The 280,721-nt window shown below is 52.2% G+C and overlaps 8 protein-coding genes across 23 annotated transcripts; 2 read left to right on the top strand and 6 right to left on the bottom strand.

Moving 5' to 3' along the window:
* Positions 1 to 5,844: 5,844 nt before the first annotated feature.
* CILP2 (cartilage intermediate layer protein 2) lies at positions 5,845 to 14,665 on the bottom strand. Of its 3 annotated transcripts, none has more exons than XM_073016764.1 (8): positions 14,517 to 14,662; positions 12,844 to 12,942; positions 12,149 to 12,439; positions 11,418 to 11,573; positions 10,022 to 10,084; positions 9,696 to 9,804; positions 9,259 to 9,416; positions 5,845 to 8,983 (listed from the first exon to the last, which is right to left on the bottom strand). In XM_073016764.1, exons 1-8 carry the CDS (start codon positions 14,578 to 14,580, stop codon positions 6,648 to 6,650), a joined length of 3,276 nt encoding a protein of 1,091 aa, XP_072872865.1. In that variant the 5' UTR covers positions 14,581 to 14,662; the 3' UTR covers positions 5,845 to 6,647. The 3 variants fall into 3 exon arrangements, with proteins under 3 accessions (XP_072872865.1, XP_007994111.3, XP_007994112.3); XM_007995920.3 differs by having other exon boundaries at positions 5,846 to 8,983; positions 10,022 to 10,297; XM_007995921.3 differs by having other exon boundaries at positions 5,848 to 8,983; positions 10,022 to 10,297; positions 12,149 to 12,421; positions 14,517 to 14,665.
* A 679-nt stretch (positions 14,666 to 15,344) lies between these two features.
* YJEFN3 (YjeF N-terminal domain containing 3) lies at positions 15,345 to 24,919 on the bottom strand. Its single transcript, XM_007995923.3, has 6 exons — positions 24,817 to 24,919; positions 20,785 to 20,893; positions 18,546 to 18,656; positions 18,222 to 18,335; positions 17,993 to 18,143; positions 15,345 to 15,607 (listed from the first exon to the last, which is right to left on the bottom strand). The coding sequence occupies exons 1-6, from the start codon at positions 24,873 to 24,875 to the stop codon at positions 15,402 to 15,404; spliced, it is 750 nt and encodes a 249-aa protein (XP_007994114.1). The 5' UTR covers positions 24,876 to 24,919; the 3' UTR covers positions 15,345 to 15,401.
* A 698-nt stretch (positions 24,920 to 25,617) lies between these two features.
* NDUFA13 (NADH:ubiquinone oxidoreductase subunit A13) lies at positions 25,618 to 38,497 on the bottom strand. Its single transcript, XM_007995925.3, has 5 exons — positions 38,370 to 38,497; positions 27,566 to 27,644; positions 26,470 to 26,541; positions 26,048 to 26,117; positions 25,618 to 25,809 (listed from the first exon to the last, which is right to left on the bottom strand). The coding sequence occupies exons 1-5, from the start codon at positions 38,461 to 38,463 to the stop codon at positions 25,690 to 25,692; spliced, it is 435 nt and encodes a 144-aa protein (XP_007994116.3). The 5' UTR covers positions 38,464 to 38,497; the 3' UTR covers positions 25,618 to 25,689.
* A 35-nt stretch (positions 38,498 to 38,532) lies between these two features.
* On the top strand, positions 38,533 to 41,417 carry TSSK6 (testis specific serine kinase 6). Its single transcript, XM_007995926.3, has one exon. The coding sequence runs from the start codon at positions 39,276 to 39,278 to the stop codon at positions 40,095 to 40,097; it is 822 nt and encodes a 273-aa protein (XP_007994117.2). The 5' UTR covers positions 38,533 to 39,275; the 3' UTR covers positions 40,098 to 41,417.
* Positions 41,418 to 46,076: 4,659 nt separating this feature from the next.
* On the bottom strand, positions 46,077 to 172,292 carry GATAD2A (GATA zinc finger domain containing 2A). Of its 12 annotated transcripts, none has more exons than XM_007995937.3 (13): positions 171,970 to 172,290; positions 121,996 to 122,076; positions 91,562 to 91,831; positions 61,859 to 61,991; positions 61,585 to 61,716; positions 59,946 to 60,035; positions 58,430 to 58,561; positions 58,097 to 58,264; positions 55,291 to 55,570; positions 53,856 to 54,154; positions 53,229 to 53,303; positions 52,742 to 52,937; positions 46,077 to 49,685 (listed from the first exon to the last, which is right to left on the bottom strand). In XM_007995937.3, exons 3-13 carry the CDS (start codon positions 91,828 to 91,830, stop codon positions 49,555 to 49,557), a joined length of 1,905 nt encoding a protein of 634 aa, XP_007994128.1. In that variant the 5' UTR covers position 91,831; positions 121,996 to 122,076; positions 171,970 to 172,290; the 3' UTR covers positions 46,077 to 49,554. The 12 variants fall into 12 exon arrangements, with proteins under 12 accessions (XP_007994128.1, XP_007994122.1, XP_007994123.1 ...); XM_007995931.3 differs by having other exon boundaries at positions 91,562 to 91,836; XM_007995932.3 differs by lacking the exon at positions 171,970 to 172,290 and adding an exon at positions 150,692 to 151,035.
* LOC103234232 (small ribosomal subunit protein uS8-like) lies at positions 163,136 to 163,607 on the bottom strand. Its single transcript, XM_037992266.2, has one exon. It carries the CDS (start codon positions 163,568 to 163,570, stop codon positions 163,178 to 163,180), a length of 393 nt encoding a protein of 130 aa, XP_037848194.2. The 5' UTR covers positions 163,571 to 163,607; the 3' UTR covers positions 163,136 to 163,177.
* A 28,867-nt stretch (positions 172,293 to 201,159) lies between the features above and the next one.
* MAU2 (MAU2 sister chromatid cohesion factor) lies at positions 201,160 to 237,283 on the bottom strand. 3 transcript variants are annotated; one of them, XM_007995893.3, is made up of 19 exons: positions 236,968 to 237,280; positions 222,708 to 222,725; positions 222,257 to 222,322; positions 221,218 to 221,313; positions 219,526 to 219,620; positions 218,210 to 218,237; positions 217,684 to 217,839; positions 216,383 to 216,529; positions 216,198 to 216,288; positions 215,143 to 215,246; positions 214,150 to 214,227; positions 213,708 to 213,773; positions 211,728 to 211,811; positions 209,888 to 209,937; positions 209,592 to 209,669; positions 209,388 to 209,499; positions 205,450 to 205,540; positions 204,536 to 204,663; positions 201,160 to 204,219 (listed from the first exon to the last, which is right to left on the bottom strand). In XM_007995893.3, exons 1-19 carry the CDS (start codon positions 237,241 to 237,243, stop codon positions 204,145 to 204,147), a joined length of 1,839 nt encoding a protein of 612 aa, XP_007994084.1. In that variant the 5' UTR covers positions 237,244 to 237,280; the 3' UTR covers positions 201,160 to 204,144. The 3 variants fall into 3 exon arrangements, 2 of the variants coding, with proteins under 2 accessions (XP_007994084.1, XP_007994083.1); XM_007995892.3 differs by having other exon boundaries at positions 211,725 to 211,811; positions 236,968 to 237,279; XR_005238451.2 differs by lacking the exon at positions 201,160 to 204,219 and having other exon boundaries at positions 204,636 to 204,663; positions 211,721 to 211,811; positions 236,968 to 237,283.
* A 262-nt stretch (positions 237,284 to 237,545) lies between these two features.
* SUGP1 (SURP and G-patch domain containing 1) lies at positions 237,546 to 279,619 on the top strand. The gene is made up of 14 exons (XM_007995891.3): positions 237,546 to 237,633; positions 241,691 to 241,862; positions 247,472 to 247,575; positions 251,802 to 252,029; positions 254,030 to 254,153; positions 254,429 to 254,529; positions 255,487 to 255,610; positions 259,706 to 260,061; positions 275,919 to 276,025; positions 276,822 to 276,999; positions 277,394 to 277,500; positions 278,312 to 278,457; positions 279,092 to 279,221; positions 279,461 to 279,619. Exons 1-14 carry the CDS (start codon positions 237,600 to 237,602, stop codon positions 279,485 to 279,487), a joined length of 1,938 nt encoding a protein of 645 aa, XP_007994082.1. The 5' UTR covers positions 237,546 to 237,599; the 3' UTR covers positions 279,488 to 279,619.
* Positions 279,620 to 280,721: the final 1,102 nt, after the last annotated feature.

Here is a 280,721-nt window from a genome sequence, read left to right on the forward strand (position 1 = left end):
AGCTTCTGTTCCCCACCCCCTGCAAAGTGGGGCAGCCTCACCAGGAGAGGTCAGTGAAGAGATGCAAGTGAGGTGCTCTGCACCCAGCAGGCTCTCAGTGGACGTGTGGGCCACCAACCCTGCCTGCAGTGCCGGGCAGACAGACAGATGGATAACCCTGAGACATGGCTACAAGGTGAGGAACACATTTTGGGGTGAGATACTCGGGTCCATCTGGGACATGCTGAATCCTGGGGGACTGAGATACATCCGGAGATCCAGAAGGAGGTGGGACCCCGGGGAAAGGAGGGAGCGCCCAGGCTGCACTGACCTCCCCTCTGTGTGCCCAAGGAAGCCAGAACTTCCCATAAAAAATCAGCCTAGTTATAGGCTTCCGGCTGCCTGGCATGACAGCTGGAAGGGAGCGAGCCCTACGTCTTCAGGGCTGTGCAAGTCAACAAGGGGTCTTCAGCAGTGGCTGGCCAGGAGCTGGGCCAGGGGGCCACGCCAAGAGGCCTCATTCTCCAAGGACTCAGCAGGAGGTAAGTCACAGCCTGACCAGAGGGCACTGAGGATGGCACCGCCCAGCTGCTGGATTCCCCAGTCAGACAACACGTTCCAAAGCGTTAGAGAACGGACATTCCTCGGCTCTGGGCGCCCAGCAGGCCACTCCTGCCTGGTGAAACGTAAGCTGGGCCTGGCCCCGTGGGCTGCGTGTTTTTCCAGTGGCTTCTTCAGCCACGGCCTGACCACAACCCAGATTCCGTTGGGTCGGCCATTTCCAAGTGTTTGTGTTCAGCTGGGCCAGATGGCAGGCGGGGCTGAGGCCGGGGACCCAGGCCTCCCAGAAGGTCTGGCAAAGCACCCCCAGGCCCTCACTCCAGCATCCCTCTGCCTAGAAGCCCCCGCCCCATGAAAGCCACTCAGCAGCCAGATAACAAAGGACAGGAGATGATCTTGCTGAAAAATCCCAGGGGGATCTTGTAATCCCAGAAGGAGGGGCCTCCCGGCCTGGCCAGGACTCCAGGTGCAAAGATGCAACTTTTGCCAAGGCAGACTTCTTTGAGCTGCACCATCCTGGCCTGCAAACTTTCAAGTCAGTTTGGGACCAGGTCAGCAGCCACAATTGCACGTCAGTGACCAGGGCTGTGTGTGAACAGCTCTGCTTCCCTGTGGGCCCTGAGCAAGTGTCCCTCTCTCACCCTCAGTTTTCTCAGCTATAAAATGAGGATCATAATATAATTTGCCCTATGGGTTTTTGACAGGATCCAACCCAACACATGACAGGTGCTTCACAAAGCTGAGGTATCTTCTATCCCTCCTGGCTGAGTCAGTGCTGCCTCCCCCATCTGACTGGAAGCTCCCTGAGGGCAGAGGCTGGGTCCTTAAAAGGAGGTAGTGAATTGGGGTTTGTCTGTCTCCCTCCCCTGCTCAACATCCTCACAGACAAAAGGTAAACTCCAAAACCAGCATTCAAGACTTTTGGACATCTGAGCTTGGTTTGGTAAACTCCTATTCACCCTTCAAAGCCCAAGTCAAAATGCCCTCTCTTCCAGAAAGCCTTCCCTGGGCCCTCCTCTGGATTTTCCCAGCCCAGCCTTTGGGCTGGGCCAACCTTGACCCTGCAGGCTGGGGTATCTGTGGCCAGTGCTGCCTCCCCATTCTGACTGGGGCTCTGTGGGGGTCAGTCCTGGGGCTGAGTTTGTGTCTGATGACACACATCTGTATCCACAGGTCTGCATATAGCCATCACATGGGTGCATGTGTGCCCACTGTGTGTGCATGGGTCCCTGTGCCAGGCCCCAGGATGGGCAGCCAGGGCCACCTCCCACCAGACAGTGCTGTCTTTATGAGGCCACAGTCAGGCTGGGATACTCTGGCTCGGCTGGGAGCTTATTCTTCCACCAACTCTCAGCCGGGAGGAACTGGGGTGGGAGCAGCCGGCCTCAGGCTCCATCGTGCTGGCCTCATGCCCTGAACGGCGCAGTTAAAGCTGCAGCTCCATCTGGGGCAAGGGGGGAGGCTGGGGCCCGGGGAAGGACTGAGTCCCGAGTGGGAGCCCCCGCCCCCGCCTCAGCGGCCCCGCCAGGCAGCCTTCAAGGACATACCTGAGGTTTGGCAGCCCCTGGCCTAGCCAGCCCCCTGGGCTGAGTCAGCAGGAAGGGATTCAGGACTTCCCTGGAAAAGTGGCTGGGACCTTGAGGCCTCCCGCCAAGTCCCCAGCCCCAGGGCCGACCGGCTCCCCAGGGCCCCGAGAGAGTGGGAGGTGCTGCCTGCGCTCGGCATGGCTTCGTGTGCCCGGTGGGGCTGAACTGTGGAGGGTCGTGGGGGGTTGAGATTGGCCCTGACTCGGGCCAGCCGGGAGTCTGGGGGTCAGGTGTGTCCCGATGTGTGGGGTGATGATGGCTGGGTCAAGGGGGCGCTGGGCACAGGTGCGCTCAGGTATGCACAGGTGCAGCTGCAGGCACCGCTACCTGACCCTGAAGGGTGGGCCTTTCTCTGTGTTGAGGGTGCATCTGTCTGCCCCTGTGGCGGTGATGAGGGGGGACAGTGTCCAGCGTGTCCCATGGGTGTGGTGTGTCTGGCCTCGTGCTCTTTTCGAGTGCAACTGCCTGTGTTGCTGTCCTGAGGGTGACAGTGTCACCAATCAGGTGACAAGAAGATGGCTAGGAAGTATGAGAAGGAGGGAGTCATGCCCCTGACTACAGGGGACAGGGATGGGGCGTGATGAGGGCAGTGTGACCTCGAGACTGATGACAGGCGTGTCTGGTTCTGTGACACTCGCCCTGCCTCGGGTAGTGTTTGTTTCCAAACATCAGGGTCTGCTGATTCCCTGACGGCTGGGGACTCCTCCCTCCTGCCTGCCCTGACCCCCTCCACCCTAGGCCCGGGGGTCTAGCCTCAGCTACTGCCCTGAGGCATCGGGACATGGCATTCGCCTGGTCTGCTCTCACCCTGTGGCATCCTGCCTTTGTTTCCACCATTAAAGCACAAGCGCTTCCCCCACCTGACCAAAGCCAGGTCTCCCCGCCAGGCTGGCTCCAGTCTTTGGGGTCTGAGGCTGGGTCAGACCCAACTCCGAGGGCTGATGAGAGAGACAGACGGGGCCAGGGAAGTGGTGGGTTGCCACGCCAGGTCCACGAGGCCCCAGTGGAGGAGCCAGGGATGTTCAGCCAGGATGGGAGGCAGCTGGGGGAGAGAGGGCCCTGGGCTGCAGGGTTTGGACCCTGGAGGGGGCCCCAAGTGGGAGGGAGCAGATCCCAGTTCCATGAAAGAAGCATGTTTTAAGAAGCTGAGTCCTGCACCAGCTCCAGGGGAGTCTTTGTCACGAGATATTGTGTAACCCTCTCCTGCTTCAGCACCTCCCATAGCTCCCTATTGCTCACCAGAGAACTCAGGCTCCTCGCTCAGCATTCAAGCCCCTCCTCACCTTCCCTTTGTGTCTCCCTTCTACTGCTGCCCTCCATGGGTCTCCCTCCTCCAACCTTCACATTCACCTTTCCAGCACCCTAGAATGCCCTTCTTGCCTTGGCCACCCAGCAAACTCCTATACATCCTTCAAGACCCAGTGCTTATGTCCCATTTTCCAGGCAACATTGCCCTTCCTCCAGCCCACAGTGTCCCCATTTGCTGTGTGACCCTGAGAAGATTCCTTCAGCTGTGGAATAGGGGTATCATCCTCTCTAAAAGCGTATTTTGGGGATCCCAAGGCAACAGATTTACACTAAATGCCCTTAAAGTGAATTAGGCTTTGCAGGGGCTGGCTGGGAGGGCTTACATTCAGTCAGTGCTCAGTATGTGTTCATTTTTATCTCCCTCCTCTTGGATTCTGTGGTTTTAAGACTCTTGTTTTAAATATTTTACTGTTCCAAGATTTTTTCCCCATCATGGTGCTAGGAATTTTAAGAACCCCTGGTTCTAAAATTATAAAAGTCTAAAATGCCGTGGGCGGGATCAAGGGCCTCTTTGTGCCCTGAGCTGACCCAGGTTGGCTGAAGCTGGGGGTCTCTTTGGGGGGAGTCCCCTGCCCCCCACCCCCCCAGACTGAGGGGGTGTGATCTGGCAACCCCAGTTCTGTTGAGGGGGGTGGACAATGGATTTACCAGGAGGCGAACGGTAGCTCAGGTTCCGGGAGGGAGGGGGTGGGGTTCCTGGCTCGAGGGCTGCAGCTGGGGGAGACAGGCAGTGTCAAGAGGCACATGGCTGTTGACTCAGGGCGATGGCTTCCTTCTCTTGGAGCCTCAGTTTCCTCATCTGGAAATTGTGGCCAAACGCTGCCCTCTTGCAGAGTTATCAGCAGGGATGGGAAAGAGCTGGACTGTAGCCCCCATGCCCTGCCCAGGTTTTGCTTCAGCCATGTCCTCCTCCTGAAATGCCCCTCCTGGCCCAGCCATGGTGGCTGGGGAGGGGACTTCAGGAGGATGCCCACCCACCCCTGCCCCACCCTAGGGAAGAGGACAGGTCTGGGCCAGCTGCCTGCCCCACACTTGGCTGGCCGCCCTAGCCTGGCAGTGTCAGAGGCCCCAACACTTTCTCAATGAAAGGTATTTGGCTGTGGAGCCTGACACCTCATCACCCTCTGCCTGGAAGCTGCAGCCAGCTTTGCCCGCTGCAAATGGGAGCGCCCCCATTCCTGCCCCTCCCCGGGACCCCACCAGGCAGCCCCGAGCAGGGCTCCGCGGCAGGCAGGTTGGGAACCTAGTTTGCCTTGGGCGGGGCGCCTGCACCTCTGAGCCTGTCAGCTGGGGGTGTAGAGACAGTAAATTCTGGATAAATGTATGTACTTCCAACCCCTGCCAGCTCCCTCAGGGACCTCAAAGCATCTCCCCTCTCTTGCCTATCACAGCCTATCGAGGGTGAGGCTGGGGTGCCGATGTCTGGGGCTGCCCAAACCCAAACTCCAGCAGAGCCCTGGGGTCCACCTTCAGAGACCGGGGTGATGCCTCGCATTTTGAGCTTCTCCCCGTGCCTCCAGGCCCCCAAGTCCACCCTAGGGCAAAGGGAATGTTTCCCTGAGTGAAAGGGTGAGAGCTGCGGAGGTTCGGATTTGCCAAGACCTCAGCCGAAGCGGGGATGTGGCCAGTGGACAAGAGCCAGGGACCCCTCTGGGTGGAGCACTGGCCCCAGGGCATATTGGGGTCTGCACAGGTGAGCCTATCTCCTCCTAGAGAGAGAGGCTGTCTCAGGGACCCTGAGGTTGCCAGCGCAGCAGAGCTCACGCCTCTAAATGCTAGATGGCTGCACGATGGGATCAAGGGGTCTGGGGAGGGGGGCCAGTGGATGGGTGGGAGATTGAAGAGGAAGTGGGTGGTTGCCCCCTAAGCTAAGGGATGCACCACATACCCACTCCCTGGGGGGTGTCAGCCAGGGACAAGTCTCCCATCTCAGATGCCCTGGAGGCCACTCCAGTCTTGCCACATTGATGCCTTCATCCCCAGGCCCTGGGGACTCACACACCTAGAGCTACAGGGGGCTCAAAGCTGCTGGGATTCATGCCAGACTTCAGTTTTTCTATCTGGACAGTAGGGGTGTGGTCAGAACAGCACCGGCCCCGTGGAGCTCCAGGAGGACACACGTGCACACAGACCGCCAGCCAGCTGTGATTCTGCCGCCTCCGGAACCAGGGTCCTGGCAAGGTCAGAAAGCCCTGGCCTCAGGCAGCCCCATCGCCACATGACTGATGTGTGGCCGGGGTTCAGGTGGGTGGGGCCCAGGGCGGGGCTGCTGTGGACTCGACTGAGGAGGTCCAGGGTGGCCTCGATCGCTGTTGCCTGCCCCAGAGGCTCCCCTGCCAGGGCCCTTCCCTGCCCGCTGTAGCTCCGGGGCACATGGCCAGGCACAGCCAAGGAGGCCAGGCCAGAGCAGCGGCTGCTACTGTGTTCAGCGGTCACGGCCGCCTGGGCTTCTTGCCCCTGGTACCCGCGTGTGCCTCCGCGTGTTTCTGCCTGCAAAGGTATATCTGGGCCCAGCAGCCCCAGCCTCCATCCTTCCTCCCTGGAGCCTGACACCATGAGTTGGAAATAAAGCATTTTTAATTGAGCCCCCAGAGGGCGGGAATGTCCACCCCAACGCCCCGGGCAGGTCTCTAAGCACCAAACATGTGAGAATTGTTCCCCTCAGCCCCAGAGCCTACCCCACATGGGAACCCCAAGAAGGTCCTTCCTCCTTTTCACTGGGCCTAGCCTGGACCCCGCACCCCCACTCACACCCACAACCAGCTCCCCACGCTTTGTTTCAATAAATAACCCCAAAAACAAAACTCGGGGCAGGGGACCTGGTCTAGCACTGAGCTCCAAATAGGCAGAGGGGACTTTGTGCCGAACGTCAGAACTCCCAAAGGTAGAAGATTGAAATCAGGGTCAAAATACACACGAAAAGTCAGAGACGGCTTCTGAGCTGGGTTTCAGGCTAGGGTTGAACGTTGTCCCCGGGGTGCTGGCCCGAGAGTCACAGCAAACTCCATTCCATACCACACAGCAACAGTCGCCTCCTTGGTGTTTCTAGCATCGGATGCTCCGGGTTCTTGTCTGACTCTGAGTTCTGGACAGGGGAGGAGAAAGGAGACCCAGACACCTGGGGAGGGGGCTGTCTGGAGAAGAAAGAGGGGCAAAACTTCCTGGGTCAGAGGAGTCCGAAGGGAGGCGGGAAAGCAAGGCCCCAGGCCCAGGTCACTGCCGGACCCTGCCCCGGCGGGTGCGGAGGGGACCGGAGGCCCGGGCCTGTGCCTGCGCCACCTCGCTCATCTCCCTGCGGATGTCACCAAGTGCTGTCGCCGGGGACTCCAGCAGCCTCTGGAAGAGGCTGGGTCGTCCAGCCGGTGGCTCCCGGCACTGGAAGGTGACGGCTGTGCCAGCGTCAGCCTTCATCTCTCTGGAGAAGCCATCAGAGGAACCATCAAAGCAGCGGCCAATGGCGATCTCCTTGGCCAGCCGTGGGCTCTGGTCAGTGACCGTGTAGACGCCATAGTTGTGGCCCAGAGGGTCTAGGGGGGCCAGCATGGAGAAGGCAGCTGGGTCCTCTGCGGGCACTGGCGGGGGGTGCCGGGCCAGGTAATCCCGAAGGAGCCCATTGACCGCCACGCGCCGGCAGCTGCCCTGGGGCATAATGGTCACCAGCGTCCTGTCCACCTGCCGCTGGTCGAACAGCATCCCACTGCACTTGAACTCCACGCAGGCTGCCGAGGTGCCCGGTCGCTCGGGGTCTCGCACGCTCCGGGCATCCCGAAGCCCATAGAGCTGGCCCCGGGTGCGTGGGTGGCTGCCCCCCGAGTTGTGGGAGCGGACCATGTACTCCTGAGGACCCTGGATCTTCACCTTGAGGAAGCAGGCCCGGAACTCCTGCGGGTTGGGCCACCAGGCCAGGAGATCACCAGTCCAGGAGGCAGGCGTGCCCTCTCGGAAGGGCACCACGTTGTACTCATACTTGTCGGCCTCCACCCTGGCGAAGCGGAAGTGGCTGGCGGTCACCGGGGCCCCCTGGCATTCCCGCAGGCTGCGCCACGGGTACACAGGCCCATTGGCCTCGGTGGGGTCACCTGGCCTGGGCTTGGCAAGGTTGATTCGGAAGCCGTTGCGCTTGAAGGCGGGATCGTCGTGGTCCGTCCGACGGTACCCCAGCCTGTCCAGGTAGGGCTGGGTGACGCCCACGGTGGCCGGTAGTGGGCGGGGCAGGGAAGGGGCTGGCTCCAGCTCCTCGCCGCCCAAGGTGGCGGTGACCAGGGCCGTGTAAGCGTCGGGCCTGTCGGCGTCGCAGAAGGCAGGGAGGCAGGCACCATTGGGGCCGGTGACCGCGCTGTCGAAGCGGCCCCAGGCGCGGGGGTTGGCGGAGAAGCCAGGGGCGGGCTCCAGGTTGACCAGCGTGACCACCACTCCCTCCACCTGCTCGCTGGGGTTGAACTTGTCGTTGGCATAGGCGCGCACCTTCACGAAGCAGCGGCGGCGCTCAGGCACGTCCAGGTTGAACAGGCGCCTCTCCCGGATCTCCACGTTGCCGACCAGGAAGATGCGCTCCTCGCGGCGCACCCGGGGGCCCGAGGACCCCTCGCGCCGGAAGCCGCTCTCCTCCTCCCACAAGCCGGTCTCGGGGTTCAGCGACCACAGCTTGAGGGCCTCTACGTGGCCTGGCATGTGGATCTGGCTGGCAGCCACCCGCACGGCCACCGGCCCCACCTGCAGCTGCTCCGCGGAGCCGGGCGCACGGAGGTCCACGGAGAACATGCCGTAGGTGCGCAGCGGAGCCAGCTCGCCGTCGCTGTCCATGAAGCGCAGGTCACTGGGGGCGGATGCCGCCGAGGTGAGGTCTCGGGGGTCCACGAACGTCACCCTAGCCTCCACAGGCCCTGAGTAGGGTTTGCCGTCGGCTCTGTGGAAGGCTCCAGAAGGCAGGACCAGCTCGCCCAGGGGCGCCTCATCTTCCAGCTCGCCCAGGGGGATCGTGTTGCTCTGGCTGGCATCTAAAATGACCGGTGCTTTCTTCCGCATGGCCTTGACCTCGTGGTATACGCCGGCACCTCGAGGGTCAAAAGGCAAGACCCGGACAACGTCCATGAACTCACCGCTGGGGTCCACAAAAGTCACCACCAGCCGCTGGGTAGAGGGCGGCACCTCAATGGTAAAGTCTCCCTGGTAGGCGGTGAAGCCGATAGGCTCCTGGCCCAGCAGAATCCTGGCGAAGCGCAGCGGCTCCCCGGAGTCAGCAGCCACAACACGGCCCCGGACCAGCCCCCGAGGGGGCAGACACTTCTGGCAGCCACACTCTGCCACCACCTTCACCGGGAGGACATAGCCAGGGCAGTGGATCTCCCTTCTCTCCAGACGGCGCACAGAGCAGCAGCGGGAGCTGGTGTCCCCGCAGCGGGGGCCGGAGCCTGCCAGGCTGGGGCAGTGGGTGCCGGGGCAGAGGCCCACATCCAGGTAGGCAGGGCCACTGCCTGGCTGACCACAGTCCTCAGGGAGCTTGATCAGGTACTCTTGGGGCCGCGGGTCGCAGGCTGGCTGGCCTGGGGCTGGGGACCAAGAAAACATACAGGTCAGGGCAGGGAGGAGGACTTCATGGAGGCCAAGGTTGGGGGCTCTGTCTGTGGTCAAGGACTCAACCTAAGGGATATGGGTCTGCCCAGGGTAAAGACGGAAGGCTGGCGCTCAGAGTGGTATGGAGGCTCAGTGGAGGCCTAGGATTGGATCGGTCTGAAGTGGGGACTCCATTTGGGGTTGAGCTTAGCTATAGTCTGGGCTCTGTTTGGGTGAAGGCTCGCTCAGGGATGTGGCCAAGGACACTCACCAAGTACAGTGAGCCAGGCAGTGCCCGAGCGCACAGCACCGGCCTCGTTCCATGCCTTGCAGTGGTAGATGCCAGCCTGGTCTGGATGCAGCCCCTGGAGCTCCAGGTGGGCCCCGTACCTGTGCGCTCGCCTGTCCAGCAGGGTCCCATTGTGGAACCTGGGTGGCAGGTGAGTGACACCATAGGACTTAGTGGGAGGGGCTGTGTTGGCCCCCAGTCTGCAGGCGCAGCTGGGGATCTGCAGAGAGGCTTTGCCAAAGTCAGCCTCCTCCCCGGCGAGACTGGCCATGCACCCTCCTTGATAGTCCCTCTCCCAACCAATTCATTCCCTGTTAACGCTTTCCCCACTCTCCAGATGGGAAACCACATAACATCATGAAATTGAATCCAACCCCAAAGCCGGAGAAGATGCCCCTGAGCCCAGGGGGGGTGCTCACCAGGAGTATTTCTTGGGCATTGGGGTCCCGGAGGCTTTGCAACAGAAGGTCACATTCTGGCCAGCCTCTCGCACTCGGGACTCAGGGTGTTTCACCAGGTATGGCTTCTCTGGGGTCAAAGGTGGCAAAGATCAGAGCTTCTCCCACCGACCCTTCCCAGGCACAAGGTCCCCATCCTCTCCTTTCTCCCAGAAATGCCCGGACTCACTCTGTGCCTTCACCAATGACTGTGTCACATCTTATTTCTTCCTCCCTTGACTTTGAGTGCTAGAACTTCCTCCCCAGATCCTCAGCCCCTTCATGCCCCATGTTGTAAGGGAGCTTACCTAACTTATCAAGGATGATGGTAACCACAGAGATGGATCCGTTAGCCTGGGCCTGGGCCTCCCCTGCAGAGAAGCCATCCATCTGGGCCCTGATATTGGCATGACTGTCAGCACAGACACCAAGCACCCGGAAGGTTCCGTGAGCATCACTGGTGGCCACGGTGCCAGGCTGGTCTCGCAGGGAGATCCTGGCTCCTGGCAGCGGTTGCCCAGATTGGGTGACCACCGAGCCCAGGAGGATGTGGTCTGGGCACTCACAGGTGTCAAGGCCGCACCCTGGGGGGATATGGAGAGGCAGCAGGGCAGAGAAGCCTCCACAATCCCTCCTGAGGAGGGCTTTCCACTCAGTCACTCAACAAATATGTCTGCGGCCCTCCTATAAGGTGCCTCTCAGAGGCCTCAGCATGGCCCTGCTTGGAGCAGTCCCTGGTGTGAGGGGGTGATGGGCTGAGTGGTCAGGGCTGGGCCAGGGGGTAGGAACTGGGACCCAGAGACGCAGGGAAGAGGTCCTATAGGAGGGGACAGGAGAGGTGAGTCTCAAAATATGGCACAGACCTTTCTAGCAGAAGAGAAAATGTCTAGACAGGGGCTGGGGGCCCAGCAAGGGGCTGGATCTTGGGCTGAGAACAACTGCCCCCCTTCCCAATCCTGCGGTTTCTCCATAAAATGGAAAATTCCACTGGAAACTTCAGGGCACAGGCGCCGGGAGGGCAGAGCCAGGCGCGATGGGGTGGGGACCCCAACGCCCCATTGGCCACCATGTGCCCCCACCCTGTGACGGGCTCCCCAGAGCAGCCTCCAGGCCGTGTTTGTGGAGCCCAGGCGCTAGCGGAATTTCCAGTCTCCTCCTGGCTTGCCCGGTGTCTGGCCCTGTTAGGGCCTAGGCATCATGTCTGCCAGGCTGTGAGCGGGTGTCTGTGTGGGCGTGGGGAACCAGGAGGGGCTGCAAATGCCACGCACGTGTGCACCCTGAGTGTATGAACTGACTTCTGTTCCCCCACGGAGACATCCGTACAGTCTGGAATGCACACAGGGGAAGCACCCCCTATCTGCCCATGTCTGCCTGCACAAGAGCCCCCTGGCATCCACCTGTCCAGATGTGCATAGTTACCAGTGCGCCTTGGGCCCAGGAAGGAAGGAAGGGCCGGTCTCCACCTGGCTCCAGAGTTTGGGTCCACCAGGCTCCGCCCCTGCACCAGGCCCCGCCCTTCACAGCCCCGTCCCATGAGGCCCCGCCCCCAACTAGCTCCTCCCCTCTAGGCATCGCTCATGAGAGGCACTGCCTCTCTACATCCAGGCCCCGCCTCTAACTCCACCCTCTCCCCAGGCTCAGCCCCTAACCTCCCCTCCCTCCCCTTTGTACGGGGCCCCTGCCTCCAGACCCCGCCCCTCCTACCTGGACATCGAGGCCGCACGCACCTCTGCGCCTCCAGAGGACGCCCGGGACACGCATCCCCAGCGGGGCTTGGGCAGTGGCGGCGGCGCAAGCGACGGCCTGGCCCACAGCTCCCCGAGCAGGGACCCCACGGGCCCCACGCGCCCCACGAGGCCTCTGCGGAAGGCAGGGACAGAGATCAGGCGGCCGCCCTCCCCAGGAACGGCGCCTCCGGGTAACCTGGGACTAAAGGACCCTTCTTCCCCATGGCAGATCTGCCATCGCCCCCACCCATGCTCCCCTAAGCGCGCCTGTCGAAAACATAGTTTAGGTGCCGACCCACCTCCCCACCCCGGCATAAGGTCCCGGGGGTCAGTCCTGCTCTTCTCCCTGCATCCTGCACACATTTGGGCTCAAGGCACGCCACAGAACTAAGCTCTTACAGATGCGCAAACGAGGGCAGCGGGAGGGAGATGCGTTCTAGGGGGCTGGACATGGGTCCTGACCCGCTGGGCCTCCTGACGGTGCACCTGAGCCCCGCGCTGTTCCCAGCACCTCTCTTCAAAAGCCCCGCCCTCCCTGGCTCCGCCCCCTCACGTGGCTCTACGCCCAAGGGTCCCCCGGCTCTTCCTAGCCACGCCCACACCCCCACGGTCCTGCCCCTCCCAGCCCCACCCACCCACAACGCTTCCCGGTGGTTGGCAGCCCCGCCCATTCCAAGCCCCGCCCCCATCATCCAGCCCCGCCCTCACCTAGTGGGCAGCGGAAGCGCACGTGGTAGTTGGAGCAGCGGCGGCCACGCGGTTGCTCGCGGTTGAGGCACCAGAAGCCCCGCGTGGGGTTCAAGTGCACGCGCTCGCCGACGGTGGACGGCAGGGCCCAGTCCGTGGTGCGCGCTTCCAGCGCCAGCGGCCGCGGGCACACGCGCGCTGGCCCGTAGTAGAAGCGGATGGCGGCCAGGCTCTCGAAGTCGCCGTCGCCTCCGGGGTGGTCCACGTTGAACCAGGACGTCCACTCGCTGGCCTCTGCGGGCACCGCACGCGCTGGGACCGGGGCGGCGGCCTGTAGGCCCCCATGCGTGCGTGCAAAGGCCTTACCTGCTGTCTCAGCCCCCTCCCCCGGTGGGCACGGGCTAGTCCAGCGCGCCCACGACCCGAGCCAGCTGCCTGACACAGGTGCAGGGCAGACTGGGTTCCCCGCGCCCCCAGTTCTGCCGCCCAGGGCCTGACCTGGTCCATCCCGGTGCGCTGAGCTCTTGCCTCTGTCTGACCGGCCTCTCACTTAGATCTTGAACTTGGGGCATCACCTCCAGGGGCTGTCATGTCCAGGGACCAGGACGGCACCGGTCCCTTCGCCCAGTGTGTGCCCTCTCCTCACACGACCCCAGTAGCCCAAGCCCCCCAACAAGCCCGCAGCAGAGACGGGGCTCTGAGGCAAGCTAACTCACCTTCCCAGTCCTCCAGGGCTGGTGAGGGCTGGCCGGGGTACACGGACCGTCTTTCCAGGCCCAATGCAGTCGCCGTGGGCTCCTCGGCGGGGGTGGTGTCTGTGGGTGAGGAGTGGGGAGAAGGAAGCATGCTGCTACTGATGGGGACCGCTGGGAGCCTCCTTTTAGGCAAGGTGCAGCCATGATCATCCCCTTTTTTTTCTTTTTCTTTTTCTTTTTTTTTTTTTTTTTTTTTTGGAGACAGAATCTCCCACTCTCAACCAGGCTGGAGTGCAGTGGCACGATCTCGGCTCACTGCAGCCTCTGCCTCCTGGGTTCAAGTGATTCTCATGCCTCAGCCTCCTGAGTAGCTGGGATTACAGGCACTCGCCACCACGCCCCGCTAATTTTTATATTTTTAGTAGAGATGGGGTTTCACCATGTTGGCCGGGTTGGTCTTGAACTCCTGACCTCAGGTAATCCGCCTGCCTCGGCCTCCCAAAGTGCTGGGATTACCGGCGTGAGCCACCGCACCCGGCCCATGATCCCCATTTTAACAGGAGGGAAAACTGAGCCTCTGAAAGGCCAGAACCCCCGAGGGCTGCCACACACTCTCCTCCACCACGCTGCCCACGACCACCACCAGGCTCCCAAAGCCAAGTACCTCTCTCTGACCTAGCCCCAACCCCCCGGCTGGGGAAGTCCAAGTACCATCCAGTTCCCCTAGGCCGGAGTCTCCCTCCCACTGTGTTCTGCTGCCCCGAGTTCAGCCGGCTGTGCCTCTGCCCTCAGGCTGGGCTCCCCCTCATCAAGATAGACTACTGGGCCGGGCGCGGTGGCTCAAGCCTGTAATCCCAGCACTTTGGGAGGCCGAGACGGGCGGATCACGAGGTCAGGAAATCAAGGCCATCCTGGCTAACACGGTGAAACCCCGTCTCTACTAAAAAAAAATACAAAAAACGAGCTGGGCGAGGTGGCGGGCGCCTGTAGTCCCAGCTACTCGGGAGGCTGAGGCAGGAGAATGGCGTAAACCCGGGAGGCGGAGCTTGCAGTGAGCTGAGATCCGGCCACTACGCTCCAGCCTGGGCGACAGAGCAAGACTCCGTCTCAAAAGAAAAAAAAAAAAAAAAAAAGATAGACTGCTGGAAGTCCCTCCCTTAGTCTATCTTCCATCCCTGTACTAGAGTCCAAGCTGCTGGTCAGAAGTCCTTGGAATCTAGACTGGCTTCTCCAAGATAGGAGCTATCTAAGATACTCCCGGCAGAGTGATGAGGTCAGACAAGCCCCTTCCTTCTGGGCGCCTCAGTCTCCTCACTTGAGAAGTCGGCCCGTCCCCCGCCCCACTGAGTGTTCCAGGGATGGGCATTTCTTTCTCCAGCGGTTGGAGTGAGTGGGTGTGTGGGAGTTAGGTAGGAAGGGCCAGTTCCGACCCCTTCGGTCCAGGGTGGGAGAGTCCAGACCCCGGGAGGAACTCTAGGTTCTTATCCACACTCCCGGCTTAGCCAAGGAAGAGAATGGATGAGGCCCGCTCCGCGCCCCAGGTGGTCGCGGGGATCCGACTGGTGAAGGGGACCCAGTCCCCGGGGAAGCGCGTGGGTCCCTGGATTCTCTCCCCGAGTTCGGCTTCACGCAAGGCCGGCTGCCAGGCCTTCGGGAGCTTCAGGGGCTGGGCGCGGGGGCTGGAGGCGCCTCACCTCGCGCCCCCGCCAGGTGCGCGGCGACGACACAGAGACAGAGTAGTGGCAGCAGTGACGCCATGGCCGGAGCAGAGCGTCCGAGGGAGGGTCCGGGCTCCGCGGCGTGCTCGGGTCCAACTCCGGCGGGTCTGGCGGCCGCTGGGACTGAGGATGGGGGCGGGAGGCGACCGCAGATCCCGCCCAGGCCACGCCCTATTCAGGCCACGCCCCCTGGCCCTGGGTGACCAGCGCTCGAGCAACCCCTCTGGGTCGCCCCCCTCGGTGCGTCCGGCTGTGCCTCCGCCCTCAGGCTGGCCTGGGTTCCCCCTGGCCCGCTGGAACTCCCTCCCCGAGCCCACTCCGTCCTCCAAGCTGCATCCTAAGCTGCCTGAGGGAAGTGCCACTTGGAATCCAGCCTCAAGCTGCTCGGACACGCTTTAGGCAGCTGGAAGTCCTCCCTCGCGTCTGACTTCGATCCTATAGGATTTAGGCCACCCCAAGCATTCTGGGAGTCCCACCCTGAATCTACCCTCCATTCTTCTGGCTCGAGTTTTCTTCGTTTTCTTTTAATTTGTAGAGTCAGGGTCTCGCTATGTTGCCCAGGCTGGTCTCAAACTCCTGTCCTTAAGCGATCCTCCAGCCTCAGCCTCCCAAAGTGCTGGGATTACAGGCCACCGCCCCCAGCCCTAGCTCAAGTTTTCTAGGAGGCCAGCGGGAAGTCCCACTCCACCGCCCTTCTCCATGCTCCCCGCCTTGGATCACCCAGGGATCGCGTGAAGTCCCTCTTCGAGTGTGCCCACCCCCCGCGGCGGGTCCGGTGCACAAAGGAGGCGGAGGCGAGGCGGTGGTGGTGGGAGGGCTGTTTATTGGCGCGGGTCCCAGCGGTGTGGGCGCGGGTGGCGGTCACAGTGCCGCGACGCAGTCGGTGCCCGTGTATCCTGGCAGGCACAGGGCGAACTTGCGGCGCACGTCGTCGGGCACGAACCTGCCGGCCACGAAGTGGTGGCGCCCAGAAAAGCGGCCGGCGCAGCGCTTGGGCGCGGCGAGAGACACCAGCACGTCAGGCCGCAGCCCGTCCTCCGCATCGCTGCCGGTCTCTGCGTCCCAGCCTGAGGGAGGAGGGTCCGGGGGGATTGGGAACTGGGAGGGTGGCCCGCCCTCAGCCGAGAGTCCATCCTGGCCCTGCCTCTCCTCCTCTCCCCTCCAACACTGAGCCTCTGCTCTCAGACCAGATTCCTGCTGCCCCACCCCCCACTTCCCCTCCCCCATCAGACCCAGCCTCTTCTCTCTGACAGGTGGGTGTGGTGAGACTTGTCTCACCCTAGAACTCTGCCTCCGCCCTCAGACAAGTCTCTCCCAGTCTTTGGAGGTGTTTCCCTCCAAATCAGACCAGAGCTTCTGCACTCAGACTTTTCTGCTTCTGCTCTCATCCTAGCATTCAATCGCCCTCCTCCATCTGACCCAGCCTCTGTCTTCAGACATCATTTCCACCTGCTGCCCTTTCCCATGAGAACCATGCCTCTGCCTTCTGACCTGGTACCTGTCCCCACAACTCTCTCGGCATCAACTTGCAGCCTCTCCACTTTAGAGCCGCTTTCCTCCCAGACCTCCCAGCCAGACCCCAGCCTCCACCCATGACTAGATATCCGTCCTCTACTCAGACCACAAACTGGCCTCCAGCCTCAGGCAAGCCTCTGACGTTGGACTTGTCTCCTTGCCCCAAGTTCTTGCCTCTAACAGGACATGTCCTCCTCCCCACCTGACTTGAGCTCACTTGATTAGAAACTCCTCCATCTGACCGAAGGTCCCTACCCTCACTCCCAGATTGGTATCCTCACCAGCAGATTAGACATTACCTTTATTTATTTATTTATTTATTTATTTATTTATTTATTTATTTTGAGACGGAGTCTCGCTCTGTCGCCCAGGCTGGAGTGCAGTGGCCGGATCTCAGCTCACGGCAAGCTCCGCCTCCCGGGTTCTCGCCATTCTCCTGCTTCAGCCTCCCGAGTAGTTGGGACTATGGACGCCTGCCACCTCGCCTGGCTAGTTTTTTGTATTTTTTAGTAGAGACGGGGTTTCACCGTGTTAGCCAGGATGGTCTCGATCTCCTGACCTCGTGATCCACCCATCTCGGCCTCTCAAAGTGCTGGGATTACAGGCTTTGAGCCACCGTGCCCGGCTTTCTTTTTTTTTTTTTTTTTGAGAGGGAGTCTCACTCTGTTGTCCAGGCTGGAGTACAGTGGCATGATCTCGGCTCACTGCAACCCCCGCCTCCCGGGTTCAAGCAATTCTCCCATCTCAGCCTCCCAAGTAGCTGGGACTAGAGGCGCATGCCCCCGCACCTGGGTAATTTTTGTATTTTTAGTAGAGATGGAGTTTCACCATATTGGCCAGGCTGGTCTCGAACTCCTGGACTTATGATCTGCCCACCTCGGCCTCCCACAGTGTAGGATTACAGGAGTGAGCCACCATGCCCAGCCTGTTTGTTTTTAAGATACAGTCTCACTCTGTTGCTCAGGCTGGAGTGCAGTGGCATGATCTCAGCTCACTGCAACCTCTGCCTCCTGGGTTCAAGCGATTCTCCTGCCTCAGCCTCCCAAGTAGCTAGGACGACAGGCGTGCACCACTACACCCAGCAAATATTTATATTTTGTAGAGACTGGGTTTCGCCATGTTGGCCAGGCTGGTCTGGATCTCCTAACCTCAGGTGACCTGCCCACCTTGACCTCCCAAAGTGCTAGGATTACAGGCCTGAGCCCTGTGCCCAGCCTCCATCACCTCTTGAATGAGCCTCCACTTTCAGCCTAGGAGCCTTGCCTTCTCTCCTATCTCTGACTTGATTCTGGGGCCACTCACCAGAAGCCACTGGATTCTCCCTCAGACTTTAATCCTTCTCTGACCATAGCCACCACCCTCAGACTAGAGATTCCTAACCATCCCCTCTGACCTGACAGAGCCACCCTCTCTGTCCTGGGCTGAGCCTGCATCCTCCCCGCTCAGATCAGACAGCACACCTCCTCCCTTGGTGCCCCTGCTCTGCGGCACCCTGCTGGGATGTCCCTGGGATCCCGAGAGCCAGGGGACATCCCCCGGAGTCCAGCCACCCCCACGGAGGGTCCGGCTGGCCAGCGGCTGTTTGTTCCGTCTGCCTGTCGCCTAATGGTTCCAACAGGCGTGGGGCGGCGGCCAGGGCGGGCGCGGCCTTTGCCGAGTGAGCTCACGTCTGCCCAGGAGACTGGGCCAGGGGTGGGCAGAGGGCATGTGGGCTGGGCACTGGGGTGGGGGAAGGAGGAGACCTGGGGTCACCTGGGGTGGCAGCCTCGATCTTCCCCATCTGAGGGATGGATGTGACCCTTAGCCTCAGCCAAGTGTGGGTCCATCCAAGCTGGGGAGACTGAGGTTCAGACAGGCAGGGTCGGCCAGGAGCTGGGGCACGGGGGACTCCACCCAAGCCCTCCAGGCCCCATTGTGCCCCCCTCTGCCCGGCATGCCTGAGGGGATGTCCAGGCTCACGAGGGGGATAGACAGCAGCTTGAGCGTGGCCAGCGCGCGAGTGCAGGGGCCCCCGACCTCGCCCGGCTCCACGCCAGGACCCAGCACGGCGTCCACCACCAGCCCGTAGGCTTCGTTAATGAGCTGCACCTGGGGATGGCAGGCAGGGTCAGGGCGGCTTGGGGCCACGGCACACCATGTCCCCCTCACTTGCCGCCCAGCGCTGACCTCAGTGGGCAGGTAGCTCAGAAAGGGGATGTCCATCTTCTCACACTGGGTGGTCAGGTCCCGATGCAGCAGGTCCAGCGAGCGCATGGGGTAGAAGATGGTGGGTTCGTACTCCTGGGGGTGGAGGAAGAGGGAGTCAGGGCTGGAGGCCCTCCCAGGCTTCCCTGACCTGGTCACCAGCACCAGACCCTACCTGGGACAAGCACTGGGCATATTCTACAACCTGGCCCTGCATCGATGTCCCGCTGGGACGCTATCAAAAGAAGGCAGTGATTTCTGCAGGGGCAGGGACTCTGGGAGGTCTAAGGGGTCCTTGCTACTTACAAACACCCGCAGGTGACGGGCACAGACCAGCCCCACTGCCCCGTTCTGTTCCGGGCCACACACGACCAGCACCGTCCTCTGCTTCCGGGAGAGAGCGGGCAACGGGAACGCCTGGTGGGGGGGGCACAGCAAAGGCACAGGCACAGTCCAGATTCCTCCTTGCCTGGAGAGGAAACTGAGGCCCAGAGTAGAGGATGGGATGGGGCTTGGGCCTGGACGCAGTGGGATAGGACAGGAGGTGTGTTCTGGATGAGGGGCTGGGCCTCTTGGGGCCTCAGTTTCCCCGTCGGAGATGCAGACGCCCGGTTGGTCTCAGGCTCTGCCAGGTCGGTGCAGGAAAAACGTGCGTCCGGCCACTGCCCGTCACCGGGAGTGTGGTTTGTTTATTCTCCGCCTGAGCTGCAGACATTCTTCCACCTTTCTCACCGCGGGCCTGCCCCTGCCCATGTTTCCAGACCTCAGCCCCTCCCAGAGGCCCCAGAGTAGGGGAGCCCAACCTTACCCATGATGCCCTGGGGCCTGTCTCTCTCTGGCTGTTTCTGTGTCTCTGTGTATCTCTCAGACTCTCCGTGTCTCTGTCTCCCTGTATGTCTCTGGCTCTCTTCATGTCTCTCTCCCCACCTGTCTGGCTGTTTCTGTATCTCTCAGACTCTCTGTGTCTCTGTCTGTCTCTGTCTCTCTCTATCTGTCTCTGGCCATCTCTGTGTCTCTCTGTATCTCTCAGACTCTGTCTCTGTCTGGCTTTCTGTCTGTATCTCTCACCAACAAGTCTCCCTGTCTCTGTGTCTCTGTCTCCATCTCTGGGGCTCCATGTCTCTGGTTGTGTCTGTGGCATGTATGCATCTCTAACACAGGCATTTCGGCCCCAGCCCTGCCCTGACTCTGCGTGACCCCAGCCCCTTCTCCTCTCCCAGCCTCAGTTTGGCCTTTATCAAATGCGATGACAGTGCCACCGGCTGATAGGCACACTGGGTGTCTCCTGAGCCCGGCTGTACTTTAATCTCCAACACAGATGGCAGATTATTCCCCGTTCAAGTCTCCTCCCCAAGGGCTTAGCACAGTCCTGACCTGCCATGAACATGCCTGTGACCCCAGTCACGCCAGGCCCACAGCCCAAGACCCAAGACTGGGACTGAGGGGCTTCTGGACAGACAAGGGGCTTTCAGTGCAAAAACCCGATGGCTGGCCACTGAGCGCCAGGGGAGCGGTGGCTACCCGGGTTTCTTTCTGGGTTTTGATTTTCCTTCTTTGAATGCCTCACCTGGGATCTATTTCATTTGGAAATACAAACATTTAAGTCTACATGAAGAAAAACCCTGAGTTTTTAAAAAGTATACCGTGGCAATAAGAAGAAAAAGAGGAGGAGGAGGGAGGAGGGGGAGAATGGAGAGGAGGAGGAGGAGGGGTAGTAGGTAGGGAAAGTGGGAAGGAGGAAGCAGAACAGGAGGGGGAGGAGGAGGGAGAGGAAGGAGAAAGGAGAGGAGAAAGGGGTGGAAGGGGAGGAGGAGGGAGAGAGGAGGCGGCAGGAGGAGGAAGGAGGAGAAAGGCGAGGGGGATGAGGACGGTGGGGGAGGAAGAGGAGACAGGCTAGAGCCTTCTGTGTGGGTTCGTTTTCTGAGGCATTCGCGTTTAGGGACTGACTCATCAGTACCATTTATTATCCCGTTGCAGGGGAGGAAACTGAGGCCCAGCACGGCTTGCTGCATGGTGAAGCACTCTATAGTATGATTATTGCTATCACCCTTGTGTCATCCTCCTGGCCCCTCGACGTGTGAGGGTTTACTCCAGAGCCAGACACACCCAGGTTGCAGCTCTGCTTCCATCCCCCTGTGACCCAGGGCAGGCCCCTCGCCACCTGAGCTTCAGTTTCCCCACCTGCAGAGCGGGGTTGTTTAGGGGTGTTCAGATTGCAGGAGCAGATGTCCCTGGTGCCCAAGACCCAGGAGGTGGCAGAAGCAGGCGGGCCACATGTGTAGGAGGGGTCTGCACTTCCAGGGTCGCGGCACTGTCCCTGCAATAACCTCTGCTCTGGCCTTCTCTGATACCAGGGGTCTCAGGTCTCCGTCTGGCCTGTACCAGCCATGAGCCTCTCTGGGCCTCAGTTTACCCATCAGACTGGAGTAGGCCCAAGCAAAAAGGGGGTTCTTGAGGGCTGGACCACTCTGGTCACTAGAGTTATGCAGCTCAGGAGAGTTGGCCGTCTAGTTGGGGTCAGGGTTGGGGGTCAGGGATCAGGTACCTTGGTCACAGCCACAGCACTAGCATGACCGCACAGCTCCACGAGCTGCTGCCGCCCAAAGCGATAATCCTCCAGTAGCTCCCGCTCCAGGGCGGCTGCCTCCGCGGTGCTGGGGACAGAGTGGGATGGGACACTCAGAGACACACACAGAGCCTCAGATGGAGCCAGAAATGTTCCGCCAAGCTTCTAAACCCGGTCCCAAAGCCACCCTCCCAACCTGTACCCCCGAGTAGCGTCTGCAGCCTTGAGCTGGGGATGCCCTCAGTTTCACCGTGCGACAGGCGAGTTGAATCGAGGCCTGGCGGGCTGCGGTGTGGGAGCCAAAGCCCTAGGCGCGGGCGCCCTCTGGTGGCAGAAGATGCGCTGGCCGCGCGCGTTGGTTCTACTGCTCCAAACCGCGGGACACGGAACCGGATCTAGACGTCCCCAGCTCCCAAGGCGGAAGGAACCAAGGGGAATGGAACATGAAGGACTTCGATGGGGGCGATGGGCTGATTTCAGGCAGTGGGAGCCACTGAACAAGCTTCAGGACGCTGGAAGGGGCGGACAGGACGGGGGGCATCTGGCGTCCATGGGTTTTTAAGGCTGCGGAGTTTGATGGCACAATCAGCGGGGTGGCCTTGGGGCCTGGGGCTATGAGGCCCTTTGGTGACCGATTTTCAGGGGCAGTGACATAATTAGATTATCTGTGGTCAGGCCGGGCGCGGTGCCTCACATCTGTAATCCCAGCACTACAGGAGGATGAGGCAGGTGGATCACTTGAGGTCAGGAATTCCAGCCCAAGGTGGTGAAACCCTGTCTCTACTAAAAATACAAAAATTAGCCGGGCGTGGTGGCGGGCGCCTGTAGTCCCAGCTACTCGGGAGGCTGAGGCAGGAGAATTGCTTGAACCTGGGAGGCGGAGGTTGCAGTGAGGCAAGATCATGCCACTGCACTCCAGCCTGGGCAATGGAGGGAGACTTGGTCTCAAAACAAAACAAAACAAACAAAACAAAACAAAACAAACAAAACGGGCCGGGCCAGGCATGGCTCACGCCTGTAATCTCAGCACTTTGGGAGGCCAAGGCGGGCAGATCAGGAGGTCAGGAGATCAAGACCATCCTGGCTAACACGGTGAAACCCCATCTCTACTAAAAATACAAAAATGAGCCAGGTATGGTGGTGGGAGCCTGTTAGCACCAGCTACTCAGGAGGCTGAGGCAGGAGAATCGCTTGAACCTGGGAGGCGGAGGTTGCAGTGAGCCGAGATCGTGCCACTGCACTCCAGCCCAGGCGACAGAGTGAGACTGTCTCCAAAAAAAAAAAAAAAAGGTTATTTGTTGCCAGAGAAATGGGGCCACTAAGCTTGAGGCGAAGCTCTGTCATCCACTTCACTGAGTGATTGGGGTCCATCTCCACCTCTCGGAGCAAAATTGAATATTGGGGTGACCTACACAATTGGTGGGGCTAGGCAGGGCATGGTGATGGACACCTGTAATCCCAGTGACCCAGGAGGCTGAGGCAGGAGGATCACTTGAATCTGGGAGGTGGAGGCTGCAGTGAGCTATGATCACGCCACTGCGCTCTAGCCTGGGCGACAGAACAAGACCTTGTCTCTAAAATAATAATAAAAAACACAAACATAAACAATAAAAAGAGCCAGGCCTAGAAAAGTTGGAAAAACAACTAATGATTCAGAGAAGCTGAGTGGCTTGCCCAGGGTCATGCAGGAAGCAAGTCAGGAAACCGGGTCTTTCCCCCTTGGTGTCTACAGAGCCACAGGACATGAACAAAGACGTAGAGCCAGACCTACAGACGGTGGAGGTTTGGGGGGATGAATCCTGAGGTTCTTTACTTCAATTCTTTGAATGGGAGATGACTGCCCTCTGGCCAATTTTGCAGCATGATAAGGCCGAGTAGGTAGAGTGGAGGAGAAAGGACTGCTATGGGATGGGAGTCAGCGAGGGCTTCCTGGAGGAGGCGGCCTGGCACATCGTGGGAGGTAATGCAGGGGCAAGAACAGCAAAAGCCAAGGCCCTCGGGTGGGAAGGAGCCTAGTATGTTCAAGGGGCAGAAGGGAGGCTGAAGCAGAGTGATCAAGGGGACAGGGCAGGCAGGGCTTCAAATGCCAGACTGAGGAACATGGTGAGGAGGACACTTTGGGGGTCCACACATATGGGGAGATGGAAGCTCAGGGCAGAAAAATCACACCCAGTGTGAACCCAGGACACCCCAGTAACTAGAGCCAAATTCAAACCTCAGCCTGTCTGCAGCTGACACAGGATGAAGTTGAAGGACGGGGTGGGGAAAAGGAGCTCAAGGTGAAGTCAGACAAAGAGTCTCCCCGGGAAGGCCAGCACAGCTCCCAGGAAAGCACATAGGAGAAGGTGCGTTTGCATTCAGGGTGAGGAATCTGGCAGGCTGGGAACATGGCTCATTCCTCCACCTCCAACTTGTGACAGCTCTGACTGCTGCCCCCGCAGGAGGGTGTGGGGAGGAAGTGGAGAGCGGGATGGTGATGCATTTCTCTTCTTCTGTCCCAAAGCTTTGGCCTCTGGAAGCCACTTGGAACATTCTCTTCCTGCCTAACTGGTCATTAAAATGATAATGGGGGCTCTGTGGGCAGAGGGTCGTCCAGGTTAGGAACCTGGGGGTGGGGCGCAGCAGCAGCTGTGGGGTGGGGGAGGAAGCTGCGTGGGAATTGGAGCCTGGTGGAGGAGGGTGGCAGGCAGGACAGGTCCATTCTGCTGTTGTGGGATTCTGGGGGTGTTCAGTGGTGCCTTTCGCTCCCCCCAATCTCAGCCCCCAGATGAGAGAAGCTTCAAGGCCCCAAGGATTTCCCTGTCAGACCCAGGAAGTCTGAGGTGGCCTGGATCCAAAGGGAACTGGGCCTGACACTCCCCAAATGCTTCCAGGAGGGGGCTCTCTGGGAGGTGAAACCTCAGGCCAGGGTGCCCATGCCACACTCACCCTGCCTCAGTCCTACCTGTTTCTCTCCTCCTCACACCTTTGCCCACCAGACCACCACAGGGCCGCACACAGCAGCCTCCTGCCCCCAAAACTCAACACGAGCCTAGGGTGCTTTGAAAACTTGAACACCAGATTGCATCACGGGATCCCAAACCTGCTGATGGCTCCCAAGGGCTCTGGGAACATTCAAGCTCCAAACTCCTCACCATGCCTAAGAGGCCCTTCTGTGTCTCCAGCCTTGTCAGCCGGTTCTTCACTACATTCTGGCTCCTACCCACCCCTGAGAGCCCCATCACTCCCCTCACTTAGCATTTGAGATCCCCCACACCAGTTGAAGTCCCGGCTCCAGCTCCTAGAACACTCTTCCCTAGACTGAGTCTGGACACTGGCTGAGGGGACATGTGCCCTGCTAGGTGGGCAGTGGGCAGGAGCTGCTGGACACATCTGGTTCACAGTGAGGTCCACAGTCTTGCCTGGGGTCCCATGTCACAAAGGCTGAGGAGGATGAGGTGGGAGTCACAGCTACGGCGCCAATTTCAGATCCCAAACTCACCAACCTCTGGCAAACAGCCAGTGTGTTCCAAATCTGCTCTAGCCATGACTGCCTTCCCCAGGCCTGTTTCCTCCTCTGGACAAGGGAGGTGGTAGCATTTGAGCTCAGCTCAGCTCTTCCCATGTCGGGAAGTTAGGGCTGCAGCTCCAAGGTCCCTGGGAGAGATGGAGAGTGGCGTTGGGTCACGGTTGGGGTTCTGTGCGGGAGTGACCAGCGCTGTTGATGAATCATTCATGAGGGGCGGGGATGCCCCCCGGAGGCAGTTTCCCCAGCAACGCAGTTGAGTGTCTCCAGCAAGATACCAGGCGGGTCTCGGATTCCCGGGATTCCCAGGCTCCTCTTTGCCATATCCCTGCCTGCGATTCCCCACCGTGGTCATGCCTCTGCCGCTGAACCTCCATCCCGGCTGTGCCCGTCTCCAGTTCCCGGACCCCATTCTGTCCCAGCTATGCCCCTGCCTCCGGTCCTACTGGCTGCTCCTGGCCCCATGAGAGCCAAGCCCGTCTCCAGAGTCCCTCTCCCCCGCTGACCTGAGGAAACGCCGCTCCTCGGGCGCCTCCGACGGGTCTGGGCCGACTGCGCTGCTCATGGCCGAGGTCAGCCGGGGCACCGGGCGCTGCCGCCACCACCACCGCCTTTTAAGCACACCCCCGGGGGGAGAGGGTGCCCGCTATTCTCCTCCCTCCCGCCCACCCTGCGTGCCCGCCACTCAGGAGGCGCCTCGAAGGCGCTGCGCGTCACCATTGGTCGGTGGACTCAGACGGACTTAACCCTTTCGTGCCAGGAGCGGAACTCCCAGGATCCCATAGCAGAGTCACCTGCCCAATCTTGGTTGCCTCACCCAACTTGGTTTCCCTGCAGATATCCCTGTGTCTCTGAGCTTCCCTCTCAGGGAGCGAGGAGCCCCTCCGCAGCCAAATACCCTCGCCATGCCTACAACTAGCGGGGCCGCACAGGGTATGGTGGTTCACGCTTGTAATTGCAGTGACGCGGGAGGCTGAAGCGGGAGGATCACTTGCATCCGGGAGGTCAAGGCTCCCCCCATTCCCCAGACCTCCGTGGAGAAGGTCTGACCCAAAGCTGACCCAGGGGCCCCCAGCCTGGAGGGGTGAGTGGGCTGCTGACAGGCAGGGTTTCAACAGGGAGGCAGGAGAGTCCAGGCATATCCGAGGCAGAGAGGAGGCTGGTGGTGGATCCAGGGGCAGCCCCTAGGTGTGTTTTGAGGTCACCCTGTATCACATCTGTTCCGTCCCCATGCTACATGTGATCCGGTGGTGCCTAGCTGGGCCCTCTCCTCCTTCTCTCCCCCAGTCCCCAGGAAAACAGGCAGGCCAGGTCTGCAGAGCATTTATTCCATCCCAGTGGGGAGGGGCCAGGATCCAGGTGGCCGGAGGGCACAGGGCCTATGTATACCACATGAAGCCGTGGTTGGCATGGATGGCCTCCTCCGTGGTGCGCAGCCCATACAGCTCTCCGATCACGGGGGGCACCCAGCGGGTTGTGTGGAACACAGACTCTCCCACCTGTGGGGACAGTGGGGTATGGGTAGAGGCACAGCCACCCACATACAGCCTGCTGGGACCCATCCCCCAGGACCAGTGGCCCCTATGCATGGCCAGGCGCTACAGCCTTCCCTCCTGGGACCCAGCACCCACCACCCCCTTGGTCCTGGGGTTTCTATAGAAAGCTGTGAGAACTCCCCAACCCCAGGCCCTGTCTCTGCCGTGGCTGGCACCCCTGCCCTCCCAGTCGGGGACCCACCTTCCAGTCAGGCACATCCTTCATGATGATGGCCTCCTCCTCCAGGTTCTCCCGAAGCATCTGCAAGGTCCTGTGGGGATGGGGCCGATGGTGGGGGTGGGGCCTCAGTGCCCTGAGGGGCCCCTGCCTAGGGCCCCTGGTAGCACCCCTTCAAGCCTCCCTCCGACCCTGTCTCCCTTTCCCCCGGCAAACTCCTAGCTTTTCTCCTGCCCCAGCCCCAGTGCTGCCTCCTCCTCCAGGAAGCCTTCCAGTTCACCCCCTTGGGTCTCCACTAAGTCTCCACGCCTCTCTGAGGATGCAGCTGACGGCACATGGCAATGGCCCCCATGGGCATTCTGGCCACCTTCGGGGATGCAGGTCAGGCCCTGCAGCCTGGGGCCTTCAGGCCAGTGACCTCCCGTTCTTGGCCCCAGCAGTGCTACCTCCGGTCAGTTTCTGCCTGGAACAGTGGCATCAGCGCGATGCGGGCCTCAAAGTCCTCGATCTGTAGGCGCCTGTGAAAGCCCGAAACCCACACTCAGGTCAGACCAGGCGGGGTCAGGTGAGCATAGGCAGCACCAGCCTCAGGGGTCAAAGTGCTGCTGGGGGAGCAGAATGGGAATGGGGAGCTGGGGGAATAGCTGGGGGGGTGGGGCGGGAGGCAGGCAGCGAGCAGGGTGAGGGTCGTGGGCAGAGCCCACCAGGAGCCTGAGAGGAGGGCGTGTGCAGGTAGCTGCACGAGTGACTGCCCACAAGACTGCTGGCTTTCTACTTTCTTTGCAATTAAAAACTTTTTTTTATCCTAAAAATAACTCTGCCTGATGATCGCGATGAAGGAGGGGGTGACTTCATCACGGGGTTCTGGGCCTCACAAAACCACGTACCCTTCATCTCAAAATAATCACAGTGTGTGAGGTTGGGGCAGGCGGGGCCACAATCCTTTCTTCTTCCTGCTTTCTGGCAGCTTCCAAGTTCCCTGCAATGACCCCCATCTTCCAGCCCTGCCTGGCCTGTGTTGGGTGGAGGGGGGTGTGGGGAAGCAGCGCCCAGCCTGTGACACGGGGAGAGGGGGGCGCCTGGCCCTAGTTCATCTGGCCCTGTGTGGCCACTGCCTGGTGTGGTCTGGTTTGAGCCTGGTCACCTCTGACAAAATTCTGCTTAGAAGGCCCAAGGCAGGCCCCCCACTCATATCCTGTCCTAACCTGGATCCGTGGGTCCCAGCCCTCCTCACTAGACATTTTTTTGCATGGGGCAGGGGGACAGAGTTTCGCTCTATTTCCCAGGCTGGTCTTGAACTCCTGGGCTCAAGCAATGCTCCAACCTTGGTCTCCCAAAGTGCTGGGATTACAGGCATGGAGACATCTCGAGGATAGAGCCTAGAAATGGAAGTGCTGGATCTGCACTTTTTGGGGCCTGGGATTGCACGCCCAAGTTCAAGGGGCCAGTTCACCCCTTGCCAGCACAGGCAACAGCGGAATGCTACAGGATCCTGACAACTGGCCAGGACGACTTTCAGACAACGCCCACCGGGGGCCTTACCTGCGCTCACGGTTCCACTTCATCATGCTCCAGTGCCCGTACAGCAGGGTTCCAATGCCTATGGCCAGCAGGCTGTAGCCTGTGGAGAAAGGCACTGCTCAGTGGGCCAGCCCCCACTCAGACACCCTCCTCCACAGCTCCCAGCGGCTGTTGTGGCTGTTCCAGGCGCTGCCCACTCTGCAGTCAGGGGACTCCGGCAGCTTTTTTTCTCAGGAGTGAGGCTGCCTGGACTGTGACACCTCTGCCCCCGTGCCAGGGGTTTTCTGAAAGGTACACGCTGGACATCGACCTCAGGAGGCCTGAAGATCTAGATGGTGGTTGCTGGGGGGCCCCAGCTCCATCATCTTCTAGAAGGCTGTTTGGACCCTGGGCAGCAGGCTGGCCCCCAAGTAGGAGGGTGGCTCTGACAGTGTCCATGGTGGCTCCCGGCCACCTGGGCCACAGTTCCGCATGCTGCCCTGCGGGGGCTGCACACAGCTGCCAGGGACAGGCAGTGCCCTGCGGGGGCTGCCCAGCCACCCCCTGGGCCCTAGGGGTGGCCGTGCTACCTCTTGGCTCTGCAGGGTCAAGCCCCCTGCCCTGCACCCCAGGGAGGACAGAGGCTATCATGAATATTTACTGAGCACCAGTGGGGCCTTGCTCTAATCCTGACTGACAGGCTGGGGGCCCACTGGGGTCTTCAGGGAGGCCTGGGTTGCCTGGGGTCTGGCTCCCAGGCTCACCCTGCACCCTCCAGATCCTTCCAGCCACAGTCTCTTCTCTGGAGAGGCTTCACGCTTGCTGGGACGAATGACAAGATCAGGCAGGCCGGGCTCCAGTCAACACTCAGGAAACGACCAGCAGGTGGAAGGCAAGGCCATCTCCAGGCCTCCAGGACACCGGGCCCTGCTCTACGCCTGCTGGGGCTACTCTGCGCCTGTCCCGTACTTCTGCTTTCAGCTCTGCTCCAGCATGGAGCTTGGGAGCTACCTCTGCTAGACCCAGAGATAAGTGAGAAACTGGCTCAAGTTTGCACCTGGTTATTTAACCTGTTAGAAGCCTAAGTCAGGGGTAAGACATTTCCATGCTACAGGTAATGAGGGTGTGCTGGGTCCGGGCTCAGAGGCACGTCTCTCGAGAGGCCCGGGATGCTCAGGGCCAGCTCCCAGCTCTCAGTCTCCTGTCCAGCACATGGGAGGTTTCATCAGCTGCCTTGTTCTTTTTTGTTTTCTTTGTTTTGGTTTTTAGTTTTGAGACAAGGTCTCACTCTGTCACCCAGGCTGGAGTGCCGGGGCGCGATCATGGCTCAATGCAGCCTCCAACTCCTGGGCTCAAGTGAGTTGGAGTACCCTCCCGAGTAACTGGGACCCCAGGTGTGTGCCACCATGCTCAGCTAACTAATTTTTGTAGAGATGGGGTCTCGCTATGTTGCCTAGGCTGGCAATATCTCGTTCTTTTCTTTTTTAAAAATGTATTTATTTTTGAAATGGAGTCTCACTCTGTCACCCAGGCTGGAGTGCAGTGGCATGATCTTGGCTCACTGCAACCTCTGCTTCTTGGGTTCAAGCGATTCTTCCGCCTCAGCCTCCTGAATAGCTGGGACTACAGGCGCCCGCCACTACGCCTGGCTAATTTTTGTATTTTTAGTAGAGACGGGGTTTCACCATATTGGCCAGGTTGGTCTCGAACTCCTGACCTCTCGTGATCCATCTGCCTTGGCCTCTCAAAGTGCTGTGATTACAGGCGTGAGCCACTGTACCGGGCATATCTTGTTCTTTTCTTTTTTTTCTTTTTCTTTTTCTTTTTTTCTTTTTGAGATGGAGTCTCACTCTGTCACCCAGGCTGGAGTGCAGTGGTGCAATCTCAGCTCACTGCAACCTCTGCCTCCCGGGTTCACGTCATTCTCCTGCCTCAGCCTCCCAAGTAGCTGGGACTACAGGCGCCCGCCACCACGCCCGGCTAATTTTTTGTATATTTAGTAGAGAATGGGTTTCACCGTGTTAGCCAGGATGGTCTCGATCTCCTGACCTCATGATCCGCCAGCCTCGGCCTCCCAAAGTGCTGGGATTACAGGCGTGAGCCGCCGTGCCCGGCCATCTCATTCTTTTCAACGGTTACAGAGAACCCAGGGGACAGACCTGGGCTGCCCTAAGCCTTCTGGTGCAGAAAATGGACCCTTGGGGAGAACCTGCACCCTCACACCTGCGCATTCAAATGCAGGTCCATCTGTAAGATAAATTCCAAAAAAGAAATAAATTCCAAAACTTATCCCGCAGCTGTGTGTACAAGACAGTGTGGCACTGGCATAGCACAGAGATGTATGAGATGACAGAAACAATGCAGGGCCTCTTGTATTTGCATGCAGCCTGTGCAGGGCTCTTCTTCCTCACTGACCACAGAGGGGCCAAGGCCCCAGGCCTTAGAGTCTATGTCTCAGGAACTGCTAGTCTGGTGGGGAACATGGTGAAGGGCATGCACAAAAGCGTGTGCACACCATTTTTTTTCTTTTTGGTTTTGGAGACCGGGCCTCTCTCTGTTGTCCAGGCTGGAGTGCAGTGGTGGGATCAAATTTTTTCACCTGGGTGCAGCAGCTCACGCTTGTAATCCCAGCATTTTGGGAGGCTGAGGCGAGAGGATTGCTTGACTAGGAGTTTGCCACTAGCCTGTGAAACATAGTGAAACATTTACAAAATACATATTTTATTTTATTTTTTGAGACAAAGTCTCGCTCTGTAGCCCAGGCTAGAGTGCAGTGGTGCCATCTCAGCTCTCTGCAACCTCTGCCTCCCAGGTTCAAGTGATTCTCCTGCCTCAGCCTCCTGAATAGCTGGAATTACAGATGCGCACCACCGTGCCCAGCTAAATTTTTATATTTTTTAGTAGAGACGGGGTTTTACCATGTTGGCCAGGCTGGTCTTGAACTCCCGACCTCACGTAATCCACCTGCCTTGGCCTCCCAAAATGCTAGGATTACAGGTTTGAGCCACCATGCCTGACTCAAAATACATATTTTTAAATTAGCTAGATGTGGTGGCACATATCTGTGGTCCCACCTACTTCAGTAGCTGAGGCGGGAGTATCACTTAAGCCCAAGAAGTGAAGGCTGCAGTAGGCTGAGATGGCACCACTGTACTCCAGCCTAGGTGACAGAGAAAACTCTGTCTCAAAAAACAAAAAAAGAAAAAAGGAAAAACATATATTTTTTCATAGAAACAGGGTCTTGCTATGTTGCCCAGGCTGGTCTTGAACACCTGGCCTCAAGCAATCCTCCCACCTCAGCCTCCCAGAGTGTTGGAACTACCAGTATGAGCCACTGCACCCGGCCTTGGCCATTCTTAGAGAAGACCAAAATAAATAAAAACACATCCTGTGTTCAAGAATTGGAGCACTTAGCACTGTGCAGATGGCAACGCTGTCCAAACTGATACAGATTCGAAATGCAATCCCCATCAGAATGCCAACCATTTCTTTTCCTGTTGCAGAAACTGACAAGCAGGTTGGGAAATTCATATGGAAATGCAAGGGACCAGAATAGCCAAAACAATTTTGAAAAAGAACAAAGTTGGAAGACTCAAACTATATACTATTTCAAAACTTATCCCACAGCTGTGTGTACAAGACAGTGTGGCACTGGCATAGGACAGAGATGTTCATCAATGGAACAGAACTGAGAGTCCAGAAATAAACCCTCACATTTACGGTCAATTGATTTTGGACAAAGGTGCCAAGATAATTCAATGGGGGAGAAAACAGTCTTTTCAACAAATGGGATAACCAGACGGCCACATGCTAAAGAATGAGGATGCACTCCTTCCTTATCCCATCCACAAAAAGTAACTCAAAAGGATCAAAGACCTAAGTGTAAGAGCTAAAACTATATACTCTTAGAAGAAAATGTAAAAGTCAGTCTCTGTGACCTCAAACTAGGTTTCTTAGACATGACACCAGAAGCACAAGTGACAAAAGGAAAAATACATAAATTGGACTTCATTGAAATTATTATAATACATATATTTTTGAGACGGAGTCTCACTCTGTTGCCCAGGCTGGAGTACAGTGGCGTGATCTCAGCTCCCTGCAACCTCTGCCTCCTGGGTTCAAGTGATTGTTCTGCCTCAGCCTCCCAAGTAGCTGGGACTACAGGCGCGAGCCACCACCCCCGGCTAATTTTTGTATTTTTAGTAGAGACGGGGTTTTGCCACATTGGCCAGGCTGGTCTCAAACTCCTGACCTCAAGTGATCTGCCTGCCTCAGCCTCCCAAAGTGCTGGGATTACCGGTGTGAGCCACCATGCCAGGCCCAGACTTCAATGAAATTAAAAACTTTTGTGCTGTAAATGAAACTGTCAATTAGCTGAAAAGACAACATATATACACACACTCTTACAACTCAGTAATTCCATAATTTAAAAAACCCTACTAAGCCGGGCGTTAGCCAGGCACGGTGGCAGGTGCCTGTAGAAAAAAAAAACAAACAAAACCCTATTAAAAATATATAAAGGATTTGAATAGACATTTCTCCAAGACAGACATACAAATGGCCAATAAACACATGCAAAGGTGGTGGTTCACTCCTAGAATCTCAGCACTTTGGAGGCCGAGGCGGGAGGACGGCTTGAGCCCAGGAGTTTGACACCAGCCTGGGCAACATTGAGACCCCATCTCTTAAAAAAAATAATAAAAAATAAAAATAATAAAACACATGAAAAGATGTTCGACATCATCAGCCAGCAGTGAAATGCAAATCAACGATCAATGCCCAGAAAACTGAGCAAGAAAACCCCAAAAAGAATTTGTAAAAAAACTCCACCATAATGAAATACAGTTTCACACGCACTAGGACGGTGGCTATGATCCAAAAAATGGAAAATAATCAGTGTTGTTGGGATGTGGAGAAATTGGGACTCTCATACATGGCAGGTGGAAACACAAAATGGTGTAGTCAGTGTGGAAAACAATTCAGCAGTTGCTCAAAATGTTAAACACGAAGTTACCATAAGATCCAGTGGTTTGTCTCTTAAGGGAAAGTCCACATGGGAGAAATGAAAATCTACATCCATACGAACACCTGTACAGCGTAAATCCTCATGGCAGCAGTACTCACATTATTCACAGCAGCTGAAGAGTAGGCAGACGACCCAAGTGCCCATCAAAAAACGAATGAAAACACAACACCTGGTGCATCCACACAATGGATATTAATTAGCCAGAGACAAAAGGCCACACAGTCTATGACTCCATTGATAAGAAATGCCCAGAACAGGCAAATCCAGACAGAAAGGAAGCAGATTAGTGTTTGCCAGGGGTGGGATGATTGCGAATAGGGAAGACGGGGTTTCTTTTGGGTGATGAAAGTGGCCTAAATTCTTATCATGGCAATGACCACACAACTCTGTGAATATACTAAAAAATCAATATACTGGGCACACTTCATTATTATTATTATCTTTTTTTTTTTTTTTTTTTTTTTTTTTTTTTTTTTGAGACGGAGTCTTGCTCTGTCGCCCAGGCTGGAGTGCAGTGGCCGGATCTCAGCTCACTGCAAGCTCCGCCTCCCGGGTTTACGCCATTCTCCTGCCTCAGCCTCCCGAGTAGCGGGGACTACAGGCGCCCGCCACCTCGCCCGGCTAGTTTTTTGTGTTTTTAGTAGAGACGGGGTTTCACTGTGTTAGCCAGGATGGTCTCGATCTCCTGACCTCGTGATCCACCCGTCTCGGCCTCCCAAAGTGCTGGGATTACAGGCTTGAGCCACCGCGCCCGGCATTATTATTATTATTGAGATGAAGTCTCGCTCTGTTGCCCAGGCTGGAGTGCAGAGGCAAGATCTTGGCTCACTACAACCTCCACCTCCCAGATTCAAGCAATTTTCCTGCCTCACCCTCCCAAGTAGCTGGGATTACAGGTGTGCACCACCACGCCCGACTAACTTTTGTATTTTTAGTAGAGACAGGGTTTTGCCATGTTGGCCAGGTTGGTCTCCAACTCCTGAGCTCAGGTCCTCAAAGGGTTGAGATTACAGGCGTGAGCCACCGCTCCCAGCCATTACATTGGACAGACTTTAAATGGGCGAGTTGTATGGTATGGTATGGGAACCTCAATAAATATATTAAAGACACAAGATGAAAAGGAAAGGGCTGCCTGCTAGGCTCAGGAGGGAGTGGGGACAGAAGAACTGGGTATGGGAGATAGTGGAGGAGGTGGGATGGAAGACATTTCAGGAGCGACATGGATTAAAAGGGGACTGAACCAGCCAGGCGCTGTGGCTCACACCTGTAATCCCAGCACTTTGGGAGGCTGAGGCAGGCGGATCACGAGGTCAGGAAATTGAGACCATCCTGGCTACACAGTGAAACCCCGTCTCTACTAAAAAATACAAAAAATTAGCCGGGCGTAGTGGCGGGCGCCTGTAATCCCAGCTACTCTGGAGGCTGAGGCAGGAGAATGGCATGAACCCAGGAGGCGGAGCTTGCAGTGAGCCGAGATCGTGCCACTGCACTCCAGCCTGGGTGACAGAGAGAGACTCTGTCTCAAAAAAAATAATAATAAATAACAAAAAGTGGCCTGAGCCAGCCGATCATGTCCTGGGATGCTGGCAGTGAGTGAATGGCTGACCCAGGCAGACAGAGGGGAGTGGGTGCCAGGCTTGGGGTCACCAGGCCTTGGACAGGAGCAGAGAAGGTAGGTCTGGTGGGAGGGCCACTGTGGACCATGGCTCAGGAGAGGCAGGGGAGGAGGACAGAGGAGGGAGATGAGCCTGTGTACTAGCTCTTTTTCTGCAGAGCAGACTTCTTCTCAGAGGTCCTCCTGGCACATCCTGGCTTAAGTGGGCCCAGGTTATCCCAGGCCTCACCAACAACTAGAAATCCTGGCATGATGTGTTGCATCTCTTCAGCTCAGCTGTGAGGGCTTGGGGACAGGGCCCAGCACCATGTGCTCACTCAACAATGAAAGCAGGGCCATAAACAAAGAGCACACCAGCACAGGGGTATCCTCCTCACTCCTCTGACGGGAAAGGCTGGGGTGGGGGTGTATGTGCTGTAACAAAAGTCCACACTATTAGGAGACACAACCCCAGGCAGTGGTATTTAGGGCACTGTCTGGCACAGGGGGGCCACTGCTCTGTGGTGAACTGGGAGAGGACCAGGGTATTTATACAAAAATGAGATGCTGGAAGTGGGGAGCTCAGGGAGCCCCAGGGCTGGGGTCTTTCTGTGGCCTGGTCTGGCTGCAGGTCACACAGGTGCACATTTGGAAAGAAATCTTGTGCTGCACACCTGAAGGGGTGGGGTAGCCAGGGTTACACCTGAGAAGAAGGAGACTCAGCCAGGCGCAATGGCTCATGCCTGTAATACCAGCACTTTGGGGGGCTGAGGCAGGGGGAGCACCTGAGGTCAAGAGTTTGGGACCAGCCTGGCCTACATGGCGAAACCCTGTCTCTACTAAAAATACAAAAAAAAAAAAAAATTAGGCCAGGATCAGTGGCTCGCACCTGTAATCTCAGCACTTCAGGAGACCAAGGCAGGCAGATCACCTGAGATTTGGAGTTCAAGGCCAGCCTGACCAACATGGAGAAACCCCATCTCTACTAAAAATACAAAAAATTAGCCGGGCATGGTGGCATATGCCTGTAATCCCAGTTACTCGGGAGGCTGAGACAGAAGAATCGCTTAAACCCAGAAGGCGGAGGCTGTGGTAAGCCGAGATTGCACAACTGCACTCTAGCCTGGGCAATAAGAGCAAAACTCCATCTCAAAAAAAAAAAAAAAAAAAAGTAGCCAGGTGTGGTGGCGCACACCTGTAATCCCAGCTACTAGGGAGGCCGAGGGAGGAGAATCGCTTGAACCTGGGAGGCAGAGGTTGCAGTGAGCTGAGATCGTGCCACTGCACTCCAGCCTGAGCAACAGAGCAAGACTTGGTCTAAAAAAAAAAAAAAACACACAAAACAAACAAACAAACAAAAAACAAAAAACACCAGGCGTGGTGGGTCATGCCTGCAAAATAAGCACTTTGGGAGGCCAAGGTGGGTGGATCACCTGAGGTCAGGAGTTCGAGACCAGCTGGACCAATATGGAGAAACCCCGTTTCTACTAAAAATACAAAAATTAGTCGGGTGTAGTAGCATCCAACTGTAGTCCCAGCTACTCAGGAGGCTGAGAAAGGAGAATTGCTTGAACCCAGGAGGTGGAGGTTGCAGCGAGCCAAGATCAGGCCACTGTACTCTAGCTTGGGTGACAGAATGAGACTGTCTCAAAAAAATAAAAATAAAAAAAGAGAAAAGAAAAAAGAAAAATGAGGAAACCCAGAATGCATTATATTCCTCCAATGTGTTCTGGGACAGAACTAACGGGCCGGATCTAGCCTGAAGCCTATTTTTGTTTTTTTTAAATTTTTGGTAGAGGTGGTGGTCTCACTATGTTGCCCGGGCTGGTTGCAAACTCCTGGGCTCAAGTCATCCTCTGGCCTCAACCTCCCAAAGTGTGGGGATTATAGGCATGAGACACCTGGCTCAGAGGCAGTCTGTTTTTGTATAGCCCCCAGGCTAAGAACACTTTCCGTTTGTAAATGGTTGTCTCAGTAACTTAAACTTTCTGGCCAGCCAAACCCAGAATACTTGTCATCTGTCCCTTTTATAGAAAAAATCTGCCGGCCGGGCGCTGTGGCTCACGCCTGTAATCCCAGCACTTTGGGAGACCAAGGCGGGTGGGTCATGAGGTCAGGAGATCGAGACCATCCTGGCTAACATGGTGAAACCCCGTCTCTACTAAAAATGCAAAAAATTAGCCGTGCGTGGCGGCAGGCGCCTGTAGTCCCAGCTACTTGGGAGGCTGAGGCAGGAGAATGGTGTGAACCCGGGAGGCGGAGCTTGCAGAGAACCGAGATCGCGCCACTGCACTCCAGCCTGGGCAACAGAGCGAGACTCCGTCTCAAAAAAAAAAAAAAAAGAAAAAGTCTGCCAATCTCAGTTCTTGGATACAAGAAAAACAAGAGGAGGCTGGCCACGGTGGCTCAAGCCTGTAATTCCAGCACTTTGGGAGGCTGAAGCTGGAGGATCACTTGAGCCCAGGAGTTTGAGACCAGCCTGGTCAACAACATAGCTGCACCCTTGTCTCTACAAAAAGTAGAAATAAAAAATTAAAAACCGCCGGGAGCCGTGGCTCACGCCTGTAATCCCAGCACTTTGGGAGGCCAAGGCGGGCGGATCACCAGGTCAGGAGATCGAGACCATCCTGGCTCACATGATGAAACCCCATCTCTACTAAAAATACAAAAAATTAGCCGGGCGTGGTGGCGGGCGCCTGTAGTCCCAGTTACTTGGGAGGCTGAGGCCTGAACCCGGGAGGCGGAGCTTGCAGTGAACCGCGATCATGCCACTGCACTCCAGCCTGGGCAACAGACCGAGACTTCATCTTATAAAAAAAAAACAAAAACAAAAAAAGACAAAAAACCAAGAAGCAGCTGGGGAGGGCTTTTCACCTCACATTGACTTTTCTACTATCTGAATTATTACATTTTTAATTACTATGTTCATTTTTTGTATGTGTTAAAATTGAGGCATAATGTGCATAACATGTAATTTAAATGTAAAGTTTAATTTGTTAAGAGACATGCATTCTGCTGAGCCCAGTGGCTCATGCCTATAGTCCCATAACTTTGGAAAGCTGAGGTGGGTGGATCACTTGAGCCCAGGAGTTCAAGACCAGCCTGCGCAAGATGGCAAGACCCCATCTCTACAGAAAATACAGAAAGCTGGGCGCAGGCTTATAATTCCAGCTGCTTGGGAGGCTGAGGTGGGAGGATGGCTTGAGCCCAGGAGGCAGAGGTTGCCAAGAGATCACTCCAGCCTGGGCAACAGAACCATACCCTGTCTTTAAAAAAAAAAAAAAAAAAAAAGGAATGTATGTATTCACCCTTAAATTACGTTTCAAAGTTTGTATTTGTCCGTTAACCCTGGGGACTGAGTACGGGTGCCTTTCAAGTCTTTTTCATTTTTCTGTGTTGGGCCCCATAACAAAATTTAACGTGTTACTTAAAACATTTGAAAACTTTACGACGGGCATAGTGGCTCACGCCTGTAATCCTACCACTTTGGGAGGCCGAGGTGGGCCGATCATCTGAGGTTGGGAGTTGGAGACCACCTTGACCAACGTGGAGAAACCCCATCTCTACTAAAAATACAAAATTAGCCAGGCGTGGTGGCACAGGCCTGTAATCCCAGCTACTCGGGAGGCTGAGGCAAGAGAAGCGCTTGAACCCAGGAGGCAGAGGTTGCGGTGAGCGGAGATGGCGCCATTGCACTCCAGTCTGGGCAACAAGACCAAAACTCCGTCTCAAAAAAAAAAAAAAAAAAATACATAAATGAAAATAATTTGAAAACTTTAAGAATACGGATTCCTGGGACACCATGGAGGCGGGGGCTGCCTGCAGGGAACCACTTTATAGAACATCTTGTAAATTCCCTCCAAGTTCCAGGTTGCGGCCTCAGCCTTGCCTTGGGGGAGCCGTGGCCTCTTTTGGGCCTCAGTTTCCCCATCTGAGAAATCCAAGGGTGGCTGAGGGCCAGAGCGCAGACTATGCCTCAGTTTAACCCACTGTAAAATGTAAATAATTAGAGGGACCGATTTCCTGGGCTGTTACGAGAAGGAAGCGGAGCTGGGAAAGCGCTCAACAAACTGCAGCACTTGACGTTATTACAGAAGCTATGGTGGATTCTCGAGCTCAGCCTCCGGTCTCACCGCCAGGGAAACTGAGGCCCCCTTCTGTCCCCGGAACCCCGCCCCCGAGCCCCGAGTGCCCACTCTGAGACCCCGGCGCAGAGTGATACTGACCCGACAGTCCTCGACGCGGCAAGTTTCGTTTGTAGTCGATGGGCCCATAGCCCCCCGGCGGGGGCATGTCCTGCTTCACCTTGGACATCTCCATGCTCGCAGTATTCCACACTTCCGGTCCCAGGCGGAAGTGACATACTGCCACCGCCATGATGAGTGTGGCGGAAGCACTCGAGTTGGCCCGCCGCAGCCCTGGGAAGCCTCGGACACTAGTGTAACTACCCGACAGCGCAGGAAAGCTCCGGCGGCGGACCCTGGGTCGGAATACGCTGCCAGGCTGTAGCTGAGGAGTCTTTATTCCCTCTTTCTCCCAGACAGGGTGTGAATTGCCTTGGTTCTTGCATTAAAGGCCCTCGCGTTCGCCTTGCCTCTGGGGTGTTGCGCAGGCCAGTCAGAAACTCCGAGCGCCCGAGGGAGCCAGGTGCCCCAGTTAAGGCCCCTTTTCCCGTTTTCGCTCCGTCTAGGGACTCTACGGGAAGCCCAGGGCTCCACGTAGTCACGGGCTGGGTACGTGATGTTGGGGAGCAGCTGCTGCTCGAATTCGGACTCACCCCAATCCCCGGAACAGATGCTGCTCCCTGGTGGTGGTGGGTATCCCTTGCTAGTGGCCTCTCATCGGAAACTGACCATTCAAGGTGATTATGAGTCACAAAGCAGGGAGGCTAGGGTGGCCCCGGGGCGGGGTCCTGGACCCCCACCCTAAGGCGGAGTGACGCCCGCGGTCACTTCACAAGGCAAAAATTGTTACGGGGCAATAAAAGGCACAACAGCGGCCAATGCCTGGCAGTGGGCACATGGGGGTGCGGGGGTGTAGGTGCCAAGCGCCATGGCTTAGACCCGAGATTGGAGTCCGGCCGCCCCCCGACAGCAGCCGCCTCCTGCTCCCCGTGCGCCCCAGGCGCCACCATGTCGGGAGACAAACTTCTGAGCGAACTCGGTTATAAGCTGGGCCGCACAATTGGAGAGGGCAGCTACTCCAAGGTGAAGGTGGCCACATCCAAGAAGTACAAGGGTACCGTGGCCATCAAGGTGGTGGACCGGCGGCGAGCGCCCCCGGACTTCGTCAACAAGTTCCTGCCGCGAGAGCTGTCCATCCTGCGGGGCGTGCGACACCCGCACATCGTGCACGTCTTCGAGTTCATCGAGGTGTGCAACGGGAAACTGTACATCGTGATGGAAGCGGCTGCCACCGACCTGCTGCAAGCCGTGCAGCGCAACGGGCGCATCCCCGGAGTGCAGGCGCGCGACCTCTTCGCGCAGATCGCCGGCGCCGTGCGCTACCTGCACGATCACCACCTGGTGCACCGCGACCTCAAGTGCGAAAACGTGCTGCTGAGCCCGGACGAGCGCCGCGTCAAGCTCACCGACTTCGGGTTCGGCCGCCAGGCCCATGGCTACCCAGACTTGAGCACCACCTACTGCGGCTCAGCCGCCTACGCGTCACCCGAGGTGCTCCTGGGCATACCCTACGACCCCAAGAAGTATGATGTGTGGAGCATGGGCGTCGTGCTCTACGTCATGGTCACCGGGTGCATGCCCTTCGACGACTCGGACATTGCCGGCCTGCCCCGGCGCCAGAAGCGCGGCGTGCTCTACCCCGAAGGCCTCGAGCTCTCCGAGCGCTGCAAGGCCCTGATCGCCGAGCTGCTGCAGTTCAGCCCGTCCGCCAGGCCCTCGGCGGGCCAGGTAGCGCGCAACTGCTGGCTGCGCACCGGGGACTCTGGCTAGAACCCGGGGTTCCAGCCATTCCTGCCGCCGAGGGCACTGGGCCAGCGCAGCGCACGCGCAAGAGGCGAGCTTCGCGGGAACATGCGAAGCTGCCGCGTGCTACTGCGCATGCGCCTTCTCCCTGCCGGGTCCCTCCCTTCCTTCCCACTGGGAAGTCGGCAGTTGCCCCTGTTCGGAATCCAAGTCGTCCGCCATCCCGAGAGCTGGAGGCGCATGCGCATCCGTGATTTCCCAGACCAGGACCCGAGAGGGGCGAGACCAGAGGGGACGGAAGCATTGCGCCTGCGCGGAACAAGCTCAGCCTCTGCGCGGAGGGCGTACGTTCCCAACCAACCATGGGTGCCGGGTTCCCGGTTGGAACCTGCAATAAACTCGCTGTTCCTCGCACCTGGCTCTAACGGTGGCCCCATTTGCAGACCAGTGGAGAAGGCGGGCGCGGGTACCCTATTTTAGTCAGGCTTGTTGAGGTTATTGCTCCAAGAACCAAAAGGGAGTCGGGTGGATTCGAACCTGGACCTTTTGGGCTCCCCAGTATGGGCCAGCTCTGTTGTTCGTGGGTCGTGATGGTGCTGTGATGATGGGTGGGGAAGCAAGTGGACCCCAGCGCCTCCCCATCCACATCTTTTAAGGATGGAACAGCCAGGGACGGGGTGAGGGTCACCTGTCTCCATGTAAAGTAGGAGTTTATAGAAAAGGAAACTGAGGCCCACATGGATGTCACTTGCCAAAAGACACAGCCAAGGGCTGGGCACGGTGGCTCACGCCTGTGACCCCAACACTTTGCGAGTCCGAGGCAGGCAGATCACTTGAGTTCAGGAGTTCGAAAACAGCCTGGGCATCACAGCTGATACCTCATCTCTTGTTTTTTTGTTTTGTTTTGTTTTGTTTTGTTTTGTTTTTTGAGACAGTCTCGCTCTGTCGCCCAGGCTGGAGTACAGTGGCACGATCTTGGCTCACTGCAACCTCCTCCTCCCAGGTTCAAGCGATTCTCTTACCTTAGCCTCCCAAGTAGCTGGGACTACAGGCAGGTGCCCAAACACCCGGTTAATTTTTGTATTTTTAGTAGAGATGGGGTTTCACCATCTTGGCCAGACTAGTCTTGAACTCCTGACCTCCTGATCCACCCGCCTCGGCCTCTCAAAGTGTTGGGATTACAGGTCTGAGCCACTGCGCCCCCGACCCTGTCTCTAAAGAAAAAGAAAAAGTCCGGGCGTGGTGGCTAACGCTTGTAATCCAAGGTGGGTGGATCACCTGAGGGCAGGAGTTCCAGACCAGCCTGGCCAACATAGTGAAACCTCATCTCTACTAAAACTACAAAAAAAAAAAAAAAAAAAAAAAAAAAAAAAATAGCTGGTCACGGGGCAGGCGCCTGTAATCTCAGCTACTCAGAGGCTAAGGCAGAAGAATCGCTTGAACCCGGGAGGTGGAGGTTGCAGTGAGCCGAGATCACGCCACTGCACTCCACCCTGGGCAACAAGAGCAAAACTCCGTCTCAAACAACAAACAAAAAAGACACAGCTGTGATTTTTTATTTTTTAAACAGGGTCTCTCTTTGTTGCCCAGGCTGGAGTGGCACGATCTTGGCTCACTGCAGCCTCTACCTGGTTCAAACAATTCTCGTGCCTCCGCCTCCTGAGTAGCTGAGACTACAGGCACAGGCCACCACGCCTGGCTAGTTTTTTGTACTTTTAGTAGAGACAGGGTTTCACCATGTTGGCCAGGCTGGTCTCAAACTCCTGACCTCAAGTGATCCACCTGCCTCGACCTCCCCAAAGTGCTGGAATTACAGGCATGAGCCAGTGCACCCGGCTCACAGCTGTGATTTGAACCCAGATCTAGCAACAGTGAGGTTGCGGGGGTAGGGGGAGATCTCCCCTGCTGTGGGTCCTTTCCTCTCGGGAAGAGGGGGTGAGGGGGGGAGTCAGGGCAGGGCTGGGCACGATTCAGCTGGACCCACTAGCTCATTCCTTCCTCTGTTCATTCATGTAATCATGCATTTCTTGAGCACCTACTGTCTGCCAGGCCCCAGAGCTCATGGCGAAGAGACTTGGGCCCATCCTTGTCGGAAACGAGACAATTGAAAAGTCAAGTAAAATAAAAGAATGACAGGGAAATAAAATACTTGTAAGTTGTGCTAAATGCCAGGTAGAGCTGGGAAGTGTTCAAGGAGGGACTCTGGGTGGGGTGTGGTGGCTCACTCCTGTAATTCCAGAACTTTGGGAAGCTGAGGTGGGCAAATCGCTTGAGCCCAGGAGTTAAAGACCAATCTGGGCGACACAGCAAGATGGCCATCTGTACAAAAAATTTAAAAATTAGCCAGGCGTGGTGGCGTGTCTCAGCTACTTGGGAGGGTGAGGTGAGAGGATCGCTTGGGCCTGGGAGTTCAAGGCTGCAGTGAGCTATGATCATGCCACTGCACTCCAGCCTGGACCACAGAGTGAGACCCTGTCTCAGAAAAAAAAAAAAAAAAAAAAAAAAGTAAAGGGACTCCGAAGCTAAGGGGAACAGGAAACAGTCCAGGTGTTCCCCAGGAAGAGGAGAACTGGTGTGTTTGAGTAAGGCCAGTAAGCTTATTTGTCTGGAATAGGGAGGGAGAGAGGGAGAGGAGATGGAGAGGTAAGGAGGAAATCGAGAGAGGACCCCACAGAGCCTGGGAGTAGCTCCCATTTAGGGTATATGGGGAAATGTATTAGGTCTATTAGGAAATCCTAATCCTGCCTACCTGCATATGAGCCCCACATAGCTGCTCCTCTGGTGGGTCTCCCCATGCCCAGCCCCTGCTCACTCAGTGTCAATGGCTTTCTGATGCCCTGGGGATGCAGTGCCAGCTCTATCTTCATCCCTCCAAATAGGGTATGGCCCTGTCCCCTTCAGTTTTGCAGATGCCTAGCCTCCAGTTTTGGCTGGACCACATCAGAATGGAGGTAGAAAACCTAGCTCCTGAGGCCGGGCATGGTGGCTTATGCCTGTAATCCCAGCACTTTGGGAGGCGGATCACTTGAGGTCAGGAGTTCGAGTCCAGCCTGGCTAACATAGTAAAACCCCATCTCTACTAAAAATACAAAATTTAGCCAGGCATGGGTGGCTTGCACCTGTAGTCCTAGCTACTCAGGAGGCTGAGTCAGGAGAATCACTTGAACCTGGGAAGTGGAGGTTGCAGTGAGCCAAGATCCCACCAATGCACTCCAGCCGGGGCAACAGAGGAAGACTCTGGCAAGGAAAGGAAAGGAAAAAGGGAAGGGAAAAGGGAAGGGAAAAGGGAAGGGAAAAGGGAAGGGAAAAGGGAAGGGAAGGGAAGGGAGCGCTGGCTCAAGCCTGAAAGGAAAGAGCCGGGCGCGGTGGCTCAAGCCTGTAATCCCAGCACTTTGGGAGGCCGAGACGGGCGGATCACGAGGTCAGGAGATCGAGACCATCCTGGCTAACGCGGTGAAACCCCGTCTCTACTAAAAAGTACAAAAAACTAGCCGGGCGAGGTGGCGGGCGCCTGTAGTCCCAGCTACTCCGGAGGCTGAGGCAGGAGAATGGCGTGAACCCAGGAAGCGGAGCTTGCGGTGAGCAGAGATCCAGCCACTGCACTCCAGCCTGGGTGACAGAGCCAGACTCCGTCTCAAAAAAAAAAAAAAAAAAAAAAGAAAAAAGAAAAGAAAGGGAGGGAGGGAGGGAGGGAAAAGAAAGGAAGGAAGGAAGGAAAGGAAGGAAAGGAAGAAGGGAAGGGAGGGAAGGGAAGGAAAGGAAGAAAGAAAGAAAAGAAAGAAAGAAAATAAAAGAAAGAAAGAAAGAAAAGAAAGAAAGAAAGAAAAGAAAGAAAGAAAACCTAGCCCCCAGCCCCTCTGGTTTAGTCGAAGGGTGCCGCTCCTAATGGGGGCCATGCCTCAGACTCTCCACCTGGAAAATGGGGGTAAAACTCCATCCTTGGGGTAGTGGGCATGGCTTGGGAGTGGGCATGGCTGGAGGACTGAGCCCAGGGCCTTCCCTAGGCTCCTACTGCATTTAGCTAAAACCCACGCCCTTGCCCCTGTCTTCCCACCCAGTCCCACCACACTGCCTTTTTTGTTCTTGATCTGCCATGCTGGCTCCTATCTCTGAGGCTTTGCACACTCCTGGCACTTTTCCCTTCTTCAAGACTTGCCTAAAATGTCACCCCATGCCCTCCTCTCAAGGTGCTACAATATGTTTCTGTCTGGATAGTTCCTGCCACATCTCCAGGGCCCAGGGCATAGTGCATGCCCTCTACCAATGAATCTGTGGGCGCAGCAGCCAGGGTCTCTGCCTGCCATGTGGCCATAGACCCAAGGCTCAATTCAGAGAGGACGAGATGTTAGGGATGAGGCATCAGGGATGAGGGGAGTGTCCCATTTTCTCAGCTGGAGAAGCTATTTGAGACCATGACCCAGGACTGCTCCTTGGATCTGCCCCAACCGCACTGAGGAGCCTGTGCCCAATCCAGGGAAGCAGAGCCTCACGAGGGACCAAGAGCCAAGCCCAGGAGACAGCACCCCATAGGAATGTTTCTCAGGCCAAGTGAGAAATGCCTGTAGCAAGCCTGTGGCTCCAGCTACACAGTAGGCTGAGGTGGGAGGATCGCCTGAGCCCCAGTTTGAGGCTGCAGTGAGCTATGATTGTGCTTTGCACTCTAGCCTGGGCAACAGAGTGAGAGCCTATCTCAAAAATAAAAAATAATTTTTATAAGCCAGGTGCGGTGGCTCACCCCTGTAATGCCAGCACTTTGGGAGGCCAAAGCTGGTGGATCACTTCAGGAGTTTGAGACCAGCCTGGCCAACATGGTGAAACCCCATCTCCACTAAAAATACAAAAATTAGCTGGGCATGGTGGTGGTGGCACCTGTAATCCCAGCTACTCAGGAGACTGAGGCAGGAGAATCGCTAGAACCTGGGAGGCGGAGGTTGCAATGAACCAAGATCGTGCTACTGTACTCCAGCCTGGGGGACAGAACAAACCTGTCTCAAAAAAATCTATCAGGGTCAGTACTGGGGTCTGGGACACCAGTCTAGACGTGTCACAGGTGGAGTGGGACAGGCTGGGGTTCAGTTTCTACCATGTCCTCTACCAGCTCTGTGCCCATAAGACCAGGCACTTGGGAGCTGTGGGGAAAGTATCAGCTCCCAGGCCGGAGGCAGGGATGCTTCAAAGACAAGAAACGGGGCCCAGGTGTGGTGGTGCACACCTGTAATCCCAGCACTTTGGGAGGCCAAGGTGAGAGGACTGCTTGAGTCCAGGACTTCAAGACCAGCCATGGGCAACATGGCAAAATTGTGTCTTTACAAAAAATATGAAAATTAGTGGTGCATGCCCATAGTCCCAGGTACTGAGGAGGCTGAGATGTGAGGATCACCTGAGCCTAGGAAGGCTGAGGCTGCAGTGAGCTGAGATCAAACCACTGCACTGCAGCCTGGGCAACAATGAGACCTTGCTGATGAGGCAAAGACGAGCAAACCCCACTGAGACTTTTTTTTTGAGATGGAGTCACGGTCTGTTACCCAGGCTATACTGCAGTGGTGTAATCTTGGCTCACTGCAACCTCTGCTTCCTGTGTTCATGTGATTCTCCTGCCTCAGCCTCCCAAGTAGCTGGGATTACAGGCACCCACCACCACATCTCGCCAATTTATGTATTTTTAGTAGAGATGGGGGTTTCACCATGTTGGCCAGGCTGGTATCGAACTCCTGACCTCAGGTGATCCACCCACCTCAGCCTCCCAAAGTGCTGGGATTACAGATGTAAGCCTCCACACCCAGTCCCCACTGATTCTCATTCCTCTTTCCTAGCCCATGGGGTAAGTTGGCCACAAAGCTCCAGAGGAGAGGGGCTGTGGGGACTCCATCAGGCCCCAGCAGCAGGTGCACCCCGCCCTTTGCTTCTCTTATTAACAAAGGGTCATCCTCCATCTCCCTCTAACCTGCCTTGGAAGCTAGAACGAAACAATACAGAGAAGCCAGGGCAGAAGGGACAAAAGAAAAGTTCAGTTGACACATCATCCATTTATTATCCTTTAGAGTCTAAAACTCCCTCGTGATACAACGTATAGCCACCCATTCCAGCCTGCTTACTGGAACTTCTATTCCCATCTGGTGGCAAACATTTCTTTTTACATTTGTTTTACTATCAAAGATTTAGAGTCACAATAAATACAAGTGACAGCCTCCACCCCCGAAGAGCCCCCCCAATACCCTGCACTAGTGTAACCGTCTATTACACTTTAAGGATTATAAAATTGTTTGCTGTCCTTTTTTAAAAGCTCAGTCCAAGTTCTTTAGGTTAACGTCATCTGCAGCATAGCTCGGCATCAAAAACCCTATGGCAGAGCAGCAAGGATCATCCCTTCTGTGATGGCGACTCCTGTAATGAGAATATTTGTATAGAGAAGTCTTTCCCCTGCCTCTACATCCAATAGGAGAGTGGGAGCCACGGGGCCCAGTGGGGCTGCCACTGGGTCGCCCCATTCCCTCTGCCCTGAAGCTTTTGCTTCACCAAGGTCCACAGAGTACAGGAAAGACCAGGAGCCACTAGCACTGTAGGCTGTTCCACCCTGAGAAGGGCTGCTACAGACCTCATCAGAGAGATGGTTCTTGATGTCACCGTAGAGTTCCTGGGATGAGGTCAAGACGGCCATAGCTGTGGGAGGCTCCAAGGGCACTGGGCCATTCCAAACCCTACCCCCCACCTCCACAACAACAGGCGAGGTGTGAACTCTGAGATCTCCCCAGCCCTGTCTACAGGGCAGCCGACAGAAGGAAGTTTCCAGGTGCTGTTGGAGGTTCATGTCACAGATAACAGGGGATAGTTACAATCAGTTGGGCTGGGGGCTCCCACATTCTGACGGCTTGCAGGAACCTGATCCTGGTAGGGCTCTCAAGAGAGACCAGGACCAGGCACTGGCCGGTTTTGAGGGTGTGCTTTGCTGCAGGTAGAACACCCTAAACATCAATCAATAGCTATCCTGATGAATCCAAACCCCACACCCAGAGAGGTACTTAATAATGCCTTCACCTGGAACATCATAAACGTCATCATACAACAACCCGCTTGGGGCTTATCATAGAGGTTATGCTGCAAGGAACTGAAAGGAAATAATGGGCTAGAGTGCTCGAGACAGCAGAAATGAAGCAAAGATTAAGGCATCTCACACTTTTGCCCCCTGAAATTATTAAAAAAAAACTATATCACAGTATGTACGTTGTCCCTGATGGAATACTCCCTGGGGACCTGGGGCTGACCCTCTCCCTTTCAAGGGGCAGCAGTCCATAAGGACGGGTTGACAGTCGTCAGCCCTGAAAGGACAGCTGGGCCAGGCTGGGAGAGGTCAGGAGCTGGAACTGGGGCTGGGGGCCGGCCGGTGCGGCTCGGATCTGGCCCCCTGGTCAGACCCAGCTGACCAAGCTGCAGCACGCAGAGGTGACTTTGGCCTGGATGCCTGATCCCCAGCCACTGCATAGAACTGAGGTTGGTTCGCCGGGCAGGGCTTTCAGTGGGAAGAAGCCAGCCTGGGTGCTCCTTCCAGGAGGAGCTGGAAGATCTGGCCCCCATCATGGAACAGAGAGGGCTAACAGCTCAGGGTCATAGGAGACAGGTATTTATTTGCCAGGCACACAGAAAAATGCGAGGAATAGAAATGCTTGCATACTCGAATTTTTTTTTTTTTTTTTTGGTGTAAAAAACACACCCTCCCCTCCCACCCCAAAAAACATCAAATTCCTTCCTTTTCCCCAAATCCCTGGATCTTGGAATGAAAGCCACCCTTCCCCACCCTGCCCTCACCTTCTTCAGCCCATCCAAGTTACGCACAAAAAAACAAAAATCAGTGAGAAATTTGGGGGTTTGCACAACAAAGAACTAGGTATTTTCCAAAACTAGGTCTTCTATGGTGTATCAAAAAAGTTTCCTACAGACTGAGGATATTCACACGACAGGAGCCTGGGGGTTAAATGAGCCTTTATTAGAACGTTGTAGCAGTTGTGTTTGAAGGCGGCGGCCCTACAAAAAAAAATTTAAATTAAATCCCCTAACTGCATGGGTAGAAAAACCAGGGCTGGAGCTCAATTGAGACCAGTGGAACCCAGTCCTCACGGAGACACACGCATGTACGTGGGCACAGGACGCCCTCGCAACAGCAAGAAGCTGGCCCAGCGTGAAGGAGACAAAGAACGGCTTCTGCCTTTCCTCATGGATCCAGTTTTTAAAGAGTGGGACGGGAAAGAAACAAAAATGAAACTAAAAGCAGACCTGATCCTTTAAAAACATTTTTGTAGACTCTAAAGGGAGTTACAAAAAAAAAAAAAAAAAAAGTCTGAAAGCAAATCCTGACAGCAACCCCTAGGTTTAAGGACAGGTTCTAAACTAGACCCAAACGGAAACCTGAAGTCTGTGCGCAGCGGCTCGCCGCACACCTGGACGGCGCCTCCCGACCTCCACACACCTGTGCACGTTCACCTGCTAAGAACAAGGCCAGGGTGGCTTAAGATTGCGTCCATCAAAATGAATAGAAAAAAGGAAAGAATTTAATAAAATAAACCACAACAGAAAAACCCCGCAACAGTCCCCACTCCAGCTTCCTGCTCGGGGCTGCTGCCGACTGGATCCTCTCCTCCTCCCTTCATGGGCAGCTTCTGGCCTTCATGGGCAGCTTCTGGAATCCCTGCTTCTCTGGCTGGGTCTGTTCTTCAGTTTGTTCTTCTAAGTATGGGAGGTCCGGGGGCGGGGGTCTCCAGAACCAGCAGCAATGGAAGCGTTCAGCTGGAGCGAGGGCTGCCTCTGTCATCCTGCATCTGTCCATCAGTTACCGGGGCGGGCCGGCCGTCCCTGCCAGGGGCTGTGGCACCATAAGCCGCCCACCCTCCAGGGCACAGGGCCAGCGGGACGACGCAGCGCACAACAGGGACCCCAGGGTCTGCACGGTTTACTTTTAACTCCATCATTATGAGGTGATTAAAAAAAAAATCTTTCAACTTATAGATCGCCATGGGAAGGCAGTCAAAGATCGGGAGCCTAAGACGGGGAAAAGCAAAAACAAAACGAAATGCCCCGCTCGGTTCAGAAGCCCCGGGCGCTGGCCTTGCCCATGCGCGTCACAGTGTCCAGGGTGAGCCGCCCGTGTGCCGGCAGGGGCCGAACAAGGGGGCCGGGAGCGGAACCAGCCCCCGAGGTCCACTTTTCTGCTGGTGTCGGGCAAACTAAAGGCAAAGAGAGAAAGGAAGAAAGCCCACGGGAAAGGTCCCCCAGCGATGATCCTTGTCCGCCTATGAGGCGGCACCAGCCCCCCAGCCCTGATGAAACTTTGCAGCCAAGAATTGAGGTCTCGCCTCTGCAGCACGGCCGGTGCTTGCTCTTGGGACGGGCACGGTGTCTTCCCGAGCCAGTGGAGGGTGGTGCAGTGGGTCCTTCTAGACTGGGGGCCAGGTGGGGAAGGAGGGAGCCCGTCTTCCACGGGGCCTGGCTCACACTATTTCCACGTGGCTGACTGGGGGATGGAGCGGGGTGGGATCATGTCCAGGAGGTACTCTCGCTGGCGGTCCACGGCCGAGGAGCTCTTGTGCACCGCCAGGCTTGGGCTGACAAACGCAAGGGTCCCGCCTGCAACAGAACAGAGCAACCAGCCAAGAAGGCCCTCGTCAGGAGGACTCCTGAGAGGAACCCAGTCACCAAAACACACTAAGGACCCAGGAGCCCTTGCGAAGCTGCCCACACTACAAACTCAATCAACGTTTCAAATCCCAGGCCCCAGAGCTAAAGAGTATTTAGGCAGCAACTCAATGGCCCTGACATTTCCAGGTTCTGCCAAGGTAATCCCAAGTGCAGGGCAATCATCAGAGGGTCAGCAGCCACCTGTGTTTACAGAAATGAAGGCACTGACCGCAGTGCTGCTTAGAACAGTGGAAAACCATAAACAAATTTGTGTAACAGGATAATAATACAGGATGGAATACTATGCAGCCATGAAAAACTATCTTAGCCAGGCGCGGAGGCTCAGCCTGGAATCCCAGCACTTTGAGAGGCTGGGGCGGGAAGATCGCTTGAGGCCAGGAGACCAGCCTGGGCAACACAGCGAGGTCCCATCTCTAAAAAAATATCAGCTGGACATGGTGGCACATCCCTGCAGTCCCAGCTACTCCAGAGGCTGAGGTGGGAGGATTGCTTGGGTCTAGGAGATCCAGGCTGCAAGTGAGCTATGATCGTGCTACTGCACTCCAGCCTGGGCAACATAGCAAGAAGTTGTCTCCAAAAGAAGAAAACAAAAAACAAAAACAAAAACAAAAACAAAAAGGAAAAAACCTATCTGCTACCCTCAAGCGTTTTTTTTTTTCTTGGTGGTGGTTGTTTTTAATTTGTAGAGATGAAGTCTTGTGGTTTGCATTATCTAGACTGGTCTCAAACTCCAGGTCTCAAGCAATCCTCCTGCCTTGGCCTGTCAAAGCACTGGGATTATAGGCACGAGCCACTGTGCCCAGCTCAAATTTTAATGCTTACAGTAAGGGTCTCTCATTAACACATAAAGTAGCCAACGCAAGGCACACATTTCCACAAAGGACCCTCAAGGGAAGAGGAGACACTGGGGAAAACCCATTGCCACAGTCTTTTCTCTCTGTATTTTCCAAATTTCCATGATGGACAAATATCACTTTTATAATTGGAAAATAAATAAATGCCCCCATCCAGCACACGTAGGATTTTTGGCCAGAGGGTAAGGGCTGCCCCAGACCCCTTGAAATGGGGTCTCACTCTTGCCCAGGCTGGACTGCAGTGGCACAATCAGTGCTCACTGCAGCCTTAACCTCCCATGCTCAAGCGATCCTCCTCCCTCAGCCTCCTGAGTAGCTGGGACCACAGACACATGCCATATGCTTGGCTAATTATTTTTTTGTAGAGACAAGGTCTCACCATGTTGCCCAGGCTGGTCTCAAACTCCTAGGCTCAAGCAATCCTCCCATTTCAACCTCACAAAGTGCTGGCATTACAGGTGAGAGCCAGCACGTCTGGCCCTAAGAGTATTTTTAGTGGTGGCCAATACATCTTGTGGAAAAAGTGTTCCCAGGTCAAATGTTCTTAGGAACCATCCCTATGTGCAAGGGCAGCACTCCAGAAACCTGGCAACTGGGTGCTGCCAGGCACTCTCTCAAAACCCTCGGGGTAACTCTTTTAGGAAACAGTGCTTTCAACTATTTCTTTCAAACTTCAAACACATACACACACACGGCTTCCAGATGACTTCCACCACCGTGCCCACATGCACACACTTATCGACCTCTCCTCTTTTTTTTTTTTTTGAGATGGAGTCTTGCTCGTTGCCCAGGCTGGAGTGCTGTGGCACAATCTCGGCTCACTGCAAGCTCCGCCTCCCGTTCACACCATTCTCCTGCCTCGGTCTCCGGAGTAGCTGGGACTAGACGTCTGCCACCACGCCCAGCTAATTTTTTGTATTTTTATAGAGACGGGGTTTCACCGTGTTAGCCAGGATGGTCTCGATCTCCTGACCTCGTGATCCACCCGCCTCGGCCTCCCAAAGTGCTGGGATTACAGGTGTGAGCCACTGCGCCCGGCTAGACTTCTCCTACTTTCTTTCTTATACTTTCAAACTTCCCACAAGAGTAATTTCTGACCAGCCCGTGAGTCCTTAGCTGTCTTAAACCTGCTGAGCAGAACGTCTGGCTGGCTCCTTTGATGACAGCGCACTCAACTGTCCAGGCTGCCTGCATTCCTCTGCAGCCGAACATCTGCCCTCTCCTGAACTGCTCCTGCAGAGCCTGGTACCTGGGCACGCCCCTCACTTAGGACTGCGGCAGGCTCAGCAGACTCTCAGGCTCTCCCACTCTGCCTAGGATCTGTCTCATGACTGTCCTCTCCTACCTGCAGGGTCACAGGCTTCAGGGTGCATGTGGGACACTTTGGTTCCTCTCCCAGAGGGTGCCCGTCTCCATAACTTGGCCCTTCCTGACCACCTTTTATTTCCCCATTTTTGGTGGACACAATAAATATTAAACTTTTGTTCTAATCTTAGCACATACGTGAGAAAATAAGCAGGCCGTCGGGACCATGCCAGGGACGGTGCGGCCGCAGCTGACTCAGGAGAGCCCACTCGAGGGCCTTCACCCCCACTGGTTGTTCTTCAAACACCGTCTCCGGCAAGGCCTCCACGACCTGCCCTAGGTGAGCCTGGCCCCTGCCCTGGGCGCACCCCCTGCCCGGCATTACTGTTCTACTCTGCACCACTCGGTGCGACCGCAGCATGGATGGCACAATGACAGAAAAAAGGATGTTCACTGCGGCACAAAGAGAAATGGGGAACCCTGAGCGGGCAAGACAGGGGTGTGTGCTGACAAGAGTCCATGTGGATGGCTGTGGGGGCACCCTCTGAACCAGGCCTGGCCCACGTTTTGTGGGTCAAAGGCTGAGCCTGGGTGCAGAGAGTGAGGGTAGTTACTATTTCCTATCTGCTTGCGGCTGTCACTTCTTCAGGGTGTCCAGGTTGGAGGCGGGAGAAAGCCAGGTCCAAGGAGGTCGAGCTTGGGAAGCGGGTCTGGGAAGCAGGCCTTCCTGTGTTTACCGGGTGCACATGTGCCTCTGTTTACGATAAGGAAGGGTGGACCCTGCAATGGGTAGGTCCCCTGGGGAGTCCTGCAGAGGCCACCCACCTGTGCTGAGGGGCGTCTTCTTCCAGTTGGAGGTGGCGCTGCCCTTGCCGGAGCTCACGGTTCTCTCGGAATGTCTGCCAGTCCTGCTGACCAGGGCTGTGGCCGAGGCTGAGTTCTGCAGTTTTGGTGACGGACTGAAGGTGTGCAGGACACCTCGGGGAGTTGTGGCCGAACCCCGGGAAAGCTGGCTGGAGGCCTGCAGTGGAGAGAGGGGGGCGACGGCTCACACAGGGAAAAAGACAGCAGCGGGCGAGACACTCAGCGCAGCCTCTCCTTGCTCTGGCTGACCTCTTCCCACCCACACGGGGTCCCTAAAGTCCAAAATCAGGAGACCAGGTAAGTTACACAGAGGGGTGGGGGAGGGGGAGAGAGAGAAACAGAAACAGAGGGAGAGACGGATAGAAGAGGCAGCGTGACAGTCGGCGACTGACGTGGTCACGAGCTGCGGTGGGGGCGCGGGGCTCCCGGCGCCCGGCGCGGTTCTGACCTGTAGCACAGCCCCGTTACTCCAGTCGCGGGCCTCTCCTGAGCGGAACGCCAACTTACGCCGGGGTTTTATGACCTACACAAATGGGGGTTAAAAGCGAAGTCAGTGCCGTCCGCTGGCTGGCCCAGAGTGACCAAGGGGGAGCCCCACAGGACAGGCCCGTCCCCCGGGGACTTTAGGCGCCGCGTGGGGATCTTGAGGAAATGTGTTTAGTGAATTGCAAAGAACTTCCAAGAAGACAAAAATTGCCAAAAGGGAGCTTCGGGTCTACAGAGGGTGGGAAGGAGAAACATTAAAATAAAACAACACGAGAACAAAAAACTTGATTTCAAACTTGTTCCTCTCCAAATTTAGCAAGAACATTTCTTCCAAACGCCCCTTTGGTATCTCAACGTGGCTTTCAGAAAAGTCCTTGGAGACAAGCAGTACTTGTCAGCCGGCAGCCTGCGAGTGAGAGCTACAAAATCTAAAGACACTGCAAATTAGTGTTTTCGCCGCCCAACGCCACCATTAACTGCAATTTAGACGCGCAGTTAACAATCAGGCGGCACAGCGAGGGTGTGGGGCAGATCGTGGAACGGCCTCTGCCTCCCAGGGTTGGGGCTGCCGGCAGCAGGCCAGGCTCACCTGCTTCAGCGCGGGGTGTGGGGCGGTGGCGGGCTCCGCCTTGGCCTGTGCAGGGGCCGCACCCTGCTGCAGGAGCCGCTGCTCAATCTCCTGCTCCTGCTGCAGCGCCTTCACGAAGGCGGCCTTCAGCCGGCTGGTGTGCTCCACCTTGAGCGCCTTCTTCTGGTTGGTCGTCATGCAGTTCTCACACATGATGGCGCCGCTCTTCTCCTCCCGCCAGCGGCACGTGAAGTCCGTCTTGCACTGTGCACACATGTAGGGCTCCCGGGACAGCACAGTGGCAGCCGACATCCTGCCCGCTGCAAGCAGACAGCACGTGGCTCACGTCAGAGAGACAGGATGACAGTCAGGGCCCTGGCCGCCCCCAGCCCGGGATGCTGGAGCCTCAGTTGCCGCAGTCTGTTCGTTCTGCAACTGCCTACTGGGCACCAATGACATGTGGACATAGGGCCAGCCAAGGCCGAACAGCTTCAGAAAACGTCGGCCTCCTGTCCCACCCACCGCTGGAAATGACACCACTGAGAACCAGCAAGGACCATGCCAGGCCCTGCCTCGATGTGGTGGGCACCCTAGGTTATGTACGAGTTAATAAGGGTGACAGACAAGTCACCCAGCCAGTGCTTTGTGGCTGCTGAGGTGCTCAGTTCATTCTTAGGGGGGGGTACCCCCAAATGCCCCATGTCCTGAGGAGGAAACTGCCCCTGCCCTGGGCCCCTCACAGTCCTGCCCACTCCTCTGCTCCGAGGGTCTGATGCAGTCACCAGAAGAGGACTCAGCCTCCTGGCCTACTCGTGTCACCCCTTACCTCAACCTGTGGGCAGAAACATCCTTGGTCTCCACGTCCAGGAAGCAGGGGCTCCCTGGGGGCTGACTCGCCCACCCAGATCCACCCACCTGGCTATCTCCAATGCTGTGTTGATCACCCCGTAGATGCCCTTTTATTCTTAAATCCCCCAGGACAAGGTGCACTCCACACTGCCCCTGAAGAGGGTGATCGTGCGAGCCTGCCCAGACAGGGGCAATGGGGGGGCTGTCCCTCTCCCTCCTCAGAAGCTGGGAGCACTTGAAGCTCTGGAAGGTTCTGCCTGTGTGTCACAACCCCACACTGGTTTGAGAGCCCTTTGTGGAGGCCAACCCCGTCAGTCTCCCACAGATGTGCACCCTCACCTGTACTCCACCACACGCCAACATCATGGAGGCCACTACTGCCCGTCCCCCTGGGCCCTGAGCCTCTCAGGGCCTGGCTCTCAGAGGCCCCAACCAGAGGACAGTGTCCAGACTCCACAGTGGCACTGATGGTGTTCCTGCCAAGCCTACCCAAGACCCTCCTGGCTAGGCAGCCCTGCCCCAGCCTCTGCTGTATGTTGGAAAGAACCCAGGGGGCACCCTTGGAGGCCAGAGGCAGAAGCAACCTCACTGGGTCCAGGCCACGCACCTTGTGTCTCCAGTAGGTTCTGCACCACCTCCTCCAGGCCGACCAGGTAGATGAACTCGTTGTTGGCGGCACTGGGCAGGAAATTCATTTCTGGGGCTGGGGGCTTGGGTGGGGGGATCTCGAGTAGCGTCTTCTCCAGCTGTTTGCGCAGCGCCAGCTTGGCGGCTGCCTGTCGGCTTGCTGGAGACTCGGCAGAGGTGACCACAGAGGCCACGCTAGTGGGGGTGGAGTTGGCCTGAGCAGAGGTGGCTGTCGTCCCCTTCAGTGATGCTGGGGTGGGCTTTGGGAGACAAGAACTCAGTCAGGGCGCTCTGTGTGCCTGCCCAGAGGAATGTTCCCCAGCGCCCCCATGCCCGAGGTCCCTTCAACTGCACTGACTAACCAGTCCCCTTGACGATGGCATCCTTACGAAAGTGAACCCAGCCATGGTAACAGGCTCTTAGAAGCCAGGGCAGCAGGGAGAGCTGCGAGAAACACACCACCCTAGGAGGCGACTGCTTATCTGCACACGCACGCAAAGGTTTACCAGATACACCGCACACACTTAAACTCTATAATTTGCCACGCTCCGTCATGTCAATGTGAGGGCACCCACGTGGCTGTCACCAGGTTCTTGTGGTCACCACCCTGCCCAGCAGGGCCACTGTCTTCTGGCTACGGCCTGGCCTACTGCCTTCTCACAGGGTATGAGAGTGCTCACCACAGCACCCCCATGAGCCTCTCTGCACGTGCTCCCCTGGGATGCTAATGTCTGAGGTAGTCCCTGAGTTCTTATGGGGTGATGGGGGAAGCAGCTGCTAGGCCAACCTCTTCCCCTTACCCTCCACCTAGTCCTCGCTGCTGCAATGCCACTTCACAGTCCTGCCTGGATCCCAGAAGCAGACCCTTGACTGTCTCCACCAACCCCACAACTGCTGGATGGGGCTCTCCCCGAAACCCAGAACTGACCACATGCCAATGTTCTTAGCTTTTGGGGGCTGAGGACCCCTCTGGAAATATGAGGAAAGCTGTGCACCCCACCCCCAGAAAATGGACACACCCAGTGACTTGCAAATGCCACACTGTGGGGCGCAGGGTGTCCAGATGCCTTCCCAGGGTCCCACCCTACAACGAAGGCTCCCAGAGACCAGCCTGCCAGTTTTTTGGCCCCTCAGCAACTGAGACCAAACCCAGGCCTCCGTCACCCCTGACCAGCCAGTTCCCTTACTCCTTCCCCTCACAGCCTCCCCAAGCCCTGCTAGGAGCAGACCACCTTCTCTGCCACTGACTGTCTGTGCCCACCCTCAGGGCACAAAGACAACAGAAAGGACTGGATAAAAGTTCACGGGTGGGGCCGGGCGTGGTGGCTCACGCCTGTAATCCCAGCATTTTGGGAGGCCCAGGCAGGCGGATCACGAGGTCAGGAGATCGAGACCATCCTGGCTAACACGGTGAAACCCTGTCTGTAATAAAAATACAAAAAAATTAGCGGGGCGTGGTGGCGGGCGCCTGTAGTCCCAGCTACTCGGGAGGATGAGGCAGGAGAATGGCATGAACCCGAGAGAGGGAGCTTGCGGTGGGCCGAGATCGCGCCACTGCACTCCAGCCTGAGCGACAGAGCAAGACTCTATCTCAAAAAAAAAAAAAAAAAAAAAAAAAAAGTTCACGGGTGGGCAGGATGTGGTGGCTCACACCTGTAATCCCAGCACTTTGGGAGGCCAAGTCAGGCAGATCACTTAAGGTCAGAACTTCAGGACCAGCCTGGTCAACATGGTGTAACCCTGTCTTGACTAAAAATACAAAAACTAGCTGGGCATGGTGGCAGGCGCCTGTAGCCCAGCTACTCGGGAGGCTGACGCAGGAGTATCTCCTGGGAGGTAGAGGCTGCAGTGAGCCAAGATCACACCACTGCACTCCAGCCTGAGCAAGAGGAAGACTCTTGTTTCAAAATAAAGATATTTGATCACACTACTGTACTCCATCCAGCCTGGGCAACAGAGCAAGACTCTGTCTCCAAAAAAAAAAAAAGTTCACAGGTGTATGAAACTACCTGCCTGGGTCAGTCCAGGACTAGCCATCTTCTCTACACTCGAACCTGACCTTGAAAAGCAGGCAGGGACACTGCTCAGAGTCTTGCTCTTGTCTGAGGGCAGGCAGGCAAGAACAAACTGTGCCAAAGAAGGAAGAAAGAGCAAACACGCCCACCAGCAAAAGCCCCTGCAGACCCGGTAATTTTATCTGTCAGCCAAGGCGCCTGTTTCCAGCCTGCCCGCCCCTTGGTCCTGCTCTTCCCATCCTACTTCCAGGGGGTGGAGACAGACCCTCCCCATCTCAGAGGCTCTGTACAGAGGTGAAGGGACGTGTGGCTAAGAATAGGCGTGCCTGGTGACATGAGAACATTTGCTGAGGAGGCGATCGAAAGAAGCCACTGCTGGGAGGGCGGCATGGGCTCCAGGGCACCCCAAGGCATCTCCGGGCCCATCACCGGCCTCTCCTGGGCCTCGACTATCCCCCTAAACCTGCTGTGTGCCATGTGCTGTTTCCTCGGCCATGGGGCTGGTGAGCAGACCCCACCTTCAGCTCAGGTCGGTGCACTGCCCCTCTTGGCAGCTGCCCACCTGTGCTGGACAGCAGGTCTGCCCACGACCCACACAGCCCTATTGCCCCTAGGAGCTCAAGTCTAAGCCCCTGCCTGGCTCTGAGGGAGCAAGGCAGGTCATGCCACACAGCCTGGGGAGACACTACTGTGCCCCAGAACCTGGGTCCAAGGGGAGCAGTCACAGGTGGAACACACACTCTGCCTCACCCGGTGCGGCGCAGCCCTCACCTGTGGGATGTTGACGAGCAGGCTGGTGTTGGGAACATTGGCGACGCGGATGAGGCCCTGCTGGATGATCCTCTGTCCCTGAATCTGCACACTGGGCACCGACGCCCGGGGGGCCAGGAGGAGGGGCGGTGGCCCTGTGCTGGAATGTTGCCTAATGCTGTGGATTTGCTGTTGGGGTAGGGTGGGAAGAACAAGAAATCTGACTGAGATCAACAATGGAGGGGGACCGGAAGGCATAGGCACCTTGGCCCCAAGGACTGGGAAGGGCCCTACTTTCAAGGTAGACAACTGCTGAAGCTGCCAGGTCTCCCCAGTGTGCACAGCTCTGCTTACCTGGGCCCCCCTGACAAGTGGGGGCATGACGACCTGCGAGCTCGCCTGTGGCCCCAGCTTCGAGGATGCCTGCTGCCCACCTCGGACCAGGGGCGGGGGTATGACACTGCCGGGCATCCGAGCTGAAGAGGTCTGCCAATGACACCAAGACCCAGATTTACATGGACCCCTCCCGCCTTTTTTTTTTTTTAAAGCAAGCAGTTTTACTGCTTTTATGAAAGTACATACAAGTTTTTTTGGTTTTTTTTTTTTTTTTTTTTAAAGTAGCAGAAAAGTTAAAAAATAAAATTATGGATGGGTGCAGTGGCTCATGCCTGTAATCCCAGCACTCTGTGAGGCCGAGGCAGGCAGATCACGAGGTCAGGAGTTTGAGACCAGTCTGGCCAACATGGTGAAACTCCATCTGTACTAAAAATACAACAATTAGCTGGGCGTGGTGGCACATGCCTGTAGTCCCAGCTACTCAGGAGGCTGAGGCAGGAGAATTGCTTGAACCTGGGAGGCGGAGGTTGCAGCGACCTGAGATCATGCCACTGCACTCCAACCTGGGTGACAGAGCAAGATTCCATCTCGGAACAAAAAAAAAAAGATTTAGCTAGCTAGCTGGCTGGGGGTGGTGGCTCACGCCTGTAATTCCAACACATTGGGAGGCCAAGGCGGGTGGATCTCTTGAGCCCAGAGATTTGAGAACAGCCTGAGTAACAGTGAAACCCCATCTCTACAAAAAACAGAAAAATTACCCAGGCATGGTGGTGTGCACCTGTAATCTTGGCTACTTGGGAGGCTGAGGCAGGAGGATGGCTTAAGTCTAGGAGGCAGAGGCAACAGTGAGCTGAGGTCGTGCCATTGCACTCCAGCCTGGGTTACAGAGCAAGACCCTGTCTCAAACTAACTAACAAGGCGAATGTGTAACACAAAATTAGTAAAGATGACTACTGATTCTAAACACTGGAACAAGGAACAGGACTCCAACCACAGCCGTGCGAACCTGGGCTCACTCCTGAGTGAGTCCCACCAACATGGCAGTTCATTCTCACATGACACTGGCCGGTCCATGGCAGGATGGGCATGGTCACCCCCTAGAGCAAGTTGGGGGCTCAGGCCTGTTTGAGAGGGAGGGACAGGAGGGCCTCTTCTGACCTCAGCCATATGGCTGGGAGAAAGACTCTGCCCCTCACCTGGAGGCCCTGGAAGAAGGTTCTCTTGGCCAGAAGAGTCAACATGAAGGGAGATCAGACTTGCTAGAGGCACTCACTGGAAGGCCCCCTTCCAGTGTTGGCTATGATTTCTATCTGTGACATCAACAGTGGCCTACTTTGGGCCATGGGGCTTGGAGAGTGCGTGTACGCTTTTTCCCCTGGGCTGTGGACTGGAGGGCCTCACTCCAGCCTACTCCGAAGGAAAGGGCAACCTCTTGCAGAACCTGGACCCAGGGCTGTTTGGGAGCCCAAGGAGCCTATTCTTGACAGCAGCAGTGCCGGCAGGGCACCCACTGAGACACAGCAGGGACACTGACCTGGAGCGATGGCTTGCCAGCAGGAATGTTCTGGGTGCCCCGAACAAGCGGGGGAGGGGTGGTCACGGCGTTCCCGACAGAACCTGTGGGCTGCAAGAGAGCAGGACACCAGGAGGTGAGGGGCCACCTGGCCCTCTCCCCACACGGAGGCGCCAAGATTTAATGCTGCCACCGAGGACTGTCTTCCTCCTCTACAACATCAGGCTCTCAGAGGTTCTGCTTGAAGGCTGAAAGTGACCCTGTCTGCGGTAGGAGGTGACAATTTCTACATGGGCCTAGAAGAGATTTTCCAGCAGCCCCATCCACTACTCTCGGCATCACTTCTTGGCCACTCCCTGACACCCATGCAGTGTCCTGGCACCCACTTGTGCCCTCCAGGGACAAGATGGCTGATGGCAGCAGTGCCGCTGAGGCAAAGGACCCATGGCCCAGGCAGGGAGATATCAATCTCAGTGAGAAAACAGTGACTCTGGGCACTTTTTAAAGCTGCATGTTCCACTAAAGAAGGGTCAGTGACAGACTTAGTGTCCCTCAATGAGCTTTTGGCAAGTGACAAAGAAACAGAAAAAAGAAACTGGCAGGGCTCTTTCCAACCCACTTGTTAATTGGGTAGGTGTGAGGTGTGTGGGGGGGCGGGGTTTCAAAAAACAAACCCCCAAGCCAGAGCAGGGAGAGTCCTGTCCTTCCTTCAGCTCCTGCTGCCCAGGACACACTTACTTTCTGGTTCACTGAGGCAATCACTAAAGTACTCGGAAGGTAGGAGTTTCCCAGAACAGAGCACTCAAAAAGCCCAACAAAATAAACTTAACCTCGCTGCCCATTAACCTGCATCTAGAAGCAGAGCAACAGTGAGCTTCAGGCTCCAGGTAAGAAGGAACAAAAGCAGGACCCTCCTGAGAGTTGGGGCTGAGATCCATGGCAGCTCAGCACACGTCCAGCTGGGAGGGGACTGAGATGCACACAGCAGGAGGAAGGACAGTAGAGACTGGGGCATCCCCTGCACCCACAGTGCAGGCGGCCTTTCTGCACAGAGCCCTTCACCCAGAAACATGCTTCCAGTGGCACCAGACATCTGTGCTCCACTTCCCTGACACTTGTTGTCCAAGTGAGCTTTAGGGCAGGCGCGGTGGCTCACGCCTGTAATCCCAGCATTTTGGGAGGCCCATGAGGGCGGACCACAAGGTCAAGAGATCAAGACCATCCTGGCCAACATGGTGAAACCCCGTCTCCACTAAAAATACAAAAATTAGCTGGCTGTGGTGGCACGTGCCTGTAGTCCCAGCTACTTGGGAGGCTAAGGCAGGCCAATCACCTGAACCCAGGAGACAGAGGTTGCAGTAAGCCAAGGATTTGTGTCACCGCACTCCAGCCTGGCGAAAGAGCAAGATTCTATCTCAAAAAAAAAAAAAAGTGAGCTTTAGACCCTCAGATCCAGATTACTCTAGACTGAAATTCACTTTAACATCTTCTAAGCTAAATCCAAAATGCACACTGGAGTCCACAAATGGGGGAGCGGGACCTTGTCCTATACTCTCTCAAGGAAGCCCTTTCACCTTTCTGGCCCCTGATATTGATGATGGGATCAAGGCAAGGCCAGAGGCTCCTGCTGGCCCAGCGAGGAGGGGAGACAGGCACGTACCTTCTGGGCAGTGGCTTCCTTTTGTATCTGACTCTGCCGCAACTTTTTCAACAAAACGAGTTTTGCCTCTTCTAACCTCAACTCTTCTTTCAGCTGTTTGATCATCCTTTCTCGTTCTTCAGGACTGCTTTTCTGCAGGGGCGAGAGGAACAGGGTTGAGGGGGAGCATCCTTGGTGGGAAGCAGAGGCCCTGCCGTCACTAGCTCCACGCAAGGGCGCCATGAGTGGGAAGGGCACAGTGGGGCTCTGGCGGCAGTGCCACCACATGGCTCACCATGAGGGCCTCGGTGCTAGTCTCCTTCAAGGCCACCGTGGTCAGCCCATTCACTCTCGGGCTCGAGGGCTGCTCGTTGTCGGACAGCACAATCACATCGGGTGAGGGAGGTCTCCTCTCGGATTTCATGTCACTGTGGGGTGGAGACAGTAGTAACCAGAGTGCCCTTGACAGCTGTGCCCACCCCTGTGGACACATGGCAGGGAGGTGAGACCTCCCTGGCTGCTGTCTGCCCTGCATCTTCCACATCCCCAGCCCCACCCCACGGCACCTGGGCTGCCTCCTTCTTCTCACCCACACGTCATAGGGCACCCAATCCCAGTGCCCAGGTGGGCACCTTGATGGTAGGGACTTCTTAGTGCCTGCCGCCATGTTGCCAGGGCTGAGGGTGTATATGCCCCTGAGAGTGACATGGTGACTTTGGAAAACATGGCCGCTCCCTCTACCGTGTGCCTCGGATTGTGTAAACACTCGGCTCTGGATCCTGGGGTCCTCCTCAGTGTTAGCCACTGTGGGGGCTTGAGCATGCTGGGTCTGATGGCATGTGTGTGCCTCGTCCCCAGCGGCAGCCCCTGGCCATGGTGGAAACCCCTTGAAGAGGAGCCCAGCTCCCTGTGTGAACCACTTTCTTCTCTCTCCACCCAGGCAGGCCAACAGCCCTCACACCTGGCAACCAACCTGTCCCCAGAAGACCAAGGGGTGTATCCACAGGCTGCCAGCTTGCTCACAAAGTGGCACCAAGTGCTAGATGGCCCTTCTTGGGCCCCACGTGGCAGCAGCAACTATCTGTTTTGAAACTGACTAGGACACGAGTTCTCTCAAAGACCAGAGACTCTCTACCGGCCTGATCTACTCATGGACTGGTTTCTGGCTGGCTGCCTCCAGCTCCACATGGATGCCAACATCATTCTGCCTGTTACCCTGCTGCCCACTCCATAAGTTCCAGCTCAGAATTGCATCATGAGACAGTTCATCATGATTCCAGCCCTTACACCTTTTTCTTTCTAATGAATTTGCCATGGTCTGGGGAACTCACTTCTACCTGTGACCTTGACCTGAGGCCTGTTCCTCCCCTTCTCACTGTTGGCCCACAGCATCTCACTACCAGCTGAGAAGCACCAGGGGACAATCGGGGAAGTACTTGCAGGCTTTCCTTTTTTGTTATTTTGTCAAAGTATGGTCACAAACATCTAAGAGTGTGGCTGATGAGCTGCTGTTATTCATCAGAACCAGGAAACAGTAAATATTCATTCTGTGCTAACTGCGGGCCAGGCTCCAAGATAAGTGCGTGTGGCACCCACGTCATTTGACCCAGGCAAGAACACATCAGTCTGATTTTCCCCTTCCTGTGAACGATCCTCTAGGATGTATGTGTACAGCTGACACTACTCAAGGTGCAGGGCCAAACACCTGCTGTGGTTTTGCTGACCCAAGGCAAGTCCCAGAGACAGCACTTGTTCCCAACCAAGCAGCTCCATTTGCTGACGGCACAAGGCAAACTGTCCCTGAAGATCTGGGTTCATTGTACTTTTTTTTTTGAGATGCAGTCTCGCTCTGTTGCCCAGGCTGGAGTGCCGTGGTGCAATCTCGGCTCACTACAACCTCCACCTCCCTGGTTCAGGCGATTCTCTTGCCTCAGTCACCTGAGTAACTGGGATTACAGGCATGCATCATCACGCCCGGCTAATTTTTTTTTTTTTGTATTTTTGTAGAGACAGGGGTTCACCATGTTGGCCAGGGTGGTCTTGAACTCCTGACCTCAGGTGATCAGCCCACCTCAGCCTCACTGTACTTTGATCCAAGTGAATCAGGTCCGGTTTTTTGTCAGCAGGAAAACCAGCCAAGGACAGAACGCATCCTCTAGGTGGCACTGTGACCCAGGGAACAAACTCGGACAAAGTTAACTGGGAGCTGTAGCTCAAAGTTGTCCGGGCTCTTGCTCTGCCTGGGTCCAGTTCATAATTAGACCCCGGCAGGGTTGAGGAGCGTCGCTAGGATGAAGGACCTGGCTCTGCTCTAGCAGCCCTCGGGACCTCTGAGGTCCCCTCCAAGCCCAGGAGCTGCGTCCTCAGGGAATGGTGGACACAGAGCACCAGAGGCTAAGGCTTCACCAAGGCTACCCTGGACTCACCAGATGCCGGACTCAGGAACCGCTTTACTTGCTCTCCTCTTGTCCCTCCTAATTCCACCCACCAGAGCTACGTGGCGGCTGTACCTGAACGCTGGTCCTAGCCCTGATCGACTAGGTTCTCACCAGAGACCTGGGCATGGACAGAAAGGTACGATTTCAAAGTATACAATCCCCCAGGCAAGGGGTTATCAGCCCACATTCTGAAGCCCAGAACTGGGTAGTTTGTTTCTAAAGTAACCCAGGACACTTCACTCAGGTCTTAGCAAACCGCCAGCATGTCTCTCTCCTTGCTGCCGGCCCCATGCCGCCCAAGATCGACTTTCAAGGTGACCTCAGGGCTCTAATTCCAGGCTCCCTGGATGTGTACACACACTGAGCACCTCAGAGGCAGGTGGTCCCAAGGCTCCAGCACAGAGCTGCAGCGGCTGGCCTCTACCCAGGTGGGCTCCAAAGTGAACAGGGTAGCGGGGGCCCAAGGCAGCATCCCGTATAGAGTTACAGACACACTTCCTGGGGCAGCACGAGCTGAAATGAAATGACAGCCAAACTCTAAGGGACTTAACACTTATCATCTTATTGAGGGCGTGAGGTTCTTCCAGAGGTGAGACGTCTAATAAAATTCAAATCTGCCTGAGGGAAGAGGGCAGGCGAAGGGTCCAGACCACCTAGTAGCTGAAGCTGCCTGAGTGGGCTGCTCTGACCACAGTGCTTCCTGGCCCCATCTTGGCTTGCGACTGATCAATAACTCATCCAAGAGATGATGTCACCACCCATCAATGATCACTCAGCATCCCAGCAGCCAGCAGGGAGTGAACTTCCTGTATGCTAATCAGGCCACCAAAAAGTCATGTGACAAAGGCATTTCCCTCCTTGGTCACATGACCCTTTAACTGTGCCTTCCAACGTGAAAACCATGGCAACGGCCAGTTCCAACCGGTTTGTGACACGCAGCCTTCATTTTGAGAAGGGAGGTAAGGGTTCAGGTACTGTCAGAAAATGGAGGCGCCAGGCTCACCCCAGGGCTGTGGAGCTGCAGGCACTTCCTGTGTGGCGCCGGCCCACAGGGGACTGTTGCTGCACCACAGGCTCCAGTCACCTCTACACACACCGCACACGGGCCCCTCTTAAGTTTCTAAAATGAAAAACTCTGTTAAACTCACTTTTTAAGGGAGAGGGGCTTTAAGAGTCTCAGGACTTTTTAAAATAGTTAATTTGGGAAAAAAGCATGTGGCTCAAAATGATTGTAGGCATTATTTCAGGGAAAAATTTAATTATGAAAACTGTCTGAAGTAAATAAAAGCAGTGGAAACCTAGCCCAGCATGCTGGGAGGGATGGCATCATGGCCCAGGGACAATGTCTGCCATTCATTCTACAGCAGCTGTCCCAGGCACCAAGTTTATTTGGAAGTGATGTGGTATTTCAGGACAAATCCCATAAGCCCGTCCTGCCCATCTTGAGAAGCCTTAATGTAAAACACACTGATCAAGAGATTTTATGTGACCTACAAAAATCCCTGGAAGCAGGCCAGGCTGTTATCAGCGTAAATGGTCTCACCCGCTCCCTGCCACGCACCACCCATACTCCCCCACCCGCTGGCACCAGCCCTGACCTCACAAGCACAGAAATTCTGTTACCTGCCAGGAACTTCCATAGAACTTCCTGGAGGAGAGGCTGGGATTATAAACTTAAATCGAGACACGATCCCACTTCCACAGCACAAGGTTATGGCTTTCAGCTGCCCAGCAACCAGCAGCCAGTACGTGGTTAATATTTAGTGTTCCCTCAGCCAGTGCCGGGAAGGAGCCGTCCTTGGAGGCTGGGACCTTTGTGGTTCTCTGAATGGGCCTGCCTGGTATGCAGGGAAGGCACACTTCATCCCCCTCTCCCTCATTCATTCATTCATTCATTCATTCATTCATTCATTCATTCCTCACTCACATCTGCTGAGAGCTCATTTAAAAAGTAGGTGCTGCATCAGGTAGTGGGGAGGAACCCCTGGATAAAAGGCTCTATCCTTAGGGTTCAGTCTACCAGGTAGGACAGACACAAAAGGGAAGGGGCAGATGGGGGCGAGGCTGTAGGTGGGCTTGGGGCTGGCCCCGTGAATGTCTGACCACCGCTGTCACAGCCACAGCAGCAGGGCAACTTCTCCGGAAATGCAGCGTGTCCTCCTTGCCCCAGACTTGCTTGATCAAAGTCTGTATTTCAGCAAGATCCCCCAAGTCTTGCACACACTAGGGAAGCTGGGGATGACCATGACCTGTGGCCCAATGAGGCCTCGGGATAAGAAATCCTCCTCCAGGCTGGCTCGGGGAAGACAGGCAGGGCCCAGCAATGCCTTCTCCAGCCACATAACCATTTCGCACTAGAACCTTTCCTCCTCACCTCTTTCAGGCCTAGCAGAGTGGGCTGCTGGCTGTGTGTAAAGGTGGGATGAGGGCTTTGCTAGAGCCAACACCAGTCCTGCCAGCCCACTTGTCCCTTGTGCAAACACTCATCTTGGGCTCACCAGGCCCTACCCGACATGAACCAAGCTGTTAACATCCCCCGCCCTCCTGGGGCCTGGCCCACAGACATGGCCCAGCATGGCCATGTTCTGTCTGCAGAACATCCCTCTTCAACATGCCTCAGGAAGCCTGCGCGGCCCCGTCCCCCCTGCCCTGAGGTGAAGGTCATAGCAGAACTTGGGGTTCCACTTGGGGGACTACAGGTCTAAGCAGAAACCCCCCAGCTTCCCAAGAGGGGCTGGCTGGTGGGTTTCTGTTCCTTAGCCCCCTAACAGCCCAGTGACTGGCCCACCCACCCTCGGCCCAGCAAGCCTGTCTAAGTGCCTTTGGTTCCCTGCACCGCACCCCACCCCACCCCTGTGAAGATGAGTCCTCCCTCCCCCTGCCTTGCAGGGTGACATGTCAGTACCTGTCTGACAAGCAGGTTCCTGCACCCTAAGCTAGGGGCCATCATGACCTCCTTCAGGTGGGTGTGGCACCGGCACAGCACCCAGGGACCTATGGCCTCATTCTGTGGCACAGCCTCAGCTCCCAACGAGGGACAGGGTGCCCCTAGGGTGACCAGATGAACAAAGGGCAAGGGGGTATCCAGCCCTGGGGTGATACACAGCCCCAGAGAAGGGGGCAAGCCCCCATGTCCTCAGAGCCAGGAATCTCCTCCTAAGTCCATGATGGCTGGGGATGGGGGAAGAGGCTGGCTGAGCCCATCGTGTGAGGGTGCTGAGCCCTGAACCTGCACACTCCCTGTGGAGTAGCTCCTTTAGCAAGCTGCGGCCTGGAGCTCACTGGCCACCCCTGCCCAGCCTTGGACTTCAAACAGCAGCAGGCTAGTCAGGCTGTGGAGAGAGCCCTCACCCAGTGAGTCAGAAGACACCTGGGTCTCACTTGGTTCTGCCTCTTGCAAGTGACACTTCCCTCTCCATGGCTCCTGCATGGGAGGGCAGAGGAATGCCTGTCCCGCAGACTCTCAGGGCTGCCTGGTGAGGTGAGACCTCAGTGCTGAGGAGGCTCGGGCACCTTAGACAGCCGGCTGGGTGCAGGGGGATCGGGCAGCCCTGCTGATCTGAAAATGCTCTGAGAGCTCAGGCCTCAGGAACAGTGACCTTCCTGAGAGCACTCATAGCCACCCTGCATGCCCCTAGGATGGAGAGAGACGTCTGTCCCAACAGCCTGGGTCCCCTGCATCAGGTCCCATTCCTACCTCGGAGAAAGAAATGGAGTTGTTTGCCGGGAGCTGCCCCCAGGGCTGTCATTTGGTGAGGTGGAAGCATCCCGCTGTCAGATCACATGCTGCCTCTTCAGAGCCAGCCGCCCACATGCAGCAGCCCCAAAAACCCAGATGGCAGCAGCACCATGGACTCCCGAAGCCCGACGGATGCTCTGACAGGATGCAACCTTGAAGGGGCTAGGAGCGCGCAGGAGTGATTTTCTTTCAGATTGTAGGGCCTTAGAGGAAAGTACTTCCTGGGGTCCCCAACACTGGGAAGATAAGGGCAGCAAATAGGCCGCCTTGCCTCGGCCTTGCAGCTCCCAGATGGGAGCGACAGCAACGAGTAAACTTGAAACATGTGCCCGACCTGACCGCTTTCTGAGGAGAGAGTGGGAGCCCGGTACAGAGCAGACAATCTCAGTAAACAGGTCCTGAAATGTGACACCTGAACATTCACAAACTTCCCAAGGGCAGACTGGGTCTGCTGGGGGCCTGGCAAGGCTGGGGAGCGCCCACCTCCTCCTCTTGCCTTGGTGGAGGTTCCAGGGTGGGGGCTGTGAGTTCAGGAGGAGTCATGCCGCGGACTGATGGACCCCCTTGCACGGTGGGCAGCTGCTTCCCTCGTGCACACAGATGTTGTGCTGCTGGAGGAAAGGGAAACCCACTCACAAGGATTTCTGAATTGTGTGTCTTCATGTGTCTTTGTAAAGTAACAGACCCTGGAAGCCAAACTCCTATTCTTTGAATCCAAGCGCTTTTGTGGATATGAAAAAAGAGCCCTAATACTTATGGCTGACAAACCCTGGACACCGGACCAGACTCTGCAAGACCCCCCGACCCATCTCTGTGGTCCTGAGGAGGCCGTAGGCTCTGGCTGCATCTATTCATAGGCCCCGTAGTACTGGACCCGGGCTGGTTTTATGGCTCAATTCCCAAACTACAGAATGCAGAGGAAGTGACGTGGCAGCCTTTTGAGGTGAAGTCACAGAAGCCTTGCAGCTTCTGCCTAAGCCCTCGGAATGCTTGCTCTAGGAGAGCTGAGGTCTGACTGCCCCAAACCACCATGGGGTCAGAGGCCCACACTAGCCTCCGCTACACAGGGGAGATGGAGACAGGCACAGAGACTGGTCCAGCCAGTCCCAGCTGTTTTGGCCATCACATGTGAGCGATGAAACCACTGGGGACACCCAGCCCAGCTGACGTGCAACTGCAAAGACCAGAGAGCCCCACCAGCAGTGCCCAGCTGGGCGGGACCAGCCAACCAGCAGAACCGACAGACTGAAAAACGTCAATATCTCACTGCTTTAAACCACTAAGCTAATGGAGCCTATGGCCCAGCTTGGCCCCTGGGGAGCTAACCCATATCACTGTAACTCCACTTCCTCCCTCAGATGCTACCCTGGGACAAAGCAGGGAAAGAGAAGGGGGAAAGAAAGGGTTTACCCAAGTAACTACCCGCGGAGCCTTAAAGCTCCCTCCAACAGAGGGACCAGCAGCAGCCTACACAGAGGCCCCCCGGACAGCTGCAGACTCAAGATGAGAACAGCTCTAGGAAGGTCAGGTGGGAGACCAGAGCTGCCCAACAATGGAAGGGGGTGAACAGGGTCCCATGGAAAAGGAGGAGAAAGTCTGCAGGCCGGGAGGCACCTCAGCTTCAGGCAGCACCTGGAGTGAAGTGAGTCAAGCCAGAAAGCAATTCCTCATGCTTCATTCAGTCTCTCTACCTGCCTTCAAAAAACACTCCCAGAAAAATCCTATGACAGAGAAAAAGAACAGTTATCATCAGTTCCCCAAGTTAGTCCTACCACTGAGCAACTTTTTTTTTTTTTAGAGACAAGGTCTCACTCTGTCAGGCTGGAGTGCAGTGGTGCAATCATAGTTCACTGTTGCCTGGAACTCCTGGACTCCACTGATCCTCCCACCTCAGCCTCCCAAGCTGCCAGGACCATAGGCACGCACCACCACGCCTGGCTAACTTTTTTCAATTTTCAATTTTTGGTATTGAGACAGGGTCTCTCACTCTGTTGCCTAGGCTGGAGCACGGTGGTATGATCGTGGCTCGCTGCATTTTTAAAGTTTTTGTACAGGTGGAATCTCGCTATGTTGCCCAGGCCAGTCCCGGCAATATCTTGTGTGGCAGGCCCCTGTGTAGTGGGTGTGCTGACATACAATTCTGGCAGCATTCACTGCAACCTGGGGGTGGGCGCTGCTCACTGGGACCCCACACAGTTCTCCTTCCTTTCCCAAGGGGTGGTGGTCACTCACTCAATTGATAGAAAGGGAGCTCTGTTGTCCAGACACAGGCTGTGCCCCAAAACTGAAGAACTAGGCCAGGCACGGTGGCTCACGCCTGTAATCCCAGCACCTTGGGAAGCCAAGACGGGCGGATCACGAGGTCAGGAGATCGAGACTATCCTGGCTAACACGGTGAAACCCTGTCTCTACTAAAAATACAAAAAAAAAAAAAAAAAAAAAAAAAATAGCTGGGCATGGTGGCGGGCACCTGCAGTCCCAGCTGCTCGGGAGTCTGAGGCAGGAGAATGGCATGAACCTGGGAGGCGGAGCTTGCAGTGAGCTGAGATCACACTACTGCACTCCATGCTGGGCGACCTAGCTCCTCGTCTCAAACAAACAAACAAAAACAAACAAACAAACAAACAAACAAACAAACAAACTGAAGAACTCCTGGGGGTTGTCTGGTGTCCTCCCGAGCCACCCCACCCCCACCTGCTTCTTGCCAGCCGCAGCCCCTCTGCGGATCCCTCAACTCCTTTCTTAGCATCCATCACACTCCTCCCGCCCCGTAACTTGAGCTACTCTTGGCTGGGATGTTAGAGAAAAGCCCGGGGCCTGCTTTGTGGGGCCCAGGAAGACAGAACACATTCTGCTTCTCTGCCACAGAGGCCGTGGAGGTGAGCGGCTAAGATGGGATTTTTGAAACCCAGCCATCATTCTTCCTGGAGACTTTAGGTCCAACGACCGCTCTGGGACTCCATTATGGTGAGCCCTGCCACAGCGCTGGCTAAAGAGCTCAGGAAAAAGAGAGAGTGTGTCTGTGTGGCTGGCCAAGACCTGTGAGCCCATCCCTGCCCACTCTCCTTTCCTCAGTACAGAAGGGAGCAATCCCAGGTCCCCAGCCAGAGCAGAGGAGCCCCATGCAGTGCCCGCCCCCAGCATCAGCAGAGCCAGGAGGCGGCCAGCCCACGCTGCCAGAACGCCTTCTAGGAATGCAACAGCCCCTAAAGTCAAAGGGCCCAGCCAGGGAGGCCCAGAGGACCTCACTGCGACAGGGGCCAGTCTTGGGGGCGTGCAGAATAGCTTGGCTGAGGGTGGTAGAGACAAGCCCAGGAGACCCTAATACCATGCTCATGTGGGCCAGCAGCCTCTACCCGCCCACGGAGGCCACTGCAGCCTGACCTTGCCAGCAGCTGACACCACCAGGGAGGCCACATCAAATTCAGCATGCTCTGCTTAGAAATACAGGAAGACACATGCACTGGAAATGACTACAATCGAATAACTGAAAGGCTAACTTTTCAGGTTTGGAAAACCAAGCAAACACCTGCTGGGCCTTTATGATGGCCACTCCTAGGCCAACCACGAAAATTCACCCTTCCACATAATCCTCTCCATAGCTTCATCATCACCCCCAGTTCCCAGTCCAGGGGACAATCTCAAGGGAGGGCCACATGACTTCCTAAGGTCACACAGCAGGACCTGCAGACAACCTGGGCTCCTACGGCACCTGAGCTCCTGTGTGGACCCCTCACTGTGCCAGGATCCCGGGGAAACCCAAAAGAGGAGATGTGGGGTTGGAGAGTATGGGCCCCATGTGACTGGCAGCTCCTAATTCAGGTCATCAAATATCTTTATTTTGAGACAAGAGTCTCCCTCTATTGCCCAGGCTGGAGTGCAGTGACACGATCTTGGCTCACTGCAAACTCTGCCTCCCGGGTTCAAGTGATTCTCCTGCCTCAGCCTCCCAAGTAATGGGACTACAGGTACCCACCACCACACCTGGCTAATTTTTGTATTTTTAGTAGAGACAGGGTTTCACCATGTTGGCCAGGCTGGTCTCAAACTACTGGGCTCAAGGGATCTGCCCACCTCGGCCTCCCAAAGTGCTGAGATACAGGCATGAGCCACCGCGCTCGGTCATTTTATTTTATTTTATTTTATTTTATTTTATTTTATTTTATTTTTATTTATTTATTTTTTTTGAGACGGAGTGTTGCTCTGTCACCCAGGTTGGAGTGCAGTGGCCGGATCTCAGCTCACTGCAAGCTCCGCCTCCCGGGTTTACGCCATTCTCCTGCCTCAGCCTCCCGAGTAGCTGGGACTACAGGCGCCCGCCAACTCGCCCGGCTAGGTTTTTTGTATTTTTTTAGTAGAGACGGGGTTTCACTGTGTTAGCCAGGATGGTCTCGATCTCCTGACCTCGTGATCCGCCTGTCTCGGCCTCCCAAAGTGCTGGGATTACAGGCTTGAGCCACCGCGCCCGGCCTTATTTTATTTTTTTTGAGACAGGGTCTCACTCTATAACCCAGGCTGGAGTGCAGTGGTACAATCACGGCTCACTATAGCCTTGACCTCCTGGGCTCAAGTGATCCTCCCACCTCAGCCTCCTGAGTTGCTGGGACTATATGCATGAGCCCCCACACCAAGCGAATTAATCTGTTTGTTTATTGGTAGACATGGGAACCACTATGTATTGCCCAGGCTTGGTCTTGAACTTTTGGGATCAGGTGATCCTTCCACCTCAGCCTCCCAAAGTGCTGTAACTACAGGTGTGAGCCACTGAGCCCCACTATGTCATTTTTGGAATAGTGAACCTTTATTTATGGCTGAAGGATCCTGGACAGCCAGTAGCATCCACAAGCTAAGTCCCTGAGGCGGGAAGGAGGGGGCAGTGTGAGGACACAGATGTGGCCCTCAGACTCTATCAAGAAATGATAACTTACCCAAATCACAAGACAAGTCAGGGGATGGTCAAACACAAAACATGGCCAGGTGCGATGGTTCATGCCTGCAATCCCAGTGCTTTGGGAGGCTGAGTGAGAGGATGACCTGAGCCTTGGAGTTCAAGAGTAGCCTGGGCAACACAGTGAGACCCCATCTCTAAAAAATAAAAAAGCTGGGCATGATGGCAAGCACCTGTAGTCCCAGCTACTCAAGAGACTGAGGCAGGAGGATCACTTGAGCCCAGGAGCCGGAGGCTACAGTGAGCTATGATTGTACCACGGCGTTCCAGACTGGGAGACAGAGCAAGACCCTGTCTTTTAAAAAAGAAAAGAAACAAAACTCAGTGGTGGTGGACACTCACACTGTAAGTGGGCCAACGCCTGCTGGAAGGGGTGGGATGGGGTTGTGGTGCTCAGGAATCCAGGCTCCCCAGGGCCTGGTGTGGGGAGAATAAAGGACAAAGAGGAGGGGAAACCCTGGCCACTGACCACAGCACCCCTCCTGACACTGGTCCCTGCACCCATGCCAGGTCTACCTTCCTCCAGGGAGGAAACATGGTGAGAACTCCTCAAGCAGGGTGGAGGAAGGACTCCCTACAGCAAATGAACTGAAAGGCATCTCCTGGGAGAGATGCCAGCTTCCTCACCAACACACAAGGAGAGAGAAGTCACCTGTATGCATGAAAGCCACAAAGATGAAACACATACTGCTTCTGAAACGACCACAAACTTTCTCAATGAATGGAAAGTGCTCACTGTGTCTGGAAACCTCCTGCCCCTCTTTCAAACATCTGCATCACAAGTGGCTAGATCACCATCACTTGCACCTGTCTTCCTAGCCAGCTAGGTACACCCACACCCCAATCAGAACTGCTCCAGTTGCTCTGCGCAGAGTGGCCGCTGGTGACCCACGAGGACCACTGAGGGGCTGGGTACACTTCTGCAGGTACTGGGGGGACTGGCCCATTCACCAAGCCTCAATGAGGCCAAGTTTCTTCATCTGCAGAAGGGGACACCACGCACCTCAGGGGGCAGTCATGAAATGCGATTAAACCTCACCTCTGACCAGCGCCTCTGTGGTATCCCATGACAAAGTACAACAGGATGAAGCCCTGCTGCTGCATACTGCAGTGGAATGGCGCCATGAAGAGAAGCACACACATGAGCGTTCATGCAAAGCCTGGTGCTTCATGAAAAACACCCGAGGGTATCTGGTACCAGTGATAAAGTACGAGCTTCCAATAATCAAAACTCTGAACTTCGGAAAACTTATATTTGCTACCTGCTGTGAGCTCAATAACTTCCCAACAGATAGGTGGTGACATTGACAAATCTGATTTTGTGACACTAAATGATGATACGTGTATCTGAAATGTTTCTATAACTCAGTAAACTACTATTTTCCAACGTTCAATGGTATTACAAATTCATAGGTGAGTAAAATGTCGTTCAGGGAAAGGAAAGATAATACTGTCAGGCAGAAGAATCCCAAATAATTTATGCAGACAGTTCACCTTTGAAGAGGTGAGCATGAGTCCCCATCCCTCAAGAGTGGGCTGTGTGGCCAGGCATGGTGGCTCACACCTGGAATCCCAGCACTTTGGGAGCTAAGGCGGGTGGATCACGGGAGGCCAGGGGTTTGAGACCAGAGTCTGGCCAACTTGGTGAACAACCCTGTCTCTAAAGTTCCTATAGTCCCAGCTACTCACAAGGCTGAGGCAGGAGAATCACTAGAACCCGGGAGGCAGAGGTTGCAGTGAGCCGAGATCATGCCATTGCACTCCAGCCTAGGTGACACACTGAGACTCCATCTCAAAAAAAAAGAGTGGGCCATACATAGTAACTTCCTTCCAAAGAGGACAGTATGGAAAGGGTGGAGCGGGGGGAGGGCGGGGAGAGTAACTTTACAGTAGGAAAACCTGACAAATGGCACCTCACCCAGATGATCGTTCAGTCAAGCCCAGCAGTACCTTTGATACAATGTGACGAGAAGAACACTTCACCCTCTGTGGTCTTCCTCCCCCAAATCAATCACCTGCCTGTGAGAAAAGCATCTGACAAATCCCAATGCAGGGACGTTCTACAGAACACTTGACCTCTGCTCCTCAAAACTGACAAGGTCACCCAAAACAAAGAAAGTCTGAGAAACTGTCATAGTCCAGGAATGTAAGGAGACGCAAGGACTAAATATAACCTAAGGGGAAAAGGACAACTGGAAAAAACTGAGGAAATCAGAATAAAGTATGAACTTGATTAAAATAATATATGGACCCTGGCTCACTACTTGTGACACAAGTTCTGTAGTCTGTTAACAATGTGGAGACCGGGGTGGGGTTTGCAGGACTGATCTCTGCAACTTCTCTGTGAATCTAAGACTATTCTAAAATTAAAAGTTAATTGTAAAAATAGGTTTTTCTGTTCAAAGTGCAAGAGTCCCATGGATTTTAACGTAACCACGTACAAAAAGCTCAATGACGAGGTTTCAGAGTCTAAGGGCCAACTCACCGGTAGCAACTCGCCACTCTGGATTTTGGTTTCTCATTACAGGAGGAAATGTACAATGATCCGAAAAGCCTATGGAAACACCCCTCCACTCTCTAACCTCTTCTCCATGCTAGTTATGTTTTCTTCCCCAGGCTTCAAACCCTCACAACGAATGCAAGAGGATGGACACAGATACAGCCACGGGAACCTAGCAGCTGCCTTCTTAGTAAGCTGAGTGTTAAAGAGATTTGCAAAATACATTTTTAATAAAAAGTTATTTATGTTAATACGTCACAGGTCTATTATAGTCATCTTTAAATGAGTTAATAAATAGGTTTCTTTTTTTTTTTTCTTGAGACAGGGTCTCAACTCAGGTTGTTCAGCCTGGAGTATAGTGGCGCCATCTCAGCTGACTGCAGCCTCTGCCTCCCAGGCCCAGGTGATTCTCCCACCTTAGCCTCCCGAATAGCTGGGACTACAAGTGTGCGCCATCACTCTCTGCAGTTTTTTTGGATTTTTATTAGAGACAGTTTCGCTATGTTGCCCAGGCTGAAATTTTTTTTCTTTATTCTGAGACAGAGTCTTGCTCTGTCGCCCAGGCCGGAGTGCAGTGGCGCAATCTGGCGTGATCTCAGCTCACTGCAACCTCTGTCTCCTGGGTTCAAGTGATGCTTGTGCCTCAGCCTCCCGAGTAGCTGGGATTACAGAAGTGCGCCACCACAGCCAGCTACTTTTTTGTATTTTTTTGTAGCAACGGGGTTTTGCCATTGTTGCTCAGGCTGGTCTCGAACTCCTGGCCTCATGTGATCTGCCCACCTTGGCCTCCTAAAGTGCTGGGATTACAGGTGTGAGTCACTGCGCCTGGCCAAAATTTTCAAATTTTCTAACACAGTAAATGTCAACAGACATATCCCACAAAACCAACCGCTGTCTGGGGCCCAGAGGTGGAAAAGGAGAGGTGTCAGTGCTTCGGGAAAAGGATTTCCCTTCTCTGGCAGCCCCGACAGTAGTGCAGAGGCTGGGATCCTGGGTCCTGTCCTGCTGATATATCATGGCCCATGTAACTTTCTTTTTGCTGCCAAAGTTGTATTTTGAAAAGTGAGAAGTACTAAACATCTAATAGGATTCACCCCACAGATATTTAAACACCAGCCAACAAAATTTGGTCACCTTAAGGTCCTCACGGCCTTATGTGGCAACTGTACAGCCTCTATGTTTACCTAAGTCACAGAAAGCAGGCGTCGCCCTATGGCTATGGATCAAACACAGGAACATGGCTGGCCAGGTCACCCAGGACCTCAGTGTGAGGACACTATCCTGAATCTTGTGCCCCACTGCCCCTAGACTGCTGGTCTCTGGGACTAGGAATCTCCTTCCTTCTCTACCAAGTGGGCCGCCTCTCTCCCGTCTGAGTGCCTGAGAGATCCTGGGCTCCACCCAGGCTCAGAGTATCAACTCTCCCTTCTCCAGAAGGGGGTCCCGAACCCAAGGCCCGGTCCCAACTCTATGTTCCACCCTTCCTGCACCCAACAATCTATCCCAGCCCACCTTTCCGGCCTCTGCTCCTACCACCGTGTACCTTCAGACTCTGACCCCTGTGCCCAGTGCACCGTGATTTCTGGGTCGCAGTCCCCGAGAGAGTGCCCTCAGACCATTCTTCCCATACTGCCTGCAGATACGCCAAGTCTCCTGGAGGCCTGGACTGATGGCTCTCTTTAGAATGCTCTTTGTACGAAAGCTATCAGGGCCCTGCCTTGAGGAATTCTGCGTGGCATCAAGTCTCAGCCCCATGAACCCCCAAAGCTTTTCAATTTGATTACATCACAACAATTTTAAAGATATAAGCTCTAAAAATCTGCAGTCCTATGGCATGGGTCCAAAGGGGGCACATGGCAACATCCGGTATGTCTCCCATCTTTCCATCCATCAGATGTCCCCTCCCTCGTCTCCCACCCTCCAGGGAAAACGGTGGCATCCGCTCGAGCCTCAGTCACAGGGAACTCAGCGTTCCCAAAGACAGCTGATTCAGCCTGGCTTCAGGCGTTACCCTGCCTTCCTCTCTTGAGGGTTCTTCCCATCAGCACTGTGACTTTACACTATGGTGGAGCCTCAATTCACAGAGGAGACCAGAGGCATTCACAAAGTGGGGGCAGACTGTCCCAGGCCACACAGAGATTCAGTCCATGGACGATCCAAGCTGTCAGACACCCACGTTCTTTTTTTCTACCACCAGCTGCCCCCTCAGGCTCACAAATTATAATTCACATGCTCATCTTGAGAGAGAGAAGAAAAACCTCAGAAAGATCTCTCTAACCAGGTAGCCTTTTCTTTTCTTCCAGGGGCACATTCTGCTAACCGGGAAAACACCACCCCCCTGGGTGTGATGTCTGCCTGTCCCACCCGGGATCACACACGCCCCTGTAGGTTCTCAGGTATCCACTCCTCTGTTTCTACTTGTTCTGCACAGAGACCCCCAAGGCTCCCACTGCCCTTCGCTCCACTCCTTCACCAGGTTAGGGGACCATGAGGGACAGGACTGGCTCTCAGCCTAAGGAGCACTCAGAAGCCGCCTCATAGCCTCCAGGTTGGTTTCAGTGCAACTGCTCGCAGCATGGCAGGGAAACTGGCTGCAGACTGAAAAGCAACAAAGCTAAACCCAGTTTCAGTGGGCACAGCGGAGTGCTGGTCAGACACCCTCCCTGTCTTGTCCCTGTGGATGGGACATTCAAATAACCCGCTACAGCAGCTGGGGCATGTTACAGGAAGAGCAGCCTGTCAGTAAGTGGCAAATAGGACAACAGCAGGAATACATGCTGGGAGGAGATATCAGAAGCCGCAGCAGCAAAACACAAAGCAAGTCATTTAAAAAGAAGGAAGAGGTCTGCTTAATCTGCAAATCTGGCTCAACTTACAGATGTGTGAGAGGAGTTCGGACAGAGCAGGTCAAGCATTTACTGGTGACTACCTCGATGTCCATATAAAGTGTGGCCTCTGGTTTTCTGTCAGAGCCACCAAAGGATAATATCCCCAGAGAGCCTGCACTGTCCAACAGAGAAGCCCCATTTCAAAGTCAGGGATCCCGAGGTCCCCTCCATGACCAGAGGAGGGCGTCTAAAGGCAACAAAGAGCTGGCAACACCTTGGAGAAGCCGGAAGTTCAGGAAGACCAGGAGTGATGCTCTTTTACCTGGCACCAGGCTGCCTCATGCTACGGCCCTCATGTGAGCTGAGGACTTGGGGAGTTAGAAACAGTGCAGTCTATTATCCTGGTGCCCCTAAATAATCTAACGATTCTTAGAAGTACAGGTGGACCCCTCACATTTCAGCGATTTCCGGGATAAGAGTCCCAGATAAAGGGAAATGGGACGAGGAACCTGCAGGAAAGGGGTGACATAAAGAACAAGGAGGAGACACACGGTGGCCACTGAGGTTTGGAGGGGCAGCAGCTAAGGCAGGGAAGGGAGCACACAGATTCCCAAGGGAACATACCTCTCAGTTCCCAAGAGCTAAGAAATGCCCGTAGGCTGTGGATTTCTAGTCGGAGCTGGTGAAGGCGCTCCCTGAGGCCACCCAGCCTCTCCTGGAAGTTGCCCAGCAGCAGACAGAGAATTAGCAAGTGAAAGGCAGCAGCCAGCCCTCAACAGGTGCTGGGGAGGGGCTGGAGCAGCGGAGGAGGGGGCTCCAGAAAGCCGCCCACAGAGTAACCCACTCTGGAGCCCCTTGTCTGGATCAGGCCGGTGGTCACACGAAGGGAAAAAGGCTTCTTGCTGCGGGACTTCCAGAGCTCTGGCACCCCGAAGAGGGATTTAGGGGTTCAATCCCTGCCAAGAGGGCTGCAGGAGGCAGTCAGTGTGAGGCCCACAAACCATGGCCCTGGGCTGTGAGAACCCAGCCCTTTCCTGAGCCCTCACGTCAACAGCTGTGCCACATTAGTCCATCGTCCATCTCATTCAAGGACGTGCATTCCTGCAGACAGCCGGCCGGCGGGCTGGGCGCAGCTGTGGGGAGGCATAGTCCTGACAGCAGGAGGTGGAAGCTCAGCTCTGCACATCGCTGTGAAGACACCCCCTCCACCCGTACACAGGCAGCCAACATAATGATGATACGGGTTCTGTGGCACCAGTGACTGTCCAAGCATCCGCTATGTGACTGACTAGCACAAGGGGCAGTGGGATCTTCTGCCTGGCCTCATGCTTCCCTCAGAGGGGCAAGGGTGACAGGCTTAAGACACAGCCACACATGTATGCCAGAGTCTGGACCCCGACCTCTCTGTAGACCCAGTGGCTAAAACTATAAAGACTGAGAACAAGTGAAGATGGTGTGCTGGACTGCCACGCCTGTGAGTGTGAAGAGCACAGACCGTTTTGGGGGAAAAGCCTAGTCATTTCTTTAAAATGACTAACCACACACATAATCTGTAACCCTGCAGTTCAACCCAAGTGTTTACCAAGAGAAATGCTGTGCCTACAAAAAGACATCTGCAGGGACCTGCACAGCAGCAGGTGCTCACACCAGCCCCAAATTGGAGGCTGCACAGATGTCTACTGACAGATGAGAAGTGCCCTGTGCACACCACTCAGAGGCACACCAATACACACCAGAGGCAAATCCCAAAACACTCAGAAGAAAGCCAGACCCCAAAGAGCACTGACTCTGTGAGTGCATCCCCAGAAAACCGGAAAAGAGGCAAGATCAGTCTCATGAGGGGAAGCACCAAAACAGGAAGGGCTGGGGGTGCGTGAGGGCCCTTCTGGAGTGGGATGGTAAGGTTTCTGGGCAGTGATAAAGTTTGTGACCTAAATCAGGGTTTTACTCACAGGTGCACGCGTGAGTCAGAACTCATCGACTTGGGCACACCAGGGGAGTCCCATGCTCATGTGGCGGGGGGAGGGGAAGCAATTCTGGTGTTGACTTCACCCTCCTCTCCCTTCCCTGTAAAAAGTATCTGCCCAAACAGCAAGGACTCTATCCATGATCCTCAGAGTCATCTTGGAAAAATTAGGCAACCAATACACACTTTTGCAGCTGGCCCCATTTTGGCACAGAACAAAACAAAGCTGTCCACACTCCCACGTTCTGGACAACTGGGTGGCTGGATGTATAGGAGGAAGCAATATCACATTATTTTCTGATTTGTTTTTTGTTTTTGCTTTTGGAAGGCTTGATGTGTTAAGTTTTTTTTTTTTTTTTGAGATGGAGTCTTGCTCTGTCGCCCAGGCTGGAGTGCAGTAGCGTGATTTAGGCTCACTGCAAGCTCCGCCTTCCAAGTTCTTGCCATTCTCCTGCCTCAGCCTCCCAAGTAGCTGGGACTACAGGGGCTCGCCACTATGCCCAGTTAATTTTTGTGTGTGTGTTTTAAGTAGAGACAGGGTTTCACTGTGTTAGCCAGGATGGTCTTGATCTCCTGACCTCATGATCTGCCCGCCTCAGCCTCCCAAAGTGCTGGGATTACAGGCGTAAGCCACCGCGCCCGGCCTAACATGCATTTTAATGATGGGCACGCATGCTCACCGTGGTGGGCGGCCTGACCTGTCTTCACATCAAATGATCAGCCAGTGCATTCTCTGGGCAGGGAAGTGACACCGATGCGCCACCCCACCGCCTCCCTGGTGACTGCCAAATTCTAAAAAGAAAGATGACAGCAATGATTCTAATTGTCATCAACGACACCAGTGTCAACAACTGCGACTGGCTTTGCAGGCCTAGTAAACAGACTGCATTTCCAGTGCGTTTTATGGTCACTGGCCACAAGTGCTTGACCAGGGAGCTGAAGGCCAAAAAAAACTAAAGCCAAGATCAGATCTAACAGCACAGATGCTACTCTGAGCCCCAAAGTGGCCAAGGAACACACATCTCAGCCTGCCCTGTCCACACCATGGGCCAGGCCTTTGGTACAAGTGTTGCCTCCTCCCACAGCAGACTCATGGTACAATAGGAGGTGGGGAACGAAGAGGAAGACACAAGAGCTGCCTGAACGCCACATGCCACTAACAGGAGGACACTTGCCAGACATCCACCTAGGCTGTGTTGAAGTCTGCCCAATCCATGGACCACAGAAGCCACAGCCCAGTCTCCTCCCAGGTGAAATAAGGAAATGGAGACAGTGAGCCACACCGCCAATGGCAAGTCCTTCTTTCCAAGACCTCTGTACTTTCCTTCACAACATGGTCTTCCAAAAAATAGTTGCAAAAATCAGATCCTGTCTTGATTACCTCTCCACCACTCCAGCACAGTACCTGACACACAGCAGGTCTCATCCTGGACCACTGACAATCCAGAAAGAGTTGACACTTCAGAAAAGGCACATACAAACACATCCTCAGTGAGGTGTGGCCATTCACAGAGTTCTCATTCCCTCACCCCATGCAGGCCCGAGGTGACTGAGGGACCCTCAGTCCTTACCTTTCAGTTGCAGGACCCCTGGAGAAGAGCCGCACTTTTACCGAGCAACATGCTCTTCCATCCAAAAAAAAATCAAGGCCAGGTGCAGTGGCTCACACCTGTAATCCCAGCACTTCAGGAGGTTGAGGCGGGCGGATCACCTGAGGTCAGGAGCTTGAGACCAGCCTGGACTACATGGTGAAACCCTGTCTCTACTAAAAATACAAAAATTAGCCAGGCGTGGTGGCAGGTGCCTGTAATCCCAGCCACTCGAGAGGCTGAGGCAGGAGAAACGCTTGAACCTGAGAGGCAGAGGTTGCAGTGAGGTGAGACCACGCCACTACACTCCAGTCTGGGCAACAAGAATGAAACTCCATCTCAAAAAAACAAAAAGAAAAGAAAAGAAATCAAGCTATTTACATCTGGGTGTGGCCAGTTATTTCTGAAGATCAATCATTTGACAGAAAGAGACTCTCCTCTATAGCAAAGTGCAGGACTGGATCTGCTACTTATCACAGAAACAAAACAGAACCAGCCAGGTGCCGTGGCTCACCTATAATCACTTGAGATCAGGAGTTCAGGACCAGTCTGGGGAACATAATAAACCCCATCTCTACAGAAAAAAAAATTTTAAAAAGAACAACAACAACAAAAAACCCATCCGGGTGTGGTAGTATGCATCTATGGTACCAGCTACTTGGGTGGCTTGAGCCGAAGAGTTCAAGGCTGCAGTGAGCTATGACCGCACCACTGCACTCCTGCCTGGCCAACGGCGCAAGACTAACTCCAAAAAACAGAGAACCAAAAGCAGCTTCCTCTGCCTGCCAGCTCCAGCCTCATCTGACAGTCTGGACTCAGCATGGGGCAGCACATGCCCATGACCTTTGGATTGGCCTCACAAAACCAACAGACTCACAACTTCTACCTCTGAGGGTTTTGTTTTTCTTGTGTGCACATTTATGGATGCCAGAACAGAAACCAAACTATTTTAACCTTCATTTAATTATTTATTTTTAACATCCATATTGAGGTATACTTTACATACCGCAAAATTCAGCCACCGTAAGAGTACAATTCAATGATTTCAGTAAATTCGTGCAATCATCACCATAATACAATTTTAAAACATTTCCATCTTCCCAAAATGTGCCCATGTGCTGTTAATCATTGCTACCACCCACCCCCAGCCCTGTCCTAGTCAACCACTGGTCACTTTCTATCTCTCAAATAAATTTGTTTTTTGGGGGGACATGCCCTGTAAGTGAAATTATACAACGAGTAGTTCCTGGGTCTGCTGTTTCCCCTTAGCGTGGTAAGTCTGAGATTCAGCCATGTTATGGCACACATGAGTAGTTTATTTCTTTTTTTTTTTTTTTGAGACGGAGTCTGGCTCTGTCGCCCAGGCTGGAGTGCAGTGGCCGGATCTCAGCTCACTGCAAGCTCCGCCTCCCGGGTTTATGCCATTCTCCTGCCTCAGCCTCCCGAGTAGCTGGGACTACAGGCGCCGCCACCACGCCCGGCTAGTTTTTTGTATTTTTTAGTAGAGACGGGGTTTCACCGTGTTAGCCAGGATGGTCTCGATCTCCTGACCTCGTGATCCGCCCGTCTCGGCCTCCCAAAGTGCTGGGATTACAGGCTTGAGCCACCACGCCCGGCTGAGTAGTTTATTTCTTATAAAGCTGAACAGTAATCTGGCGTATAGAGGTAGCAGGTTTGTTTTATCCATGGGACACTGGGTTGCTTCCATGTTTTTGTTTTTTTTTTTTTTTTTTGGGACACAGTCCTGTTCTGTCGCCAGGCTGGAGCGCAGCGGCACGATCTCGGCGCAACGCAAGCTCCGCCTCCCAGGTTCAAGCAATTCTCCTGCCTCAGCCTCCCATGTAGCTGGGACTACAGGTGCACACCACCACACCCGGCTAATTTCTGTATTTTTAGTAAAGATGGGGTTTCACCATGTTGGCCAGGCTGGTCTCAAACACTTGACCTCAGGTGATCTGCCTGCCTCAGTCTCCCAACGTGCTGGGATTACAGGCGTGAGCCACTGCGCCTGGCCCTGCTTCCACTTTTCAACCAGTATGAATCATGCTGCTGCAGATGTACCTGTCTGTGTGGGCACATTTTCATTTCTCTTGGATAAATTGCTAAGTCATATGGTAAGTTTACATCTAACTCTGTAAGAAACTATCTGGGCTATTTTACATTCCTACCAGCAATGTATGAGGAATTCCAGTTTCTACACATCCTTGTCAACACTTGTTACTTCCTTTTTTTTTTTTTTTTTAAACAGCTATACTAGAGCCTTGTTTTATGGTCTAGTGTATGATCAATGGAGAACGTTCACCCACACTTGAGAGGATGTATTCTGCATTCACCAGGTACTCTATATATGTCAGTCAGGCTAAGTGAGTTAATAATGTTCTTCAAGTCCTCCATACCTTGCCGATTTTGTCTAGATGTTCTACCAATTATCGAGAGTGGGATATTGAAATCTCTTAACTATAACTGATTAATTTCCATCAATCCTATCAAGTTTATGTTTCAGGCATTCTGGGGCTCTGCTGACTGTTATGTCTTCCTGAAATATTATATGAAATGTCGCAGCTGGGCATGGTGGCTCATGCCTATAATCCCAGGAATTTGGGAGGCTGAGGCAGGCAGATCACGAGGTCAGGAGTTTGAGATCAGCCTGGCCAACATGGTGAAACCCTGTCTCTACTAAAAATACAAAAAATTAGCCGGGCGTTGTGGCGGCCACCTGTAGTCCCAGCTATTCAAGAGGCTAAGGCGGGAGAATCACTGAAACCCGGGAGGCAGAGGATGCAGTGAGCTGAGATGGTGCCACCGCACTCTAGCCTGGGTGACAGTGAGACTCTGTCTCAACAACAACAAAAAAAGGTTGCAGTTTGGCTCTAGTAATATTGTTTGTCTTAAAGTGTCTTTTATCTCTTATTAATACTCCAACTCTCAAACTGTCACTTATGGTATCTCTTTTCCCATTCTTTTGCATTATTCCTTGAATCTAAGGGGTGTCACTCATAAACAACATATAATTAAGCTGAATCTTCTTTTTTATTTATTTATTTATTTATTTATTTATTTATTATTTATTTTTGAAATGGAGTCTTGCTCTGTCGCCCAGGCTGGAGTGCAGTGGCCGGATCTCGGCTCACTGCAAGCTCCGCCTCCCGGGTTTACGCCATTCTCCTGCCTCAGCCTCCCGAGTAGCTGGGACTACAGACGCTCGCCACCTCGCCCGGCTATTTTTTTGTATTTTTTACTAGAGACGGGGTTTCACCGGGTTAGCCAGGATGGTCTTGATCTCCTGACCTCATGATCCGCCCGTCTCAGCCTCCCAAAGTGCTGGGATTACAGGCTTGAGCCACCGCGCCCGGCCTCTTTTTTATTTTTGAGACAGAGTCTCACTCTGTCGCCCAGGCTGGAGTACAGTAGCATGATCTCAGTTCACTGCAACCTCCGCTTCGTGGGTTCAAGTGAGTCTCCTGCCTCAGCCTCCCAACCAAATAGCTGGGACTACAAGTGCGTACCACCATGCCCGGCTAATTTTTGTATTTTTAGTAGAGACAGGGTTTCACCATATTGGCCAGGCTGCTATCAAACTCCTGACCTTGTGACCTGCCCACTTTGGCCTCCCAAAGTGCTGGCATTACAGGTGTGAGCCACTGCGCCTGGCCTTAATCTTGCTTCTTTACACTATCTGAGTCTTTGCCTTTTGATTGTGGTATTTAGATCCTTCACAGTTACTGCATTATTGACATGGCTGGATTGACATTTGCCATTTTGCTGTTTGTTTTCCACATGTCCTCTTTTTTGTTTATTTCTCAGTGAATAAAGAAACTTTCATGTTAAATATTTTTTAGTGTACAACTTTAATTCTTCTGATGATCTGTCTTTTTAAAAACTATATTTTAAAGATATTTTGTTCATAGCTGCTCTAGGCATTACAGTAAGCATCTTAACCACAATCTATGTAAGATTGATGCTAACTTGATTCCAGTAAGATACAGAAATTTTGCTCCGATATTGCTCCATTTCATTCCCCATCTTTTGTACTAATATCACATATATTTTATCTGTGGATATTATAAACCCAACAGATCATTCTAAGCCTTTGGTTGGCTTCCAGACTGCAGAACTAGCTAAGTCTTTCCAGTTAACCCATGCATTTACCATTTCCAGTGTCCTTTATTTCTTCTCATAGACTTAAGTTGCCAATGTGTCATTTCCTTTCATGCTGAAGGACTGGCAGGTCTACCAGCAATAGATTCCTTCCGTCTTGTTTACCTGACAATGTCTTTTTTTCTTTCATTTTTGAAGGACTGTTTTTACTGGCTATAGAATTTTGGGTTGGCAGTTTTCTTCTTCGGATACTTTTATTTTTATTTTAAATTTTTTTTTTTTTTGAGGCGCAGTCTTGCTCTGTCTCCCAGGCTGGAGTGCAGTGGCCGGATCTCAGCTCACTGCAAGCTCCGCTTCCCGGGTTTACGCCATTCTCCTGCCTCAGCCTCCCGAGTAGCTGGGACTACAGGCGCCCGCCACCTCACCCAGCTAGTTTTTTGTATTTTTTAGTAGAGACGGGGCTTCACCGTGTTAGCCAGGATGGTCTCGATCTCCTGACCTCGTGATCCGCCCGTCTCGGCCTCCCAAAGTGCTGGGATTACAGGCTTGAGCCACCGCGCCCGGCCTTCGGATACTTTTAACATCATTCAATTCCTTGTTTCCACTGTCTCAAGTCAGAAGTCAGCTGTTCATCTTATTAATGCTCCCCAGACGTGCTGAGCTGTTTTTCTCGTTACTTTCAAGATTTTCTTTTTTTCTTTGGCTTTCTACACTTTGACTATGATGTATCTAGGTCAAGATCTCTTTGTACTCACGCTATTTAGGTTTGTTGGGCTTCCTGGATGAGGTTCTCCTCAAGTATATTTTTGTCCATTATTTCTTCAAATAGTTTTTCTATCTTACCCCAATCTTGGGCTAAAACAGAGCCGCTGTGCCTCTCTGCAAGACCACAGGCAGGGTTGTTACCACTCTAAAATGAACAGTCCTCCCCCTTTTCGCCCATACAGAGAAGCTGTTGGTCCTCACAGCTGACAGTGACTGGACAGAACCTCTTTACCAAACAGATGGGAGAGGGCATGGGAATAGCTCCAGGACAAATGCCATAGAGTCTCACTGTTCTCACCTGAAGGTCAGCAGTTATAGGCATAAATACTTCTCAGATTGTTGTATGCCCCTGCTCAATTTTTCCAGAATGCTGAGATTGTTTCATTTTGCTTTTGTCAATTCTGCTAATCTCTCAACACAACCGAAGTTGCCCTCCACCCTCAATTTATGTGGAATATAAGATACCCACTCAAGTTGGGAAACTAAGATAGAAAAACTGCTGAGTTAAAGAGAGAGGGGGGGGGAGTAAAAGAGGGAGAGAGAAAGCTGATTCTACCACTGTATCTGCCTCTGCATGCTCCAAATCATCCCACCACAGTAATATGTATACTACACACACACATGCACACATATATATTTTTTGATGATTCCAATTCACCAGCCACTAAAGAAAACGGAAATTCTCTCTCCTATAAGCCATTAGAAACTGCCTGTAGCTTCCAATATGCCCAAATTGGGTCATAAGATATGCCCAATAAGATAGCATGAAAGAAAAAAAAACGGTAGTTTTGAAAAACACCCAAATAGAAACCCTATAAACAGAATACTATACAGCAGTGAAAATGGATTAACTGCTGGTATGCTCAACAATATGGGTAAATCTCACAATGTTGAGTGAAAGCAGGAAGATAAAAGGTACACAATATATAATCCCACTTTAAATTTAAAGTACCAAACAAGAAAATCTAACTGGCATGGTCAAGAACGTTGATTACCCTTGGAGGACAATGACAGCAAGCGAGCGTGAGGGGGCTTCAAAAGTGCTAATAACTTTTTTTTTTTTTTTTGAGATGGAGTCTCACTCTGTCCCCAGGCTGGAGTGCAATGGCGTGATCTCGGCTCACTGCAAGCTCCGCCTCCCAGGTTCACACCATTCTCCTGCCTCAGCCTCCCAAGTAACCGGGACTACAGGTACCCGCCACCATGCTCGGCTAATTTTTTTGTATTTTTAGTAGAGACAGGGTTTCACCAAGTTAGCCAGGATGGTCTCGATCTCCTGACCTCGTGATCTACCTGCCTCGGCCTTCCAAAGTGCTGGAATTACAGGCATGGGCCACTGCACCCAGCCTCGTTTGTTTCTTTTTTTTTTTTTTTTTTTTTTTTTGAGACGGAGTCTCGCTCTGTCGCCCAGGCTGGAGTGCAGTGGCCAGATCTCAGCTCACTGCAAGCTCCGCCTCCCGGGGTTACGCCATTCTCTTGCCTCAGCCTCCCGAGTAGCTGGGACTACAGGCGCCTGCCACCTCGCCCGGCTAGGTTTTTTTTAAAATATTTTTTAGTAGAGACAGGGTTTCACCGTGTTAGCCAGGATGGTCTTGATCTCCTGACCTCGTGATCCGCCCGTCTCGGCCTCCCAAAGTGCTGGGATTACAGGCTTGAGCCACCGCGCCCGGCCTCTTTTTTTTTTTTTTTTTTAAGTGAGAGGGAGTCTCACTCTGTTGCCCAGGCTGGAGTGCAGTGGTACAATCTTGGCTCACTGCAACCTCTGTCTCCCAGGTTCAAGCGATTCTCATGCCTCAGCTTCCCGAGTAGCTGAGATTACAAAGGCAGTCCCCTATGCCTAGCTAATTTTTGTATTTTTAGTACAGATGGCGTTTTGCTATGTTGGCCAGGCTGGTCTCGAACTCCTGTCCTCAAGCAATCTGCCTACTTCAGCCTTCCAAAGTGCTGAGATTATAGGCATGAGCCACTGTGCCCAGCCTATAACATTTTGTTCCTTGATTAGGGTTATGAGGTTGCGTTCAGTTTGTCAAAGTGTATCTAGTGGCTCACATGTGCACTTTTCATTACATACGCTATACTTCAATTGAGAAGGTAAACAACGAAAATTAAATTCTATTGGCATGACAGTTTAAAATCGGCATGTCAGTCTTATAAGACACTGAATCTGAAGCCAAAGAGCTTCAGCTGACTTAAACTGTGGACTGATACAGCTGTGCCCTATGAAGGACTGAAAACCAACCTGGGAATTGAGACAACCACCACACTGTGCACTAAAGGGAGGCTCCCAAGGGGTGCTCCAAGCTGGACACTCCCAAGAAGAATCCAAAGACTTCTTTAATACCTTCATTTGAAGGTATTAGAAGAAATCAGAGCCATGTGCTCCAGAATGGATTAGTTTTAGAATGGCTCTGGGCTGGACATGATGCTGTGTTTCTGTCAAAACTGCCATCTGTACTTTTCCAAAGAACGACACAAAACAGTGTGAGAATTTGGGGAGACACTAGGCATACACGTGACATCTCTTTTTGAGTAAAGCTAAAGACTGAAGGGAAGCTGTCACCAACACAGAGTCAGTCGCCTTCCTCACTAGACACCAAACATGGAGGCTGATTCTTGGTACACGTTACCTGGCATACAATCAACCTGCAAGGCAGAGATGATTGCTCATCTTACAAATGAAGAAACACAGGCTAAGAACTCTGCTCAGGATCAGGCAGTGTGAGTGATATGACCCCAACTCTGCCTGCTGGCCTGTGAGCTGGGTTCTTTGCTCACTCCCACACTGCTTCACAAACGCCCTGGGTGTCTCAGTGCTCCAGGAGGGCCCTGACACCAGCACCCAGCACCTGCGTTCATCTCTGTCCCCTGCTCCCTTCCTTTACTGTCATAAGGAAAGCAACACAATCAACTGCAGGAAACAATGTTGCATCTTCTCAGTTTGGAAGGCAATGACCCAGTGAGGAAAGACACCAAGAGGCCCAGTGTAGCCCCCGGCTTTGACAACAGAAAATATCTGGGTTTGGGCCTGAACTCTGAGTTTCTTTTTTTTGAGATGGAGTCTCGCTGCGTCACCCAGGCTGGAGTGCAGTGGCGTGATCTCAGCTCACTGCAAGCTCTGCCTCCTGGGCTCAAGCCATTCTCTTGCCTCAGCCTCCCGAGTAGCTGGGACTACAAGTATACAAGTGCCTGCCACCATGCCCAGCTAATTTCTTGTATTTTGCTTAGTAGAGACGGGGTTTCATCATGTTAGTCAGGATGGTCTCTATCTTCTGACCTTGTGATCCACCCGCCTTGGCCCCACAAAGTGCTGGGATTACAGGTGTGAGCCACCGCGCCTGGCCAACTCTGAGTTTCTTTTTTTTTTTTTTCAGACGGAGTCTTGCTCTGTCGCCCAGGCTGGAGTGCAGTGGCGCGATCTTGGCTCGCTGCAAGCTCCACCTCCCAGGTTCACGCCATTCTGCCTCAGTCTCTCGAGTAGCTGGGACTACAGGTGCCCGCCACCACCACGCCCGGCTAATTTTTTGTATTTTTAGTACAGACGAGGTTTCACCGTGTTAGCCAGGATGGTCTCAACCTCCTGACCTCGTGATCCACCCGCCTGAGCCTCCCAAAGTGCTGGGATTACAGGCGTAAGCCACCGTGCCCAGCCAACTCTGAGTTTCTTTAACACTTAACCTCTCCCTCACAATCCACTGGCCTACCCTGCAGGGGAACATGGTGATTACAGGAGAAAATGCATGCCAGGAGCCCAGGAATGCACGAGGGACCCCATGCACATGGACTGCAGATTCCCATGAACATGGACTCCTCCTCTTCCTGCCCTGACTCCACACCAGCCCCTCACTGCTCACCCCTGCTGAGCTGTCATGGACTGGTCTCCGGCTGAAAACATAGTCAGAGAAAGGGAAAGGAGACTTGGACCTATAGTTTTATTTCTGGAACTTTAGAAGAGGACCTTGGTTTTAGAATGGGGACTGTAGACAGCAGAGTCAGACAGAAAAGCCCTCTTTGGAGAGCAAGACCACAAAGTGTGTTTCCTCACACTAGGAGGCTTTGTCAATAGGAGCGGGCTTGGGTTTTCCCATTTATCTTCCCATTTTAAACGCTGTGAACACCGGATGATCTCTGAAGTCCTCAGGATCCCAACAGTTTGGGTTCCAAAAACGAATCTGACATAAGACTGGGGGCTGGGGTCACCCTGTGGGGTTAGTTGACACGGAAAGGTGAGGAGCCACTAGCTGTCCCTTACGAACAGGCATGGAGAGACAGACCCTCCTCAGGGAGAAGACTCTAGTGGGTGGTGAGAGAGAGAGACCAATGGGCTACAGAGGAGTCTGTCACAAGGCCAGCCGGGGAGCTGTGGCCACACCACAGCCCTCAGCGGGTGTCCGGGCGTGAACATTCTGCAGAGCTCCAAGGAGGGTGATGCAAGAGCAGGTGCTGGGTCTGAATTTCTCTTTACAGAGAGAAAGGAAGGTTTTGAAGTCAAGAAATGGGTGGTAGATTGGGTCTTATTTTTATTTCAAGTTTTTACCTTAAGAGACTCACAAAAGATGAATATGAGGAAAGTCACTCTAGAAGTAATCAGTGTTGACTAAGGACAAACCAACAGAGCAAGCTGAAGACCAGAACCAAGTGAACGTGGAGTCGAATGAGCACCCCATACCCGCTCTGAGGAGGGTGCCCTGGGCTGGGCTCCTGACTCTATCCCTAGCCAAGTGACCAAGGTAGGTGTAGCATCCCTGGCCCTCTGATCCCCAGATCTGAAAAGCAGGGAAGCATAACCAAATGAAAACCTCAAGTGTCCCTGCAAATCAAAAGCACCGAGTTAGACAGACAGCAGGCGCATGGGTGGCAAAGGCCTACTGATGGCAGGGGAGCTGATGGAATGTGCCACTCCTCCTCTTGTGAGACCCACACCCTGTGTTACTTGCAGCTGGGACCTGGGGCCCTGGAATGGCCATAACAGCACAGCTGCCGGGGGGGTGATGCCCGAGCTGAGCCTACAGCCATCTCCACAACCCTGCCAAGCTATTACCAACAGGCCTGGAGTGTGGCTGGCCCCATTCTGGGCACACTGGGCCTGTCTCCAGGTTCCAGCCCCTCCCGCTGGCTCCTCCCACTCACCTGTGTGAGGTGCGCATGTCCACGGGTCCATCACCCACCAGCCCTTCGCCTCTGCCCATTGCCACGGCCGTGACCTCTGCTGCCCTCAGCAATCCTTGGGCTGGACCCGCTCCTGGCTCAGGTGTCACCCTCATGTCTCCGTCAGTGTTTAAATCTGAAGCCAACAATCCTCTCTCCATTTTTATTTTCTTGCTCTCCACATCGTCCTCTGTTGGGTCCCGTTCAAGCGCTCGTTTCTGACTCCGTGTTCGGCATGCTTCTTCGGTCATTCTGAACTTGTGAGGGAGGAGAAGACACAACATTTTAACTGGGTGCAACGAAGGTGCCACCTTCTTGGAAACTTTTCAGTGTTGCTTTCAGTGTTTTCCTCCCTATGGGAGGATGGCAAAAGAATGTACAACAAACGCAGGGCCCAGAAAAGCATCCCCAGGACATTTCATCACTGCCTTGAGGAAGGCGAGGCAGGATGGGGGTGTCCCCAGCCTCCACCGTGTGGCTGAACACTGGTGGAGCCAAGCTATACCCTGCCCGGTTGGGGGCGAGAGGCAGCAGGGAGCTGGACGGGAGCAGTGGAAGGCAGCTGCTTATCAGCAAGGAAAGGCTCAACAGCAAACAGAGGAAAAGTTGTTCTAGATCTGAACTACCTGCCTTTGGGATTTTGAGCACCTGCAATGTCTGGAATCCAGGAGGGCGGTGACTGCACTGTTCCAGGAACAGGGTCAGGGCCTGAGACTAGCCCTACACTGTGGTGACTTGAGTTAACCCCAGCTTCTCCCCTTCAGTGAAGGGAGGTCTCCTCACTCCCTGCTCACCTCTGGGGAGTGGGGACTGGGGGTCACATTTAACCCTTTGGTTGCCGGCAAGGTACACTTTGAGTAGGGTGAGGCCTGGCCCATCAACACGCCACCGCCCTGTACCTGCAGCACACACATATCTTGATTTAAAGAAGAAAGAAAAAGAAGAAAAAAACAGCTGAGTCAGTTTTTGATCCCATGACATCACTGGGCTCCACATGACCCTTCCCAGGATTCAGTAGGAGAGACAAAGCACTTTCCAGAAAACCAGTCTGAACCGGTTCCAGACAACAGGCTGAAGTGTTGTTAACCCTCACGGAGACAGGACGACAGCACAGCGATGTCTGTCTGCAGGGAGGCGGCTGGCATTCCATAGCAGGGGCTGGGACACTGGCACTCTTAAAGGGGCCGCTCCAATCCCTGGCCTCGACGCCCCAACAGGACAGGTCACAGGAATTGAGACAGGGAGAGTCAGGTTCTTAAAAAAGCATCCCAATGTTTACCAGGAAACAAAAGAGAAATTTAGCAGCTGAGCTCTAGTAGAATTCCCGAGGTGTCACAGTTTTCCATGGGATGGTTGGCGCCCACTTGGGCCCCACAGAGAGCCCTGATTCACACCTGTGGCATGCTTCATGCTGAAGCCCTCTGGTCCTGTGTCCTCACAGGCAGGGCACTCATCTTGCCAGAGTCTTTGTTTCCTCACTGGCAAACACCCTGGGGAGGCCTTCCCAGGTAGAGCCAGGCAGACCCAGTCTGGAGGCTGGGGACAGCACAAGGCAACACAGGGGTCCTGTCACCATCCATGGGACATGCTCCAGAGCTGACTCATCTGCAGCTTCCTTAAAGGAGCCGATTTCACAAATGAGCAATAGCACAAGGCCCTGCCCAAATGTGCCCCCTTATGCACTCAGACTGAAAGGAAGAGACAGCTGCTTCATGCTCCTGGAGCCAGAGGGAAAGCAGGCCATCTACACGTGTGTCATGCCAGTGTGGTCCAGCCAGGGCACCCGGGCACCGGCTCAAAACACTGGGGTCTCCTCAAGGCCAGGAAACCACTGGTGTGCTTTGCACAAGCCCAGAGCTGCTCTGTGCTCCCTCCCTACCCCGTCTCTCTCTCACCACCACCCAGGTGCCACAGTTGACCCCTAACATGACCAGGCTGAGGCAGGGAGATCCGAAATCTCAAGGGCACGGGCTTTCAGACTTGCCCCCACCTGTCTCCAGCCCCTCCGGCATCCCAGCCTGCACCTACCACCTACCCGACACCAACTGTGCAGCCTCCGCTGCTCCCCGCCGGCCAGCCTGTACACCCCCGCCCCCGCTCCTGCTCAGCTGCCCCTCAGCTCCTCCATGGAATGGAGCCCAGGCAGACTATAGTTGAATGTGGAGGTCAAGGCCTCACTTCTCTGGGGGAGGTGAGGAATGCTACGGTGTCCCTCTCAGCCCTCAAGTTCTATGGTCTCTGTCCTTCCTTCCTCCGATGTGCCTTGCCCACAAACCCCATCTGAACTGCTCACTCATTAACAGTTTGCCTGTCCCACCTCCCGTGAGACCGCAGATAAGTCACTGCCCTCAGAGTGTAGGTCCCCTCTTCTCCTTTCATTTTCCTCACTGTAGGAGGGGTGGGACATTTATCCTTCAAGCATTGCCTTAGACAGCAGGTATATGCACTCCCAGGCCCAGGGCAGGGAGGAGCCTGTCTAGGTGAGAGATGAGGGGAGACCAGGACCTCGGACAAGTAGGGCCCCCACCCTATGGGTGAAGCTTCCCAGTCTGGCCTGATAACTACTGTTGGAGATGACGTCCCCAGGTGGACAGAGAGAATGCACTTCCACCTCCAGGACATAGCACCCTTCCCTGTGACTCAAAGAAACCCACATGCTCCCCACTCTGCCCCTGTTCCAGCCAGGCAGGGCCCCTCCCAGCACAGCCTCCTGCCCTGTAAGCCCTGGGCTCAGTTCCATGAAGCCCATCTGAACCCAAGACCCTGAATGAGTTCTCACGGCTGCTCTGGCCCACATGGACAAGGTGGAACTGATAGCCATATCAGGGGGGCTGTGCCTGTATAGCCTCACTTTGTGGTCACTGGTATAGGACCAGAGGCCACCCAAAGGTTCTGAGAGATGCAGGGCGGAGCAGGGCCTCAGATGCCCAGCAAGGCTGCTCCCTCCAGTCCCAGAGACTTCTCCTCTTGGGCCCCCCATTGTGATAGCAGGTCAGAGTCCTCAGCATAGGGCTGGCCGGTGTGTACTCAGGGTGCACAGCCACTCACTATGAAGCCTAAGGCCTGGAACTCTGCCAATCCCAGGCCCAGCACTGACGGCCGGCCTCACAGTGCCCGCCTGCCCTGTGCCTGTGCCTCCCAGAGGCAGGCCACTGCGGGGCTGGGCCCTGCGGCACCCCTCCCCCACCTCAGGAAGGACAGGCACAGCTGGAGAGGGCGGGGCCAGCCCCGCGAGTGCAGGGGGCTCCTTTGCCAGGAGGCTCCTCCACTGCCGAGACCAGTGACGCAGAACCTGCCACTGGCCAATCCTCGGCCACCACAGGACACTTGCTCCTGGGGAGGGCAGGTGCTGGTAAGGAGTGGCTCCTCCCTCCTCAAAGCAAGTGAGACCAGTGCCCCCAGTACAACAGGGCTGGCAGCCACCACACAGACCCAGGAGCAAAGTTGTCAGGAAGAAGAAAGCGCGACAGATGACTCCGGCAAAGAGCAGCAGTGGGGGGTGCATTAGAACACTTCCTAAAAGTAGGTGAAGAGGCTAGGTCACCCTGACTGGCAAATGAGGATTCATTTCAAAATTCCCAGTGAGAGGGGAGAGTGAGGGGAAGGCAGCTCCGGTGGCAGAAGTTCCAGGGCAGGCCTGTGCAGGAGCCGCCAGTGCACAGAGAGCATCCCCGTCCTGGAGGCCGAGATCCTCTGCCGGCTACTGCCCACACAGATGGATCCCAGGCCGAGATCCTCTGCCGGCTACTGCCCACACAGATGGATCCCAACAGCAGTGTGTCCGTTTGAAAGAGGAGAGCACCGAGGTTGCCAGGGCTGCCTGAGACACAAGGTTGAAAGTCAGCCTCACCCTCCGCCTCATTCTCTCCAAACACCCCAGGCCGGGCTGCAGGCCAGCACAGATGAGCAGCACCAGCAAGGCTGAGTGAGTATCAGTCTCCTCATCCCCACACACTGGGCTGGCAGGTGGTGGGGGCATAGCCCAGCTCCTCCTCAACTAGGGGCCAAAAGGGCAGGTTTCAGCCACACTAGAGACCCCACACAGACACAGCGCAGCTCTGACAGGGAGCACCTCCCTGGGCTTTAGGGCAGATACAAATGCTGCTTTATTTTCGTAAAATGCCACCATCCAACTGGCCTGAGAGCCTCAGGCAGAAAACATGTTCTAGAACCATTCCAAAAGGCTGACTGATGCTGTGGGAGGAACCGGAACTCTTAAAGAGGACTCGGGGGACAAAGAAAAGGCACCTAGCACACTTCTGGCACACCAGGCCAGTAAGCATCTCTTGATAATTAAAAGAGAAATTAAGTACATAGACACAAATCATAAAGCCAAACCCCTGAGGTCACACTGCTAATACTAACTCTACCATAAAATGCCATCTATAGCACCCATCACTAACATACCCACAGTAACACTCTTATTTCAGACAGGAAGAAAGTGAGGCTGCGCAGTAAGTGGGTTATAGCACTGGCGGGAGCAGCTGGGCTGATGCTCTGAACAGTGGATTTAAGGCGTCTTCCTGCCTCCTCACCTGACAGCAGCTCACCAAGCCTTCACCGCGGGCTGGGGACTCAGTGATGAACAAGACAGAGGGAACACCATCCGCCCCCCATGCTGGAAAAGGAGCGAAATGACAGAGGGTGTTGGTGACGGTGCTGTGGGGACACGAGGCAGAGCACGGGGCAGTCAGAGCACGCAGAGGGACGGGGGCTGGGCAAAACGGGCGGCTCCGGAAGTCAGCCCTGAAGGAGACAGGGCCCGAGCTGAGACGTGAACTGGGGGAAGCACTGGCCCAGACCGGAGGGGAGGAATCTGGCTTGCTCTAAAGGATCACCTGGCTGGAGGACCATGGGGCAGGGGAGCGGTTCCTATGGTACAGCTATACTGGGGAAGGGGACAGAGCAGAGTTCCAGGAGACATGGGCACTCCAGAGGGGTTGCTTTCTTCCACTTGTTTTTGCCTGAGCAACTAGACCAGTGGGGCTGGCTTTATCTGAGATGGGGAGGAGCAGATTTGAGGAAAGAAGGTTGGGCTACAATTTGGATGTGCTGAGTGCAAGGCCCATGATGAGTCCCATGGAGATGTGGAGGAGCAGAGCCCTGAACCTGGGGGCAGCCACTGTCCTCAGGAGGCACAGGGCACTTTGGGGCACCTTCTCCTATCAGGAAGGAAGAAGGGCCCATGAAGCAACCAGTGCTGAGTCAGACGACGACGACAGGGTCGAGGTGCTAGCCTCGCTGGCTGTGAGCTGCGCCCAACACTCAAGATACAAGGGCCCTACAGGCACGCAGCTGCAGCAAGCCTGCGCCCAGGTGCCCACCTCCAGAGCGCCCCTGTGGCCCTGCCCTTCACAGAGATAGATGCACAGCACAGATGGCCCTCTGGACCCAGAACCCCTGTCTACTCTCCTCCCGGCAACATAGCCTGACGAAGCTCCCAAAGCCACATTCTGGATCTGCACCCCCTTCAGTGGTTCCCCCACTTCCTAAGAGTCAAACCAAGGTACCTCGTTGTGGCCCAGAAGGACCTGTGGAGGGGGTAAGGAGAGAATAGGTGGGCCAAGTTTTGGCATTGGCAGTGCCTGCCTGACAAGCATACACCTTTCTATGCAGAACAGACACCTCCATCTGCTCAGAACTGTGGCCCGAGCCACTTCCTGATGCACATCTCTGAGTAACAGTGACTGGAACTCATTCCGGAAGGAAGACACACCAGAAACAGCAGCTCTGGACTTCTCAACATCAAACTTTGTTAAGACCAAGTACAAAAGATACAACTTAACTTGGGAGACAGGTGTTCCAAGCAGTCGGCTTCTACAACTAGACACAGCAGGGAACAAAGACTTGGTCTCAGCTCCATCACACACCCGCTGGCTGGCCAGGGACCAGGGGAGAGGCCGGTCAATCAATCACAGGACCAAGGACACAAGATGGACACAGAAGCTTCAGTGGGCCGAGAGAGGACGCCACTGCCCCTTCTTCCACAGTATTTATCGAAGATGTCCACGCAGCTTAAATCATCTACCTTCTGTGCCACATGCTAGAGACTCAAATTCTAAACAGTCAACCCAAACATTTCTCTTTAAGAAACAAGGTCTGAGTCTCAGTTTCCCCATCCCTACTTCACAGCCAATACTATGTGAAGAACAATGGAAAGAACTGTGAGAGAAAAGTTGCAGAATAGCATAGTACCATCTGCATGGTTTTTTTTAAAAAAGGTGTATACAGGGGAAAAAATGAAAGCAACTTCACTAAGATCAAAACTGAAAGGAACTGGACCAAAATCAGTAGTAGTAATCTCTGAAGAGTAGATTATTAAGAAACTTTCACTTACTATAGTAAACATTTCTGTATTGCTTGAATTCTTTCTGTTAACAGTGACTATGAATCAGTCCTGTACTCAAAGAAAGCAAGGATTAAAAAAGAAAACCAGATAAAACAACAGCCCCACCTGCTAAGGATAAGAATCAAAAGCACGAGTGTGAAGCCAGGCACAGTGGCACATGCCTGTAGTCCCAGCTACTCAGGAGACCAAGGCAGGAGCATCACTTGAGCCTAGGTGTATGAGTCCAGCCTGGGCAACACAGTGACGCCTTGTTTCTTAAAGAAAAAAGGACAGAAAGAAACTAACAAAGAAAGACAGTACCGCATCCAGGCGAGGAGGAAGGCGACTCCCCAGGGTGAGAAGCTCTGGAGAGACGGCGGAGGAGGCCAGCTCCTCCAACACTCCAACACACAGGACCAAGGACACAAGATGGACATAGAAGCTTCAGTGGGCCAAGAGAGGGTACCACTGCCCCTTCTTCCACAGTGTTTATTGAAGATGTTCACACAGCTTAAATCATCTATCTTCTGTGCCACGTGCTAGAGACTCTCAAAATCTAAACAGTCAACCTAAACCCCTCAGCTCATCCCCACAGCCCGCCTTCTACATGGGCCACGAGCCTCCCTGAGTGGCTACCACAGTGACCACCAGGCCACAGCGTACCTCACCAGGACTATGATGAGGGCCCTGGCAACAATCTCCATGCCACTCAGGAGTTTCATTCTCTCCCCGCAACTCAATGTTGAGCTCTTCAATAGAATAAACTTTTTTCCCCCATTCATCTTCACTTTCAGTGTAGAGCAAAGAGTATAGGCTTGGTATGCACTGCTGAGTTACGCCTACGTTTCTGTAAATTAGTCTCATGAAGCATGTGATTCCTGGGGTTGCCCTACAGGGCAAAGAGGAGCAAACAAGTAAAGTGCTTTCATTAAAAACTCCAAGACATGGGGACTGAGATGGCGTCTCCCAGACTGAGGCCAGGGCAGGAAAAGGAATCAGGTGAGACGTTCCAGGCAGGGGAACCGCATGCGCCAAGCAGCTGAGCCGGGAGGGTCTCAAGGCAAGAAACGGAAAGCCGTGGTGAGTCCTGAACTAAAGGCTTTCTCAAAAGGAGAACAGATGTCTACTACTACTCACTGGCTGACGCTGGGTTCATAACCCTTGGTGGCCTGAAAATAAAGACACACCAGAGATACACGCATCTTCTCTCTCACATGTTATCAGGATGGACCCCAGCCCAGCCAGCTGGCTAGGAGCCCCCTGAGCCTTCAAAGACGCCAGACTGAGAGATCGTCTCCCTGCTGTGGTCCTAGGACAAGACCAGCAGTGGGGAGGTGCATGCTGGCTGGAGCCAAGTGCCTCTCACTGAGAGCCTGCATGAGTTGGAGACAGGCACGTGTCACCCCACAAGGTACAGGCAACTGAAGTCTGGCTGGGTGAAAGTCCAGGCTAGGTCTGAACTCAGGCCACCACACCTCTGTCTAGGTGGCCACTCTGATGAGTCTTCCACGGTATGCTACAAAGGGCCTTTTGTTATTCTTACCTTTTTTTTTTTTTTTTTTTTTTGACAAGGAGTCTAGCTCTGTCGCCCAGGCTGGAGTGCAGTGGCATCATCTCGGCTCACTGCAAGCTCCGCCTCCCGGGTTCATGCCATTCTCCTGCCTCAGCCTCCCAGCAGCTGGGACTACAGGCGCCCACCACCACGCCTGGCTAATTTTTTGTATTTTTTAGTAGAGACAGGGCTTCACCGTGTTAGCCAGGATGGTCTCAATCTCCTGACCTCGTGATCCGCCCGTCTCGGCCTCCCAAAGTGCTGGGATTACAGGCGTGAGCCACCACGCCTGCCCTTGTTAATCATGTTTAAACTGCATTCACCTGGAGTGAAAGGCACAGGTGGGGCTCAAAGGAGAGCTGCATACATGTGAGGAGGAGGATGGAACAGCCATTCTCAGATGTCTCCAGGCAAGACTGAATCTAGACTTGCCCTGTCTGGGGCAATGGGAGGCCCCTGGGAACAACCTGCAGCCAGAAGGTATGAGCCCTCAGAATATCCCAACTACTCACCAGATAACAGACTCTGTGACAGCAGGTACAACATCTTGTCCATGTCCCTGGGGTGGCCCCACTTCTGGAAGAGTGTCAGTCACAGAGTAGGTGTGCTGCACATACTGGGTGCGTGAACAGAGGTATCACAGATAGGAGTGCTCTGAGTTGGGGGACTGGATCGGACACTTCAAACTCACTTTCAGCACGAGGATCCTCAGGGTCTGATCCAAATCTATTGCTCCTTTGTAATTAACAGAAGCATGGGGATCTTCTAATTTTTAAAGGCAAAACACCTAACAATGATTGAGCATTTACCCCACAACCACCTGTAAGGTAAATACTCTCATCAGCCGCCTTTTTGCAGGTGGGGAAACCGAGGCACGAAAGTATCTGGTCAGCCATCAGAAGGCCCCATCAACCACTCAAAGTCAGACCTGAAGACTCCAAAGGACAAGGGGAACCCTGCACCTGTGGCAATTTGGGCTTGACCTTGCCCTCTCACACCAAGGGGTCCAGATGAGATATTAAGTGATTATAACTTTATTGTCATGAATGACAGCGAACCTTCTGGTGTTTGCCTTTACCTTCAAAGTATGGTTAAGTTTTGCTGTAGCACAACAGAGGCAGCACTCTTAAAAACCACTGCAGGATGCAAACCCATGTGATAAAAACACAGGGCTTATGGACATAAGGGGGTTAGGGACACAGTACTTCAAAACTTCACCTATGACATACAACAGGAGCCCAAGCAATGACACATGTGGATATACGGGCAGCACAGCTGCATACACGCTCAGTGGCTGAGAAATACACAAACGTTGCATGCCTGACCCTCACCTCGGGGAAGACTTGCTGCTTGCTGTGGGCATGGGTGGGTTGCCATTTCTGCTGGAGGGAGGCTGTCTGACCCCAGAAAGAGATGGGGTGTGGCCCGCAAAGTGTGGGACCTCGCGGGGGCTTGGTGCATGTCTGAGGTGTGGGCAGTTTTATTTCATATCCTCACAGGTGCTCTATTAAACTGGGAACAGTTTTCTAGATTCACCTAATGCAAGAGTTGGCAAACTTTTTCTTAAAATGCTACACAGTAAATAATTTTGGCTCTGCTGGCCATTTAGTCTGTCAGGAGTCCTCAGCTCTGTGGTTCTGACAGGACGGCTCTCCCTTGAGACCCTTGGAGGATTATTTCCAGGAACCCCTTGGATGCCAAAATTCCAGATGCTCAATCCCGGATATACAATGGTGTAGTATTAGCATACAACCTATGTACATCCTTCCATATGCTTTAGTAAGTCACCTCTAGATTACTTATAATACTCCATAAAATGTAAATGCTATGTAAACAGCTGTTATACTATAGTTTTATTTGTATTATTTTATGTTGTACTGTTTTTTCCATTTTTTTTTCTTCCAAAAAAAATTTTTTTTAAGAGCCAGAGTCTTGCTCTGTCACCCAGGCTGGAGTGGAGTGGCGTGATCTCGGCTCACTGCAACCTCCGTCTCCCGGGTTCAAGCAATTCTCCTGCCTCAGCCTCCTGAGTAGCTGGGACTACAAGCACACGCCACCATGCCTGGCTAATATTTTGTATTTTAGTAGAGACGGGGTTTCACTGTGTTGCCCAGGCTGGTCTCGAACTCCTGAACTCAGGCAATCCACCCACCTCGGCCTCCCAAAGTGCTAGGATTACAGGTGTGAGTTACCATGCCCGGCCCCCAAAAATAATTTCTTTAAGAGATGGGGTCCCACTGCATTGCCCAGGCTGGTCTCAAGCTCCTGGACTCAAGAGATCCCCCTGCCTCAGCCTCCCAAGTAGCTAGAATTACAAGCACATACCACCATGCCTGCTTACCCCCAATTTTTTTCAATCCACAGTTGATAGAACTCAAAGACGCAAAACACGAGGATATGGAGGCCTAACTGTACATACCTGAATGCGCGTGTCTGTGAATTAAACTTTATTTACCAAAACAGGCCACCACTTGGTGGGCCGCAGTTTTCCAATCCCTAGCCTAGTGTTCAGAAGAATCTGAACAAAACCAGACGCAACCATTGCAACATTTGTGTTCCACCTCAACGGTCCTCTTAACACATCAATCGTGTTGGAACAAATCTACTTTTACAAAATCAGCCTTAGAGCAGAATGGACTACAGAGAAAAGTAGGTTTCAAAACCAGAACTCTAAGGGGGTGGGAGGGCAGGTGCAGTGGCTCACACCTGTAATCCCAACTCTTTGGGAGGTCGAGGAGGGAGGATCACTAGAGCCTAGGAATTCAAGATAAGCCTGGGCAACAAAGGGAGACTTCATCTCCAATAAATGTTTTTTCTTTTTTCTTTATTTTTTGAGACAAGGTCTCACTCTCACCCAGGATGGGGGCAATGTCTTGATCTCAGCTCACTGCAACCTCCACCTCCCAGGTTCAAGCGATCTTCCCCTAGCTGGGACCACTGGTGGGTGCCAACACGCCCAGCTAATTTTCTGTATTTTTGGAACAGATGGGATTTTACCATGTTGCTCAGGCTAGTCTCACACTCCTGAGCTCAGGTGATCCACCCACCTCAGCCTCCCAAAGTGCTGGGATTACAGGCGTAAGCCACTGCACCTGGCCTCCTGATAAAAATGTTTTAAGCTGGGTGCAGTGGCTCATGCCTATAATCCCAGCACTTTGGGAGGCTGAGGTGGGTGGATCACCTGAGGTTGGGAGTTCAAGATCAGCCTGACCAACATGGAGAAACCCCATCTCTACTAAAAATACAAAGTTAGCCGGGTGTGGTGGTGCATACCTGTACTCCCAGCTACTCCAGGGGCTGAGGCAGGAGAATCGCTTAACCTAGGAGGTGGAGGTTGCGGTGAGCCGAGATTGCACCATTGCACTCCAGCCTGGGCAACAAGAACGAAACTCTGTCTCAAAAGCAAAACAAAAACAAAAAACAAACACAAAAACAAAACATAGGCCGGGCGTGGTGGCTCATGCCTGTAATCCCAGCACTTTGGGAGGCCAAGGTGAGAGGATTACAAGGTCAGGAGATCAAGACCATCCTGGCTAACACGGTGAAACCCCATCTTTACTAAACAGAACACAAAGAATTAGCCGGGTGTGGTGGTGGTGGGCACCTGTAGTCCCAGCTACTTGGGAGGCTGAGCCAGGAGAATGGCGTGAACCCAGGAGGCGGTGCTTGCAGTGAGCCAAGACCGTGCCACTGCATTCCAGCCTGGGTGACAGAGCAAGACTGTCTCAAAAAAAACCCCAACAAACCACACACACACAAAATTTGACCAGGCGTGGTGGTTCATGCCTGTAGTCCTAGCACTTTGGGAGGCCAAGGCGGGTGGATCACGAGGCCAGGAGTTTGAGACCAGCCTGGCCAAGATGGTGAAACCCCATCTCTACTAAAAACACAAAAATGAGGCAGGCGTGGTGGCAGGCACCTGTAAGCCCAGCTACTCAGGAGGCTGAGGCAGAGAACTGCTTGAACCCAGGAGGCAGAGGGTGCAGTGAGCTGAGATCGCACCACTGCATTCCAGGCTGGGCGACAGAGTGAGACTCCATCTCAAAAAATAAATTAAAAAAATTAAAAAATAGCCAGTTGTGGTGGTGCATGCCTGTGGTCTCAGCTACGCAGGAGGCTGAGGTGGAAGGACTGCTTGAGTCCAGGAGGTCAAGGCTGCAGTGAGCTGTGACTGTGCCATTGCACTCCAGCCTGGGCAATAGAGCAAGACTTTCTATGTGGGGGGACAGCAGACGGACTCGAATGTGTAAATTCAATCCAGGGCAAGGACTCAAGGTTAACTCTTTTGACAAGTCAGAAGGAAATTTAGTTTCAAAAAGTGCTATGTGCAGACAAGACAGCTTGCTACAGGGTCAATTTTATAGTGTCCTAAAAGCCCACACTTAGAACACTCAAGATAAATAGGTCCCCAGTAGAAGGAAATTATGTGCTATAAACTCAATTGCTGCAGTGGATGAAACTTTAACCCAGTTACAGAAACAAGCACTCCCTAAGCACAGGTGCCTGAGAATCACACCAAAGCCCTAAGGAAAAGCACGGGGCTGAGAAAGACCTGAGGGGCACAAGCCCAGCCTGGGGGCCCAGGAGAAGCCTCACTGAGGAGGGGAGGTTTCAGTCACAGTGCAAGCGCAAGGTGTGAACCAAACACACCACTGAGGCTGATTGCTGGAGGAATGGGGGCTCAGGGATGCCCAGTGGCAGGAAGGGAGTCACAGGGCACGGGCTTCCCAGGTAACCAGGATTGACCATCACCTTTGAGGACTGAGGGAAAGCGAGGTCATTTGTGCCAGGGAAACCCTGAGGACGCATTACCTGGTTTTGGGGGGACACACAGGAGGACAAGGTCCACACCCAGCCAGTGTGACCTCTCCCAACTAATGCTCTGCCCTACACATGACTGTCCCACTCCGAGGCAGGATCTGGACAGGCAGGTAACCTACACCATGTCCTGTCCCACAGAATGAATCAAGGTCCCAAAACAAAGTTACTGTGGGTGGCTAAAGGTCTTCGTGTGGTACATTTTGCCTGTGGCTTCAGCTCCTCAGCCCAGCCCCAGCCCAGGGGTTGAGTAGAACCACCAGGACCTGTCCTGCCCACTGCCACGCCCTGCCTTGGTCCTTCGATTCTGCACGTCACTTCACCCCCCAGCCTGGGGGCGATCTATGTCCTGTCCAGCTCACACTGGGGCTCCCTGGACTTGGGGTCTGGACATGGATTCTCTAAATCTTCTGCCTGGTTGAGAGGCTGATGCAGTTCAACAGGTAGACAACCACTTTACAAAAACAGGAGATGGAACTAACACATTCTTCTGTCCTGTTGAAGGTGCCAAGTCACTGTTACAAAGGCTTCCCACAAGATGGGCAGTCTCCCCGTTAGCCTCTGACAGCCACAGCAAGGCTCTCAGTGCCTGAGCAGGGACTCCTTGGCCCCACCGGGGCTGTGGGCTCCAGGGAAGCCAAGGGCAACAGAAGACTGGGAAGGGGACAAGGAACGCATGGTGCCCAAGAAGTAAGAGCATCTGACCCTGTAGGAAAGGCAGATGACAGACAAAGGAAACAGTGGGACAGCAGACAGACACCTCCCTGCCCTGCGAAGCATACACTAGTTACACACAGAGCAATCTTGCACAACACATGCGTGTATACTCATACGCATGCACAGTTTTTCATCCCCTCCTCCCACTTCTGAGTCTTGCTCAATTGTCTCAGAAAACATCTTTCTGGCCAGAGGCAGTGGCTCATGTCTATAATCCCAGCACTTTGGGAGGCCAAGAAGGGAGGCTCGCTTGAGTCCAGGGGTTCAAGGCTGCAATGATCGCACCATTGCACTTGCAGCCTGGGTAACAGAGCAAGACCCTGTCTCTAAAAAAAAGAAGAAAAAAAGTCTTTCTTCTGCGTTTAATTCTGAGCAAAAGAACAGTAGTTCTCAAGAGCAATCAGCATCCACACAGCTACTGATCTACTTGTCTCAAGAATATGGAAAACCACAAAGTATGGTTTTCAGACACAAGGGCCGGAATTACCAAGTTGTAGAGCATGTAAAGGAGCCCTGAGCCCTGCTGAGTCTCACACACATTCCCACCCGCCTACTTCACTTCAATCCACACTACTTTGTTGGCCCCGCAAATTCTCATCAAGCTGGACAGAGCCACAGAACGTCCTCAACTCACTGGCACTGCAACCTTGCTCGCTGGTTCTACTTCATGCCGAAAACATGGTAGTGTCAGCTTCCAGAGAAGCCACAAGAACTGACTTGTTGGCTGTTGCACATCTGGATGATGCGTGAACTCAGAAGGAAACTTCTGCAGCATGAGGAGCCTGATCAGTGCCTGGGACACCCCTTCTAATTCACAGCCCACCTGGCCCCATGGGACAGGGACCAATGATGGGCTCCTCAACTCGACCATGCCTGACGACAAAGATTCACCCTGCGCCAAACATTGACCTCCCCGAGGCACATCCTCAGTGGAGGACAGGCAGAGGAGCAGCTCAGGTCTCAGCCCTCACAGGAGCACAGACCCAGCAAGGCCTGGGAGATGTGTGCAAATCACTATTTTGTTACAAGGCAACACTGGAAAAGGTATCCAGCATGCTGGTCCAAAGGAAGAGAGAAGAATCTAGAAATGCTTCATTTGAGCTGGGTCCCAAAGGGTAGAGTCTAGATTTGTAGAGATGGAAGAAAGAGGAAACGGTAGCATAAATGGTGACGTGACAGAAAAACACAGCACTGTGAAAATGAGTCTCCAAGAAAAGCAGATGAAGCCAAAATAAAAGGAGATTCAAACTCTTTTGGTTTTATTTTCTTTTTTTCTTATACCCAGAGAAGGTAGAAGAGATTCAAACTTTTTTTTCTTTTTGAGACGGAGTCTCGTTCTGTCATCAGGCTCCTGGAGTGCAGTGGCGTGATCTTGGCTCACTGCAATCTCCACCTCCCTAGTTCAAGCGATTCCCCTGCCTCAGCCTCCCAAGTAGCTGCAATTATAGGCACGCACCACCACACACAGCTAATTTTATTTTTTTTTTGTATTTTAGTACAGACGGGGTTTCACCGTGTTGGCCAGGATGGTCTCGATCTCCTGACCTCATGATCCGGCTGTAATCCCAAGGTGCTGGGATTACAGGAGGAAGCCACCACGCCCACCCCACTTTTTAAAAGTCTGAATCTCAGCCAAGTGCGGTGGCTCACTCCTGTAATATCAGCATTTTGGGAGGCTGAGGCAGGCGGATGACAAGGTCAGGAGTTCAAGACCAGCCTGGCCAACATGGTGAAACCCCATCTCTACTAAAAATACAAAAAATTAGCTGGGCGTAGTGGCGGGCCCCTGTAATCCCAGCTACTCGGGAGGCTGAGGCAGGGGAATTGTTTGAAACCAGGAGGCAGAGGTTGCAGTGAGCTGAGATCATGCCACTGTACTCCAGCCTGGGAGACAAGAGCGAAACTCCGTCTCAAACAAAACGAACAAAAAAAAAAGTGTTTTTTTAAATGTAATGAGGTTGCTTGGTGAAAGAAAGCAGCCTGGTACAGAGGCCACACTTGTATTCAGCTGAATACGATTAACAAAAAGCCCCTACATAACCCCCAGCACCTTTGTGGTAGGGGGATCTCGACTGCCCCCTAGCCTGTGAGAGGAGGCCTGAAACCTTTAACAGGTCCTGAAGAAGAGAAACCTGAAAGCTGTCAAAAGGCACAGAACACACTCCAAAAAGACATGAGCAGCACACATCCAATTCAAGTGAAGTACCTCCCCTCAGGCCACCAAATACATAAATTTGACCACAAGCGTTCCCTGGAGGGGGGTGAGCAACAGCCCCCACAGGTGTTCCTTACCCCAGCACTTCCAGGAAGGCGCTATTTACAAGTGCCATGCTCAGCTCTGACAGAGGGAGAGGGGCATCTACTGCCTCCTCCTAACAGGGCACATGTGACAACCGAGGAGTGCCTAGTGCTGTGCTGCTGAATGGCAGGGTCCCTTCCTAGCATTTCATCTGAAATGTTAAGACCCATGAATATAAGCTGGTTCCCATCACCAGACAGTGGGCAGGGTCTGAGGCAACAACCAGGACATCCATCCCATCATCTCTAGTCCTTGGTTCTAGAGCTACTCAGAAATGCAGGTAATTAAGAATGAAAGGGGCCAGGTGCAGTGGCTCATGCCTGTTAATACCAGCACTTTGGAAGGTCAAGGCAAGAGGATCCCTTGAGGACAGGAGCTCAAGATCAGCCTGGGCAACATGGCAAGACCCTGTCTCTACAAAAAAAAAAAAAAAAAAAACAACACACACACACATTTTAATTTAAGATAAATAAAAGAATGAAGGAAGTAAAAAGAAAAGGCATCTCCGGCCGGGCGCGGTGGCTCAAGCCTGTAATCCCAGCACTTTGGGAGGCCAAGACGGGTGGATCACGAGGTCAGGAGATCGAGACCATCCTGGCTAACACGGTGAAACCCCGTCTCTACTAAAAAATACAAAAAAACTAGCCGGGCGAGGTGGCGGACGCCTGTAGTCCCAGCTACTCGGGAGGCTGAGGCAGGAGAATGGCGTGAACCCGGGAGGCGGAGCTTGCAGTGAGCTGAGATCAGGCCACTGCACTCCAGCCTGGGCGACAGAGCGGAGACTCCGTCCCCAAAAAAAAAAAAAAGAAAAGAAAAGGAAAGGCATCTCCGGCTTTCCCATTTACAAATAAATGCACACTTAAAATCTCATGTGTTTCAGGTAGAGGACTTGTAAATGATGCCTCCAAAATATTTTTTTAAATCAATTTATTAAGTTTTTTAGACAGGATCTCACTCTCTTGCTCAGGATGGAGTGCAGTGGCGTGACTACAGCTTACTGTAGCTTCAACCTCCCGGGCTGAAGCGATCCTCCCACCTTAGCCTCCCGAGATCACAGGTGGGCACCACCATACTGGGCTAATTTTTGTAGAGACAGAATTTCAACCATGTTGCCCAGGCTGGATTTTTTTTTTTTTTTTTTTTTGGATACATTTAACAAAGTAAACCTAGAGAGCAAAACATCACGGAAACATACCCAGGTATATTATATATACACTCAAGTGACCATCAATTTTTTTTTTTTTTTTTTTTTTTTTTTGAGACAGAGTCTGGCTCTGTCACCCAAGCTGGAGTGCAGTGGCTGGATCTCGGCTCACTACAAACTCTGCCTCCCAGGTTTATGCCATTCTCCTGCCTCAGCCTCTCGAGTAGCTGGGACTACAGGCGCCCGCCACCTCGCCCGGCTAGGTTTTTGTATTTTTTAGTAGAGACGGGGTTTCACCGTGTTAGCCAGGATGGTCTCGATCTCCTGACCTCATGATCCGCCCGTCTCGGCCTCCCAAAGTGCTGGGATTACAGGCTTGAGCCACCGCACCTGGCCGACCATCAATGTTTTAAAAATAAAATCTTTCAGGTCTGGTGGCACGTGTGCATGTAGTTCCAGCTACTATGAAGGCCAAAGCAGGTGGAATGCTTAAGCCCAGGAGTTTGAAACCGCCTGGACCCTGTCTCTAAAAATAAATAACATCTAGATGGTCTGCAAATTCCTAAATGTAACTCACACTAAGCCTGCACAGCGGAAGAGCCGCTCTGGTAGCCTCTCACTCCAGCACTCTGTGCAGAGCAAAGCTGTTTTGGGCATAAGTTGTCTCCAGAAAATAGATCACTGTTCCCAATAACCAACAGCCCTCCCATGGTGTGCCCCACCGCTCAGACTCACCACAGAATTGTTCAGGGCCAGCCTGGGACAGACAGGTCCCCAGACCCCAACCTCCCTCTCTGGGGTCATCTGGGGAAAAAAATAAACTGGAGAAGCATAGTTCTGAACCAGGGAAGATGGTGTAGAGATTATGCCATCTTCCAGAGACACAGATGATAGCCTGAAAACTCCCAAAACCAGGGACAATAGTGTCCACACACGGGCCACGAAAGAGCCCCACAAGGATCACAATTAGCTGCTTCTGTACATTGGCCCTGTGTCTCAGCTTGGGGGTCCTTCTGGGTAACATGAGATGAAAGCCTGTCTTCACCCCCAAGTTGTACCAGACAATAGGAAAAAGCACACCTAAACTGATCACAGGTTTTATGAGGAAAAAGACAGGTAGCAAATAAGCAACTTTAAAATTACTGCTAGTCCGGGAGCGGTGGCTCACGCTTGTAATCCCAGCACTTTGGGATCCTGAGGCTGGCAGATCATTTGAGTTCAGGACTTCGAGACCAGCCTGGCCAACATGGTGAAACCCCATCTCTACAAAAAAATTTAAAAATTAGCTAGCACGGTGGTGGGCGCCTTTAATCTCAGCTACCCAGAAAGCTGAAGCAGGAGAATTGCTTGAACCCGGGAGGCGGAGGTTGCAGTGAGTCGAGATTGTGCCACTGCACTCCAGCCTGAGAGACAGAGAGACTCCGTCTCAAAAACAACACAACACAACACAACATAACCACCAATAGCTCCCTGTGCTCACACTGAAGATTAGGACTTGGTTTCTGTGTATGACATCTCAGAACTGCTCAGTGCCCAACACTGCCCTCACTTGAGGCCGTGCTTCAAGTGGCCCCACACCTGCGCCGCTGTTGGCCAGGGCCTGTGCCCAAGCCCAACCCTGCGGCCCCAGAGAAACAGATGCTGCCCAAGGAACACACGACATAGAAACAAGGTGCCGCCTGTGATGGTGAATCCGAGCAGTCTTAGAAACCTCCACAGGTAAGCAGGGACCAGAGTCCCAGCTGCAGAACGTCACTGTGAGGGCTGGCTACGCTCCCCTTCTGTGGGAAGGGCCTAGCTCTCTGTCCCCTCCCAGATGCCTCCTGGGCTGTGAGCCTACGTGGCCTATGAAGGGTTACGCCTGCCATTTCCATGCCATCTGCTACGTGGCCATCGGGCGTCACATCACAAAATGGGAGGCCTTAACCCTTCCAGGGCTGCAGTCTCTCAGGGCTGAGCCAGGCCGAGCTGTGGCCCTGACCACCAGCTCGATCAAGGCCTGAGACTGGAAATGGCAGGGAGATCTGGCACAGAAAATTCCAAGGGCCAGAAAAGCCTTCTCAGTTCCTGGAAGGAAATGTCAAGTGGAAAGTGAGGGAACCAAAGATTCATCTCTTGCCATTTTCATCAGGGCACCCAGCAACGTGGTGACGCTGTGGGCTGGAGGCCCTGCCCACGCGCCCTTCCTCAAGCTCCTCCCTACAAGCATCCTGCAGCATCACAGAGCCACAGGGAGGATCACAGCCAGCGGGAAAACCTACTTCTATGATGAAACAAACTTTCTGCTCTCAAAGCAGCCCCAGCCCGTGGGTCTACCCACAAACAATCCTTGCAGCACATTCCTGCACAGCTGTAAGGGCTGGGATAGAAATCCTACTTTGCAAATAGAACTCTACCTTGCAAATGGAACTCTTCCCCTCAGGGGTGGGAGGAGTCTGGGTATAGACACCTACACCAACCTCTGGGGAACAGCTAAGCCATGAAGTATATACATGGTGGGGGAGTGGAGGGTCTGTCTGTATCAGTGCTTCTTTAGTAAAACATGATAATAACACAGAAGCAAAGCCCTGACCAGAAGGTCCTGCTGGCCTCTCTGACCATATCCAGCCACCCCTGTGCCCGTCTCCCAAGTATAACCAACCCCTCTCCTGTTCTCTCAGCTGGACTCACTCCCACCTCAGGGCCTTTGCATCTCCACTTCCCCAGGTCTCAGCTGATAATGCAAAGTGAGAAATGCCTCCCCTCCACAGATGCTCCCCAGGGGGTCTCTATCTCCTTTCCTGCCTCATCACCACTTGACATGCTATTTACTCCTCTCTGTTTGTGGGCTTCAACCCCCAGGATATCAAGGGACACCTATTTCTCTAGCACTACCATCCAAGGGCCCATGCAGGCACAATGCTTTGCAAGGAAGAGGCAATGGATACACATTTATTAAACAGATTTGAAAAAGTACTTTCAGAACTCCCAACTACCACTGCCCTTCAACCTCCTTCCTGGTTAGTAAGCCAAAATGTCTTCATGCCGACAGAAAAGATAATGATCAAAACCAAACAAAACCTGGCCAGGCACCGTGCAGTGGCTCACGCCTGTAATCCCAACACTTTGGAAGGCTGAGGCGAGAGGATCACTTAAGGCCAAGAGTTTGAGACTGGCCTGGGCAACATAGTGAGACTGTCTTTACAAAAAAAATAAAAACAAAATAAAATCTTTATCTCACCCCATATATGAAAATTAACTCAAAATGGATGAAAGATCCAAGTATTAGGAGCTAAATCTATAAAACTCTTAGAAGAAAACAGAGGAGAAAAATGTCATGACTTTGTGTTTGGCAAACAGTCTTACATATGACACCAAAGCACAATATCAAAAAAAGAAAAAAGATAATTTGGACTGCATCAAAATTAAAATCTTTTGTGCAAAGGGCATTATAGAGTGGGGAAAAAAACCCATAGAATGGGAAAAAATTATAGCAAATCATACACCTGATAAGGGTCTAGTGTCCAGAACATATGAAGGATCCTTACAACTCAGCAACAAAAAGACAAACAATCCAATTTTAAAATGGTCAAAAGACTTGAAAAGACATTTCTCCAAAAAAGAGAGACAAATCACTAATAAACATGTGAAAAAGGCTCTGTCTCAGTGTCATTAGTCATAAGGGAAATGCAAATCAAAACCACCATGAGAAACCGCTTCACACCCACTAGGATGGCTACAATCAAAAAAGCCAAATAAGTACTGGTAAGGATGTGGAGAAATTGGGACCCTCATACACTGCATGGTGGAAAGTAAAATGGTAGAGCGGCGTGGAAAACAGTGGAAAGTAAAACAGTAGAGTGATGTGGAAAACAGTCTGCCAGTTCCTCAAAAAGTTAAATGCAGAGTTCCCACATAAGCCTGGGCAGGGCCTCCAGCCCACAGAGTCACCATGCTACTGGGTGTCCTGCAAGTCCACTTCTAGGTATATCCAAGAGAGGTGAATATAGGTAGTCAAACAAAAATGTGCAGGTGAATGTTAAAAGTAGCATTATCTACAACAGCCAAAAACTAGAAAACAACCCAAATGTCCATCAATGGATGAATGGATAAACAAAATGTGGTCCATCTAGACAATGGAATATTATTTGGCCATAAAAAGGAATGAAGCTCTGATACAATGTGACTGAACATCATGCTAAGTGGAAAAAAGTCAGACAAAAAGGTCACATATTGCATGATCCCGTTTATATGAAATGCCAGAAGAGGCAAACCCAGAGACAAAAAGTAGAATCAGTGGCTGCTGGGAGGGTGGAGAGCAGAGTCAAGGAAAAAGGAATGACTGCTAATGGGGACAAGGTTTCTTTTCACGGGAGGGGGAAAGGTAACGAAAATGTTCTAGAAGGCCGGGCGCGGTGGCTCAAGTCTGTAATCCCAGCACTTTGGGAGGCCGAGACGGGCGGATCACGAGGTCAGGAGATCGAGACCATCCTGCCTAACCCGGTGAAACCCCGTCTCTACTAAAAAATACAAAAAACTAGCCGGGCAAAGTGGCGGGTGCCTGTAGTCCCAGCTACTCGGGAGGCTGAGGCAGGAGAATGGCGTAAACCCAGGAGGCGGAGCTTGCAGTGAGCTGAGATCCGGCCACTGCACTCCAGCCTGGGGGACAGAGACTCCGTCTCAAAAAAAAAAAAAAAAAAAAAAAGTTCTAGAATTACAGGTGATGGTTGCACAATACTGTGAATGGGTTAAATGCCACTAAACACCACACTTTAAAATGTCAAAACTGGTGAATTTTCTACCATGTGAATTTTACATGCTTTTTTAAAGAAGTGAGAAAAGAAAACAAAAACAAAAATACTAATTCCAATAGCTATGAACCCCTCTAGAGCTACTAGAATACTAACAGGCAAAAGCAGGTTTGCTGTGACCCCAACAGCACAGAACTGGGTCCTCCAGTAAACACGCTCCTTTTGTACAATAAGACCCCAAACAACCACACAGCCGTCAGCCATCAGGGCAGGCAGCCTCTATGTCACCACCAACCATGAGCCCCACAGAAAAACTGCAGGAGGCTGCAGCAAGCCCACTGTACATATGGGAATTCAGGACCATCTCCCAGCGAAAGATCCAATGCCTGGGAGTATGAGAATGTGGGACACGTAAGGGAGAATTCACCAAGGAGGAGCCAAAGCAGAAAGAGGAAGTGGCCTCAGAGGGCTGGAATCACAACAGCTACTACCAGCAGAGCCCCACCTCCGCCAGGCCTTATCACAGGCCCTACACTGCCTAAAATCCAAATAAAACAAAAACGCCGTGGTGGCTTTTTTTTTTTTTTTTTTTTTAAAAAAAAAAAGATGAGGTCTCACTCTGTTGTCCAGGCTGGAATGCAGAGCCATGATCATGGCTCACTGCAGCCTCGACCTCCAGGGCTCAAGCAATCCTCCCACCTCAACTTCCTGAGTAGCTGGGAATAAAGGCACGTACCACCACACCTGGCTAATTTTTGTATTTTTGTAGAGACTAGGTCTCACCACGTTGCCCAGGGTGGTCTCAAACTCCTAGGCCCAAGATATCCACCCGCCTTGGCCTCCCAAAGTGCCAGGACCAAAAGGCATGACACAGTGGTTTTACACTAACACACTATTGGAGAAGTGCCACAGGCCTCAACGTCACAAGGTGTTTCACTCGTTTATTCGTCCAAACACCTGCTTAAGTTTCTACTTAGGGATCAGGGACACCCTTGGGGTGCCAACAACAGGCCGCCTACTGGGAGCTGCCTCAGGAGCCCCAAAGAGAACACTGGAGTGGGGGGCACAGCAGGCATAGCACAGACCTGAGAGAGGCAGAGTTGAAGTCCCTCACACACTGTTCGCTGGATCCCTATGTCACAACTCTAAGCACTACTGTTCATGAAACAGTCATGTGCAAGTCCAGCTAACCACCTACTTTATCCACTCGTGACGGGCTACAACTGCTGTGGATGGACAATACCAATGGGGAGGGGAGAATGGTTTTTATCACAGAGTCAGGGTACTGGAGTGGTGGTCAGATGTGCCCCAGGTACTGAGCAGGAAGGGGACAGGAAGGAGGCCCAGAAGCTCATGGTGCGGAAGCTGCCCTCAGCTGTCCGGACAAAGCCAGAAAGCCTGATTCACCCCCAAGGGCCTCAGCTTCCTCACCTGTAAAATGGGACCAGCATCCACTTTATTGCTAACATTTCCTGAGGGCTCCACGAAGGGTAGCAGTGAGTGTTGTTATTACAGAAAATAAGAGTGTGTAAGAGAGGCTGTCTCGTGGGCTGACAGGCCACAGTTCCTTCTGGTAATTCCAGTCTCTGCTCATGGTTTTCTGCTTGAATTCAAACTACCCCCAACTGGCCTCCACCTCAGCTTTTATAAATGGCCATTTCCCCTCTTCTAGATGATCCAGTCATGAAGCTCCCTGAGGGAAGACCTGGGCCAAATCCAATTTTCACACTTTTCATTAAGGAAAATTTCAAATCCACCCACAGAGTAGAGAACGGTGTGATTAACTGTAGGTGTTTACCACCCAGGTCCACGCCCATCGGGGACCACCCTCGAGTCTTCCACATGCCACTCCTTTCTCCCTCTCTCCCCTACTAGCTTCCAGGAAGCAAATCCTATGAAACATGCATTTGTGCTAAAGGGTTCAGTATTTATCTTTACACAACAAGCATGACCACAACACTGTGATCCCACCTTTGACAATTTCACAATCAACCTTCTGTCTTTGTTGGAGTCACATCTGGTTGAAATCCCTAGGTCCCCTTACTGACACAATCATATGTTCAGACAGTTAGGATGCTTGTTCTGTTTCCCACTGTTGGTTTGGCAAATGGCGTCCCTGTGTCATAAGTCCACATGCCCCCAATTTCTCGTAAACTAGACCTTGAGGCGTGGTGAGTGCACATCCCTGTGGAAGTACAGGACACCCTCCTTGGGGGCCAGTGGCTAGGGAGAATCACTATCTGGACCTCACAGTCTGGACCCCCCAATTCACTAGGTGCCTGCAATAAACTTAAAATTCTGTCATTTCATATTAATTTGCTAAAATACATCCATAGCTGTGCTGCCCATTAGCCACATGTGGCTATTTAAATAGACAAAATTAAACTCGGCGTCCTCAGTCATGCTATGTTAAGTGCCACGTAGGGCAGACGGTGTAGAGCATCCCTGTCACCCTAGGCAGTTCTGTGGGCCAGCACTGCCCCGCGAGGGAACCTTGCCCACAGTCTCGTTCTTAGAGTGTGCAGCCCACAGAGAAGATGCAGGAAAATTGCCTGTTGCTTTCCTTCTACCAATTTTCAAAACGAGCTAGCTCCCTAACTCCTACCAAAGGAGACCAGTGAGTTTCTTCCTTGTCCTTTAAGCATCAATAAGAAACTGTGGGTCTTATTTTTTTTTTTTTTTCTTTTTAAAGCTGAGGGGGTCCCGCTACATTGCCCAGGCTAGACTCAAACTCCTGAGCTCAGGCGATCCTATGGCCTCGGCCTCCAGAGCAGCTTGGATGGCAGGTGCGTATAAACACAGCCAGCTTAAAACACATGGGTTCCTTTTTTTGAGACAGTCTTACTCTGTCACCCAGACTGGAGTGCAGTGGCGCAATCTCGGCTCACTGCAACCTCCGCCTCCCAGGCTCAAGCAATTCTCCTGCCTCAGCCTCTCGAATAGCTGGCATTACTATCGCCCAGTTAATTTTTATATTTTCAATAGAGACAGGGTTTCACCATATTGGCCAGGCTGGTCTTGAACTCCTGACCTCAAATGATCCACCTGCCTCAGCCTCCCAAAGTGCTGGGATTACAGGTGTGAGCCACGGCATCCAGCCAGCCTTGGATTTTTAACACATCTAACTCAGGGGCTCCTTGTTCTTGTTCACTCTTGCTTGTCCCATCCATGCCAGTGGGGGCTCTGTGGGTCCTTTTGATACAACCCCAGAAGTATCTTACACAATTACCACATTCCCCAGGCAGAATTAGAATTAAGCGTTTTATTTAAAGTACTTCAGGTCTTGGCCAGGTGCAGTGGTTCACACCTGTAATCCCAGCACTTTGGGAGGCTGAGGTGGGTGGATCACCTGAGGTCGGAGTTCGAGACCAGCCTGACCAACATGGAGAAACCCTGTCTCTACTAAAAATACAAAATTAGCCAGGCGTGGTGGTGCATGCCTGTAATCCCAGCTACTCAGGAGGCTGAGGCAGGAGAATCGCTTGAAACCAGGAGGCGAAGGTTGCAGTGAGCCTGGATCGTGCCACTGCACTTCAGCATGGGCAACAAGAGTGAAACACTGTCTCAAAAAACAAAAAACAAACTAACAACCCCAAATTTAAAAATTAGCTGGACATGGTGGTGCCCTGTTGTCCCAACCACTTGGGAGGCTGAGGTGGAAGGACTGCTGGAGGGCGCAGTGAATTATGATCACACCACTGCACTCCAGCCTAAGTGACAGAGCAAGACCCTGCCAAAAAAAAAAAAGCTAGTGCTTTGGGTTTTATATTTGCATTTTTCTTTTGTGTGGTAAATTTTGGTTCTTAATGACATTAATTACCTGTTTTTTCCTACAATATATAACAGGAATAATGCTAATATTGTTACCCTGAAACCAAAACCAGGATTCCAAAAAACAGCTGAAGATTTTAAGAAAGTTGTTTTTAGCCGGGCATGGTGGCAGGTGCCTGTGATCCCAACTACTTGGGAGGCTGAGGCAAGAGAACCACTTGAAACCTGAAGGCGGAGGGTGCAGTGAGCCGAGATCACACCACTGCACTCCAGCCTGGGTGACAGAGCGAGGGGAGGGAGGGGAGAGAGGGGAGGGAAGGAAGGGAAGGAAGGGAAGGAAAGGAAGGAAGGAAGGAAAGAAATTTGGCCGGGTGCAGTGGCTCACACCATTAATCCCAGCACTTTGGGAGGCCGAGGTGGGCGGATCACGAGGTGAGGAGACTGAGACCATCCTGGCTAACATGGTGAAACCTCATCTCTACTAAAAATACAAAAAATTAGCCAGGTGTGGTGGCGGATGCCTGTAGTCCCAGCTACTCAGGAGGCTGAGGCAGGAGAATGGTGTGAACCCAGGAGGCGAGCTTGCAGTGAGCCGAGACCGCGCCACTGCACTCCAGCCTGGGTGACAGAACGAGACTCTGTCTCAAAAAAAGAAAGAAAGAAAGAAAGAAATTTGTTTGCCCCTATTGGATATCTCGCTAAAACATTTACAATCAAACTACTATGTTTTAAAGTTATCAGAAATAAGTCCTGAGAGGTTAAGTCACCAATGTGTGTCACAACTGACATGCACCTAGATTCATTCATTTTTGTCTTTGGTTCTTAAGGGATTGCTTCCCCCTCCACTGCCACCACTTGGCTTTTGTTTTATAATTACGTAAAGCCCGTACATGATGCTACAAAGAAAGGACACGTGAAGAAGTCTCCCAGTGCTCCAGTGCCCTCTCCATCCCTTCTCCTGAAAGTGACCATGCGGTTCCTTTATGGTTTGTAAAAACAAAAGATGAGCAAATCCCCCCACCTTTCCTTAGGTAAGTGACAAGAACACTCCATCTCTTCTTCCTTTACATTGTTCCTTTTTCTGCTTGTCATTTCAACTAGAAATCCTGTCACCACCACAAATGAAGACATCACCTACTCCTCCCTTCACTCAGGGGCTCAGGCACTACCCTGTAGGCAGAGCCAACACCACGAGTTGCCCAGTCCAGCCACTGACACATCTAAGTCATTCCCAGCTTTGTTTGTTTCTGGAGTGTTGTAATGAATGCAATCCTTGTCACAATCCTTCCTTATGTCTAACCATGTTTGGGACACATTTCCAGAAGTGGATTTGCTGGAGCAAAGAGTAAACACATGTCTTTGTTGGTTTTTTTTTTTTTGAGATAGGGTCTCACTTTGTCACCCATGCTGGAGTGCAGTGGCATGATCTTGGCTCACCACAACCTCCGCCTCCCGGGCTCAAGCGATTCTCCTGCCTCAGCCTCCCGGGTAACTGGGATTACAAGCGTGCACCATCACACCCAGCTAATTTTGTACTTTTAGTAAAGATGGGGTGTTTCACCATGTTGGCCAGGCTGGTCTCGAACTCCTAACCTCAAATGATCCGCCTGCCTCAGCCTCCCAAAGTGCTGGAATTACAGGTGTGAGCCACTGCGCCTGGCCACTTGTCCTTTTGCTAGATGTTGCAAATACCCAAGAGGAGGTGTGAATTCCAGAAGCAACTACCATGGCACTACCTGACTCACACCACTAGAACAGTGTCTACTCCAGGTGCTTGCCAACCGAAAGGTCAGAAATGTCTTGATGGTGCTCCAACGTGCAGGATTCTTATACCAGAAAGATTGCGCATCATTCACATCGTGGTCAAGGCCCATGTGCATTACCTGTCCTGTGATGCAATCTGATTTTCCATAGTCACATCCATTTTTGATCCTTAACACCCAGCACTAGGCAGTGTGTGCCTGCTTAACAAAGAGGACCTGACAGGCCAAATTCAAGGGCAGACACCAAGTCCATGAGCAGGCAAGACTGTCCCTGTGCTCGCAAGAATAAATGTACACACAAGTGGGTGTTATGTGTAGACTGCGTGCCTTAGGCACGGGAAGGAGCTGCTGGGCACACCGAGGGCCAGCCCTCCTCCAGCCCTGCTCCCTCCCCACTATGCCCATGTGGTCCTGGGTGACACGAATGGGGACACTCCAGCCGATCACAGTCCATAATTTCCACTGAAAGCAAGTGTGGGCTGGTACTGAGTGAGACACACCCAAGAGTAGGTGAAACTTGCAATTTGTGGAGAAAACCTAAAATCAATCAATATGCTGGGCTGTCTTACACATCCACAACAAAGAGTGCATACAAGCTGACACATTTATAAATCCTGAAGAAATAATTACTCAAGGGTGGCTTCTGCCTGTTTGACCACTAAGCATTGTGTGCCACGACTGTTTATAGACTGTGCTTTTCTATCTTCTGTCAAGTCCCTTCAAGCACAGGTCAAAGGAAAACCTGGCGCGACCTCTGGAAATTCCCTTGTGAACTCCCAAACTGACTGCCTGAATGCTATGGCTAGGTCTTCCCTGCTGGCTGGCAACAGAGAAGAGGGAGGTCTCCTCCATTCATTTATTCACTAAACAAGTACCTATTGCTCAGACCATGTGATTCTGAGTTAAGAAAGGGCCAGGCAGAGGGGTGGGTACCCCGCCTGGGGTCTGGGAGAAACCAAAGCCAGCCCTGCTGCCCTCAGACAATGCCCTGGGCTGCAGGACAAGAGGCAGTCGCTCGCTTCCCTGGGCTAGCTGTGGGTGCTTACCCCTCAACAAAGGAGATGAGCTCAAGCTGGGCACAGTGGCCCGCACCCGGTAGTCCCAGCTACTTGGGAGGCTGAGGTGGGAAGATCGCTTGAGCCCAGGATGTTGAGGCTTCAGTGAGCCATGATAACACCACTGCACTCCAGTCTGGGTGACAGAGCAAGACCCTTTCTCCAAAAAGGAGGTGAGCAAACATGATGACAGCTATGTGGATTTGCGACTCTGAGTCCCTAATCTTCCTCTCTGTCTCTGTTAATGCCTGACATCTACCAAATAGTAGTTACAGCATAACAGCACCAAGTAATAGGCTCTGACAAGTCTCAATTCTCTGTAGGAAATTGGCACAGACTGAGTTCGAACTTGTCTCCAAAGAGCTGAGAGCCCTGTGTAAGTGTCAGGGAACATAAAATAGTGCAGACACCATGGATAACAGTCTGCTAATTCCTAAAAAACAGAAAGTTACTATATGATCCAGTAACTGCACCCCAGGTATACACTAAGAAGAACGCAACACAGGTATTCAAACAAAAGCTTGTACACGAATGTTAAAAGCAGCACTATTCACAATAACTAAAAAAGTAGAAACAACTCAAATGTCCATCAATCAATGAATGGATAAACAAAATGTGGTTCATCCATATAATGGAGTATCATTCAGCCATAAAAAAGAAGGAAGCACTGATTCATGCTTACAATGTGGATGAACCTCAAAAACACGCTGACTAACAGAAGGCAGACCCAAAAGGCCACTTACACAAGTGTAAGAGTCCACTTACAATAAATGTCCACAACAGGCAAATCAACAAAGACAGAAAGTGGATTAGAGGTCATCAGGAGAAAGGGGAGGGGGGAGATGAGAAGTGACCACAAATGACCATGCTGTTTCCTTTTGAGGTAAAGAAAATGTTCTGGAATTAAATAAATGTGGTAGTTGTAGAACTCTTGAATATATATATATTAAAAAAAAAAACTGAATTGCACACTTTAAATGAGTGAATCGTATGGTATGCAAATTACACCCCAAAAAAATTTTGGGGGGTATAATTTGCCTGTATGCCCAATACTTTGGGAAGCCAAAGCGGGAGACTCGCTTGAGGCCAGGAGTTCAAGACCAGCTTGGTCAACACAGCAAACTCCGTCTCTACAAAAAATACAAAAATTAGCTGGTTGTGGTTGCACACGCCTGTATTCCCAGCTATTCAGGAGCCTGAGGCGGGGAGGATAGCTTGAGCCCAGGAGTTCGAGGCTGCAGTGAGCTATGATTATGCCATTACACTCCAGCCTGGGTGACAGAGTGAGACCCTGTCTCAAAACATAAAAAATAAAAATGTAAGCACCAGGAAAGTTTTGTTTTGTTTGGAGGACGTTCTGGAAATGTTTTGCTGACAATCGAATCACCTGCCCATGCCCAGATTTTCTTGCCATATGAAGATAAAAGCTGAAACCTCACAAAACTGATTGCAACACTTGTTCTGTGCCATGGTCAGCACAGCGGCCACATCTCACACTGCATGGCCAGCAAGATCCTGTTCGATGGGGCATGAACCCCTAGGCAAGTCACCTGTCAACTCTGGCCCATGTGTGTCCCTGTCTATCAAATGGAGCAGCTGACCCAGGGACTGCCTCCAAGTTCTAAGACATCTTTCAGTTTTGCGTTCTTCTCCAGGTAGGTAGCCCTGGGCCAAAACATCACTGACCAGGCTTGATGGTAACAGAGAAAATCCAAGGTACCCAGCAATGCCCTGGTAAGTCTGGACAGCTCTTGACAGTCTCCGTGTAAGAGCTCCATGCAGCAGGAAAAGCTCAGCTTTGCCATGAGGCACGAGGCAAGGTAAGGGCAACCAGCTCCAAGAACCAGTACAGGGCCCTGGGCTTCGCGGTGATTAAGGAAAAAATCTAATGGCATCTATCAGTGTTGGGAAATCATGGGAATGGCCAGAGGGCAAAGGCCACTAGCCAGGATTATCCTCTGCCCCTGCCCCTCAGAGAGGAAAGGCTCATCTTATTTAGACCTAGGGTTTTCAAATGAATGACCAATTAGAATGGTTTCTTTTTCCCTGAGACCTGAAGGGAAGGGCCAGGCAGCCCCATACAGATGGCGCAGTGTGCGATCCCAGAGGGCCTGCCTCCCTCCATCTTCTCTAGCAGGTGGCTGAAGCAGTACTCAGTTTAAAGTGTCCAAGAAGCTGACCAAAGCCTGCTGGATGCATGGAACCTTCACTCCACAGACACTACACCCCAAGCACTCACCTGGCTTCGGGGTATGGGGTGCTGGTCCTACCAGTTGGCCATGGCCACAGCGACGTCAAAAGGCTACTTGAGCTGACCAACCTAAAGCGAAGGACAGAGAAAGAAACACTGTGTTTCCAAGGAAGGTTTCTGGAACATACTGGCATTTCTAAAATGTCTCTAACCCCTGGAACTACATAGCAAAATTTCAGATTTCCAGAGTTTTGCCTCAGCTACCTTCCACAACGGGGACAGTCGGAGGCAACAAATTTCTACTGATCTCTGAGGTATGAAACAATACAGCGCTAACCATAAACACCAACATCCCAGACACTGTCTTTACCAATACAGATGGTGACATAAAAAGCAACCACATGATGAAATACAATTATTTTTGCCTTTCATCTACTGAATACAGATAAATGGCTCAAGTTTCCCGCCCCTGCCCCACCCAGACGGAGTTTCACTCTTATGCCCAGGCTGGAATGAAGTGGCACAATTTCGGCTCACTGCAACCTCTGCCCCCTGCGTTCACACGATTCTCCTGCCTCAGCCTCTAGAGTAGCTGGGTCTACAGGTGCCCACCACTATGCCCGGCTAATTTTTGTATTTTTAGTAGAGATGGGGTTTCCCCATGTTGGCCAGGCTGGTCTCAAACCCCCGACCTCAGGCGATGCACCCACCTCGGCCTCCCAAAGTGCTAGGATTACAGGCACGAACCACTGTGCCCAGCCCAAGGTTTTATTATAATAGTAATGACATTAAAAACAGAAATAGGCCAGGTACGATGGCTCACGCGTGTAGTCCCAACACTTTGAGAGGCCAAGGCAGGATTGCTTGAGCCTAGTAGTTTGAGATCAGCCCGGGCAACATAGTGAAACTCTGTCTCTACAAAAAAATACAAAACTTAGCCAGGTGTGGTGGTGTGTGCCTGTGGTCCCAGCTACTTGGGAGGCTGAGGTGGGAGAATCACCTAAGCCCGGGAGGTTGAGGCTGCAGTGTGCCACGATCCCATCACTGCACTCTAACCTGGGCAACAAAGTGAGACCCTGTCTCAAAAAACCACCCAGAAACAGTAACACCTAGCATTTAATAGGTACTTATTTCCAGGTACTGTGCTCACATAGCATCTCTGAATCTCCAAGGCAACCATAGAGGCAGGTTCCTGGATTATGCCCATTTTACAGATAAGGGATCTGATGTGTTTGATCTTCAGGAACTTGCCCAGGGTCACAGAGCACACAGGCAGCACCCAGGGTTCACCCAGGTCTCATTCTCCAAATGTAACCTCCCCACCATCATGTTCTCTGTCATGGATCCCAGGGAAACCAGCCACCATTCCTGGTGGAGGCACTACTAGGTTTATCCTCAAGATGAGGGCATGATGTGCCTGGGAATGGGCAGACTTCACCCTCCAGACTGAGAGGGCTTCACCTCCAAAACCAAAGGTCATGGTCATCCCCATGGGATGCTGTCCAGAGAGGAAGAGGCTGCCTATCTTACAGACAGGAAAACTAAGGCTCAACAATGTTCAGGAACTTCTCTTCCAAGGTCACAGAGAGAATACCTCGGACTTCCACTTCCGTTTTGTGACGTCAGACGTCCAGGGCTGTGGGCCAGAGGCTGAACCTTAGGAACCAGCCAAATCCCAGATTCCCAAGCAGTTCTGTCAGTTGTAGCTTGCCAAAGTGTCAACATCACTTCTGTTGTCATTCTTTGCACCCACATGACTACCAGGAGCTTGCTCTGATATGAAACCTTTATTTTTAAACTGGGTTCACAGCAATTCACAGCTGATGGATGGCGAGAAACACCCCCACAGAAGAACTTGCAAAAATGACAGGGGACAACACCAGTGAACTCTATGGAAAGACCTCTGGGCACCTCCTAAATGAGGCACAGGGCTAGCTCCTCAGGAAGAACCCTTTCTGCCACTCTTTTTAGCCCCACTCAGGCTGAGAAACCCAATGGGCAGCGTTAGTCCTAATTATTTTGTATCTGCCAATTCGAGGCCTCTCTGCCCCAAGGGTGGAAAGCCTCAGAAGCAGATGTCCTGTGCTGTTGCAGGATCAAGGTCTATATATATAAAATCAGCTGTGTTTCTACACACGGGCACCAATCAATCAGAACTCAAAACCTGAAAAAAGTCATTTACATTAGCACAAAAAAGGTGAACTACTTAAGGATAAAGAAACTACAATGAAACGAGAAAAATGAAAGAAGGCCAGGCACAGTGGCTCACACCTATAATTCCAGCACTTTGGGAGGTCAAGACAGGCAGACCAATTGAGCTCAGGGGTTCAAGACCAGTCTGGTCAATATGGCAAAACCCCATCTCTACAAAAAAATTTTTAAAATTAGCTGGGTGTGGTGGCATGCACCTGTGGTCCCAGCTACTTTCGAAGTTGAGGTGGGAGGATCACCTGAGCCCATATTGGCTCTGTTGCCCAGGCTAGAGTGTAGTGGCACGATCACAGTTCACTGCAACCTCTGCCTCCTGGGTTCAATCAATTCTCCTGCCTCAGCCTCCTGAGCAGCTGGGACTACAGGCACGCACCACCACGCCCAGCTAATTTTTGTATTTTTAGTAGAGACGGGGTTTCACCATATTGGCCACACTGGTCTCGAACTCCTGACCGTGTGATCCACCCGCCTCAGCCTCCCAAAGTGCTGGGATTACAGGTGTGAGCCACCGCACTAGGCCACTTAATAAATATTTATTGAATGGACAAGCAGGGATAGTTTAATCCTGAAGGAGAAGGGGCCGATCTGAGGAGCCCACTGCAGCAGCCCCGCAATACAATCAGTGCCAGATTCACAAAGGAGGAGACCAAGCAGAAGAGCACTCAGCATGATCACAACTAGTGGCATTTCTTGAAAGTACACTGTAATCACTTTCCACTAATCTATCATTTGGACTGTTTTGCCATCCATCCTGCACTGGCTGGGTTCAGAGAGCTTTTACTGTTTTTATTTCCAACCCATACATTTAAAGCAGTATCAAGTAACCCTTAAGTGCACAATTACCAGCTCATAAGAGACTCTTCCACTCCCTTGATAAATCATTATGGTTTGGCTTTGACCTTGCACCTGGGTACTACACACACACAACCCTACCCTACAACCCATCCAAAGGCAAGGACTTCTCAAACTGAGGGAAGATCAGCCTTGGTGAAAAGGTAGCTATGGCAATTTACATGAAATCAAGTCACTGCACTTTGAGCAACAGAAGTCCTTTCTTGCCATTTTATCCTCTCAAGCTCAGGCAAGCGAGGTCCTTTTAATTTGAGGGAAGGACATGTGGCCTGACACTGGCCACTACCCGGGGAACTCCGGTTCTATGGGGATGCTGGGGTTGTGGCACCCATGGCTGGTACAGTGATGGTGTCTCTGTAACAGCCATGGGTACAGAGGTTGTCAGTACAGGGCTGTCAGCGCCTGATCGGGAAGCCTGGGCTCTACCAGGTACTCCCAGGAAGCCCCGTTGTCCCTTCCCTCGGCCCAGACCCACTGACCTTTCACCATCTTTAGTCACCAAACACTTGTGCTGTCTCTAGAATTTTTCAACTAGTTCTGCACCCAAAAACTTACAGCTTGGCTCCAGTCCAATCCCGGGAACATGACATGACCAACAACATCCAAGGTGAAACCCAACACCATCATTCACCTTCTCCCGCCCCCTCCTAGGTCCTGCACAAACTGAATGTCCCCTTCACGATGTCACCCAGACCCTCTCTGCTAATGGTCCCACCAAACTGTCAATGTGCGGAAGTCCCCAGCTCAATCAGAAAAGAAAAAACTGAAGCAAGGAAACAGCAGATCATCCTGAGGAAGGCCAGAAGTCAGGCTGTTATACTACGTGCTGGCTGGCTGGAGAAGAATTAGCAGGGGCCACAGATCCAGTTTTCCACTCTGGGGTCAGCATACTACTGCCTGCCACCTGTCCTAGTAAATAAAGTATTTCTGGGAAACAGCCATGTCAGTACTTGAGAACACACTTGTCTATGGCTGTTTCCACCTACAACAACAGAGACAGTAAGGCCCAAATCCCAATACTGAGATCTGAAGGCGGATCAGGAGGAAAGTGTGCCTGATGAGCTACTCAGTAAAAAGACAGAGGTAGCCCTAGCCACAGCAGCAAGCTGCCGCCAAGAAGTCAGGGGAGAGGCACATTGAGGTGTTCAGGTAGGTCCCTGAGCAGTCCCTGCTCTCCCCAAGGCACAGGGCCCCAACAACCCTCTGTGGGGAAGAGTATGGCTTGGCAGACTAGAGATGTGGAGAATCAGCCCCAGGAGAACCAAGAGCCAATCGTGAGGTTGGTCACACAAGCCCATCCCTGGCAACCAGAGCTGGCACTGGAGGCTGGAGTTCCCGCCTCTGCTCTCAAATTGAGATTCCCATTAGGGTGACAGCCAGTACCTAGGCCCCTGCTCTGCCCCTGCCTGTCTCCTCCCCCAGCTATGGGAACCACAGCCTCCTCGAGGGAGGAGACAGGCAGGGGAAGGCCAGCAGCCTAAGGCATGTACTGGCTGCCTTCCACTTCCATCATCTTTTGCCCATAATGAACCAGCACAGCCCTTCTTAATTTCCCAGGTCCCCCAGCGTCAAGGCATCTCACCACATCCTTCAAGGCCCGGCCCACTTCAGCTGCAAGTGAGCTACATGCCCATGAAGAAGAATACACGTTCCATGCTCCCGCTCCAACCACCTGGCCTCTTCTAGATTCCTCAGACCCAGCATGCCTGCCTACTCCCTGTGCCAGGCCTTTGCACATACCGTTCCCACGGCCAGAAGAGCCCCTCCTAGCTCCCACCCATCCTTTGAGTTCAAACACCTGTTACTCAGGCATGCTCTCCCCACCAGCCCCTCACCATGGACCACTATGCTGGAACTTTTTGCTGAAACTTGCTACTTGAAATCGAGCATCCCACTTCCCAAAGTCTCCACGCTCCATGGACACAGGGCGCTTGTGCATCACCGCATCCACCACCCAAATGGGCACAGAGGAGGAGACTACAAAATGGGGACCTCCGCAAGTTGTCAGGACCTAACCAAGAAGTTTCTACCACTGGCGGGAGGCAAAAAAAAAAAAAAAAAAAAAAAATACAAATGCTGTCTTTAACTAAAATAGTGAATCAGTGCCAGCAAGAAGCCACATGGAGATAGGCAAGACCACAGCCATGTGCACAGTCCCTGGGGTGAGTCCAGGGCTTCGGGGCGGGACCAACACCCCCTCCTGCCCCACCCCTGGCATGCTATTTGGGGAGCTTTGGGGACCCTGTGTCTGAAGGGCTTCCCTCGGGCCACCACTGAGAATTGAGAGCCACCCCAGTGTCAGTGGCACCCACACTCTGTACTCCCCATCTCCTTTCTTATGGCAGAGGCTGGGTCCCACCCTAAAACCCCCCACTCACAGTTCTCATGCGGGTCCAGAGTCCTGCCCTCTGGAAAGTTCAGACTCCACCACCACACCCGCCTCCCTCCTTGGCACTCCAGGTCTCCCTCCAAACCATCCCAATGCTCACGAGCTTCCTCCTAGCACATTCTGCCCAGTCTGGCTCTCCGGCAGTTCAACAGTGGGCCCAATGCCCTCCTGGGGAGCCTGCCTGGCTGCCTGGAACCCCCCTCAGGTCTCCAGACCATCCTGAGAACCCAGCGACAGGCCCTGGCACCAGGCAGCTTCTCAAACAGAAGCAACTACTTCTTTCTTTTATTACTATGATTAATGTCGTTCCTCAAAATATTGCCACCTCTATCTGGATGCTCCTCTGTTTCCACCCAGGCTCCCAGCAGCCGCCGGGGCAGTGCACACAGCAGTCCTAAACTACCGATTGACCCCAGATCTTAAATGCCCAGAGACCAAATGTCTACGTGTAGATGATGCTGAGGCCTTAGGAAGTGTCTGAAATATTTAAGTGTTTAGTATTTCAGATGCCTGATGTGTTACAGTATTAAAGGACACTAGAAGAAAATGTCACGAGAACAAAAGAGGAAATGATTTCTCCGCTAATACTGAAGATCTAGAAACTGATCTCAAAATAAAAATAAAAATAAAAATACCAACACACTACTGTATTAAAGGAAACTCACTGACAAACAGATACAGGAAAACAAGAAATACCTTCAAGGCTGGGCACAGTGGCTCACACCTATAATCCCAGCACTTTGAGAGGCCGAGGCAGGTGGATCACGAGGTCAGGGGATCGAGTCCATCCTGACCAACATGGTGAAACCCTAAAAATACTAAAAATGTCTCTATAAAAATACAAAAATTAGCTGGGTGTCGTGACACACGCCTGTAGTCGTAGCTACTCAGCAGGCTGAGGCAAGAGAATCGCTTGAACCCGGGAGGCAAAGATTGCAGTGAGCCAAGATCACACCACTGCACTCCAGCCTGGGGACAGAATGAGACTCCATCTCAAAAAAGAAAAAGAAAAAGAAAAGAAAGAAATACCTTCAATCCCCAAGCAATGCACGGGAACAGAGACCTCAGATATTCCTGGACACTGTTTCTCCCTAAATCCCCTAAAGATTTCAGGGGTCCTAGGATCACCCCACCTGTCCAGGAACTGAAGAAAACCTATAGAATATACACATTCCAACATTGTGATCCCAAGATGATGTCATTAAGAGACTTCTAGAACCACTTGCAATTTTTTAACCGCCCCCCCCGTACTTAGCACAAGGTAGGCAATGAGTGTGTGTGCCTTTGTCCCTTTGTCTCCAAGCTAATTCTGAGAGGACAGAATACAAGCTGTCATAAAGGTATAGAATATTTCTGAATTCAGAAAGGTTCAATTTTTTTTTTATTGTGATAAAACGTACACAAAATTTACATCTAAACCATTTTAAGTGCACAGTTCAGTGGCATTAGGTGCAAGTCACACTGTTGTGCAACCATCATCCATCCATCTCCAGAACTTTTCCATCTTCCGCAGCTGAAACTCTACCCCCATTAAATACTCACTCTCATCTCCCTGCCCCCAACCCCTGGCAACCCCCTTCCTCCTTCTGTCTTTTCAGAATTTGAGAGTCTAGTAACCTCATATAGGTGCAATCATAAGTGTGTCTTTTTGAGCCTGACTTCTCTTACTCAGCATAATGTCCTCAAGGCAGAGCCACACACATCACTCACCCTTTGGGGCCAAAGCGTGTACAGAAAAAAAGCCGTGAGCCTGGTATACCCATGGAGCCAAACAAAGCATGGTTCTGAAATTCTGCTCCCCAGCTCAGCCATGCCCCTGACGTGCTTCACTACCAACTAGTCCTTCCCTCAGCTTCCCAAAAAAGCTGCATAAAGAAAGCACTGGAGGCCAGCACAGTGGCTCACACCTGTAATCCCAGCACTTTGGGAGGCTGAGGCGGGTGGATCGCTTGAGGCCAGAAGTTCGAGACCTGCCTGTGCAATATAGTGAAACCCCATCTCCATTAAAAATACAAAAAAAAAAAAAAAAAAACTTTGCTGGGGGTGGTGGTGGTGGTGCCTGTAGTCTTAGCTACTCGGGAGGCTGAGGCACAAGAATCACTGGAACCCAGGAGGCGCAGGTTGCAGTGAGCCAAGATCGCATCTCTGTATTCCAGCCTGGACAACAGAGCAAGATTCTGTCTCAAAAAAATAAAAAATAAAAAGCACTGGAAACACAAGGAATGGTGAGATAACAGCAGCATCCACACATTATGCCACAGATGGAGAACTCTGCCAGCCTGATCCCAGCTCTTAGCTGCAGAAGAACTCTACCTCCCGGGGACTCTAGCCTTGTCTCTCAGCCATAAGCCAAGGAATGCTTATTGTGTGAATGGAGATGGACTAGCTTGAGGGCACAAACTTTTCCTCTAAGTTTGTGTAATAGAAGCCAGAGACATCCCAAATCCACTCCCTGGAGCACCCAAGCTAGACACAGGGAGCCTTATACGGACCCACAGCTGGGTATGAGCCCTGAGCTCCCATCACAACTAACTCTAGACAAGGGAGACTCCAGACAACCCACCGATAGTGCCCCTACTAATTAACGTCATTAAAAAGAAAACCACTATGTCTGCAGGGTCCAGGTGCACTGGCTCATGCCTATAATCCCAGTACTTTGGGAGGCCAAGGTGGATGGATTACTTGAGCTCACAAGTTTGAGACCAGCTTGGGCAACATAGCAAAACCCCATCCCTACAAAAAATACAAAAATTAGCCAGGCGTGGCAGAGCACCTGTAGTCCCAGCTACATTAGAGGCTGAGATGACAAGATACCTTAAGCCCAGGAAGTGAAGGATGCAGTGAGAAGACATTGAGCCACTGCAGTCCAGCCTGGGCGACAGAGCCAGACCTTGTCGCAAAAAAAAAAAAAAAAAAAAAAAAAAAAAAAAAAAAAAAAAAAAAACAAAGAAAGAAAGAAAGAAAAAGAAAACCACTATGTCCCCCGTCAAGTTCTGAGCTCCAAGCCTGCCTACCCTGTAGACTGAGCCAGGTCCATGGGAGTTGCTGCACTGGGGAGCTGTCTGCCAGGCCGGTGTGTGGCTGAGTCCACAGATGCTGGGTGAAAACAAAATGCCCAGTGACCCTGCCTGAGGTACCCAACTGGAACAAGAGAGCAGGCATTTCTTTGCCAATCATTTCAGATTGGAAATGTGCAAAGCACGCTAATTATGGCTTGGTCAAGTGCTCCTGAATAGAGTAAGGGGAAAGGGGGTAAACAATCTAGGGCTCCCACCTCGTTCACCTCTAAACAGGCCGTCTCCTTTGCACATGCACCTGTGTGACCTGTGACCACAAAGCACAGAGTCCTCTTGGGATGACTCTAATAAAGGGGAGGTAGGGGGAACAGCTGAATGACCAGGACCAGTCAAAACAGAAAAATTTGGGAAGATCCCAAAAGGCTCCATCTGGCAGAAGACACTGCCTCCATCGTAGGACAATGCCCACAGAAGGTTCTGATGACAGCCAGCCTTGTCCCCAACAAATTGCCACCCAAGTAGCCTCCCCACACTGCAATGTTTCAACCAATTGTATTAGCTTACAGTCAGTGGCTGAGTTTTGTTCACTTCATGCCAAGAAATAAAACCTCCAGTTTCTCTAATCTTATGGCAAGTTTTCTCAAGTTTGGGTTTTTTTGTTTTGTTTTTTTTTTTTTAATTGTTGCCCAGGCTAGTCTCGAACTCCCAGCCTCAAGCAATCCTCCCACTTTGGCCTCCAAAAGGGATGGGATTATAGGTGTCACTCACTGCACCACACCTTTTTCATTTTTTGTAGAGATGGGCTCTCACTATGTTGCTCAGGATGGTCTCAAACTCCCAGCTTCAAGTAATCTTCCTGCCTCAGCCTCCCAAAGTGCTGGGATTACAGGCACAAGCCACCACACCCAGCTCAAGTTTGGTTTTCAAGCAGGAACAACACCTAACCTGTCATATGGGCAACCTCCTGGAAAGGTGAGGATGCTTCCTTCACCAATGCACAGCACAGTCACTGCCTCTGAGGCCCCAGACCCCAACCACCGGTGTGTCACAGGGTCAGAAGTAAAGCCCCAGGCCAGGCATGATGGCCCATGCCTGTAATCCCAGCACTTTGGGAGGCCGAGGCAGGAGGATCACTTGAGGCCAGGAGTTTGAGACCAGCCTGAGCAACATAGAGAGACCCCCATCTCTACAAAAAATTTAAAAACTCAGTGGAGGCCAGGGGCAGTGTCTCACACTTGTAATCCCAGCACTTTGAGAGACTGAAGGGGGGCGGACCTCTTGATCTCAGGAGTTCAAGACCAGCCTGGGCAAAAGAGCAAAACTCAGTCTCTACAAAAAAATACAAAAATTAGCTGGGCAGGCTGACTCATGTCTACGGTCATAGCTACTCAGGACACTGAGGCGGGAGAATCACTTGAGCCTGGGAGGTGGAGGGTGCAGTGAGCCAAGATCATGCCACTGCACTCCAGCCTGGACCACAGAGCAAGACCCACTCCAGCCTGGACCACAGAGCAAGACCCTGTATCAAAAACAACAACAACAAAAACTTATGAAGCCACGTGCAGTGGCTCATGCCTGTAATCCCAACCCTTTGGGAGGCTGAGGTGGGAGGATCACTTGAGCCCAAGAGTTTAAGACCAGCCCTAGCAAACTAGTGAGACCCTGTTTCTATAAAAAATTTAAAAACTAGCTGGCTGTAGTGGTACATGCCTATAGTCCCAAGTTACTCGGGAGGCTGAGGTGGAAGGATCACTTGAGCCCTGGAGTTTAAGGTTACAGTGACCCATGATCATGCCACTACACTCTGGCCAGGATGACAGAGCGAGACACTGTTTCTTCAAAGAAAAGTAAATAAAGGTAGTTTCTAGGATACCATAAGGTCCACCTAGATCCAAATCCAGAGTGGCTGGGGAACAACCGGCCAAGCAGCAAGGTCAGTGCTGTCCACCCACAACCTTCCAGACACTTCCAAGTCCAGTTTAGGGCAAGTGGGAGGGCCTGGCAGACCTCAAGCCCCCACATTTCGCATTCATTCTGCTCACGCCATCCCCCACCCCCTCTACAACACAGATTCTAGAAATCCACCAAGCTTCCTTTGCTAAGAGGCAGAATTGAATTTCTCTGACCATCAGCTGCCAAATCAAAGAGTCAATTCCGTAAATTCTCAGACTTGGCTGAAGCCAACCACCAACCATGCCATGGCACCAATGGCCCTGGCTAAGGCCACATGGTCAGCGCAGGGGGGCATTCAGCCCAGGACTCTCAGGGCCTTGCCCAAGGACCAGGCCAACAAGCTGGTTCTTAGTCCCAGAAGCTTCATCACTGCTGCAAACTGATGATGCACCACAGCCATCACAAGAATCATGTGATAACTGAAATGCTGCAAAGTATGAACGAAGAAACTATTAACAATGGCAACATCTATCAGCAAATCTCAGTCGCCACCGCATACGCCAATTAAGAGAGAAATGGGCCAAGTGTGGTGGCTCATGCCTGTAACCCCAGCACTTTGGGAGACAAAGACAGGAGGATGGCTTTGAGCCCAGGCGTTTGAGACCAGCCTAGGCAACACAGTGGGACCCTATCTCTACAAAATATTTTAAAATTAGTTGGACGTGGTGGTGCGCACCTGCAATCCCAGCCACTCGGAAGGTTGAGGTGGGAGGATCATTTGAGCCCAGGAAGTCAAGGCTTCAGTGAGCTATTTTTCTGCCACTGCACATCAGCCTGGGTGACAGTGAAATCCTTTCTCAAAAACAAAAGGCCAGGCGCGGTGGCTCACACCTGTAATCCCAACACTTTGGGAGACCAAGGCGGACAGATCACGAGTTCAGGAGATCAAGACCATCCTGGCTAACACAGTGAAACCCCATCTCTACCAAAAATACAAAAAATTAGCCGGGCGTGGTGGTGGGCACCTGTAGTCCCAGCTACTTGGGAGGCTGAGGCAGGAGAGTAGCGTGAACCCGGGAGGTGGAGCTTGCAGTGAGCCGAGATCGTGCCACTGCACTCCTGCCTGGGTGACAGAGCCAGACTCCATCTCAAAAAAAAAAAAAAGAATAGAGAAATGCAAGGCTGTACACATACTCCACGTCTCCTTGACAATGTATAGTATCAGACAATAAAAGTATGATTGGAAGATGCCAGAACAGCAAGGGCTCCTCAGAGTGTTTCACAGAACTGTCAACTGTCCTTACCACCACCCCCAGCCCTTACAGGATAAACTGAGGCCAAGATGGAGGAAGCAACGCCTCCCTGAAGTCTTAGATGTCACAGAAGGGACACTGAGGCTTGGGGAAAGGAGGTGCCAGGTGGACATGGGGCCCTGCCAGCTAGGAGGAGTTCTGCTTGTGTGGCCCAACAGCTAGCTTCCAGGGAGCAAGCAGGGAGAAAAACTGTGCTGGTGGGGGCTGGCACCTGGGGAACCCTGCTCCAAGAGGAGTCAGACAGCAGAGGCCAAAACGCCTGCCTCCTGTGGTGGGAAGCAAGCAATCCCAGAGCCTTGAAATATGCTTGTTGTTTCTGCCTCAAGCAGCATTTTCCTTGCTGGAAAGAAGCTTTAGTATGAAAATGCTGATGTGTTATAAGGAACAACGTAAATTTCACTACAATCGCTGCCTTAAAATAAGGTCTGGCTGGGTGTGGTGGCTCACGCCTGTAATCCCAGCACTTTGGGAGGCCAAGGCGGGCAGATCACCCGAAGTCAGGAGTTCAACACCAGCCGAGCCAGCATGGTGAAACCCCATCTGTACTAAAAATACAAAAATTAGCTGGGCATGATGGCGGGCACCTGTAATCCCAGCTACTCGGGAGGCTGGGGTGAAGAATTGCTTGAACCCAGGATGGGGAGGTTGCAGTGAGCTGAGATTGCACCACTACACACTTCCAGCCTGGGCAATGGAGTGTGACTGTCTCAAAAACAAAAAAAAAGAGAGTCTGAAGAAATATGTCAGACCACGCAGCCTTAGGCTAGGCCGTCAGCAGACTTCGCCTGCGTCACTCCCAGAGTAAGAAGGGACCCCACAAGAGGCTGAACTCTGCCACACAGAGCCTGTGTCCAACACGGACTAGGATGTCTTTCTTCCCTCGCACACAGTAGAGTGGCTGCACACATCAGGCTTCATGCCAGCGGGCAGGCCAGCAAACACAGGGCCAGCACACACTCCACCCTCCACACTTCTAAGCTGTTGGTCCTTGAGAACCCAGCCATCCATCCCAGAGAAGCACACTGCTCTCAGTGTGGTCAGGGTCCCAAGTCAACCACAAACTGTCACTGAAGCACAGCACTGCCTAGACAACCCAACCTACACGCAAGACATCCATTGGGAAACTCGTATGGACAGGCTAAGGGACAGTACAAGCCAGGAGGGGCGAGGAGGGCAGGGCCATAGGGGCAGGGATGTTAGTTCACTCATCCATTGAACTGGCTTTCACTGGGCCAGGCTTACATAGAACCCTCCCGCCTTCTCTTCCTCCAAGGAGGCCTGCTGCCCTTACCTCCCTGGCCCTCCCCCCTTCCTCTATCTCAAGCCACCTCAAACAGATCCAGGCCCTACCTAACCACTATGCCAGCACTAACATGCAGCCTGAGAGCCAGGCCCTGGATGTCTCTGTCCCCAGGATGGGGCTGCTTGTGCATCCTCACAGTCCAGGCATCCCCCAGTGTCCATCAGGCAGTGCTGTGGCAAGAAGGGGAGGGCCTGACCCTCAACTGAGAAAGTTACCGCCCGCCAGGCACCTGGATTCAAACTGCTAGAGAAAAGTGCACTTCTGAAAACTTTGGGGACACCAAGAGAATCATCTCTAATATGTTGACAAGAGGTTTTGTTACTGAAAGAGGAAACGGTGGCTAACAATTACTGAATTCTTTATTTGGTGCCAGGCGATGTGCCAACACGTTACATGCCTGATTTCATTTAATCCTCATAACCACAGAACGAGGTACTGTCATCATACCCACACTCACACGAGGGACTGTCATCGTACCCACCCTTCACACAACGGAACCCATACCGTTACCAGCACTTCACGCAAGGCACTACCGCAGATATCCACACCTGACAGAGGAGAAAACCAAGGTTAAAAAAAGTCGGCCGGCCGCGGTGGCTCAAGCCTGTAATCCCAGCACTTTGGGAGGCCGAGACGGGCGGATCACGAGATCAGGAGATCGAGACCATCCTGGCTAACCCGGTGAAACCCCGTCTCTACTAAAAATACAGAAAACTAGCCGGGCGAGGTGGCGGGCGTCTGTAGTCCCAGCTACTCGGGAGGCTGAGGCAGGAGAATGGCGCGAAACCGGGAGGCGGAGCTTGCAGTGAGCAGTGAGCAGATCCGGTCACTGCACTCCAGCCTGGGCGACAGAGCAAGACTCCGTCTCAAAAAAAAAAAAAAAAAAAAAAAAAAAAAAAAAAAGTCAAGATGGGTCTGGGCGCGGTGGCTCATGTCTGTAATCCCAGCACTTTGGGAGGCCGAGGCGGGGGGATCACAAGGTCAGGAGATCGAGACCATTCTGGCTAACACGGTGAAACCCCATCTCTACTAAAAATACCAAAAAATATATATATATACACACATTAACCAGGCAAGGTGGCAGGCACCTGTAGTCCCAGCTACTCGGGAGGCTGAGGCAGGAGAATGGCGGGAACCCAGCAGGCAGAGCTTGCAGTGAGCCAACATTGCGCCACTGCACTCCAGCCTGGGCGACAGAGCAAGACCCCGTCTCAAAAAAAAAAGTCAAGATGGGCTAGGCGCAACGGCTCACGCCTGTAATCCCAACACTTTGGGAGGCCGAGGCAGGCAGATCACGTGAGGTCAGGAATTCGAGACCAGCCTGGCCAACATGGTGAAACTCCGTCTCTACTAAAAAAAAAAAATACAAAAACCTGCTGGGTGTGGTCGTGCACGCCTATAACCCCAGCTACTCAGGGTAGCTGCCCCAGCTGAGGCAGGAGAATCGCTTGAACCTGGGAAGTGGAGGTTGCAGTGAGCTGAGATCGCGCCACTGTACTCCAGCTTGGGTGACAGAGACTCCGTCTCAAAAAAAAAGTCAAGATGGTTCCCAAGGTCACACAGTTAATAAGACAGATGGGAATCTACACCTAGGTCAGCTACCTCCTAGGCTCAGGCTCAAACCTGAACCACTGTACCACTGAGAACAATCTGACTGAGACGGTCCTAGGATTAGATCCTTCCCAAGGCTCTGGGAAAACTTCCTCTACCAAAGATGTAGGTAGGCATCATCCGGGGCGGTGACTTACACCTGTCTCAGCACTTTGGGAGCCCAAGGAAGGCAGATCACTTGAGGTCAGAAATTTGAGACCAGCTTGGCCAACATGGCAAAACCCCATGTCTACTAAAATACAAGAAGTAGCTAGGCATGGTGGCTTGTGCCTGTAATCCCAGCTATCCAGGCAGCTGAGGCACAAGAATCACCTGAATCTGTGAGGCGGAGGTTGCAGAGAACTGAGATCGCACCACTGCACTCCAGCCTGGGTGACAGAACAAGACTCCATCTTAAAAAAAAAAAAAAATGTAGAGATCAGTACAGAACCGGGATTCCTCTATTCCTCTAAGTGCATGTTAACTTAACCCTCTACTGAATTGCTAGAAACTCCCCAGGACTGAGCCCAGATGTAAAGGCATGGAAACCCTCAAAGTTCCATGGGCATGAACAGCCACCTGGCCTCTGAGTCCCTGTCAGCCAGTGGACAAGATGCAGGAAGGGGCTGGAAGGATAGACAAATACTACCCGGCCTGGGTCATAAACCAGGACCAATTCACATCTTCATTTCCAGTGAGACACACGTGCATGCCAACCACAAGCTTAGGGCACCACAGGAGCAAGCCAGGGTCCCTCGACAGGGAGTGTGTGCAGACATCCCTTCCTCCTTCCACTCAAACAGCACTGAGTGCTCACACATGTGAGGCAATGAGCAGAGCAGGCACAGACCAGGGGGAGGAGACGGGTTCCTGGCCACTGAATTCAAGGATGGTGGAGGGTACAGGCCTTGAGAGACAGCCCAGGCCCAGTTAGGAGGCCTTCTGGAGTGGGCAGCCCACATCCCAGCCCACTCCCACCTAACTCATCTGATACCTCACTCCCACCCCAAAATGACCCTGTTGGGGTCTTCGTGATCACTAGATAGATACCAAGTCATTTTTATCCAAGTGGCAAATCCCCAAGGCTCTTTTCCTTCTGGCGACCACAACCCCTCCCCATTCTCAAAACCAGTGTCATGGCGGGACACCCACCTGTCTTCTCCCCCGAACTCTGCCAAAAGAGCTAGAATCTGAAAACATTTGAGCAATGCATGAAACAAGGAAACTTCCTAAAACCAGCAAGCAGCAGCTGTTAGAATAATTCATGTGGTTGTTTCAGAGATGTGTCTTAATCGCTCTGGGTCCTTCTGGAAAAGCATCCAAAACCTCAAGCTGGAAAATCCTCAGAATCTAGAAAATTTGGGTCCCCAACCAGCTCCCAGGGCTCTGAGTTCACACTGAGCCTCTTACCGATACCTCCAACTGCTAGAAAGATCTCTCAGGCTAAGTCTGTGTTCCTCGAACTTCCATCCATCTGCTGCTATTTCATTCATAGGAACAGAGCAGAACAAACTTCTCCAACATATGAAGATGGTCCCTCGGATATTTCATTCTTTCAACTATTCCTTGTCACACTTTCACCTAACACAAAGCACTACAGTTTGGAGAGGGGGACACACAAGGACGGATCAAATTCTACACCTGCCCCTGGAGCTGGCCAGTCAGATGGGGTCAGAGAGCCACGCTGTCTTCATTCATGAGGGTACTGATAGTCACGTGGGGCCTCCACACCTCACTCACTGCATCCTCTGCCATGAAAGCGGACAATGACTGCTCAGGGCCAACACCATGCTGTCCCAGAGCATCCTCCAGGACCTAGCTCAGCACCCCTAAAACCAAAGACACACAATCTAAGGACCTATGTCACCCTCCAGTTCTCGTTCAGCTGCCACCACTCCGACACTTCTCCTGCCCACCCTTTCTCTGAATGCCCCAGAGATTTGCATCATGACATCCTGCCCTGTTTCCCCCATGAGGCTCTAAGACCCTAGAGGGCAGGAATCTCCCTCACAACCAGACACCCCTGGGGCTCAGCACTGGCCAAGCAAGGAAGGCACTTCAACAGTTGTCAAACAGATGAACTGTCCTCAGCCCTTGGTATCCAGTTAATCCCCACCCAATCTTCCTGCAGTGTCTCTGGCACCTGTCCCTGCTTTTTATTCCATCAGGCAAATCCAAGGCCATATTAGCTCATGCCTGCCTTTTATCAATGGCCTTTCTTCTGCCCAATTCAAGTCGAGATTGTCATGCTCGGAAACCCCTGAGGGCTCTCCACGCTTTGAGAGTGAAATATAAACAGTCTCCTGTTTAAGGACATCAACAATAATCACAACAACCTGTGCTTTCCACTTTAGTTCCCAGTATGACTTTCCATAAATCCTGAGGTCCAGGAGGGTGAATGGTCAACTCCACCCGCCGCGCCCATCACTCCTCCAGTGCAGTGTGCAGAGGAACCCCTTCTCCACAGGAGCTGTGGATACCCTGAGACTGAGAGAGTCAAGAAAAATCATCTCTCTTCTCAGAATAGTGGGTGGGAGGTAATCAGATGCCCCATCTTCTTCAGCTTCTGTCATGTAGTAAGAATTTTAAGTGTGGAGGGCACTGGAGTAAGATGAGGCTACTCTCAGCCTAAGGAGCTGGTCAAGGGCAGGGGCCACTTACCCACGAGGACATTTGCACCCGTCACTCATCCCAGCCCACCAACTAAGAAGCTCTGCTTAGAGAATCCTATAGCCAACAACACATCTCCTGCACCAGTCACTTCACTGTGTGGCGATGCGAAGTCCAGCTGCATTTCACTCCACAGGGTACCTGCTGGAGCAGCTTAAGCTCTAAAATGTCAACGGATTGACTTTAAATAATAAGTTTCAGGCCGGGCATGGTGGCTCACACCTGTAATCCCAGCACTTTGGGAAGCCAAAGCAGGCAGATCACCCGAGGTCAGGAGTTCGAGGCCAGCGTAAGCCAATATGGTGAAACCCCGTCTCTACTAAAAATAAAAAAATTAGCTAGGCATGGTGGTACATGACCGTAATCCCAGCTACCTGGGAGGCTGAGACAGGAGAACTGCTTGAACCCTGGAGACAAGGTTGCAGTGAGCCGAGATCAAGTCATTGCATGTGCTCTGGCGTGGGCAACAAGGGCAAAACTCTACCTCAAAACAAACGTTTTTTAAAAAAAAAAACAACCAAGAGTAGTTCACAAACTCAGAAGACTGATTAAACAGCTCAAAACTACTCCAATTTTTCCAAGCAATTTAAGTATCCTTTTCCCTAATGCAAGAAACCACGGCAACGGAGGAGAGAAGCTCCCCTCATCTTAAACTTCATAGAAGGTAGATGGAAGATTCTGAGCTGCTCACTTAATGCTGAGCTCCTTCCCCAGGTAGCCACTGTCCATTTCTGCTGTCTTTTGCAATAGCGTCACCTGTCCCCAGGTAGCCACTGTCCATTTCTGCTGTCTTTTGCAATAGCGTCACCTGATCTTATCTCTGGAAAGTAAGAGGAACCCCCTCTGTATTTCCCAAGGGGGTGAGCAAGCCTGCCAGATCGGTGCCAACAACAGGAAAGGCCTTCAGTCCAGTCCTGAGCCAAGATCCTGCGGCCTTCTGGAACCTGCCACCATCCCCACCCCAAATCATCTCTCATCTGAACAAAACATGTTCAATTCCCTTAACCAGGTCACATCCAGCATCCCTGGCAGAGTGTTAAGGCCCTCGCTCTCACCTGGGACTAACACAGTCGACCATCAGAGCCCTGTGCAGGACCTAACATTTAGTCGGCTCCTCCCATTTCCATGGGCTCCTTTTTCGTATCTTTAAATGGTCACCTATATATCAATTAAAGGATGTCTACAAATTAAGAGCGATTACATCTTATAATAGATGGGGACCTGTAATCCCAGTGCTTTGGGAGACTAAGGTAGGAGGATGGCTTAAGTCCAGGAGGTCGAGGCTATAGTGATTGTGATCACGAGACTCTGCACTCTAGCCTGGGTGACAGAGCAAGACCATGTCTCTTCCGGGGAGGGAAAAAAAAAAAAAAACATACAGGGAAAAGTAGTTTTATGCTCTTAAAAAGTAAAGTCAGCCGGGCGTAGTAGCTCACACCTGTAATCTCAACATTTTGGGAGGTCGAGGAGGGTGGATCATGAGGTCAAGAGATCGAGACCGTCCTGGCCAACATGGTGAAACCCCATCTCTACCAAAAATACAAAAACCAGTTGGGCGTGGTGGCGTATGCCTGCAGTCCCAGCTACTCGGGAGGCTGAGGCAGGAGAATTGCTTGAACCGGAGAGGCAGAGGCTGCGGTGAATCAAGAACATGCCACTGCACTCCAGACTGGCGAAAGAGCGAGACTCTGTCTCAAAAAAAAAAAAAAAAAAAAAAAAAAAAGGTACCCGGCTGGGCATGGTGGTGCACGCCTGTAATCACAGCTACTTGGGAGGCTGGGGCAGGAGAATCACTTGAACCTAAGAGGAGGAGGTTACAGTGAGCCAAGATTGTGCCACTGCACTATAGCCTGGGCAACAGAGTCAGACTTCATCTCCAAAAAAAAAAAAAACAAAAACAAAAACAAAAAGGCCAGGCATGGTGGCTCACACCTGTAATCCTAGCACTTTGGGAGGCCGAGGCAGGCAGATCACCTGAAGTCAGGAGTTCGAGACCAGCGTGACCAACATGGAGAAACCCTGTCTCTACTAAAAACATAAAATTAGCCAGGTGTGGTGGTACATGCCTGTAATCCCAGCTACTCGGGAGGCTGAGGCAGAAGAATTCGTTTGAACTCAAGAGGCAGAGGTTGCAGTAAGTTGAGATTGCACCATTGTACTCTAGCCTGGGCAACAAGAGCAAAACTCTATCTTTTTTTTTTTTTAAATACTTTAAGATCTAGGGTACATGTGCACAACGTGCAGGTTTGTTACATATGTATACATGTGCCATGTTAGTGTGCTGCACCCATTAACTCGTCATTTACATTAGGTATATCTCCTAATGCCATCCCTCCCCCTCTCCCCCCTCCCCACAATAGGACCCAGTGTGTGATGTTCCCCTTCCTGTGTCCAAGTGAAAAACTCCATCTTAAAAAAAAAAAAAGATAAAGCCATCACCTACTCAACACTACTACAGTTTTTTAGGTTTTTTTGTTTTCTTTTGTTTTTTTGTTTGTTTTTTTGGTGGGAAGGGATCGCTATGTTGTCCAGGCCAATCTCAAACTCCTGGCCTCAAGCAATCCTCCCACCTCAGCCTCCCAAAGAGCTAAGGTTACCTGAGCCACTGCACTTGGCCACTACAGTTTTTTTTAAGGCAGTCCTGAGAAACCAGAGGCAGCCCTAAGTTTTCCCTCCCCATGTCCTGTCACCCTACAGACACCCAAAATGACCTCAGGGCTCAAAAAAAGGCAGGGCGTGGTGGCTCACACCTGTAATCCTAGCACTTTGGGAGGCCAAGGTGGACAGATCACTTGAGACCAGGAGTTCAAGACTAGCTTGGCCAACATGGTAAAACCAACATGGTAAAACCCCATCTCTACAAAAAAATACAAAAATGAGCTGGGCGTGGTGGCGTGGGCCTGTAATCCCAGCTACTTGGGAGGCTGAGGCACGAGAATCCTTGAACCCTGATGCAGAGGTTGCAGTGAGCCGAGACTGCGCCACTGCACTCCAGACTGGACAACAGAGCGAGACTCTGTTTCAAAAAAAAAAAAAAGACAAGGCCCTGAGGAAGGAAACTGGCCAATGGACCTACATAAATAAAGAAAGAAGGAAGTTAAAACAAAATTCACAAAGACATCAGTAAGAACAACAGAGATCAGAAAGTCTAATTCCAGGAGAAAACAGGGATATATCCTCATTCCTTCTGCAAGTCAACCTTGGGCAGGCTATACTCCTCCTCCGCTTGAGCCTCAGTTTCCTGTTTGTGCCCAGTGTTGGGTTGGGCAGAACACAGGACACAGAAGAAAGTCCCAAGTAGAATCCTAAATTTGTCTGCTACCCAACTACCAAAAGCAGTTACATTTCTAATCCTATAACCTGACAGATACAAACTGACAGTAAGACTGCAATTACATTTCAACCCACCCTCAGTATATGTTAATATACTTGCCCAAGAAAACTTCAATAGCAGACCAGGCAACTCCTACCACCGACATCTGAGGCTCCCACCCTCTCCCCAGACTTCAGCATCAGGAAATGTTCCTTGTACAGTCGGAAAAGAGACAACAAAAAGACTCAACACTAAAAACTTGACCAAAAGTTTGGGGAAGGGAGGCAGGAGACAGATGACCCACATACCAACTACCGAGAAGGTCAGTTCATCAAACAAATGTGTTAACAAAAAACACCAAACACGGCCAGCATGGTGGCTCACACTTGTAATCCTAATACTTTGGGAAGCTGAGGTGGGTGGACCATCTGAGATCAGGAGTTCGAGACCAGTCTGACCAACATGATAAAACCCCGTCTCCACTAAAAATACAAAAATTAGCTAGGCATGGTGGTGGGCGCCTGTAATCCCAACTACTCGGGAAGCCGAGGCAGGAGAATCGCTTGAACCCAGGAGGCGGAGGTTGCAGTGAGCTGAGATCGCGCCATTGCACTCCAGCCTGAGCGACAGAGTGAGACTCCATCTCAAAAAAACAAAAACACCGGCCGGGCACGGTGGCTCAAGCCTGTAATCCCAGCACTTTGGGAGGCCGAGAGGGGCGGATCACGAGGTCAGGAGATCAAGACCATCCTGGCTAACACGGTGAAACCCCGTCTCTACTAAACAAATACAAAAAACTAGCCGGGCGAGGTGGCGGGTGCCTGTAGTCCCAGCTACTCGGGAGGCTGAGGCAGGAGAATGGCGTAAACCCGGGAGGCGGAGCTTGCAGTGAGCTGAGATCCGGCCACAGCACTCCAGCCTGGGCGACAGAGCAAGACTCCGTCTCAAAAAAAAAACAAAAAACAAAAAACAAAAAAAACAAAAACACCAAACACACCAGCAAACTCTCCCTGGGTTAGAGTGGCTCTAAGAGAATCCTAGGAAAGGAGCTGACTATAGAATCCTCTGAAAGAACCACCACTGAAGGGGGAGGGCATGAACCTTCGGCAAACCCAGGGACACTACATGAGACGACCAAAAACGAAGTTTAGGTGTTCCATCAATGATAAGCAAGTCCTGAGAACAGCACAGGTCTTATGACTGAACCAATTCAATCGATGCCTTCAAACCAAGAATTCAGTTCACCACTCTCCTACTTTCTCCAGCCACACTGAGCAACAGGGAAAAATGTTCCTCTGTGGATGTGAACGAAGGTGGCAGTAGCAGTTTTCAAAACTTGCTGGCAGAGTGAGTCTGTGCTAAACACACAAAATAACTAAAAAATCTGCTGTCACTACCACCAAAATCCACCAACTTGAAACCCCAGCAACAAGAAGAAAGATGCTCCTCGATTTACGATGGGTTTATTAGAATGTAGCTGCACTGGGAGTAGAAAATATCAAATACATTTAACACAGCCACTGGTCCCACTTTACGATTCGACTTACAATTTCTCAACTTGACCATGGTACGGAAGGGATCCGCGTTCAGGAGAAACTGTTATAAATCAAAGCGAGCTCCTCGACTCACAATGGGGTTATCTCTGATAAACCCAACATAAAGTTGAAAATTCTTAAGTCAAACCATCGTAATCGTAAATTGGAGGCCTACTTTACTGGCCTAAAATCTGCCCACCTCCAAGGTCAGGGCAAGCAGTGGCCTCTAAGGTAAGGATGTGTTAAGTATAGATTCACAGCCACTGACTCAAAGGTTAACTGCACAGAATGGCTGTTGACTGGAGAAAATGTTAAGTTGGTATTATTTGCAGAGTTAGGGCCATAGGGTTTTTCACATCCCTTCCAGATAATCTGATCAGACCTTTTTTATCCCCCAAAAGACAAGTCTCACTCTGTCACACCGCCTGGAGTGCAATGGCATGATCTCCCCTCACTGCAGCTTCAACCTCCTGGGCTCAGGCGATCCTCCCATCTTAGCCTTACGAGTAGCAGGGCCTACAGGTGGGTGCCACCACTCCTGGCTAATTTTTTTTTTTTAAGAGATGGGGGATTGCTATGTTGCCCGGGCTGTTCTCGAACTCCTGGGCTCAAGGAATCAGCCTGCCTTAGGCTCCCAAAGTGCTAGGATCACAGACGTGAGCTGCCGCGCCCAGCTTTGATCTGACTGTTAGACTTCCAAATTGTTAGCTTGCAGCGAGATTCTATCATAAAGAAAACCAAGCTCCTCAATCTGAGTGTTACATTATAAATGATAACTGAGATGTGAGGTGTTCAAGAATCACTGTGTAGTTGACATCTGGCGGGGGAGAAAGCTTTTTGGCTCTGAGGTAAATGGACAGGCAAAGGCTGGAATACCCCTGACTGCTTGTAGACACTTTCCACTTGTCCTCACAGCGTCCTGTTAGGTCAAAGATGCTGTCTCGGCCAACAGAAGAGAAAGCTGAGGCCAGGTGATCGGGTGACCCACCCAAGGCTGAAGAGTGGTAAATTGCATGTCATCAGTGACAAAGCCAGGTCTGACCAACGCCAAGCTGGTTGGAGAGCAGTCAGTCTGGAAGGCAAGTCCAGGAGGATGAGATTTACCCTGGCGCTCCCAGACGCCACTGCAAGTACCATCAAGCCACCTACTTCCAGCCCCAGTCCTGAGTCCACTCAGTGACAGGGACCCTTCTCAGTTCTCTAAGGAAGGTTCCCATGACAGATCTGCCTGGCCAACAGCTTCCTATCTCACAGACGCAAGTCAGGATGCTGGCTTCCGCAAGCCCTGGGCCAGGAAAGAGGCTGCCTCCTGGCTTGGGGCACAACCAACCCAGGCATTCAGTATTGTCAAGAAGGCCCCAAGGCTGTGGAAAAATCAGAAATCAGAAAGGCTGAGGTGGGTCCCAGCCGCAGAATAATGAGCAAGGTGACTGGCAAATATCACCCACTGTAGGGGACTTTGCCTTCTTCTCAGGAACGTGGAGAGAGGGGAACAGGCTGGGGCACAAAGCTGAGGCATGCACCCCAGTGTGGCTCCAAAGGGTGCATGCAGACAGTGACAGTCTGCCATGAGTGTGGTGTCATCCCCCACAGAAGAGGTGGAGCAGCTAATGCTTCTTAACTCTGGCTCACCTGTTACAGTCCTAACAGTACTCACTGAACTCCAATGTGTGGAACACACGGGCACTGGGGTCAGCCATTTGCACTCGCCATCTCACTCCTAGCACAGCTTCCATGAGATAGCAAGCACCCCCGAGATAGCAAACACCCCCCACCCCGACAGAAACGGGAAACCGGTGAAGTTCAACAAGGTCCTTTGCCAGGAAGTGGCCAGGCAGAGCTCACACCAGGCTGTCTGAGGCAAAGCCATGGCTGTCCTGGATGCCACCAGAGACAGGCTGCTCAGCAATAGGCACATGGTCATACTAGGCAAAAAGCAGGCGCCCCCTAGACTCAAAGTGGCCTCCTTGGCACAGGAGGAGCTGCTGTGCCACCATAATACAGCAGTATTTTTAAAGTGTGTGCTCGAAGGCACCACCTTACTTAGGCTACGTTTCAAGGTTCAAACCAGAATATCTAACCAACAAGGCAGGCCAGGCAGCGCCAGATCCTGAGACGGAACTGCAGGAAGAATAGCTGAGGGATTCTTCAAAAAATCCTTCAAACAAGTGGAATTTCTCCCCAATCCTGTACCACATGGCCACACCCCTCCCCACAGGCACAGTTACTATCTTTGAGGCCAAGCAGCAGGAAAGCCCTGAAGCTTCAACCACCCCACCCACCACTCCCCATCCCCCACCCCCTGCCCCAAAAACGCCCACTTTGACTTGCTGGGAGCCCCCCTTTAAAGTACTGCTCATCTCCTGCCAGCAAATCCTATCTCAGAAGCCAGCCTCCAGCATCCTCAGAAATTGCAGGTCTTCAGTCCTTGCATATAAGGAACCCTAAAATCAGGAATCACGCAGAAAGGCAAGTTCCCTGACAAACTCACCTGTGTAACACGGGGAGCCTCTGGAGGCTCAGGAGAGACAAAGGGGGTACAGTGTACAGAGGAGCTGCAAGGGGCCCTGGCAACTGTGCAAACCAGTGCAAACGTGCAACATTCTGACTGAGGACCCCTCTCTCCCACACCTAGAGGGTTTCGTGGATTCCCAATCACTTCCTCAGGCTACCTGAAGATATTCTATTAGGGTAAATTCCTTTGTCTTCTAAAAGACTAACCTACATTTCCATCAGACAAAAAGAGGTCACAAATATAGTCTGGAAAGCACAAGGTGGGGGAAGGGAAAGAGGCCCACGGTCCGACACTCTCTTGACAAAAAAGTCCCAGAACCTGTTTGAGGGGATGCTGGGGAACCCATGCTCGAGCGGAATCTGTCCCCAGTGGTACCTTTGTTTCTGACAGCATGGGTCTCACTACTTCCACCTCGCCGCAACCACCAACCACTTCAAGATCTGTCTTTTTTTATCTCAACCTTCTTAATACACTGCCTTCCTAATTCCATTCAAAAACATACCTTTGCACAGTTAGCACTTAAGTCCTGTTAACCTGAAAGACCCACAGTCTGAGGCCAGAATGTGGAAAGTTACCTCCCAAAGCAGCTCAGATAACTCAAAAGCATCCATTCTAACAAACGACCACACTTAGCAGGCAGCATAGTTCTGTCAGCCTCAAACTATAACACTGCCAACTCGTTCTTCTGGTTCTGCTGCACTTCCCAACCAGACAAGGGTTAGGAGGAAATCCCAGGGATGCACTATTACCCCAGGACAGCTGCTCGGGAAGACTTCACCCACTCACCTATTTCATAATCTTCCTAGTTTTCTACAACCAGCATAAATTAACTCAATTACAGGGGGGGAAAGGTCTAGAGAAAATAGCCCTGCCTGTTCCATTTGATGGCACAGGAACACCCTGAGTCCAAGCAGATAGTTCTTCAGACAAGCATCTGAGCTGCCCAGGCTTTGAAGTGTCAGTACATGCTAATGATGGTCCTTAACAAAATTCGTGGTAAAGGCCATTACATTTTTGTCTCTGTTGGGAAATGACATAGCCAAGACTCTGCTGGTCATTCTTAATTCTCTTCCAAGAGAACAAACACCAAAAAAGCCGCCAACATTTCAAGAATGGCTTTACAACTTTCCCAGCCACATTCTTCAGAGGCATCCTTTAGTCATCTGCTGTCTTAAGACCCAAAGAGGTCCCAGCTGTGAGCCTCACTGCACCAGCCCTTGCCTTATCCCCTTCAAGAGGGTCCCCCTACTTGTTCTCTGACCCGAGTAGGAGAAAGGCCCTTTCGGGCTCACCAGGTCACAGTGTCCTCCTCTCCTAGATCCCGGTAAGTTTCCCCACGTTTATGAGATTAATTACGACTCCTGGCCCACTAATCTCACTATAAACTCCACTGAGCAGGGATTCCTAGCAGTGTCAGAGGCACAGTATGCACTCTGATATTTGTTGAATAAATCAATCTAGAAATTACTACTTGCAATGCCAGAAATTCAGAGAATAAATGATGCAAAACAAGTCAGAGGAGCTACTGAAGAGCTGAAAATTAGAGTATTTAAAACACGTTTCCTCATTAAAAATATACACACATGCAAAATACAGAGACACTAAAAAGTTTTCTTAAAAAAAAAAAAAAAAAACCATTGCTAATCCTAATGTGTAGACCTTTATTGACATTTTGGTACAAATCCTTCCAGGATTTTTTCCTACTGAAAGTAGCATTTATTTCTCCCTCACTATCAAAATATAAGATTATAGGATTTGCCAAATGATACTGCATTAATAGAGATGACTTGACATTTTAAAAAATGATGTCATCTGAGTGGAAACAACAAAGCATCCGCCAGGCGCGGTGGCTCACGTCTGTAATCCCATCACTTTGGGAGGCTGAGGTGGGTGGATTACGAGGTCAGGAGTTCGAGACCAGCCTGGCCAGCATGGTGAAATCCCATCTCTACTAAAAATACAAAAATTAGCAGGGCATGGTGGCGCGCACCGGTAGTCCCAACTACTCGGGAGGCTTGAGGCAGGAGAATTGCTTGAACCCGAGAGGTGGAAGTTACAGTGAGCCGAGATCATGCCTCTCCAGACTGGGTGACAGAGTGAGACTCTGTCTCAAAATAAACAAATAAACAAACAAACAAAAAATACACTGCATCCAAATCACTAAATCACAAGTCTTCCCATTCTCTACAGCCCTTCCAAGATGAGAAGCAATCTTCATAAAAACCGGCTTCAGAATTTTAGGAGACAAAATAGAAATGAAAGAAGAAGAAGGGGAGAGAGTAAGTGAAGACAGAGGATACAGAAAATCCCTTGCAAATTTCCCACACTCTATTAACTGTTTCCTCTAGAAAAGGGCCAACTTTTCTGAGTCCAAAGCTGAAGAAGAGAATGCAAAATAACAACTAACTCTATGGTTCAGCTCCTTAAAATCCAGCTGGTAACGCTGCTCCACTAGAACAAAGCAGGGCTAGCATGGTGTCCCCATGTCACCAGATTATCCCCTACCTCCACGAACAGAGGTGCCCTGGAGCCTGCACAAGAAAATGGCCTTGTGTTTTAGAAGCGCCAGAGAAATGCTCAGTGGGGTTCGCAAACTGCAGCATTTGTGGGCTCTAGAGCACCAAGTACAGGCTGCCTGGCTCGGCCGCTCTACTAAGAGGCCTTGAGCAAGCCGCCTGGCCTCCAGAAGCCCCAAATTCCTCACCTGTAAAGCGCAGATAATACTCCCCTACTCCCCAAGGGATTGTTATGAGCACTGAATATGTCTATGCAAGGGAGCTTAGCACACAGTAGGCACTCAAACCCAAGGGTTAGTATGAGCTATCAGCCCTCCACAGCTTGTGGTCAGGTCTGACAAACTTCTGCTTAGCATATGTTAACAAACTGGTGCCAGCAAACATTATTTCGTGTAATCTAGTTTAAAAGAAAACTTGTAAAGATTACCAGAAAACTAAGTAAGTCAACAAGACTACAGTCCAATACTGTAGTCCAACCCGCACAGAGGGCTGTCTCTCAGTTTCTGTGCTGCCACAGCCAGGAGGTGTCACTGTGTGAATGGGCACACAGAACCAGAGATGTTACCAGCACTATGTACTCCAAGAAAACTGAAAGAAGTAAACCGGTAGGAAGAGAGAAAATTAAAGGCACAAGTGACTCACTCGGACTTTGATCTAAAGAATCCAAAGCTCTTAAGATAAGGATGAACTATACACCTAAAGACGTGAAGTCAGACCTACAAAATTTTGCCCTGTGCAAAATTCTCAGGGCAAAAACACGCACCTAAGGGTTGTCAATCACTTCCTAAGGGAGGGGTCACCATTCATTTCTGGGTCCCAGTGTGCGCACACTCCAAGTGTCCGTCAGGCTCTCAGCCTGGGCCCTGCCCATAAGCCTTTCCTTGTTGAAGTGATCAATTCCGATTCTTGGCAATAATCCCTTTAAAAGGCCAGCTGCCGCTGTCTAGTCACTGATGCCGACCCACTCCAGGTGGGAAAAAAGAAATCAATGGAGCCACCGCCCAGAAGGGGAGGCAAATTTAAAGTGTCGGGCCTTGAGAAAGGCCAGAGAACAGAGAGGGGGAAGGGTCCCGCGGCTCCCGGGGGTCAGGCAGGAAGGGCGCGAGCTGGGGGAGGGCCGGCCCTCCAGGCGTGGGCGCGCGGGGACTCTTATTCTGACACGGGATCGGCCGCCGCCGCCGCCGCCGCGGGGTTCAGCGTCGCTGCCCAGCCCGCCCCGGGACCCCCGCCCTTGAGCGGGACCCCAGCCCCGCGCGCCCACGTGCCGTCTTCCCGCCGCCTCCACCCGTCCCGACCGCTCCGAAGAGGCACCTCGCGGCCCAGCCCTTCCCCCGACCCCGCAGGAAGCGCAGGACGGAAGCGGGGCGACGCCGCGACTTTCCGGGACCCCCGCCCCGCCCGGCCCCCACGTGCCCGGGCCGCCTCGGGGCAAGGAACTTTCCAGGGCAGCGCAAGAAGACACTCCCAGAATACAAGGAGTAGAACTCGGCTCGCTCTCACTTTTCCACGCTCAAGCGGGGGTCCCTCACAGCCCCCCGAGGCCCCGACCCTGCGCCGCCCGCGCCGCTCCAGTCTCAGCCGCGCGTCCCCGGCCCCCGCCCCCCGCCAAGTTTGGTCCAGAACTTACCGGGCCGCGGGTCGGCCGGGCCCTAGGGCAGCGCGCAGGTTAGTGGGGCTGCGGGTCCGGGGTCGCCCGCGGGGCCGGGCGGCGGAGGGGCCGGGGGCGCCGGACCGCGCGCGCTCGTTCCGCCTGTGGGGCCGCCCGGGCCCGCGGCGCTCGCTCCGCCGGTCCGCCCGCCCGCCCGCGCCGCCGGCCAGATAATGCGCCCCTCGGCCGCACACATGGAGCCCGGCGCCGGCGTCACCGCCCGGGACATGCGCACCAGGTCAGCGCGCCCGGCCCGCGGCCCCCAAAACACCGGGGAGCTCTTAAAGGCGACGCCGCCCGCCCGCGCCCGGCTGGGCGGGGCCCGGCGACCGAGGGGCGGGGCCTGACGAGAAGGGAGGAGCTCGGAGGCGGGGCTCCGGGCGTAGAAGGCGGGCCCCCGAGTTAGGGGGCGGGGCCTGCCGGTACCGCCCCGGAAGCACCGCCCCTCTCCGGCGCGCTCCCACGCGACACCTCGCTGGGCGCGCTGGTTTCCCACGCGGGCTCCGGCTGGCTCCCTCCCCGCCGAGTCCCAGCGCCCTCCGCAGGCCGAGGGGTCGTGGCCAACTCACCGGCGGCAGAGCCGGGCGGGCCGCACCCAAGGCTGACTCACGACGCGCTCACCGCTGACCTCGCGCCAGCTGAGCTGGGCGACCTCAAGCAACTCAGGGTTGCCTCTGAAACGCGGGTTAGAATGTCACTCCCGCGGGGTCGTCACGCGGAAGCTCTTTGGGAACTTCGGCCCCGGTGTCTGTGGGGAGGGCGGGTGTGGGTCGGCTGAACGATCACTTCTCCAGCGCAGTGAACAGAGTTCTACAAAGAAAGCTCCAGACCCACCCACCTCAAGACACTTGGGGACGACTGCTCTCCCTCTCTAGTTACCTCCCAATCTGCCCTCGTGCCTCTGGGAGGTGAAACCCCCTCAAGAAAGCAAATCTGCACCCTTCCCTCTCCAGTGACGAGGAGGAAACACAGGAGACAGAATGAAAGCCTGAAAGAGAATGGACTTTGGAGATGTTAAACTACATAAAGCGAAATACAATTTCAATAGGGAAAATATCAAGTTCATGGAAAATCTACTACCGTAACAAGGCGGCTCTGAATGCCAAAATCAGGTTCTGAGGAATCCCCAAAACCGCCTCTTTTCATAGTGTTTTAAAACAATTGCTGATGAGACACCTAGACTCCTGAAGAGTGGTGGTGACATGCTTTATCGCATACCCTAATACACCTATATGTACAACTGAAACAAAAGTTTCACCAAACATAAATTTACCACATGCAACGTACTGTTTTCTTTTCTTTTTTTTTTTTTTGAGACGGAGTCTTGCTCTGTCGCCAGGCTGGAGTAGTGTAGCGGCACTATCTCGGCTCACTGCAACCTCCACCTCCCAGGTTCAAGGATTCCCCTGCCTCAGCCTCCCTAGTAGCTGAGATTTACAGGCGCGTTCCATCACGCCCGGCAAATTTTTTTGTATTTTAGTAGAGACGGGGTTTCACCATGTTGGCCAGGATGGTCTCCATCTCCTGGCCTCGTGAGATCCGTCAGCATCGGCCTCCCAAAGTGCTGGGATTACAGGTGTGAGCCACTGCGCCCAGCCTGTACTGTTCTTTTCTTTTCTTTTTTTCTTTTTTTTTTTGAGACGGAGTCTTGCTCTGTTGCCCAGGCTGGAGTGCAGTGGCTGGATCTCAGCTCACTGCAAGCTCTGCCTCCTGAGTTTATGCCATTCTCCTGCCTCAGCCTCCTGAGTAGCTGGGAGTACAGGCGCTCACCACCTCGCCCAGGGCTAGTTTTTTTTATTTTTTAGTAGAGATGGGGTTTCACCGTGTTAGCCAGGATGGTCTGGATCTCCGGACCTCATGATCCGCCCGTCTCGGCCTCCCAAAGTGCTGGGATTACAGGCTTGAGTCACCACGCCTGGCCTGTACTGTTATTTTCTATTCTACTTCATTTGAAAAGAAAATCAATGTAATGCCCAACAATGACTGGGTCTCAACTGCAAACCTGAAAAACACTTTATGTAGCTTCACGTAGAACCAGTTTTATAAAATTGTTTTTCTAAAAAGAAAACAAAATTGTTTTTCTCCTGTATGTCCCCTTAAAGAGTCAAAAAACCTCCTTTCTAATCCTATGTTCAGTTCTACATACAATTGTCAACTTTTTGTAGTTGATTCCACCCTGCCACCTCCCACCCCCCCCACACACACACCGCCCCGCCCCCCAAAATCTTCCCACTACTTAATGAAACATCTGGCACAACCTCCCCTAGGTCAAAAGAGAATTTAACCTAAAAATGATACAAAATACAAACTGTTGACTCCCAATCACTTTCCCTGACCCAGTTATGTCACTAATTTGCTTTGCTTTGCTACAAAGAAATTCAAATGTTCAAATTCAGAAACCAAAAAAACAAAAGTCTTATTCTCAAACAGGTGATTCGGTATAGGAATTCAGAGAGCTCCCTGATCCCAAGTGCAAGGATAGTTCAGGGCAAATATCCAGGTTTTTCACCCTAACATGGTGGCTGTATATTTTGGGAACTCCTTCATGCTACAGTGATTAATCAGATGATATTAAAGCAATACAAGCAAACTATTACCTCACTGCCCCTCACCTGGGTCTTGATTAATGTCAATTTAATTAACTACAAACAGAGCAAAGTGTGGTCAGGTGGGAGACCTGAGACTTGAGACAGATATACAGATTCCAGAGTTTCAGCTGGCAAGCCCTGTGTGAGTCACCAAGGTGACAACCACCTTTTTTTTTTTTTTTTTAAAGAGAGAGGCATCAACTGCAACATATTAACGACACACCCCTGTGGACTGAGGGGTGCATTGGTGACAGGGCCTGCTCTAGAGGGCAGTACCAATTTCTCAGCCAGGGAAGTCAGATGGGGGGTATGAGGGGTGCAGGGTATGTAGGTGGGGTGAAATAGCTACAGGGCTACAGCGTTTATTTCTGTCATAGAAAGAGAGGGCCAGGCGGGTAGATGGCAAGTGATAGTGAATCCAGATCTGCTTGGGGTCCCATAGGCTCAGGTTGGGTGAATGCTGAGGCTGTTTGGATTAAAGACCTTTTAGCCTCAGTGCCCAGTGCTGGACTAAACAGCAAATAGTTCAGCCGGGTGATTATGAAATATGATGCAATTGCCTTCAGATGCCATACTAAAGCTGAAGAAACTAATTAAGAAACAACTAGGGCTAGAACCATGTTTTCTAAAAGTCTTCTCCTTGCTCTGAAAACAAGATAGTCAATACTTAGTGCTGGCAGGACACAGTGGCTCACATCTGTAATCCCAGAACTTTGGGAGGTCGAGGCATGTGGATCACCTGAGGTCAGGAGTTCGAGACCAGCCTAGTCAACACAGTGAAACCGTCTCTACTAAAAACACAAAAATTAGCCAGACGTGGTGATGTGCGTCTGTAATCCCAGCTACTCAGAAGACTGAGGCAGGAGAATCACTGAACCCAAGAGGCAGAGGTTGCAGTGAGCCAAGATTGCGCTACTGCACTCCAGCCTGGGTGACAGAGCCAGACTCCGTCTCAAAAAAAAAAAAAAAAAAAAAACCTTAGTGATAGCAGTTGTTAATACTGTACTTTTTTTTTTTTTTTTTTAAATGAGACAGAGTCTCGCTCTGTCACCAGGCTGGAGTGCAGTGGCACGATCTTGGCTCACTGCAACCTCCACCTCCCAGGTTCAAGAAATTCTCCTGCCTCAGCCTCCCGAGTAGCTGGGACTACAGGCATGCGCCACCATGCCCAGCTAATTTTTTTGTATTTTTAGTAGAGATAGGGTTTCACCATGTTGGCCAGGATGGTCTCGATCTCCTGACCTCGTGATCTGCCTGCCTCAGCCTCCCAAAGTGCTGGGATTACAGGCGTGAGCTACCGCGCCCAGCCCAATACTGCACTTTCAAAACACCTGTTATTTAGTTAAAATTTTCTTCCAGACCAGGTACAGTGGCTCACACCTGTAATCCCAGCACTTTGCGAAGCCAAGGTGAGAGGATTGCTTGAAGCCAGGAGTTTGAAACCAGCTGCATTGACATGGTGAGACCCCATCTCCATAAAAAAGAAAAAATTAGCCCAGCATGGTGGCATATGCCTATAGCCCCTGATACTCAGGAGGCTGGGGCAGAAGGATCACTCAAGTCCAGGAGTTTTAGCCTACAGTGGAGCCATGATTGTGCCACTGTACTCTAGCCTAGGTGACAGAGTGAGAACCTATCTCAAAACAACAAAAAAAATTTCCAAATTCATTTTAAACTTTATTGTCTTTCATAGACCAAACCCCACTAATAATAGCTAGGCCTCCTTCTACGTTAACTACAACAAAAATAGACTAATGATCTTTCAAGTGTACTCTTAAACTTCTAAACACCACCTGAGCCTGTCTCTATACAACTGAGGGACTGAGGAAAAGAAATTGGGGCCAACTTCCATGTTCACGTCTGCTTTTATGGCAGAAATTGGCCAAAGGCTCCAAACTAGTATGAAACTACCGAAAAAGAGTAGCATCACCCACTGAAAGTTCAAGGTACTGTACTTTTTCTTTTTTTTTTTTGTACTTTTTCAATCAGAAAATTTATTCAAAGTTCTTGGTGGACAACATACAAGATGACTTATGTGATAAATGCTGATCGACAACTGAGAGACCACTCCTCCCAAGGGTTTTGCAGCCCAAGACGCCAGAAGCTGACAGGCTGGTGCCACTGAAAAACACAAAATGATTTCAATGCAGAAAATGTATTCATAAGAAAAACTGAAGAATCAGCCGAGCACGGTGGCTCACACCTGTAATCCCAGCACTTTGGGAGGCCAAGGAGGGTGGATCACGAGGTCAGGAGATCGAGACCATCCTGGCTAACACTGTGAAACCCTGTCTCTACTAAAAATACAAAAAATTAGCTGTCCATGGTGGCACGCACCTGTAATCCCAGCTACTCGGGAGGCTGAGGCAGGAGAATCGCTTAAACCCGGGAGGCAGAGGTTGCAGTGAGCCAAGAACATGCCACTGCACTCCAGCCTGTGCAACAGAGGGAGACTCCGTCTCAAAAAAAAAAAAAAAAAAAACACACACGCCAAGTTTTTTTCTTTTAATCACCGTTATGAAAAATGAGCACTGACTGTTTTTTTTTTTTTGAGACAGAGTCTCCTTCTGTTGCCCCAGGCTGGAGTGCAATGGCGTCATCTTGGCTCACTCCAACCTCCACCTCCTAGCATCAAGCGATTCTTGTGCCACAGCCTCTGGACTAGCTGACACGACAGGTGTGTGCTACCACACCAGCTAATTTTTGTATTTTTAGAAGAGACAGGGTTTCGCCATGTTGGCCAGGCTGGTCTTGAACTCCCAGCCTCAAGAAATCCTCTGCCTCCCAAAGGGCTGGGATTATAGGCAGGAGCCACCACACCCAGCCCTGCTTTTGTACTTTGTATTCTTGGTACTCTAAAGTTTAAAACTGTAAGTTTAGGGACAATATAACAACAATCTCTAACGGAGGATCATTTTAAAGTTTCTTATTTCACCCCAAATTCATGTTTACATGGTGAGATTACAATGAAATTGACTGGGAAAGGAAAGGAAAAGATTAATTATTAAGTGATTTTGATTTCCTTAATACTTTGATACTCTTGATTCTTCAGGGAGGGACCAGAAAATAGCTATAGGGACTCTTACAGTGATGCTTCATGAAAAACACAATACTTCCAATGCATTACCACTGCTACAAGAGTCATCTTTGCATTCACAACATTCTCACACTAGATCAGGAGTTCGTGGGACATGGGTCAGCAGCCCCCATTGTCCCCATCACCATCGTTTATGCTGAAAAGCTCCCTGAAACACAGCTCTCTAGGGATGGTCCACTTTGTCAACGTGTGTTTGTTTTGAATGTCGTCTCTAACCACAATTCGTTACGCTCAGTGTTTCTGCAGCGCAGGGTTCAGGCTCCATCTGCAGTTAGGCTCTGTCCAGAGGGAGTCTCTGTGTGGCCCTCGCACTGTCCTGCTCCAGGGTTCTGAGCACAAATGCTCCCCTAAAGGGTTAAGCACAAACTGCTCAGAAGTGCTGTCGTGAACCGGAAGTGTATCTCCCACTCTGTCTTCATCTGCCATGTGTCACTAGTTGGCAAGGAATATCTCTTTTGTGTCTACATATGGTTTAAAAAAATTCCCACCTAATTTGGATCAATTTTAAGGCTTGAATAATCAGGAAGTAAACTGTTTTCTATGAATTAAAGATTAAAAAAAAAATTCAGAAAACTACCAGGAAAAACAAAAAGGCTATATGACACCCTTGAGTCTAGAGATCAGCCTATTCAAACCCCCCAAGCAGGGAAAGAGTATTGTTAGTCACATGATCAGTCTAATAAATATCCTTAGTTGGACATGCAGAAAAACGTATTTTTAAAACTTGGCATCTATTTCACACCCTACTCCCAATTTGTTAATTGGCAGATCTGCCAATTTAGGAAAACATTCCTCCCCAATGTTTTCCTAACAGGATGCATACACCCCAAACCCCCCATTTATAGTGAAATGCCTGTAATTTATTTTAAAAAAAAAACACACAGGTGGAGTGCCTTTCTACTTTGTCTTCTCTTTCACAGCTTGATAATAACAACCATGCCCTCTTACATGCCCACGTAATCAGGTCTCTATCTAACCAATTCCTGTTTTGGGAAGACTAAGATATTTATTTCAAATTTAGGTCAAAAAGTTAACCTTGAATAGAGACAATTTGAGAAGTTAAAGGCTAAAGTTTGAAAATGCAGTGAAAGTTTAGAAATTGGCTGGGCGAGGTGGCTCACACCTGTAATCTCAACACTTTGGGAGACCCAGGCGGGTGGAACACTTGAGCCCAGGAGTTCCAGACCAGCCTGGGCAACATGGCAAAACCCCATCCCTGCAAAAACAAATGCAAAAATTAGCAGGCTTGAGCTTGGGAGGTCGAGGCTGTAGTGAGCTGTGTCACTACTGCTGCTGCACTCCAGCGTGGGTGACCAAATGAGACCCTGTCTCAAAGAAAAAAAAAAAAGTAGGTTTTTGTTTGTTTTTTTGAGATGGAGTCCCGCTCTCTCATCCAGGCTGGAATGCAGTGGCATGATCTCAGCTCACCGCAACCTCCACCTCCCAGGTTCAAGCAATTCTCATGCCTGAGCCTCCCAAGTAGCTGGGATTACAGGCATCAGGCATGCACCACCATGCCTGGCTAATTTTTGCTTTTTTTTTTTTTTGAAATGGAGTCTCACTCTGTTGCCCAGGATGGAGGGCAGTGGCGTGATCTCAGCTCACTGCAACCCCTGACGCACAGGTTCAAGCAATTCTCCTGCCTCAGCCTCCCAAGTAGCTGGGATTACAGGCACCCGCCATCGCGCCCAGCTAATTTTTGTAGTTTCAGTAGAGACAGGGTTTCACCATCTTGGCCAGACTGGTCTTAAACTCCTGACCTCGTTATCCACCTGCCTCGGCCTCCCAAAGTGCTGGGATTACAGGCGTGAGCCACCACGCCCAGCCTAATTTTTGTATTTTAGTAGAGACGGGGTTTCACCATGTTGGTGAACTGCTGACCTCAGGTCATCCGCCCACCTTGGCCTCCCAAAATGTTGGGATTACAGGCGTGAGCCACCACACCCAGCCGAAAGTTAGTTTAAATTGTTCTAGGCTGGGCACAGTGTCTCATGCCTGTAATCCCAGCACTTAGGGAGGCCAAGGTGGGAGGAGTCCTTGAGCCCAGAAGTTCGAGACTAGCCTGGGCAGCACAGTGAGACACTGTCTCTAAGACAAAGTTAAAAAATAACATTAGCTGGCCGGGAGTGGTAGCTCACACCTGTAATCCCAGCACTTTGGGAGGCCGAGGCTGGCGGATCACCTGAGGTCAGGAGTTGGAGACCAGTCTGGCCAATATGAAACCCCATCTCTACTAAAAATGCAAAAATTAGCTGGGCGTGGTAGCACATGCCTGTAATCCTAGCTACTCAGGAGGCTGAGGCAGGGGAATTGCTTGAACCCAGGAAGTGGAGGTTGCGGTGACCCAAGATCGCACTCCCACTCCAGCCTGGGCAGTTGCCCACTGCACTCCAACCTGGCCAACAAGAGAGAGACTTCATCTCAAATAAATAAATAAATAAATAAGGTAGGGTGTGGTGGGTCACGCCTGTAATCCCTGCAGTTTGGGAGGCATGAGGCAGGCAGATCACCTGAGGTCAGGAGTTCAAGACCAGACTGACCAACATGGAGAAACCCCATCTCTACTAAAAATACAAAATTAGCCAGGCATGGTGGTGCATGCCTGCAATCCCAGCTACTCAGGAGGCTGAGGCAGAAGAATCACTTGAACCCGGGAGGCAGAGGTTGTGGTGAGCCAAGATCGCGCCATTGCACTCCAGCCTGGGCAACAAGAGCAAAACTCTGCTTAACTAACTAAATAAATAAATAAAATTAGCCTGGCATGATAGCATGTGCCTATAGTCCTGGTTATCTGGGTGCTGAGGCAAGGGGATGGCTTGGGCCTAAGAGTTCAAAGCTGCAGTGATCATGCCAGTGTACTCCAGCCTGGGCAACAGAGCAAGACTCTGTCTCAAAAAAAACAAAAAACTGTTCTGAAGTATTAAGAATTCTAGACCGGCTTAAATGATAACAATCCTCAAAGGAAAAAGTCAGAAGCAGCCCTGAAGTCTGCTTTCTTGAAGCTTCTTTGGAGGTTAAAGTCTACATATACAGTATTCCATTACAGAGTCTAGATGGCTGATTTCACTGGCCATCATTGCTTCCTGATTGAAAATGTTTACTGAGCCGGGCGCGGTGGCTCAAGCCTGTAATCCCAGCACTTTGGGAGGCCGAGACGGGCGGATCACGAGGTCAGGAGATCGAGACCATCCTGGCTAACACGGTGAAACCCCGTCTCTACTAAAAAAAATACAAAAAACTAGCCGGGCGAGGTGGCGGGCGCCTGTAGTCCCAGCTACTCGGGAGGCTGAGGCAGGAGAATGGCGTAAACCCGGGAGGCGGAGCTTGCAGTGAGCTGAGATCCCGCCACTGCACCCCAGCCTGGGCGACAGAGCAAGACTCCGTCTCAAAAAAAAAAAAAAAAAAAAGAAAATGTTTACTGAAAGCTCAATTTAAGGCCCGGCGCAGAGGCTCACACCTGTAATCTCAACACTTTGGGAGGCTAAGGCAGGCGGATCGCCTGAGGTCGGGAGTTCGAGACCAGCCTGACCAACATGGAGAAACCCCATCTCTACTAAAAATACAAAATTAGCCTCATTACACATTACTCATTCTCCTGCTGAGGCAGTAGAATCACTTGAACCCAGAAGGCGGAGGTTGCAGTGAGCTGAGATCGCGCCACTGCACTCCAGCCTGGGCAACAAGAGTGAAACTCCGTCTCCAAAAAAAAAAAAGTTCAATTTAAATACTATTTTGAGTTTATCTTGGATCCTACTATAGCACATTTTAACTTTCTACCTTTGGAAGAAATTTTGGACTTTTCTTGCCAAAGTGATCAGTTCAAACTCTGACTTTTAGAACAGCATAACCTCTTCAGGTCAAGGGAACTCACTTGGCTGTTTTCACCTCCAGGTCCCTGCCTGTGCCCATGCTATGCCTCTTCTCAGAACACCTAGTGACTTAAGAAACCTAACGGCCGGGGGCAGTGGCTCATACCTGTAATCTCACACTTTGGGAAGCTGAGGCGGGTGGATTATGAGGTCAGGAATTCGAGACCAGCCTGGCCAACATGGTAAAACCTCGTCTCTACCAAAAATACAAAAATCAGCCCTGCATGGTGGCCTGTAATCCCAGCTACTCGAGAGGCTGACGCAGAAGAATGGCTTGAAGCCATGAGGCGGAGGTTGTAGTGAGCTGAGACCGCGCCACTGCACTCCAGCCTGGGTGACAGAGCGAGACTATCAAAAAAAAAAAAAAAAAAAGAAAAAAAAAAAGAAAAAGAAGAAGAAGAAAGAAAGAAAAAAAGAAAGGAAAGAAAAGAAAGAAAGAAACCTAACCAATAGGTTGCGCACAGTGGCTCATGCCTGAAATCCCAGCACTTTGAGAGGCCGAGGAAGGCGGATCGCCTGAGCTCAAGGTTTGAGCCTTTTTCCCAATTACCCCATCACATTTCCTGAAGCACTGCAAGTCCATATGGAGAGTACAGTAAGGTGAGGCTGTGGGGGTTAAAGCTACAATGAACTAAGGGATCTCACTGGGAAAAATCAACCAATCCAGGAACTTCCAGATCACTGGCCTTCAGACATGCCCAGCCTATTGGCCCAGTGTCAACTGGTTTGTTCTTGGGCAGTATTAACACCCACAGATTGTTGTCCAAACTCAGGTGCCAACCTCAAGAGAAACAGTCAGTCTAAATATGATTCTTTATTTTTTTTTTTCGGACAGTTTCGCTTTTCTTGCCCAGGCTGAAGTGCAGTGGCACGATCTCAGCTCACTGCAACCTCCGCCTCCCAGGTTCAAGCGATTCTCCTGCCTCAGCCTCCCTAGTAACTGGGATTACAGGCACCCACCACCACGCCCAGCTAATTTTTTGTACTTTTAGTAGAGACAGGGTTTCACTATGTTGGCCGGGCTGGTCTCAAACTCCTGACCTCAGGTGATCCACCCACTTCAGCCTCCCAAACTGCTGGGTTTACAGGCATGAGCCACCGTGCCTGGCTCCTAAATATGATTCTTTAACAACTACCTTTACTAGGCATCTACAACAGTCTGGCCGTTTGCTGTATGCTTACAAACAAACCAGCCCACAAATGAGGATTTGAGTTTAATTTTGAGGAAACTGAGGCTCAGAAAGAGTAGGCCACTTGAAGTTAGGCTATTTTTCTAAGGTCACATGCCAGCAAGTGGTAGAATCAGGATCAAGCCCAAAGTTTTTTGGCTATAAGGTTTCTATGGCATAGGGCCTCCCACAGTACTTTCATAAAGCAAAAAGCTGTAAGTAACTACAAACCATTCTTCCAAAGCACACTCTTCCTGAAGGACCTATCTACTGTCAGCTTCTTTAAGTTCCATACACATCTCCAGGCAGCTCTTGGTGCAGAAGAGTTCCCGAGGGGAACACTGTGATAATATAACAAGAAACCATCTTTTTCGCCACCCTGCCAGATAAACCTCTGAGTCTGTGGGTGTATTAGTTGAGACCCCAAAACTGGCAAGTACAGGTCCACTGGTGGCTCCCAGCTCTGACAAAATGGTTTACTAAGGAAAAAGGGGGAACTTGAACCTGTTTTCTTTTCTTTTTTTTTTTTTGAGACGGAATCTCGCTCTGTCGCTCAGGCTGGAGTGCTGTGGCATGATCTCAGCTCACTGCAAACTCTGCCTCCTGGGTTCAAGTGATTCTCCTGCCTCAGCCTCCAGAGTACCTGGGATTACAGGCGTGTACCACCACACCCAGGTAGTTTTTACATTTTTAGTAGAGATGGGGTTTTGCCATGTTGGCCAGGCAGGTCTCAAACTCCTGGGCTCAAATGATCCGCCTGCCTCGGCCTCCCAAAGTGCTAGAATTACAGGTGTGAGCCACCACGCCTGGCCTTGAACGTATTTTCTGTGCTCAACTTGGAGCCCAAGAACTCTGCCTGTAAGAAGGGAGAACAGGAAGTCAGGAGGGAGCAAGCATCCACTTCCCAAGGGCAGCAGAGCCCAGAGGTGGGAGCCTGGTCACATGCACAGTTGCATTACTTTTCCACGCCCACTTCCGGCATGGGCCTGCCTCTCCACCTCCGGAGTCAGAACTTGGGTGGAAGGAAAAAAAAGACAACCAGAAACTCTCCTTCTAACAGCCTCCCTCTTGCCCTCAAGGCTGTGCCCAAAATGAATATCCCGCCTTGCTCTCCAGTCCCACCTCTCGCAGATACACTTAGTTAAGAAAAGCACCTGTCAAATCTAAGACTTCCAGCCTTGCCCAACATAAAAAAGTGTAAACAGCATCTTCCCAGTCCCAGTGTAAGAGGAAAGCCTAGGCCGGGAGCGGTGGCTCACGCCTGTAATCCCAGCACTTTGGGAGACCGAGGCAGGTGAATTGCCTTAGCTCAGGAGTTCGAGATCAGCCTGGGCAACATGATGAAACCCCATCTCTACTAAAACACAAAAAATTAGCCAAGCATGGCAGTGTGCCGCCTGTAATACCAGCTACTTGGGAGGCTGAGACAGGAGAATCGCTTGAACCTGGGAGGCAGAGGTTTTAGTGGGCCAAGATCACACCACTGCACTCCAGCCTGGACCACAGAGCGAGACTCCACCTCAAAAAAAAAAAAGAGGAAAGCCTAAGCAGAGGGAAATCCATGCACCAAGAGTCTACCAATACACAACAAAGCAGTCATCTACTGGAAATCTCATTATTCCTAAATCACCACCAACACCCAGGCAGCCCCAGCTTATCTGAATGTTTTTTTTGTTTTTTTTTTTTTTTTTTTTTTTCCGAGTCCATGAGGCATTTTATTTGTAAATGTATGTATTACATCCCTAGAAAAAGAATCCCAGGATTTTCCCTCCTGTGTGTTTTCGTCTTGCTTCTTCATGGTCCATGATGCCAGCTGAGGTTGTCAGTACAATGAAACCAAACTGGCGGGATGGAAGCAGGTTATTCTGCCATTTTTCTAGATCTTTGAGTTGCACATGAAATCTGGGGCTGATCACTCCACACTTGTTTAGCCTGCCTGTAAGGTTCACAACAATTTTCCCAGCTCTGTGATCATCAATGATTTCAAATTCGCCAATGTAACCATGCTTCATCATCACAGTGAGAAACCAGACGATGACTTTGGAGCACGGCCTAATAAGCACCTGGCGTTTGCCTCTCTTCTCGGCATTGTTGATGCTCTTGAGAGCATCAGCCAGGACATTCATGCGCACCATGGTGGTGGCGCGGAAAGATGGCGGGAAAGCTATCTGAATGTTTTTAAGATTTCAACAAGGGAAGAGCTTTCAGAGCGGTTTATCACTTTGTGTAATATGCGTTGCCATGAAGAAATGCCCCAGGATTCCAAAAACACACCACCACTGACTTCAAGAAAGGCAAACTGAGCCAGGCATGGTGGCTCCCGCCTGTAATCCCAGCACTTTGGGAGGCCAAAGCCAGAGGATTGCTGGAGCTCAGGAGTTCCAGACCACCCTGGGCAACATGGTGAAACACCCATCTCTACTAAAATACAAAAAATTAGCCAGCCGTGATGGCAGTTGCCTGTAACCCCAGCTACTAGAGAGGCTGAAGTAGGAGAATCACTTGAACCCTGGAGGTGGAGGTTGCAATGAGCCGAGATCGAGCCACTGCATTCCAGCCTGGGTGACAGAGGAAGACTCTGTCTCCAAAAAAAAAAAAGAAAGAAAGACAAACCTGAAAATACCCGCTACCATGACCATTCTAGTTTCCCTCGTTTCTCCAAGATTACAATCACAGTGGCCATGAATCAACTATCGCCAACAATCAAGTAGGAAAATGCCATAATTTCTGTCTCCTTTTAGAGACAGGAAACAGGAGCCCAGTGAGGAAATTAAAGAGGTAGTGAGGTTTCACTTCTACACCTCCAAGAAACTCCACCTGAAGCTCCCAATGAGGGTAGCTGCAGCACTTAGGGATATTCTCAAGAAACCTCGGCCGGGCGCGGTGGCTCAAGCCTGTAATCCCAGCACTTTGGGAGGCCGAGACGGGCGGATCACGAGGTCAGGAGATCGAGACCATCCTGGCTGACACGGTGAAACCCCATCTCTACTAAAAAAAATACAGAAAACTAGCCGGGCGAGGTGGCGGGCGCCTGTAGTCCCAGCTACTAGGGAGGCTGAGGCAGGAGAATGGTGTGAACCCGGGAGGCGGAGCTTGCAGTGAGCTGAGATCCGGCCACTGCACTCCAGCCTGGGCGGCAGAACGAGACTCCGTCTCAAAAAAAAAAAAAAAAAAAAGAAACCTCACAATATTCTTTCATTCATTTGCTTGTTTATTTGTGTGCAACTAAGATGTATGCTCCTGGAAGGCCAACTGTGTCAGTCCTGCTTACTGCCAGACCCCCCTCACCAAGCATGAAAACGTTTTATCTTAGGCATGAAAATGTTTGCTCCTGGATTATTTGTTGGCGTAGGACGTTATATGGGCCAAAAGATTTAACACTTTCTAATTTTTAATGTAATGTAAATTGCACTAGAAAACAAACACACACCATACCTTACGGCCACACAAGTAAAGCTCTTATTTGAGTGTTCACTTGTCCCTTATAAGTCAAAAAAAAAATTTTTTTTTTTTTTGACACAGAATCTTGCTCTGTCACTCAGGCTGGAGTGCAGTGGCCTGATCTCAGCTCACTGCAACCTCTGTCTCTCAGGTTCAAGCCATTCTTGTGCCTCAGCCTCCTGAGTAGCTGGGATTACAGGCCTGCGCCACCAAGCCCAGCTAATTTTTGGATTTTTAGTAGACAGGCTTTCGCCATTTTGGCCAGGCTGGTCTCAAACTCCCGACCTCAAGTGATCCCCTGCCTCAGCCTCCCAAAGTGCTAGGGTTACAGGCGTGAGCCACTGCACCTGGCCCCTTATAAGCCAATTTAAAAGAATAAACTTGGCCAGGCGCAGTGGCTCACGCCTGTAACCCCAGCACTTTGGGAGGCTGAGGCAGGGGATCACTTGAGGTCAGGAGTTCAAGACCAGCCTGGCCAACATGGTGAAACCCTGTCTCTACTAAAAACACAAAAATTAGCTGAGCACGGTGGTGCACGCTTGTAATCCCTGCTACTGGGGAGGCTGAGGCAGGAGAATGGCTTAAACCCAGGAGGCAGAGGTTGCAGTGAGCCAAGATCGTGCCACTGCACTCCAGCCTGGATGACTGAGCAAGATTCTGTCTCAATAAAAATAAAAAATAAATAAAAATTTAAAAAACTTAGCCAGGAGCAGTGGCTCATGCCTGTAATCCCAGCACTTTGGGAGGCTGAGGCAGGTGGATCACGAGGTCAGAAGTTCGAGACCAGCCTGGCCAAGATGGTGAAAACCCATCTCTACTAAAAATACAAAAATTAGCCAGGCATGGTGGTGGGTGCCTGTAATGCCAGCTACTTGGGTGGCTGAGACAGAGAACTGCTTGAAGCCTGGAGGCGGAGGTTGCAGTGAGCCAAGATCGCACCACTGCACTCAAGCCTGTGTGACAGAGTGAGACTCCGTCTGAAAAAAAAAAACACAATAAACTTTGGCTGGTCACTGTGGCTCACACCTATAATCCCAACACTTTGGGAGGCCAAAGTGAGAGAATCACTCAAACTCAGGAGTTCAAGACCAGCCTGGGAAACATAGCGAGACCCAGTCTCTACAAAAAATACAAAATTAGCCAGGCATGGTGGTGCGTGCCTGTAGTCCAGCTACTCAAGAGGCTGAGGTGGGAAGATCACTTGAGCCCGGAAGTCAAGGCTACAGTGAGCTGTGATTGCACCACTGCACTCCAGCCTGGGTGACAGAGCACAAGACTCTGTCTCAAAAAAAAAAAAAGAAAAAGAAAGAAGAGGAAAAACTCTTATTCAAAAGAGACAACAGCATAAACAAAGGCAGTCAAGTTGCAGAGAGGATGAAGTCAAACTTAATACTAGAAATCAAAAATAACACCATCCATTCATTTGGATGGAATCACTTGACACGGTAGTTATTTCCCAATTCCAAAAGAGGTCAGTTTATTTCTTATCATCAAGATCCCACAGGGATTTAATGCCCCCAGTGCTGTCTCCAACAGGAAGGAAACCCTGACTTCCCTAGCTATTTCAGTTCCATAAATCAACAGTTTTACCGTCCAGAGTTAGAAGCTGGGCAGTGTTTGGACCCACATGCCTTTTAGACCTGCCCACCAACAGACAACCACATTACATTACATCTAATAAATGTACCTAGATCAATATCATTTCTAACTATCCAAGGTTTTTTATTGCTGTAAGGATCCTTCAAGTAAAAAAAAATAAGTTTAAAAAACTTCCTGTTAGATAGAGACGTGGTGGTGGCGCCACCATCCACCAGAGTGAAGTCTGTGGCACATAAGAGACATAGCATAATTTTGAAGGGGAGAGTGATCCCTTTGAAGTTGTTTACCTTAGTTCTTATATTTTAAATATTATAAATTTTGCTCCTTTCCCATGTAATGGAATAACTGTCCTTAAAAGAACTGAAAGAAATTTAAGATTGATGGATATTTATTTGCTTCAATACCAAAGTCAGTGTATGTCTGTACATGTGTGTATGAAAGAGAGAAAGAAAGAAGGAGAGAAGGAGGAAGAGAGAGAGTTTATTTCCAGGAAGAAAACAAACAAACAAAAAAAACCCAGAACCCTTTCTTCAAACGTAGGAGCAGCCCACCAGGGGCCTAGCTCAGATTTTCACCCATTATTTCCTCCTGGGTTTTAGCCGTCAGGGGCAGAATGCCATCTGTTCCCATACTAGTAAGTGAAGAAGGCTGGGCCTAATTTACCAGCCATGATTCTACGGCTTTCACTAATTGTTAAGAAAAAAATCCTCTAACAAAAAAATTTTTTTTAATGTCCTGTCCACTCCCCTCTATTCCACTGCCCCCCGACTCCTGCCCCAGCCTCTAAGCTGAGTTAGCATCTCCACAGCCCTCTGGGCCTTGAGAGCTTGAGGTGAATTCTGATCTCCTTGTGGGCACTAAGCCACACACTGGCCCTCTCAAAGTACTATTATTGTGTGGCGTCAAATGCCTTTGTACATCACTTTCCCAGTCTTTTGTCCCCAAATCTGATCTATTACAATGAAAGAACGGCTCTTCTTTCAAGGTTCTAAAGTGTAAGAACAGATCACTCACCAGGTAACTGCTGGACTCACTCACTCAAGCAGTCTCATAATATGCATATGATCCCTTAGGCGTACATAGTTCATCTATTTTTTCTTCCCACAATTCTTCAAGTTCATTATAATCTTCTATCTTGCCTGTGGTCTAATTAGAGTAATACATCTCCCTACTTGCCCTTAATTCACAAATTACCCCCATTTTACAGGGGGAGACGCCAAGGCCAAGAGAAACAGAAACACCCTGCCACACAGCAAATCCATCTCACGTCTGGTATCAGAACACAGAAAACTCTTGCTAAGAGACTCAGTGGGGGAGTGGGTTTTCCAAGAGACATACCAAGTTTCTTTCTCTTCGGGCATTTTTAGTCTTGGCAGAATATCAAGCGCTTTCTGGTCTGGGAGTCCAGGCCAGGACCCTAATCTCATGAGCACAACAAGCAGGCTTTACTGCACACCAACCGTGTGCCAGGAGCTGTGCTGTCTGCCTCCAGTTAATTACCTCAGATTCATTCATTCATCCATCTAGGAAGCACCTCCCATCATCAGTAAGCACCTTGACACACAGCAATGTGTTCCCTCAAATATTTAATAACATGCCACTTTTGTGCCATCACTTATCCAAGGTCACATAACTAAGAAGGGCAGCATCAGAATCTGAACTGGGTCCTTCTGACTTCAAAGTTGTCCATTTCCTTTTTAACATCCCATCTGCTGGTCCTACAGGTTTTATTAAAAATAATAGGTCAGTCCGGCCGGGCGCGGTGGCTCACGCCTGTAATCCCAGCACTTTGGGAGGCCGAGGCGGGCGGATCACAAGGTCAGGAGATCGAGACCATGGTGAAACCCCGTCTCTACTAAAAAATAGAAAAAAATTAGCCGGGCGCAGTGGCGGGCGCCTGTAGTCCCAACTACTCGGGAGGCTGAGGTAGGAGAATGGCGTGAACCCGGGAGGCGGAGCTTGCAGTGAGCTGAGATCCGGCCACTGCACTCCAGCCTGGGCGACAGAGCGAGACTCCGTCTCAAAAAAAAAAAAAAAAAATAATAGGTCAGTCGCAGTGGCTCACGCCTATAATCCCAACACCTTGGGAGGCTGAGGCGGGTGGATCACTTGAGCTCAGGAGTTTGAGACCAGCCTGGGCAACATGGTGAGACCCCCGTCTCTACCAAAAATACAAAAATACAGCCGGGCGTGGTGGCATGTGCTTGTGGTCCCAGCTACTTCAGAGGCTGAGGTAGGAGGATCACGTGAGCCAGTGGGGCAGAGGTTGCAGTAAGCCAAGATCGCGCCACTGCACTCCAACCTGAGTAACAATATGAGACCCTGTCTCAAAAAAATAAAATAAAATAGTAAATACGTGCAGGCACTTCCCTACCCTCAGGCACTTCTCTACCCTCATCTCAGTCCCAAGCTCCCCACCATCTTTCCCTTCCCCTGAGGGCAGTGCCTACAGCTGACCAGGAAGAGGCAGGAGAAGAGCAACCAAGTCTGCAGCAGCCTCCTGCCTGGACTTGACTTAGCCCAGCAGCAGAGGGCCCAGGAAAGTCTCCAAGCACTTCTCCCCAGAAGAAAATAGCTCGAGTTGAAACTTGTGTCCACATGGTCCACCGACAGATTTAGAACTCAAATTATAGCCCCGGCAGGAGTCTTCACAAAGGACTCAAATTAAGCAAGACCCAGATGGAAACGAACAGGAGAGAGACTGCCCTCAGTCAAACTGTAAAGTGAACTGCAGTTCCAGTGGAGTCAGAGGGAAGAACTTGTTGAAATGCTAAAGCAAACACTAGTGCAGCCCATACTTCAGAACTCCACTTCAGTCAAACGCTCCCCACGTTTTTAGCTTGAGACTTGTGCGTGGACACGAAGTGGTTACAAGTTACTCAGGTTTCAAACCGAGTTCATTCCTGTCCTTTGGACCATCTCTCAATGCCAGCATTCATCTACTTGGGCTCCACAGAGCACTGCGTTTGGCAAAGCAGATAAAATTAGCTACTGAACTTGGAATCCAGGGTGGGCCATTAAAAAAAGTACATGAGATGTGTAAACGCCACGTAAAAAGTTCCTTTTGGGCCAGGCCAAAATCACCTAAAACTTACAGAAATCCTGTCCCTTGCCTCCCTTCCCCTGTTTCTGGATCTAAGGTGACCCATTTCCTGCTTCTTGCTCTGTCTTTCAAACCAAAGTGGCCTATGAACTAGGGATCCTATTTGATCGAGGGTTGAATCAGGGGATCTCGGGAGAGAAAATGCAACAGGAAGAGATAAAGGAGAGTTTTCTTCTCCTTTTTATTTTGATTTTTTTCAGCAGGGGGAGGGAAAGTTAAGTTATAGTATGCAGAGGGAGGACTGAGGGATGGGACAGGAAGTGGGTCACTCCCACAGCTTGACAGTGTGATAATGGGGATACAATGTTTCTCCCTTGTCCCATTTGTCGTCACAAAGGCCTGACAACACTGTGATGGCCCCACGACTGGAAAATTGAGTAACTAAGGTGGTCATCTAGTAGCAGCTCCTGCTCCCCAAAATCTAGCAGATCTTAAAGGGACATGAGGAAATCATGCTTTTTGCCTCTCTGTCCCCGACTTTCTCCTCCAGCCACAAAATCCTCCAGGCCCCTGGAAACCGAAATAAAAGTCCAGAGAATACCCCTAGAGTGGCAACAAAGACTGAAGGATGGGTACATTTCTGCTCCCTTCCTCCACAGTTGGGGGAAGTGGGTGCCACAGACAGAAAGAGGAGAAGCTTCATATGAGTGCTCCAAGGATAAATAAAGAGTTTCTCCCTTAGAAAATCAGAAGGAAAGCCTCTAGTAAGAGGGAATACTCTCAGGCAAGTGGGAGGGAACCCCAATGAATTCAGACAGATCCCTCAGAGAAGTGAAGAGATCCAGTGTCTCCCATCAGGAGAAGGGATACCTTGGAAAAGGGGAGACACACCTCAGAGATGTGAGGAGCCTACAGGAGCGGGATATCTCAAGTTAAGGGGAGATACTGGGGACCCCTCAGAAAATTGCAGTATCCATAGAGTATAGAAGAAATAGAAAAGTAGGGTACTGGTAAAATAGGGGTATACCTCAGATAACTAATGATCCGGTCAGATGGGCATTTCAAAGAAGTGGGGGACCCCCTCAGGAAAGTGAAGGCACTCATCAAAAAGTAGGGGGACCAGGCGTGGTGGCTCACACCTGTAATTCCAACACTTTGGGAGGCCGAGGTGGGTGGATCACCTGAGGTCAGGAGTTCAAGACCAGCCTGGCCAACATGATGAAATCCCCTCTCTACAAAAATACAAAAATACAAAAATTAGCCGGGCGTGGTGGTGGGTGCCTATAATCCCAGCTACTCAGGAGGCTGAGGCAGGAGAGTCGCTTGAACCCGGGAGGCAGAGGTTGCAGTAAGCCCAGGTCGTACCACTCACTGCAGCCTAGGCGACAGAGTGAGATTTTCTGTCTCAAAAAAAATAAAATAAAGGGGGACAAGTCAGAAAAGTAGGATCACAGCTCAGAGAAGCAGGGGTGGGGAGGTTCCTACAGAGAGGTAGGGCTTCCTCCAAGAAGCTGAAATGTATTCTTAAAAGAGGGGTCCCCCAGGGAAGAAGGGATTCCCCAGGAATCCGCAAAAGGTGGGGGATCCCTCAGAGAAAGTATAGCCTAATAGAAGCAGGGGTCTCCTTAGAGGAGTGAGGATAGGGTCTTAGAGAGGCCACGGCCCCTCAGAGAAAGGGGGGGACCCTCAGAGAGGCAGAGAGTCGCTCAGATGGGGATTCCCCTCAGAGAGGCAGAGGTCCCTCACGCCCCTCAGAGGCAGGGGTCCTCAGATAGGAGGAGGTCCCTCAAAGGGGTGGGTTCCTGAGAAAAGTAGAGGGACCCTCAGAGAAGAAGGGAGTCCCCTCAGATAAGCAGGAATCCTCAAAGAGTTGGGGATCCCCAAAGAAGGGAGTTAGTTCCTCTCAAAGGCAGGATTCCTCAGAGAGGTGGGGGTTCCCTCCGGCAGGGGTCCTCAGAGAGGCGGGGGAGCCCCTGATAAGGGGGACTCCCTTAGAGAAGCAGGGTCGCCTAGAGAGACAGGGCTCCCCTCGGAGAGACGGGGGTTCCCTAGAGACGAGGTCCCCTAGAGAGGCGGTGATCCTCTAGAGAGGCGGGGGTCCCCTAGAGAGACGGGGTCCCCTAGAGAGGTGGGGATCCTCTAGAGAGGCAGGGATCCTCTAGAGAGGTGGGGTCCTCTAGAAAGGCAGGGAGCCTCTAGAGAGGCAGGGTTCCCTAGAGAAGCGGGGTCCCCTGCCTGGAGAGATGGGGGTCCCCGAGAGGCGAGGGTCCCCTAAAGAGACGGGGTCTCCTAGAGAGGCGGGGGGCCCCAGAGCAGGAGGCTCCCCTGAGAGGGAGGTCCTGTGGAGAAGGGAGTCCGCTCGGCGAAGGTAGTGCGGGAGAAGCGGAAGCCCCAGAGAGCCCGGGGCACCGGAAGCCGGAGACCCGCCAGCGGCGCCTGCCCCTTACTCACCGAAGTTGCTCGGCGCCCTCGCCGACGGCGGCCAGGACACGGGACGGCCTCGGGCGGCGCAGTCCGGTCAGGTCCTGTGGCGTCCCGCGGAGGCGACTCCCTCAGGTGGCGCCCGCAGCGGCCGCGGCGGCGGCGGCAGCGGCGACAGGACAGACGACCGACCGACCGACTGCGCGGGCGGCGCGGGGCGCGCTCGGGCGGCGGGGGGTGCGCGTGCGCGCGCCGGGGCGCTGACCCCGGGCGGGAGGAGCCGCCGCGCCGCGCTCAGAGACGCCGCTCGGTCTCGCGGCTCAGACTCACACTGAAATTGCCCGCTTCACAGCCCGGCTTCCCCGGTTGCTAGGCAGATTTCGCCTCGCATACTTCCGGGTTGAAGCGCGTCTCTCCGAGTGAAGGCGCCACAAGCCAATGAGGTCCAGACAGGACTCTCAGGACCCGCACCCCATAGAAGGTGTGGCCAGTCTCATGACAGACAGCGCATGGCGACCAATGAGCGCGCGGGCCGGCTGGTTCTCGGGATCGCGCCGCCGGCCGGGGCGGGTCCGAAGAGGCGGGACGGAATGACTGACAGGCATCCTGCCAATGGTAGATGGGAGCGGGCCGCAGAGCCACTGAAGGCCATGCAAGGGCGGGACTTAAACTTCGGGGCGGGAACCCCGCGAGGGGCGGGGCCTAGGGGGACGCGTCAATTCGTGGCCGGTTCGCTGGGACCCCGGAGGGCGGATCGCCTGGGCCACCCGGCGGCCAGCAACTGGCTGGGCAGGGGGTTCCCCGCAGTGCTCTGCAGGGGCGCCCCACCCATAATGCACCGGAGGCGGCCTGGGCCTGGCGGGCGTGGGGCGGCTACGCAGGGCTGCGGGCGGCGCCTCTGAGGAGCCCGGGCGCGTCGTGGCCTGGCAATGTTTCTAAGAGGCTCCGATGGCCCCGCGCTCTTTCTGCCTCGTCTTGTGCTTCGACCCTCTCTATTCAGGAGAATCTTGGAGATTCTGAGAAGACTCTGCTTCGGGATTCTTTTCCCTGGCCCCCGTTCTGAGGAGGATCTTCGGGAATCTGCCCCGACCCCTCTTCTGAGAGAGTTTGGGGGGTTCCTTGCCCTGCCCGCTTTTCTGAGGACAATTGCTGGGATCACGATTATGTTGTAGACTCTTTTCCCTAGGAAAACATGGGAGTTCGGGACCCCTTAGGAGCATTTGGGGAATCCAGGGTCCACCGCCTTTTCCAAGGAGTATTTGGGGCACATCCACTCCTTTTCTAAGTACTCTTGGGAGCCACTCTCCCTGTTCCTCCTTTATCTGAGGAAAGTGGGGACTGGGCGCCCCCCTCCACCTTCGTTTCTGAAGATAACTTGGGGATTTTCTGCCTCTCCTGTCCTCTCACTCCACGAGGAATTTGAGACTTCAAGCACCCCGCCTCTCTCCAGAGAAGGATTGCAGCAGATGGGCGCCCCTCATCCCTTTACTAAGGAAATAAGGCCGGGCCCGGTGGCTCACGCCTGGAATCCCAGCACTTTGGAAGGTCAAGGCTGGAGGATCGATTGAGCCCAGGAGTTTCAGACCAGCCTGGGCAACGTGGCAAAACCCCGTCTACAAAAATTAAAATCAAAATTAAAAAATTAGCAGGGGTGGTGGCGCACACCTGTAGTCCCAGCTACTCCGGAGGCTGAGGTGGGAGGATCTCTTGAGCCGGGAGGTCGAGGCTGGGCGACAGAGCGAGAACCTGTCTCAAAAAAAAAGAAAAAGGAAAGAAAGTTACCGGGCACAGTGGCTGACGCTTGTATCTCAGCACTTTGAGAAGCCAAGGTGGGCAGATCACCTGAGATCAGGAGTTCGAGACCAGCCTGGCTAAGATGGTGAAACGCTGTCTCTACTAAAAATACAAAAATTAGCCGAGCGTGGTAGTGGGCGCCTGTAGTCACAGCTATTGGGGAGGCTGAGGTAGGAGAATCCCTTGAACCTGGGAGACAGAGATTGCAGTGAGCCAAGATCCGCCACTGCACTCCAGCCTGGATGACAGTGAGACTCCGCCTCAAAAAGAAAGAAAGAAAGAGAAAGAAAAGAAATGCCAGGGAGTTGTACTCCATGTGCTTTTCTAAGCAGAATCTGAGTGTGGAAAGAAAGGTTCCCCTTTTCCCGAAACTTCGACTTTCTGACGCCTCCACCCTAGGACATTGCAGGGAGTCAGACCTTTCTGGAAAAGCAACCTAGGCTGGGCGCGGTGGCTCACGCCTGTAATCCCAGCACTTTGGGAGGCTGAGTCAGGCGGATCACGAGCCCAAGAGATCGAGACCATCCTGGCTAACACAGTGAAACCCCATATCTACTAAAAATAAAAAAAATTAGCCGGGTGTGGTGGCGGGCGCCTGTAGTCCCAGCTCCTGGGGAGGCTGAGACAGGAGAATGGCGTCAACTCGGGAGGCGGAGCTTGCAGTGAGCCGAGATCACGCCACTGCACTCCAGCCTGGGCGACAGAGCCAGACTCCCTTTCAAAAACAAAAATAAAGAAAAGCTGGCCGGGCGCGGTGGCTCAAGCCTGTAATCCCAGCACTTTGGGAGGCAGAGACGGGTGGATCACGAGGTCAGGAGATCGAGACCATCCTGGCTAACACGGTGAAACCGCGTCTCTACAAAAAAATACAAAAAACTAGCCGGGCGAGGCCGGGCGCGGTGGCGCAAGCCTGTAATCCCAGCACTTTGGGAGGCCGAGACGGGCGGATCACGAGGTCAGGAGATCGAGACCATCCTGGCTAACTAACACGGTGAAACCCCGTCTCTACTAAAAACATACAAAAAACTAGCCGGGCGAGGTGGCGGCGCCTGTAGTCCCAGCTACTCGGGAGGCTGAGGCAGGAGAATGGCGTAAACCCGGGGGGCGGAGCTTGCAGTGAGCCGAGATCGCGCCACTGCACTCCAGCCTGGGCGACAGAGCGAGACTCCGTCTCCAAAAAAAAAAAAAAACAAAAAACAAAAAAAAAAACTAGCCGGGCGAGGTGGCGGGCGCCTGTAGTCCCAGCTACTCGGGAGGCTGAGGCAGGAGAATGGCGTAAACCCGGGAGGCGGAGCTTGCAGTGAGCTGAGATCTGGCCACTGCACTCCAGCCTGGGCGACAGAGCCAGACTCCATCTCAAAAAAAAAAAAAAAAAAAAGAAAAGCAACCCATTTTTCCCCCCTTTCCGTTTTTGTTTTTTTTGTTGTTTGTTTTGTTTTTTGTTTTGTTTTCTTTGACAGGGAGTCTCTGTTGTGCAGTGGCACTATCTTGCAATCTCCACCTCCCAGGTTCACACCATTCTCCTGCCTCCGCCTCCGGAGTAGCTGGGATTACAGGCGCCCGCCACCACACCCAGCTAATTTTTGTATTTTTAGTAGAGACAGGGTTTCACCATGTTGGCCACGCTGGTCTCAAACTCCTGACCTCAAGTGATCCATCCGCCTCGGCCTCTCAAAGTGCTGAGATTACAGGTGTGAGCCACCGCACCCGGCCTCCCCGTCTTTTTGAGGAGAATTTTCCATGCAGCTCTCCACTCTTTCCCAAGGAACACATTTGTGGCCCTTCCCAAATCTGGCCTGTTTGCCTCTTCAGCCCTGCAGTTTCCTTCTCTGCTAGGTAAGATCCTTCTAATAAGCGTTCCTGCTTCACAATCACCCCTAGATAAAATCAGTCAACCCAAACTCTTGAAGAATCACCTCAGCCTGGGAGGTCAAGGCTGCAGTGAGCCATGATGGCACCACTGCACTCCAGCCTAGGTGACACAGAGACCCTGTCTTTAAAAAAAAGAAAAAAAAAAGTCACCTCAAACTCTGAGACGCAAGAGTGTCGTATTTTTTTTTCTTTTTATTTGTTTGTTTTTGAGACAGGATTTGGCCCAGGCTGCAGTATAGTGGCAAGATCATGATGGAACCTCCACTCCTTGGGCTTAGGTGATCCTCCTGACTCAGCTCTTGAGTAGCTGGTACCACAAGTGCATGCCACAAGACCGAAGTTTTGTTTTGTTTTGTTTTGTTTTTGTGAGATGGAGTCTTGCTCTGTCCTCCAGACTGGAGTGCAGTGGGGTGATCTTGGCTCACTGCAACCTCCGCCTCCCAGGTTCAAGTGATTCTCCTGCCTCAGCCTCCTGAGTAGCTGGGATTACAGGCGCGTGCCACCACGTCCGGGTAATTTTTGTATTTTCAGTAGAGATGGGTTTCCGCCATGTTGGCTAGGCTGGTCTCAAACTCCTGACCTCGTGATCTGCCCGTCTCAGCCTCCTAAAGTGCTGGAATTACAGGTGTGAGCCACCGCACCTGGCAACCTAAGTTTTTGCATTTTTAAAACATTTTAAAACAGAAGGTCTCCTTCTGTTGCCCGGGCTGGTCTCAAACCCCTGACCTCAAGCAATTCTCCTGCCTTGTCCTCCCAGTGTGGCAGAATTACCTTCCAATGTGCTAGAATTACAGGTGTGAGTCACCGTGCCCAGCCCCAACAGTGTTTGCACCTCTGCTGAAGCATGAAGCATGTACTGTGGCCTACCAGGGGTCAGGGCCTTCACTTCTGTCTTCCCCCACTTGATTCTGAACTTCTTGCCTCATTTCCCCTCCAAAGAACCCAGCTTTGTCCTTAGTAGGCAATCCCATTGAATGAAAGGAGTGAAGAAGGCTGTAATGAATGAGAAAGACCTGCAACACTGATGATTCAATATGGCAAACTTTTTTTTAAGAGACAGGGTCTTGCTGTGTTGCCCAGGTTGGACTCAAACTCCTGAGCTCAGGCAATCCTCCTGCCTCAGCCTCCCAAGTAGCTGGTACTGTGGTCAAAGGCTACTGTGACTGGCATGTCAAACTTTTATTGCCCTTATTTTGTACACATAAGTGTCCAAGGTGTAAAGATGTCTGAATTATACGCTGGAACTTGTGAGTAAAAATAAATGCAATAAAGGGAAATAGGCTTGTTATACCAAGCAGAATGTTACACCGAAGAGGTACCAAGAAACTGTTGTAGGAATGCAGAGGAGGAAGTGATTAAATGAGATAATGGATGTGAAAGTGCTTTGTAAACCATGAAACAGTATACCCAGTAGAAAAGATGATTATTATTGTTACAAGTGCGCTGATGTTCCTGGAAGAAAAGTAAAGAATAAATTCAGTCACAATGATGGGAGGTTGGCAGGGAGCCCTGTGGGGCCTGACTCCCTGAGCAAGCTCAACCTGTCCCCAAGTAGCAAGGCTGATAGAGTCCTTGGCTAGGGAAAGAAGCCATTGTAAACATGAAGACAAGCTATTCCCAGAACACCTTTCTGTGCACCTCTGTCATAGTACTTACCACATCCTGCAAGTATCTGAGGCAGTCCAGGTGGACAATAAACACTTGGACTTTGGTGGTTGGCCCAGCTGGGGTCGAACCCATACCTGCCAATCCCTACAGAGGCCAGTTACTTTCTTCACCATATAAGAAATCAGGGCTAGGCCAGGCTCAGTGGCTCACGCCTGTAATCCCAGCACTTTGGGAGGCTGAGGCGGGCGGATCATGAGGTCAGGAGATTGAGACCATCCTGGCTAACATGGTGAAACCCCGTCTCTACCAAAAACACAAAAAATTAGCTGGGCATTGTGGCAGGTGCCTGTAGTCCCAGCTACTCGGCAGGAGAATGGAGTGAACCCGGGAGGCGGAGGTTGCAGTGAGTCGAGATCGCACCGCTGCACTCCAGTCTGGGTGACAGAGCGAGACTCCATCTCAAAAAAAAAAAAAAAAAAAAATTGGCCAGGCGCAGTGGCTCACGCCTGTAATCCTAGCACTTTGGGAGGCCGAGATGGGTGGATCACGAGGTCAGGAGATCGAGACCATCCTGACTAACACGGTGAAACCCCATCTCTACTAAAAATACAAAAATTAGCCGGGCGCGGTGGCGGGCGTCTGTAGTCCCAGCCACATGGGAGGCTGAGGCAGGAGAATGGCGTGAACCCGGGAGGCAGAGCTTGCAGTGAGTGGAGATTGCACCACCGCACTCCAGCCTGGGCGACAGAGCGAGACTCCGTCTCAAAAAACAAACAAAACAAAACAAAACAAAACAAACAAAAAAAAAAAACAGAAATCAGGGCTCATACCTGCAGTTGTACCACTTTGGGAGGCTAGGGTGGAAGAATTGAGCACAGGAATTTGAGACTCACCTGGGCAACATATCAAGACCCCTTCTCTACAAAAAAAAAAAAAAAAAATTAGCCGCCAGGCACGGTGGTTCACACCTGTAATCCTGACACTTTGGAGGCAGAGGTGGGTGGATCACCTGAGGTCAGGAGATCGAGACCAGCCTGACCAAAAAGGTGAAACCCCCGTCTCTACTAAAAATACAAAAATTAGCCGGGGATGGCTATAATCCCAGTTACTCGGGAGAAGGCAGGCAGTATCACCTGAGGTTGGGAATTCGAGACCAGGCTGACTAACATGGAGAAACCCCATCTCTGCTAAAAATACAAAATTAGCTGAGTGTGGTGGCATATGCCTGTAATCCCAGCTACTCGGGAGGTTGAGAATCCCAGCTACCCTGGAGGTTTTAGTGAGCCGAGATCGTGCCATTGCACTCCAGCATGGGCAACAAGAGTGAAACTCCATCTCAAAAAAAAAAAAAAAAAAGATCCAGCCATAAAATACAAGTGGGATGGCCGGGCGTAGTGTTTCACGTCTGTAGTCCCAGCACTTTGGGAAGCTGAGGCGGGCAGATCACGAGGTCAGTAAATTGAGACCATCCTGGTTAACACGGTGAAACCCCGTCTCTACTAAAACTACAAAAAATTTAGCCAGGAGTCCTGGCACGTGCCTGTAGTCCCAGCTACTCGGGAGGCTGAGGCAGGAGAATGGCTTGAACCTGGGAGGCGGAGCTTGCAGAGAGCCTAGACCACGCCCCTGCACTCCAGCCTGGGTGACAGAGACTTCGTCTCAAAATAAAAAAAAATAAAAAAAAAAAAAAAGCTGGGCGCGGTGGCTCACGCCTGTAATCCTAGCACTTTGGGAGGCCGAGGCGGGCGGATAACGAGGTCAGGAGATCGAGACCACAGTGAAACCCTGTCTCTACTAAAAATACAAAAAAATTAGCCGGGCATGGTGGCGGGCGTCTGTAGCCCCAGCTACTCGGGAGGCTGAGCCAGGAGAATGGCGCAAACCCGGGAGGTGGAGCTTGCAGTGAGCCGAGATCGCGCCACTACACTCCAGCCTGGGCGACAGAGCGAGATTCCATCTCAAAAAAAAAAGAACAAGTGGGATGTGGATGAGTTACAGTTGCCCTCTGTGTTGCTCAGTTTCTCATGTATAAAATGAAAAGGCTGGACAATGAGCTGCTCTTTGATCCCGGTTCAATTCAACAACTATAAAGAAGTCATGTGCAGAGCACTGAGGGATTACTTAAATGAATAAGGTTAAATTCCTGCTCTCAGAAAGAATCCCAGAGAGTGGAATGAAACTGAAATGTTCTGTGTTTTACAGTGTACCAGGCAATGTGGACACTTTGAGCTCACAATTCTCAGTGCAATCCTTAGAGACCGATGTTCTGATTTTTTCGTTTGTTTTGCTTTGTTTTTTGTTTTTTTGGGAAACAGAGTCTCACTCTGTTGCCCAGGCTGGAGTGCAGTGTCATGTCTCAGCTCACTGCATTCTCTGTCTCCCAGGTTCAGGCGATTCTTGTGCCTCAACCTCTCAAGCAGCTGGGACTACAGGCACATGCCACCACACCCAGCTATTTTTTTTTTTTTTTTTTTGAGACGGAGTCTTGCTTTGTCGCCCAGGCTGGAGTGCAATGCACTGCAAGCTCCGCCTCCCGGGTTTAAGTGATTCTCCTGCCTCAGCCTCCTGAGTAGCTGGGACTACAGGCGCCCGCCACCTCACCTGGCAAATTTTTTTTGTATTTTTTAGTAGAGATGGGGTTTTACCATGTTAGCCAGGATGGTCTCAATCTCCTGACCTCGTGATCCGCCCGCCTCGGTCTCCCAAAGTGCTGGGATTATAGGCGTGAGCCATCATCCCCTGCCTTTTTTGTTTTTTTTGAGATGCAGTCTCCACTTTATCGCCCAGGCTGGAGTGCAATGGTGCGATCTCGGCTCACTGTAGCCTCTGCCTCCCAGGTTAAAGCGATTCTTGTGCCTCAGCCTCCCTAGTAGCTGGGATTACAGGCATGAGCCACCACACCCGGCTAATCTTTGTATTTTTAGTAGAGACGGGGTTTCACAATGTTGGCCAAGCTAGTCTTGAACTCATGACCTTGTGATCCGCCTGCCTTGGCCTCCCAAAGTGCTGGAATTACAGACATGGGCCACCACGCCCATATCAACATATTAAGTTTTAGGTTCTTAATATGGTTCCGCTTTGCACAAGGACTCAACAGGGCATAGACCTCTTCCCCCTTCATGTCACCATTCCTGCACATGGGCCCAATTTTAGATTCAGACAATGCAAGTTTAGGATTCGGCTGTAAGTGGCTGGGCATGGTGGTTCATGCCTGTAATCCCAGCACTTTGAGAGGCTGAGGTGGATGGATCACCTGAGGTCAGGAGTTCAAGACCAGCCTGGCCAATATGATGAAACCCTGTCTCTACTAAAAATACACATATTAGCTGGGCATGGTGGTGGGCACCTATAATCCCAGCTGCTTGGGAGGTTGAGGCAGGAGACTCACTAGAACCCAGGACAAGGAGGTTGCAGTGAGCTGAGATCATGCCATTGCACTCCAGCCTGGGCGACAAGAGCAAAACTCCATCTCAAAAACAACCAACCAACCAACAACAACAACAAAAAAAAAAAAAAAGAAAGAAAAAAAAGAAAGAGACCCCATGTAACAGAATCACCAAGATGTGCCTTCCTTTCCTTGGTGGTAGCCACAATTGCATCTCTGCACCAAGGCGTTTCCCTTCCTGGCTCTGGGAAATCATGTGGGCAAACTGGCTAAGTGACATTCACATCCAAATAGGGAAATGGGAATGGAGCCAGGCCACTCCACAAGTGACAAGGGAGGCGGGGCCTCAGTGGTAGCTAGAAAAGCAAGGGTTCCCTGGTGCTAGCCTGTGAGACCTCCTGTTGATGCTGTGCCCTTGGACAAAGGAAGTAGTGCCCACTGGCAATGAGAAATGACGGCTAATTAATACCAATGGGAAGGGTGATAACCAGAAGAGCTAAAGCACTCTAGTGTCAATGACAGTGGCGGTTCAGGTGCACACAGCAAGGTGCCCTCCATCATTGTCCCCTAAGATTATTCATTTGGGGCGGGGTGCAGTGGCTCACACCTGTAATCCTAGCACTTTTAAATTGCTTGAACCCGGGAGTTCGAGACCAGCCTGGGCAACATGGTGAGACTCTGTCTCTAAAAAATAAAAAATTTAGCTGGGCTAGGTGGTGCATGCCTATAGTCTCAGCTACTCAGGAGGCTGAGGCAGGAAGATCACTTGAGTCCAGGAATTTGAGGCTGCAGTGAGCTATGATAGTGCCACTACACTCCAGCCTGGGCCAGAGTGAGACCCTGTCCCTCCATACCCCAAAAAAGAAAACATAATTACTTATTTGGATTTGCCAAAGCACTTTCAGGTTCACATATGTGAACTGTTAATCCATTACAACCTGCATCCTTTGGGAAGCCCATCTGGTTCTTCCAGGGAAAAAGTGTTGAAAAAGTCAGTGTCTAGGCAGGACGTGGTGGCTCACGCCTGTAATCCCAGCACTTTGGGAGGCCGAGGTGGGCAGATCACGAGCTCAGGAGATCAAGACCATCCTGGCTAACACTGTGAAACCCCGTCTCCACTAAAAATACAAAAAATTAGCCGGGTGTGGTGGCAGGCGCCTGTAGTCCCAGCTGCTTGGGAGGCTGAGGCAGGAGAATGGTGTGAACCCGGGAGGTGGAGCTTGCAGTGAGCTGAGATCGCACCACTGCACTCCAGCCTGGGTGACAAGAACAAAACTCCATCTTAAAAAAAAAAATCTTATTTTATATACTTCTCTCAGTATAATTTTTTAATGACATTTCAGCGTGTTGATAATATGTTACATGTGCATCTATTTCAGTTCCTTACAGTACTTTGAGACAAATCTTTTGATAACAGTTAAAGAACTGTTAAGAATGAAATACTGGCTGGGTGCGGTGGCTGACGCCTGTAATCCCAGCAGTTTGGGAGGCCGAGGCAGGCGGATCACCTGAGGTTGGGAATTTGAGACTCTCCTGACCAATATGGAGAAACCATGTCTCTACTAAAAATACAAAATTAGCCGGGCATGGTGGCACATGTCTGTAATCTCAGCTACTTGGGAGGCTGAGGCAGGAGAATCGCTTGAGCCCAGGAGGTAGAGGTTGCAGTAAGCCAAGATTGCACCATTGCACTCCAGCATGGGCAACGAGAGTGAAACTCCATCTCAAAAAAAAAGACAATAATAATAATAAAATATTATTCATTAAAAGGATCTGTGAAATCATTTACACTTATTACATGCAAATACATTTGTCATTTTATTTTATTTTATTTTATTTTATTTTTTTTTTTGAGACGGAGTCTCGCTCTGTCACCCAGGCTGGAGTGCAGTGGCCGGATCTCAGCTCACTGCAAGCTCCGCCTCCCGGGTTCACGCCATTCTCCTGCCTCAGCCTCCCGAGTAGCTGGGACTACAGGCGCCCACCACCTCGCCCAGCTAGTTTTTTGTATTTTTTAGTAGAGACGGGGTTTCACCATGTTAACCAGGATGGTCTCGATCTCCTGACCTCGTGATCCGCCCGTCTCGGCCTCCCAAAGTGCTGGGATTACAGGCTTGAGCCACCGCGCCCGGCCCATTTTATTTTATTTTATTTCATTTACTTATTTATTTACTTTGAGACAGAGTTTCTCTCTTTGTTACCCAGGCTGCAGTGCAGTGGCACGATCTCAGCTCACTGCAACCTCTGCCTCCCAGGTTCAAGTGATTCTCCTGTCTCAGCCTCCCGAGTAGCTGGGATTACAGGTGCCCACCACCACACCTGGCTAATTGTTGTTGTTGTTGTTGTTGTTTTTTTGAGACGGAGTCTCGCTCTGTCACCCAGGCTGGAGTGCAGTGGCACGATCTCGGCTCACTGCAAGCTCTGCCTCCTGGGTTCACGCCATTCTCCGGCCTCAGCCTCCCAAGTAACTGGGACTACAGGCGCCCGCCACCACGCCCAGCTACGTTTTCTTATTTTTTAGTAGAGACGGGGTTTCACTGTGTTAGCCAGGATGGTCTCGATCTCCTGACGTCATGATCCACCCGTCTCAGCCTCCCAAAGTGCTGGGATTACAGGCTTGAGCCACCACGCCCGGCATTGTTGTATTTTTAATAGAGACAGGTTTCACTATGTTGGCCAAGCTGGTCTCAAACTTGTGACCTCAGGTGATCTACCTACCTCGGCCTCCCAAAGTGCTGGGATTACAGGTGTGGGCTACCACGCCCGGCCCCATTTGTTATTTTATTTGGCAAAGTCATTCACTTTGATAATCAACAAACATTTATTAGGTGCCTTTGGTTTAACTAACGTTACTTTCATTTAATACTCAGAAATGTAAAGATGTAATTTTTTTTTTTTTTTTTGAGATGGAGTGTCAGTCTGTCATCCAGGCTGGAGTGCAGTGGCATGATCTCAGCTCACTGCAAGCTCCACCTCCCAGGTTCAAGCCATTCTCCTGCCTCAGCCTCCTGAGTAGCTGGGACTATAGGCGCCTGCCACCACACCTGGCTAATTTTTTTTTGTATTTTTAGTAGAGACAGGGTTTCACCGTGTTAGCCAGGATGGTCTTGATCTCCTGATCTCATGATCCGCCTGCCTCAGCCTCTCAAAATGCTAGGATTACAGGCATGAGCCACCACGTCTGGCCAAGATGTAATGATTTTTAATACTAAAAAAAAAAAAAGTCAATGTCGGGCAGATGTGGTGGCTCACGCCAGTAATCCCTCCACTTTGGGAGGCCAAAGCGGGTGGATCACCTGAGGTCAGGATTTTGAGACCAGCCCCTGGCCAACACAGCAAAACCCTGTCTCTACTAAAAATACAAACATTAGACAGGTGCGGTGGCAGGTGACTGTAATCTCAGCTATTCAGGAGGTTGAGGCAGGAGAATCATTTGAACCCGGGAGGTGGAGGTTGCGGTGAGCCAAGATTGTGCATTACACTCCAGCCTGGGCGATAGAGTGAGGCTGTGTCTCAAAAACAAAAAGAAAAAAGAAAGAAAAAAAATGTATATTTCCAGAGAGAAACAGACATAGCCAAACCAACAGGTTGAGCTAAATACTCCTGCTGCTTCACCAGAGAAAGTCAGGTAGCACCTGAATTATACAGGGGTGGGGAGCAGAGTATAGCATTATTAGTGTTGGTTGGCTAGAAAATCTGGAAATAAGTCCAGATGGAGCTCAGGAACTCTTTCAGCCAGGCCTTTTTAGATCTCTAGGTCAAAAATCTAATGGCAAATCTTCCCGTAATTAAGTGGGATTAGACCCTTTTCTGAGGCAAAAAGTATTAGGTAGACACTAGACGCCTAAAGTATAGAAGACTTCTAAGTCAAAACAGTGACTTCCCTAACCAGGAAGGAATGCATTTCTGAACTGGAGGGAGTTCATTTTGGACACCTGTGGCCACTTTGCATAAAGAAGGGAGGAGCCCAACCCAGTGTTAGATGGGAAAAAGATGCCTTATGCTATCCAGGGAGAAGAATTATCTTGAGATTCTGTAGGATCTGAGCTCTTTTGCATTCCAGACACACAGTTGCACCTGAGTGTAACTGAGCCTAAAATACAGGTCAGGGCTTTTATCCGGATGCATTTCAAACCTTTCTCTTGGCTTTTTTCCCCCTCTTTTTGCCTTTTCTTCCTTTCTTTCTGATTTTAGAGACAGGGTCTTGCTCTGCTGCCCAGGCTGGAGTGCAGTGGCATGATCAGAGCTCACTGCAGCCTCAATCTCCCCAGCTCAAGCAATCCTCCCACCTCAGCCTCCTGAATACCTGGGACTGCAGGTGCAGGCCACCATGCCCAGATAATTTTTAAGTTTTTTGGGAGAGATGGGAGTCTTACATTGGCCAGGCTGCTCTTGAACTCCTGGGCCCAAGCAATCCTCCCACCTCAGCTTCCCAAAATGTTGGCATTACAGGCGTGAGCCACGACAGCCGGCCAACTTTGTTATTACTATTTTTTTTTTTTTGGAGACGGAGTCTCGCTCTGTCGCCCAGGCTGGAGTGCAGTGGCTGGATCTCAGCTCACTGCAAGCTCCGCCTCCTGGGTTTACGCCATTCTCCTGCCTCAGCCTCCCGAGTAGCTGGGACTACAGGCGCCCGCCACCTCGCCTGGCTAGTTTTTTGTATTTTTTAGTAGAGATGGGGTTTCACCGGGTTAGCCAGGATGGTCTCGATCTCCTGACCTCGTGATCCGCCCGTCTTGGCCTCCCAAAGTGCTGGGATTACAGGCTTGAGCCACCACGCCCGGCCGTTATTACTACTTTTTAAAGAGATGAGTTCTTATTATGTTGCTAGGCTTGCTTCGAACTCCTGGGCTTAAGCAAGCCTCCCATATCAGTCTCCCAAGTCACTGGGATTACAGGTGTGTGACTACACCCAGCTGAGCCCTTTTTAAGATTCAGGTCTCAGACCAGACCAAGAGTGGTGGCCTGTAATCCCAGCACTTTGGGAGGCTGAGGTGGGCAGATCACGAGGTCAGGGGTTCAAGATCACCCTGGCCAACATAGTGAAAACCTGTCTCTACTAAAAATACAAAAATTAGCTGGGCATGGCGGCAGGCACCTGTAGTCCCAGCTACTTGGGAGGCTGAGGCAGGAGAATCGCTTGAACCTGGGAAGCAGAGGTTGCAGTGAGCCAAGATTGCGCCACTGCACTCCAGCCTGCATGACACAGCGAGACTCTGTCTCAAAAAAAAAAAAAAAAAAAAATCCAGGTCTCAGTGCCAGGCACGTTTGTGGCACACGCCTATATTCCTAACTACTTGGGAGGCTGAGACAGAAGGCTCACCTGAGCCCAGGAGTTTTGAGGCTGCAGTGAGCCATGATTATGCCACTGCACTCCAGCCTCGGTGACAGAGCAAGACCTTGTGTCTCAAAAGAAAGGGGGTGGCCAGGCGCGGTGGCTCACGCCTGTAATTCCAGCACTTTGGGAGACCAAGGCAGATGGATTATGAGGTCAGGAATTTGAGACCAGCCTCACCAACATGGTGAAATCCCTGTCTCTACTAAAAACACAAAAATTAGCCGGGCGCGGTGGCGCATGCCTGTAATCCCAGCTACTCAGGCGGCTGAGGCAGGAGAATGTCTTGAACCTGGGAGGCGGAGGTTGCAGTGAGCCAAGATCACGCCACTGCACTCTAGCCTGGGCAAAAAGACCGAGACTCCATTTCAAAGAAAAAAAAAATGGAGGCGGGGTGGGGTCGGGCCTCAGCTTGTGGACAGGCATTATGGTCACAGGAGCTACTCTTGTCCTTCGTGAGGTGGGACTGAGCACAGTGGCCCAGTCAGCTGGTAGGAGGGAGTGGCTGATCACTCGGGCCTGGGAGGAGTCAAGAGTTTATTCTGACCGGAAGAGGAAATGACTGTATTGCAAAGTGCAGTGAGCTTTGAGGGTTTTTTTACCTCATTGGTAAAATTATTTGTTCGAACTTCATCAGCTTCCTTTATTCAAGGATGTCATTGAGCATCTAGGGTGGCCATATTTAGCAAGTGAAAATATAGGATGCCCCATTAGATTTGGATTTTAGATCAATCATGAATTAATACCCTTTTAGTGTAAGTATATCCCAACGTATCTTCCACGTGCCAGGAGTCAGTCTGGGTTTGGATAATCCACTTAATACACAGCCTAGTGCCTTCCAAGGAACTGGTCAAACGTGAAGGTCAGAGTCTTTTGTGGCTTTTGTGACTTGGGAGACACAAACAGGCTTCCAAATCCACTTCAAAATGCACTTACAGGTCAGGCACGGAAGCCGAGGCTGCAGTAGGCTATGATTGCGCCACTAAACTCCAGCCTGGGTGACAGAGCAAAATCCTTTCTCTAAGAAAAAGAATAAAAATGTTGCTGGGCACAGTGACTCATGCCTGTAATCCCAGCCTTTTGAGAGGCTGAGGTGGGAGGATTGCTTGAGCCCAAGAGTTTGAGACCTGCCTGGGCAATATAATGAGACCTTATTGCTACCCAAAAAAAAAAAACACCTAATTTGACCCCAAATTGTGACCTGCGTGGGTGCCCCCAATTCTAGTTGGATGCCCATGTTGTATTAGTCAAAATGCCATTGCCGGACAGGCACAGTGGCTCACGCCTGTAATCCCAGCATTTTGGGAGGCCAAGGCAGGAGGATCACTTGAAGTCAGGAGTTCGAGGCCAACCTGGCCAACGTGGTGAAATCCTGTCTCTACCAAAAATGCAAAAATTAGCTGGGTATGGTGCTGGACGCCTGTAGTCCCAGCTACTTGGGAGGCTGAGGCAGGAGAATCACTTCAGCCCAGGAGGCGGAGGTTGCAGTGAGCCAAGATCGCACCTCTGCACTCCAGCCTGGGCAACAGCGCAACAGTGCGAGACTCCATTTCCAAAAATAATAATGATGATGATAATAATAATAATAATAATAATGCCATTGCCATATCCTGCATCACAGATTATACAGCAAATGTCACCTGGGAAAGTGAAGCTAGATGCTTGGTTTCTTTGGCGGCCAGACACCAGTTCTAATCCTTTACACAGGAGTTAAGAGAAAGTGGCCAGTCGCGGTGGCTCATGCCTGTAATCCCAGCACTTTGGGAGGCCGAGGCAGGCGGATCACGAGGTCAGGAGATCGAGACCATCCTGGCTAACACAGTGAAACCCCATCTCTACTAAAAATACAAAAAATTAGCCGGGCGTGGTGGCACCTGTAGTCCCAGCTACTCGGGAGGCTGGGGCAGGAGAATGGCGTGAACCCGGGAGGTGGAGCTTGCAGTGAGCCAAGATTTCGCCACTGCACTCCAGCCTGGGCAACAGAGTGAGACTCTGTCTCAAAAAAAAAAAAAAAAAAAAAGAGAGGCCAGGCGTGGTGGCTCAAGCCTGTAATCCCAGCACTTTGGGAGGCTGAGACAGGAGGATCACGAGGTCAGGAGATCAAGACCATCCTGGCTAACACAGTGAAACCCCGTCTCTACTAAAAAAATACAAAAAACGAGCCGGGCGAGGTGGCGGGCACCTGTAGTCCCAGCTACTCGGGAGGCTGAGGCAGGAGAATGGCGTAAACCCGGGAGGCGGAGCTTGCAGTGAGCTGAGATCCCGCCACTGCACTCCCGCCTGGGCGACAGAGCAAGACTCCATCTCAACAACAACAACAAAAAAGAAAGTGTCCTTTTCTGAGGTTAGGGATTGGGGCATGTTCAGCACTCGCTGGCCCCAGTGGCCTTGAGTACTGAGGTAAGTTTCTTGAAAAAGTTTCTAGCAAGAGATGCTGTGGCCTTGGGCTACAGTTCCTGTCACAGGACTGAGTGTATACAGTCACGGGATCTGTCTATATGCAAAGCCCACCCTGGTCTCCTACCCAGCAGACAATGCACGTGGGTGTCCCCACAGCCAGACCAGGCCTGGGTGTGGCCAGCGGACATTCCAGGACACACCCAGGGAAGGAGTGTGTCACAAAGAATGCCCGGAAAAAGAATCCCCTTGTCTTCAGCGAGGAACAGTGGCTCAGGGCTGGAATCCCAGCACTTTGAGAGGCTGAAGTAGGAGAATTGCTTGAAGCCAGGAGCTCAGGACCAGCGTGGGTAACATAGTGAGACCCTGTCTCTACGAAAAAATTAAAATAAGACTGGGCTCAGTGGCTCACACCTGTAATCTCAGTACTTTGGGAGGCTGAGGCGGGCAGATCATGAGATCAAGAGTTCTAGACCATCCTGGCCAACATGGTGAAACTCCGTCTTTTAGTATTTTTAGTAGTAAAAATACAAAAAAAATTAGCCGGGTGTGGCGGTGCGTGCCTGTAGTCCCGTGCACTCCTGTAGTCCCAGCTACTTGGGAGGCTGAGTTAGGAGAATCACTTGAACCTGGGGGGCAGAGGTTGCAGTGAGCCGAGATCGCACCGCTGCCCTCCAGCCTGGGTGACAGAGTGAGACTTCCTCTCAAAACAAACACAACAACAAAAAAAATAAATTAAGTAATTAAAAAATTAGCCGGGAGTAATGGCACCCGCCTATGGTCCCAGCTGTTTGGGAGGCTGAGGAGGGAGGATTGCTTGGGCCTGTGAGTTTGAGGCTCCAGTTCAAGGCTACATCATGCCACTGCACTTCAGCCTGGGAAATAGAGTAAGACCCTGTCTCCACACACACAAAAGAATATTTTATTTTATTATTATTTATTTATTTATTTTGAGACAGAGTCTTACCCTGTCACTCAGGCTGGAGTGCAGTGGCACAATCTTGGCTCACTGCAACCTCCACCTTCCAGGTTCAAGAGATTCTTATGTCTCAGACTCCTGAGTACCTGGTACTACAGGTGCCCGCCACCACACCTGAATGATTTTTGCATTTTTAGTAGAGATGGGGTTTTGCCATGTTGACCAGGCTGGTCTCGAACTCCTAACCTCAAGTGATCCACCTGCCTCGCCCTCCCACAGTACTGGGATTACAGATGTGAGCCACCGTACCCGGCCCCCAATTTTTTTTTCAATTTGAATTTAGATTGGAGTGGCCAGAGAGGAGGGGACCAGGCCTAATTGCACCTGGCAAATTTTTAAATTTCATGTAGAGACAGGGTCCCATCATGTTGCCAGGCTGGTCTGAAACTCCTGGGCTCAAGTGATCATCCTGCCTTAGCCTCCCAAAGTGGTGGGATTTACAGGTATGAGCTACTGATGCTGGCCAAAAAAATTGTTTTTTGTTTTTGACAGAGTTTTGCTCTTGTTGCCCAGGCTGGAGTGCAATGGCATGATCTTGGCTCACCGCAACATTCACCTCCCGGGTTCAAGCCATTCTCCTGCCTCAGCCTTCCGAGTGGCTGGAATTACAGGCACCCACCATTATGCCTGGCTAATTTTTTGTATTTTTAGTAGAGACGGGCTTTCACCATGTTGGCCAGGCTGGTCTCGAACTCCTGACCCCACGTGATCCAACCCGCCTCAGCCTCCGAAAGGACTGGGATTACAGGCGTGAGCCACCGCGCCTGCCACCCCTCTTTTTTTTTTTTTTTTTTAGACAGAATTTCTTTCTGTTGCCCAGGCTGGAGTGCAGTGGCATGATCCTAGCTCACTGCAACCTCTGCCTCCCAGGTCCAAGCTATTTTCATGCCTCAGCTTCCCGAGTAGCTGGGATTACAGGTGCCCGCCATCACGTCCAGCTAATTTTTGTATTTTTAGTAGAGACGGGAGTTTCACCATGCTGGCCAGGCTGGTCTGGAACTCCTGACCTCAAGTGATCCACCCACCTTGGCCTCCCAAAGTACTGGGATTACAGGCATGAGCCACCGCACCTGACCAAATAATTTTTTTTTTTTTTGAGACAGATTCTCACTCTGTTGCCTAGGCTGGAGTGCAGTGGTATAATCTTGGCTCGCTGCAACCTCTGCCTCCCAGGTTTAAGTGATTCTCCAGTCTCAGTCTCCCAGGTAGCTGGGACTGCAGGCACAAACCACCAATGCCCGGCTAATTTTTGTATTTTTTGTAGAGATGGTGTTTCACCATGTTGTCCAGGCTGGTCTGGAACTCCTGACCTCAGGTGATCCGCTCGCCTCGGCCTCGCAAATTGCTGGGATTATAGGTGTGAGTCACCGTGCTCAGTTAATGTTTGTATTTTTAGTAGAGACGGAGTTTCACCATGTTGGCTATGCTGGTCTCAAACTCCTGACTTCAGGTGATCCGCCTGCCTTGGCCTCCCAAAGTGCTGGGATTACAGACTTTTGAAGTGCTGGGAGTTTTTGCCACACCCGGCAACAAATTTTTTTTTTTAATAAAAAGGATCCTCTTGTCATATCGATTTTGGGTATAAGGAGAACGAGTTGCCAAAAAAAAAAAAAAAAAAGTCCTGTGAGTGGAGGAGCTGAGTGGGACCCAGGGGTCACTTCCTTTGGTGGGTACCAGAGGATGCTCCAGCGAAGAACACCCTGGCGTGATTTGGTCACTTTTCCTGGGAAGTGGATGGCTCAGGAAGCAGCATGGTGGCCGGTGGCCGAAGTATTAGGGGCATTTGGATCCAGGACCTGGCTCCGAAACACTTGCTTGGGTTCCTTTAGGGTTAGGCCTGAGTCAAGCTAGGGCCTGGGCCGGTATCCGGAGTGCCCTGGACCCCTGGGCATGAGCTGTTGCGTTACACATTATACAAGAGAGTCAGGGACTGACCCTGGCCGGCAGGCACTGTCATCAGCTGACCCATCTGCCGTGTATTCTACCCTGGATGTACCACCGTCACCCACAAGTACAGTTCTGGGCATGTGAGTCTCAGTCCAGTGGGGGCAGAAGGACGATGGCTCTGCTCTGGGGCCTCAGAGATTTGATTCCTCCCCTGAACACAGGGGCCCAGGCACTTTCTGAGCCCTCAGTGTCCTCCTGGATGTGCTTCCAGATGTCAGTTGAGTGCAAGGTGGTGGTGGACTGGCCCTCCATAAGTGCGACAGGCAGCCTGGCAGCCCCAATACCCTCCCAGTGTCCTTTGAGGAGTGGCCAGACAGGAGGGGACCAGGACCAGAACCTGCAGTCCCCACCCGAGTCACTCAACTGTGCCAGTAGGGGACACAATTCCCCAGATGCCTGGGTCTTGGTGGCCACATCGCCAAAGCTGGAATGTTGTCCAGCTCTGATTAGCTGGCCCAAGGGCGGGGGGGCTCCTTTTTTTTTTTTGAGATGGAGTTTTGCTCTTGTTGCCCAGGCTGGTGTGCAATGGTGTGACCTTGGCTCATTGCAACCTCCACTTCCCAGGTTCAAGCAATTCTCCTGCCCCAGCCTCCTGAGTAGCTGGGATTACAGGCGCCCACTACCACGCGTGGCTAATTTTTTGTATTTTTAGTAGACATGGGGTTTCTTTTATTTTCTTTTATTTATTTTTATTTTTAATTGGCAAATACTTTTTTTTTTTTTTTTGAGATGGAGTCTCACTCTGTTGCCCAGGCTGGAGTGCAGTGGCGTGATCTCGGCTCACTGCAAGTTCTGCCTCCCGGGTTCACGCCATTCTCCTGCCTCAGCCTCCTGAGTAGCTGGGACTACAGGCGCCCGCCACCACACTCGGCTATTTTTTTTGTATTTTTAGCAGAGATGGGGTTTCACTGTGTTAGCCAGGATGGTCTTGATCTCCTGACCTCGTGATCCGCCCGCCTTGGCCTCCCAAAGTGCTGGGATTACAGGCGTGAGCCACTGTGCCCGGTCAACATGGGGTTTCACCATGTTGGACAGGCTGGTCTCAAACTCCTGACATGAGGTGATCCACTCGCCTCAGCCTCCCAAAGTGCTGGAATTACAGGCGTGAACCATTGCTCCCAGCCCTCCTTTTGGTCTTGTCACAGTGTCCCCCACCTCCTCCCCTGTGGTTGTCCCCCACCTACTGTGGGACGCTCCCTTCTCACAGATGGTCAACGCTCCCTCCCTTCTGAGACCCGTCATCGGGGGGAACTATGTCCACCCTCTGAGGGCGTCAGACATTGTCTGATGTGGTCTTTGCTGTGTTCCCAGCGTTCAGCACACAGTAGGTGCTTAATACATGTTTGGCAAGTAAAGGAGGGAATGGTGTCACCCTGACACCTGGAGAACCCTGGCCATTGTCTTCTCCAACTCGCCAGTTACAGGAGTGGTGTGAAGGTCACCCCACATCCCTGAAGATGAGCACAAAGCCTGGCCAGACTGGGGTCTGGTGATATCCAGCCCAACCGTCCTAGCCTGATTGGAGGTTCCCACCCGCCCCACCTGGTGGGGACACTGCCTGGGCAGCCCTTCCTGCTTCTGGGCTGCCATGCCCCCTGGTGGCCAAGGCAGGAGTGGGCCAGGGGCTGCCAGTAGCAACTGGGGACACATGCAGATGAAGACAGAGTGGGAGATACACTTCCGGTTCATGACAGCACTTCTGAGCAGTTTGTGCTTAACCCTTTAGGGGAGCATTTGTGCTCAGAACCCTGGAGCAGGACAGTGCCAGGGCCACACAGAGACTCCCTCTGGACAGAGCCTAACTGCAGATGGAGCCTGAACCCTGCGCTGCAGAAACACTGAATGTAAGGAACTGTGGTTAGAGACGACATTCACAACACACACACACTGACAAAGTGGACCATCGCTTACCGGGCACGTGGCTTACACCTGTAATCACAGCACTTTGGGAGGCTGAGGCAGGCAGATCACCTGAGGTCAGGAGTTCCAGAGCAGCCTGGGCAACATGGTGAAACCCCATCTCCACTAAAAGTACAAAATAATTAGCCGGGCATGGGCATGGTGGTGTGCGCCCCTGTAATCCCAGCTACTTGGGAGGCTGAGGCAGGAGAATCGCTTGAACCTGGGAAGTGGAGGTTGCAGTGAGCCAAGATCTCACCATTGCACTCCAGCCTGGACAACCAGCGAAATTCCATCTCAAAAAAAAAAAAAAGAGTACTAAGAAAATAAAATTCATGTGGAAATTAACCTTCTCCTTTCCTTTCTCAGCCCATTTCATTGTAATCTCACCATGTGAGCATAAATTTGGGATGAAATAAGAAACTTCAACTTATTTATTTATTTATTTATTTATTTATTTATTTATTTATTTATTTTGAGGTGGAGTTTCTCTCTTGTCGCCCAGGTTGGAGTGCAATGGTGAGATCTCGGCTCAGGCTCTGTTGCCCAGGCTGGAGTGCAGTGGCGTGATCTCAGCTCACCGCAACCTCCGCCTCCCAGGTTCAAGTGATTCTCCTGCCTCAGCCTTCTGAGTAGCTGGGATTACAATCATGCCACCAAACCTGGATGATTTTTGTGTTTTTATTTAATTTTAATTTTTATTTTTGAGACAGAGTCCTGCTCTGTTGCCCAGGATGAAGTGCAGTGGTGTGATCTTGGCTCACTGCAGCCTCTACCTCACGGGTTCCAGTAATTCTCCTGCCTCAGCCCCCTGAGTTGCTGGGATTGCAGGCTCCTGTCACCACGCCTGGCTAATTTTTGTATTTTTTTTTTCCTTTGAGACGGAATCTCGCTCTGTTGCCCAGGCTGGAGTGCAGTGGCACAATCTCAGCTCACTGCAAGCTCCGCCTCCCGGGTTCACACCATTCTCCTGCCTCAGCCTCCCAAGTAGCTGGGACTACAGGTGCCTGCCACCATGCCCGGCTATTTTTTTTTGTATTTTTAGTAGAGACGGAGTTTCACCGTATTAACCAGGATGGTATCGATCTTCTGACCTCATAATCCGCCCACCTCGGCCTCCCAAAGTGCTGGGATCACAGGCGTGAGCCACCGCACCTGGCTAATTTTTGTATTTTTAGTAGAGATGGAGTTTTACCATGTTGGCCATGCTGGTCTCGCACTCCTGACCTCAAGTGGTTTGCCCAGCTTGAATCCCAAAGTGCTGGGATTACAGGCATGAGCTACCATGCCCCTCCTCTTTCAATATTCATATGTTGAAATGTGATTGTATATATATATGTGTGTGTGTGTGTGTATATATATATATATATTTTTTTTTTTTGAGACAGAGTCTCGCTGTTGTCACCCGGGCTGGAATGCAACAGCACAATCTCAGCTCAGGCGTGAGCCACAGCACCAGCGCCTGTGATTTTTTTTTTTTTTTTTTTTTTGAGGTGGAGTCTCGCACTGTTGCCCGGGCTGGAGTGCAGTGGCACGATCTTGGCTCACTGCAACCTCCACCTTCCAGGTTCAAGTGATTCTCCTGCCTCAGCCTCCCAAGTAGCTGGAATTGCAGGTGCACACTACCATGCCTGGCTAATTGTTTGTATTTTTAGTAGAGACAGTGTTTCACTATGGTGGCCAGGCTGGTCTCGAATGCCTGACCTCATGATCCACCCGCCTCGGCCTCCCAAAGTGCTGGGATTACAGGCGTGAGTCATTGCGCACGGCCTTTTTTTTTTTTTTTTTTTTTTTTTTTTAGTCGGAGTCTCGCTCTGTCACCCAGGCTGGAGTGTGCAGTGGTGCGATCTCAGCTCACTGCAAGCTCTGCCTCCCAGGTTCAAGTGAGTGATTTTCCTGCCTCAGCCTCCTGAGTAGCTGGGACTACAAGCGCCCACCACCAGGGCTGGGTAATTTTTTGTATTTTTAGTAGAGATGGGGTTTCACCGTGTTAGCCAGGATGGTCTCGATCTCCTGACATCATGATCTGCCCACCTTGGCCTCCCAAAGTGCTGGGATTACAGGAGTGAACCACCATGCCCCGTCCTCTGTTTTTCATTTATTTATTTTTGAGACGGGGTCTTGATCTGTTGCTCAGGCTGGAGTGCCATGGTGCGATCATGGCTCACTGCAGCCTTGAACTCCTGGGCTCAAGCAATCCTCTGCCTCAACTTCCCCAGTAGGTGGGACTACAGGTGCGCACCACCATGCCCGGCTAAATTTTAAATATTTTTTGTACAGACAGGGTTTCGCCATGTTGCCCAGGCTGGTCTTGAACTCCTGAGCTCAAGTGATTCTCCTGTCTTGGCCTCCCAAAGTTTTGGGATTACAGTCCTGAGCCACTGCACCCAGCCTGTGATTGTATTTTAGAGGTGGGGCCTCTGGGAGATGATTATGTCATGAGGATGGAGCTAGAGAGCTCCTTCATCCCTTCCTCCTACCAACGAGGACGCAGTGAGAGGACAGGAAGCAAACCAGGAAGCAGGCGCTCGCAGACCCCGAATCTGCTGGCACCTTGATTTTGAATTTCCCAGCCTCCATATCAGTAAGAAGTAAATATTTGTTGTTTGTAAACCCCTCAGTCTATGGTAATTTGTTAAAGCAGCTGGAATAGGAAGAGACAGGATGTGAGGTGGCCGCTGGGAGGATTTCTGCCTGCATATATTTCCTCAGGTGCTGGGTTCTAGAAGCTGTGTTCAAAAGAAAGTTGTCCATTTTCTTTTTATTTTTATTATTATTTTTAGAGACCGGGTCCCACTCTGTTGCTCAGACTGGATTGCAGAGATGCAATCGTGGCTCACTGAAGCCTCAACCTCCCAGGCTCAAGCAATCCTTCCACCTCAGACTCCTGAGTAGCTGGGACTATAGGCTGGCGTGGTTTTTTTTTTTTTTTTTTTTTTTTTTTTTTTTGAGACAGAGTCTTGCTCTGTTGCCCGGGCTGCAGTGCAGTGGCACTGTAGTGCAGTGGCACCATCTTGGCTCACTGCCACCTCTGCCTCCTGGGTTCACTGTCTTCTGCCTCAGCCTCCAGAGTAGCTGGGATTAGAGGCACGTGGCACCACACCCAGTTAATTTTTGTATTTTTAGTAGAGACTGCATTTCGCCATGTTGGCCATGCTGGTCTTGAATTCCTGACCTCAGGTGATCCACCTGCCTCGGCCTCCCAACATGCTGGGTTACAGACATGAGCCACTGTGTCTGGCTGATTTTTTTTCTTTCTTGTTTTTTTTTCTTTTTTTGAGACGGAATCTTGCTCAGTCGCCCAGGCTGGAGTGCAGTGGCACAATCTTGGCTCACTGCAAGCTCCGCCTCCTGGGTTCACGCCATTCTCCTGCCTCAGCCTCCCGAGTAGCTGGGACTACAGGCACCCGCCACTACGTCCGGCTAGTTTTTTTGTATTTTTAGTAGAGACGGGGTTTCACCGTGTTAGCCAGGATGGTCTCAATCTCCTGACCTCGTGATCCTCCTGTCTCGGCCTCCCAAAGTGCTGGGATTACAGGCTTGAGCCACCACGCCTGGCCTCTCTTTTTTTTTTTTTTTTTTTTGAGACAGAGTCTCACTCTGTTGCCCAGGCTGGAGTGCAGTGGCGAAATCTTGGCTCACTGCAAGCTCCACCTCCCGGGTTCACGCCATTCTCCTGCCCCAGCCTCCCGAGTAGCTGGGACTACAGGTGCCCACCACCACGCCCGGCTAATTTTTTGTGTTTTTAGTAGAGACGGGGTTTCATTGTGTTAGCCAGGATCTCGATCTTCTGACCTCGTGATCCACCCGCTTTGGCCTCCCAAAGTGCTGGGATTACAGGCGTGAGCCACCACGCCTGGCCTTAAATTTTTTATAGAGACAAGGTCTTGCTACATTGCCCAGGTTGGTCTCGAATTCCTAACCTCAAGGGATACACCTGCCTCAGCCTCCCAAAGTACTGGGATTACAGGCAGATGTTTTATTTTTTTGTAGAGACGGGGTCTTGCTATGTTACCCAGGCTAGTCTCGAACTTTTGGACCTGTGTCATCGTCCCATCTCAGCCTCCTAAGGAGCTGGGACTACAGGTATGCTCCACCACACCTGGCTCCTGTCATTTTTTTTTTGTTTTGTTATGTTTTGTTTAGAGACAGGGTCTCACTTTGTCACCCTGGCTGGAGTGCAGTGGCATGATCATAGCTTGCTGCAGCCTCAACCTCCTGGGCTCAAGCGATCCTCCTGCCTCAGCCTCCCTCCTGCCTCATCCTCTAAGTGGATGAGGGATGAGATGGATGAGGACATGGCTTATGAGAAAAGGAAGGTCACTTACTTCCTGAGTCAGGGTCCCACGGATGCTGCACAGGGCATAGCCTACTTGGAAATGACTCAACAGGAGGAGCTGTGTGACCCTGGTCTGCCGGGAGCCCAGGCCAAGGTGACTGCCTGGGTGTAGGCTCTGTGTGAAACATTGGTGAACCCAGGATAGGCCTGCTGTCCACACGCAGGTTCACACCTCCCAGCTGGGGGCTGCATACCTGCTGGAAAGGTGGCTGGTCCCATGGCAGGCTCGTCACGCTGTGCTCTGGTCCAGCTCAGGTTCAAGATGCGAATCCCATGCAGGGACTGGTGAGGTGTGAGGTGGGCCAGATAGGCCCCTGCCTGTCTGTCTGGAGGAGGTGATGTCCGAGCTGATGATGAAGAATAAGCAGTCTACCTTGAGTGAAAAGACGGCCTGGTGCTGAACTGGTAGGGATGGGGCAGAGGGGATGGGGTGCTGTGATCACTGTGTTGGGACTCAAACACACGCACAGGGCCAGTGCGGTGTCTCAAGCCCGAAATCCCAGCACTTTGGGAGTCCAAGGTGGGAGAATTGCTTGAGCTCAGGAGTTGGAGACCAGCCTGGCCATCAGGGTGAAACCCCATCTCTGTTAAAAAAAAAACGCAAAAAAATTAGCTGGGCATGGAGGCAGGTGCCTGTAATCCCAGCTACTCGGGAGGCTGAGGCAGGATAATCTCTTGAATCTGGGAGGCAGAGGTTGCAGTGAGCTGAGATCATGCCACTGCACTCCAGCCCGGGCAACAGTGCGAGACTCCAGCTCCAAAAAAAAAAAAAAAAAAAAAAAAAAAAAATTAACTGGGTGTGGTGGCACGTACCTATAGTCCCAGCTACTCGGGAGGATGAGGCAGGAGGGTCACTTGGGCCAGGGTGTTTGAGGCTGCAGTAGTGAGGCTCAAGTGATTGCACCACTGCACTCCTGCCCGGGCAACAGAGTGAGACTCTGTCTCCAAACGGCACATAGCAAAACAAAATACAAAAACATCGTACATCCAGCAGAGTCCCTTGGGGCTCGAGGCTAAGATGGCTTGTGTATCTCTCATGGGGAACTAACCTGAGAGTGACATAAGGGCCTTCACACTGTGTGTGTGCTGAGCGGCCCCTTCTGTCCACAGTAAAGACACAGTTTTGGAAAGCCCAGGTGAATTGAAAACACGTGCTCCAGACAAAACTCACAGAGCAGCACTATTCACAGTCGCCACAAGGGGGAAGCAACCTGAATGTCCATAAAACAATGGATAAGGCCGGGCACCGTGGTTCACGCTGGTAATCCCAGCACTTTGGGAGGCCAAGGCGGGCAGATCGCTTGAGTCCAGGAGTTCAAGACCAGCCTGGGCAACAAGGTGAAACCCCATGTCTAAAATAATATAGAAAAATTAGACTGGCCTGGTGGTGCGTGCCTGTCATTCTAGCTACTTAAGGGACTGAGGTGGGAGGATCCCTTGAGCCTGGGAGGTGGAGGTTGCAGTGAGCTGAGATCATACCACTGCACTGGGCTATACAGTGAGATCCTGTCTCAAGAAAAGAAAGAAAGAAAGAAAAAAGGCCAGGCGTGGTGGCTTATGCCTGTAATCCCAGCACTTTGGGAGGCCGAGGCACGTGGATCACAAGGTCAGGAGTTTGAGACCAGCCTGGCCAATATGGTGAAACCTCATCTCTACTAAAAATACAAAAATTATCTGGGCATGGTGGCGTGCGCCTGTAGTCCCAGCGATTCAGGAGACTGAGGCAGGAGAATTGCTTGAACCCAGGAAGCGGAGGTTGCAGTGAGCCAAGATCAAGCTGCTGCACTCCAGCCTGGGTGACGGAGCAAGGCTCCGTCTCAAAAAAAAAAAAAAAAAAAAAAAAAACAGATTTAAAAAAAAAAAAAAAGTTTGGTCCATCCATATAATGGGATATTATTCAGTCATAAAAGGAATGAAGCAATGATCCATGCTACAGTGCAGATGAACCTCAAAAACATGGTGCTGAGTGAGAGACCTCAGACTACAAGAGGTCACAGGGTATGATATTTCATTGATATAAAATGTCCAGAACAGGCAAATCCGCAGACAGGAAGCAGATTAGTGGTTGCCAGGGGCTTGGGGAGGGAGGAGGAATGAGGAGAGACTGCTGATGGGGATGAATCTCCTTTTGGGAAAATGAAAATGTTCTGGAACCAGATAGAGATGATGATTGTGCAACACCGTGAATGTACTGAATACCACTGAGCAGTCCACTTTACATACAGTAATATTATATATATATACACAAAATAGAGGAAGACTCTGTCTGTACTGTATCCTCCCACGTTCAAGCGATCCTCCCGTCTCAGCCTCCTGAATAGCTGGGACTACAGGAACACACTACCATGCCTGGCTAATTTTTTTTTTTTTTTTTTTTTTTGAGATAAAGAGTCTCACTCTGTCACCCAGGCTAGAGTACAGTGGTGTGATCTTGGTTCATTGTAATTTCTGCCTCCAGGTTTAAGCAATTCTCTTGCTTCAGCCTCCTGAGTAGCTGGGATTATAGGTGTACACCACCACACTGGCTGATTTTTATCTTTTGTATTTTTATTTATTTTTTGAGAGAGAGTCTCACGCTGTCACCCAGGCTGGAGCGCAGTATTAGGATCTTGGGTCACTGAAACCTCCATCCCCTGGTGCAAGCGATTCTCCTGCCTCAGCCTCCCATGTAGCTGGGACTATAAGTGCACACCACCATACCCAGCTAGCTTTTGTACTTTTTAGTAGACAGGGTTTCACTATGTTGGCCAGGCTGGTCTCAACTCCTGGCCTTAAGTGATCCGCCCACCTTGGCCTCCCAAAATGCTGGGATTACTGGCTTGAGCCACTGCACCTAGTTGCCTGGCTAATTTACTATATAGCCCAGGCTGTTCTTGAACTCCTGGGCTCAAGGCATTCTCCTGCCTTGTGCCATAAGCCAGCACAACCTGCAAAAACAGTTAAATGTTAATTTCACCTCAAAATAAAAAAATCTGGGCAAATAACTCCCCTCACTCCCAGGAGCACGGAGGCTGGTCCCCTCTAAGAACGCAGGGACCAGCTGGGTGCGGTGGCTTAGGCCTGTAATCCCAGCACTTTGGGAGGCCGAGGTGGGTGGATCACAAGGTCAAGAGTTCAAGACCAGCCTGGCTAACACAGTGAAACCCTGTCTCTACTAAAAATACAAAAAATTAGCTGGGTTCGGTGGCGGGTGCCTGTAATCCCAGTTACTTGGGAGGCTGAGGCAGAAGAATCGCTTGAACCTGGGAGGTGGAGGTTGCAGTGAACAGAGATTGCACCACTGCACTCCAGCCTGGGCGAAAGTGCAAGACTCCGTCTCAAAAAAAAAAAAACAACAACACAGGGACCAGGACACCTGGGTGCGTGGGGGAGTCTGCCCCTGGGAGGGCTGGGAGGATTCAAGGAGCAGGCTGCTGAAGGCCTCATGTGCTGATGGAGCATGCAGTTCCTTCCTCTGTAGGAAAGGCCAGGCTGGAGGAAATGATCAGTGGAGGGGATGGGGACTCAGGCTTCCATCATGTCATCTGGCTCAGGATTTGGGGACTGCATCCTCATGCTGAAGACCCTGCCACAGAGGGGGCCCCTGTGGGCATGGCAGGGAGGGTGGCAGCCATCTTTGGGATGGCTCACAAAGGGGACAGAGGAAACAACAAAGACACAGCACGTGGCTCCTGTAAGTCATTTTACTTTGAATATATAGGAAACGAAATCCACAAACAGGAAGCTATGTTCTATGGTTACGTCTTTTAATCAATGTTCTGTATTTACAAATTGTCTTTTTTTCCCTAAGTAAAAGCACCAGCTGAAAAGTTATAGGCTACTAAAACCATTACGATATTACAAACCCATTAAAATACATTATGCCAAACATACTTATTAAAAACCTTAACAGAATAGACAACTGACAATGCAACCAACAAATTGAGCCACCATGCTGGTTGGGTGGCAGTTCCAATTTCCCTGCCTGCTTCTGATAAACGGGGCTGGGAGTGCTTCTCCCGGGGAGAGGACCCTTGCCCACCGGCAGGCAATTTCAGGGACAGAGCTGGGGAAAGACAGCTGTCTGAAGGAAACACGGCAGCCTCACTTCCTGCTGTAGGTGGCTTCCTCGTCAGACCTCCTCAACCCACAGGCCACAGGACAAGGGCACAGGCATACAGGAGGGTCTGGCCAGCTTTCAGCTGTTCATCTGTCAACAGAATGCCTTTCGGCGACCTCCTTGTCCTCATCCACTAAAGGGTCTGGAGTTTTTATTTCTTCCTAGACACTTAGCTATAGAAGACTGTGTGATGTGTCCTCAGGGACTTGCTGTCTGCCTTCGTTTTATTTATTTATTTTGACACAAAGTCTCACCATCACCCAGGCTGGAGTGCAGTGGCGCGAACATGCTCACTGCGGCCTCAATCTCCTGGGCTCAAGTGATCCTCCTGCCTCAGCCTCCCAGTTAGCTGGGACTGCAGGCATGCGCCCCCGTGTCTGGCCTCTATTCTTGCAATTGAATGAGACACTATGAGGCGCTGAGTGACTCACAAGAAGGTACTTATCAAAAGCTTTGTGTCATCAGAAGATGCGGCCGTGGAAGGAGGTTCAAAGCTTGCACACACGCACACACACACACACACACGCACATGATTTGGCTTCCATAAAGCTCGAGTAGAATATTAAATATCGAGTACTGAGTTTTTAATTGTAAACTTAAGATCTCATCCTTAACTTTACATATACATAGATAACGGGGTGGTCATGAAAAGCACTTTAACATCAGGACAGATGTTAAGTTCTGAGGTTCTGTTTTCAACTGCTCTACATACAAAATGCCCTACAAGCAAAGAAAGGCTTAAATAAATAGATGGGGATGAACATGATGCACGCCGTGGTGACACGAGTGTGGTGTGCAGGGGTCAGACAGTGCGGGACCCAGGTGGGCAGGAGCACATTGTGGAGACACAAGTGGTGGCATCTCAGTGATGTAGGGGAGGATCTGAGGGGCTCCTTCAAGGTGGAGCTAGCAGAGGCCATGGCTCAGGAGGAAGACGGGACAGGGACAGCTTGTGGGTCAGTGCCACACGCTCTCCTATTGGCCTCACGGGTCTGGGGGCAGCCCCGGGTAGCACAGGACAGGGCCAGGCTCTCCCCCTGGAGACCCAGAGATGGTGGTGGTCCTCTTAGGACAAACCCTCACCAGCTCTGCCCTCTGACCAGCCTGTCACTGGTGCTGATGTCAGGTAGTGGCCAGTGAGGAAGGGGGTTATTGACAGCCCTGCCTATGGCTAAGGCACACCTAGCCTCGGAGCCCTGAGCAGCTGACCTGAGCAATCCAGCATCCCTTCAGTCACAGACGCCAAAGCTCCCAGAGGCAGCTCCACCAAGCAAGGGTGACAAGACCTGAAACCACCACCTGCCCTGACGAGCACGACCCCCACCCCCTGCAGCAGGGAGAGGCTCCTGGGCCCCAGAAGCTGGAGGGGATGGTGTCTTGAGTCCTGACACCTGCTGCTGATATCTTGACCCCGGCCCCCCAACTCACAATGCCACACTGTGACCACTGGGGCACCGCCTGATTATCAAGAAAAGTGGATACAACCAAATGCTGCTCTCTGGGCCCAGCGGAGACTCCCTGGGGCCTCGCTAGGGTGGGGGTTTCACACTATGCCCCAGAGACCCAGCAGGGAAAGCAAGGCGGCAGGGTGGGGGACTAAGAGGCTGAGCCTACAGACGTCCTTTGCAGGGAAGGCCACAGATCTGCCAGGAAGAAAGTCCCTGGGCTCCAGATCTGGGGGGCAGGGAGCCCGTGCCATGCACTCTAAGCTAGCTGAGGAGGTGATCTCAAATTTGGGAGAGAAGCCCACTCCCCTGCTTCCTGCCCCTCAGCAGCCACAAGATGGGGGAAGGTGGCTGGTGCAACAGGAGCCTCAGCTCCCAGCTCCAGCTCCACAGATCTTCACCGCACACCCGTGTGCACGCACATGCACACCCGTGTTTACAATCACCTGCACCCCCACGGCGGGATGGCGAGTCCGGTCAAGGTGCAGATGTTTGGAAGCTGAGTTCCTGGGTCCCTGAGGGTTCCTGACCAGAGGCCCTGGCTGCTGCAGGGACCAACGCTGGAGAGAAAGCTGGGAAAAGTGCTGGGATCTGTGCTTCGTCCCACACGTGGGCCATTACTTCTTTCCTCCAAATTCAGGCCAGAAATGGGTGTCTGGGCTCTGGAAATTGCCTTGAGCAGAGGAAACACTCTACTCCTGCTCGGCATCAAGGCCTGGGCGATGGAGAGTCAGGCATGGTGCCCCTGGGGCACCGCCTGCCCTGGCACACAGGATTAGGACCTGCTGGAGGCCTGTACCCTACTTTGGGCCGACGTGACCCAGATGCAGAGGCACGACTGGCACTGAGGTCCACTCTGAAGGATGGCTCTGGAGAGACAGCGCCTGTGTGCCACCTGTGAGCCTCTGCAGTGGGGGTCCTGGTGCAAGGTGGGAACGGCTGCCACCCCTCCTGGGAGGGCAGGGACTGGCCCCGCACATTCCCAGAACTTGGAAGCTCTAGAGACAGTCAGGAAGGAAGCACGCCTCGGGGGCAGGCTTGAGTGCCGTCTGGGTGGAAGCCGGAGACGCGCAGGCCCTGTGGAGCTGGACGGCCCCATCAAGGCCTCACAGGAGGCTGGCCAGGCTGGTGTTGGGTCCATTCTGAGCTTGGAACTGCACAGGGGGTGGACCGTCTGTCCACTGTGGGAAAGAGAGGACATGAGAGTCAGGCACCATCGGCTGTTCCCAGGGAAGAAGAGGTGGGAATGCTGCCCTCCTTGGGCTGCTCACCCAACCGGGACCCTGTTCTCCACACCCCAGTCCAATGCGCCTTGAGGAGGCACCTGTGTCCCTTGCTAGGGTGGGGGTGCCCGTGGCCATCTCCCCCATCAGAGAGCACTCCCGAGGCTGAGTTAGGGTTTGTTGGACAAAGAGAAATACAGCCAAGGTGCCCCCTTCCTCTTGCAGGTGGGGAGCCCGCTGGTCCCCGATCCCATCCTCACACCCACACCCGTACCGTGATGAGGTTGTGTTCGGGGAGGCTGCAGGCCTCAATGTGGTCCTGAAGCAGCTGCTGCGAGAAGTTCTGGTGCATCTGGGCGGCTTCATGGGCGTCCATGGCGTTCCCACAGGCTTTATTCAGGTCTGAGAGTGGGACATGAGCATGGGGACCCACCTTGCCCTGTCACTGCCCAGGCCCTCCCACTTGGTGCAGATGGAGCCCCAAGGTCAAGTCCCAGCTGAACCGGTGGATCTCTGGGAGCCTGGCACGTCACTGGCCCTGAGCCCTGTCTTGGGATCACAAAGCCCATGCACCAGCTGCTCTCACAGGGCAGAACAGGGCTGGTTGGGCAGTGAAAGCCCAATGCCAGGCTTCTCGCCAGCACTCCAGGGAGCCTATGGCTAGCCCTCAGGCAAACAGACGTCTGACGCCCATCCTGAGGCAGCAGCCCCAGGCAACCCACTGCACATGGAGCACCCCGTCTCCTGTCACCTCCCCAGGGCCCTGGAGGAGTCTTGGACCTCAGTTTCGTAATCTGGAAATGCGGGAGCTGCGGTAACAGCACTGATACTCGCTGAGTGCCCGCACTGCTCCCAGAGCAAGCTGGCCAGCCCTGCCCAATAGGCATGGCTGCTGTCTGCCTTCCTGGGATGAAGCGAGGCTCACAGCCCAAGTCTACCAGATACCAAGTCTCACCCTCTGGGTCCTGTAGAGACTGAACCAGACCCCGAGTCAAGTGGATGCCACAAATGCACCCACTGCCCTCAACCAAGGTCTCCTGAGGAGCACCCCCTACCCATGCTAGAATTGGGGCTGTGGCCCACGGAGGCCTAGTCCGAGCTAAGGCTGAGCAGGACGTGCCCAGCAGCCTTAGATCTCTCGGAAGGGCCAGGCTGGGGTCGGGGAAGAGGGGTGGCCATTGCACTCACCTCGCAGCAGTGCTGACGACCACAGCTGTACCGACATGTCTGGGATCTTGCTGGCGAGCTGCATGGCAGGTACCACCATGTTGTTACTCTCCTGGCAAGCAAGAGCAGCAAGAGGGAGTGAGGAGCCCGGACCCCACCTGCCGAACCCAGCCCAGGCTGGGGTGGGGATAACTTACTGAACCCAGCCCAGACTGTGACCTCCTTCTGCATCTGGTGAACTCCTATGCTTACCTCAGAGCCCATCTCAAATGGCCCTCTCTGAAGTATCACTGAAAAACAAACTGCCCTCACTTCTGGCTCTGCAGGTACCTACTCACGGGGCATGGCCAATGGACAACTCTGGGGGCTTCTATCTTTTCAAGCGGAGAAAAAGCACTGATGGCAGTTAGCCCTGGACCCACAATGGGGGCTGATCAGAAATGAAGATTCGTTTAGCGTTCCGGGTTCCAGGTTCTGAGAGGGGCAGCAGCCCCTCCAGTTTGTCTTCCACAATTGAGTTGCCTCTCGTGGGAGGCCCCGGCAGACACGTAGGGGCTTTGGGGGCACCAGCATGCAGGAATCCTCCAATCCTGAATCCCCGCTTGGTGACTGCACAGGGCCACCCCAGTTGCAGCCCTAGCATCCTCAGGATGTGGCAGGAAGAGCTCAGTAAGAGCCATCAGGGCCCATAAATGCCCATCCCTGTCACTATGGCAAGGGCCTGGAGCCAGTGGACAGGAGCCGGTGCTACACAGGCCACATGGCGACCAGCAGTGCTGGGCTGACCCTGTCTGGGCCGAGGACTCAAAGCCCTGTCAGCCTGGATGTGGGGTTCAGGTAAGGCCTGGAGAATTCCCTAGATGGTAGCTCCTGGCAGCCCAGGGAGCCCTTGGGAAGTCAAGATGGACACATCCCCAAAACCGACTCCTGAGAATTGGCTTTGATGCCACCAAATACTTGTCCAGAGTACAGAGATGCTCCTCCTGAGACACAAAGCCCAACAACTCTACGCTGCCCTGTAGCTGCACCTTGAAAGTGGGCTCCAGGTGGGTCTTGGAGCTTTTTAAAATTCACCAAGCCCTTCTGACACCTCACAGCAAGAAAAACTGTTCTCTCCCGCTAGGCCTGGCTTATTGTGAGCCGGGCTGGCCTCTCTGCAGAAAGCCAAGGGCCTCTGTCTGAAAGCAGCCTGGGGAAGGAGACTCCTCCTTCAGCGCTCCTGGGTAGGTTCTCCCAATGCCAGCTTGGGGTACCCCACAGAATCTGGTTTTGAAGACTTGAGTGATCCTGGGGGGTGTCCCGCTCGTGTGGACACTCTAGCCTAACAGGCTCAGGACAGGGCATCCTAAGCTCTTCTGGGCCCCTGGACCCTCACCTGAGCCCATCTGACATGCCCTGAGGCCACCTGCTCTGTCCAATGGGGACATACAGCCCTCACTGTGCTCAGAGGCTGAGGGCAGGGTGGCAGCACATTCTAGAAGGAGCCAGCTACAGGTTTTGACGGGGTGGTGGCATCCCCAGTACTGAGGCCAAGGCCCACCAGGGCCTGAGCTGCAGGGCCCATTCGTTGGCCTCTGCAAAGGTTTACCACACAGTTGTGTGTGTGTGTTGTGGTGGGCAGGGGCAGGCACCAGGTTTGTTAACAGCATTCACGCTGAGGGAGCCCTCAGATCCCGTGAAACTTTACAAGCCAAGACACATATCCTGCATTATCTATCCTGTGGACATGGCTACAGTGAGAATGGTTAAACTACAGAGTAGATGGTGCTTCAAAACACTCACTGCCATTAAGGGGGAAAAAAAAAAAAGCTTCCAATACAGTGGTGTGGAGAAAGGCAAATATAAAATTACCCGGTGGCTCACGCCTGTAATCCCAGCACTTTGGAAGGCCGAGGTGGGCAGATCACCTGAGGTCAGGAGTTTGAGACAAGCCTGGCCAGCGTGGTGAAACCCCATCTCTACTAAAAATACAAAAATTAGCCAGGTGTGGTGGCGTGTGACTATAATCCCAGCTACTTGGGAGGCTGAGGCAGGAGAATCCATGGAACCTGGGAGGTAGAGGTTGCAGTGAGCCGAGATTATACCACTACACTCTAGCCTGGGCAACAAAGCAAGACTCCATCTCAAAAAAAAAAAAAAAAAAAAAAAAAAAAATTACCAAACAGGCTGACAAGCAAAACCTCCAGGTGGGAGGGGTGGGCAGCGGGGAGGGATGGATGACAGAGAAGTGCTATTTTTTTGTTTGGCTTCTCAACCTTTTAATTATGAACATGTCATATTTTATAATCTAGAAAAATAACAACTTCTTTTTTTTTTTTTGAGACAGGATCCCACTGTGTTGTCCAGGCTGGAGTACAGTAACATGATCACAGCTCACTACAGCCTCAACCTCCTGGACTCAAGTGATCCTCCCACCTCAGCCTCCCAATTAGCTGGGACCACAGGCATGAGTTCCCACAATGGCTAATTTTTTTGTTTGGTTTTTGTAGAGATGGGATCTCACTATGTTGGTCAGGCTGATATTGACTTCCTGAGTTCAAATGATCCTTCCATCTCTGCCTCCCAAAGTGTTGGGATTACAGGCCACTCGAGTCACTGTGCCTGGCTGGAAAATATCTTGTTATTATTATTATTATTATTATTTTTTTTTTTTTTTGAGACGGAGTCTCGTTCTGTAGCCCAGGCTGGAGTGCAGTGGCCAGATCTCAGCTCACTGCAAGCTCCGCCTCCCGGGCTTACGCCATTCTCCAGCCTCAGCCTCCCAAGTAGCTGGGACTACAGGCGCCCGCCACCTTGCCCGGCTAGGTTTTTTTTTGTATTTTTTAGTAGAGACGGGGTTTCACCATGTTAGCCAGGATGGTCTCGATCTCCTGACCTCGTGATCCGCCCGTCTCGGCCTCCCAAAGTGCTGGGATTACAGGCGTGAGCCACCGTGCCCGGCCAAATTTTTGTATTTTTAGTAAGAGACGGGGTTTCACTACGTTGGCTAGGCTGGTCTTGAAACTCCTGACCTCAGGTGATCTGCCCGCCTTGGCCTCCCAAAATGCTGGAATTACAGGCTTGAGCCACTGTGCCTGCCCAAAATATCTTCTTTAAAAAAAAAAACAACAAAAAAAACCAGGCTGGGCGCGGTGGCTAACGCCTGTAATCCCAGCACTTTGGGAGGCCGAGGCAGGTGGATCACAAGGTCAGGAGTTCAAGACCATCCTGGCTAACACAGTGAAACCCCGTCTCTCTACTAAAAATATAAAAACATTAGCTGGGCGTGGTGGCAGGTGCCTGTAGTTCCAGCTACTCGGGAGGCTGAGGCAGGAGAATGGTGTGAACCCGGGAGGTGGGGCTTGCCGTTAGCCAGGATTGCACCACTGCACTCCAGCCTGGGCAACAGAGTGAGACTCCGTCTGAGAAAAAAAAAACTTTAAGACCTCGTGAGATCAGGAGAGTGAGAGTAGGCAAGGAATTGACAAGAAGGACCGAGGTGGCCAGTCCCACCAGAGACCAGCTGACCTTGGGTGGGGACCAACTCCAAGGGCCACTTGTACCCTGAGAGGACACTGTGCAAGCTGGGCAAGAATGAAATGTTTGGGAGTCTGACTGAGAGGAGGCACCTCTCTGCCCCTCGGGTGTCAACACATAGGATGGGGTGCCTGCGTCATCCCCACTAGCTCAGGGCAGCTCCTTTGGTTCTGGCTTCAGCTCCCCGAGCCCAGGGGCTCTGCCTGCCCGATGTCTGAGGCCACACCCATCAGGCCTCCTGCCTGCCCCCACACCCTCTGTGGGTGCCCAGCTCCCCTGGCCCTGCCTGCCCAGGCTGTGGGAATCAGGGTGTCCACCTAGACGTGCTCTTCGAGGGGCGCAGGATGAACAGTGCCATGCCACCCCTAGGCTGCTGGCCAGCTCCTGTCCCTCAGCCAAGCCCCACAGGCACCCAAGCAAGCGGCCCAGGCCAGGGCACTCACCCTGTGGTTTCCCAGCACATAGAAGATGTGGCCCAGGAGCACAAGGGAGCAGGCTGTGAGCCGGTTCAGGTCCTCGGCATTGGACATCTTCAGAGTTTCCCGCAGAAATCGCCTGACAAGGAGAATGAGGACGCTGACGCCTGCAGGACGGGGCCTGGGCTACCCTGAGCACGGCCCACATGCTGCCCCCTGCCCCACACTCACTTGGCCTCGTTGTAGCGTCCCTGGAAGAAGGAGAAGAGCCCACGCACGTAGAAGGCAGCCGCTCGGAGGCAGTGTGAGCTGCAGGGAGAGTGCAGGGTCATGTGGGGTGGGGATTTTGAGAAAGGTGGTTTACAAAACAGCGGTGGGCAGCTGGAGGGGATTTCTGAGAGACCCCTGCTGCAGACTATCTGCGAGGAGGGGTGTGGGGCGACAGGGTGCAAGGGGCAGTTGGGGGCCCCATCCCAACAGCATGGGGAGCCTAGGCCATGCGTGGAGTGGTGCCCGGAGTGGCTCACCTGACAGGGAAGCTGTGGTCTGGGTTGATCCTCTCCAGTAGACTGTAGAGCTGAGGAGGGGAGGAGGCGGAGAAGAGCCAGTCAGCATCATTCTGCATCTTCACAGGAGAAAGGTCCCCGAGACACACTGCAGTGCATGGGGATTTCTCTACACCCCTATAGGGACTATGGCCCCCAGGTGGGGCCTGGTGACTGACCAGCAAAGAGCGGCCTCTGGTGAGAAGGGCCAGGGGCAAGACTCTCATGCCCTCAGCCAGCCCTGTCTGTGCCACCCTGTCCTGTGGTAGATGACGGGGCCTGGGCGTCCAGAAGGCCTTTGTATGGTCAGAGTGGCACTGAGGGGCTGGCCTGGCAGTGCGTAGATTGGCAGGCTGGGGCCCGTGAGCCCTGTGGGCTGCTGGGGGTGAGTGGGTGGGATTTCTCTGGAGGTGCAGGGACCCCAGGAGGCTTGGATGGGGGCGTGACCTGATAATTTAGATGCCCTCTGGCTGCAGAGGCACAGGGGAGCCAAACTCCTCCTCAACAATGCGAGCCCACATCTGGCATCAGACGACCCAGCCAGGGCTGGGTTTTCTTTTTCTTTTGAGACAGGTTCTTGCTCTGTCGCCCAGGTTGGAGTGCAGTGGCCCGATCATAGCTCACTGCAGCCTCAATCTCCCTAGCTCAAGCAATCCTCCTGCCTCAGCCTCCCGAGTAGTTGGGAACACAGGCCGGCAACCCCACACCAGGTTTTTTTTAAACTTTTTGTAGAAATAGGGGTCTCCCTATTTTGCCCAAGATGGTCTTGAACTCCTGACCTCAAGTGATCCTCCTGCCTTGGCTTCCCAAAGTGTTGGGATTACAGGCGTGAGCCACAGCACCTGGCCTGAGACACTTTGGAGCTAGACCCCCAGGGGTGAAAGAGATACTAGAACTGAGGGATATCCTAGGGCTGAGGGGGATCCCAGGGCTGAGTGGGATCCTGGGGCTGAGTGGGAATCCCAAGGCTGAGGAGGGAATCCCGGGGCTGACAGAGGATCCCAGGGCTGAAGAGGGAATCCCGGGGCTGATAGAGGATCCCAGGGCTGAGGAGGGAATCCTGGGGCTGATAGAGGATCCTAGGACTGATGGAAGATCTTAGGGCTGAGGAGGGAATCCTGGGGCTGAGGAGGGGATCTGGGATTGAGGAGGGGATCCCAGGGCTGAGGAGGGGATCCCAGGGCTGAGGAGGGAATCCCGGGGCTGACAGAGGATCCAAGGGCTGAGGAGGGAATCGTGGGGCTGATAGAGGATCCCAGGACTGATGGAAGATCTTAGGGCTGAGGAGGGGATCCTGGGGCTGAGGAGGGGATCCTGGGGCTGAGGGGATCCTGGGGTTGAGGAGGGGATTCCGGGGCTGAGGAGGGAATCCTGGGGCTGACGGAAGATCCTAGGGCTGAGGGGGATCCCAGGGCTGAGTGGGGATCCCGGGCCTACAGGTGCCCACCACCATGCCCGGCTAATTTTTTTGTATTTTTACTAGAGACGGGGTTTCACCATGTTAGCCAGGATGGTCTCGATCTCCTGACCTTGTGATCCGCCCGCCTCAGCCTCCCAAAGTGCTGGGATTACAGGTGTGAGCCACTGCGCCTGGCCTAGCTATGGGAATGTTTTTGTCTCAGACCTGGCCTCTCCCAGCCATAGCCCCTGATTCACCTCTGGGATGCCCTGTGTGCCTCTGTGTTGGGTGCTGCCCATCCCTCAAAAGGTGAACACCCTGGGGTCTGCTGAGATGTGGTGGTGCCCAGGACAACCCCCTGGTTCCCCAAAAAGAAGAGAACAGAGAGAAAGGATACCGAACATGAAGCATGTCACCTACTACCTCTTGGTGTCTATTTCCTTCCCGTATATACACACTCGCCAGGTTGGTGACGATGAAGGCCCACAGCTCCTGGTGGTTGGTGAGCTGGAATGGGAAGTGGGGACATTAGGGATCTGGGTCGGGCGCTGTGACCCATGTGGCAGTGTGAGAGCCACCCACAATCTCCACGGAGACTACTTTGGAAAAGACTTGTTTTTTTCATTTCAAACACATTTCCCTTGCCTCCTAAACTCAAGGGTAACACAGCTATTAATTCTTCTCATTATAAAATCATCGTCTGTATCACGGGGAAGTTAGAGAATACAGAAGAGGAAAACCAGCCACCCTGATCCCACCCTCAGAACATGTTGGGTTTTGGCCCATTTTCCGCTGTCTGTCACGACTGAGACCTGGTGGACCCTTCCTCCAGGCCACAGTCAGCAACCTGGGGGACCCAGGTGTCCACTGCTATCAAGGCACATGCTGGTCCTGGGCAGAGGTCACTCTTCATGGGGGTAAGTGGGGAGGAGGGGAGCTGTTGTCCCAGAGGGGGCCAGCACAGGCCCCACTCCAGAGGTAGGTGACGCTGTCAGAGGCCAGAAATGCTGCTGATGACAGGTGGTGGATGGGTCACGGTCCCTGGCTCTTCTTGGGAAAGGAGATTGTCAAGAGAGGGACCAATCTATGTGGCTCAAGCCCTGCCTAGACCCTGATTCCTAGTGGGGCTGGGCAAGAGGTGGAGTGAGCCAGGGACGCACAGACCCCACCTGCACAGATGCCCTCCTGGCACACACCCAGGAGGCCCAGAGGATCTTCTGAATCAAGCACAGATGCTCTGAGACTCAGCAAGGTGGGGCATGTTTGTTGAGGGGCCACAGGAGGCATGTGTGTTTGGGGTTAGTGGGGCTGGGGTTGCATCCTGGCTCCATCACTCCTGGGTGGGCCATGAAAAAGAGGCTCTCTTTTGGCCCCGGGGTGAGGACTCCTTAGGGTATGTGGCCTTGGGAACTCTGATGTGGAACCAAACCAGCAACAGCAATCACTTGTGGGGAGTGAGACTGAGACGGAGACGGAGATGGCAGGATGGCAGGGCCACAAGGAGGGTCCTGGCCCTGCTGTAGTCAGAGTGAGCCAGAGTCCGGAGAGTGAGGCAAGGAGGCGGAGGAGTGGGTGCCAAGTTGGCCCTTCCCTCTCAAGCATGCTGTCTGCACGTCAGGGCTCCTGTGCACCTCTGAGGCCAGTGGCGGGGGTGGCAGCACCCACAGGCCTGCGGGGTGCCGAGGAGGGGAACTCTGTCCAACAGTCAGGGTGCACGCAGGACTCCCTGGGTGACCTTGCCCGAGTGGCAGACAGAGAAGCCCCTGCTCCCTGACATCTCTCCTCAGGGCCCTTCCTAGAACCATCGGGAAAAAAGCGTCCACAGCCTCCATTTCCTGTGAGGAGATTGAGGCTGAGGTGGGGACATGATGGTCCAGTCCTGGGCTGGGGCGCTCTGTGAGGATGTGGCACTAGCCTTCTTCCCCATCTGTGGCCAGAAGCCTGGGGAGCTGCTTCACCCTCCCCAGCCCAGCAGGACCAGGAGTCCTCCTCTGCCCAAAAAGCACCTGTGAGATGGCCCAGCTCCACCACTCCCCATGGGAGCCCTGAACCCAGGGTGGCTCTAAGTCGTCAGCTGACACTTGAGCCAATCCAGCCTTAGGGGTGGCTGCCACAAAAGCTCCCACTCAGGCCCGGAAGTGGTGTCCACGGACACGTCGCACCTCTCCCTCACGTCTGCCCTGGGGTCAGCTCAGGAAGACCCTGGCCCCATAGTTGTCCCTTATCCAGATAAACAGTGCGTCACTGCCAAGGCTGGCATGGGCTGACTACTGTGCATCGCCTCTGGGGCTGCGGCTTTGCATAGCTGACCTAGTGCGACTGCTGTCCTCATCACAGACCACGCCCGACTCCTTACTCAGAAGTGTGGCCCGCCCCGAGCGGCAAGGAGGGCCGGCACCTTACCCGCAGGGCTGTGGTGAACTGGGCTTCCGCGTTGTCCATGCAGTTGACGGAGACACAGTACAGGCCCTGGAAGAAGACGTGTTGTCATCAGGGCTGGCCCCTGAGGAGGGGGCTCAGATCAGAGACACATGCAGTGCAAACGGGGCCTACACGGCTGCCCTGGAAGAGTATGATAATGGCTCACTGCTGAGCCAGTTGTGATGCAGGTAATATGCTCACTGTCCCCACCTTTCAAACCCAAGCCAGTGTGGGGTGGGACAAGATGCTCACTGGAAACATTCCGGATCCTGCCTGGGGAGGTTGTATGATTACCTATGGCAACATTCTGGATTCTGATTAGGGTGCTGTCAGGGGGTTCTTCACTGGGAATGTTCTGGATCCGGTTAGGTACTTACTGGGAACATTCTGGATTCTCCTGGGGTGCTGTCAAGGAGTTACTCACCAGCAGTGTGTGCAGCTGTGCTGCGTGGTTGGAGAAGAGCCGGGGGGACTGCTGGCACAGCTGGCAGACCTGGGAGATCTGCCGGGAGAGAGTGTACCGCCATCACAGGACTGCAACCTGGGACCTGGCGTCTGAGCAGCAATGGAGAGACCCCATAGCTGGTGGGTGAGCCCATGTCCCGTCTGCCCAAACTGGGGTACAAAGCCCCAGCAGACATGTCCACCATGAGGGTAAAGGGCAGCCCGGATCCCATTGTGGACAGGGACCCTTGTCTGTTACTCGCCTCTTCCACCCTGTCCAACAGGTGTCTGGGCCGTAAAGGACCTCCAGCCTACTGAAGGCCCTCATGCCCTCTCAGGAGGGTGGGCACTGGGGGTAGAGAGTGTTCCTAACGGCAGGGTGGGGTATAAGAATCACTGTCAAGGGACCCCCAAATCCCCAGAGACCATGTGTGCTATCCCCTCAGTTTGCAAGCTTTTGGGCCATGGTCTGTTGTTTTTTTGTTTTTGCTTTTGTTTTTTTTTTGAGATGGAGTCTCGCTCTGTTGCCCAGGTTGGAGTGCAGTGGTGTGATCTCGGCTCACTGCAAACTCCGCCTGCCGGGTTCAAGCGATTTTCCTGCCTCAGCCTCTCAAGTAACTGGGATTACAGGTGCCTGCCACCACAACTGGCTAAGTTTTGTATTTTCAGTAGAGACGGGGTTTCGCCATGTTGGCCAGGCTGGACTCAAACTCCTGGCCTCAAGTGATCCACCCGCCTCAGCCTCCCAAAGTGCTGGGATGACAGGCGTGAGCCACTGTGCCCAGCCTCCACTGGTTTTTGTATGAGATTCTCTTATCAGTGGTGCCCACGTGGGGCTGTAAAACACTGACAGCAAGACAGCAGGATGGGCTGGCCTGCCAGTACCGCACTTGGCGAATTCAGTCTCTTGTCTGACACTGCTGAGACCCAACAAACTCCTGGGCCTTCCCACCCCTCCTGCGTCCAGCCTTACCTCCTGCAGCGCCGTGGCCTTGTGACCCGTGACGAGGCGGCACATGATGATGTGCTCCAGCAGGATCACTTGGAAGGATGACAGGATGGGGCTGCAGTCCAGCACTATGGGCGAGAGTCAGTGGTGAGCATGCAGGGGAGGCCAGAGGAGGCGCCACCCCTACCTCATTCCTGTCTCCAGTCACACTGGCCAGCCACCCACCCCATCATCTCCCCTAGTCCCCACTGCGCCCTCCGAGTGAGGGAGTGTGTCTTGCTGTGCAGGTGGAGAGACGGAGCTGGAGCCAGAGGTTGGTTCCCACAGTGCTCCAAGAGGGGTTGGCTCTGACCCTCACCCTCACCCTACGTGCTCAAGAGCTTGTGGACATGGCAGGTTCTAGAAATGTGGAAATGTGGAAACCACCCTGGATCATGAGACCATGCAGCAGAGCCTCAGGCAGTGGGGTAGGGGGACCTGGGCCGGGCCCCACCTCCTGACAGCCCCAAGCAGCCATCCTCACATGGGAAAAAGAGAAGCACAGGCCTCTCGGGCTTTGGGCTGCCTTGGCTCTGATGCCTTCTCCCCCAGCAGCACTCATGAGGGAGCAAATAGACAGACTAATGGGCACACTGCACCAGCCAGGGACATCTGCTCTGGGTTTGTGCTAGTCAAAGGTCCCTAGATAGATTAGACAGTTGAACATCTGGAAAGAACTCATGACCTCCAAAGGACATGCTGGTGGTCAGTGAGGGCTGAGTTCTGATCCTGGCGTCATCCCGAGTGTCCCCAGCACAACACTGATAATAACTGGGAAAGGCAGCCACCACCTGTTTCAACTGAGCACCATTGGGCACAACGGCCCTGACCAGTCAGGGAGGTATCCCCGACCCCAGTCCTGTCTGCTCTGCTCCGACGTGGGTCACCAGCATTTACCAACTAGGGGTGACGAGACCCACTAGGTATGGCGGCTGGGTGCTGCGGTCACATGGTCACTGTGCCCCAGAACAGCCAGTGACTGGCCAGGCCGTCCGCCAGGGGGCGCTGTGGCCACGTGGCCAGTGGAGCACCTGACTTACTCTTGAGCTTCTCCAGCTGCATGAGGGCCTTGTCCGTGTACTTCTGCGCCTTCTCCAGGTAGCCGGCCTGCATGGAGTGCATCACAGTCACCTGTCAACAAGACCAGACAGCAGGGGTTACCAGGGCCCTCTCCCTCTCCCTGCCCCCGCCCCCAGCCCTAGCTCGGGTCCTGGTGGGGACGCACCAGGTAGACAAGCACACACATGTGCTCCTTGGGCAGCCAGTGGAAGAGGTCAGCGGGGTTGCTGGGCAGGATCTCATCATCGTGCAGCGTGGAGATGGTCTGGATGCACTGCTGCAACTGCTTCAGACACGGCTTCACGCTCTTCACCTGTGCAGCACCCACACCCGAGCACCCACCTGAGCCTGGCCTCTCAGGAAGCCGGGCCCAGCCCAGCCACCCCTGCCCCTTCCTTCAGGGAGCACCTGCCTTCCCCTTCTGCCAGGGCCACCTCCTGCAAGATGGACCCGCCCCTGCCGCACTCCCATGAATCAGCCAGGCTTTCAGGGCACGGGGCACGGCCAGGTGGGCAGCTGTGGGACTGAGGCTTGTCCACTGCCCAGTGTTGGGTCCAACACCAAGACCCAGGAGAGGCCTGTCCAGACCCTGCTGGAGCTGCACTTGGTCTTCCTGCAGCCAGACCTGAGACAGCAAGGGGAGGCTGTGCTCCGCAGGGGTGGGAGGTGGCTTCCTGGCCCAGGAGTCGGGCAAGCGCTGTGGTCCATCTCGCCCTGAAGCCCCGAGGGATGTCTCTGCGGCCCTAGCACCCCGAGGGAAGCGTGGCTGCAGTCTGCTCTGTGTCCCTATGCGCCGAGTGCAGTGCTTCACCCAATGGGCAACGATGGGTATGGATGGAGGAACTGGACAACCCCCTTACCAAGCCCTGTGGAGAGACTCGCCTGTGGCCCACCATGACAGGTGGGTCTGAGGGGCACAGGGCAGCCCCCAGCCCCTGAAGGGCCGAGACGGTCACACAAGCACAGACAAGGAGCTCAAACACAGCTGTTTCCCACCCATGGCGGGGTCATGGAGTCCAGTCTCGGACACAGCTGGGCACATCAGTCCCTACTCAATCCCACAGCAGGGGGGCCAGACAGACACCAGTTGGGCATCTGCTGTGTGCAGGCACCGCCCCAGCACCTCTGTGGTTTATTCTCATGATTCCCTGAACTGTCATTGCAATCTCTGAGCATCCACACACTGAGCGACTGTATACAATGTCACACATAGTACTCCCAAAGGGAGGCAGGGTGGCCAGGACAGATCCTGCTCCCAGGCACCAGCACACCAGGCAGGCACGATGGTGCCAGCACTCTCGGCAGAGCAGGACAGAAGTGCGTGTGTCTGGGGCTGGAAAGACAGCCCTGCTGTGTGGCAAGGTAAGGCAATGACACAGTTGACCTCACAGCCCAAGACCCATTGGCCTGGGTGCCACCCACACCCACTGGTCACAACCAGCAGCCCGCCCAAGAGGTGCCACACACCTGCCCGGCATCCAAATAGTGGGTGACCTGGAGCACCAGGAAGAAGACACGCAGCGACTCCTTCTGGATGGGGTTCCCCTGCCAGTTCTCCACGATCTGCCCACAGAGGGTCAGCAGCGGGTGCACCTCCTGCAGCTTGCGCTCCATCAGCAGCAGCTGGGAAGGGAGAGGCGCAGGTGTAGGGTACAGGGCTTGCAGGGGACCTCCTGGGACTGGGAGGACAGGCTCACCTGCCCACCTGCCTTGGGACTACTGCCACCAACCCAGAGGGCAAGGCCAGCCTGAAACCCCAGCCCAGGCAGCTCCTAACCAGGCTCCTGCCTCAGCATGAATCCCATAGGCAGGAGCCTGAGTTTCCCTCCTGAACCCAGCAGGGCCCGGGCCTCACACTCCAGGCTGCTCACTATGCCTAAGGGTCTGGGCGCGTGAGGGGCCATGCCATGGAGAGCGGACAGGGTCTGAGCAGGGAGTCCTGCCTCACCTCCACAACACCGGCTGCATCCAGCCATGCCCAGCCTCAACTTACCATCCCCTTGCTGAGGAGGAACAGCGCCCTGCAAAACAAGAGGCAGGGGTCAGGTCCCAGAAGGCCCAGGAGCCTCCTGAGATGACTGTGACTACCCCAAGGCTCGCAGGACCTAATATGCCACCTCGGGGGACAGTTCAGTGGACAACAGTAAATAGTCCCCGTACAAGACTGCTCTGTTTTATCCTATTGTGCCTGTGTTTATTTTTATTTATTTTTATTATTTTTTTCTTAGAGTCTTGTTCTGTTGCCCAGGCTGGAGTGTAGTGGTGCGATCTCGATTCACTGCAACCTCTGCTTTCCGAGTTCAAGCAATTCTCCTGCCTCAGCCTCCTGAGCAGCTGGGACTACAGGAGCCTGGCACCATGCCTGGTTAATTTTTGTGTTTTTAGTAAAGATGGGGTTTTACCACGTTGGCCAGGCTGGTCTCGAACTCCTGACCTCAAGTGATCCCCCTGCCTCGGCCTCCCAAAGTGCTGGGATTACAGGTGTGAGCCACCACGCCCAGCCTGTATTTATTTTTCTTACATGGCTTAGACACACTCATGTGAAAAGCCCAGAAGGGGGCTGGGTGCAATGGCTCACGCCTGTAATCCCAACACTTTGGGAGGCCAAGGTGGGCGGATCACTTGAGGTCAGCAATTTGAGATCAGCCTAGGCAACATGGTGAGACCCCATCTCTACAAAAAAATATGTGGCGGTGGACACACAGTGTGAGGGCCAGTGGGCAAGTTTGGGTGCCTGAACTTCAGGCTCAAACCTGCGCCTCATGGTGACCAATTTTTTTTTTTTTTTTTTTTTTTTTTGGAGATGGAGTCTCGCTCTGTCACCAGGCTGGAGTACGGTGGCACGATCTTGGCTTACTGCAACCTCTGCCTCCCAGGTTCAAGCAATTCTCCTGCCTCAGCCTCCTGAGTACCTGGGATTACAGGCACTCGCCACCACGCCCAGCTAATTTTTGTATTTTTAGTAGAGATGGGGTTTCACCATGTTGACCGGGATGGTCTCAATCTCTTGACCTCATGATCCTCCCACCTCAGCCTCTCAAAGTGCTGGGATTACAGGCGTGAGCCACCAAGCCTGGCCCCAACTTTTGTATTTTTTGTGGAGATGGAGTTTCACTATGTTCCTCAGGTTGGTCTTGAACTCCTGGGATCAAGTGATCCTCCCACCTTGGCCTCCCAAAGTGCTGGGAATATACTGTGAGCCACTGTGCTTGGCCTGAAATGCCATTTCTGTTCTTTGTCCTGGACCAAGGTGGCCAAGCCCCTTCTATGTTAAGAGAGCGGGAGGGAAGGAGGGGAGTGGGTGCCTACCGTGTGTACTCAGATCCCACCACCCGGGCGTACTCGGCCCCCACACCTAGGAGGTCACAGGCCGACACCAGGTCCTTCTCAAGCGTGTGCAGTTGCTAAAACGGAGAGAGAGAGAGCAGTGACCTTTGCTGCCAAACCCATCAGTTTTACGGTTCCTGGCCTTTGTGCTTTGTTAACAACCAACCAAACCTCCCCACATCAATGAAACTGCCTGTGTCAGTTTTGAGCTAAATTAACCAAATTATCTCATCAACACTAATTGCTTTGGGTACAGAGCTCCAGTTGGTCTGTGGTATATATGTCATCTAACTGAATGGTGCCTGCAGTAGACACCGTCTAAACTTAATGGAGCATAGAACCAGCAGCCAAGGCTCATGGCACAGCCCCCAAGGCTGTGAGAGCACCTTGGGCTGTTCTGAGTGCTTCGTGGGTGCCTGTGGGGTCTGTCTTTAGTGGGGTGTCCCCAGTGTGTTCCAGGGACGACAAGGAGGGACTCCCTCAGAGGCAAGTGTCAAAGCCTGAACAGGCTGAAAGGGAGGCACATGCTTGGCTTGACCTTGCAAGGCGACACCTGCGGGGCCATGGTGGAGAGCTCGGCCCTTGGGTGTGCGTGCACATGGCGCCTGCCAACTCTGTGGCCTGGGGGTGGTGACCCACAGCTTGGCCTGCTCCTTTTTCTGCTAATGTGCACAAGTGTGCGTGGGGAGATGGAAGGAGACTGTGTGTGCATTCGGCTTCTCATCAGGCCTGGGGGAGGAGGGCCTTGGGAACTCCTGGCTGCTGGGTGAGCTCTTCCCTGTGGGTACTTTTCTCAGCCAGACCCTCCTGGAGTGAGGGACTCAGCTGGAGGAACTCCCAACCCAGGGTCAACACACTGCGTGCCTAGGTGGGTGTCATGGGAGGTGGCTAAGTGGTGGCCCAGAGGGCAGGCTAGGTCATGGAAGAGAGAGGCTGGGGGCCAGGCACCCGCCTGAGGGTCCCCAGTGCAGAAGTGTAGGTGGAGCCCAGGACAGGAGTGGTGCCCCACACGGTGGAGCCTGCTGGTCTCTCCACTCTAGCTGGGAAGGCCGAATTCAGAGTCCCCCAACAACCGAGCACTGTGGAACTCAGAGACCAGGGCACCACCTGTATCTGGGGGGCCGAAGGGAGCATGAGGAGGAACTGTGTGGATCCCAGGATGAGGGTGTGCCCCAGCAGCCCCCAAAAGTGAGGGGTCCATGTGGGAAACAATGCTTGACGTGGACATTTGTGGCCTGATAGGCAGCCCCCTGGAGTCTCGGCCTAGCTCCTAAAAAAACCCCACAGTGGGTCTCTGGCAGGAAACGTTCCTGGGATTTCAATGAGCGCAGGCCAAAGATGAGATGAGAATGGCTGGGAGGGAGAGAAACCCAAAGACACCCAACAAGCAGCAGGCCCCCTGTCAGTGTCAGCTCCGGGGAAGCCCCGCACTCCAACCACTCGCCCCTGGGCGTTGCTGAGAGCCAGGCTCAAGCCGGGGATGCTGTCAAGGATGGAGGCTGGAGGGGGCTTGTGAGCAGGTTAAGTAAATGTTCCTATGTCCCCACCCACTCCGTGTGCCAGCCCGAGGGCGTCTGCGCATCGTGGACTCTGCTGTTCTTTGCACATGGGGCAGGTGTGCCCCTGGGTCATGGTCCCTGCCGGGCACCCTTGTGCCTGGGCCGCAGTACTCACAGCGAGCTGGAAGAGCAGGCGGCAGTGCCAATACGGGGTCTGCTGTGAGATCTGTATCGCCTTCCGCAGCAGCGGCTTTGCTGCATCGACGGAATTCTGAAAGGAAATAGTTACGTTTGGGAACGTAAGAAGGCGGCAATCAAGCTGGATTCCTTAGCAGCAGCTGTGGTGCCAGAAGGCAGTTCCTGTTCATGCTTACCAAAGGATTTTTTTGGGTTGCCAATTTACTTTATTAAAAGCAAAAAAAGATATTTTATTGGACTCACTGGCTGGGAAGTTTCTGCATCACTCTTAAAATAACTTCTCTTTCAACTGGACTGAAAGTACTTTCAGTTCAAAATTCTAAACTGTCAAATCAGATGCCAGTTCCCATCTTTTATGTTCTCAGACCAGAGAGAGGCATCGGGGTGTGAAGTACACACATTCCCTGCCGCCAAAGCCACCTTACTCGTCATCCTTCTGAGGTGGGAGGAAGGCAAATTTCAGCTATAATTGAAATTAGGAACCAGATGAAGAAGGGAAACTGTACAGACTTGTCAGGTGAGGAACAGGCTGATCTCTCCAACAGTAGTATGTAGAAAAGGAAGCTGCCGGCACTCCTTAGCAGGTGGCTACCCACCAAAGCCCTGGGGCTTGGGCATAAGAGGTAGGAAAGTAATCTGATGGTTAAAAGCCACCGGGCTGGGCACGGTGGTTCCTGTGTATAATTCTGGCACTTTGGGAAGTCGAGGCAGGATTGCTTGAGGCCAGGAGCTTGAGCCCAGCCTGGGCAAGACCATCTCTACAACAAATAAAAAAATTAGCCAGGCATGGGTGGTGCATGCCTATAGTCCCAGCTACTTGGGAGGCTGAGGTGGGAGGATCACTTGAGCTCAGGAGTTCAAGGCTGCAATGAGCTGTGATTGTGTCATGTACTCCAGCCTGAAAAAAAAAAAGCTGGAGGGATTCCAACTCCTGGAGCCCCAATTTACCAATGTGCTATCATGTCTTAGCAACAGGGAGAGACACTTTGCTTTCAGAAACCTTAATATGTTCTTACCTCTTGACAGTACAATTCAGACAACAGACTTGCTGCTTCAAATTTAACATCTTCGAACTGCGGGATCTAGTGATGTCCAGTTAAGGAAGTAGGACACTGCAAAAAAGGTCGGTTTGAAAGGGCCACAGCTTGGGGCTCCTACCCTGCCGAGGTCTGCCGGACACGCACATCCCTGCCTGCCCTAAAATTCCAAGTTTTCCTGTTCCCCCAGTGAACCTTGAGCTTGCTGTAGGGCAGGGCTTGGAGCTGGATGCAAGGTATGAAGAGAAGCACAAAGAGGAGCACAACGCCCAGGGGCAGCAAAGGGCCAGATGGGGGATGCTCCAGGTGCTCTGTGGGCAGAGCCTCAACTCGCAGGGCATGTTGGGAGGTGGGATTCAAGCTTTGATACATTCTTTTTATTTAAGTGGAGAATTCCTTAAAAGGAACCATACCAACACGGAAAGGATACTTGCTGTGATATCAACCACTGAAAGAGAAAGAAAAGAAAGATTAATTCTCAGGCAAACACCTGGCACCTGGTTACTGGCTTGCTTTGGGGTTTCCACAGGTTGTCCTGAGAACAGAGGCTGCCAGGTATCCAGGTAACAAGAAGGTGGCCTGCTTGGCCTGAGAGGGTGGGCTTACTCCCCTCCAATCCAGCCAGGGGAATGGAAGCTATAGAGCCCCAGAGGGTGCCTGGGGAGGAGGGGACATGCCCTTCTGACATCGGAGAAGGGGCTGGCACTTGAAGTCAGACCCCACAGGCCCTTGGGTGGGAGCTGCTTCAGAAAGGAACAGAGCTCAGAGGTGACCTGGCCCCATCAAGGACCCCACGTGTCACACAGAAGTAGGGCTGGCAGTCAGAGGTCAGGCAGAAAGGAAGGATATTCAGCAAAGCATAACACGAGAAGTCAGTTTCAACTGGAGAATGGGTCTTGGGGGGCAAGGTCAGTCCTTCTGAGCAAGAGGCATTTGAAAGATGCTTGGCTGTGAGCAAAGTCAGCCTCTCAGAGGGGAAGGAGGGGGGCTCCAGGAAGGACCGACACAGGCAGAACTATGGGATAGCACTGAAGACACACACCAGGAATGCAGTTCAGACAACAGGCTCCAACTCAGGGACCGCTGTGCCCTAAACTTCCATGTTCCAACAGGTTCCCGGGCTAGTCCAGGCCACTGACCACAGCCCATCAGATCACCCAGGCTCCCAAGCACAAGAGCCTAACGCTGTGCCCGGTGACCCACATGTGCCACACACATTCAGAGCAACCTGCGCCTGACAAGAGCCTTGGTGGTTGCTGGAAGGTGGATCTGGAGCACAGCAGAAGACCCTAACTTATCACACTCTGTGGGAGGACCACACGGGGCAGGGCAGCATGTGTGGCAAAGTATGGGAAGTGAGGGGCCAGTTCTCTAGGCAAAGGGGGAGCAGGAGGTGCTCCAGGCACTGAAGAGCGCATGAAAAAGGCACAGAGGGCCAGGAAGGTGAGGCTAAAGCCCGAAGGTCTCTGCCACTCATGCGGCAACAGCGGCCACTCCTGGCTGAGGGTCAGAATGCCCTGGTGTCACCCCTGGAGGCTGACTCAGTCAGGGCTGGGAAATGAAAGCACCTGACCAGATGGGCATTTCAGACCATCCTGTATGCAGCAGAAAATTCACGAAGGGTGTGTGGAGGAGCCAGTGAGGCCCGGAGATCCACAGCTGGGGGCAGCCTTGGGGCTGGAGATCTCTAGGGCAAGGATGAACAGCAGCTGGGAATGTCACAGGTGCTGGGAAAGCACAGAGCTGCATCGAGAGCAGCTACTGCCAAGACACAGGGGGGCCAGTAGGACAGCTGTGGGAGAGAGCCCAAGCCCCGGGCTCCTGACACACACGCACCAACACGCAGGAGCCCAGATTACAGGCCCTCTGCCAGCCCAACCATCTGCTTCCTGTGGTCCCCTCTTGTGGCAGGGATAGGAGGGGCTCGGGGTCCTCAGAGTGGTGGGGCCAGCACCTGCCATCAGAAGTGCGGCCTCAGAGGCGAGGCGCCTCAGCCAAAGGCTGTGTGTGGGGACAGTGGGAACGTGTGTGATGTGAGAGAGGAGCAGAAGTTGGGGGCTTTTTTCCACAGAAGCTGCTGAGAAGCCGGGTCCAACACGAGAAGCTCTGGAAGGCCACCAACTGGAAGGGATGGTCAATCACATATGAGAGAGGGGGCCGTGACAAAGGAGCTGTACTAGAGCCGGGCTGAGGTCTCCCCGAACCCTGAGATTTGGTGGTTCTGTGGTTCGGGCATCATGGGGTTAGCAAAGGGAAGCTCTTCAGACACAGTCCAGGGAGGACAGAGAGCACTGCCACGCATAAACAGCAGCCCCAGCCTGGGTGAGTAAGGTGCAAACCTGGCATCTGCAGCTGAGCCTGGCACCTGTGACAAAGCTGGCCTCATTTCTGTGTGTCACTGCATCCCAGCAGAGGTAAGCAAGATGACCAGTCAACAGGTGAATTCCCTCACCTCCCTTCGGGCGGAGAAGCTTTCCTTTCCAGTCTGTGGCCATGTGATGCTCTCCCCAGAGCTGACGACGGCCCACACAGGCACGTCCGTGGCAGGTAGACTTCAAGAGGATATGTCCAGTCACTTCATGCCTCAGAACACTGCACCCCCTTCTACAAAACTTTGGCCTATGTCACCGAGCTCAGGCCTGTGTGGGTCCAACAATGTCTCCTCATAGCAACAGCTTTTCTTTTTTTTTTGACACAGTCTCACTGTGTTGTCCAGGTTGGAGTGCAGCAGCATGATCATAGTTCACTGCAGCCTTGACCTCCTGGGCTCAAGTGATCCTCCCACCTCAGCCTCCTGAGTAGCTGGGACTACTGGTGCGCACCACCATGTCTGGCTAATATTTTAAATTTTTTGTAGAGATGGGGTCTGGCTATGCTGCCCAGGCTGGCCTCGATTTCCTAGGCTTGAGTGATTCTCCTGTCTTGGCCTTGAAAGGCGCTGGGATTACAGGCGTTGGACACTGTGCTTGGCCAGCAACAGCTTTGTGTCCCTTCCCCGTTTGGGGCCATTATATGGCTAACATCAATCTATTCAGCACACAGTTGGACTGGACCTCATTTCTCCTGACCCCATGGACATCTCCTCTTCTTCTTTTTTTTTTTTGAGACGGAGTTTTGCTCTTGTTGCCCATGCTGGAGTGCAATGGGATGATCTTGGCTCACCGCAACCTCCACTTCCCAGGTTCAAGTGATTCTCCTGCCTCAGCCTCCCGAGTAGCTGGGATTACAGGCATGTGCCACCATGCCCGGCTAATTTTTGTATTTTCAGTAGAGACAGGGTTTCTCTATGTTGGTCAGGCTGGTCTCAAACTCCCGGCCTCAGGTGATCCGCTTGCCTTGGCCTCCCAAAGTGCTGGGATTACAGGCGTGAGCCACCGTGGCTGGCTGAGACATCTCTTCTTTGCAAGCCAGATATGCCTGCTGCTAACAGGCTCGCCTCTCTGCCAGCTCCGTCCGTCCACGCGAGGGCTAGACAGAGAGGATCCCATTTCCCCTGAGGAAGGTGAGGCTCTCAGTGAACACTGGTGAACTGGGAAGTAACATGACCAAAGGCTCCAAACACAAGCCTTCTCTTGTGGAAGGCCTTGTCCACTAGCATCAGTGGGTGTCAGGAGCGCTGACTGGGAGCCAGAGGACTGGGTTCAAGGTGTGGGTCCACTGTGAGTTAGCAATGCTCTAAGGCACTTGAGAAATTACATCCTAGGGTTTTTAACATCCGTTTCCCAGGTATCTTTATTGCCCACTTTAAATACATTCAGAGGACATTAGATAAAGCCCCTCTTTTTGTGACCAGCCTGGGCAACATAGCAAGATCCTGTCTCTTTAAAAAAAAAAAAAAAAAAAAGGCCGGGCATGGTGGCTCAAGCCTGTAATCCCAGCACTTTGGGAGGCCAAGATGGGCGGATCACGAGGTCAGGAGATCGAGACCATCCTGGCTAACACGGTGAAACCCCATCTCTACTAAAAAAATACAAAAAAACTAGCCGGGCGAGGTAGTGGGCACCTGTAGTCCCAGCTACTCGGGAGGCTGAGGCAGGAGAATGGTGTGAACCCGGGAGGCGGAGCTTGCAGTGAGCCGAGATCCCGCCACTGCACTCTAGCCTGGGCGACAGAGCAAGACTCCGTCTCAAAAAAAAAAAAAAAAAAAAAAAAAAAATCAGCCAGGCTTGGTGATGCATGCTGTAGTGCCAGTTACTTGGGAGGCTGAGGTGGGAGGATCACTTGAGCCCAGGAGTTTGGGGCTACAGTGAGCTATGATCGCACTGCTACACTCCAGCCTGGGCAACAAGGAAAGAACCTGACTCTTAGGAAAAAAAGCCCCATGATGATTGACCTTAAAGTTGTGGCCGCAATGACTGCAGCAGGCTGACATCCAGTAGGTGCTCAGGAAACATGTGCTGAACGAACAATGGCTTTATCCACTTGGATAATGACTAGAGTTCATTAGAGGAAAGTGAGGGCTTCTGTATAAGTGCAAATGGCCATAGAATGGTATGCCTTTCAGACACAAAGCCCTAAATGGCATGGGATTTCTCCCTGTCTTTAAATGCCACTACTTCTTCATTGCAACATCAGTGACACCTGGATCTCTCTGCATGAGAACACACATTCCTGAGGGGCAGGACGGGCCTGGTGCCAGGGTGAACCAGTCACTTCCCCAGGGCCATTAATCTGACACCTACTAAATGACTTCACTTTTGTATCTTTGTTAGACTTTTTTTTTTTTTTTTTGCAGAGACAGGGAAGGTCTTGCTATGATGCACAGGCTGGTCTTGAACTTCCGGGTTCAAGTGATCCTCCCATCTCCCATCTCAGCTTTCCAAAGCACTGGGATTACAGTTGTAAGCCACCTCAACCAGCCCTCTGTATGACTTTTAGCATATATTTGGAAATCGGAAAAATATATCCAACTCACAAATTAAGGATGTAGAATGCCTTACCCAAGTTTGCTACCTCATCTACGTGATTTTTTTTTTTTTTTTTTTTTTTGAGACAGAGCCTTGCTCTGTTGCCCAGGCTGGAGTGCAGTGGCACAATCTCGGCTCACTGCAAGCTTCATCTCCCAGGTTCACGCCATTCTCCTGCCTCAGCCTCTCGAGTAGCTGGGACTACAGGCGCCCGCCACGACGCCCGGCTAATGTTTTGTATTTTACAGTAGAAATGGGGTTTCACCGTGTTAGCCAGGATGGTCTCGATCTCCTGACCTCGTGATCCGCTGCCCTCAGCCTCGGCCTCCCAAAGTGCTGGAATTACAGGCATGAGCCACCGCAACTGGCCTCTGATTTTTTTTTTTTTTTTTTGAGACAGAGTTTCACTCTTACTGCCCAGGCTGAAGTGCAATGGCGCAATCTTGGCTCACGGCAACCTCCGGCTCCCGGTTTAAGCGATGCTCCTGCCTCAGCCTCCCGAGTAGCTGGGATTACAGGGCATGCGCCACCACACCCGGCTAATTTTGTATTTTTGGTAGAGACGGGGTTTCTCTATGTTGGTCAGGCTGGTCTCGAACTCCTGACCTCTGGTGATGCACCCGCCTTGGTTTCCCAAAGTGCTGGGATCACAGGCATGAGCCACGGCGCCTGGCAGGCCCAACTAATTTTTTTACTTTTTTGTAGAGATGGGGGTCTTGCTATCTCTACAAAATCTAAATGAGATTTAGAAATCTAAATGAGTTTGAGACCAGCATGGTCTCAGGAGATACTACCGCCTCAGCCTCCCACAGTGCTGGGATTACAGGCATGAGTCACTACGCCTGGCCTGTTGTTGTTTTGTTTTTATAAGAGACAGGGCTGGCTGGGAGCAGTGGCTCACGCCTGTAATCCCAGTACTTCGGGAGGCCAAGACAGGTGGACTGCTTGAGCTCAGGAGTTTGAGACCAACCTAGGCAACATGGCAAAACCCCATATCTACAAAATATGCAAAAATTAGCTGGGCATGGTGGTGTGTGCCTGTCACATCAGCTACTCCGGAGGCTGAGGCAAAAGAACCACATAAGCCCAGGAAGCAGAGGTTGCAGGGAGCTGACATCATGCCACTGCACTCCAGCCTGGGTGACAGAGTGAGACTTTATCTCAAAAAATAAAAAAAATAAAAATAAAAAAATTAAAAAGACAGGGTTTTTGTCACCCAGGCTGAAATGCAGTGGTGCAATCATGGGTCACTGTAACCTTGAACTCCTAGGCTCAAGCGCTCCTCCTGCTTCAGCCTCCCAAGTAGCTGGGACTACAGGCATGTGTGGCTAATTTTTTTTTTTTTTTTTGGTAGAGACAGGGTCTTGCTATGCTGCCCAGGCTGGTCTCAAACTCCTGGGATCAAGTGATCTTCCCACCTTCGCCTCCCGAAGTGCTGGGATAAGAGGCATGAGCCACCATGCCTGGCCCAAATTCAGTTTTTTTTTTTTTTAACTACCCTGTTGCTTGCAACTCCTCTGGGATGGAAGCACAGCATTTAGCAGCTTCCCTGGCCTCTTGCTGCTGTGTGACTGTGCCTAAGCACATTTTCCTGCAGTGGCTAGGTGTCACCACAGGTGAGTCTGAGGTGGGCCTTACCCTGTTAATTTGTTGAGGATCCAGGGAGACCTTGCTCTGTGAAGCACCAATGCAGGGCCTGGCATGTAGAAGGTGCCAATGATACTACAGTAACTGGCAAACACTAAGTAGAAGAACTGGGGTGGGAGAGGAAGGGACCAGCTGGTAGAACCATGAGGTGATGGTTCCTAAACAGATTTCACATCCTGAAGTCAGAGGTGACTCAGAATGAGAGGGAAGGAAATAGAAACAAAAACAGGAGGAAGCACAGATCACTTCATGAAACTGCTTAACGGCCAGCTCTGTACAAGTCTCTGCTCCCTGCAGATGGGATATGGAATTTAGCAGGACATAGTTGTGATCCTGAAGAATGAAAGAACTGCTCACGCTGGGCCTGATGAGGACAGGCTCAGACCGATCCCTACTGGGTCTTAAAACAAAAGGAAGCATTTAATCACTTGCTGAGAAGGTGAACCATAGATGTTCAGGCTAAACCTGGATGCAGAATTAAGTATTTAACCAGCACAGCCTGGAGCTGCTTTCTAAGTCAGATGAGCAAAATCACCATTAAAAAGCAGCCCTGGTCCAACCACAGATAAAGCATGCATGGCATTGACACAGACAAAGCATGCATGGCACACGCAGTCAGAAAACACCACTGTTCAAAGAATGACTGCCTGGATTACAGAAAATAGTAAGTTCTTCCAGAGAGGCGGCATTTAGTCCTGGGTGGCTTTCAAATCAGGAAAACCTAAGAATGATGATGCACTTCCCAGGCCAAGGGATAAAGGGGACTGAGATCAAAAGTAAGAAAGTTAAGGGGGAAATGGATATGCAGGTACATTCTCTTGATTCAACAGCAGACGTCCAAATGATCAAGAGGGATCTGTCTGCTTAAAAGACAGGCGGGAAAATAAGACAAAAGCCGTAGGACCTGGAAGAGAGGAGATGACTGAAAACTCACAGGGATGGGTGTACAGTACGAAGAGAGAGAATAAGAGGAAAGCAAAATACAGAAGAACATAACCCGGCAGAATCTGTGCAAATGGCATTGCAAAAATCTTTTTTTTTTTTTTTTTTTTTGAGACAGGGTCTCTCTCTGTCACCCAGACTGGATTGCAGTGGCAGGAACACGGCTCACTGATGCCTCAACCTTCTGGGCTCAAGTCATCCTTACGCCTCAGCTTCCCAAGTAGCTAGGACTACAGGTGTGAGCCACCACGGGCCCACTAATTTTCAAATTTTTTGTAGAGGCAGGGTAGTGCCCAGGATGGTCACTGTGAATTCTCTAGCCAAGAAATTTCTAAGTAAAGGGACAATGCTTATAGTCATCAACCATTTACTTAGGGGAGTCCCAGAGTAGCCAAAACACACCACATCACTGCCAAAACCATGCTCAGAGAAGGAAGGCTTCCAGGTAAAGTGTCCTGCCATGCACTACTCCAGGATCTGCTGAGCAGACCCAGGGAACAAGGTGGCCGGCAGGTGTTCTGAGGCCCCACAGAGGCAAGAGTCACTGAGACACCAACTACTGTGACCCCCAAAACGCTGCTAAGGAGTTCCAGACCAGCGTGGCCAACATGGTGAAAACCCATCTCTAATAAAAGTAGACAAAATTAGCCTGGCACGGTGGTGGGCACCTGTAATCCCAGTTGTTTCGGAGGCTGAGGCAGGAGAATAGCCTGAACCTGAGAGGCAGAGGTTTTAATGAGCTGAGACTGCACCACTGCACTCCAGCCTGGGCAACAGAGTGAGAGTCCATCTGGAAAAAAAAAAAAAAAAAAAAAAAGGCTGGGCGCAGTGGCTCACGCCTGTAATTCCAACACTTTGGGAGGCTGAGGCGGGCAGATCACGAGGTCAGGAGATGGAGACCATCCTGACTAACACGGTGAAACCCCATCTCTACTAAAAACACAAAAAATTAGCTGGGCGCGGTAGCAGGTGCCTGCAGTCCCAGCTACTAGAGAGGCTGAGGCAGAAGAACGGTGTGAACCCGGGAGGCAGAGCTTGCAATGAGCTGAGATACCGCCACTGCAGTATGGCCTGGGCCAAAGAGCAAGACTCCATCTCAAAAAAAAAAGTTGCTGGGGAGGCTGTGTGTGGTGGCTCACACCTGTAATTCCAGCACTTCAGGAGGCCGAGGCAGGTGATTGCTTGAGGCCCAGAGTTTAAGACCAGCCTGGGCAACATAGTGAGACCCTAGCTCTATAGAAAATATAAAAATAAATACAATTAAATTTTTAAAAAGCTGCTGAGGAAAGGAAGACACACCCTCCTTGACTCTGATGGGGATTTTTTCTTAAAGTTTTGAGACAGGGTCTTGGTCTGTTGTCCAGAGTGGAATGCAGTGGCACGATCACAGCTCACTGTAGCCTCAACTTCCTGGGATCAAGTAATCGTCTTGCCTTAGCCTCCTCAGTAGCTGGGACCACAGTCATGTGCCACCAGGACTGGCTAATTTGTGCGTGTGCGTGTGCGTGTGTGTGTGTGTATGTATATATATATTTGGTAGAGATAGGGTTTTGCTATGTTGCCCAGGCTGATCTTGAACTCCTGGGCTTAAGCAATCTGCCCACTTTGGCCTCACAAAGTCTTGGGATTGCAGGTGTGAGCCACCACACTCGGCCTGATGGGGACAATTAATGGATGATTCTTTCAAAGTTAGTTGACTTGATGAAACAGACGAGTAAGTATATTATATATCTTTCTAGATGACTTAAAATGCAGCTGAGGGCCAGGCGTGGTGACACACACCTATAGTCCCAGCTACTCAGGAGGCTGAGGTGGGAGGATCATTTGAACTCACCGGGCGGAGGTTACAAAGATTTGAGATCATGCCATTGCACTCCAGCCTGGGCAACAGAGTGAGACTCTGTCTCAAAAAAAAAAAAAAAAAAAAAAAAAATGCAGTTGAGGAGACCATTAGAAATTGACAGAAGCAGATACAAGAAAAATAACCTTAAATAAAAATGCGATGACCAAGGAGGCTGGGGTCTCTGAGAGAAAGCAAAAGACGGTGAAAACAATAGGAAAGCTGGATGTAGCACTGAGTTCGGTGGCCAAGGATAGGTTTTGTGTTTTGTTTTTTGTTTTTTGTTTTTTGGGGGGGACAGAGTCTTGCTCTGTTGCCAGGCTGGAGTGCAGTGGCGCAATCTCAGCTCACTGCAACCCCCACCTCCCGGGTTCAAGGAATTCCCCTGCCTCAGCCTCCCAGGTGGCTGGGATTACAGGCGTGCACCATCACACCTGGCTAATTTTTTGTATTTTAGTAGAGACGGGGTTTCTCCATGTTGGCCAGGATGGTTTTGATCTCCTGACCTTATGATCTGCCCGCCTGGGCCTCCCAAAGTGCTGGGATTACAGGTGTGAGCCACTGCACCCGACCCAATAATAGGTTTTACCTAAGCACTTATGTTAGAGAAAATTAGTTCAGTAAAGAAGAGCAGAGAGATGCCGGGTGTGGTGGCACGCCTGTAATCCCAGCACTTTGGGAGGCCACAGAGGGTGGATCCCTTCAGGTCACTTTGAGACCAGCCTGGCCAACGTGGTAAAACCCTGTCTCTACCAAAAATACAAAAATTAGCTGGGCATGGTGGCTCATGCCTGTAATCTCAGCTACTCAGGAGACTGAGGCACAAGAATCACTTGAACCTGGGAGGTGGAGGTTACAGTGAGCTGAGGCTGCACCAACTGTACTCTAGCCTGGGTGACAGAGCGAGAGTCTGTCTCAAAAAAATAAAAATAAGGCTGGGTGCAGTGGCTCAAGCCTGTAATCCCAGCACTTTGGGAGGCTGAGGCGGGCAGATCACCTGAGGTCAGGATTTCAAGACCAGCCTGAGCAACATGATGAAACCTCATCTCTACTAAAAATACAAAATTAGCCGGGCATGGTGGCACATGCCTATAATCCTAGCTACTCAGGAGGCTGTGGTGGGAGAATCGTTTGAACCCAGGAGGTGGAGTTTGCAGTGAGCTGAAATCGCGCCACTGTACTCCAGCCTGGGTAATAGGAGCGAAACACATTATCAAAAAAATAAAAAATAAAACAGGCTGGGCGAGGTGGCTCACGCCTGTAATCTCAGCACTTTGGGAGGCCAAGGCAGGTGGATCACCTGACATTAGGAGTTCGAGGCCAGCCTGACCAACATGGTGAAACCCCATCTTTACTAAAAGTACAAAAATTAGCTGGGCGTGGTGGTGGGCGCCTGTAATCCCCGTTGCTCGGAAGGCTGAGGCAGGAGACTCGCTTGAACCAGGAGGCGGAGGTTGCAGTGAGCCAAGACTGCGCCATTGCACTCCAGAGCCTGGGTGACAGAGCAAGACTCCATCTCAAAAAACAAATAAATAAAATAAAAGTAACAATAAAAATAAAAAGAACAGCAGAAAGAATGAGCAAGGAGAAAAGTCACAAAATACTGCAAAATACTGTTACACTGGGTTGTCTCTCCGAGAAGAAACTGGAATCTCTTCAGCCATTTGCTTTTCAGAACTAGAAACCAGCAAACCACTTCTTTTTTTTTTGATGTGGAGTCTCGCTCTGTTGCCCAGGCTGGAGTGCAGTGGCACGATCTCGGCTCACTGCAAGCTCTGCCTCCCAGGTTCACGCCATTCTCCTGCCTCAGCCTCCCTAGCAGCTGGGACTACAGGTGCCCGCCACCACACCCGGCTAATTTTTTGCATTTTTAGTAGAGATGGGGTTTCACCATGTTAGCCAGGATGGTCTCAATCTCCTGACCTCATGATACGCCTGCCTCAGCCTCCCAAAGTGCTGGGATTACAGCGGAGCCACCGCGCCCGGCCCAGCAAACCACTTCGAAGCAGATAACATATCATGATTCTTTATTAAGTAGCTCAGGGGAAGGAGAGAATAAAAGTTGATAGCTCCCTGATTGGGAAAAAATGAGCAATTAATAAAGAATGAAGATGAAAGAAAGCACACTTAAGTTGTAACACAAAAAGAATTCGCAAATGTTGGTGGAAGGAAAACCGTATAGAAAACATCACTTTAACCAGAAGCTGGAAAAATTCTCAGTTTGGATGCAACTGACAAAAAGAACGGGATTCCCAGGCATAAAGTTGGTGTGAGCTATAGAGGGCACCATGTGTCTCAGCGGAAGACCCTTCAAGATTCAAAGTTCCATTAAACAGAGCAAAGGCACTTCACAAGAAGGGTTTAAATTATGGGTCCAAAACCCAAGTGGTAAAGCGAGCAATTTGCAGCATGACTGCTTCTCCTAGACAGGGCTGAGTGGGCGAAATACAACGGTACACACAGTGACTATTAGCCTCTGCCAGAAACAGGCTGAACAGCCCTGGGAGACAAGGTAAGGTGGGCAGTGGGAGTTGTTCATGGAGAGAAAGGAGAGTTTCAGAACCAAACATCCACTGGAGATGCTGGGCCACCAGACCCCTCCCAGTCAATAAAGCCTGGTGTCTCATTTGATCTCAGCCTCATCATGACCCTGGAGAGACCCTGATACCATCTGCCAGTCCCTGACAGCGTGGGCACTCCTTGAAATCAACCTGATCCCCTGAGTGGTTCTCCAGGCTCCCTGCCCCACCCATTCAGGCCTCTGCTCAAATGTCACTCCCACAAATAGAGACTCTCTCACCACCTCTGCCAAAAATAGCTCCACGTCAACTCCATCCCTTCTCCCTGGTCCACTTTTCATGGTTCTTCCATCACTGCCTAACCTCTTACCATATGCTTATCATTTGTATTCCTCACGAAAACCTAGGCTTACGTGGGCAGAAACTGTTACAGCCATTGCTGATCCCCCAGCACCAAAAATAGGGCTTGGCAGCCTGCATGAGCTGAACAAATATCTGTTGAATGAATCAAAGAAAAAAAAACTTCACCAAAACAATAATGATCTTGGCATGTAACCTGCTTATCACTGAGCTGGAGTTTGGGCTCAGTTTTGTCAATAACTTGTTGTGCAGCCTTGGGCAAATCACTTTATCTCTCTGGGCGTATAATGCCTCCCTTCTGAAACAAGGCAGTTGATCAAGTGAGGACTAAAGTCACCTTCCAGGCTGGGCACAATGGCTCAAGCCTGCGGTTCCAGCACTTTGGGAGGCTGAAGCAGGTGGATGGCTTGAGCTCAGGAATTCAAGACCTTGTCTTTACAAAAAACACAAAAATTAGCTGGGTGTGGTGGTGCATACCTGTGGTCCCAGCTACTCAGGAGGCTGAGATGGGAGGACTGCTTGAGCCCAGGAGGTCAAAGCTGCAGTGAGCCGAGATCATGCCAGTGCACCCTAGCCTGGGTGATGGAGCAAGACCCTGTCTCAAAATAAACAAACAAACAAACAAACCTGGCCAGATGTGGCAGCTTACACCTGTAATCCTAGCACTTTGGGAGGACAAGATAGGCGGATCACTTGAGGTCAGGAGTTCGAAACCAGCCTGACTAAATGGTGAAACTCTGTCTCTACTAAAAATACAAAAATTAGTGAGATGAGGTGGCATATGCCTGTAATCCCAGCTACTTGGGAGGCTGAGGCAGCAGAATCGCTTGAATCCATGAGACAGAAGTTGCAGTGAGCCAAGACTGTGCCACTACACTCCAGCCTGGTGACAGAGCAGGACGCCGTCTCAAAAAAAAAAAAACAAAAAAGAAAAAAAATCATCTAGGGCTGGGTGCGATGGCTCATGTCTGCAATCTTAGCACTTTGGGAGGCCGAGGCAAGTGGATCACAACGTCAGGAGTTCAAGACCAGCCTGGCCAATATTGTGAAACCCTGTCTCTACCAAAAATACAAAAATTAGCCAGGCGTGGTGGCGCACACCTGTAGTCCCAGCTACTTGGGAGGCTGAGGCAGAAGAGTCACTCGAACCCAGGAGGCAGAGGTTGCAGTGGGCCGAGGTCGCGCCACTGCACTTCAGCCTGGGTGACAGAGCAAGACTCCGTCTCAAAAAAAAAAAAATAAATAAATTAGTTGGGTGTGTGGTGGCGGGAGCCTGTAATCTCAGCTACTCTGGAACCTGAAGCAGGAGAATCACCTGAACCTGGGAGACGGAGGTTGCAGTGAGCTGAGATCCTGCCATTGCGCTACAGCCTGGGCAACAAGAGCAAAATTCCCTCTCAAAATAAACAAATAAATAAAATAAAGTCTCCTTCCAACTTTTCAGTCTGCGAAACAAAGATTTGTTCTGTTCCTCAAGGCAACTTGTTACTAGCTGAGGGTGAGTCCCAGTTACTCTGGAGGCTGAGGCGGGAGAATGGCGTGAATTCGGGAGGCGGAGGTTGCAGTGAGCCGAGATCGTGCCACTGCACTCCAGCCTGAGCGACAGAGCGAGACTCCGTCTCAAAAAAAAAAAAAAAAAAAAAAGAAGGGGCCACTCTCCCGCATCCTTTGAGGCACCAAGATGACACAAGTCAGGTTGGGTCAGGGGAGGGACTCACTCGGAAGAGGATGGACTAGTAGATGGTAGACCCAGTGGATACAGAAAAAGTAGGAGCTGCGAAATCCCCTAATACTGAAACTGAAAAGCGGGTCCTGGAATCCAGAACCCCTGTTTCTCCTCCTCATAGACCTCAAATGACCAACTCCAGACTCTGGGTCTCAGCTTCCCTCGTATGACACCAGGCATTATTGATGGGTGCACGAGACCCTCCAGAAACCACGAGTACTAAACTTCCACGTCCAAGGAGGAGGATGCCCTTCCAGGTTCCTGAGAGACCAGACTTCCGATTCCCGGGGGAATGCCAGGGGTCTCGCCTCCGCCAACCCCTACCCCAAGTCACTTTAGGTGGAAGCGTTTGGGGCTTGATGCTCCCGAAGCTGAACCAGGAGGAGCTAGTAGCTTCAGGACCCTGTGATGTCCCCATCGCCACCAACAGGTGGGATCCTCCTGAAAACCAGACGATTTGCGGATCCTGTTGCTCCCAAGAACAGGCAACTTTCAGACTAAAGTGACGGGGCTCCTGGAGCCCTGTCATCAGAGACGGGAAATAAGGCGTGGGGGGCGAGGCCTTCGTGTCCCCTGAGAGGCTGGTGGCTTTGGGGTCCGGCAGGGGCGGGCGGGGGTCCTGTGGCTTTGACGGAGGTCGCGCCCCCAGGTCGCCGAGGAGCGGCCCCCGCCCGTCGCGGTCGCGACCCGTCAGCCCAGGTCTTGCAAGGAGCCCGCGACTCCTCCCTCGCGGCCCGGCCCGCGCTCACCGCCTTCTCCAGGTGGCTGCGCGCCTGCTCGCTGTTCTTGGTGTGGTGATAGAGAACGGAGCCCAGTTGCAGGTGTGTACGGGCCTCGATGCGCTGGGGCGGCTTGAAGGGGAACACGGCCTGCAGGCAGTGCACACACAGGCGGATTTTGGGCGGGCTGGAAGTGCGGAAGTGCTCAGCGAAGCCCAGAAGCGCCAGGTACCAAGAGTCGGCCGCCTCGGCCTGCGCAGCCTGGGCCGCCGCCGCCTGCGCCGCCGCCGCCGCCTGAGCCGCCATTTTGGCCTCCACAACAACAAGCCGCCGCCACAGGGAGGCGGAAGCAGGCGCGCGAGGCGGGGCCGGGCTCTCTCGCGGCTTCCGCGAGATCTGCCGCCCAAAGCATTCTGGAACATGTAGTTTGTATTTGGGATGACCGCCGCTCCGGGAAGGTGTAAAAAGGGCGACGCCATCTGGTTATCATGACTGGGACTTAGGCATCGCCGATAGGATGAGGCTTTCGTTTCTGGAGGTTAAAAAACCCAGTCGTCCACGCAGTGATAGGGAGAGTCTGATCGAGGAGGACTACATCTCCCATCAGGCGATGCACACTATAACAGGGCCCCTTAAGTGGTGCCGGAGCATTGTGGGATTGGATGAGTCTCAAGATGGACAACCGGGATGTTGCAGGTAACAGCCCCCGCCTCCCCTCAGGCGCCTGCCTGGGTCCCTGGGGCTAGGTGTCTCCCCTTACTCCTCGGGTCCGTCTTGCTGCGACCCGTGGATCCCTCGCTTCAGCCCGGGGCAGCCCCAAGCTTCGGCTTCTGCACCTTTTGGTTTCTCCAGACCCCAGACCCAGGTTGCTGGCCGCCCCCGCCTGGTTTGCTGAGGACGCACGGATCTCCGTAGAGGCCGCCACCCGGCTCAGCCCTGCCTCCCGTTTCCGAAACAACCGCCTTCAGGGCTGCCCCAACCTCCGTTCCCCAATACAGCGGCAACCTTGGGCTGTCCCTGCACCCCTCTTTTCGTGGCAGCTGCCCTCTGGTTTGTGTCCCGCTTTCTGAAAAAGCTGCTTTTCCGAAGTGCTTTGAGGCTCCCTTGACACACTTTCCCGCGTCTTTTGACCCTCACTTTGCTGCAAACCTTGGCCTTTCTACTTTCCCAGAATAGAATGCATTTATCCATCAGCAAATACTTAGGGCGTGCTCACTGTGTGCCAGGCACTGTGCTAGGCGCTACGCCTGCAGCGGTGACCGAAACAGGGCCCTACTTTCCGGGAGGTTGCTTTCTACTGAGGAGTCAGTGCATTAATGAGAAAATATTTACAAAGACTTACGTATGATGTGAGGTGGAGAGTGGAGGCTCCTGATACAGGGTAGTCAGGAAAGACCTTTTCTTTCTTTCTTTCTTTTTTTTTGAGAGAGGGTCTCACTTTGTTGCCCAGGATGTAGCGCAGTAGCACAATCACGGCTCACTGTGGCTCCCTGGGTTCAGGTGATCCTCCCACCTCAGCCTCCCAAGTAGCTGGGACCACAGGTGCGTGCCACCACACACAGCGAATTTGTGTATTTTTTTTGTGTTGCCACGTTTCCCATGCAGGTCTGGAACTCCTAGGCTCAAGCGATCCTCCCACCTCAGCCTCTTAAAGTGCTGGGATTACGTCAAGGTGTGAGCCACCACACCTGGCCCAAGGAAGGGCGCTTTTAAGTAGAAGACATTTCAGTTGAGACAGTGAATGCCAGCTCTGGGAATCCCTGGAGGGTGGAACCTTTCACACAGAGGGGGGCCAGTAAATGCAGAGGCCCTGGTAGGATGGGCTTGTCCTTTTGAAGAATGTCAAGGATGAAGCAGAAGGGAGGGGAACCATCTGGCAGGGCCTTGAAAATGGCCTTTTAGAATTCTTTTTTTCTTTTTTTCTGAAGCGGAGTTTCGCTCTGTCTCCCAGGCTGAAGTGCAGTGGCACAATGTCGGCTCACTGCAACTTCTACCTGCCGGGTACAAGCCATTCTCCTGCCTCAGCCTCCTGAGTAGCTGGGATTACAGGTGCCCGCCACCGCACCTGGCCAATTTTTTTTTTTTTTTTGTATATTTAGTAGAGAGGGGGTTTCACCCTGTTGGCTAGGCTGGTCTCAAACTCCTGACTTCAAGTGATTTGCCTGCTTCAGCCTCCCAAAGTGCTGGAATTACAGGCGTGAATCACCATGCCCAGCTCAGACTTCTAAAATTTGGATTTTATTCTGAGTCCCATGGGGAACCTCTGAGGTGTCTTCCCTGTCTCAATGCTATCACCCTCGTCCGAAGACATCATTGTCTGTTGCTTGGAGCCAGTGAGCCTCCCTGGTCTTGTTGCCTATGGATTCTCTGGCCAGAATGATTACCTAGTAGCCAGGATGAAAATAAAAAGACCCTGTGGATATTGGCCAGGTGTGGTAATCCACACCTAAAATCTCAGCACTTTGGGAGGCTTAAATGGGAGGCTCCCTTGAGGACAGGAGTTCAAGACTAGCCTGGGCAACATAACAAAAACCTGTGTCTACAAAAACTAAAATAAATAGCTAGGCCTGGTGGAGTGTGCCTGTAGTCCTAGGTACTCAGGTGCTGAGGTGGGAGAATCTCTAGAGCCCAGGAGTTTGAGGATACAGTGAACTATGATCATGCAACTGCACTCTGGCCTGGGCAACTCAGTGAGGCCCCGTCTCAAAAAAAAAAAACAAAAACAGGGCAGCCGGGTGCTGTGGCTCATGCCTGTAATCCCAGCACTTTGGGAGGCCGAGGTGGGTGGATCACTTGAGGTCAGAAGTTTGAGACCAGCCTGGCCAACACGGTGAAATCCCATCTTTACTAAAAATACAAAAAAATTAGACAAGCGTGGTGGCAGATGCCTGTAATCCCAGCTACTCGGGAGGCTGAGGCACTCTAGCCTGGGGGAAAAGAGCAAGAGTTCATCTCAAAAAAAAAGAAGGCTGGGTACGGTGGCTCATGCCTGTAATCCCAGATCTTTGAGAGACTTAAATGGGAGGCTCCCTTGAGGACAGGAGTTCGAGACAAGCCTGGACAACATGGAGAAACCCTAACTCTACTAAAAATATAAAAATTTGCCAGGCGTGGTGGTGAGCGCCTGTAATCCCAGCTACTCAGGAGGCTGAGGCAGGAGAATCACTTGAACCTGGGAGGTGGAGGTTGCAGTGAGCCGCGATGGGGCCACTGCACTCCATATTGGCTGACAGAGTAAGACTCTACCTCAAAAAAAAAAAAAAAAAGCCACTGGGGCACAGTGGCTCATGCCTATAAATCCCATCACTTTGGGAGGCCAAGGTGGAAAGAATGTTTGAGACCAGCCTGGGCACTATAGGAAGACCTCATCTCTATGAAAAAATTTAAAAATTAGCCAAGTGAGGTGGTGCATGCCTGTAATCCCAGCTATTCAGGAGACTGAGGTGGGAGGATTGCTTGAGCCAGGGAGGCGGAGGCTGCAGTGAGCCGAGATCACACCACTGCACTCCAGCCTGGGAAACAGAGCCGGACTCTGTTTCAAAAAAAAGACCCAATAAATTTTGTCATTCTTCATCTTAGTGCTTCTCCATCACTCCCCAAAGCCCTTATAATAAAGCACAGGGCCGGGCGCAGTGGCTCACACCGGTAATCCCAACACTTTGGGAGGCCGAGGTGGGCAGATCACGAGGTCAGGAGATCGAGGCCATCCTGGCTAACACGGTGAAACCCCATCTCTACTAAAAACAAACAAACAAACAAAAAATTAGCCAGACATGGTGGCGGGCGTCTATAATCCCAGCTACTCGGGAGGCTGAGTCAGGAGAATGGCGTGAACCTGGGAGGCAGAGCTTGCAGTGAGCAGAGATCGCGCAACTGCACTCCAGCCTGGGCGACAGAGCAAGACTCCATCTCAAAAAAATAAAAAATAAAAAAATAAAGTCACCGATGCTCTGATGTGCCCTGCCTCTCTCTGTCCTTGGAGCAGGCTCCTCTGACCATGCTTCTCCTTGGATGTACCAGCCTTCTTCCTGCCCTGAGCTTTCGCATATGCTCCTTGTGCCCAGATATCTCCCTTTTGGCTTTTCATGATGCTGGCTTCTTATTTGTTTATTCTGGTTTAAATATCTCTTCCTCTAGTGTTTATTTTCTGGTTGCCCTACCTGCATATGTACTCTCCTGTTACTATTTTTCACCATTTTTTGGTTTCTAGCAGAGCTCTTACAATATTGTGCAGTTACTTTTTTTTTTTTTTTGAGACGGAGTCTTGCTCTGTTGCCAGGCTAGAGTGCAGTGGCACCATCTCAGCTCACTGCAACCTTTGCCTCCCTGGTTCAAGCAATTCTCCTGCCTCGGCCTACCTAGTAGCTGGGGTTACGGGCACAGGTCACCATGCCCAGCTAATTTTTGTATTTTTAGTGGAGACAGGGTTTCACCATGTTGGCCAGGCTGTTCTCGATCTCCTGACCTCAGGTGATCCACCTGCCCTTGCCTCCCAAAGTGCTGGGATTACAGGCATGAGCCTCCACGCTGGCCCGAAAGTTACTCTTTTGTTTTGGGTCTATTGTCTTCCCAGCCCGAAGCAAGTCCCACATGGGCAGAGACCTGCGCTCTCTCTCTGTAAGTGTTTGCTGAATAAATGAACCAATAAATGTATAAATTAATCTGAACATCAGTTGCTCTCTGGCCTGTCACAGCTTCTTGGGGTGTTTATGGAGTGAAGGTGATTTCTGACGTACTCCTTTTCGCTTCCCAGGAAAGGCTAACCGGTGGTTTGGGGTTGCTCCCCCTAAATCCGGAAAAATGAACATGAACATCCTTCACCAGGAAGAGCTCATCGCTCAGAAGAAACGGGAAATTGAAGCCAAAATGGAACAGAAAGCCAAGCAGAATCAGGTGGCCACCCCTCAGCCCCCACATCCTGGCGAGTAAGTGCCTCCTGGGGCCTGGATGGGGCCTGAATGGAGTCTTTGAGGGTCACCATCACAGGGTTTGGCTTGTGAGGGCAGTCAGCGTGTGCTTGCACCGAGCCATAGCCTGATGATCCAAGGAATGACCCAGATGCCCTTGGGAGGCTCACTGTGGCAAGAGAGAAATGAGGAATACGTGGGAGCCCAGAGGACAGCCTGCCAGCTCATCCACTCAGCAGTTACTTACTGTCAGCCAGCTGTGGTGTGGTGCAGAGGGCAGGGGTATAACAGAGTAAAGATCTCTGCGTTGAGTCCAGATGTGCTGCCTCACACCTGTAATCCTAGCACTTGGGGAGGCTGAGGCAGAGGATCACTAGGGGCCAGGAGTTTGAGACCATATTTGCCAACATAGTGAAACCCCACCTCTACTAAAAAATACAAAAAATTAGCTGGGCATTGTGGTACTTGCCTGTGGTCCCAGCTGCTCAGGAGGCTGAGGCACGAGAATCTCTGAGATCTGGAAGACAAGTTACAGTGAGTTGAGATTGTGCCACTGCACACTACCCTGGGCCACAGAGTGAGACTGTCTCAAAAAAAAAAAACAAAACTCTGCCCTTACGGAGTCACAAACTACTAGCAAAGGGATGTGGGTGCCACCCCAGAGCTCCTGGAAGATAACACAAGGCAGTGTGTTCCCAGGCCCCGTGGCCACAGTAAGGCCACAGGGAAGCTTTGCATCCTGAAAGCCCAGGTGGAGCCGGCCACTGAGGAAGCAGAGAAAGGCCTGCCCAGCAGAGAGCAGAAAGGGGAGAGAGCCCATATGTGGAGGGCCAGCCTGAGCTGCTGAACCAAAGGGGCTGTCCCTTAGTGGATGGGAGGTGGATGGTAGCTCAGCAAGGGTTTCCTCTTGCCTGTCCTGAGAAACACTGATGGCACCAAGGGTTTTGATCAAGGGTTGGTGTTATGATGAGGATGACCAGATCCAAGATTTTTTGGCTGGAGGTTGATAATCTGAGATGCAGGCCCCTTCCTCTGTGGTCTGGAATATAGTGTGTGTCAACCTTCCCCAAGGCCTTGTCCCAGTTCTAGCCTTTCCTTTTCTTTTTTTTTTTTCTTTGAGATGGGGTTTTGTTCTGTCACCCAGACCGGAGTGCAGTGGTGGGATCATGGCTCACTGAAGCCTTGAACTTTTGGGCTTTAGCAGTTCTCCTGCCTCAGCCTCCCAAGTAGCTGGGACCACAGGCACATGCCACCATGCCTGGCTAATTTTTTCTATTTTTTGTAGAGATGAGGTATTGTTATGTTGCCCAGGTTGGTCTCGATCTCTTAGACTCAAGTGATCCTCCCACCTCGGCCTCCCAAAGGGATTACAGGTGTGAGCCACTGCACCCAGTAGCTCTTGCCTTTTCTTTTCTCTTTTCTTTTTGTTGCCCAGGCTGGAGTGCAGTGGCGCAATCTCAGCTCACCACAACCTCTGCCTCCCAGGTTCAAGCGATTCTCCTGCCTCAGCCTCCCAGGTAACTGGGATTACAGGCATGCGCCGCCATGCCTGGCTAATTTAGTATTTTTAGTAGAGACTGGGTTTCTCCATGTTGGTCAGGCTGGTCTCAAACTCCCGACCTCAGGTGATCCGCCCGTCTTGGCCTCCCACAGTGCTGGGATTACAGGTGTGAGCCACTGCGCCTGGCCAAGAACCAGCATTTTTATCTCCCAGTATTTGTTACCAGTGGTTTTCAGGTAGGAGCCTTTCACTGTACTCTACAGCCTGAATGTGATTTCTTGTCTTTCCTTGTCCCCACCTCTTCCTGGTCCCTCCTGAGTGAAGTTCTCAGGGTGTCAGTATGGGGGCAGGCCCGGGAACTGAGGGGTGCCCAGAATGTCCTGGTTGTTTAGTGTCAACATTGAACCTCCTCTTTCATATAAAATTACTTCTACTCCTTTTTTTAAACTTTAAAGGTAATTCACGTACATGGTAGGAAATCCAGGAAGTAGAGGAGAGGTAAACAAAAAACCAAAGTCACTCGTAACTCTGCAACTCAGAGATAAGCGCTGGTTGAGTGTTGAGGTGTTTTTCTATTTAATTTAATTAATTTATTTATTTTTGAGATGAGTCTTGCTCTGTCACAAAGACTGGAGTGTCGTGGCACCATCTCAGTTCACTACAACCTCCACCTGTTGGGTTCAAGTGATTCTCCTGCTCAACCTCTCAAGTAGCTGGGATTACCAGTGTGCGCCACCATGCCCAGCTATTTTTTTGTTTGTTTGTTTGTTTTGAGACAGAGTCTCACTTAGCTGCCCAGGCTTGAATGCAGTGCTGTGATCTCGGCTCACTGTGACCTCCGCCTCTTGGGCTCAAGCGATTCTCCTGCTTAGCCTCCCAAGTAGCTGGGATTACAGGAACCCACCATCATGCCCGGCTATTTTTTGTATTTAAGTAGAGATGGGGTTTCACCATGTTGGCCCAGGCTGGTCTTGAAGTCCTGGCCTCAGGTTGATCCTCCCACCTTGGACTCACAGAGTGCTAGGATTACAGGCATAAGCCACTGAACCTGGCCATTTTTTTGTATTTTAATAGAGGTGGGGTTTCACCATGTTGACCAGGCTGGTCTTGAACTGCTGGCCTCAGGTGATCTACGCGCCTCTGCCTCCCAAAGTGCTGGGATTACAACCATGAGCCACCGCACTGGGCCTGTTTTATTTCAGAGGCAGGATCTCACTCTGTCACCCAGGCTGCAGTGCGGTAGCACCATCACAGCTCACTGCAGCCTTGAATTCCCGGACTCAAGCTATCCTCCCACCTCAGCCCCTTGAGTAACTGGGACTACAGATGTCCACTGCCATGCCCAGCTAATTTTTAAATTTTGTGTAGAGATGGAATCTCACTATGTTGCCCAGGCTGGTTTCAAACTTCTGGGTTCAAGTGATCCTCCTACCTTGGCCTACCAAAGCATTAGGATTACAGGTGTGAGCTGCTGCTCCTGGCCCGATATGTTTGTCTAACAATTTTTTTTATTATTATTTGAGATGAAGTCTAACTCTGTTGTCCAGGCTGGAGTGCAGTGGCACGATCTTGGCCCACTGCAACATTCGCTTCCTGGGTTCAAGCGATTCTCCTGTCTCAGCCTCCCAAGTGACTGGGATTACAGGTGCCCGCTACCATGCCCGGCTAATTTTTTGTATTTTTAGTAGAGACGGGTTTTCATCATGTTGACCAGGCTGGTCTTGAACTCCTGACCTCAGGTGATCCGCCTGCCTTGGCCTCCCGAAGTGCTGGGATTACAGGTGTGAGGTACCGCACCTGGCCTTTCTAACAATTTTTAATTCAAATGTATTTGGATGTAAGTAGAACCACACTGTAGATATAGTTTTATATCCTGCCCTTTTGTTTTTCCTTTAACATTGTATATGATTGCTTGTCTAAAATTTCAACTTTTCAGGGCTGTCCCATCTTCCTTGTGGATGGCCTGTCATTTATTTAACCAGTGCCCCTTGTTGATTTATTTAGGTTATTTTAGTTCTAATGAACTAAACATTATTCCTTTTTCGTTTTTAAAGGAAAAAGGCTAGCCCTGTGGACTCCATGAGCTTTTAGCACCATTGGTACATCCATATGGTGGAAAGTCATGTGGATTTAAAAAGCAGCGTATGTGAGGAATTCGAGATTGGAGCAGGATGGTGTGCTATAGTAGGAAATGGAAGAAGTAGAGTGTGTGCTGTAATCACAGCCTTATTTCCTCTGACTTCTAATTTAGAGAGCAAAATAAAGATATATACCAGTGTTAATGGTGGCTGTTGCAAAGTAGGTAGACTTTGTTGGATTTTCCCGTTCCTTTCTATGTTTCAGTTTTTCCTTTCTTTTTGGTTTTTTTGAAATGGTCTTACTCCGTCACCCAGGCTGGAGTGCAGTGGCATGATTGCAGCCCACTTCAGCCTTGACCTCCTGGGCTCTGGTGATCCTCTGGAGTGCTGGGACTATAGGCATACGCCACCACACCCAGCTAATTTTTTGTATTGTTCATAGAGATGGGGTTTTCTCCATATTGCCCAGACTTATTTCAGTTTTTTTACATTTCCATTTTTTCCATAATGAGCCTCTCTTACTTTTTTTTTTTTTTTTTTAAAAGAAACACGATCTCACTCTGTTGCCCAGGCTGAAGTGCAGTGGCATGATCATATGTCATGGCAGCCTCAAACTCCTGGGCTCAAATGATTCTCCTGCCTCAGTCTCCTGAGTAGCTGGGATTACAGGGGTAAGCCACTGTGCTTAGCCAAAGCCTGTGTTTCTTTACCCATGTGGGCCTGTAGCTCAGAGCTGGGGTCTGCAAGCATTTCTTCGGGCATCACACATTTCTAAGAAAACAGCCAAAACAATCTTGCTAGAAGAATCACAGGGCATTTTATATTTTATCTTTACCCTCTCCCTCTCCCTCTTTTTTTTTTTTTTTTTTTTGCAAAGTATACATTTTACTTTTTAAAGAATCTGTTTTTAACAAGTTAACACAAAGGCAAACCCAGGGGCCTAAATATATTTAAATCAAATGTATTTAATTTGATTAAATATTAATCAAAGCTGGGCACAGCTGATACACTGTTGTCAGAGCTGCCCTTCATGCCTGTCAAAAAATGGCATTGGCCAGGAACAGTGTCACATGCCTTTAGTCCTCGCGACTTGGGAGGCTGAGGTGGGACCATTGCTTGAGGCCAGGAGTTCAAGACCAGCCTGGGCAACATAGCGAGATCTTACCTCTACCAAAAAAAAAATTAAAAAAATTAGCCAAGCATGGTGGCACAAGCTTGTAGTCCCTGTTATCACACCATTACACTCTGCACTTTAGCCAAGGCAACAGAGCAAGGCCTTGTCTCTTAAAAATAAATAGGTCGGGCGCAGTGGCTCACACTTATAATCCCAACACTTTGGGAGGATGAGGTGGGAGGATCGCTTGAGGTTAGAAGTTTGAGACCAGCCTGGCCAACATAATGAAACCCCATCTCTACTAAAAATACAAAAATTAGCCAGGTGTGGTGGCACATGCTTGTAATCCCAGCTGCTTGGGAGGCTGAGGCATGACAATCTCTTGAGCCTGGGTGGAGGAGGTTACAGTGAGCCAAGATTGCGCCACTGCATTCCAGCCTAGATGACAGAATGAAACTCCATTTCAGATAGATAGATGGATAGATAGATAGAGAGAGAGAGAGAGAGAGAGAGAAGTGTAGGCCCTGCCTTAGAGAACTCTAAGGTCTAGCAGGAGGGCAGATGTGAGTCAGTAACAACCCAGATAATTAACTAGCAAGGGAGGACAGGTGCTGTGCAGAGAGAGCAGGAACTATCTTGTTGGAGGGCCATTTGAACCTGGAGGGTTAATATTCAGGCAGAGATAATACATGGAGTATTGCTCTTATCAGAACAAGATTGTTCCCAGCTTACCATACCGAAGCCTGCTGTGCACACTTCGCAGTAGTCTCCTGAAATCTCTGGGGGCTAGTTTGGGGTCCCTGTAGGTGAGAGTGCTGGGGTGTGTTAGGGACCGTGATGGGCGAGGTGATGGCCTCATCCTCATCCTCGTCCTCTGGTGCCCTCACTGCTTCTCTAGCCAGCTCACCCTCTCTGTCCTCTGTCTTGGTTCTAGAATCACAAATGCACACAACTCTTCCTGCGTTTCCAACAAGTTTGCCAACGATGGTAGCTTCTTGCAGCAGTTTCTGAAGTTGCAGAAGGCACAGACCAGCACAGGTGAGTGTAGGCCTCCCCTTTCCTGGTGCTGTCCTTGCATCTCCCCCTGGGGTTGCTGGGCACGTGGGAAGTGACGGGTCCCCCCTCAGACTCCTTCTGCTCACCCGTAATCATAGATCGCCCTCGTTCCACGCATACGTGCACCAAAGGCATAAATAAATAAATAATACATAAATTTTTCTTTTTTTTTTTTTTGAGACGGAGTCTCGCTCTGTCGCCCAGGCTGGAGTGCAGTGGCGCCATTCTCAGCTCATTGCAAGCTCCGCCTCCCGGTTTCACGCCATTCTCCTGCCTCAGCCTCCTGAGTAGCTGGAACTACAGGCACCCGCCACCATGCTCAGCTAATTAAATATTTTTAGTAGAGACAGGGTTTCACCGTGTTAGCCAGGATAGTCTCCATCTCCTGACCTCGTTATCCACCCACCTCAGCCTTCCAGAGTGCTGGGATTACAGGCATGAGCCACCCCGCCTGGCCAATAATTTTTGTTTTTTTGAGACAGGGCCTCACTCTTGCTCAGGTTAGAACGCAGTAGTGCAATCATAGTGCACTGCAGCCTCAACCTCTGGGGCTCAAGCAAAGCTTCTGCCTCAGCCTCCCTGCAGCTGGGGCTACAGGGGCATGCCACCACACCTGGCTAATTTTTGTATTTTTTGTAGAGTTGGGATTTCGCCATGTTGGTCACACTGGTCTTGGACTCCTAAGCTCAAGCAATCCACCTGCCTCAGCCTCCCAAAGTGTTGAGATTACAGGCTGGAGCCATTGTACCCGGACCAAGTAATAAATACATAAATTAATACCAAAAGGGGCAGGCTGGGTGCAGTGGCTTACGCCTGTAATCCCAGCACTTTGGGAGGTGAGACGGGTGGATCACCTGAGGACAGGAGTTGGAGACCAGCCTGGCCAACCTGGTGAAACCTTGTCTCCACAAAAATTAGCCGGGCGTGGTGGCAGGCGCCTGTAATCCCAGCTACTCAGGAGGCTGAGGCAGGAGAATCGCTTGAACCCAGGAGTTGGAGGTTGCGGTGAGCCGAGATGGCGCCATTGCACTCCAGCCTGGGGGATGAGCGATACTTTGTCTCAAAAAAAAAAAAAAAAAAAAAATTACCAAGGTGGCAAATATAGACCCTGCCCTCAGTGTGCTTACCCTGTAGGAACAGAGACAGATAAGTCAGATTTCAGTCTGGGGCAGGTGGAGCCATGATGAAGCCCTCCCCACACTTGCAGGACCAGTTTGGGAGTTGGAGGCATCCCTAAGCTGGGTCAGCTTGAACCCACCAGCAGGAGTGAGCAGGTCTTCTGCAGACAGGGTTTGCAGGGACACTGGGCTGACCTGAGACACCTGAGCTACATCAGAGAACAGCAGATTCTGGGGACTGCTACTGCTGAGGTGCCGGGTGGGCAGGCAGCTGGGGGCACCCAACAGTGACCACTGGGGCACTGGTGTTCATTGGGTACCACCCCGTGTACCAGGGAATGTGGACTTAGTGCCTGCCATGTCCCTTGCTCCGTACAAGCAGACGACACCTGTGCTCTCAATCCTCTGAAGGGACACCTCTTTCTACCTCTGTTTCCCTTTGGTAGACATCTGATAACACATGTCGTGTTTTCTTCTCTCAGAATTCATAGATGTTGGCTGGGTGCGGTGGCTCATGCCTGTAATCCTAGCACTTTGGGAGGCTGCAGGGGACAGGATTGCTTGAGCTTGGGAATTCAAGACCAGCCTGGGCAACATGGCTAAATCTGTCTACAAAAAAAAATACAATTAGCCAGGCATGGCGGTGCATGCTTTTAGCCCCAAGTACTTGGGAGGCTGAGATGGATGGATCGCTTTTGGGCCTGTGAGGCGGAGGTAGCAGTGAGTGGAGATCGCATCACTGTACTCTAGCCTGAGCAACAGAGCAAGACTCTGTCTCAAAAAAAGAAAAAAAAAAAAAAGAATTCATAGATGTAACATTTTGCCTTTGATACTCCTGATCTTTTTTAATAATGAAAAATACTCACTGGGCATAGTGGCTCACACTTGTAATTCTAGCACTTTGGAAGGCCGAGGCAGGTGCATCTCCTGAAGTCAGGAGTTTGAGACCAGCCTGGCCAATGCGGTAAAACCCTGTGTCTACTAAAAATACAAAAATTAGCCGGGCATGGTGGCACACCCCTGTAATCCCAGCTGCTTGGGAGGCTGAGACGGGAGAATCGCATGAACCTGGGAGGCGGAGATTGCCATGAGCCGAGCTCGTGCCACTGCACTCCAGCCTGGGCAACAGAGCAAGACTCAGTTCCAAAAAGGGAAAAAGAAGAATACCAGAGGTTGAAGTCCTCCCATCCCCCTTTCTTACAGGAAATAACTGTCGAGAAATTGTGTGTCTGACAACTGCTGTTGTCCTCTCACTCAAGCAGTACGTGCCATAGTTTCAGATGTGTGACCACTTACCCAGATGATGACATAGTGTGCATTTTGTTCCGAGCTTTATTTCTCTTACTTGACATGATTTTTTTTTAGGTCTAGATGGTACATCTAAGTCTTACTGGGTTCTGTAAGCAGCTGGTTGCCTCCATTTCCACACTTTCCATTTAGGAAGCTAAGGCTTAAAAAGATGAAGCCGGCCGGGCGTGGTGGCTCAAGCCTGTAATCCCAGCACTTTGGGAGGCCAAGACGAGTGGATCACGAGGTCAGGAGATCAAGACCATCCTGGCTAACACGGTGAAACCCCGTCTCTACTAAAAAATAAAAAAAACTAGCTGGGCGAGGTGGTGGGCGCCTGTAGTCCCAGCTACTAAGGAGGCTGAGGCAGGAGAATGGTGTGAACAGGCGGAGCTTGCAGTGAGCTGAGATCCAGCCACTGCACTCCAGCCTGGGTGACAGAGCGAGACTCCATCTCAAAAAAAAAAAAAAAGATGAAGCCCCTGCCAGGCTTGGTGGCTCATGTCTGTAATCCCTTTGGGAGGCTGGGGTGGGAGGATAGCTTGAATCCAAGAGTGTGAGACCAGCCTGGACAACCTAGCAAGAACCCATCTCTGCAAAAAAATAAAAATAAAATTAGCCAGTCATGGTGGTGAGCACCTGTAGCCCCAGCTACTCTGGAGGCTGAGCTGGGAGGATTGCTTGAGCCCAGGAGTTCAGGAGGTCGAGGCTGCAGTGAACCATGATTGCACCACTGCACTTCAGCCTGGGTGACAGAGTGAGACCCTGTCACTAAAAAAAAAGATGAGGCCCACAAGTGCAGAGCCAGGCTCTATCTAATGATCCGGGGGCCCTAGTCCTGTTCTTAGGGTGGTGAGCTGGCCAGTTTCTTTTTTTTTTTTTTTTTTGAGACGGAGTCTGGCTCTGTCGCCCAGGCTGGAGTGCAGTGGCCGGATCTCAGCTCACTGCAAGCTCTGCCTCCCGGGTTTACGCCATTCTCCTGCCTCAGCCTCCGGAGTAGCTGGGACTACAGGCGCCCGCCACCTCGCCCGGCTAGTTTTTTTTTGTATTTTTAGTAGAGACGGGGTTTCACCGTGTTCGCCAGGATGGTCTCGATCTCCTGACCTCGTGATCCGCCCGTCTCGGCCTCCCAAAGTGCTGGGATTACAGGCTTGAGCCACCGCGCCCGGCCGAGCTGGCCAGTTTCATGATGCTGCTCCCCCCCCAGACTCAGGGCTCTTTCCGAAGCTGTCACACACCAGCCCTGCCCCATCCCCTGCTTTGCTATGGGTGCTTCTGCACCGTAGGTCCTCTGGACAGCAAGGTGTGGGCTAGAATGACTGGTCTCCAGGTCTGCACCTGGACCCCTTGTCAGTGCCCCAGGGGATTCCCAGCCTTCCCCAGCGGTAGCAATGCCTGTGCAAAGAATGGAACCCCTGTCTGTAGGTTGGTTGCCTTCAGGTGTGCAGTGTAACAGGCCAGGTGGGTAAATCATCACCCACGGAGCTTCTGCCCATGTCTCTTGATTTTGGGATTTACTGACCAGAGCCCATTATTACTGGTGAGACAGCTGGTCCTCAACCTTTGTCAGGTTTCCTAGGGAACAGCTAAGAAATGTTAACCTGAGCCCAAATTCATCCTAGAATGAGGAAGGCTGATTTGAGTCCCTTCCCCATCAGGTCTCAGGGTGAGAACACCCAGTAGTCTGGCCCCGGCCAGTCAGCCTGGCCATAGACCTCCAAGGGAATGGTTGTAAACTAGGATTCGGGGACTCGGGAGAGGTACCCAGCACCCTGAGTGCGCATATCCTTCCTTCTATACCAGATGCCCCGCCCAGTGCTCCCAGCGCCCCTCCCAGCACACCCACCCCCAGTGCCGGGAAGAGGTCCCTGCTCATCAGCAGGCGGACAGGCCTGGGGCTGACCAGCCTGCCAGGCCCCATGAAGAGCTACTCCCACGCCAAGCAGCTGCCCGTGGCACACCGCCCAAGTGTCTTCCAGTCCCCCGATGAGGACGAGGAGGAGGACTATGAGCAGTGGCTGGAGATCAAAGGTAAGTTGTGGGAGCTGCTGCTCCCCCACCACCAGTGCCCGTGCTCTAGCAGGTGGGATCTGTGGTGGGCAGGGCAAGTGCTGCCAGGGGCGTGGGTGCTTTGGGCTGAGTTGCAGCCACCAGGTCTCCGAGCTGAGCCTTGGGCCCTCTGGGGTGAGGAGAGCAAAGGAGGGTGAGGGGCAGGGCTGGGGTGTTGCTGGGCATCAGCGCGTGGGCTTCATCTTGGGAGCAGCGGGATCCATCTTCCACTCACACAGCGGCTCACCCAGCCAGGGCAGGGGCGCACGCCCTTCTCGCATTTGCTCCAAAAGGGCATCCTTATATCCCTTCTTGGAGGAGCTTCTAAGGCTCTTCAGCTGAGCCCTGGAGGCCCCGAAGCACTGCCCCAACGATGGGTTACTGTCCCCTGCGTTTAGGCCAGAGGTATGGCCGCAGGTTGGAGGGTGTTCTCTCCTATTCCTAGGAAAGGACGGTCACTGGTCATGGGTGAACTTGTCCAGATCCCCCACCGTAGGAGGGCAAAGGGGGTGGCTGTGGTGACAGCATTGCTAGCAAGTCTAGCCCTGTCCACATTCAGAATGAGGCCCCGTGACACCTGAACTGCATGGAGGGCTGGCTGGTGAGGTCACGTCACCCTGACAGCACAGACTGAAGCAACCGTGGAGTTGTGCCATGACAGCTTTGAGACCCCTTGCTTCTGGCTGTGTGTCCGAGCGGATCAGAGGCCAGCCTGGCCCCTGGGCCATTAGTCAGAATGGAACTGGTGTGTGTCCTTTCCTTAGAGAGGTTCCCCAGCAGCTCCAAGGGTACCCTGTTGGGAACTGCTGCATTACAAAGGGTATCGGGTGTCTCTAGGCCCTTGAATTGAAGCTCATTATGGCCCACTGTCTGCGTGGCCTCAGAAACCCACCTGTTCCTGTAAACAGCGACCAGTTCAGGATTGTTGCTGGGCCTGTGGCAGGAGGGCGACCTAGGGTGAAAGATGGTCATGGAATGCCCTTGGGACCTCACAGCGGCCCTTGCTGAGCCACACACTCCCCACCTCTCCCCGATTCCCAGCAGCCCAAGCAACAAGGGGAATAAGATTAGCCACAGGTCTGGCATGTTGCCCAGTTGCCAGGTACTTGCTGGCAGTGAGAAATTTCTCCTGTGCGTCTCCTACAAGGGCTGCGATCTGTGTAGTAGCTGACAAACTCAGCCTCAGAAACAAGCCAGGGAGAAAATGTAAAAGCAAGTTCCACATGGCTCAGTGGGGAGGCTAATCCATATATAAAAATATATCTTTGTAGCTCTGTTCACTGAAAAGGCCCCGAGATAATGATTAAGCCCGTGGCATTGAGCATCCCTAGCGCCCAGATGCTGGTCTGGAGACGCAGTTTCTCATGGAAACCGACTTCTTGGAGAAGTGGCTGGCTCTGGGTCTGGGCAGGAAGTGTATGAGATGATCTTGGAGCGCCCTGTCCCGGCAGATGGCAAGGAGGCCATCAGAGACTCCTGGGGCCATGTCCAGAGCCCTCAGGAGCCAGCTTGAAGAGGCTCCACCGGCTGCAGAGCTTCTATGACACTAATTGCCATGGATCGAAACCCACCCAGTGTGTTTAAATCAGAGCTCATAATGGTATTTTTTAAAAAAGAATGTGTCATCTTTGAAGGATGAAAGGGAACCGATGTGTTATGCTGAAAACTGGTAAAGAAAGAAAAGAATTAAGCGTTTCCCCCCCACAACCAGGGGAAGCTGGATATATTTTCTGCTAGCTTCCAGCCTGGAGCTAACCACAGCCTCACACACTTCTCTCCCACCCAGTGTGTCTCACCAAGACAGTGAGACCAACTCCCCCCTCATCATGGTGTTTTGTGCCTGGACTCGGGACGCCCGACAGCCTCCTGCATCTCACACTCTTCTCCCCCCACCCCCTCTGTCGTTGTGGTCCGTAGAGAGAGTGTGCCTATTGACTGTGGGGTGTGTGAGTTGAACCCCAGTACTGACAGCCTCCTTAAAGTTTCACCCCCAGAGGGAGCCGAGACTCGGAAAGTGATAGAGAAATTGGCCCGCTTTGTGGCAGAAGGAGGCCCCGAGTTAGAAAAAGTAGCTATGGAGGACTACAAGGATAACCCAGCATTTGCGTGAGTATCTCCGGGGAAGGGAAGGCCGTGCTGTTGAATGAATTTGCTGCACAGTCGCACGTGCGGGGCTGGTTGCTTGCTAGCGCGGGCCGGATGCTGTTCTGAGCTTTTTCTGATTCTCACTAGAAGTGACAAGTGGCTCCCATGTGGCACGGAGACTTGCTTTTGGGTCCCTGCTCGCCAGCCTGCCTTTTTTTGTGTGATAGAAGCTACAGGGATACGCCTGTCACAGATACTCATTTTCCCCTCTCTTCTGCAAACTTCCTCCTCTCCAGATTTTTGCACGATAAGAATAGCAGGGAATTCCTCTACTACAGGAAGAAGGTGGCTGAGATAAGAAAGGAAGCACAGAAGTCACAGGCAGCCTCTCAGAAAGGTAGGTGGACAGAGTGGGCGGGAGGTTCTGGGGAGGCCTGTGGACATACCGTGTCCCAGTGTGGAATCGGGGTTCCTGGAGGCGCTGGAGTGGCACTGTGTGGCACTGGTGGTTGAGGTCAGTATTCTCCCAGGCATGTGGGGTCACTCTGGAAATGGGTCTGACACCACCTTCCCCCTCAGTGCTCCAAGGACCTGGTGAAGCCTGAGTGTCAAGCCACATGTGTGGGGTACACGGGTGCTCTTGGCGATCGAGGTCACTCCTGGGAGATCAGTTCAGGGCAGTACCCTGGGTAGAGGGGGCTTTTGCTTGTTGGTTCTTTGTTACGTTAACAAGTGTTAATGAGCCCCAGCTTCCTCCTGGGCACTGAGGACAAGGCAAGGCAAGAGTAGTGTACGGCTGAGGACCTGGGGGACAGACACTGTCAGCTGGTGCAATTCGGATGGGATGAATTTCAGGGGAAGGGGAAATACTGGCTGGTCTTCGACTGCGATGACATAAAATCCCAGCCAAGTGTTGGTGGGTGGGCGGGATTGATGTTCAGGCCAAGCGCGGGCTGCAGAGGTTTGCTCCTTGTGTTCCCTGTGGCCCTGTGCCCTGAGCCTCTCCCCAGGAGAGGAGGCCCAACAGCACCCCCCAGCCGTGTGACCTGGGGTTCTCCCATCTCCCCTCCTACCCCACCCAGACCTGCTGTCACGTTTGGATCGTTTGTCCTGGCTCGTGTCCCAGGCCCTCTTGACCTCCCTTGTTGGACAGGGTTGGGGGGCAGGGGGCGGGGGCTGGAGGTGTGTTATGAACTCTGGCGTCTGGTCCCAGTGCAGTAATCTGATTCCCATTTGCCTGTTTCTCTTTGCATCATTCCTAAAACAAACCCCACTTGTTGCCCTTGGGGTTCTTAGCAGAAATTAGGCTGTTGGGTGTGGTGAGTTGAGCCCAGTACTGACAGCCTGCTTAAAGTTTCACCCCCAGAGGATGAAGAGGTCAAGAACCTTGCAGAAAAGTTGGCCAGGTTCATAGCGGACGGGGGTCCCGAGGTGGAAACCATTGCCCTCCAGAACAACCGTGAGAACCAGGCATTCAGGTAAGGGGGGCCCTGCCAGGGAGGTGACCATCACCTTGGCCACAGCCCCCCTGCAGGGGAGGACACTGGATCAGCAGAGTCCAGCCACTTGCTGGGGTCCCACTGTGAGACACTAGCAGGTCTAAGAGTCTCTGACCCCAGAGCCCGGCTCTGCCTCCCTGCAGGCATGTCCCACACGCACACCAGCACCCTGGGTGGTCTCTGAGGCAGGTGCACAGGACCTTTGGGGCCTTTGTGTCTTTTAGGCGCCTCATGGAGAAAGTCTCTAGCACTTGCCCAGTTGCCTTTGGGACACATGGCAGCCCTTGACCGGGGGCAGGTCAGGCTCTCAAGTGGAAATTCACAGTAGTGTTTAGTTTATGTTGTGTACGTTCTCAGGGTCTCCCCTTTATGACGAGGGAAGTGGCAGAGAATGGGGAACTTTAGGATCTATGGAGGGGGAACACCCAGCCTGTATGTGAGTTCCACAGAAGGGTGGGTGCATGACAAGCAGCCTAGCCTCCCTGCCATCCCCCACCATGCGGTTGCACCCTAGCCCCAGTGGCTGGGTCTGTGTTCACTGGCTCATCAATTCATTAGGTGGGTTTGGCACTTGCTCTGTGCCCGGGGAGGCGGGTGGGTGCCTGGGGGATGTGGGGGTAACGTGCCCATGAGGTTACACAAGCCCCGACTCAGTCATTGAGGAGGTGTGACAGCACATGACAAAGTCCTGGAGCAGCAGCTCTCTGGGCTGGTTGATTCAGCAGACTTCATCGCAGATGGGGCAACTGTGCTTTTTGTGGTCACTGACCAAGGTCGTGGAGGGTGGGCAGACATGGCCAGGCCAGGTCCAGGCAGACGAGGGCAGTGGGCCACCCTTGGGAGGTGGGACTGAGGGAACGTGGGGGCTGGGAACAGGGAGGGTCAAGGCTCAGCTGACCTAGTGGATGGGGACAGGGAGAGGGGCTGGTACCTCTGTGTACCCAGTCTGGTACCTCTGTGTCCAGGAGCCTGTGTTGGGGTTGTGGATTGTTTGGGCCTGGAATTCAGGAGAGGGATCTGCCTGGGACTGGAGCGCCCCCCAGGTGTCCTGAATCTGGGACTTGCCCTGGGGACCATTGAGTTGTTGGCCATACCTCAGGGTTAGGTCACTAGTCTCCTCCAAGTCATTGTGTCTTTCCTTCATTTGCCTGATTAAGGCTATATAAATAGGAAACCTAGTTTGTTGTCATTGTAGGTGGACACTGACCGTGAAACCTTTTCAAAAGAGAAGCAGGCAAGGATTTGGAATTCTGTCCAAGGCCCAGAGCCTGGTGGCTCTGCCCGGTCAGAGGGGTCCAGGGCCCAGTCGCTGCAGCCTAGCCTCTCCCCAGATGTCAGAACTGAGAGATGCTATTGGTGCAGGTGGCCCTGGCCATCCTGTGTGTCCTTTCTGTTCTGGGGTATTGCTGACAGGCGCCCAGCTTGTCAGGTGTGGCTGTGGGGGCGGCCAGGCTGGTTGAGGTCGCCTGGGGTGGATACCCTGGGCAGCCAAAGGAGTTGAGGCTGAAGGGAACTCGTCCCCACACTCACTGCAGAACTATAGCCAGACCAGGAAAGAACTGGATGGGTCAGGGGGGACGACCAGGTATTCAGGCCCCTGCAGGGCATGCAGATTTGCGCCTGTGTTTAATCTCCATGCAGGGTCAGATATGAGGCAGCCCCAAAGCACAGAAATGCTGGTTGGACCCACGTGGTTGGCAGACCTCCCCTCACCCCCAAATCTAACAGCCACCTCATGTGGCCACTCCTGGCCCTTCCCTGTCACGCCTGTGGGCCAGGCACACCCCAGCCACTTTGGGAAACAATTCTTAACCAACTGCATGGCTATAAAGAAGCTGGAGGCCTGGTGTGGTGGCTCACGCCTATAATCCCAGCACTTTGGGAGGCCGAGGCAGGTGGATCACCTGATGTCAGGATTTTGAGAACAGCCTGGCCAACATGGCGAAACCCCGTCTCTACTAAAAATATAAAAATGTATTGGGCATGGTGGCGTGCGCCTATAGTCCCAGCTACTTGGGAGGCTGAGGCAGGAAAATCGCTTGAACCCAGGAGGCAGAGGCAGCCGAGATCGTGCCATAGCACTCCAGCCTGAGTGACAGAGCAAGACCCATCTCAAAAAATAAAAAATGAGGCCGGGCGTGGTGGTTCACACATGTAATCCCAGCGCTTTGGGAGGCCGAGGCAGGTGGATCACCTGAGGTCGAGAGTTCAAGACCAGCCTCACCAATGTGGAAAAACCCCATCTGTACTAAAAATACAAAATTAGCCAGGTGTGGTGGCACATGCCTGTAATCCCAGCTACTCAGGAGGCTGAGGCAGGAGAATGGCTTGAACCCGGGAGGTGGCGGTTGCAGTGAGCCAAGATCGCACTACAACACTCCAGCCTGGGCAACAAGAGCAAGACTCCGTCTTGAAAAACAGACAAACAAATAAAAATGAAAAGCTGGAAACGCCCATCCCTTGGAGTAGTCATTCTCCCATTTCTGAGATACATCCTGGAAATCATGTCAATAGAGCATCAGCTATAGTAAAGTCAGTAGGCTGGGCGTGGTGGCTCACGCCTGTAATCCCAGCACTTTGGGAGGCTGAGGCAGGCAGATCATGAGGTCAGGAGATCAAGACCATCCTGGCTAACATATGGTGAAACCCCGTCTCTACTAAAAAATACAAAAAAAAAAAAAAAGCCATGCGTGGGTGGTGGGCACCTGTAGTCCCAGCTAGTCGGGAGGTTGAGGCAGGAGAATGGTCTGAATCCGGGAGGCAGAGCTTGCAGTGAGCCGAGATCACGCCACTGCACACCAGCCTGGGCAACAGCGAGACTCCATCTCAAAAAAAAAAAAAGGAAAGAAAAGTCAGTGACACAGTGTCCAGCCTCTGTGGGCTAAATCATCAGCGCATCTCCCCAGTGGAGTATGCCGCCTTCAGAAGGCACCCATGTGAGCTGGCAGCCCAGCGTGAGGAAACTGAGGCAAGGCTAGTCAGTGAACATGCTTCCACCGTTCTAACAGGAAAGGCTTATGTCATCAGCTTCAGGCAGAAATTTTTTTAAAAACTGGGATATGTAAAATAGGATCACAGCTCTATTAAGGTAAATCTTCGTTGAAACTGACAGGAAACACCTTAACAGTGGTTATCACTGGGCGCGGTGGCTCACGCCTGTAATCCCAGCACTTTGGGAGGCCGAGGCAGGTGAATCACGAGGTCAGGAGATTGAGACCATCCTGGCTAACACGGTGAAATCCCGTCTCTACTAAAAATATAAAAAATTAGCCAGACATGGTGGCAGGCGCCTGTAGTCCCAGCTACTTGGGAGGCTGAGGCAGGAGAATGGCGTGAACCCAGGAGGCAGAGCTTGCAGTGAGCCGAGATCACGCCACTGCACTCCAGCCTGGGCGACAGAGCGACACTCTGTCTCAAAAAAGAAAAAAAAAAAAGACAGTCCTGTGGACTGGGGATGTGTACAGTCTGAGAGGCGCCAGTAGGTGTGGAACCCAGCTGTGAACTAGCGCCACCTGCTCTGTTCCTCGGGCTGGGTAGGGACTGAGAAGACCTGTGCTCCTGGCCTTACTGGAAGCCACATTGCCCTGAGGCTGCCTGCCCCCATAGGAAGTGGAAATCAGCTACTTGTTCTGTTCTGATGTTCAGTGTCTCAAAGATGCATTTGAGAAGCCACTGGGATCAAGACAAGTCCCTCTGCCCTGTCTCATGTCTGGTGTCTCCCCACAATCTGAGATTTCTTGGTGTGAATGTCTCGCCTTTCCTAGGCCCTGGGGAAGGGTGTGCGGGTCCCTGCCCTTTCCCTTTGTAGCAGGGTAAACAATGACAGTGTGATGGGTGCCTGATAAATACAGGGTGAGGATTGGAGTGACCCACAGTTCAAAGGAAGGGCATCAGGCCACCAGAACCAGCAGCCACTGCCAGGAGGCCTGGCAGGGCAGGAGGTTGTGGTGGAGACCGTGATCATGACATGACCCTGGCCAACGTGGGCACACAAGGCCAGAACTGCTCCTGCCCAGAATCAGGGACAGAGCCTCGGGCCCAGCTGACAATGCACCCCCCAACTCTCCTTTGCAGCTTTCTGTACGAGCCCAACAGCCAAGGGTACAAGTACTACCGACAGAAGCTGGAGGAGTTCCGGAAAGCCAAGGCCAGCTCCACAGGCAACCTCACAGCACCCGAACCCGGCCTGAAGCGCAAGTCCCCGCCTGAAGCCCTGTCAGGGTCCTTACCCCCAGCCACCACCTGCCCCACCTCATCCACGCCTGTGCCCACCGTCATCCCTGCTCCAGCTGCCCCTGGGAAGCCAGCCTCCGCAGCTACCGTGAAGAGGAAGCGGAAGAGCCGGTGGGGGCCTGAAGAGGATAAAGTAGAGCTCCCACCTGCTGAGCTGGTGCAGAGGGACGTGGACGCCTCTCCCTCACCTCTGTCAGGTGGGCAGACCCCCTCCCCCTCCCTCTTTTGGAAGGCTCTGGTTTCTTCACTGAGCATAATGTCTTCAAGGTTCATCCACATTGTAGATTGTGTCAGAATTTCATTCCTTCTTTGGCCACATCTTCCACTGTGTGTACATACCACATTTGGCTTACCCACTCATCTGTGAATGAACTCTTAGGTTGTTCACACCGCTTGGCTATTGTGAATAATGCTGCTGTGAATCCATTTTCAATTCTCTTATTGGTATACCTAGGTGTGGAATTGCTGGGCCTATTGCATTTCTGCCTTTTTTTTTTTTTTTTTTTTTCTTTTTTTTTTTTTTTTGAGATGGAGTCTTGCTCTGTTGCCCAGGCTGGAGTGCAGTGGCACAATCTCGGCTCACTGCAAGCTCCACCTCTGGGGTTCACGCCATTCTCCTGCCTCAGCCTCCCGAGTAGCTGGGACTACAGGTGCCTGCTACCATGCCCACCTAATTTTTGTATTTTTTAGTAGAGACAGGGTTTCACCATGTTAGCCAGGATGGTCTCGATCTCCTGACCTTGTGATCCGCCTGCCTCGGCCTCCCAAAGTGCTGGGATTACAGGTGTGAGCCACTCCTCCCGGCCCACCTTCCAGGTTCAAGCGATTCTCCTACTTCAGCCCCTGGAGTAGCTGGGACTACAGGCGCACACCATTATGCTCAGCTAATTTTTGTATCTTTTCTTTAGTAGAGGCAGGATTTCACCATGTCGACCAGGCTGGTCTTGAACTCCTGGCCTGAAGTGAGCCACCAGGCCCGGCTTTGCCAAGTTATTATAGAAACAAGATCTCAGTATGTTACCCAGGCTGGTCTTGAACTCCTGGACTCAAGCCATCTTCCTGCCTCAGCCTCTCAGAGTCCTGAGTTTCCAGGCGTGAGCCACTGCACCCAGCCTCCTTTGCCCATTTTAAAGTTGGGTTGTTTGTGTCATTGAGTTGTACGAGTTCTTTTATAGATTCTGGATATTAACCCCCTCATTGGCTATGTGATTTACAAATACTTTCCCTCATTTTATGGGTTGTCTTTTCACTTTAGTAATTAGTGTCTTTTGATGCATACAATTTTAACATTTTCTTTCTTTTTTTTAATGTGGCCAGAAAGATCATTGTGTGTTTTTTTTTTTTTTTTTTTGAACTGAAGGCAGACCTTCCAGGGGGCAGCAGTGCCAGGGAGGGGGCAAGTGGTTGTGTAGTCTCCCAGTGCCTGCTGTAATCCAGCCCTCCTTAGAAATGGAATTTTAATGAAGTCAAATTTATCTATTTTTTCTTCTGTAGTTTATGCTTTTGGTATCATTTTTAAGGAACCATTGCCAAATCCATGCATGAAAATTTGCCCCTGTGTTTCCTACTGAGAGTTTCGTACCTTTAGCTCTTAAATTTAGGTCTTTAGCCTATTGGGGTTTTTTTTGTTTTTTTCTTGTTTGTTTTGGTTTTTTTGAGACAGGGTCTCACTTTGTCACCCAGGCTGGAGTTTAATGGCTACTCACTGCAGCCTCGACCTCCCCAAGCTCAACTGATCTTCCTATCTCAGCCTCCCAAGTAGGTGGGACTATAAATGCATACCAGCACACCTGGCTAATTTTTGTAGTTTTTGTAGAGATGGAATTTCACCATGTTGCCCAGGCTGGTCTTGAACTTGTGAGTTCAAGCAGTCCTCCTGCCTTGGCCTCCCAAAGTGTTGGAATTATAGGCATGAGCCACTGCACCCAGGGTCTTTGGTCCATTTTGAGTTAATTTTTCCAGTTTTATTCTTTTCTTTTGAGACAGGGTCTCTGTCACACAGGCTGGAGTGCAGTGGCATGATCACAGCTTACTGCAGCCTTCACCTCCCGGGCTCAATTGATTCTCCTGCCACAGTCTCCCAAGTAGCTGGGACTACAGACGTGCTCTTCCATGCTTGGCTAATTTTTGCGTTTTTTGTGTCGATACAGGGTTCCACTAAGTTGCCCAGGCTGGTCTCAAACTCCTTGCCTCAAACAATCTTGCCACCTTGGCCTCCCAAAGTGCTGGGATTACAGGCATGAGCTACTGCACGCGGTCTGTTTGGATTCTTTAGGGTTTTCTATATTTAAGTTTGTGTTATCTGCAAACAGAAATAGTCTTACAGGTTCTTTTCCAACTTGGATACTTCTTATTTCTTTTTCTGTCTAATTTCTCTGGCTAGGACTTCTAGTACTGTATTGAATGGAAATGGTCGAAGTGTGCATCCTTGTCTTGTTCCTGATCTTAGGGGGAAAGCTTTCAGCCTTTTACCAGTCTGAAATGTATGATGTGTGGGTGTATGATGTCAGCTGTGTGTTTTTTATATATGGACTTTATTGTGTTGAGGAACTTCACTTCTTTTTGGTCTTTTTTTTTTTTTTTTTTTGGAAACAGAGTCTTTCTGTGATGCCCAGGCTGGAGTGATGTGATCTCAGCTCACTGCAACCTCTGCCTCCTGTGTTCAAGCAATTCTCCTGCCTCAGCCTCCCTAGTACCTGGGACTACAGGCGCCCGCCACCACGACTAGCCAATTTTTGTGTTTTTGGTACAGACAGGGTTTCACTATATTGGCCAGGCTGATCTCGAACTCCTGACCTCAGGTGATCTGCCTACCTTGGCCTCCCAAAATGCTGGGATTATGGTGTGAGCCACCAGACCTGGCTGGAAGTTCACTTCTGTTCCTAGTTTATTGAGTGTTTTTATCATGAAAATGTTTTAGTTTTTATCAGATGCTTTTTCTACGTCAATTAAAATAGGCCGGTCACGGTGGCTTACGCCTGTGATCCCAGCACTTTGGGAGACTGAGGTGGGCAGATCACTTGAGACCAGGAGTTCAAGACCAGCCTGGCCAACACGGTGAAACCCCATCTCTCCCAAAAGAAAAAAAAAAAAAATTAGCCGGGTGTGGTGGCACACGCCTGTAATCCCAGTTACTTGGGAGGCTGAGGCAGGAGAATCTCTTGAACCTGGGAGGCAGAGGTTGCAGTGAGCCAAGATTGTGCAACTGCACTCCAGCCTGGGTGACAGAGTGAGACTGAATCTCCAAAAAAAAGTGAATACATAAAATCATCATATGATTACTTTCCTTCATTCTATTAATTTGGCATATTACATGAATTGATTTTCAAATGTTGAGCCATCCTTGCATTATGGGGATAAATCCCACTTGGTCATGGTGTATAATCTTTTCATATGCTGCTGAATTTGGTTTCCTAGTATTTTATTGAGGATTTCTGCATCTATTTTCATAGGAATATTCAATTGTATTTTTTCTTTCTTTTTTGAGATGGAATTTTGCTCTTGGTTGCCCAGGCTGGAGTGCAGTAGCGAGATCTCAGCTCACTGCAGCCTCCACCTCCTGGGTTCAAGCGATTCTCCTGTCTCAGCCTCCTGAGTAGCTGGGATTACAGGCGCCCACCACCACACCTGGCTAATTTTTGTAGTTTTTGTAGAGACAGGGTTTCACCATGCTGACCAGGCTGGTCTCAAACTCCACGCTGGCCTCCCAAAGTGCTGGGATTACAGGCGTGAGCCACCACGCCCGGTCTATTTTTCTTTCTTTGTAGTATCTTTGTCTGCCTCGGGTATCAGGCTAATCCTAGCCCCATAGAGTAAGTTTGGAAATGTTCTCTCTTTTGTTTTTTTGGAAGAGTTTGAGGAGAATTGGTATTATTTCTTTTTTTTTTTTTTTTTTGAAACAGAAGTCTTACTCTGTCACCCTGGCTGGAGTGCAGTGGTGCAATGTCAGCTCCCTGCAACCTCCACCTCCCAGGTTCAATCAGTTCTCCTGCCTCAGCCTCCCGAGTAGCTGGGATTACAGGCACCTGCCAATATGCCAGGCTAATTTTTGTATTATTAGTAAAGATAGGGTTTTGCCATGTTGGTCAGGCTGGTCTTGAACGCTTGACCTCAAGTGATCCGCCCACCTCAGCCTCCCAAAGTGCTGGGATTACAGGCATGAACCACTGCACCCAGCCTATTTCTTCTTTTAAATGTTTGCTTTACTAGTGAAGCTATCTGATTCTTGGCCTTTTTTTGTTGGAAGGTTTTTTCAAATCCTGATTTGATCTCCTTACTTGTCTATTCAGATTTTCTATTTCTTCTTGTGTTTGATGGTTTGTGTTTCTAGAAATTTGTTCACTTCATCTAAGTTATCTAATTTGTTGGGGCACAATTTATTGTATTTTCTTATGGTCCTTTTAACTTATGTCTTATTTTTAGTCATTAGTTACAGCCCCTCCTTCATTTCTGGTTTTAGTAATTGAGTCTTCTCTCATTTTTTTCGTAGTTTAACTAAAAGGTTTGTCACTTTTGTTGATCTTCTTTTTTTTTTTTTTTTTTGAGACGGAGTCCTGCTTTGTCGCCCAGGCTGGAGTGCAGTGGTGGTGCGATCTCGGCTTACTGCAAGCTCCGCCTCCCAGGTTCACGCCATTCTCCTGCCTCAGCCTCCTGAGTAGCTGGGACTACAGGCACCTGCCACTGCACCCGGCTATTTTTTTGTATTTTTAGTAGAGACAGGGTTATCACTGTGTTAGGATGGTCTTGATCTCCTGACCTCATGATCCGCCAGTCTCAGCCTCCCAAAGTGCTGGGATTACAGGCGTGAGCCACCACGCCCGGCCCTTGTTGATCTTTTCAAAGAACCAACTTTTGGTTTCATCGATTTTTTTCCATTGTATTTTTAGTCCTCATTTTCTTATCTCCACTCTAAACTTTACTATTTTCTTCTTTCTGTTAGCTTTGGATTTAGTTTGATCTTCTTTTTCTAACTCACTAAGCTGTACACTTAGGTTATTGGTTTTAGATCTTCTTGGCTCACTGCAACCTCCACGTCGTGGGTTCAAGTGATTCTCCTGCCCCAGCCTCCCGAGTAGCTGGGATTACAGGTGGGCGCCCCCACGCCCGACTAATTTTTATATTTTTAGTAGAGACAGGGTTTCACCATGTTGGTCAGGGTAGTCTTGAGCTCTTCACCTTGTGATCTGCCCGCCTCAGCCTCCTAAAGTGCTGGGATTACAGGCATGAGCCACCAGGCCCGGCCTTTTTCTTTCTTTAAAAAAAAAAAAATAAATGATTGTTATATATATTAACTGATAGATTAACTTTGTCCGTAACCTATAATAAACTTCTCTTCAAATGCTACTTTCATAAATACAGTTTCCTTAAAAATAAAAATAACAAAACTATGTATAGCAAAGAGTTTTTTTGTTTTTTGTTTTTTGCCTTTGAGACAGAGTCTTGCTATTTTGTCCAGGCTGGAGTGCAGTGGCACAATCTGGGCTTACTACAACCTCTGCCTACCAGGTTCAAGCGATTTTCCTGCCTCACCCTCCAGGTAGCTAGGATTGTAGGTGTCCACCACCACGCCCGGCTAATTTTTATATTTTTAGTGGAGATGGGGTTTCGCCATGTTGGCCAGGCTGGTCTTGCACTCCTGACCTCAAATGATCCTCTTTCGTCTGCCTCCCAAAGTGCTGGGATTACAGGTATGAGCCACCGTGCTCGACTTAGCAAGAATGTACATTGATTATCTAAACATTAAAAATAATAACGCAAGCACATCCAGTTCTCCTTGTATAGATTTATGTACCATAACCAGTTTCTGCTCCTTCCCTCTCTCCTTGCCCACAAGAACTTTTAGCCCTTCTCCATCACTTAGGAGTCATAGGAAACTGAAGGGTAATTTCCTAGGGGCCTCCAACAAATCTCAGTGCGCTACCATCTCTTCCATTCTTCTCGTGTGATGGCAGGTCACATCTGCCAGTCTACCACCTTCTTAAAATTCTAGAAGAGAAGCAGAGCAGAAGTTCATGCTACTCTTAGATCTCCAGATATAAAGTTCCTATCACCCACACCCACCGAGAGCAGGGGTTGGGGGTCGAGTACATGGCCCTTATATTTTTCCTAACTCCTCTCAGTTCCTTGTATTCTTCTTGACTTGAAGGATTTTTTCATATGAAGAGTCGAATAGGGTGAGGTATGGAGGAAGGGGCGTGAGCTTCCATGCCCTCCCTGGGCAAGCCCGCTCCAGGAACCTCCATGAGTTCAGCTGTCTAGAACCTCCTTTTTTTTTTTTTTTTTGAGGCAGAGTCTCCCTCTGTCTCCCAGGCTGGAGTTCTGTGGCACTATTTCGGCTCATTGCAACCTCCACCTCCCGGGTTCAAGCGATTCTCCTGCCTCAGTCTCCCGAGTAGCTGGGACTACAGGCGCCCACTACCACGTCCAGCTAATTTTTGTAGTTTTAGTGGAAAACGAGGTTTCAGCAAGTTGGTCAGGCTGTTCTTGAACTCCTGACCTCAGATGATCCGCCTGCCTCAGCCTCCCAAAGTGCTAGGATTATAGGCATGAGCCACCATACCCAGCCCACGCCCAGATAATTTTTGTATTTTTAGTGGAGACGGGATTTCACAATGCTAGCTAGGCTGGTCTCAAATTCCTGACCTCAAGTAATCTTCCCGCCTCGGCCTCCCAAAGTGCTGGGATTACAGGTGTGAGCCACCACACCCAGCCCTGTATGACAACATTTTGGTCAGTACTGGACTGCATTTATGACAGTGGTCATTTTAAAAATTGTTATAATCATAAGATTATAGTACAGTATTTTTACTGTACCTTTTTTACATTTAGATACATAAATACTTACTGTGTTACTTTACAGGTTTGTAGCTTGGGAGCAACGGGCTATACAATTGTCCCTTGAACAAGCTGGGGGTTGGGACCCCAAGCCCTGTGCGGTTGAAAATCTGAATATAGGCCGGGTACGGTGGCTCATGCCTGTAATCCCAGCACTTTGGGAGGCCGAGGCAGGTGGATCAAAAGGTCAGGAGTCCAGTACCAGCCTTACCAACATGGTGAAACCCTGTCTTTACTAAAAATACAAAAATTAGGCTGGGCGCGGTGGCTCACGCCTGTAATCCCAGCACTTTGGGAGGCTGAAGCGGGCAGATCATGAGGTCAGGAGGTGGAGACCATCCTGGCTAACACGGTGGAACTCCATCACTACTAAAAATACAAAAAGAAATTAGCCGGGCTTGGTGGTGGGCGCCTGTAGTCCCAGCTACTCAGGAGGCTGAGGCAGGAGAGTGGTATGAACCCGGGAGGCGGAGCTTGCAGTGAGCCGAGATCGCACCACTGTACTCCAGCCTGGGTGACAGAGCAAGACTCTGTCTCAAAAAAAAAAAAAAAAAAAACCAAAACAAAACAAAACAAAATAGCCGGGCTTGGTGGCACACGCCTGTAATCCCAGCTACTCAGGAGGCTGAGGCAGGAGAATTGCTTGAACCCGGGAGGTGGAGGTTGCAGTGAGCCGAGATCGCACCTTTGCACTCCAGCCTGGGTAACAGAGCGAGACACCATCTCAAAAAAAAAAAAAAAAAAAAGAAAAAAAAAAGAAAATCTGAATATAAACTTGTTAATTTTGAGGCAGAGTCTCACTCTGTTTCCCAGGCTGGAGTGCAGTGATATAATCACAGCTCACTGTAGCCTCAACCTCTTGAGCTCAAGCTTATTCTTTCACCTTAGCCTCCCAAGTAGCTGAGACTATAGCCCCGTACCAGCATGCCTGGCTAATTCTTTAATTTTTTATAGAGACAGGGTTTCACCACATTGCCCAGGTTTGTTTCAAAACTCCTGAGCTCAAGTGATCTGCCTACCTCAGCCTCTGCATGTAACTTTTGTCTCCTCAAAAACTTAACTACTAGTAGCCTACTGTTGACCAGAAGCCTTGTTGGTAACATAAACAGTTGATTAACATGCTTTTTATATGTTATATGTATTATGTACTGTATTCTTATAATAAAGTAAGCTAGAAGAAAGAAAATATTACTAAGAAAATCATAGGAAAAATTAGCCAGGCTGGGTGGTATGCACCTATAGCTCTAGATACTCAGGAGGTTGAGGCAGGAGGAGCACTTGAGTCCAGGAATTTAAATCTGCATTGAGTTATGATAGTGCCATTGCACTCCAGCCTGGATGACAGAGGGTCCAAACAGAGCATCCAGACAGACCCTGCCTCTTTATTTATTTGTTTATTTATTTTTGAGACAGAGTTTCACTCTATTGTCCAGGCTGTAGTGCAATGGCGTGATCTCGGCTCACTGTAACCTCTGCTTCCCGAAACCCTGACTCTTTTAAAAAAAGAAAAGAAGGAAGGAAGAGAAAATATATTGACTATTTATGAAGTGGACATGGATAACCACAAAAGTCATCTTCGTCAATGTCACGTTGAACAGCTAAGGAGGAGGAAGAGTAGGGGTTGGTCTTGCTGCCTCAGAGGTGGAAGAGGTAGAAGGAGAGACAGGCAGTCTGTGTGACTTTATGGGAATATCTCATGATTTCTGCCTGACTTTCTTTTTCATTTCCCTAAAAATGTTTATATACAGTATTGTTCCTCCTTCTACCATTTACACTAAGTTTCAGTGCCCATGTCTTGGGTCTGTGTCATAAAAGAAGTGAAAAACAGTCTCGAATAATGAGAATCCTCCTACCAGATTGTCATTCTGGTACTGCTGCTGCTTCTCTGGCTTCTTCCTCATCATCTGGCACTCGTTCAGAAGCATTCCTTTCCATCAGCTGTCTTCTGTTAATTTCTTCAGTGTAGTATATGTTAGCTTTTCTATTTTTAATTAATTAATTATTTTTTGATTTGGAGTCTTGCTCTGTTGCCCAGGCTGGAGTGCAGTGGTGCGATCTCAGCTCACTGCAGCCTCTGCCCCTCTGTTTCAAACGATTCTCATGCCTCAGCCTCCTGAGTAGCTGGGATTACAGGCGTGCACCACCATTCCTGGTTAAGTTGTTGTGTCTTTTGTAAAGATGGGGTTTCACCATGTTGCCCAGGCTGATCTCGAACTCCTGACTTCAAGTGATCCGCCCACCTCAGCTCCCAACGTGCTGGGATTACAGGTGTGAGCCACCGCGCCTCGCCTGTGTTTTGAGACCGGTATCACTCTGTCGCCCTGGCTGGAGTGAAGTGGGACGATCTCGGCTCACTGCAGCCTCTGTGCTCCCAGCTCAGTCTCCCAAGCAGCTTGGATTACAAGTGTGTGCCATCATACTGGGCTAATTTTTGTATTTAGTAGAAACAGGGTTTCACCGTGTTGCCCAGGCTGGTCTCTTACTCCTGACCTCAAATGATCCACCTGCCTCAGCCTTCCAAAGTGCTGGGATTACAGGTGTGAGCCACTTCGCCCGGCCTATTTTTGTTTTTTTTGTTTTTGGCTTTTTTTTTTTTTTGGAGATGGAGTCTTGCACTGTCGCCCAGGCATGTGCCACCACAGCCAGCTAGTTTTGTATTTTTAGTGGACATGCGGTTTCGCCATGTTAGCCAGGCTGCTCTCGAACTCCTGACCTCAGGTGATCCCCCTGCCTTGGGCTTCCGAAGTGCTGGGATTATAGGTGTGACCCACCGTGTCCGGCCAGACCTACTTTTTAAAATTTTTTATTTTTAATTTTTTATAGAGACAGTCTTGCTATGTTGTCCAGGCTGGACTCAAACTCCTGGGTTCAAGTGATCTCCCCACCTCAGCCTCCCAAGCATTTGGGACCACAGACATGAGCCACCCACTTCCAGATTGTTAGTTCTTAAATTTCTCCAAGATCTATCTCTTGAAATCCCTCACCCTCTACCCTTTTTTGCTGTCTCTACAATCTCTTTCATGATTTCCTTCATGGGCTCTATTATAAATCCCATGAAGTCGTGCACATCTGAAGACAGTTTTCTCCAGCAGGAATTTATTGTTTCAGGCTTGATGGCCTCTCCAGTGGTGTAACCCTTCCAGACTTTCATAATGTTCGCTCTGCTGAAGTTCTCTTCTGTAGCTTTGATAATCCTTTTCCATAGAGTACGTGTGTAATGAGCCTTGAGGGTTTTTACGACCCCCCAATCTAGAGGCTGAAGTAGAGACCTTGTTTGGAGGCAGTAGACCACTTTGATGCCTTCAGTGTTAAACTCATGAAGTTCTGGGTGGCCAGGGGCATTGTCCAATATCAAAATAACTTTAACAAGCAGTCACTAGTGGCCGGGCGCAGTGGCTCAAGCCTGTAATCCCAGCACTTTGGGAGGCCAAGACGGGCGGATCATGAGGTCAGGAGATCGAGACCATCCTGGCGAACACGGTGAAACCCCGTCTCTACTAAAAAATACAAAAAACGAGCCGGGCGAGGTGGCGGGCGCCTGTAGTCCCAGCTACTCGGGAGGCTGAGGCAGGAGAATGGCGTAAACCCGGGAGGCGGAGTTTGCAGTGAGCTGAGATCTGGCCACCGCACTCCAGCCTGGGCGACAGAGCGAGACTCCGTCTCAAAAAAAAAAAAACAAAAAACAAACAACAACAACAAAAAAATAAGCAGTCACTAGCAAGGTACTTCCTGATTTCAGGGGCAAACCAATCTAGAAAAATAATTTTTGTTGTCCAGGCCTTTTTACCTCCTGCCTTGGCCTCTCAAAGTGTTGGATTATAGGTGTGAGCCACCATGGCTGTCCTGCCCTGGCTTTCTTGTATAACCAGAAGACTGGCAGCTGGTGTTTGTCTTCTCCCTTCAAGGCTCAGGGGTTAGCAGCTTCATAGGTAAGGGCAGCCCTGATCATAAACCCAACTGCAATTGCACAAAACAGTAGCGTTATCCTGCCTTAAGTTCTGGTGCTTGGCCAGGTGTGGTGGTTCATGCCTGTAATCCCAGCACTTTGGGAGGCCGAGGCGGGCAGATCGCTTGAGGCCAGAATTGAGATCAGCCTGGGCAACATGAGAAAACCCCATCTCTACAGAAAAACACAAAAATTAGCTAGGTGTGTGGCAGTGTGCACTTGTAGTCGCAACTATTCAGAAGGCTGAGGTGAGAGGTTTGCTTGAGCCTGGAAGATTGAAGCTGCAGTGAGCCACGTTCACGCCATTGCACTCCAACCTGGACAACAAATTCCGATGTTTGCTCCTCTTCCTTACTAATAAATGTCTTTTTTGGCTCCCCCACTCCCCCACCCCAAATAGGGCACTTATGTCTGCATTAAAGAACGTGTTTGAGGCTGGGCACAGTGGCTCATGCCTGTGATCCTAGCACTTTGGGAGGCCAATGTAGGTAGATAACTTGAGGTCAGGAGTTCGAGACCAGCCTGGCCAACATGGTGAAACTTCATCTCTACTAAAAATACAAAAAATTAGCCGTGCATAGTGGCAGGCTCCTGTAATCCCAGATACTTGGGAGGCTGAGGCAGGAGAATCGCTTGAACCCAGGAGGCAGAGGTTGCAGTGAGCCAGGATCACTCCACTGCACTCCAGCCTGGGTGAGACTACATCTCAAAGAAAAACCTGTTTGAGCATATACATATCTTTCCTTCTCAATGATTTTCTTAATGGCATCTGGGAACTCATCTGCCACCTCTAGGTGGGCAGAAGCTGTTGCTCCTGTTATCTTGACATCTTTTTAAAGCCAAACCTCTTTCTAAACTTATCAAACCATCCTTTGCTGCCATTACATTCTCCAGCTTTCAATCCTTCGCCTTCCTTTTGTTCTGAATTGTCACATAGTGACTTTACTTTTTTCTTAAATCGTATGACACACCCTGTAGGTGTGTCATTCTGTAGGTGTGTCATTCTGATATCAGTCCTATACACATAAAAACTGCATTTTCAAAATGAGATAATAAGTTACTTCACAGAAAGTACAAAGTTGACATAGCTACAACAACAGCTTCACCAATTTCCTTTTCTGTTTTTTTGTTTTGTTTTGTTTTTTACAATGGTTGTTATGCTGGATTCATTTATCTTGAAATGGTGGGCAACTGCAGTTGTAGACCTCAATCTATGGCACATATCAAATAATTCAACTGTTTCTGGTAATGTTTTGAGTTTTCTCTGCTTCTTGGGAGCACTTCTGCCATCACTAGTGGCACTTTTTTGGAGATGGAGTCTTGCTCTGTCACCCAGGCTGGAGTGCAATGGCATCCTCTAGGCTCACTGCAACCTCCTCCCGGGTTCAAGCAATTCTCCCTCAGCCTCCCGAGAAGCTGGGACTACAGGTGCTTGACTAGTGGCACTTTTTATGGGACCCATGATGTTATTCAAGGTTTACTATATTGCACTAAACCCAAAAAATACTTGAGAACCCTGAGAGATGTCTCTACTGCAATATGCAGTTTACTAAAGGGACAAACAGCTCACGCAGAGATGATTAGCATCACGTGGTGTTTTAAGCAGATATTCTCAACACTTGAGCTCATTACAATAGCAACAGGAGATTACAAAATGATTACAGTAGTACAGTGTGCAGTACAGCTAATGTTATGCAGTTAAGATTTAATCTGCTGGGTGCGATGGCTTACGCCTGTAATCCCAGCACTTTGGGAGGCCGAGGTGGGCAGATGATAAGGTTGGAGTTCGAGACCAGCCTGGCCAATATGGTGAAACCCCACCTCTACTAAAAATACAAAAGTTGGCTGGGCACGGTGGCTCACGCCTGTAATCCCAGTACTTTGGGAGGCTGAGGCAGGCGGATCACGAGGTCAGGAGTTCGAGACCAGCCTGGCCAGTATTGTGAAAACCTGTCTCTACTAAAAATACAAAAATCAGCTGGGTGTGGTGGCGTGTGCCTATAGTCCCAGCTACTTGACAGGCTGAGGCAGGAGAATCTCTTGAACCCAGGAGGCGGAGGTTGCAGTGAGCCGAGATCGTACCACTGCACTCCAGCCTGGATGACAGAGTGAGACTCCATCTCAAAAAAAAAAAAAAAAAAAAAAAACTAGCTGGGCATGGTGGCAGGCGCCTGTAGTCCCAGCTACTTGGTGGGCTGAGGCAGGAGAATTACTTGAACCTGGGGGGTGGAGGTTGCAGTGAGCCGAGATTGTGCCACTACACTCCAGCCTGGGTGACAAAGCAAGACTCCGTCTCAGAAAAAAAAAAAAAAAATATTTAAACTGCTACTTTACGTTTGTTTACATTTCTCTGGACTGCAAAACACACTACATACAGTCTGTGTGCATAAGTTTTGATAAAGTTTAACTTTCTGCATTGTGTATATGTTTTATGGTACTAAGTGATAAAACAGACTAGCGTCTACATATATCTTATACATTCGTGATACACCTAACTTTTTCTTAATTTTTTTTCAGTATTTCTAGGCTATGTGGTTCATCTGACTTTTTTCGAATTGTTGCAAATCTCCAAAAATTTCTTCAATATATTCATTGAAAAAAATCAGCATATTAAGTGGACCTGTGTAGTTCAAACCCATATAATTCAAGGTCAACTGTAATATCTAGTGTAGGTGTGCAGTAGGCGGTAGCATCTAGGTTTGTGGAGGTACAATCTATGATGCTCACACATTGGCAACAGCGCCTAATGATGCATTTCCAGAATGGTCCCCTCCATGAAGTGATTCCTGACTGAATTTGTGTTTTTGGGTCTGAAGTGAGCTTTTTTTTTTTTTTAATACATAAATAGAGATGGTCTTGCTGTGTTGCCTAGGCTGGTCTCAAACTCCTGGGTTCAAGCCATCCTCCCACCTCAGTCTCCAAAAGTGCTGGGATTACAGGCATGAGTCACCACTCCCAGCCAGTACTTGGATTCTTTCTTGTCATAGAAAGTTCAGGCCAGATATGGTGGCTCACGCCTGTAATCCCAGGACTTTGAGAGGCCGAAGTGGGCGGATCACCTGAGGTCAGGAGTTCGAGACTAGCCTGACTAATATTGTGAAACTCCATCTCTACTAAAAATACAAAAATTAGCCGGGTGTGGTGCCACTGCCTGTAGTCCCAGCTACTCGGGAGGCTGAGGCAGGAGAACTGCTTGATCCTGGGAGGCGGAGGTTGCAGTGAACCAAGATCACGCCACTGCACTCTAGCCTGGGCAACAGAGCAAGACTCCATCTCGGGGGGAAAAAAAAAGTTCAAGAGATGGATAATGGTAAGCACAATAATTACCACAGTTTTGCACAATCACCTTTTCACCTCTCCCTTCTTAGCAGCAATTTCATAATTTCAGGGAGGGCCAGTGTATGGCCTGGTCTCTCATTTTCTTTCTTTTTTTTTTTTTTTTTTTTTGAGACAGAGTCTTGTCTGTCGCCCAGGCTGGAGTGCAGTGGCGCGATCTCGGCTCACTGCAAGCTCCGCCTCCCGGGTTCATGCCATTCTCCTGCCTCAGCCTCCTGAGTAGCTGGGACTACAGGCGCCCGCCACCGCACCCGGCTAATTTTTTGTGTTTTTAGTAGAGACGGGGTCTCACCGTGGTCTCTATCTCCTGACCTTGTGATCCACCCGCCTTGGCCTCCCAAAGTGCTCGGATTACAGGCGTGAGCCACCGCGCCCGGCCTGGTCTCTCATTTTCTTACCAAACCTACAAGGATTGGGGGGTAGTCTCTTGTTATTGCATTTTGCAGATGACAGTGACTGACAGCCACTATCTCATGTTGTATGGCGCCCCACTGTGCAGCTATGCAGCCTGCACTGTGAGCAGAAACACCCCCTCACTCCAGCTTCACCAGCGCTCGACACACAGGTGCATGGAGGAGTCTGACGTGCCCTGTTGTGTGGCACCATCACCTGTGTTTGCAAGATGAGGACAGGACCCCAAGAGGGAAGGCAGCCTTCCCAGGTCAGGTGGCCAGCCTCTTGGACCTGCTTGTCCAACTCAGGGATGGTTGCTTGCTCAGTGCCTCCCTGGCCCCAAGGGCCTCAGAGATTCTAGGTCAAGGAGAAAAGCTACTGAATGAAGATTCTTATGCTTACCAGGGCTATAGCCAGCAACTCCAGCCAGGGTGGAGGGTACCTAGGATTGGTTTGTCACTCAAGTGCCAGACCCTAGTGCTTAGATCCAGGTGCTTCAATGCGCACACACCCCAGCTCTGAGACACCCAGCGGGTGAAGAAGCTGCCCTGTGGCCTAGCTAGACAGAACAGGCTCCAAAGTCTGAGGCCCAGGTTCAAGTCCCACTGATCCATGTCCTCAGGGAGTGTGGTAGACCTCACCCTCCCACTCATGTGGTGGAGTGGACCTGGGGGAAAGGGCCTTTGGCCTGCTCTAAGGCACTCAACCAGATGCTCAGACTTCAGCTCCTGCATTTCCCCCACAGGGCTCCCCCACATCCCTCAGTGCCTCGTAAACCGAGGAAGGACTAAGAGTGCAAATGTGGGCTATTCTTACTCACAAAGCCCGAGTGTTGATGAGCTGGAAGGACCCAAGTCTTTTCCCTTCCCAGAGGACCTGCTACACCCCTCTGCTCACCTTCTCCCCCTGGAATCACCGTACCGCCCGAGGGATGGTGGTTTCTGTCGCCTGGATGGGGCCGTTGCAGCATCTTTCTATGTGTCAGTGTTACTGGCGCCTGCCAGGTTCCACAGCTAATGCCAAATTAAATGTCAGCTGCTCTGAGGATGGTTGGCTGCCTCCCCTGAAGGAGCTAAGGGAGTCGCACAGCTGAGTCTTACGCCAGACTCTGAATCTGTGCGCACTTACACCTGGTGTCTGTTAGCAACGGGGCTGCCTTCTGAGAGCCGGCTTGTGAGTGCGTCCATGCATGCTGCCCACACTCCGTCTCAGCCCTCTTGTCTCCAGCTCTGCAAATTCCTGCCCTGTCACTCATTAGCTATGTGAGTCCCCGAACCTCTGATTCCTGGTGTCCACATCTGTAATGCGGTGATGCGTAGAGCCTGGCTGGAGAGGTCACAAGGACATAAGATGCGGGGGTGCACATAGCAGCACACAGCACGGCCCCAAGGCTCTCACGTACCGTGTAGCACTGACAGTCATGATGTGAGGGCCCTGTGTGCCTGGAGTGTCCTGAAGGCGTGAGACTCACAGCACACTCCAGTGTGAGAGCGAGATCGGGGTGCACCTGTCAGGCGCTGACTGCCCTGTGTCTTTGGTTTCCAGTTCAGGACCTCAAGGGACTTGGCTATGAGAAGGGGAAGCCTGTGGGTCTAGTGGGCGTCACAGAGCTGTCGGACGCCCAGAAGAAGCAGCTGAAAGAGCAGCAGGAGGTAAGACTGACTGTGGGGACAAGGGGACAGGTATGGTCGGTCCCCAAAGAGTGTCATCCTCTACCCTCAGGTGCAGTGGTCACAGGGGTTCATGTGCTCGCCAAGCTCCTGCATTCAGGTGGAACCCATGGCCAGTGGGGAGGCTGCCAGGCAGGCATGTCCCCCTGCCCCAGTAGGTGGCATGCCACCCCCCCTGCATTTGAATGGCCTCTCAGGCTGCCTGGGAGACTGTTGACCCTTGAGGCAGCCCCGGTGGTCTGTGATCCCTGGCCTCAGCTTTGTGGCTGCTTCTCGCTGCGCTCCAGGGCTGGTCCCTATGGGATAGTCTCCATTGATGTTCTCTGTCCACAGTCCTCTTGTGTCTAGCGCAAGACTGTCCTGGTCAGCACAGGGCTCCCTGAGGGACTTGAGGCCACCCGGTTGGCGTTGGGCAGTGTCGGTGTTGGCTCCCCTGAGGAGCTGCAGGCACCTGCCTGTCAGTGCCTGGGGTCAGCTCACTCTGACCCCTCCTCCAGGCCCACAGCCCCGTCACATCACCCTTGACTCTTCCAGGGGTCAGGGCCCTGGGTCACCCTCATTCAGTGGCCAAGAGGTCCTCCGTGCTCCACACCGGGATTTAGAGAACCCAGGGCAGTACTCAGTACTTGCCTGAATCCTTGCTCCAGCCCTGCCCAAGGGGTTCAGATGAGCCAGGTTCTGGCGGGGGCACGCCCTGCACTGGAGGTGGGGAGCGGGGGCGGGGGCTCTGGCAGGCCACTGCGCAGTTCCCTGGCTCACTGGTGAGTGTGCCCTGCAGATGCAGCAGATGTACGACATGATCATGCAGCACAAGCGGGCCATGCAGGACATGCAGCTGCTGTGGGAAAAGGCAGTGCAGCAGCACCAGCACGGCTACGACAGCGATGAGGAGGTGGACAGCGAGCTGGGCACCTGGGAGCACCAACTGCGGCGCATGGAGATGGACAAGACCAGGGGTGCGTGGCACAGCGGGGCGGGCTGGGCTGGGTGTGGCCCCCCTCACCTGCCCTGGAAGGTTACCTGGAGGTGTCCCACGTGGTCTTGAGCTGCCGTCCTGGTTCAGCCCCCTGCCTGCCCCTTGTGGCTGTGAGGCCTGGAGTAAGAGGCTCAGTCTTTCTGGGTCCTAGTTTTCTCCGTGGTGAAAGGAGCGGTCCTGTCATCGTTAGGGTGGAGAGCCACACAGGGTTCACTGAATGCTGGGCTGCCTGGCCGAGGCTCGGGCTGGGGTCATGGCCCAGCCGCCTCCTTCCCCGGCTCCCACTGAGTCTCATACCTTTGCCTGGGAGCCACCAGGCCCACTCCCCTCCTTCCTGCTTCTCCCTCTTCTCACCTTTGTGCTTCTCTGAGCAGAATGGGCCGAGCAACTGACAAAGATGGGCCGGGGCAAGCACTTCATCGGAGACTTCCTGCCTCCAGACGAGCTGGAGAAGTTTATGGAGACCTTCAAGGCCCTGAAGGTGAGCCAGGAGGGGCCCCCGGCTCCAGCCTCTGCTACGTGCCAGTCCCTCCTATAGCCGCCTCACCCTGCAGGCGCCCAAAGTAGCCTAGCTACCCTCGATCACAGCGGGAGCCAGGCTCTCTCGCTGTGGGAGGCATCTGTTAATGACAGGCGCTGTCTGTGTAGGGAATTAGCAAACAGCAGCTCAGCTGCCGCCTCAGAAACATTTCCTGGGGCTGCGGGGTAAATTCTGCTTCCAGTGGAGCCAATTAAGTGCAGTTTACAGGCAAAGTGTTTCTCCGGCAAAAGTCCCCACGGACTGGCCTCTCCAGAACCAGAGCTTAACATTCTGCCTCTGCTGCTGTTGGGCTCCTGAGGGGAGAGGGCTGACACGGCACGTCCCCCATTATCTTTTTGAGGTTTTTTTATAAAACTGTTCAGGGCCTGATAGCCTCATCAGCAAGGTGCTAACCTCGCTGTCCATCTTTTATTAGGACCTTGTACAACAAATTGCTCTCAGGACATGAACACAGGGCTTCTCTTTGCCAATGAACCATTGCTTTATCTCAGGTGGATAAGGCCTGTGTAACTCTTTCTCTTGCCCTTTTGACTTGGCCACCAGGGAGCTTGGTGCACAGTGTGGCGCTAAGGCCCAGGGGACCCTGAGAAGCAGGAGGAGCTTGATCTGTTATCAACAAGTCTGATCTGGTGAGAGGGAGGCAGATGGGCCACTGGTCCCAGCACTGATTGAAACCAAAGGCAGAAGGTTGGATTTGGGGGCCACCACAGCCCCAGCCCTGTTAGGTGACAGCTGCCTCTTCACCTTGTAGGAGGGCCGCGAGCCTGACTACTCGGAGTACAAGGAGTTCAAGCTGACTGTGGAGAACATTGGCTACCAGATGCTGATGAAGATGGGCTGGAAAGAGGGCGAAGGGCTGGGTTCGGAAGGCCAGGGTATCAAGAACCCGGTGAACAAGTGAGTGTGGCCCTGTTGGAGGGCGTGACCATGAACTCAGGGTCCGTGGCTCCCCCACCACCTCCCCATTCCCACCCCTTTATGTCATCACTTTTCCCTTGTGGCAAAATGATCACAGTACCCCACTGCACACCCCTGTCAGGCACAAACCTGCAGTGCAGGAGGCTGTATGGGCTGGGTCCTCCCCAGTCCCAGGGCCTCCTTCTGTCCCCTCTTGAGTATCTCCAGGCCAGGTGGGGTGGGTGTGGGTACAGATGGGTCAGGCCCTGTCGGCCTTGTGAAGGGCCTCGTTAGAATTCCCCATGAGTGCGAAACCAGTCCCAGAGATGGGCAGGAGCTCTCTCAGGTGTGACCCTGGCCCCGAGTGCCCCCTTCGAGGCTGTCCTTGAGTAACCATCCTAATATCCCAAGAGCTACGACAGCCTCCACTGTGGGCTCCTCCTTCCTGTGTGGGACCCGGGGGCCTGGGCCCCCCCGGGGTCTCCCCCTCCTTCACCATTCAGGTTCAGGCTTCTCTCTGTGCAGATACGTCCCAGCCCAGCCCTGCTCGGCCCCCCTGCCCAGAGTTCTGGCCCCAGGCCCCTTCTAACTGACACTGGCCCAGTCCCCTGCTCACATCATCTCCTCCCTGTAGGGGCACCACCACAGTGGACGGTGCCGGCTTCGGCATTGACCGCCCAGCCGAACTCTCCAAGGAGGACGACGAGTACGAGGCCTTCCGCAAGAGGATGATGCTGGCCTACCGCTTCCGGCCCAACCCCCTGGTGCGCATGCCCGGCTGGGCTGCCTTTGCTCAGTTGACAGGAGAGGGTGGTGGTAGGAAGAGAAGGTTCCCTTCCTTCCCCAGTCCAGCCAGGCTGGGTCTCACCAGCAAGCCCCCACCTGTCCCCCAAGCCTGCCCTGCCACCTCAAGGGTGCGAGCTCAGCTGCCCCCGGAAGGTTCCGGACAGGAGGAACTGCTGTCTTTAGCGCTAATCCCCTCCTCCTGTTTTGCCTTCCGCAGAACAACCCTAGACGGCCTTACTACTGAGTGTTCTGGAAATACATACTTTCTGAATGACCAACCGTCCCTGGACTGTGGAATGTTCCGGCCTGCATTTCTGCCCACCCCTCCTGTTGTCACAAGTGCCGTGCCGTGTAATAAAGTCCCAGTGCTCATCCACCGCAGATGCCTGGTCCTGTTGCAGGAAGCCCCTCCTGTTAGCAGCGGGACCAGGCTGGGCACGGAGTACAAGATGCTGTCTCGGGGCTCTCCTTCTTGGCCTGTGGAGTCTCCATCCCTGCTCAGCTTGGGTTGCACTGGAGGGGAGGAAGGAAGAAAGCTGTTCTCAGCATAATAAAGCTGGAAGGCCAGGTGCAGTGTCACACGCCTGTAATCCCAGCACTTTGGGAGGCCGAGGCGGGCGGATCACCGGAGGTCAGGAGTTCGAGACCCGCCTGGTCAACATGGTGAAACCCTGTCTCTACTAAAAATACAAAATTAGCTGGGCATGGTGGTGCACACCTGTAGTCTCAGCTACTCAGGAGGCTGGGGCAGGAGAATTGCTTGAACCTGGGAGGCAGTTGCAGTGAGCCGAGATTGCACCACTGCACTCCAGCCTGGGCGAGAGAGCAAGACTCTGTCTCAAATAATAATAATAATAATAATAATAGCTGGAGACCTGGCCACTCCTGGGCTAAAGGAATGTCAGGAACTTCCCAGCCTAGCACTGCTGCAAGGGGAGGTTGGGGAGGGGTCTCCAGGCAGGGCCCCGCCTTCCCTCAGACCTACAGGGCAGGTGGCTTCTGGGCACGTCTGTGTGCTCTCCTGGCAGATGGTGCTGGCAGGGCCCAGCACACAGGTGATGGCTGTGGCCCTTCAGGTCCCACCAGTGTTGTAGGCACACGAGTCCCTGGGGCTTGTGTCATTAGAGGACAGCCGTGTGGATGGATGTGCCATGCCAACATGTCAGACAGTTCCTGAAAGGAAGGGCCTCAGAGCCAGAGTTTTGGAGGCAGGAGGGTAGTCCCCTGGGCCACAGTGTGTGCCAAGACCTCCACATCTGCCCCAGGGCCAGAGCCCCACATTTGTGCCTGAGTCACCCTAGGATCTTGTTAAGCTGCAGCTGCTGAGTTAGCTGGTTGGGCAGGGCCCTGAGAATCTGCATTTCCATCTGCCTCCCCCCGATCCCCCCACACACACACCCAGTGGGTGCTGCCCAGCTCCTGCGGGCAACAGGGGCTCCCTATTCACATGCTTGGTGTGGAGTCGGGCTCCTGGGCCA

Source organism: Chlorocebus sabaeus, chromosome 6 (assembly GCF_047675955.1).
Source record: "Chlorocebus sabaeus isolate Y175 chromosome 6, mChlSab1.0.hap1, whole genome shotgun sequence".
NCBI classification, from domain to species: Eukaryota; Metazoa; Chordata; class Mammalia; order Primates; family Cercopithecidae; genus Chlorocebus; species Chlorocebus sabaeus.

Coding starts and splice junctions, on each gene's coding strand:
- LOC103234232 (XM_037992266.2), bottom strand. CDS start 163,570: ATGGTGCGCATGAATGTCCTGGCTGATGCTCTCAAGAGCATCAACAAT.
- GATAD2A (XM_007995936.3), bottom strand. CDS start 91,830: ATGACCGAAGAAGCATGCCGAACACGGAGTCAGAAACGAGCGCTTGAA. Junction 60,036..61,584: donor AGGAAGCCACTGCCCAGAAG/GTACGTGCCTGT, acceptor GCTCTCTTGCAG/CCCACAGGTTCTGTCGGGAA. Junction 49,686..52,741: donor GAAGACGCCCCTCAGCACAG/GTGGGTGGCCTC, acceptor GTTCTGTTGCAG/GCGGGACCCTTGCGTTTGTC.
- TSSK6 (XM_007995926.3), top strand. CDS start 39,276: ATGTCGGGAGACAAACTTCTGAGCGAACTCGGTTATAAGCTGGGCCGC.
- SUGP1 (XM_007995891.3), top strand. CDS start 237,600: ATGAGTCTCAAGATGGACAACCGGGATGTTGCAG. Junction 252,030..254,029: donor GCAGTGGCTGGAGATCAAAG/GTAAGTTGTGGG, acceptor GCCTCCTTAAAG/TTTCACCCCCAGAGGGAGCC. Junction 278,458..279,091: donor ATCAAGAACCCGGTGAACAA/GTGAGTGTGGCC, acceptor TCCTCCCTGTAG/GGGCACCACCACAGTGGACG.
- NDUFA13 (XM_007995925.3), bottom strand. CDS start 38,463: ATGGAGATGTCCAAGGTGAAGCAGGACATGCCCCCGCCGGGGGGCTAT. Junction 26,542..27,565: donor AAGTGGAACCGTGAGCGCAG/GTAAGGCCCCCG, acceptor GGGCTTTCACAG/GCGCCTACAGATCGAGGACT. Junction 26,118..26,469: donor CAGGCAGAAACTGACCGGAG/GTAGCACTGCTG, acceptor CCATCCCCACAG/GACCTTGCAGATGCTTCGGG.
- YJEFN3 (XM_007995923.3), bottom strand. CDS start 24,875: ATGAGCAGCGCAGTCGGCCCAGACCCGTCGGAGGCGCCCGAGGAGCGG. Junction 18,657..20,784: donor GTGCTGTGGCTGTGACCAAG/GTACCTGATCCC, acceptor CCCCCCCACCAG/GCGTTCCCGTTGCCCGCTCT. Junction 18,144..18,221: donor TGAGCTACCTGCCCACTGAG/GTCAGCGCTGGG, acceptor TGCCATCCCCAG/GTGCAGCTCATTAACGAAGC.
- MAU2 (XM_007995892.3), bottom strand. CDS start 237,243: ATGGCGGCTCAGGCGGCGGCGGCGGCGCAGGCGGCGGCGGCCCAGGCT. Junction 219,621..221,217: donor GCCTGCTCTTCCAGCTCGCT/GTGAGTACTGCG, acceptor TCTCCGTTTTAG/CAACTGCACACGCTTGAGAA. Junction 209,938..211,724: donor GAAATAGACACCAAGAGGTA/GTAGGTGACATG, acceptor TCCCCTCCTCAG/CTCTACAGTCTACTGGAGAG.
- CILP2 (XM_007995920.3), bottom strand. CDS start 14,580: ATGGCGTCACTGCTGCCACTACTCTGTCTCTGTGTCGTCGCCGCGCAC. Junction 11,574..12,148: donor GCGCTTCCGCTGCCCACTAG/GTGAGGGCGGGG, acceptor TGCCTTCCGCAG/AGGCCTCGTGGGGCGCGTGG. Junction 10,298..11,417: donor CGTGCGGCCTCGATGTCCAG/GTAGGAGGGGCG, acceptor ATATCCCCCCAG/GGTGCGGCCTTGACACCTGT.